A 288,358-nucleotide genomic window follows, 5' to 3' on the forward strand; every position below is an offset into this window, starting at 1 on the left:
TGCTGTATGCTTCAGAGGAAGTTGTGTAGTTCTTTTCAGTCTCACACAGTGCTTTCTGCTGCCACCTCTGTCCGTGTCAGGAACTGTCCAGAGCAGGAGCAAATTCTCATAGTGAACCTTTCCATCATTATCTTTATTTTTTTAGATTGATGGAACTGTTTTTTTTTTGTTTTTTTTTTTTGTTTTTTTTTTTTAAATGAACTGGTGCAAGAAAGCTAAACAGATTTGTAAATTACTTCTATTAAAAAAATCTTAATCCTTTCAGTACTTTTTAGCAGCTGAGTGCTGCAGAAGAAAATCTTTATTTTTTTAATTTCTTTTTTGTGTTGTCCACAGTGCTCTCTGCTGACACCTGATGCCCGTATCAGTAACTGTCCAGAGCAGGAGAAAATCCCCATAGAAAACCTATGCTGCTCTGGACAGTTCCTGAAATGGACAGAGGTGTCAGCTGAGAACACTGTGGACAACACACAAAAAAAACCTCAAAAAGTAAAGAATTTCCTCTGTAGCATACAGCTGCTAAAAAGTACTAAAAGGATTAAGATTTTTTTAATAGAAGTAATTTACAAATCTGTTTAACTTTCTGGCACCAGTTCATTTAAAAAAAAAAAGTTTTCCACCAAAGTGCCCCTTTAAGTCTAAAGACTTTGCAAATCTACTGTATGTACAATATATGCGAAATATGACCTTAAACTTTACAGTTATGAAGGATAGGGCATAAATGTTTCATGGGTTGAGGTCTATCCAAAGGGACCTCCACTGATCCTAAGAGCTCTGAAGGAGCTTCAGGGCTCCATAGAGCTTGGTTACATAGTTATCCATATAAATGAGCTACTGTATCTGTGTTGGGTACTACATCGGTTACATCGGGGGTTTGGGCCCCTAGCCATTACGCATTGATAGCCGGTCCTAATAATAGGCCATTAAGGTTAATGTTCACACACGCCATTATGTTATTTTCCAAAATTGTTGTAAAAAGAGTTGCCTAATTTGTTCTGCAGTTTCGGAAAATGTAGTAATAACAAATTGTAGTAGTAACAATTGTGAATACAACCTGAAGCTATCAACCATGGTTTATAGTGTTAAATTTCCCATAACTATAATTCCGTACCACATGGGTTGCTGAAGAACCTTCTAAGTTCACTCTCCAATGTGATGGATGTGATATATAATCTCACATCCACCACACTGCAGAATGTATATGACTGTCTTACTTTGTCATGCTCATCCTGTATGGCGTATATGATACAATGTACAGGGTGTGCTGAAGGAACCTATATTGGATGAACTAAAGAAAGCTGAACCCACCTGGTTGGATTTGCCCACCATCTAGTCCTCTGCGACTCGGACCGGGATAAACTCAAGTCCCACAAATATCCACTATAACAAAAGGGAAGTCCAGCGCAATCTCGATACAATGTTTCTGTATTTCAAGATCATACAGACGTGGATGGTGCACAAGTGACGCGTTTTGGCCACGGTATGTAGCCTAGGCTGCATACTGTGGCCGAAAGACTTCACTTGTGCACCGTCCATGTCTGTATGACCTTTAAATAAAGAAGCATTGTATTGAGATTGTGCTGGACTTCCCTCAACATCTAATATGTATTAGAAGTGCAAACAATATTTATTTCACATATGTCAGGGGAAAAATGATTGGGCATGTTGAATTTTAGCACACAATCCTTATGTTCTTAAAGGGTCTTCCAGGACTTTTTTATTTATTTATTGATGGCCTATAGTCAATATAGGCCATCCATATCTGATGAGCTGGAACATGGTACATATATCACACAGTGCATGGAGCTGGAAGCAAACAGTTCTGTACATTGTATAGGAACCATGCTGGGTTTATTGTAGCTCATCATCTCCCATTTAAAACCGAAAGGTACATTTTGGAATAACAGAAAGAGAAATATTTAGGAATCCAGGCAGACAACAATTTGGTCATTGACACAAGGACTCTAACACCTGGATTCATGATGCATTACATGGGTGCACTTCACTCCCCTGTAGTAAACTCCAGATATCTGAACCACTTAGCCACCACCTGCTCCCTTTTAAAGAAAGGAAAATGTTTTATTGCTTTTTATTCTCTTAATGTTTGACCCCATGTCCTAGTATAACATTCCTTCAATGTTGTGCTGGTCTTGTCATTAATTTACTAACTTGCTTCAGGAAGGAACTTCTTGGCTCCAAAGCCTGCAAATACAGTATTGGGCAGACTCTCCTGTAACAAATTTACAGTTTGACTATATATTCTGCACCCTGGCCTTCTTTGAGAAACACCCCCCAAGACCACTTTTTAAAGCAGTTTTGGATGGTCACCGCAAAGAGGTCACACTTTGTTTTTCTGGTTAGCCAAAATATATATGATGCCTATAATACTTCTGTCTTTTTTGACACCTTAGTACACTGCTCAAAAAAATAAAGGTAACACTAAGATAACGCATCCTTGATCTGAATGAACTAATCGTATGAAATACTTTCATCTTTATATACTTGAATGTGCTGACAAAAAAATCACACAAAAATGTTCAATGGAAATCAAATTTATCAACCCATGGAGGTCTGGATATGGAGTCACACTCAAAATCAAAGTGGGAAACCACACTACAGGCTGATCCAACTTTGATGTAATGTCCTTAAAACAAGTCAAAATGAGGGTCAGTAGTGTGTGTGGCCTCCATGTGCCCGTATGACCTCCCTACAATGCCTGGGCATGCTCCTGATGAGGTGGTGGATGGTCTCCTGAGGGATGTCCTCCCAGACCTGGACTAAAGCATCCGCCAACTCCTGGGAAGTCTGTGGTGCAACGTGGCGTTGGTGGATGGAGCGAGACATGATATCCCAGATGTGCTCAATCGGATTCAGGTCTGGGGAACAGGCGGGCCAGGCCATAGCATCAATGCCTTCCTCATGCAGGAACTGCTGACACACTCCAGCCACATGAGGTCTAGCATTGTCTTGCATTAGGAGGAAGCCAGGGCCAACCGCACCAGCATATGGTTTCACAAGGGGTCTGAGGATCTCATCTCGGTACCTAATGGCAGTCAGGCTACCTCTGGCAAGCACATGGAGGGCTGTGCATTCCCCCAAAGAAATACCACCCCACACCATTACTGACCCACCGCCAAACCGGTTATGCTGGAGGATGTTGCAGGCAGCAGAACATTCTCCACGGTGTCTCCAAACTCTGTCACGTCGGTCATGTGCTCAGTGTGAACTTGATTTAATCTGTGAAGAGCACAGGGTGCCAGTGGCGAATTTGCCAATCTTCGTGTTCTCTGGCAAATGCCAAACGTCCTGCTCAGTGTTTGGGTATAAGCACAACCCCCACCTGTGGATGTCGGGCCCTAAAACCACCCTCATGGAGTCTGTTTCTGACCGTTTGAGTGGACACATGCACATATGTGGCCTGCTGAAGGTCATTTTGCAGGGCTCTGGCACTGCTCCTCCTTGCACAAAGGCAGAGGTAGCGGTCCTGCTTCTGGGTTGTTGCCCTCCTATGGCCTCCTCCATGTCTCCTGATGTACTGGCCTGTCTCCTGGTAGCGCCTCCATGCTCTGGACACTACACTGACAGACACAGCAAACCTTCTTGCCACAGCTCACATTCATGTGCCATCCTGGATGAGCTGCACTACCTGAGCCACTTGTGTGGGTTGTAGACTCCGTCTCATGCTACCACTAGAGTGAAAGCACCGCCAGCATCCAAAAGTGACCAAAACATCAGCCAGGAAGCATAGGAACTGAGAAGTGGTCTGTGGTGGTCACCACCTGCAGAACCACTGCTCTATTGGGGGTGTCTTGCTAATTGCCTATAATTTCCACCTGTTGTCTGTTCCATTTACACAACAGCATGTGAAATTGATTATCAGTGTTGCTTCCTGAGTGGACAGTGTGATTTCACAGAAGTGTGATTGACTTGGTGTTACATTGTGTTGTTTGTGTTCCCTTTATTTTTTTGAGCTGTGTACTTAACATCACACAGATTTTTTTTGCCCAACATGTTACTGATACTTTCAACCATGTTTTTTTTTTTTTTAATGCATTCCATGTTAAAAGGGGACTCCACTGGCCGGTGTTCGGAACATTTAGTTCCGAATGCTGTGCGCACGCTGCAAGTCAACGCTGGCCAGTGGAGTACCCCTTTAAGGCTTTAAAATCTGCATTAAAATGGCATTGTAAACATAGAACTTATTCACACGGGGGGGATCCACAGCGTATTTTACGCTGCAGATCTGCCGGCAATGGACCCCTAAGGTGTGCCGGCTCGAAGCGGCAATCCGCCGCTCTGAGCAGTCACGCTGCTGCGATGTGCAAGTCGCCACGCACATGCGCAGTATGTTCGCACGCATCGCGGCCGCTCCCCCTGCTCCCTGAACTAGGCCGAGAGCAGCCATTATTGTGTACGAGTATACTGGGCATGCGGGCAGCGACTCGCACATCGCAGTGTGTCTGCTCATAGCGGCGGATTGCTGCTCCGAGCAGGCACATCTGGAGGCACACCTTAGGGTTCCATCGTCGGCGGATCCACAGCGTAAAATACACTGTGGATCCGCCCGTGTGAACAAACCCTTAGGATTGATTTATATGGCATAATTTTACGCTAGCGGAAATTCAGAAATTTGAATGGGAGTGCGAAATCCCATAGAAGTTTAAAGGGGTATAAGATGTCAGATCGCCGGGGACCCGCTGCTGGGGACCCCGGGGATTGCTGCTGCAGCACCCCGCTATCATTACTGCGCAGAGTGAGATCGCTCTGCAAGTAATGACGGGGGCGATACAGGGGCCGGAGCATCGTTACGTCACGGCTCCGCCCCTCGTGACGTCACGGCCCGCCCCTGTCAATACAAGTCTATGGGAGGGGGCGTGGCGGTCGTCACGCCCCCTGCCATAGACTTGCATTAAGGGGATGGGCCGTGATGTCATGAGGGGCGGAGCCATGACATCACGCTGCTCCGGCCCCTGTATCGCCCGTCATTACGCACAGAGCGAACTTGCTCTGTGCAGTAATGATGGCGGGGTGCCGCAGCGGCGATCCCCGGGGTCCCCAGCAGCGGGACCGCGGCGATCTAACATCTTATCCCCTATCCTTTTGGATAGGGGATAAGATGCCAGGGGCGGAGTACCCCTTTAAGGGCTTTAATTTGAGGCGGAATTCCGCAAGCGGAAATTCTACTGTGTGAATAGACCCGTAAGCTGGATTTACACTAGTATTCTATGGATTCATTTTTGCATTCCTATTACGGCTGCAAGTCCCAGCCCAACCACAGGTCTGATGACCCAAAATGACAGCTGTCCCTTCAGGTTCTCAGACCTGTGGTCGTGCTGGGGCTTTAACGCAAAAATGTTAAAATGTGTCCTTATAATGCTATTGTGAACTCGCATTTGTAGCAGAAATTTCTTCAACTATAAATCAGTTCTACTCATCTTAAAGGTGTTGTTTCCACAGCAAGCACACCAGCAAACCCCACTGAGATGAACTTATTCAACAATTGCCGAAATTTCTGCAATTAATCTGCCGCATGTGAATTTACCTTTAAAATACTATTTTCTGCTGTACAAAGTGCCTTCTGTAAATTGTAACTTGTGGACAGTCTAAGGTCAGAAAAACCTCATCATTGTGTTCATGCTCTTTTTTTGGTGTATGTATATGTGTGTGTGTATATATGTGTGTGTGTGTATATATATATATATATATATATATATATATATATATATATATATATATATATATGTGTGTATGTATGTGTGTGTGTATATATATAATATATTACTGCATTTGATCCACCTGCTCTAGAACTACCTTGTTGTATTCATGCCTGCTTTAGCCTTTGTATTACTATGGTTATAACCCACTTGTTAGAGACTTATAACTTTGTTTTGTAGCTTTTGTTGTTTGGTTTGTGCACTTATTAAATATCATATGAATACATAAGATCTGTCTGTATTTTTTATCTTCTGTAACCATCATGAATATGAAAGAAAACCAGCACAAAACAGTTTAATTGTAGCTTTTATTAATAATACTTTAGCCCTCATTTAACAGAATGTCTGTCTGTCTTTTTTAAGCCAATTCATGGAAGGCACATAGACAGCCCACCATTTCTTCTAGTGGGCAATAGTCTAACATAGAAAGCTACAACACTTTTAGTAAGAACAAAATGAGGTCCAGTGTCATTTTTTTTGAAAAATAAAGGAAATAAAATCTGAACATGCATAGGGATAGCTGTATATGCCGATGGGAACTTTCTATGATAACTCATTCGACCAAGAACGGGTTTCTAGCATTTTATGACCACCCCATTACAAACTTTATTAGTTGAAGTGTGCCTTATGAAAATGTAATAAGTAAATTGTATCCTACTAAGAATGAGCAGAGATTCACTATAGTTATATCGGAAGTAAACTTTCAGCTTAAAGGAAAACGGTCACCCGTTCACCCACACTAAACCCAATACACTGGGTTATAGTGCAGGTGAACAGGAGACCGATGCGGGGTCTCTAAGAGTACTGCAGCCTGGAGCGGTGTCCCTTTTGAAGGTCCGCTTCTTTCTTCGGTTAAATATGCACAGGTGGCGGGCCCGCCGGGTGAATTTGAATATTCATGGGCGCTGGTCACGTGATCGCTCAGTATAAGCAGCCGCTGCAGGTACATATCTTAGTCAGCGACCACGCATCGGTCTCCTGTTCACCCTCCCTATAATCCAGTGTATTGGATTTAGTGTGGATGAACAGGATGACAGTTTTCCTTTAAAATAAGCTATGGAGGGTGAAGTAAGCACATATTCATTATTCTAATATATTCTCAATAAACTGAAATCTTGCCGGACCATTATAACAAACTACAACCTGTATCTTCTAGATTTAAGCCTAGGTCTTATGGTATCCCATATGAATTTCATGATGGTTTGATGTAGGTGTTTAAAAAGGTTCTGGGCAGCTTGGCAAAACATTAAAGGAGATGTCCGGTGCTCACTTTTCTTATTGTATCCATTCCGGGCTGCAAAAAGAAAATAAGCTTTCTCTTGCCTGTCTTCACTCCCCCGGTGCTCCGGTACAGGCGTTCGGTCCTCGGGCTGTATTCTTCATACTTCCTGTTAGCCCGGCACGTCACATGGAGCTTCAGACTATCACTGGCCAAGGCGGGACATCGCTGCGGCCGGTGATAGGGTGAAGCTCCGTGTGACGTGCCGGGCTAACAGGAAGTATGAAGAATACTTCCCAGGGACCGAACACCTGTACCGGAGCACTGGGGGAGCGTAGACAGGTAAGAGAAAGTTTGTTTTCTTTTATTTTGCAGCCCGGAACAGATACAATAAGAAAAGTGAGCACCGGACATCTCCTTTAACCTTTCTAATACACTTCATAAAAAATGGCAACTCCTTTTTATAGAAATAATAAAAAAATACTAGGGGTCCCCATAACATCCAGATCATACTCCTGTCTGGCTGCAGCATCACTTTTTGTCCAAGCTGAAGCACAGACATGGACAAAGTCCAGTAAGTGAGGGTGGGACTTGCAATCCTCTGTGCTCACTCTTGTCCTATCAGACTGCAGCATGAAAACCGAGAGGAGAGGGTTACAGAGCAGGCTGCAGTGATTGGATGAAGAGCACAAGTCTTGCTATATCTCCCCTGCGGTGATCTGCTAGTTTAGTCTGGCATGTTGTATCCACAAATGACACAAAAAATAATAATGTACGTAATAGCACAAAATGTTTATTTAACATTTTGTGCTATTACGTACATTATAATTTTTTGTGTCATTTCTGCTTTATCTTTTCACCACTACTTTTGTGGAGCAGAACAGTGCAGTCTGCTTTGCTATTCAAGCAAGTTTGTAGGTCAATGGAATCTGTAATGATCTGTTACAGAATACAGCTGTCAAACCCGTAATCGTCCCTTTTAAAGGGCATTGTCATGGAAGAAATAAAAAAAAAAAACCTTTCGATATGTCATAGAGACATATCAAAATCTTTGAACACTCAGACCCCAACCGAGCCAGGAAAAGTGCATGTTATGCACGTTCTCTTTTGGCTCTAATATGGCAGTCTTACAGTGCAAGTCTACGGGACCATCTCAGTCTCATAGACAGAGCATGGGGAGTGAAGTGCCCAACCACTTGTTCTTGCTATCAGTTGGGGTCTGACAGGTACACTTTTAAAGTGTAAAGATGGTGAATTCCTTCTCACAATCACTAAATCAAATTGATCTGATATCTGCTGTGGTGAAATTCATTTACACTATAATTGTAGGATTTCACACAGATGAAGACACTGATAATAAAGTTAATGTACAGATTTAGGGTGTACAGTATCCTGCTCATATTTGATGCTGTGTTTAGTTATTTAGTTTACATTGAAATCTTCAGCTTCAAATCCTGTGCATGAAATATGTGGAGGATACTGTACGTGTGAATAGACCCTAAAGGGCTTCTCCAGTTATGTTTGTGGCAGTGTCTTGCACCTTAATTTTGTGTGACAGCAACTAGGAGACTGTAGGTTGATTGGGGAACCATACAATGCTGAAAGCCCCTCCTGCATTATGCTTATCTAGGCAACCAGACCACCCACTCTACTGGGTGCATTTTCCACCATCACTATTAAAGTTTAAGCACAACTGTGAGTACACTTTGAAAGCATAGTGCAGTGCACCATATAGGTCCCACAGCAGCTCCTTTTTTGTCTGCTGCTTGTCTCTTCTGCTTACTTCCAAGATGAAACTCTGGGTAGAACCTGCCCGCTCAACCACTCACTGTCCACAGCAGTCTCCCATCTTGAACAGTGATTGGCTATGCGGGCAGGCCCTGCTCTCACCTTTTGGAGCAGAAGCAGAAAGTAGACGAGCAACAAGGGATCAAAAACAGAAGAAATTGGAGCTGTAGCGGGACCAGCAGGGGATTGGGGGGGGGGGGGTTGGTAGGTAATAAAAGTTTTTGGGGTTACCACTACCTAGTCGTACAGATACAATACAATTCAGTGGGCTGACTATGGTATCACTGGATCATTCTTTTCACAGAAAGAGATGATTCAGATGAAATAAAAATCTTACACTTTACATAATGTATGTAAATGATTACAAGGCACACAGTGATAATAGAAGAAGGGGCATTATTTGGTGACACTTTGGTTCTCTTCCCCTAGTCATGCAGCGTTTTTTGTTTTTGTTTGTTTTAACCCTTTTTAGTCTGATTTATTTCTACGAACATTTGCTAAAACTTTTATCAATTTTTTGTGTCTATAAATATGGACAAAGAAGCACAGAACAGTATCACCATATATTCCAGTGCTCCAAAAAAAAAACACAAGCAACCTCGCCTCCAGTGTTTGCACAGTAAGGATGTGTTCACACATTAAAATTTTTCTACGGAAAAATCAGCATAAAATTTGATTCATAATCTACAAGGAAGGCATGCCGTGTTTGGTGTAACTTTTGTAGCATTTTTTTCTCTTCGAGAAACAAAAATAAAAACACCAAAAACTTCACATACCTTCCCTAACACAGTGTTTCTCTGAATACTCTAAATACCAAATACCCAGCCTCCGCCAATGTTCTATTACATGTGGCCAGTGCAGTCGGTGACTCGTGGCAATATGCCGTGGCTGGGGGCTCAGAGACCTGCGAGGAACCAGCCAAGCAGTGTGTTATGGCACTGTTAGTGAAGGTAAGTTAGGGTTTTCTGTACTGGTTGATCTGCACTTAATTTACAGCACGCTGTACAACACATTACGGGAGATTTATCAAAACCTGTGTAAAGGAAGACTGGTGCAGTTGCACCAATCAGATCGCTTCTTTCATTTAAAAAAAATCTCTGAAAAATAAGCAATCTGGTTGTTTTGCACAACTGCACCACTTATGCTCTACCCAGGTTTTGATAAATTTCCCCAATGGTTTTCATTTCTATCACTCTTCGTTTGCATTTTCTCATTGGCAGGTATTACATTTCACATACTGGCTCTGGTAAAAAAAAAAAAAAGGTGCTAACAATTTAATAAATATCATCAGTCATTTTGGTAATAATGTTCATTTCTAAGTCCACCTTCAAGGTGTATTCGTGTCCTAAAAGGCTTGACATAGCATCTCTTGTTTGTTTTCCTCAATGTGGCTCTAAAGGATCTTCAGAGCAGTGGTGAGCGTACCATGTGACCCATCATGTGACCCCCATCATCATCGCTCAGAGCGCTGGTCTTCATTCTCCATATTGTTTAGGAGGAAAAGCTCAGGATAGTTGGTCAACCCCAGGTTATACTATAAGGAAGAAAGAGAAAGTTACACGAGAAACTGACAAACTATATATGATGGTAATGATGTCCTTGAGGGAATACAGAAATCTGGATTATGTTTATATTTAGAAATTGAGTACGTGCGAGGTGTGGGAGACGGAGCGGAGGTGAGCCGTCCTATCTACTTTATCTTTAGAAAGGTAATAACGTGATACCTTCTTAAAAATGAGGGAGATTGGGGGAGATTTATCAAAACCTGTGTAAAGGAAAAGTTGCTGAGTTGCCCATAGCAACCAATCAGATGGCTTCTTTCATTTTGCAGAGGCCTTGTTAAAAATGAAAGAAGTGAGCTGATTGGTTGCTATGGGCAACTGGGCAACTTTTCCTTTGCACAGGTTTTGCTAAATCTCCCCCATTGTTCTTGTTCTGGAAGGGCCAACGTGTTTTCTAGGCAAACCTGACTTATAGCCTGTCCTCTGGATAGGCCACCAATATCAGATCAGCAGGTTGCTGACACCTAGCACCCCCCATTAAAGTGAATGGAAGCTGTGGTGCATGGCCACTACATAGTATAAAGAGATGTGTACATCTGGGCCCCCACAGCTGAGCCAAACAGGTAATCAGCATGGTGCTTGGTGTTGGCACCCCACCGATTGGATATTGGCAGCCTATCCAGAGGACAGGCCATCAGTCATGTTTTTTTTTTCCAGAAAACCCCTGAAAAAGGTCTTCAAAGGGGTACTCCGGTGAAAAAAATCTTCATCCTTCCAGTAATCAGCTGTATGCTCCGCAGGAAGTTGAGTCGTTATTTTCAGTCTGACCACAGTGCTCTCTGCTGACACCTCTGTCCATGTCAGGAACTGTCCTGAGCAGGAGAGGTTTGCTATGGGGATTTGCTCCTACTCTGGACAGTTCCTGACACAAACAGAGGTGTCAGCAGAGAGCGCTGTGGTCAGACTGAAAAGAACAACTCAACTTCCTCTGTAGTATACAGCAGCTGATAAGTACTGGAAGGATTAAGATTTTTTAATAAAAGTCGTTTACAAATCTGTTTTAACTTTCTGGCACCAGTTGATTTAAAAAAATAAAAAAATAGTTTTCCAGCGGAGTACCCCTTTGCACACCATAGTGTCTGCAAATTGCCAAGAGGGCACGTAGAAATGCATGGCTGCAGGATTGGACTACACAGAATATACTTGCAGTCTAAAACCATAAAGACACCTAGGTCTGCATAGTTGCTTCTTTTTCAAATGGAGACTCATTGGAGCAAATAAAATGGTGGCAGAAGTGGACTATGTGCACATTATTTTAAGACCGTGTGCACACCTATTGGTTGGAGATCCGGTCAGTTGCAGATTCCATCAAAAATCATGGACAAAATAGCACTGCAGTGTTGTGTCCGGTAAAATGATGCACATTAGAGATGAGCGAACTTACAGTAAATTCGATTCGTCACGAACTTCTCGGCTCGGCAGTTGATGACTTATCCTGCATAAATTAGTTCAGCTTTCAGGTGCTCCGATGGGCTGGAAAAGGTTGATACAGTCCTAGGAGACTCTTTCCTAGGACTGTATCCACCTTTTCCAGCCCACCGGAAAGCTGAACTAATTTATGCAGGAAAAGCCATCAACTGCCGAGCCGAGAAGTTCGTGACGAATCGAATTTACTGTAAGTTCGCTCATCTCTAATGCACACCCTAAAGGAAAACCTATTATAGTGAATAGGGGCTGATGGGCATTTTTAGCGTCCAGCATCCAAAAAATCCAGCAACACTGTCACCACTCTTCTGACTGAGCAGAACAATGAAAATAATAAGTCTGATCAAAGCCTAAGGTTACTTTAAGTGTACAATATAACTGATTCAAAAATGTAAATACATATAATATACACATAGGCACAATTCCTCCATGCATTTGTACTTACACCATCCACTGCCACTATTTGTAATGAAAGCTTGTAAAACAGTAAAAATATCATATATTCATAGAAAGGCAATATCATGTTATAGTACAGTGGTCTTCAACCTGCGGACCTCCAGATGTTGCAAAACTACAACTCCCAGCATGCCCGGACAGCCGTTGGCTGTCCGGGCATGCTGGGAGTTGTAGTTTTGCAACATCTGGAGGTCCGCAGGTTGAAGACCACTGTTCTAGTATAAACATCACAAAGTCCAACTACACACTTTACATTAAAGGGGTACTCCGGTGAAAACCTTTTTTCTTTTAAATCAACTGGTGGCAGAAAGTTAAACATATTTGTAAATTACTTCTATTAAAAAATCTTAATCCTTCCAGTACTATCTAGCTGCTGAATGCTACAGAGGAAATTCCTTTCTTTTTGGAACACTGATGACATCACGAGCACAGTGCTCTCTGCTGACATCTCTGTCCATTTTAGCAACCATGCATAGCAGATGCATAGCAGATGTATAGCAGATGCATGCTAAGGGCAGCATGGTGGCTCAGTGGCTAGCACTGCTGCCTTGCAGTGCTGGGGACTTGGGTTCAAATCCCACTAAGGACAACAATAAATAAAGCGTTATTATTATAATAACCTCAGCAGAGAGAACTGTGCTCGTGATGTCATCAGAGAGCATTCCAAAAAGAAAAGAATTTCCTCTGTAGTATTCAGCAGCTAATAAGTACAGGAAGGATTAAGATTTTTTAATAGAAGTAATTTACAAATATGTTTAACTTTCTGCCACCAGTTGATTTAAAAGAAAAATGGTTTTGACTGGAGTACCCCTTTAAAGGGGTACTCCGCCCCTAAACATCTTATCCCCTATCCAAAGGATAAGATGTCTGATCACGGGAGGTCCGGCTGCTGGGACAATTATGTTCAGAACGCCGGCTTCGGAGGGGTCGTGACGGCTCTATATTCTTTGATAGTGTCTTAGTATCTGGTATAGACATGTGGGGAGATTTATCAAAACCTGTGCAAAGGAAAAGTTGCCCAGTTGCCTATAGCAACCAATCAGATCGCTTCTTTCATTTTACAGAGGCCCTGTTGAAAATGAAAGAAGCGAGCTGATTGGTTGCTATGGGCAACTGGGCAACTTTTCCTCTGGACAGGTTTTGATAAATCTCCCCCATGGTGCTTATCTAATACATTTATAACTATCTACAGACACTATTCACAGAACATAATCAAAATATGGGATTACATACATACATACATGCTAAAATGATATAAACATTATAACCTACATTAAAGACCATATAATGTAGTAATAACAAAAACAGACATCTAACTACTATTAGGAAGATAGAGGAAGACATGTTCATATATATTTATAGATATCCAGATAGATCCCACAAGTGTTCGTGTATACTTTTGAACTGAAATTAGACGTCAATGCACATTTCGGTGTCCCTGTCTCCATAAAGGATGCTTCATATTTACAGATCACATGTGAAGCCTTGGAATTTGTGTCTGAAACTCGGCTCTACCCAAAATGGAGCTTGTATCGGAACAATTTATCATGGATGCCATACAATGGTTGTCCAAAGTAATCCTGGCCATTATCCTGACAGATACGCCTTATGTGTCACATGTCATCCTGAGCATGTTACACCTTACATTTTATTTAAAGCGTAACACCGATGATGCTCCAATGGCAGGATATCTGTTTAAATCTCCTGTCAACTTAATAGCCCGAGACTACAGTGATCAGGATACAGATTTGCATGGGATTACTTGCTGGGTGGCACTTTATAACTTAAAGCGCAACTGTCATGACATTTTGGTGCAATAACCTGCACACAGCCTTTGTACTGTGTGCAGCTGGTGGGTATAGCAATGTTTTTACCTGAAATTTGGCGGCTTTCATGACTGTAAAAAAGGCTTTTATTCAAAGCCACTGACTGTTGGATAGGCGTGGCACAAGGTACGTGATGCTCCGCCGCCGGTATATGCATGCTAGGTATATATTGGAAGTTTTATATGCGTGAAACAGACTAGCTGAATCATCAAGATGGCGTGCCTGTGTCCATACTTTGGTACTTTTGTACATTTCTTACACACTCTGGAGCTGGTGTATTGTCACGTTCACTCTATTGCATAGCACCATAGGTATTTGATTTATGATCTACATTACACTATTGCACAATCCCATAGGTCTTGGTTCCTAATCCCCAGCTGTTTATATACTCGTACATCTCATCACTCTATTTGTATTAGTCCTGCATAGAGACACAATCTGTTAGTACAATATCGGTCACTTATATGCACAGTTAGATCACCGCAGTATCAGTGGTTTCATAAAATGTACCACTTGCAGCATATATCAGTGGATTACCTCTCATATGTGGTTAGTAGTGAGATTATTCTTATCATATTGCTCATTCCCAACTTGGATATTTGTCTTGATACTGATGTAATACAATCCATTTATACATATGTTTGTTAGTAACTAGACCTAGAGCCCATGTCCAGACTCAGTCATATATTCTGGACCTTTCATGTCATTTTCACCTCTTTGAATGATTCACCCCACGTATTCTATACGTAGCTCAAAACAATCATCAAATGACTTTTTTTAAGCCTATAACTCAATTTACAGGAAATTAGAATATGAAAAGATCCACTAGTACTCAACCCATTCTTGGTAAATATTGTGTAACATAAACCACCATTGAAAGTACTTTTTATATAGGTATATGGTAAATCAAATAATTTTATTAAGTCAAAATGTATCAAGTATCAAAGTTATCTTTTAGCTTTTATATTTATTTTATATCTATTTTCTTAACCACACCTGAAAGGTAGGTGTAACTGTGTATGGAAATAATATATATTCCTTAAAAGCGGTATATTCAATTGACCATATAAATCTTATAAGGGGTTTATGGTAGTTTATCTGTTTAAACATAAGGATTAGGTAGCATATGACATTGTATGATTTACTTGAATAGAACTGTATTGCGGAGTAATAGGGTTTCGCCTAAATTATATGTCTTCGATGTCATTATTAGTTCTTGTTGAAGGCGTTTTCTGTGGTTTGGCAGGGCATTGTTCTAGTATTCCCCCTGCACATATCTGATCTGTTTGTATTGTGCTTAGGTAGGCAGTGTGTTTTGTGTAATTTGTTTATCCACATTTTATTGGCATATAATAATTCATAAGCATGATTCCTCATAGTCCCAACCTTAACATGAAGGGGGCAGGTCCCAACGGCGCGATCAGACATCTTATCCCCTATCCTCTGGATAAGATGTCTAGGGGCGGAGTACCCCTTTAACATGTCAATATGCAAAGACCATTTCATGGAATAGTAGTTTCTCCTAAATGCAAAGGCAGCCATATCGTTTTGTTGTACATTCTTGTGCAGTCTTTAAGCCCCTTAAGATTCCTTTTCCATGTGTTTTAGTAGGTGCTGGTTTCAAAGGTAGGACAGAATTACTCTGCACTGGCTACTTCTATCATATTTACTCCTCCATTTCATTGTAGTTTGTATCTGTACAACCATGGTATATAGCAGTGGTATATAGCAGTTCCCCGATCTTACTGATTCCTATAAAAGTGACAAAGAACATGACTGCTGGAGCCTTTTTGTCTTTATACTGATGAATGTACACTGTACATAACCAGATGTCATGTTTTGTAATAAATATAACAAATTATATATATATATATAAGAGACCACATGGGACTTCAAGACTAGATTCAATCAACACCGCTATTGTGTACGGAAACAGAGGTTAGACCTCCCAGTTTCAAAACACGTTGTAGAGGCAAACCATACTGAAAAATATCTCAGATTTACATTAATTGATCACATTCCTCCCTTGAAACGTGGAGGGGACCGCACAGGCTTGTTAAAACGGAGAGAATTAAAATGGATCTACAATTTACAGACCCTTCGACCGAGGGGTCTGAACGTAGACTTCACGGTAACCTCAGATATATAATGCTTGAGGATAGACCGAGTGTGTTTATGAGGGCGCCTTGGAGTCGGGGTTGTCCCATCATCCAAATGGTGTCTTCCTTGGAATGGAAATCTGTATTAGTGATCTATTGGACTATTGATGTCTATATACCTTGATTTATTAACAATCTTTCTCTTTCTTCTTTCCATTATAGGGTTCAGGTTAAGATGGTGGCTAAAGACAAGATCTGAAAACATGGCAGTCCCTTTAATTTAATACTATTTATGCACATACTTGTTAATTTTGTACGTTATTTTCACTAAATTTTTCTACAGTATGGATCAATCAGCATATTACACTCCCTCTTATATCCCATATCTTTCATCCCTTTTCTCTATATTTATTATTAAATTTTTTTTATCTTTAATAAACAATTGTTATTTTTTTATACTTCATCTCATCCTTATAATTTATTATAATTTTTATTTTGTTATTTAAGTTTTATTTCTGATGCCACATTGGAGATGGGGATCTGTCATGTGTATACATGCATATACCACAGGCGTATCAAATGAGACATATTATCTTATTGGATCTTGAATAGATACCCCCGGTGTGGATTAATATATTGAGTGAGTGGCACCCCCGTCCAAACAATTGGAAAACCCAGGTACCAGGGACTAACCCCCCCCCCCCCCACCGACTAATTTGCTTGGGACCGGTCAGTTGATCCCGTGGATTGTGTTGGGGTGTTGAGTCCTGAGCTTGATAGGCTCGAGACTGACATAGGAGTACCCTGGTGGGTGGGGTAATGTGCCCGATATGTTTGTTCTATGAATGTAAGGGTTATAACTATCCGCTACAAACAGAGATCCTCCCTAAGATCTAACAGACTGTGGGCTATTAGACACAATGACATACTTCACTTCAATAGTTACTATATCTATCCTATTTTCTTTGATTTATATTTTGCCTATAGTTTTTGCCCTGAACTTATATGGCCACATTGAAATCATGCTATTCCATCTGGTTTGTGTTTAGTTGGACCATCATTTATTTTTCAACAGGACAATGACCCCAAACCCACCTCCAGGCTGTGTAAGGGCTATTTGACCAAGAAGGAGAGTGATGGGGTGCTGCGCCAGATGACCTGGCCTCCATAGTCACCGGACCTGAACCCAATTGAGATGGTTTGGGGGTGAGCTGGACCGCAGAGTGAAGGCAAAAAGGGCCAACAAGTGCTAAGCATCTCTGGGAACTCCTTCAAGACTGTTGGAAGACCATTTCAGGTGACTACCTCTTGAAGCTCATCAAGAGAATGAGTGTGCAAAGCAGTAATCAAAGGAAAAGGTGGCTAGAACCTAGAATATGACATATTTTCCCACTTTTTTGTTATGTATATAATTTCACATGTATTAATTCATAGTTTTGATGCCTTCAGTGTGAATCTACAATTTTCATAGTCATGAAAATAAAGAAAACTCTGAATGAGAAGGTGTGTCCAAACTTTGTCTGTACTGTTTGTGTATATATATATATATATATAGTAAAACTGCATGTTACTACTTATGAGGTTTGCAAATTGTTTTAACATATTTAAAGCACCACTCCAGGCTCATATGGTAGACTGGGTGCTGTAGTCTCGTAAGTCCTATTTAAGCCCGAGACATCACTGGAGTTGTGCTTTTAAAGGGCACTCCACTGCCTCAGCGTTTGGAACATTTTGTCCCGGCCACGCCCCCTCCATGCAAGTCTATGGGAGGGGGCGTGACAGCTGACACAACTTGCATTGAGGTGGTGTGGCTTGACATCATGACCCCCCGCAGCCAGCATTTGGAACAAAATGTTCCGAACGTTGGGGCAGTAGAGTACCCTTTTAAGCATATCCCATCTAATTATGATTACCAGACAGTGTGCAACAACAACTATTTCATCATTCCCGCTTGCCACATTAAAAACTCACATTTATAATCTACATGGATCAGTTAGCTATTTAGCCTTTTTCTATCTATTAGGCTAGGTTCAGACTATGGAATCTCCGGGCAGAAAATTTTCGCCCGGAGATTCCGAGTGCGGCCAGCGCAGGACACTGCAGTCTCCAATAGATTGCAATGTGTTCCGCGTGAATTTCCGCCTGAAGAAAGAGCAACACCTTCAGGCGAAAATTTCCAAGCGGATTTTCCGCTTCACAAATTCCGAAGTGTGAATTTGTGAACGGAAAACCATTCACTATACAGTACATTTTAGCAAGCGGAATTTCCGCCTGCAATTTCAAAGCAGAATTGCAGGCGGAAATTCCGTAGTCTGAACCTAGCCTTAGTATATTTACTATACCACTAAATCATATCTGTTGATTAGTGTGGATCAGCTGATCTTGCTGCTCAGCTTAGGGCTTCTTTGGAGAAGAGTCCAGGATTGTTTAGTCTCTCCTTAGGATTTGTTCACACAGGTTGTTTAATTTTCTGTAACGCCCCTAATTACCATTGCAATTTTTACTTGATTTTGGAAAATAAGGGCTGTAGGTAGCAACAGTACCCTAGTACAGGCCTTGGGCTGCCATGACAACGGATCAGCTCCCCATGAGCGCATTGCAGGACTTGATCTAACCCCTGAACCACAAACATGTGTAGTGTTTAAATGACACTAAGTATTGCTTTTTTTGTTGATTTTTGTGTAGTCCTCGTTCCTGTATCTTGTAGTTGTTGTTTATCCAAGTGATCTTGTTGCTTCCTCGTTCTGAACTGCTTAGCCTTGGCTTTCGTCCCTGGGTCCTAAACTCCACCTGTTTGTGTTAGGGTCAGTTTTGGAGAGTAGTGATTTCATAGTTTCAGGAACAGTGAGGGTCGGTGTTCAGGGAATGCTAGCCATGATCCACCTGCTTTAATTCCTGACTACTCTCTTATAATCATCATTTATATGTACCATTATCTCCTTACAATGATAGCCAAGTACCTAATGAAGGATCCCAGGTCTGCCACTTTTTGTTTTCCCTTTATTAGGTCATAATAGATTGCCTGCCAGTTTTACAATATACTACAGTATAGCTGTTTATTATTATTAAAGCACTTGGAATGTGTAGGATTCCCTCACTACAAGTAAAGCATTTTTCAAATGAAAATATTTATTTTTTTAAACTCCAGCTGATCTAATATGGATGGCCTATCCTGAGAATAGGCTGTCAATTTTATAAGGCTAGCTAACCCATTTCCAAAGGGAAAACGACAGCTGATTTGCCTACACTTAACCCAATACACAGGGTTATAGTATGGGTGGACCGGATTAAAATCATGTATTACTCACCTGGATCTGTGGTCCAGTTCTGATATGCCCACCTACCTCATAAATATTCATATAGGGGAGATTAAAAAATGTAGAGCGGAAAACTTGACCAGTTGGCCATAGCAACCAATCATAGATAAAGAAAGGGAGATGAATCTCGCTGCAACAAGAAGTATATATGGGTAAATTTATTGCACACAAAAGGATCCACACAACGGGTTTCAGGCCTGACGAAAAAGCCGGACTGGCTTTGAAACGCGTTGCGTGAATCTTTTGTGTGCAATAAATTTACCCATATATACTTCTTGTGGCAGCGTGATTCATCTCCCTTTCTTGGATCTCCTTTTATCTATATTTGCGTCTGGATGCTGGGTGCCGCAGCAGCCGCGATTACAGGATTCCTGATCAAGCGCATTGAATGTTGTCCCTCCATTCGCACAACTCGCATAGGTGAGTGCGTTTTGACTGGGCTCTTCACCATCTCATCCATCAGGGGCGCACAACCTGTTCTCTTTTGTATTATATAGCAACCAATCAGATCAGTTATTTTTCTAAAATGAAAGAAGCGATCTGATTTGTTGCTATGGGCAACTGGTCAACTTTTCGTCTGCACTGGTTTAAATAAATCTCCCCCATAGTCTGTACCTATGTGAGCCCATGTAGGCATGCATGTGTGAGCAGAGAGAATGGAGGCATGGATCCCAGAACCATGGCTCCTGCTTCCATTGCACAAAGGGGGGTTAATGAACATATTCGCAATCGGGGCTAATATAGTACGTCTCTGGGACTGTACCATGGATATGGATGAGTAATCCATGATTTTAATCCAATTCACTGGCACTATAACCCTGTTTAGTGCAGGTGAACCAGCTGTCTCTTTACCTTTAAGCTATTTAACCATAGATGCATATTGAAAAATATTCAATACAAACTATGTTCCACTGGGTGCTGTTTAAGGCACCAAATTCTTTCATAAAAGCTGTGTTTTTGGTGCTTCTTGGAAGGAACTAGTATGTTATAAGATCAACAATACAGTTTAGTACTGATAAAAACATGGTATGCCAAACTATTCCAAATCAAAGACCAAAATAAACCTTGATAATGTCTCCACTACTATTCATAACAACAACAAGTTCCGGTTCATGGAAGACATGGCTTCCCAAAGCTGCCGATACAATTTTCCATACTAGGAGGAATTTTTAGGAATCCTGAAATTTTATTAATGGAATATTGTTCACATCAGCAAATGATGTACATAAATTAGACTGCCATAAAAACAGTGTTAAAATAAATATTGTGGATTAGATATTAAAGTGTTCAGATTATTGAAAAATAAAGGATCGTCCTGCACTTTGAGTTGCGAATAAAAAATCTTTGCTTTATTTAGAAATCCTCAGACAAGAGTCACAACAGAGCTAGCCGTCTAAGGCTGGGTTCACACTACGTTTTTGCCATACTGTTTTCAATCCGTTTTTCTAAAGAAAACCTTATGGCAAAAAAACGGATGGAACAGTATGGAAAAAAGTAAACCGTATGCGTTTTTAAACAGTATACTGTTTTTAAAAGTGCATACAGTTCCGTCAGTTTTTATAGAAAAAAAAAACCATACGTTTTTGAAAAATTTGTCCATTTTTAATGGGAGGGGTCTTGGGTGGGGACTTTTGGATTCAAATGCGCATGTGCAAAGTAAAAACTTATACATTTTTCCCGTATGGAACCGTATACATGTGCGTTTCCCATTGACGTCCATGTTAAAAAAAAACGTATGCGGTTGCAGTACGGTTTTTAAACCGGAGTCAAAACCGTGGTTGACCACAATTTTGTCTCCGGTTTAAAAACCGTACTGCAACCGAATATGTTTTTTTTTTTTAACATGGACGTCAATGGGAAACGCACATGTATAAGGTTCCATACGGGAAAAACGTACACGTTTTTACTTTGCACATGCGCATTTGAATCCTAAAAGTCCCCACCCAAGACCCCTCCCATTAAAAATGGACAAAATTTTCAAAAACGTATGTTTTTTTTTTCTATAAAAACTGACGGAACTGTATGCACTTTTAAAGACAGTATACTGTTTAAAAACTCATACGGTTTACTTTTTTCCATACTGTTCCTTCTGTTTTTTTGCCATACGGTTTTCTCTAGAAAAACGGATTGAAAACAGTATGGCAAAAACGTAGTGTGAACCCAGCCTTAGACGGCTAGCTCTGTTGTGACTCTTGTCTGAGGATTTCTAAATAAAGCAAAGATTTTTTATTCGCAACTCAAAGTGCTGGACGATCCTTTATTTTTCAATAATCTGAACACTTTAATATCTAATCCACAATATTTATTTTAACACTGTTTTTATGGCAGTCTAATTTATGTACATCATTTACTGATGTGAACAATATTCCATTAATAAAATTTCAGGATTCCTAAAAATTCCTCCTAGTATGGAAAATTGTATCGGCAGCTTTGGGAAGCCATGTCTTCCATGAACCGGAACTTGTTGTTGTTATGAATAGTAGTGGAGACATTATCAAGGTTTATTTTGGTCTTTGATTTGGAATAGTTTGGCATACCATGTTTTTATCAGTACTAAACTGTATTGTTGATCTTATAACATACTAGTTCCTTCCAAGAAACACCAAAAACACAGCTTTTATGAAAGAATTTGGTGCCTTAAACAGCACCCAGTGGAACATAGTTTGTATTGAATATTTTTCAATATGCATCTATGGTTAAATAGCTTAAAGGTAAAGAGACAGCTGGTTCACCTGCACTAAACAGGGTTATAGTGCCAGTGAATTGGATTAAAATCATGGATTACTCATCCATATCCATGGTACAGTCCCAGAGACGTACTATATTAGCCCCGATTGCGAATATGTTCATTAACCCCCCTTTGTGCAATGGAAGCAGGAGCCATGGTTCTGGGATCCATGCCTCCATTCTCTCTGCTCACACATGCATGCCTACATGGGCTCACATAGGTACAGACTATGGGGGAGATTTATTTAAACCAGTGCAGAGGAAAAGTTGACCAGTTGCCCATAGCAACCAATCAGATCGCTTCTTTCATTTTAGAAAAATAACTGATCTGATTGGTTGCTATATAATGCAAAAGAGAACAGGTTGTGCGCCCCGTGATGGATGAGATGGTGAAGAGCCCAGTCAAAACGCACTCACCTATGCGAGTTGTGCGAATGGAGGGACAACATTCAATGCGCTTGATCAGGAATCCTGTAATCGCGGCTGCTGCGGCACCCAGCCTCCAGACGCAAATATAGATAAAAGGAGATCCAAGAAAGGGAGATGAATCGTGCTGCCACAAGAAGTATATATGGGTAAATTTATTTACGGTTTACTTTTTTCCATACTGTTCCATCCGTTTTTTTGCCATATGGTTTTCTTTAGAAAAACGGATTGAAAACAGTATGGCAAAAACGTAGTGCGAACCCAGCCTTAGAAGGCTAGCTCTGTTGTGACTCGTCTGAGGATTTCTAAATAAAGAAAAGATTTTTTATTCGCAACTCAAAGTGCAGGACGATCCTTTATTTTTCTACGTTCATACCTGGTGAGGGCGGGATTGGCACGCCCGTGCACAGGTGTTGAAACTACTCAGACTGGTGGTGAGTGGTGTGAAACCTCATCTAAATCTGATCAGATTATAATTTTAAATTATTACAACCCTGCATCCCCCTAAAACAGTGGTTCTTAACCTGGGTTCGATCGAACCCCAGGTGTTCTGTGAGTCAGTCCCGGGTGTTCGGCGGGGGAGGTCACAAAAGGACAGGCAAACCAAGCAATTGCTTGGGGCCCCGAGCAGAGCCGGTGTTTGCCTGTCCTGTAGTGACGGGGCAATTTTCCCCTTCACTATTAACTCCCTGCGGCCCTGCGTTAAGTTTAAAAACGCAGGGCCGCCGGGACATGGCGCACGGGCGCCCATGAGAACAACTGTGCCGAGGACCAGAGGATAGAGAAGGAGGAAGATGCGCGCTGGCCAGCTTGGTAAGTGACCAGCGGCACGTCATCTTCGGTGCTCCGACCACCGGTCCCGAGACCTATTGCTATAGCCGGAGCGGTGGTCGGAGCACTGAAGTGGGCAGTACACAGGCATACAGCCTCCAGCCATACACTGTATATGGCTGGAGGCTGTATGTCTGTGAGGGAACCTTGCCTACATCAGTGATCTTCAACCTGTGGACCTCCAGATGTTGCAAAACTACAACTCCCAGCATGCCCGGACAACCGTTGGCTGTCCAGGCATGCTGGGAGTTGTAGTTTTGCAACATCTGGAGGTCTGCAGGTTGAAGACCACTGGCCTACATAATGTGGGGGGACACTGCCTGCCTAATGTGGGGGGAACACTGCCTGCCTAATGACATGAGAGTGGCACTTGCCAATGTAAAGCTGCACATTTCTGAACTGGTCTCTGAAAGACAACAGCAGAAGTCACACTGATTTGCAGTAAATATTCATTAGGTTTTTGTGTGAAAATCATGTTTTCATGGTTTTGTTCTTCGTTCTTAATGGTTTTGTTCATTTTGTGCATATATACTTAAATATATACCTCCTATGTTTTGAATTTGAAAAAAATCATATTTTATTTTTCCAATTAAGAGGGGATCGGTGAATGCGCATATGAAACTGGTGGGGTTCAGTACCTCCAACAAGGTTAAGAACCACTGACCTAGAATATGGTCAGATGTGTATCCTATAGATGAAATACACAATTTATTTGAAGAATAAACCGCTCACGAACAGCGGCCAGTGAAAAAGTTGATGCCTTCAGCTATTGTAGAACTATGTACATGGATGGCATTTTGGACTTCAGCCAGCAAGAGACTATTCAAGTTATTTTTCCAGTCAGGGCATACATGGGAAACGGTCATATTAAAATAGAAGATTGTTTATCAGATCTAATTGTAGTTCATGAAAGTTCATTTTCTCACATATCAGGATGGTAAGTAAATCTGGTCTTTCACAGCGCCAGCCGCCAATTCCTAGTAAGTGGGTTCTCTATGGTAGACAAGAGTTTCCTACCGTGCCTCCTACCAATTGCTAGCACTGCTGCCACAAGGGTAACAGCGATTGCCGATCATTTTTGGCATATAGCTATGATGTGCTTACAATGTTCAAAGTCTTTTATGAGAGGACTTCTTTAAAGCAGAGGTCCCCAACCCAGTCCGCAAGGTGCATCAACAGTCCAGGATTTGTTTTCCCTGTTCTACTCAAGTAATTGAAAAAAAAATATGGAGGAATGGGGTGAAGGCCACCGCTTTGAGGCCAAGTTTCCACTTGGTTTTTTTTCTGGCAGTTTTTGGAAAACTGCCACTGTAGTTTTTGAGCCAAAGTCAGAAGTGGATCCATAAGGGAAGAGAAGTGTAAGTTCTTCCTTTATATGTCCTATTCCTTATGGATCCACTTCTGGCTTTGGCTCAAAAGCTGCAGTGGCAGATCTCCAAAAACTGCCAGAAAAAATCCAAGTGGAAACTTAGCCTTAAATTTTTTCTTTTAAATCAACTGGTGGCAGAAAGTTAAACATATTTGTAAATTACTTCTATTAAAAAATCTTAATCCTTTCTGTACTTATTAGCTGCTGAATACTACAGAGGAAATTCTTTTCTTTTTGGAATGCTCTCTGATGACATCACGAGCACAGTTCTCTCTGCTGACGTTATTATAATAATAATAATAACACTTTATTTATTGTTGTCCTTAGTGGGATTTGAACCCCTTAGCATACATCTGGTTTTCACCGGAGTACCCCTGTAAGGGAACCAGTGATTCCTTTAATGCTGCTTGAACCATAAGTCATCAGGACCATCCCTGGCAGCTTTTTCCTAGCCCCACCAGCCTTGCTTGATTGATCCCGGAATCTAAACAGTTTAATACATAAATACTAAATTGACTGTACTTTAAAACGCCTAATAAATTACTGAACCAGAAAACTATATATCCTAAACACTGCTTCCCCTCCTCCTATCCGGTGCTGCTGTCAGATAGGAGACCTGACAGATCGACTTTTACAGTAAATCTGTTTCATTCCAGATGCCCTTTAAGCCAACCCTGTTGCTCATTGCTATGGCCCAAAGCACACGATACAAGGCCATATCTGGAGAGTGTAAACCTGTTCACAATTTAGGTGATAGTCTACAAGATGTGACCAGATACTATATAAAGACTGAGTAGATCAAAGCTTAAATAAAACACGCCAGCTACTCATGATCTGCAATCCTTTATTGAAAGATTCAAGATCATTTATTTATGTCAGGTAGACGTCATTTCTAATGCATTACGGGCTCCATAAACAGCAGTTCTTAGAATTAATGCAATATTAACATAAAAGATCAAGATTCAATTATCCTAATGCACACACATACAGAATCACTGATATGGCTGTGGGTACTAGAAGGTACATTTATGATTCTCGGTATAATAAATCATCTTATGGATAAAACAAGGATGTTACAAATCAACAAAAGAAAAAACACGGGAGAAGACACATGGGGAAGAACTTATGGAGGGTCTGGGTGTGTTAATAGCTTTATTTCAAAGAAGTGTGAAGGGAGAGGGTTTGTAACCCACTTTCCTAGTGTACAGAAGGGTTAACCATTTGCCTGTAGGCTTTATTATATATTCTATAGAGGTAGGTTATGTGGATTCTTCTCCCCATGATTAGTATGTTTATACAGCTTGCTGTACCCCTTTCATATAAACAGCAGGTTTTTTTTCTGGTCAGTCCAGCAATGCAGTAACATCCTGAATAGTGGCAATGTTGTCATAATGGCTTCAGATTTCATAGAAGTAGCTTTATCTAACATGCAAAAACCACACACCTTTATAATATCCAGCAGTGCTGCTTTAGCTTATTTTAAAATGTTCTATAAGAATAGGAATGGATGTTCAATTCTATACCATGGGCAAGTCAAATCCAGTCATGTGAGACAACACATGGCTGCATTGGCCATAGTCCTTAGAAGGGTCATGATCACAGTAAGGGTAAGGTCACACATGCCGTACTTTTCTGCATATTTTGCTGCTGCATACTTTCCTACTCATTGAAAATCAATAGGTAGCAGCAAAATACGGCATGTGTGACCTTACTCTAAATTAGTGCTGGGCGGTACATGAACCCACATCTGGGAACTAATCAAATGTGACCCACAAGCGCTGTTCTGCGCACCCCCCCATATGCGCTGCACTGTCCCCATCGGGGTAAATGCAAGCGCTGCCCTCCTCGTCCTCCTGTTTGTTGCAGCCGCCGGCGCTGACACACTATACTGTGCGCTGTATCCCTATGCCCGGGCTGCAAAAGATAAACTTTAACTCACCTTCCCCGTCGGTCCGGACCTGCTTCCTGGGGACGTGAACATCTGAGAGCCGTCAGCCTATCACCAGCCGCAGCGATGTTCCGCCTCGGCTGGTGATAGGTAGAGCCCACTGTCATGTAAGAAGCCGGCTTCTTACATGACAGTGGGCTCAGCCTATCACTGGCCAAGGCGGAACATCGCTGCGGCCGGTGATAGGCTGACGGCTCTCAGACGTTCTCGTCCCCAGGAAGAGCTTGAGGCTAACGTGGGAAGGGAAGTTAAAGTTTATTTCGTTTATCTTTTGCAGCCCAGGCATAGGAATACAGCGCACAGATAGTGTGTCAGCGCCGGCGGCTGCAACAAACAGGAGGACGAGGAGGGCAGCGCTTGCAGGTGATATGTGAGTATTTAGCCCGATGGGGACAGCGCAGCACTGGGCGGCTTCAATAGCAGCACAGAGACAAGACTAACTCCATATTAAAGACATTTATGACTCTCCATCTTATGTGGTAGATTTGAAAAAAAATCTGCAATAGTGAATGTGCATTCATTAAATATGTTCCAGTGAAATCCATTTTATTGTTGTGGGTCAATGGCTAGTGAGGAAGCCACAAATACTTAGCAACACTGACAAAAAGCAACTCATTGACTGACAGTCTTTTTTGGCATAACTGCTGGGGTAGTTAAAAGAACCCAGGCCTGGCAGGGCTTTACCCCCTCATAGACATCCTTTAAATGTTGATCTATAATAAGGAAGCATAACCTTTAAACATTAATTCTCTCACTGAAGCAGATTGTACAATTTGATCAGTCTGAGCTCTACCATTCTCCAGAATGAAGAGCCAGTGCACTTCTACTTGCACCACCAACTTTGTCTTCTGCATTGTACAAGATGTCATCTCCATCTTGACTGTACCCGCCTTCTTCCTATCCAAGGCCGTATTTAATAAAGTATAAGATGGTTCTCACCTACTAAGTTCATTGTGTAGTCTGAGGTCAAAGGCAGAGGCAAGTCTCCTGTTAGTAAGTTCACCTGGTCATGGTAAGATGGGCTCACGTAAATCGGATAAAAAATATGCACTAAAAACCTTTAAATGTATAGGTATAGTGCATGTAGTAGTAATGCAATATATAATAATATCATGCTTGAGACTATCTTAGCACCCACAGGGAGCTGCTGAGCCTTTGTTAGCACCAATTAACCCACACATCACCCATTCACTGTAGTGGGACAGTCCTAGTAACAATTTGTAATACCGAAAAAAAAGACAATCCCATCTAAATCAGGCTTTTACTCTGCAGTGTTGACCCAGAGGAAGATATAAAAAAAGAAAACACACAAGTAGTAAATATTCATCATGGCAATCATAACATTTATGTGAAACCTTTCCTTTAAAACTCCACCATTTCATAATTGTGTCACTTTGTTTATGTTGCTTTGTGCCACCCCTATACTGGTCCACTGTGGATAAAAACAAAACACTATACTCCCCTCTATACATACAGTATCATGCTGTATATCAATCTATATATACCGTATTTATCGGGGTATACCACACACCGGCCTATAACACGCACCCTCATTTTACCAAGGATATTTGGGTAAAAAAAAGTTTATTACCCAAATATCCTTGGTAAAATAATTGTGTGTGTGCATGCGTATACCCCTGATACACTGTTTCTGACCCCGCAGAAGCCCCCAGGAAAGGCAGGGGGAGAGGGGCTGTCGCTGCCAGCTTCTCTCCCCCTGCCTTTCCTGGTGTCTAGAGCCCTGCTGCCACCGCTTCTCTCCCCCTGGCTATCGGCACAGCTGCCCCTTCTCTCCCCCTAGCTATTGGCGCCGCTGCCCCATTGCCTCCCCCATCCCCGGTTTTATAATTACCTGTTGCCGGGGTCGGATCCGCTCTGCTTCTGGCTCCGGTGTGGCATCCCCTGCATCGCTGCTATGCGATGCGAGATGCAATGACGAGTGACGTCTTCAACGTGATGTCACTCATCATTGCATCGCACAGCGCATAGCAATGATGCAGGGGACGCCACACCGGAGCCAGAAGCAGTGCGGACTCGACCCCGGCAACAGGTAATTATAAAACCGGGGATGAGGGAAGCAATGGGGCAACAGTGCCGGCATAGGGGAAGCGGCGCCGATAGCCAGGGGGAGAGAAGCAGCGGCAGCAGGGCTCTAGACCCCAGAAAAGGCAGGGGGAGAGAAGCGGGCAGCGACGGCCTCTCTCCCCCCTGCCTTTCCTGGGGGCTTGTGCAGGGTCAGAAAAACCGGGGATGGGGGGAGGCAATGGGGCAGCGGCGCCGGCAGTTTCTGGACCCCAGGACAGGCAGGGGCAGAGAATTGGGCAGAGACGGCAGGTCTCTGCACCTGCAAAAGCCGCTGCAGTTCATTGATTTAAAGTGCCGCTTTAAATCATTGAACTGCAGCAGCTTATCGGCGTATAACATGCAGATAGACTTTAGGCTAAAAATACGCCGATAAATACGGTATATAAAACTCAATGTGTGTGTTGTATGTTCCAGCATCACGTCCAAACAGCTGAAGATATTAACATGAAACTTGGCACACGTTACTTATATATCAACAACAAATATGGGATAGGTGAGTTAACCCTTACTCACCCCCATTTGCCAGGGTCGGGGTTTTTGTTTAAAGTCCCATACAAGTCTATGGGAATTATATGTTACTGCATAACTTCCAAACGGCTGGAGATATTTCAATAATACTTGGTCACATGTTACTTATATGTCGACTTAAAATATACAATAGTTAATTAAAACGTTAACTACCCCCACTTGTGAGGGTCGGGGTTTTTGTTTAAAGTCCCATGCAAATCAATGGGAAATGTATGTTCCCACATAACTTCTGTACGGCTGGAGATATTTCAATAATACCTAGTACACATATTACTTTTATGTCAAATAAAAAGAAATGATAGTTAAATTAATCCTTACCTACACCTTCATATAAAAGATGGGTTTTTGTTTCAAGTCCCATGCAAGTATATGGGACTTCCAGTACCTTACTTTTATTCTCTACCCTTTTTGTGTATCGGTCTGGCTTGCAAATAACGCCCAGTCCAACAAAGCCAAGTCCCCTTCTATTTTCAGCTTACAATTTCTTCATCACAAATCGGTCCCACCTGAGGACGGGCTATGGGGATGGGCTATGAAGTCAAAAGCTTCCTCCTTTGTTTATTTTCCTCCCCAACAAGGATTAGGAAGGAAAACCGGGCAACTATAAATGTGAGTTTTCCAAAATAAATATAGATAACTCTATGGTCCACTCTAGTCACACTTTTGGGTCTATGCCCAATTTATAGAGAGGTATTTATCAACAGTGTCCCGGTTAGACAATCCTTAACAATTCAAGTGCCAAAAAGGTCTGTCTAATACCATCACTATAAGTACAATAAGTAATACCTGAAGCTCTGCTTAAAACTTTGAAATTTAGCCCCTATGATCCTGCGTGAAAAGATCACAAATATGAAGTAGCTGAGCTCGGACCTTTGACAATCGTAAGTCACCTAAATCCCCATTGCTAAGATATTTCCATCAATACACATTTCTGATATTGCATTGTAAACAGAAGTTCAAACATAAAGGGGCTTCTGCAATAGGAATGTAGTGTCAAAAATTTCCAAGAAGTGAAATCTCTAAAGGGTCAGGCACTTTAAGTCATGAAGTCCTTTTACAAAAACTGGCGAGAGTCAGGGGACATGATCAGACATATGTGATCAATTTTGTGTATATAGTTTTCTAGTTTTTGTTAAAATTACACTTTATGAAGTATCGTGTAACTGAGGAATTACAGCATCCATCTACCACATAGAAACATAGTATGTGTCGGCAGATAAGAACCATTTGGCCCATCTAGTCTGCCCAATAATCGGAATACTATGAATAGTCCCTGGCCCTATCTTACATGAAGGATAGCCTTATGCTTATCCCATGCATGCTTAAACTCCTTCACTGTATTTGCAGCTACCACTTCTGCAGGAAGGCTATTCCATGCATCCACTACTCTCTCAGTAAAGTTATACTTCCTGATATTAGTTTTAAACCTTTGCCCCTCTAATTTATAACTATGTCCTCTTGTGGTAGTTTTTCTTCTTTTAAATATGCTCTCCTCCTTTACCATGTTGATTCCCTTTATGTATTTAAAAGTCTCTATCATATCCCCTCTGTCTCTTATTTCTTCCAAGCTATACATGTTAAGGTCCTTCGACCTTTCCTGGTAAGTTTTATCCTGCAATCCATGTACTAGTTTAGTAGCTCTTCTCTGAACTCTCTCTAGAGTATCTATATCCTTTTGGAGATACAGCCTCCAGTACTGCGCACATTACTCCAAGTGAGGTCTCACCAGTGTTCTGTACAGCGGCATGAGCACTTCTCTCTTTCTACTGCTTATACCTCTCCCTATACATCCAAGCATTCTGCTAGTGTTTCCTGCTGCTCTATTACATTGTCTTCCTACCTTTAAGTCTTCTGAAATAATTACTCCTAAATCCCTTTCCTCAGATACTGAGGTCAGGGCTGTGTCAAATAATCTATATTCTGCCTGAGGGTTTTTATGCCCCAGGAGCATTATCTTGCACGTATCCACATTAAATTACAGTGTCCAGAGTTCTGACCATTCCTCTAGTTTGCCTAAATCCTTTTCCATTTGGCAGATCCCTCCAGGAACATCAACCCTGTTACATATCTGTGTGTCATCAGAAAAAAGACATACCTTACCATCGAGACCTTCTGTAATATCACTAATGAAGATATTAAACAAAATTGGTCCCAGTACAGATCCCTGAGGTCCCCACTGGTGACAAGACCTTGCTCTGAATATTCTCCATTGACTACAACCCTCTGTTGTCTGTCATTCAGCCACTGCCTAATCCACTCAACAATATTGGAGTCCAAGCTCAATGACTGTAGTTTATTGATAAGTCTTCTGTGTGGGACAGTGTGAAAAAGCTTACTAAAATCTAGATAGTCGATGTCTACTGTCCCTCCGCTATCTATTATTTTAGTCTCAAAGTTAAAAAATAAATAAAAACAGTAACATTTGTTTGACATGATCTCCCTGAAGTAAACCCATGTTTTTTTATCTTGCAATCCATGGGATTTTAGATGTTCCAAAATCCTATCCTTTAGTAGGGTTTCCATTAATTTCCCCACTATTGATGTCAGTAGAGATGAGCGAACTTCCCGGCTCGGCCGTTGCTGACTTTAGCCTGCATAAATTAGTTCAGATTTCAGGTGCTCCGGTGGGCTGGAAAAGGTGGATACAGTCCTAGGAGTGAGTCTCCAGCCCACCGGAGCACCTGAAAGCTGAACTCATTTATGCAGGCTAAAGTCAGCAAACGCCGAGCCGAGAAATTCGTAACGAATCGAATTACTGGAAGTTCGCTCATCTGTAGATGTCAGACTTACTTGTCTATAGTTGCAGCCAATTTAAAAAGATATTCCACTTTAAATCAATCTTTTTACATTTTCTTGGACTTCCATCAGTTTCCAAGTGTCCACAAATCGCCAAACAAGAAGAAAAGAAGATGGCTTTCCCTTTTAAAACTATAGTTTTCGAGCCGCATTCTTCTCTTATTTTCTTATATTATGTTTTTATGGCAATTTCCTAATATGCTTATATAAACAAGTGGCAAAGATTTTAGAGAGAAACTTTTTATACTATTATGCTATTGCAGGATTGTTACCGCATACCATTGTGGAATGGGTACAATCAGGTTGTCAAAGCTATGCTGCATATCAATAGTCATCCATAAATTATGAATACTTTCAAATAAATGTTCATAAAGTTGCTACAAATTCACAGTCTGAAGTTAAGAAACTAAATGTTTAGCTCTTTGTTAGTGTATCTTGGATTTTGCATAGAATACTAATGTAACGGAAACATGTCAAAAAGAGAATTTGTGAATTCATTAATGAGTAAAGTGCGTATGCGTTAAATGACATTATTTCATCAGACATTGTTATCTGAATCAGTCACATTAGTTTGTTCACAAAAATGAGCAAAAAGGTTATCCTGACTCTTACATAGTAGATATGCACAACAACTAAGGTAGAGCAGGTATCTGTTAAGTAGAAAGTGTTAAATACACCCGTGATTTTTTAACATACATAGCGTCTTTTGTGCAAATTGCACATACATTTTGGTTTGTTCACACAGTAAACCATAGAAACACACTGGCTCTGATGGCTACTTGCCATGCCCAGATAGACGTCATTCCCTTAGTCACAAATAGGAGATTCAGCTTTTTCTTCGGCAAGCACAATTTGATGGATGCTTACCGTCTGGCCGCATTCGAGGAACTTCATGCCCAAAGCAATCAAGCATTGCCACGTCTGTGTGAAAAATGGAAAATAAGTGTTAGAACCGAACAGAATTACGGCAATAACTATAATCCGTGACACTACAGGAGCTACCCAAGGATATAAGGGACAGATGCCCAAACAAGAAGGCAAATCTAACCAGGTAGATCCACTATCCAGTCACACACATTCCTAGAAAGATTCTACTGGCTAAAAGTCTAAAGTATTTTGTCCATCCCTTCAGCAGCATATGTAGTCTCTTATTTGACTGGGACTAGGCTGCAGTAACATAAACAAAATATATGCAGTTTCTAAACTGGAAAAACTAAAAAAAAAAAAAAAAAACATATGGTATTTTATTCAAATGCCGGACAACTCCTTAAAAAAAAAAAGGGGATTTGCAAGGACCACACTGAACGACAGGATAGGCCATTAAAGGGGTACTCCGCTGCTCAGAGTTTGGAACTGTTCTGAATGCTGGAGTCGGGAGCTTGTGACATCATAGCCCCGCCCCCTCATGACAGCTGCCACACACCCCCATAGACTTGCATTGAGGGGGCAGGGCGTGATGTCATGAGGGGGCGGGGTTATGACATCACAAGCTCCCGGCTTCAGCGTTCAGAACAGTTTGTTCCAAACGCTGAGCAGCGGAGTACCCCTTTAAAAGCAAACCAGTTAGATCCAACAAAAATGTTTTTAAATATATCACTCAGTACCTAATCCTGAGCATGTACATCTAATTGTTATGTGTCTAGCACCTTTATTTTTTTTATTACACTTAATTTAGCTCACTAGTCTGAATTCCTCTCAAAGGGAGGGGGCGTGGCCTCACAGTGCAGGTCTCCACCCCCCTCCCTCAGTATGCTGTCTGCTCACATCTCCCCTAACATTAGCAAAACTACAACTCCCAGCTTGTCCTCACTGACAGTAGCGGGACACAATCTGACAGTGGGAGGATTTTTCCTTCAGCTGAGAACCCTTTGCTCACAGCTGTCAATCAAGGAAGTGTGTCCATGACATAGGTGATGATGCATGGACACAGCAGGACTAGTATGTGTCCAAGCAGACGGGGGGGGGGCAGTTGTTTGGCTTTTTCAGTATGAAACACTGAAAATTTTCTAATGAAAGCAATAGTAAAACCTATTGGTTATACATGCTTTACATCATATCAAAAGTTTTTGTATCTGATAGTGCCCATTTTAGCTGTTCTGCGCCCTGCACTACACAGTGAAGAGGGCTGGAAGCACTCACTGTGCAGTTTATTGTATGGTGGTGGTGGTGCTGGATACTACACTTCAGCAACCAGTGAAGGCCCCCACCAATCAATATAATCCCAAGAATATCTAGGACATGCTTCATATGGCATGATTTAGTTTTAAAAAAAATATATCAAATTAATGAAATTTTTAACAAATTGTAACTTTATTCTCCATTGATTACACTAGTACCGTGGGTGGCACATGAAGCCAATAGTTATTTGAAGTCGTCCCTTGAACATTTACGTCATTACAGAGAATCGTATTGCAATCAAATTATGGAAATACATTTTCATCTTAGTCATCCACCACAACTTTAGTGCCAACCAATTAGACATTTTTTTAACTAGATGTTAGAATTGGTAAAGCTACAGATTGTCAGCATAAAGATCCTGTATTTAGCAGAGGACCATTCTATGGCTGCATTCACATAACGTTTCTTACATATGGGTATACCAGGGTTTTAAGTCCAGTCACAAAACCGAATATGGGCAAAAATGAGCCGACAAGAGTCACTATCTGATTCCGGTCGTCTCATTCAAATGAATGAGATGGGGGCCGGGTCCGGCAGCACCCAGTTTTCCCATCTCCCAGCCAGATCTGGTCCCAGTATGTAAGAAACATTATGTGCATGCAGCCTTAAATAGGTAGGGAATAAGAATAAATAAATAAATACTACTACAAAAGCACATGGCAGAATTGCATGCACTGACCCTCATCCATGCGATCTTTATATGAAGGCATACAGAGTATGGGCACAATGTTATAGATCTCTACAACACAGAACCATAACAGTGCATGAGTCCCCAAGTCCTGAAACAAGGCCCTTTTCACTCCAGGTGTGCAGTATACATTTGCCTTTTATTTTGGTGGTTTCCATCAGAAAATAAATTAATCAAAGTAAATTAAATTAATTAATTACATACTACAACAACAACATTTAGGAGTTACCTTCCAAGGGGAAAGCCCTGAAATAGAACCCCTCCCCCTAAAAAGTTAATTTATAATAAGGTCCATTTAAAATTGTGCAATACCAAATGTAACAGGTGTCACTGGTGAAATTAAAAGCACATTCACTTTTCACTGCTCAGGTGTTATCCGTGGTGCTGTCATCCAAATAAGATAATAAAAGCATGCACAGTGACCTTAACCCCTTAAGGACTCAGCCCATTTTGGCCTTAAGGACTCAGACAATTAAATTTTTTCGTTTTCATTTTTTCCTCCTCGCCTTCTAAAAATCATAACTCTTTTATATTTTCATCCACAGACTAGTATGAGGGCTTGTTTTTTGCGCGACCAGTTGTCCTTTGTAATGACATCACTCATTATATCATAAAATGTATGGTGCAACCAAAAAACACTATTTCTGTGGGGAAATTAAAACGAAAAACGCAATTTTGCTAATTTTGGAAGGTTTTGTTTTCACGCCGTACAATTTATGGTAAAAATGACGTGTGTTCTTTATTCTGAGGGTCAATACGATTAAAATGATACCCATTATTATATACTTTTATATTATTGTTGCGCTTAAAAAAAATCACAAACTTTTTAACCAAATTAGTACGTTTATAATCCCTTTATTTTGATGACCTCTAACTTTATTTTTCCGTATAAGTGGCGGTATGGGGGCTCATTTTTTGCGCCATGATCTGTACTTTTTTTTGATACCACATTTGCATATAAAAAACTTTTAATACATTTTTTATAATTTTATTTTTTTAATAAAATGTATTAAAAAAGTAGGAATTTTGGACTTTTTTTTTTTTCGTTCACGCCGTTCACCGTACGGGATCATTAACATTTTATTTTAATAGTTCGGACATTTACGCACGCGGCGATACCAAATATGTCTATAAAAAATGTTTTTTATGCTTTTTGGGGGTAAAATAGGAAAAAACGGACGTTTTACTTTTTTATTGGGGGAGGGGATTTTTCACTTTTTTTTTTACTTTTACATTTTTTTACATTTTTTTTTACACTTGAATAGTCCCCATAGGGGACTATTCATAGCAATACCATGATTGCTAATACTGATCTGTTCTATGTATAGGACATAGAACAGATCAGCATTATCGGTCATCTTCTGCTCTGGTCTGCTCGATCACAGACCAGAGCAGGAGACGCCGGGAGCCGGACGGAGGAAGGAGAGGGGACCTCCGTCCGGCGTTCTGAATGATCGGATCCCCGCAGCAGCGCTGCGGGCGATCCGATCGTTCATTTAAATCGCGAACTGCCGCAGATGCCGGGATCTGTATTGATCCTGGCACCTGAGGGGTTAATGGCGGACGCCCGCGAGATCGCGGGCGTCGGCCACTGCCGGCGGATCCCTGGCTGCGATCAGCAGCCGGGATCAGCCGCGCATGACACGGGCATCGCTCCGATGCCCACGGTTATGCACAGGACGTAAATGTACGTCCTGGTGCGTTAAGTACCACCTCACCAGGACGTACATTTACGTCCTGCGTCCTTAAGGGGTTAAAGGGATACTCCGGTGGAATTTTATTTTTTTTCTTAAATCAACTGGTGCCAACAAGTTAAACAGATTTTTTAATTACTTCTATTAAAAAAAAAATTCAGTACTTATGAGCTTCTGAAGTGGAGTTGTTCTTTTCTGTCTAAGTGCTCTCTGATGACACGTGTCTCGGGAACCGCCCAGTTTAGAAGCAAATCCCCATAGCAAACCTATTCTACTCTGTGCAGTTCCTGAGACAAGCAGAGATGTCAGCAGAGAGCACTGTTGCCAGACAGAAAACAACAACTCAACTTCAGCAGCTGATAATTATTGAAAGGATTAAGATTTTTTAATAGAAGTCATTTACAAATCTGTTTAACTTTCTGGAGCCAGTTGATATAAGAAAAAAAAGTTTTGCCTGGAATACCCCTTTAATCCTTCGAGTACTTATTAGCTGCTGAATACTACAGAGGAAATTCATTTCTTTTTGGAACTGTCCATTTTAGGAACGGTCCAGAGCAGCAAATGTTTGCTATGGGGATTTTCTTCTACATTGGACAGTTTCTAAAATGGACAGTGGTGTCAGCAGAAAGCACTGTGGACAGACAGAAAAGAAATCCAAAAAGAAAAGAATTTCCTCTGCAGTACACAGCAGCTGATAAGTACTGAAAGGATTAAGATTTTTTTAATAGAAGTAATTTACAAATCTGTTTATCTTTCCATCAGTTGATTTAAAAAAAAAAAAAAAAAAAAAAGGTGTTCACCGGAGTACCCCTTTAAGGCTGCTCATGATAGAATCTATATAGTGAGTTGCTTAGCAGTTTTAGTAGCATCTGCTGATTAAAATGGTTCACAATCTAGCCAGTCATATACTGACGTTTTGTCAGCCCAGCTGACTTTAGCCTCACTCCCTTGATAAAGACTTTTTGATCACTTTTCATATATTTTTTTTCTGACGATGTGGCCAAAAAACAGCATCTTTTGTGTTTAGTATTTTATTACGCCTAAGTGTTCACCATGTGGGATCATAAACAGTAATTTTAATAGGATGGATGACTGCGCATGAGGCAATACCAAATATATTTATAAATTTTTATATAATTATTTTTTGTGGGGGGGGGGGGGGGGTGGAGTAGTAAAATGGGAAAAAAGTGATTTTAATTTTCTTACAAGGGGAGGGGCTTTTACACTTTTTTAAGGCTCCATGGGGGGTCTTTTATGTGAAATCATTAGATTGCATTCACTGTACAATGCTATGCCAAAAGCATATGTGCGTAAAGTCCCAGGCAGCAAGGGGGTACACCCGATATCTGCAACATGTTAAACAATTTATCCCGGCTGTTGGCGTTAAACAAAAAAAAAATACATCTTTGAGCAAAGGGTGTTTGAGCTAAAATTTACAACAACTTTGTGCTAGGTTTATACCTCCCATGCTATACCTCTGCAAAGGCAGTTTCATTAAAGGGAAACTGACAAATTGTTCACCAGCACTAAACCCAATACACTGGGTAAAAGTATAGGTATACAAAGAGATATAACTTATTGAAATTGGTGCAGCCAGGGGAAAGCTTTTTTTAAATCAACTGGTTCCAAAAAGTTAAACAGATTTGTAAATGACTTCTATTAAAAAATCTTAATCCTTCTAGTACTTATTAGCTGCTGAATACTACAGAGGAAATTCTTTTCTTTTTGGAACACAGAGCTCTCTGCTGACATCACAAGCACAGTGCTCTCTGCTGACATATCTGTCCATTTTAAGAACTCTCCAGAGTAGGAGAAAATCCCCATTGCAAACATATGCTGCTCTGGACAGTTCCTAAAATGGACAGATATGTCAGCAGAGAGCACTGTGCTTGTGATGTCAGCAGAGAGCTCTGTGTTCCAAAAAGAAAAGAATTTCCTCTGTAGTATTCAGCAGTTAATAAGTACTGGAAGGATTAAGATTTTTAATAGAAGTAATTTACAAATCTGTTTAACTTTCTGGCTCAGTTGATTTAAAAAAAAAAAAAAAAAAAGTTTTCCATCGGAGTACCCCTTTAAGAAATTTAGCATTAAGTAATGGGGGCCATATTTTCTTTAGTGTGTCATTAAATCAAGAGAACAGTGGCCACTAAGTGTTCTTTGAAAATGAAGCGGTAGTGTTCTTGCTCCATTTACCGCACTGGGACTAAAAGATCACGCTCTACAATTACTGTCAGTCCTACAGACAATGAATGGAACAGTGGCCAAGAAAGAGCACTGCAACTCCATTCACATAGGGCAATTGGGGTACTCTGTTCTCTTGATTGGTGGAGGTGGGGGGGGGTCTGCATTTAGACCCCCAGCAATCACTCATTTATAACCTATTCTGTGATAAATGTGATTGGTAATATTATTGTCTCCATCACCATTGTATTTTCTTAAATAATAAAAAAGATGCCATAGGGTTGAAAGGTAAAGGGTCATATAATGAACTAGGGTTACCACACTTACCAAATATCCTACAAAGCATAGATAGGCAACGGACAAGATGGCTGCTCCAATATACAATGCTAGATAACCAAGAGCAGTCACATACACCACCACAAAGTATATGTTTATGCTGCATATTATTAGTATAAGGATACCACCCGCGATCTTCCACCCCCTGTAGTAAGAAAAGCAAAAGCAAATACACATTATAAGCATATGTATGGTTCAAGATGATGAAAAACAATATAAATTCTAACACTTAATAGGTACTTAGAGGGATTGTGTGGGATTAAAAAACATGGCACCACACCTGTGCATGGGTTGTGCTACTTTGTGCCCTTTAAAAGGAATCAGTCATGCAAAGAGCTGCAGACAATGGTAGATAGCTGGAGATAACACAAATAATAGCGGTCTGTCAGCCAATGGCTGTTTGTAAAGTTATGAAGTCATGTTTTTGAGTTGCAGCACAGACACTTCCTCCTTTCTCCACCCGTCCCTGTTCAGCTTCCAGCACCTAGGTATGAAAATAAATCATGCAGAGTGGAGAGGGGTGAGGGAAGTATTGAATGCATGCCAAGCTTGGAAGAAAAACATCATTTTATAACTTTGCAAACAGCGATAAGCTAAGAGACCGGTATCATTTTTTAAATCAAAGATGATGCTAGTTCTAGAAGAATACAGCCATGTTTTCACTCATCTCATACAACTGCTCTAAAGTAGTAAGGCCATCAATACTCAATCAGCAGAGGTCCAACTCAAAGTAACCCCAATGATCAGCTATTTGAGAAGGCTGCAATATTTGTTGAGCATCAAATTCTGTTTATGCTATGCAGGTAGAAAAAAAACTACTATTTGTTGGTCAGCTTCACAATATGTTCAAATATAAATTATAATATTGCACACTGAACATCACGATTTTTATACTTACAATCCATTTGCAAAGTCGTTCATCACAGACGGAAGACTAGTAAAGGTCAGTACTGGAATTAAAGCAAATGGAAGCTTAAAAAGAAAAGAAAAATAAATAAGTCAGCCCAATAAAAAAAACAAATACACCGAAACAATGACTAAGAGACACGGTTACATTTAGGTTATAGTGACAATTTTCCAGCACAGGCCACTACTCTTTGTAATTCTCTTGGACCTGCCTGTAGTTCACATCCGCAAGCACTAGCTGCGTCTGCTAGCATAGCATGAAGGAGCACCATTATGGGTTATACATTATTGATTTTATGGACAGATGAGTGTGGCAAAAAACTATTATTGAATCTTACTATTCATGTTGCAGTGAATGGCCACTTTATAGGATGGACTCACATCAAGTAGCAGGTTGGACCTCCTCTGGACTTCAGAACCAAAACAATTTATTGTGAGATTAATTCCAGTAGGTGTTCAAATCATTCAACAGGAATATAGGCTCATGAAGACAATCAATCCTGGACTATATTTTTCTGTTTTGAAGGTTTTGTTAAATAATTAAAGGGGTACTTCACTGGAAAACATATTTTTTTTTTAGATCAACTGGTGCCAGAAAGTTAAACAGATTTGTAAATTTTTCCATTAAAAAATATTTTTTCCTTCTAGTACTTATAAGCTTCTGTATGCTTCACAGGAAGTTCTTTTCTTTTTGAATTTCCTTTGTCTGACCACAAATGCTCTCTGCTGACACCTCTGTCCATGTCAGGAACTGTCCAGAGTAGGAGCAAATCCCCATGGCAAACCTCTCCTGCTCTGAACAGTTCCTGACATGGACAGAGGTGTCAGCAGAGAGCACTGTGGTCTGACAGAAAGAAAATTCAAAAAGAAACTTCCTCTGTCATATGTAGCAGCTGATAAAAACTGGAAGGGTTAAGATGTTTTCATAGAAGCAATTTGTAAATCTGTTTAACTTTGTCATCAGTTCATTAACATAAAAAATGTTTTCCACTGGAGTACCCCTTTAATAATGTGTCTTGTTTTTCTTTCTGTGTCTGCACATCCCTTTCTGCCTCTTGTTTTTTAATTCCTTGCTTATCTCCTTTTTCCTTCTTCTGCTCATCTACCTTCCTTTCTTCTAGTCTCCCTTTAGTAGACACTGATTTGGTTGTGTGGGTAAATGCTTCTGATGCATTTAGGTACCTGGTTTTGTTTTATGTAGCATTTTTCCATGTTCCTTTATTGCTACTATGCACCTTCTATATGATGGATTGTCCCAAAAAAATAAAGAATTATGTAAAAGAAAAATAAAGACTGGAGAGGAACTTTTGTTTATAAAGTTTACTTATGATTACTAACTGGTCCACCAATTACCGTAATGATTTCTAGAGGTTTAAGAACATTTTTTAAAGAAAATTTTAGCCAGAAAAGTAAAATAATTTGATCAGTAATTTATCTGAGAGGATCATTTGAGGTTATACCTGTGGCTATACCAAACAAGTATTATGCCAAATATATTTTCATATAAGAATCCTTAACTTTTTAGAATGTTGGAACATATAATTTAGTATGAGATTACAACACGATGTAGCAGATGTCATCTCACCTGTAGACTCATAAGAACATTGAGGAAGTCATTCATGCCAGTTAGGTGCTCAACATCTTGGAAGACCGCAACAAGTAAAGTGGGAATAATTGCAACAGATCGAGTAAGGACAACCCTGGCAAAGCGGGACCACTTCAGGTTCAGGAAACCCTATAAAACAAAAAGCAGCAACATTCAATAATAAAGCTATTAACCCCTTCAGGACCAAGCCCATTTTGGCCTTAAGGACCAGAGCGTTTTTTGCACATCTGACCACTGTCACTTTAAACATTAATAACCCTGGAATGCTTTTAGTTATCATTCTGATTCCGAGATTGTTTTTTCGTGACATATTCTACTTTAACGTGGTGGTAAAATTTTATGGTAACTTGCATCCTTTCCTTGTGAAAAATCCTAAAATTTGATGAAAAATTTGAAAATTTTGCATTTTTCTAACTTTGAAGCTCTCTGCTTGTAAGGAAAATGTATATTACAAATAAAAAAATTTTTTATTCACATATACAATATGTCTACTTTATGTCTGCATCATAAAAGTGACGAGTTTTTACTTTTGGAAGACACCAGAGGGCTTCAAAGTTCAGCAGCAATTTTCCAATTTTTCACAAAATTTTCAAACTCACTATTTTTCAGGGACCAGTTCAGGTTTGAAGTGGATTTGAAGGGTCTTCATATTAGAAATACCCCACAAAAGACCCCATTATAAAAACTGCACCCCCCAAAGTATTCAAAATGACATTCAGTCATCATTTTAACCCTTTAGGTGTTTCACAGGAATAGAAGCAAAGTGAAGGAGAAAATTCACAATCTTCATTTTTTACACTCGCATGTTCTTGTAGACCCAATTTTTGAATTTTTACAAGGGGTAAAAGGAGAAAATTTATACTTATATTTGTAGCCCAATTTCTCTCGAGTAAGCACATACCTCATATGTCTATGTAAAGTGTTCGGCGGGCGCAGTAGAGGGCTCAGAAGGGAAAGAGCGACAAGGGGATTTTGGAGAGTACGTTTTTCTGAAATGGTTTTTGGGGGGCATGTTGCATTTAGGAAGCCCCTATGGTGCCAGAACAGCAAAAAACCCTCACATGGCATACCATTTTGGAAACTAGACCCCTTGAGGAACATAACAAGGAATAAAGTGAGCCTTAATACCCCACAGGTGTTTCACGACTTTTGCATATGTAAAAAAAAAAATATTTTTTTTCACTAAAATGTGTGTTTCCCCCCAAATTTCAAATTTTTCCAAGGGTTAATAGCAGGAAATACCCCCCAATATTTGTAACCCCTTCTCTTCTGAATATGGAGGTACCCCATAAGTTAACCTGAAGTGTACTATGGGCGAACTACAATGCTCAGAAGACAAGGAGTCATATTTGGCTTTTTGAGAGCAAATTTTGCTCGGGGGGCATGTCTCATTTAGGAAGCCCCTATGGTGCCAGAACAGCAAAAAAAAAAAACACATGGCATACCATTTTGGAAACTAGACCCCTTGAGGAATGTAATAAGGAATAAAGTGAGCCTTATTACCCCACAGGTGTTTCACGACTTTTGCATATGTAAAAAAAAATTATTTTTTTTCACTAAAATGTGTGTTTCCCCCCAAATTTCAAATTTTTCCAAGGGTTAATAGCAGGAAATACCCCCCAATATTTGTAACCCCTTCTCTTCTGAGTATGGAGGTACCCCATAAGTTAACCTGAAGTGTACTATGGGCGAACTACAATGCTCAGAAGACAAGGAGTCATATTTGGCTTTTTGAGAGCAAATTTTGCTCGGGGGGCATGTCTCATTTAGGAAGCCCCTATGGTGCCAGAACAGCAAAAAAAAAAAACATGGCATACCATTTTGGAAACTAGACCCCTTGAGGAATGTAATAAGGAATAAAGTGAGCCTTATTACCCCACAGGTGTTTCACGACTTTTGCATATGTAAAAAAAAAAAAATTCCACTAAAATGTGTGTTTCCCCCCAAATTTCACATTTTTGCAAGGGTTAATAGCAGGAAATACCCCCCAATATTTGTAACCCCTTCTCTTCTGAGTATGGAGGTACCCCATAAGTTGACCTGAAGTGCACTATGGGCGAACTACAATGCTCAGAAGAGAAGGAGTCATATTTGGCTTTTTGAGAACAAATTTTGCTCGGGGGGCATATCGCATTTAGGAAGCCCCTCTGGTGCCAGAACAGCAAAAAAAAACCACATGGCATACCATTTTGGAAACGAGACCCCTTGAGGAACGTAACAAGGGGTACAGTGAGCATTTGCCCCCCACTGGTGTCTGATAGATCTTTGAAACAGTGGGCTGTACAAGTTTTCATTTTCACGGACCACTGTTCCAAAGATCCGTCAGACACCTGTGGGGGGTAAATTCTCACTGCACCCCTCATTACATTCCGTGAGGGGTGTAGTTTCCCAAATGGGGTCACATGTGGGGTTTTTTTTTTTTTTGCGTTTGTCAAAACCGCTGTAACAATCAGCCACCCCTGTGCAAATCACCTCAAATGTACATGGTGCACTCTCCCTTCTGGGCCTTGTTGTGCGCCCCCAGAGCACTTTGCGCTCACATATGGGGTATCTCTGTAGTCGGGAGAAATTGCGTTACAAATTTTGTGGGGCTTTTTTCCCTTTTACCTCTTGTGAAAATGTAAAGTATAGGGCAACATCAGCATGTTAGTGTAAAAAATTTAATTTTTTTACACTAACATTCTGGTGTAGACCCCAACATTTCCTTTTCATGAAGGGTTAAAGAAGAAAAAGCCCCCCAAACCTTATAACGTAATTTCTCCCGAGTACGGCGATACCCCATATGTCGCCCTAAACCGTTGCCTTGAAATACGACAGGGCTCCAAAGTGAGAGCGCCATGTGCATTTGAGGCCTAAATTAGGGATTTGCATAGGGGTGGACATAGGGGTATTCTACGCCAGTGATTCCCAAACAGGGTGCCTCCAGCTGTTGTAAAACTCCCAGCATGCGTGGACAGTCAACGGCTGTCCGGCAATACTGGGAGTTGTTGTTTTTCAACAGCTGGAGGCTCTGCTTTGGAAACAGTGGCGTACCGGACGTTCTCATTGGGGGAGGGGGGCTGTGTAAGGGTATGTGTATATGTAGTGTTTTTAACTTTTTATTTTATTTTGTGTTAGTGTAGTGTAGTGTTTTTAGGGTACAGTCACATGGGCGGGGGATTACAGCGAGTTTCCCAGCGCAAAATTTGCTGCATCTCAAGATGCGAGAAACCCACTGTAAAAGCCTCGCCCATGTGAATGTACCCTGTACATTCACAGGGGGGGGGGGGGGGGGGGGGTGCACCAGCTGTTGCAAAACCACAACTCCCAGCATACATGGTCTGTTAGTGCATGCTGGGAGTTATAGTTTTGCAACAGCTGGAGGCACACAGGTTAGGAAACACTGAGTTAGAAACAGACAATGTTTCCCAACCAGTGTGTCTCCAGTTGTTGCAAAACTACAACTCCCAGCATGCCCAGACAGCTGAAGGGCATGCTGGGAGTTGTAGTTCGGCAACATCTGAAGGGCCAGATGTTGCTGAACTAAAACTCCCAGCATGCCTGGACAGTCAGTGCATACTGGGAGTTGTAGTTTTGCAACAGCTGGAAGAGCACAGATTGGAGACCATTATACAATGGTCTCCAAACTGGGGCCCTCCAGATGTTGCAAAACTACAACTCCCAGCATGCCCAGACAGCCAAAGGCTGTCTAGGCATGCTGGAAGTTGTAGTTTTCAGACTCCTAGAAGCAGCAGTGAAGATCTTCACTGCTGCTTCTGAGGACCATGTACTTACCTGCCGGTCCCGTCGCTGCTCCTCCACGTGGCCGGTCTCGCGCTGCTCCTCGGTCCCGCCAGGTAAGTCCGCCGGTCCCCTGATGTTCCCCTCCTATGCCGCAGGTCCCCCGCAGCCATCGTCCCCCGTTCTGCCCGACTTCCAGGGGCGGGCAGTGCGGGGGATCTGAACTTTCACCCCAGATCACTGTGATTGGTCCACAGGGACCAATCACAGTGATCGCTGACCAGGACCATCAATGGATGGTCCTGGGGGTGAAGCAGAAGTTGTCCCCTGATGGAAACAGCGGGACTTCTGCCAGTTAACCCGTGCGATGCTGCGCATCGCCGGGTTAACTGAATGGCATATATAAACGCCGGGATGCGCGAACGCACTGCACAACCCGGCGTTTATATATGACATTCTGCGGGAAGGGGTTAAAGAATATAGCTGAATAGGCTATGGCCATGGGTAGTGTATTAAAAAAAAATTCAGTTGCTTTTCAGTCGCTGCAAAGCGGATGAGATTTTAAAAACCTCAACTACTCGTGTAATAAAATGTGGACAAAATCCACATGGGTACATCTGGGGTGCAGTTTTAAATCTGCTGAATTAAAATTTTGGTTGTTAATACGCGGAAGATTTTTTGCAGATTTTCCTTGATGACTTCAATATGGGAGTTAAAATGCACAATGTATTTATTTGCAGTCATGGCCGTAAATGTTGGCACCCCTGAAATTTTTCAAGAGAATTAAAGTATTTCTCACAGAAAAGGATTGCAGTTTTGTTTATTCCCTTTGTGTGTATTGGAACTAAACCAAAAAAAGAGAGGAAAAAAAGCAAATTGGACATAATGTCACACCAAACTCCAAAAAAGGGCTGCACAAAATTATTGGCACCCTTAACTTAATGTTTGGTTGCACACCCTTTGGAAAAAATAACTGAAATCAGTCGCTTCCTATAACCATCAATAAGCTTCTTACACCTCTCAGCCGGAATGTTGGACCACTCTTCCTTTGCAAACTGCTCCAGGTCTCCTTTTCCCCAACAGCAATTTTAAGATCTCTCCACAGGCAATCAATGGGATTTAGATCTGGACTCATTGCTGGCCACTTCAGAACTCTCCAGCGCTTTGTTGCCATCCATTTCTGGGTGCTTTTTGACATATGTTTGGGGTCACTGTCCTGCTTGAAGACCCAAGATCTCGGACACAAACCCAGCTTTCTGACACTGGTTGTACAATGCAACCCAAAATCCGTTGGTGTTCCTCAGATTTCATGATGCCTTGCACACATTCAAGGCACCCAGTGCCGGTGGTGGAAGAACAACCCCAAAGCATCATTGAACCTCCACCATATTTCACTGTAGGTACAGTGTTCTTTTCTTTGAAGGCCTCGTTACGTTTTCGGTAAACAGTAGAATGATGTGCTTTACCAAAAAGCTCTATCTTGTTCTCATCTGTCCACAAGACGTTTTCCCAGAAGGATTTTGGCTTACTCAAGTTCATTTTGGCAAAATATAGTCGCTTTTTTATGTCTCTGTGTCAACAGTGGGGTCCTCCTGGGTCTCCTGCCATAGAGTTTTTCATTTCATGTAAATGTTGACGGATAGTTTGCGCTGACACTGATGCTCCCTGAGCCTGCAGGACAGCTTGAATATCTTTGGAACTTGTTTGGGGCTGCTTATCCACCATCCGGATTATCCTGCATTGACACCTTTCATCAATTTTTCTCTTCCGTCCATGCCCAGAGAGATTAGCTACAGTGCCATGGGTTGCAAACTTCTTGATAATTATGCGCACTGTGGACAAAGGCAAATCTAGATCTCTGGAGATAGACTTGTAACCTTGAGATTATTGATATTTTTCCACAATTTTGGTTCTTAAGTCCTCAAGACAGTTCTCTCCTCCTCTTTCTGTAGTCCATGCTTAGTGTGGCACACGCAGACACACAATGCAAAGACTAAGTGAACTTCTCTCCTTTTCTCCTTTTTATCTGCTTTCAGGTGTGATTTTTATATTGCCCACACCTGTTACTTGCACAAGGCGAGTTTAAAAGGAGCATCTCATGCTTGAAACAATCTTATTTATCCACAATTTCGAAAGGGTGCCAATACACACAAAGGGAATAAACATGTGTATAGCAAAACATGTGTTACTGCAATCCTTTTCTGTGAGAAATATTTCATTTTCTTGAAACATTTCAGGGGTGCCAACATTTACGGCCATGACTGTATTTTAAACACAAATGTGTGAGTTTTGTCTAAGACAGATGATAACCAATCACAGCTCAGCTTAAGTTTCTTAGAAATAGATGATTGGCTGCCCTTGGTTGTAAATCTGTACATTTTTATCTCAAATTAATAAATCTATGCCACTGTTTTTTTTTTTTATATTGTGCAACAAAGTCTGTAACTCTGCAAACAAACCTTTTCACTATGTGTTGCGGTATCCTGACACCAACTGTTGTGGAAGACGTTAACATGTATACCGGGCTGACTAGGGTCTCAAAGAATGCTAAATGTTATGGGACTTTGAGAATACAATCCATTGTTCCCTTAATACAACCATTTCAAGCTGTGCGGATGTTTTTATCAGGTTATCCACTTTGAAGTTTTAGATTTAACAGATAAAAGCAGTGTTAAAATTTTAAAGGCATTCACTATTATAAGAATGCCATTAATTTCTGATTTGTGGTGGTTAAACTGCCAAGAGCCCTATATTAGTCTTATGGCTACTTCCATTTACAGAGTCTGCGGGTGACAACTTTTTTCAAAATTCTGTTCAGTGTTCAGTCTCCAAAAAAAAATAAAAATAAAAATAAAAAAATAAAAAATGGGTAGTGCATACACTGCAGACAGAATAAGATTATTTTTTTGTTGTAGATAATAAATGAATGGAATATCACAGAAATCCTACCTCCATGACAAACTGTCCAGAGTAAGTGCCAGTCATAGTTGAGCTTTGACCTGCAGCCAATATCCCTATTGCCCAAATATAGAGAGCAGCAGGTCCAAAATAGCATCCTAAAATGACACCCTGGAAGAAAAGAAACCACAGGTAACTCAAAAAGAAATGCTGCCCTTTGTTCTTTCCTGCAGAGAACATGCTAAGCAAAATACATTTTAAAGGTCCCTGAAATTCATGCAGAAAGCTGGGCAGGTTTGTGGTTAATCAATATGGTTTTATTACAAGAATAATAAAAATAAAAAACAACAAAACACAACTTAAACAATGGGGAATTTATGCAAAATGCCACTGGCTTTCCGTTCCCATGATTTATTAAGAGGTGCCCACCTCTTAATAAATCAGGGACTTCAGCAGCCGCCCTTGTGCCACGCTCTAGAATAAATTTAAAACTGTCAAAACTTAAAGTTGTTGCACATTTTTGTGCAAACTGTTTTTTTTTAAGCCTGAAGTCAGATGTACTGACTCTCTCAAAATGTTTTTCCTGTGGTATTTTACATCCACTTCAGTAGCATTTTCCTTCTCTCCCTGGTTGGGTGACTCCACAAGGCGTTCCACCCTTAGGCTATGTTCACACCTCAGAATTTCTGTGCAGAATTACGCACAGAGATTCCAGAGGCCTGTTGAATTTAACAGGATTCTGCTGTGCACACGGGGGAATTTCCGTGCCAGATTTCTGCCATGGAAATTCCGATTCTGCGGACTTCGCGCGGAATGCATAGCCGTCTAGAAAATGGCGCATTCCCGTGCGGTCCCCAGGGATGGAGAGACCGCAGTCTCCGGAATGTGGACACAGCCTTACAGAACACTTAACTGATGTTGTGTCTACATTGCAAAACTTTATAACTTCATATCTTCAACATCCCTGTGGGCAAAAACGTCCCCTGGGATGGCGAGGATAAAGATTTTAGCATATATACCACATTGTCAAGCATTATATATATATATATATATATATATATATATATATATATATAAAAATTTATATTATATTATATATTAATATATGCTGCTTGGTTCCCTTTACTTGCTTGGTACTCCAGTGGAATTTTTTTATTTTTTTTTTTTATGAACTACTACCAGAAAGTTAAACAGATTTGTAAATTACTTCTATTAAAAAATCTTAATCCTTTCAGTACTTTTCAGCAGCTACATATGCTACAGAGGAAATTCTTTTATTTTTTAATTTCTTTTTTGTCTTGTCCACAGTGCTCTCTGCTGACACCTCTGTCCGTGTCAGGAACTGTCCAGAGCAGCACAGGTTTGCTAGGGGGATTTTCTCCTGCTCTGGACAGTTCCTGATACGGGCAGCAGGTGACAGCAGAGAGCACTGTGGACAAGACAAAGAAGAAATTAAAAAAAGAAAAAGAATTCCCTCTGTAACATACAGCTGCTAATAAGTACTGGAAGGGTAAACATTTTTTAAATAGAATTCATTTACAAATCTGTTTAACTTTCTGGCACCAGTTGATTTAAAAAAAAAAAGTTTTCCACCAGAGTACCCCTTTAAAGTTAGTGCACATCCAATCGGTTTATTTGTGGCACATATTCGCTCATGTTGTTTGGTGATAATACAAAAGAAAGCGTCCCTTTTGCTTTTTGTCTCATACATTTAAAGATATACTCACCCCCTTGTAAATATCCACATTTAAACTGTCTGTATTGTTGGGAAATAAAAGACCTTGGCTGCTGTTGCTCTGATTAAAACACTGTGTATGCTTAGAAAGGAAAAAAAAAAAAAGATTTAGCATTAGATGCTTAGCAAAAAACTTTTAACAAACTTTTAAACTATCTTAACAGGGTGGACTAAGAATTTACTGAAGGAGCAGTTAACATACTGTCCATACAAGTCTATGGGGGAGGGGGGGGGGGGGTGCGAGAAGGGAAATAAGAGGAAGACTGAGTGAAGATCGAGAATTTACTGTGAGTATTCGGTCTCAACCCAGTGCTGAATTGTTGAATTCACAGCTAAGGGCACATTGTAATGCTCTGTAATGTCCCCGTACTACTGCTTATGAAGGTGTGATATATAGATGAAAGGTGAACAGGATCTGTCTGTGTGTGTATAAGAACTGACACGATAGCAGCTAGACTATACCCATTAGTTAAGGGCAACTTAACATTACAAAAGCCGTAAACAAGTTACAATCCATTAAAAAGTCTTCAGACTTTAACATTCTTTTTCACATTCTATTATGTTGCAAAGTTGCACTAAAATAAAAATGACCCCCCCCCCCCAATCATTCTGCATTCAATAGCCATTAATAAAAGTGAAAACAGAATGTTACAAATCTTAGCTCATTTATTGAAAAATAAAAATAAATATTGTGAAACATAAGTATTCGGACCCTTTATTCAGCACTTAGATGGCAGAGCCGCTCAAGCTCTAGGGACGGTGGATGGACAGCCATTTTAAGGTCTCTCTAGAGAGGTTCAATTGAGCTCAAGTCAAGACTGGGGCACTCATGGACATTTACAGAGTTGTCCCTAAACCATTCCTTTGGCTGTGGGCTTAGGGTCATTGGGGAAATTTATCAAAAGGTGGAGAGGAAGAGCAAAAAGGCCTCCAAAAAATAAAAGAAGCGATCTGATTGGTTTCTATGGGCAACTGCTTCACTTTTCCTTTGCACAGGTTTTGCTAAATCTCCCCATTGTCTTGTTGGAATGTGACCCTTTGGCTCAGTCTGAGGCCCAGAGCACTCTGAAGCAGGTTTTCTTTTAGTATACTTTGCTCCATTCAGCTTTCCGTCAACCCTGACCAGTCTCCCTAGCCGCAGATTAACACCCCACAGCCTGATACTGCCATCACATGCTTCACTATCGGGATGCTAAGCAGTGCCTGGTTTCCTACAGACATGATGCTTAGAACTGAGGCCAAAAACTACAATCTTGCCTTAATCAGACCATAGAATGTTGTTTCTCACAGGTAGGCCTTGATGTGTCTTAATGCGAAGAGGCTTTTTTCTGACTACTCTGCCATAAAGCCCAGATTGGTGGAGAGCTGCGGTGATGCTTGACCATTTGAAAGTTTTTCCTATCTGCACACAGAATCTTTGGAGCTCAGCCAGAGTGATCACTAGGTTCTTGGTCACCTCTCTTACCAAGGAGCTTTTCCCCAAATGATTTAGTTTTGCAGGAAGGACAGCTTTAAAAAGGAGTCCTAGCTGTTCCAAAACTCTTCCATTTAAGAATTATGGAGGCCACTGTGCTTTTGGTAACATTCAGGACAGCAGAAATTTTTGTACCCTTTTCCATTTCTGTGCATATTTCTGCACTCTGCAGGCAGTTATTTCCCCCCTCATGGCTTGTTTTTTGCTCTCTTACATCTTGGGATATACATTTTCTTTAAAAGTATTGATTTATAAAACTTTTATAATTTTTGCAACACAATACAGAAAAAAAAAAAAAATCAGCCGAAGACAGACCACCACCCCCAACAATCAGGAGCAAATGAGCAGCAGTACATCACCATTGAAGTGGGCAGTCGAAGAGATCCACCCCAGCTGACACCAAGACACTAAACAGAGACACAGACAGCATGCACACTCACACACACTCCTGGAGTAACCCCCACTTCCTTGACCAGGATAGAGACAACCATCCTACCCTGGAGAACCAACTTGTTCCGGGGGGACAACCGACTCTCCTATTATGAGCCAGGGCATCCAGATTTTTGTCAAATTTCTTGGGGCATTTGTGACTAATGTACAACGTCTTGTACAGCGATACATATTTGTTAACTAAGTTGAACCACCGTGCAATGTGGGCAGGGAAGTATCCTTCCAGGCCATAATCAGAACTTTCCAAGCACAGAACAACAGAAACCAAATAGGTAGGCGCCTATGAGAGCCAGAGGCTAAGTCAACAATAACACTCAGACAAACAGGGGAAAACACATAGGGGAATTCCAAGTGGTCCGTCAAGAACTGCAGCACCTCCCTCCAGAATGGCTCTACACAAGGACAACTCCACATAGCATGTAGAAGAGAGTCCACATCCGCATTACACTGAAAACTGACGGAGACACCCATACAGGACAGCCTAACCAGAGTGTAATATAAACGAAGGATGAACTGAACCTGAATAAGCAGATCTCTAGCACTAACCACCGTGGGGTAATAGGTCTTAACTTCCCATTGTTTAACCATCAAATCACATAGATCCTATGCCCATTTTGCAAAAGCCAACCGAAATGGATCCGGACCCGCCAATTGCAGTAATGCATAAGCCGGAGTCAAAGGCTTAGTGAAGTCAGCGGTACCCAGAAGCAACTCCACTTCAGAAAAGGCCGGGGTCACGGCAAGCGAGCCAAACTGTGCCACCGGCGCATGTCTCAACTGGAAGTACCTGAACTGGGCACTCCGAGGGAGATGGAAGCGGTCACACATTTCTTGGAATGAACGGAAAGCATGAAACTCCCCAAACAAATTCGACTCCATGAGCACTCCAGAACCCAGCAGCCTCCAACGCCTGCAGGTGCTCAAAATGAGGATTCCCCACAGAGGTGCACTGGGAGTGGAAAGCGTCTAGAAACCAATGACCACACCTCGGCCACAGTTCTAATAGGGGACAACAACCTAGAAGTAGGGGTATATTTGTACAGGGTATTGGTCAGAGTTTCATACGAACCCATGAGAGCTCCCGCTAGAGCAGTAGAAGCGTTCGTCAGATCCAAGTCGATCCACCAGGCAGCATTCACTATTTGAGACGCTAGACAATAATTCTGCATGTTAAGAGCAGCTAAGCCACCCCTCAGTTTGGGCACCTGGAGCAGCGTCTGACCAAGTTGCGGATGTTTGTCCTGCCAATAGAAGGACCTCAAAGCGCCACCCAGCCTCGTACAGAATCTCTTGGGGGAAGCACAGGGGAAAGATGAAAAAGATATAGAAACTTAGGAAGATAAATCATTTTAAATATATTAATCCTGCCAGCCAGAGACAGGGGTAGAGGGCACCATGCCTGTAATTTCCTTATCACAGATAACAACACTGGATCCAAATTCAACCTTACATCCGTCACACAAGCAGAAACCTCCACTCCCAAATATTTAAAGTGAGTGACCTCCTGCAACCCATGAGGAAGCGATGGAACATGGCCTGCTGTCACAGACAGCGGCATCAAGGAAGACTTGGCCCAATTAACCCTGAGACCGGAAAAGAGGCCAAATTCATCAAGGAATCATGGACATTAGTTAAGTAAACCAAAGTATCATCTGCACACTTTTTCTTCCAAGGAACCTCTACGGACCCCATGAATACAGGTAGACGCTTGGATAGCCGCAGCCAGGGGCTCGACTGCCAGGGCAAACAAAAAAGGAGACAGGGGGCACCCCTGCCTCGTCCCTAAAACCAGCTGAAAGGAGTCAGAAACCAACCTCTAGATTAGTGCACACCCTAGCACTATAACAACTGTACCCATGCCCGGAACCAAGGATCAACCCGTAGGGCCCACAAAACACCCCACAAATAAAGCCATTCCACAGAATGAAAGGCTTTATAGACATCCAGGCTAACTACATGCTGCTATTTTAAGGTGCAGTCTTTGTACATTAATATCCGTAACTCTCCCTGGCATAAAACCCTTCTGGTCAGGATGGATGACAGCGGCTATAACTCTACGCAGCTGATTAGCTAATACTTTAGCCAGAAGTTTGATATCTACTTTACTTGATTCCTATAGGCCCATTTCTCTCCTTAAGAGTCAGATACTTGCCTGGTTTGGGAAGAACCACAATAAGGGCCTCTCTCAGAGTCGGGGAGTCTCCCAGTCCCTGGGGCCACACTAAAAAGATTCTGTAAAATAGGGATTAGCCACTCCTCATTCGCCCTGTACCAGTCACCAATCCTGCCATCTAGCCCCAGGGTCTTTCCTGATTGCAGAGAAGCAATAGCCCTCGAGATTTCTTCATCAGAAAAGGGGGCATCCATCCATGCAGCCAGAGCCATATTTAAGGGCGTTAAACTCTTCAAAAAAAAAGACACTAAACCAGCCAGAAAATTCAGTGATTGAAAAGTATAGAGAGCACTATAGAAGTCCCTAAACACATGATTAATAACAGGGTCAGTTTCAAGTGTCCCAGTAGCACCCCTAATACAGGGTATAGCAGCAACAGGTCTACTTTCCCTAGCCAAATACGCCAGCAGCCTACCATTTTTATCCCCAAATTCAAATAATGCTGCCTCCCTATCCACTTTTTTTTTTTTAATCTTCTGAAGGATTAAGAGAGCTCTCTGAACATTCAAACATTTACTTTCAGTATCGGGGGAAAGGTTCCTCACAACCTCCGCTAACAAAACCCCAAGTCCTCCTCTGCCCTGCAACCCCTGCCATAAAAGCCCCCCTTACATGTGCCTTATATGCATCCCTTTGGACTAACTTATTAAGGTTGGACCTATTATGTTCCCAAAAACAAGTATGGGCTTCTAGCAATGATATCTGCATCACCTCCTCCTGCAGCCAGCCAGGATGCATCCTCCAGACCTTAGAGGACTGACGAGGGCCCAAACCCAAGGACAACACGAGAGCAGAGTGGTCAGAGATCCCGTAGTGGTGTTCAAGACATCTCTTACCAGAGGTAGAAGATCAGAGAATGATATATGCCCTGCCGAGTAATAGGAGAATACCCGGTTATAAACCTCAGTAAGGGACAATGCCATACACCAATTGTTGAGACTAGGAGAGCCAGAGTTTGCTGGAGGATATACATTTTCAGCTGGGAGACCTTCTATAGACAGGGGTATGTCATAGCAAAATGTCTGAATACTTATGTCGAAAACGTTTTCCCTCTTAACCCTCTAACACAATACATACATTTCCATACTAGGAACGCTAAGGGACTCACTTTATATCTGTGATAGCAGCCGGGACTCACTACTAATGCTGGACATCAGGGATCACGGTTATGTCTGGCATTTAACCCTTAAGATACTGCAATCAATGCTGATCACAGCATTGAAAGCACAAAATGACAATTGTCGGGGCTTTTGGCGCACTTATCAGACCCCCAAAGAGAGATGGCAGGGATTTGATGAGCCAAGATGGCAGCTGGAGGTCTCCTACTAACTTTCATGCTGCTATTCTTGTTCTTCCTGCCTCAGTCAAGTAGAGTGCACATATTACTGATCAGTGCTAATGACCTGCAGTAGCAACTGAGTGCTATTACCGTATTTATCGGGGTATACCATGCACCGGCCTATAACATGCACCCTAATTTTTCCAAGGAAATGTGGGTAAAAAAAGTTTTCTTTACCCAATAATCCTTGGTAAAATGAGGGTGCGTGTATACCCCCGATAAACTCTGGCCCCACCGCCGCATGATTCCGTCCCCATTCATGGCTTTCATATCTACCTGTCCTGGGGCGCGCTCCTGCAGGCTCCGGCGGTGTTGCTGTACGCTGCACAACGACGAGTGATATCGTGTTGACGTCATTAGTCAGCGCACAGCGACAGCGCAGGACAGCGCCAGTACCGGAGCCTGCTGGAGTGCACCCCAGGACAGGTAAATATGAAAGCCGGGGATAGGGAGGAAATCAGGCAGCGACAGCAGGACTCTGACCCCGAAGAAGCCACTGCAGTTACAGGATTTAAAGCGGCTGCTTTAAATATTGAACAGCAGCTTTTGCGGGGCCAGAAAGAGTTTATCAGCGTATAACACGCAGATAAAGTTTAAGCAAAAAATTTTAGCTTAAAAAAAATGCATGTTACATGCCGATAAATACGGTAATAGTCCCTACTGAAAAAATGTCAAATTAATAATAAAGAAAAAGGTTGTAAAAAAATACAAATGGAGGCATATGTTTAAATTTTGCCCTAAACAATTTTTTTTATTTTCTGTTTTACCATAGTTTTTGTGGTAAAATGAGTGATGTCATTACAAACTACAGTTGGTCCTACAAAAAACAAACCCTCATATTGTTCTGTAACAGAAAAATAGAAAGTTAAGCCTATTAAAAGCAGAGGATGAAAAAATGAAACCACAAACCTGAAAAAATGGTTGCGTCCATAAAGAAAAGCTGTCAGCCAGTTCATTCAGGCTAAACCCAATACACTTGGTTATAGTGTGGGTGAACAGGAGTCCAAGGAGGGGTCACTGACATATCTCAGGACCTACTGGACATATTTAAAGGAAATCTGTCAACAGTGTCACCTGCACTAACTTGTCGGTACCAACAGATAGTTCGGGTGACACTGATGACAACTGTACTTACCTTGTCCCGGTCCGTGAAGGGGATCTCCGGTAATCTTGTCCGTTAGCTCGAGCGCCGGGCACCCGGCTTGGGGCACAGGTGGAGCTTAGTGAAATCTCCGCTGCTGCTGCTGGGTCCCGCGCTGCTAGACGCTGCTGATGTCACTAAGCTCCGCCCATGCCCCAAGCGGGGTGCCCGGAGCTGGAGCTAACGGACAAGATTACCGGAGATCCCCGCCACGGAACGGGACAAGGTAAGTACCAGTTAGTGCAGGTGACACTGGTGACAGATTTCCTTTAACCCCTTAAGGACCAGGCCATTTTACACCTTAAGGACCAGAGCGTTTTTTGCAATTCTGACCACTGTCACTTTAAACATTAATAACTCTGGAATGCTTTTAGTTATCATTCTGATTCCGAGATTGTTTTTTCGTGACATATTCTACTTTAACATAGTGGTAAAATTTTATGGTAACTTGCATCCTTTCTTGGTGAAAAATCCCCAAATTTGATGAAAAAAATGAAAATTTTGCATTTTTCTAACTTTGAAGCTCTCTGCTTGTAAGGAAAATGGATATTCAAAATAAAACATTTTTGGGTTCACATATACAATATGTCTACTTTATGTTTGCATCATAAAATTTATGAGTTTTTACTTTTGGAAGACACCAGAGGACTTCAAAGTTCAGCAGCAATTTGGAAATTTTTCACAAAATTTTCAAACTCGCTATTTTTCATGGACCAGTTCAGGTTTGAAGTGGATTTGAAGGGCCTTCATATTAGAAATACCCCATAAATGACCCCATTATAAAAACTACACCCCCAAAGTATTCAAAATGACATTCAATAAGTGTATTAACCCTTTAGGTGTTTCACAGGAATAGCAGAAAAGTGAAGGAGAAAATTCACAATCTTCATTTCTTATACTCGCATGTTCTTGTAGACCCAATTTTTGAATTTTTGCAAGGGGTAAAAAGGAGAAAAATTTTACTTGTATTTGAAACCCAATTTCTCTCGAGTAAGCACATACCTCATATGTCTATGTTAATTGTTCGGCGGGCGCAGTAGAGGGCTCAGAAGGGAAGGAGCGTCAAATGGTTTTTGGGGGGCATGTCACCTTTAGGAAGCCCCTATGGTGCCAGGACAGCAGAAAAACCCCACATGGCATACCATTTTGGAAACTAGACCCCTCAGGGAACGTAACAAGGGGTAAAGTGAACCTTAATACTCCACAGGTGATTCACGACTTTTGCATATGTAAAAAAAAAAAAAAAAATGTTTTACCTAAAATGCTTGGTTTCCCAAAAATGTTACATTTTTAAAAAGGATAATAGCAGAAAATACCCCCCAAAATTTGAAGCCCAATTTCTCCCGATTCAGAAAACACCCCATATGGGGTGAAAAGTGCTCTGCTGGCGCACTACAGGTCTCAGAAGAGAAGGAGTCACATTTGGCTTTTTGAAAGCAAATTTTGCTCTGGGGGCATGCCGCATTTAGGAAGCCCCTATGGTGCCAGAACCGCAAAAAAAAAAAACACATGGCATACCATTTTGGAAACCAGACCCCTCGGGGAACGTAAAAAAAGGGGTAAAGTGAACCTTAATACCCTACAGGTGTTTCACGACTTTTGCATATGTAAAAAAAAAAAAAAAAAATTTTACCTAAAATGCTTGTTTTCCCAAAATATTTTACATTTTTTAAAAGGGTAATAGCAGAAAATACCCCCCAAAATTTGAAGCCCAATTTCTCCCGATTCAGAAAACACCTCATATGGGGGTGAGAAGTGCTCTGCTGGCGCACTACAGGTCTCAGAAGAGAAGGAATCACATTTGGCTTTTTGAAAGCAAATTTTGCTCTGGGGGCATGCCGCATTTAGGAAGCCCCTATGGTGCCAGGACAGCAAAAAAAAAAACCACATGGCATACCATTTTGGAAACTAGACCCCTCGGGGAACGTAACAAGGGGTAATGTGAACCTTAATACCCCACAGGTGATTCACAACTTTTGCATATGTAAAAAAAAAAAATATATATTTTTTACCTAAAATGTTGGTTTCCCAAAAAATTTAGATTTTTAAAAAGGGTAATTGCAGAAAATACCCCCCATAATTTGAAGCCCAATTTCTCCCGAGTACGGCGATACCCCATATGTGACCCTAAACTGTTGCCTTGAAATACGACAGGGCTCCAAAGTGAGAGCGCCATGCGCATTTGAGGCCTGAATTAGGGACTTGCATAGGGGTGGACATAGGGGTATTCTACGCCAGTGATTCCCAAATAGGGTGCCTCCAGCTGTTGTAAAAGTCCCAGCATGCCTGGACAGTCAGTGGCTGTCTGGTAATACTGGGAGTAGTTGTTTTGCAACAGCTGGAGGCTCCGTTTTGGAAACAGTGGCGTACCAGACGTTTTTCATTTTTATTGGGGAGGGGGGCTGTGTAGGGGTATGTGTATATGTAGTGTTTTTTACTTTTTATTTTATTTTGTGTTAGTGTAGTGTAGTGTAGTGTTTTTAGAGTACAGTCGCACGGGCGGGGGTTCACAGTAGTTTCTCGCTGGCAGTTCTCGCAGAAAATTTGCCTCAGCTCAAACTTGCAGCCGGATACTTACTGTAATCCTCCGCCCATGTGAGTGTACCCTGTACGTTCACATTGGGGGGGAGAAACATCCAGCTGTTGCAAAACTACAACTCCCAGCATGTAGGGTCTATAAGTGCATGCTGGGAGTTGTAGTTTTGCAACAGCTGGAGGCTCCGTTTTGGAAACGGTGGCGTACCAGACGTTTTTCATTTTTATTGTAGGGGTATGTGTATATGTAGTGTTTTTTACTTTATTTTGTGTTAGTGTAGTGTAGTGTTTTTAGGGTACAGTCACATGGGCGGGGGGTTCACAGTAGTTTCTCGCTGGCAGTTTGAGCAGCGGCAGAAAATTTGCTGCAGCTCAAACTTGCAGCCGGATACTTACTGTAATCCTCCGCCCATGTGAGTGTACCCTGTACGTTCACATTGGGGGGGGGAACATCCAGCTGTTGCAAAACTACAACTCCCAGCATGTACGGTCTATCAGTGCATGCTGGGAGTTGTAGTTTTGCAACAGCTGGAGACACACAGGTTGTGAAACACCGAGTTTGGCAACAAACTCAGTGTTTTGCAACCAGTGTGCATCAGCTGTTGCAAAAGCTACAACCCCCAGCATGTACGGACAGCGGAAGGGCATGCTGGGTGTTGTAGTTATGCAACAGCGGGAGGCATACTACTTTGGCTGGGGATGCTGGGGATTGTAGTTATGCAACAGCTGGAGACACACTGGTTTGCTACTTAACTCAGTGTGCCTTCAGCTGTTGCAAAACTACAACTCTCAGCAGTCACCGACAGCCAACGGGCATGCTGGGAGTTGTAGTTATGCAACCACCAGATGCACCACTACAACTCCCAGCATGCACTTAAGCTGTTTGTGCAAGCTGGGAGTTGTAGTTACACAACAGCTGAAGGTACACTTTTCCATAGAAAGAATGTGCCTCCAGCTGTTGCAAAACCATAAGTCCCAGCATGCCCATAAGTGCATGCTGGGAGTTGTGGTGGTCTGCCTCCTCCTGTTGCATAACTACAGCTCCCAGCATGCCCTTTTTGCATGCTGGGAGCTGTTGCTAAGCAACAGCAGGAGGCTGTCACTCACCTCCTGCTGCTGCTTGATCGCCGCACAGGTCAGTCCCGCCGCCGCCGCCGTCGTCGCTCCTGGGGCCCCGATCCCAACATTAACGCCGGGGATCGGGGTCCCCAGCACCAGGGGTGCACGTCCCGCACCCGCTCACGTCCTCCGGAAGAGGGGCGGAGCGGGTGCGGGAGTGACACCCGCAGCAGGCGCCCTGATTGGTCGGCCGGTAATCCGGCCGACGAATCAGGGCGATCGTGAGGTGGCACCAGTGCCACCTCACCCCTGCAGGCTCTGGCTGTTCGGGGCCGTCTATGACGGCCCCGATCAGCCAGTAATTCCGGGTCACCGGGTCACTGAAGACCCGATTGACCCGGAATCGCCGCAGATCGCTGGACTGAATTGTCCAGCGATCTGCGGCCATCGCCGACATGGGGGGGCATAATGACCCCCCTGGGCGATATGCCGCGATGCCTGCTGAACGATTTCAGCAGGCATCGGGCACCGGCTCCCCTCCGGCTAGCGGCGGGGGGCCGGGAAAGGACAGGGCGTACTCCTACGTCCTCGGTCCTTAAGGACTCGGAAACGGGGGCGTAGGAGTACATCCATTGTCCTTAAGGGGTTAAGTAGGTGACTCCTTGTTGAACTCTTGTTCACCCACACTATAACCCAGTGTATTGGGTTTAGTGTGGGTGAACAGGCTGACAGTTTTCCTTTAAGTGGTAAATAAGCTGGCGAAAAATTCTAAAATGTTATTGTTACATTTCCATTATGGGGTATGGAGTGCAGATTAATGGAAGAAAACTCTTAAAAAATGTATGTTAGAACAAGGCTTCAAAATAACAAAATGTTAAAGAGAAAGGTCTGAAGACTTCCCGAAAGCATTGTACATAATGGTCAGTGTTACGCCTCATGTACACATACAGAACAGCTTATCTTAGAAACTTACCTAAAATGACAGGTATATTGTAAAGTGATATTCTTATCTCTTCCATCAGAGTTATCTCCTATCCACAGCATGGGGGAAAATAAGCTGATCAGTGGGGATCTGACCACCATGATCCACACAATTATGATAACTAATGTCAAAAACCCAAATGAATGGGGTGCACAACATGTGCATGGCCAGTGATCCATTTATTCACTATAAGGCTTCTAAAGGTTGCCAGGGACTAAATTCAGGAAAGTTCAGACAACTATATAGAGAGAGCTCTATTTGTTTGGGGGATTTATAATTTTCCTCAATTCTCATGACTGTGGCTATACCACTGAGACCCCCACCAATCAGTCTGTTATGCCATATCATGTAGATCAGCTATTGGAGGGAGATACTGTGCTGAAAGTAAAACACATTGTACAAAGCAAGAAGCCTTGACTCTATAAATTTTGTATTGGTGGTGCCAAGTTACTGCAGTGTAGCTCTCCGTAACTGCACTCAGAGCTCAGCTGCAATAACCTGGAGTCCCTATTGCACACTGTATGGATCAGAGGGTGGTTGTTCCGTACACGTTTAGCCCCATGGCAGTCCGTAATAGCCGATCAACAAGGATGCAGAGTGTACTTGAGATCAGCTATTGATGGCCTTTCCTTTGTCTTGGCTATCAATGGGTTTTCCCGGGAAAACTCCTTTAAGGCCCAAATTATCCGACATACTGGAGGGATTCATTTTACAGTAATACCAGTGATATACTGATATACAGAATTTTACAAGATACAGTCCTGGGGACCTGCTCTTCAACTTGCATAGTAAAGACCGTGGGCTTTTGCTTCCAGTACTCTGTTTAAGCACTAAAAGTACAAACAAAAAGTACTGGCTGACAGAACACAGCTCCTGGCCTGTAATGTATAACTGAATAAAAGGCCTTACCACTTCTTCATTGGTTTTTCCAAAGAAGGCTTCAGCAAACACTGCTACCACAAAGACGTTGATAATAAACGACACAAATAAGGCTATGGTTGACTCAATGAAGAAATATTTGTTCGCCTCTCTCACTTCTTTTTTGTTGGAACGATTTACATCTCTGGACTGAAAAGCAGAAACATGTTAGCTTAGTAGATGAAAAACATGAAGTAATGAAGGCAACGTTGACCAAGACACGAGCAACTCCCAACGTACAAAACTTTAATGGATACTTTTCCATATTAAAAATGAATATACCGTATATTAACATTGTGTCAAACAATACAATAATAATTAGGTCAATATGAACCTTTTATAGCTGGGGGTGTCAGAAGCCTTTTCATTTATGTGCTGGGTTTGATGCATTAAGGGCTACTGCATGGAGTGACAATGGTAGAAGTGGCTTGTCACAACGAAAACCCAATCGTATACTGTGACAGGGAACTAAAATACTATAATTCCCTGGTCACCGAATGGCGAAGGAGATGCAGTTGCATTAGAAGCAAATGAGGGACAACTGACAGCTCACCACTGCAGACTTCAGACTGGTCGGCAGTGCTCCCGGACCATACAGCAGATATGTAGAAAGGAAGGAATGTCCAGCACAGTATATGAAGTAAAAACAGGAACTCTTTATTCACGGATCAATGGATACACACCGGAACATAACGCCAACGTGTTTCAGATAGAGCTGGACCCTTAATCATGGCCATGATTAAGCATCCAGCTATATCCGAAACATGTTGGCATTATGTTACTGTATGTATCCATTGATCCGAGAATAAAGAGTTCCTGTTTTTACTTCATATACTGTGCTGGACATTCCTTTCATTCTACTTATATGCAGTTGCATTAGGGTTGTTGCTAGTGAACCTTGGTATCAATATTGACCAAGAAAGTTGTAAGTGAATATAAATATAAAAAATTTAAGGTTAAATTTAAAAAAAATAAGAAAAAAGTAAAAAGCTTAAATTCTAACACAAAAGTGCACACGTCTCTAAACCCACACTAAAATGTTTAACTTTCTGCATGGTATGTCTGGGTATCATAGGTTCACACAGAGTGCATGTTACTTGTAAAATACAATAACACCAGTCAATATTTTGTTTTTGTCCTCATTTTGCACAGTTGATTACCCATGTACAGAGGCAGCTAAGGAAGGGTGATACAACTAAAATTAAGTGGTTGTTGTTTTAGCAAGAAGAGGGTAAAAAAGCAGGGGCCTCCAGCTCCTCCAAATAGAAGGTCTGTTAAAACATCACTTTTAATACATCGATTAAAATCAGAAGGATATCCACCAAAAAATTGAAAGTAAAATCCGACAAGTTTCGAGCTGTTCACAGCTCTTAGTCTTAGCACATAATAATGGGCATGTGCCCCTTTTTTATATTCTCAACCAAGCAGAGCCCTGCCAATCATGGATAAGAGCCAGAAACAGTGTGATAATGAGGTGTGCAGACATTCACACTCTCCACACAAAGCCACAAACTCTGGATCGGATCAGATCAGGTAAACATGTGAACTTCAGATAATCCTGCATGAAGGAAAACCCGGTCCAGATCTTAGCACATTGTAAAATGTAAGCATACACAGTGGCATGTGTGAACAGGCGACTATGGCCAAGATAAACATGTACAGAGTGAATACAATGAAAAAGCTCACTTTTGCTTACTATGATTTGTTTTCTATTATACCATCTCTTGCTACGGATCAAATATGTTTGTATCACACTGACACATACTGTATTCATTCATATCTCTTTTGGATTGTTGCTCAGAACACTGTCAATGTACGTTTTCGCCTTATGCATTATGTATGCCCATGTGTATCCGATTTGATACACTCCAGAGTTTGAGGCTTTGTGTGGAGAGTGTGGATGTCTGCACACCTCATTATCACACTGTTTCTGGCTCTTATCCATGATTGGCAGGGCTCTGCTGTGTTGAAAGTATAAAAAAGGGGCATATGCCCAATATTATGTGCCAAGACTAAGAGCTCTGAACAGCTCAAAACGTGTCGAGTGTCCTTGCTTTTACCTTCATTTTTTTGGTGGATATCCTTCTGATTTTAATTGATGTATTAAAAGTGATGTTTTCACAGACCTTATATTTGGAGGAGCTGGAGGCCCCTGCTTTTTTGCCCTTTTCTTGCTACATGTTCGAGATACGGCCCACTGTCTGCCTGCCTTGCTCTCCGAGGATTGACTTATTCTTCAGATGCTATACACATTGAAGTGGTGAGCTGAACTAACAACATTCTTTGCATATTTTCTGTTGTTTTGGGCTCTATGTATACTTCAAAGGCAGGTGAATTCTTCTGGCATTTAGACATGCATCGTGCAAGAAGAGCCAAGGCCAGTCCCACCGGCCTAGAGTGCCCAGGGGATGAGGGCGCCACTCAGGGATCAAGAACTTGCATCCCGAGCGCTGATTTAAACTTTGTGTGTGCGTTCAAGACGCTACACAGAGTTCAAAGCAGGCTCCTGCAGTAACAGGATGGAGCCGTCCATCCTATCACTGCAGACCGGGCTTCCCGTGCATTTTGATCAAAAATTGAGTTTTTGCACATTAAACAAATACCTTGACCAAGGCTGAATGTAAGTACATGTTGTGAGGCATTATGACAGCTCCCACTATTCCCACTGCTTGTTCAAGTTGAGGGGTTCCACAGCCTTCACAGTAAGGAAAGAACATGCCCTTAAGAAGTTGTCCTTGGTCTGGGCTGACACGCACATACTGAAAGAGAGGTAACAATGCAAGGAAAGAATATAATTGCCTCCTATACAACAAATCACAAACACTATATGCCAGTAGAGCTTCTGACACGACAACAGAGTAGAACAAACAGCAAAAGGTTTTTTTTTTGTTTGTATTTTCAAGAAATGTTTTGTTTTTTTTCAATGTCAAGTGTTACAGCATTACGGAGACAAATATATTAGTGAAGCAGAAGGGAGAAAAACACATTTCGTATAAGAATTGTTTTTCAAGATGCAAGATTTTTTTTCAGGAAAAATTCTGGAAGTGTGACAAAACAAGGCAAACCTAATACACATACTAAAACAAACCTAAAAAAAATAAATAAAAAAAACCTAATTTGCATTAAAAAAAAAATGGTAAACCTACCTCATAGCCAAAAGTGATCGCCATTATCGAAATCAAAAACCCAAACAACAATTCCAGTTTCCTCAGACCTATAAATAACAGGAAAAAAATCATAGTATAATGTAAATCAGGTGTAATTACTTATTTACTACATGTACAATACAAAGCCAATATGAATACAAAATATTATACAGTTTTGATAACTCCTAGTAAATCACGTGTTATCTACGGTGTTAAGAAAGCAGAGCTTTTGCAATGAGCAATAATAATACTAATAATAATCTTTTGATATCACCAACATGTTCAGCAGCACAAAACCGAGACTGCAAATGTACAGACAAAATATTTGACGAAAAGTGAGGGCCGGGCTCACAAGGGCTGACTACTATCTATGAGGTAAAAGGGGAGATACAAGAGGAGTGAGGGCCCTGCTCACCAGAACTTACAATATGTGAGAAATAACTCCTGAATAAAGGCAAGTGCAGAAATGTGCTTGCCATGGACTAGGGGTTATTCCTCACATCTCTTATTGGTGCTGGAAAGAGTCTAAGGCTGGTTTCACACTGCATAACTTGTGCACTGAATTCTGCATGCATTTATGGCCAATTCACTTCAATGGAATTCCTGCAGTGGAAATTCTCCAGCAGAAATTCTGCTGTGTGAATGGGACAGTGGAATCCAATTGAAGTGTATTGGGGATAAATCTATCCAGAATTCAGTGCAGAAATTCTGCCATGTGAACACGACCTGACATGTTTGTCCTGCAGATGCTAAAGAGAGGAGTCTTGGCTGGAAGAAGTTAACATGGTGGTCTGATCCGGACAGAACAAAAAAAACTGTAATCACTTATATGGTGCATATATCCTGTGAACAGCTGATATCTACCTCTATATGATCCTTTATATAATTATTTATAAGATATACAGATCCTGTGCACAGCCGGTATTTACCTCTATATGGTCCTGAATATAATCACTTATATGGTATACAAATCTATGTACAGCTGGTATCTATCTTTATATGGTGATTGTATGTGGAAATATTGTTTTTTTGTATAGTGGATTTTTTTCAGTAACAATATAGTGATGTAAGTTGTAATGATAGTGGTGGTGTTATTTGTCCCTAACTAGTAACACACAAAACTAGCACTGTGCATGTATTTTATTTTGTTTGGAGGTGATGACCACTAAAAAGTACTGCAAGGATTAAGATTTTTTTAATAAAAGTAATTTACAAATAGGTTTAACTTTCTGGCACCAGTTCATTTAAAAAAAAAATAAAGTTTGCCACTGGAGTACCCCTTTAACCCGTACAGGACCTAGGGCGTATGGATACGCCTTCTGTACCTGGGTCTTAAGGACCCAGGGCGTACCTGTACGCCCGTGGGAATTTCGATCCCCGCCGCGCGCCGGGCGGGGACCGGGCCGGGGTGACTGCTGATATCGATCAGCAGGCACCCCGGGGTTTACTTTTGTTTTCCCCGTTGTGCCCACCCACAATAGGCGGGGCAGGACGGGGAAACGACGGGGACCGAACGCCGAAGATCCACTTACCCGTCGGTGGAAGCTGCGGGACGGGATTGGCGGCGGTGATCGGCGCGGGCGGCGATGTCGTGCAGCAGAAGAGGACGGCTCCCTGGATCCGACGGAAGCCAGTAAGTTGTCTAGCAACATCTAGAGGGCTACAGTCTGAGACTGTAGCCCTCCAGATGTTGCAAGACTACAACTCCCAGCATGCCCAGACAGCTGCTGGGCATGGTGGGAGATGCAGTTTTGCAACAGCTGGAGGTCTACAGTTTAGAGACCACTGCACAGTGATCTCTATACTGTAGCACTCTAGATCTTGCAAAACTACAACTCCTAGCATGCCCACATAGCTGTTTGCTGTCTGTGCATGCTGGAATTTGCAGTTTTGCAACATCTGGAGGTCTACAGTTTGGAGATCACAGTGCAGTGGTCTCTATCTGTAGCCCTCCAGATGTTGCAAAACTGCAAATCCCAGCATGCCGAAACAGCTGTCTCGGCATGCTGGGAGTTGTAGTTGCAATCCCTCCAGCTGTTGCATAACTAGATCTCCCAGCATGCCCTTCGGCGATCAGTACATGCTGGGAGTTGTAGTTTTGCAACAGCTATAGGCACACTGAAGGTTTTCCAACCAGTGTGCCTCCAGCTGTTGCAAAACTACAACTCCCAGCATGCACGGTCTGTCAGTACATGCTGGGAGTTGTAGTTTTCAAACAGCTGGAGGTTTGCCCCCCATGTGAACGTACAGGGTACATTCACACGGGCGGGTTTACAGTAAGTTTCCTGCTTCAAGTATGAGCTGCGGCAAATTTTTCACCAAGAAATGATGCAAGTATCGACAAAATTTTACCACTAACGTAAAGTAGAATATGTCACGAAAAAACATTCTCTGAATCAGAATGAAAGGTAAAAGCATCCCAGAGTTATTAATGCTTAAAGTGACAGTGGTCAGATGTGCAAAAAATGGCCGGGTCCTACAGTGAAAATTGGCTGGGTCTTTAAAGGGTTAATGCTTTAAAAATACTTAAAGGGGTACTCCGCCCCTAGACATCTTATCCCCTATCCAAAGGACAGGAGATAAGATGACTGATCGCCACAGTCCCGCTGCGGCACCCCGCTATCATTACAGCACAGAGCGAGTTCGCTCTGTGCGTAATGACGGGCGATACAGGGGACGGAGAAGCGTAACGTCATGGCTCCGGCCCTCGTGACATCACGGCCAGTCCCCTTAATGCAAGTCTATGGGAGGGGGCGTAGCGGCCGCCACGCCCCTTCCCATAGACTTGTATTGAAAGGGGCGGGCCGTGATGTCATGAGGGGCTGAGCCGTGACGCAACGATGCTCCGGCCCCTGTATTGCCCGTCATTACGTGCAGAGCGATAGCGCGGTGCCACAGCGGGGATCCCCAGCAGCGGGACCGCGGCAATCTGACATCTTATCCCCTATCCTTTGGATAGGGGATAAGATGTCTAGGGGCAGAGTACCCCTTTAAGCACAGGTCTCTAGACGATCTGCGCATTTTTACTGAGATTTAAAAAAGTTTAATTGCTTTTAAGTATAAATACTCTTCAAAGATTAAAAGACTATTATAGAAGCTGTTAAAAACCTCTTCAAGTCGAATGCCTATACTCACTAGGGGTGTGAATCGCCAAGAATTTGGCGATTCGATTCGAATCGCGATACCAGTGTGGCGATTCGATATATCGCGATATATCGCGATACCGTCTAGGTGACGATACATCGCGATATATCGCCCACCTGGGAGCATTCATAGATCCCAATAGACGCCGCTGTCAGCTTTGACAGCGGCGATCTAGTACTCCGGTGCTCACTTTTCTCATGTTATCCCGTCCGGGCTGCAAAATAAAATAAAACGCACTTTATCTTACCTGCCAACGAGCCCGCGGAGCTCCGGTACACTCCGGTACAGGTGTTCGGTCCCCGGGCTGTATTCTTCTTACTTCCTGTTAGTCCGGCACGTCACATGGAGCTTCAGCCTATCACCAGCCGCAGCGATGTCCCGCCTCCGCTGGTGATAGGCTGAAGCTCCATGTGACGTGCCGGACTAACAGGAAGTAAGAAGAATACAGCCCGGGGACCGAACACCTGTACCGGACTGTACCGGAGCTCCGCGGGCTCGTTGGCAGGTAAGATAAAGTGCGTTTTATTAAAAATTCCACATCCCTAAAAGAATCGATTCAAAAATATTTTGAATCGATTCTGTATCGGCAAATGAAAAATCGCGATTATCGCGAGAATCGATTTTTTCTTACATCCCTAATACTCACCATACTTATCTAGAAAGAGGAAGAAGAAAGTGTCTATGATTGTAATCAACACTCCTCCCCACAATGGAATTCTGGAAAAAGAACAAGACAAGAAGGCGTCAAATAATCTTTTTAATGTCTACTGTCTTCCTTGTGGGACATAAATAAAGCTGATAACCCATGTGTAAACTGTTATTAAGTGAGCAGGATTAAGAAATAGGCGTAATGTCTACACTTACTACTAGACACTGTAAATATACTGTCAGCTTGTTGTACTGCAACACTTTATGATACATGGATTACAGAGACATTTCTACCGTCATCAAACTCAGAGAATACACTTTCTTGTTACAATTCATTTCAATTTTATAGCAGTTCTTGTGTACTATAAAACTGGCCATATACTAGGTCAGTTGTCTCCATACAGTGGCCCACCAGATATTGCTAAACTACAACTCCTGGTATGCCCAGTGGTCTTGCAACAGCTGGGGGGGCCACAGTTTGGAGACCACTGTATTCGATGAAGATGGAAAAATGGCAAACCATGAACAGATCAATTGCTCTGTGCTATATTGTTTGCAATAAAGCAACAACGAAAAAATGAAAGGAAAAAAAAAAACTCACATTCCTGCAGATAGAAGGTGGATGGCAATAGCTGAACCAATGACCTCTTGCATATCAGATCCAATAATAGCCAGCTCTATCATAAGCCACAAGATTATGCGCGGTACCTAAGAAAACATAATACTATCACATACTGGTGTAACAAAGACAATTGTACACCTTAAAACCAAGCTGTAAAGGTTTATTTAATATACGCAATAATATCAAGTTTTTCCTAATATATCTTAATTTCTAAAAAGGTCAGGTATGTTTCTTACATGGCCAACAATACTGATGGAAACAATTGGCACGATGTATACCAACCGTATACTTGAAGAGTTTAAAGGAGGCCGCATGATATCAGGTTGACAAAGCATGTAATAGAGAATGCACCTGTATAATACAGATAAAAGAACATACCTTTGGATACTGCCTGTTGCACATTTCTGCTAAGTGAAGACCAGTCACTACGCCTAACCTGGCTGACAGACGCTGAAGAAGAAGGCCAATAATGGTGGCAAGCAGAAGAACCCATAGTAGCTAAGGAAACATAACATATGATGTAGAAAATAAATAATATACATTGATATGATAAAGAAACTACAATATCTATATATTCAGAAAGCACTGTATTCGAATGTAAGATGGAACTCTGCAACAATATTGCGGTAAGGTTAAAAGGGTTATCCAGTAATCAAAAAACAGACCTAATTTCTTTCACCGCTCCCTGTCTGTCTCCAGGTTGGGTGGGGTTCTGCATCTCAGTTCCAATGCAGTGAATGGACCCAAGTTGTAATACCACACCCAATCTGGAGACAGACAGGGAGTGGTGTTTGAAAGAAATTAGGTCTGTTTTTTTTTGTTTTTTTTTTAAATCTTGGATAACCCCTTTAACAGGGCAGAGCAGAAGCTCAGGCAATATGGTCACCCCAATAATAATGTGAAAAAACTATTTACAGTCAGAAAATAGAGTCAGATACTGAGACATGTTTTCTTCTCCATAAGAAAATTCTAATAGACACTACACCTAGAAAAGAATGTCAGAAGACTTACTGAGACTTTGGACTGAAAAAAAATAAAAAAAGTGGATTTGGACTATTTTTTGTCAACCACTGATGCCGAATAATGACAGAGTTGAAAGTTAAAGGTGTACTTTATCACCTAGACCGGCCAGCTCTGCCACCAGATAAGATTAGAAAGCCGAAAGCATCCGAAGTGGAGAAGGATCCAGGATGTCTAAGAAAAACACTTATTTCCTGGCCGACACCTCAGGAAGTGTCTGGGAGGAGAGACCTATTTTTTGGTACACAGAACTTCCTTGCTTGAAATGCTTTCCTGGCCCCTCCTTCACTAGTGTGGTCAATCATAGCTGAGAGAGGGTTATGAGAAGCTCTCATTTCACAAAGCTCTGTGTAACAAACAAAAAGCCTACTTCCTGGAAAAGTCCCAAGGTGGTGGCAGGGGCATAGACCAGTGGTTTTTATTGCACCAATTGTGATTCAACTCCCCACACTTTGGTCTTTGTCAGGCCATTAGCAATCTTGATCACTCAAAACTGCTGTGAGACTCCCTTTAATGTATGGCTTGGTAAAAAAACAGATGTTCATTTCCTTTAGATCTCCTAAATTTTGGCTTGGGGGAGAGGAGTGAGAATAGCTATGGTTTGGGGCACAATGCCATTTCTCTCCTATTGTAGACAGACCTGTGGAGAAAGCCTTTTCTGCACAAAGTTATATTTACAGCCAGATGCAGAACTCAGGAGAAGAAGCAGTAAATGGCTGGTATCCTTGGACACAAATTTGTTCCTATTTTCTCAGTTTTAGTTACAATATCAGATGACAGGATCATCTGTCATCTGATATTGTCAAAATGCATTTCATACAAAGTACAAACAGCTGGACAATCATATTGTAAAACATTTAATACTGTACAGAACTGAGGACATCTATTCACCTTGAAGCCTGCTACAGAGCCAGATTGCAAGTCAGACTCAATGTTTCCTGGATCTAGATAGGCAATGCTCATCAAGAAGCCTGGTCCAGTAAAGGCCCACAGCTTCCGGAAACTGAAGCAAGAGTGCTGCAAAGAAAACAGAAAAGTAGGATAATGGTCATTGGGTGCATGTATACAGACTTAACGGGGTTTGCAACAACTTTGCAACTTTTTGTTAAAAACTAATTTACCTAATTACCTGGAACAAGCTGGATTGGCCCGTGAAATGCACTGCATGCTGGGTATTGAAGGGGTACTCCACTGGCCAGCGTTTGGAACACTGCAGGATCGGCCACGCCACCTTGTGATTTCAGGCCACGCCTCTCAATGCAAGTCTATGGGATGGGCTTGACAGCTGCCAAACCCCCTCCCATAGACTTACCTTGAGGGGGCATGGCCTGACATCACTAAATGTTCTGTATGCTGGCCAGTGCAGTACCCCTTTAAACAAACTTTTACCTGTCCACAGTTGTCTTGAAGATTCCTCAGCTCCCAAGTAATCCCATTTTAGTTGGAGGAAATTTGGAGAATCGCATTGTAGTTGATGGGAAGGTTGCAGAGGGTCTAAATATACTACCATATGTTCTTTCCAAAGTTGTGCTTTGATCTGCACAACCACCCACGGTAAGTGTCTGTTCACACTAAGCATTTCCTGAACCATAACTGTTTAGCACCATGGAGCGCTTCCTCTTTGTTTTGTAGTTTGTGGAGAGACGTCAGGGCACAGAGTGGCACACTTCCCCTCATCCAATCACTGGCCACAGTGATGTCCCACCTCGGCCAGTAATTTGATGCGGGGCAGTGTGACACTCTGTGCACTGACATAAATCCGGGTCTAGGCTCACAATTTCTAAGAGAAGGGGAGTGCAGCTGGGGACCAGAGCAGGACACCAGAGGCACCGCTACAAGTAAGTAAATGTGTTTTTATATACATTGTTGTTAAGTGCCCTTTAAAAAAAAAACAAAAAAAAACTTAAAACTACAGAGATTATAACCTTGGTAATGCATATCTGCCACATAGAATTACTAATATTTAAGGAAACCTAAAAGAGTAGAGTATTTTACTGAAAGAGTAGTAGATGCTTGGAACAAACTTCCAGCAGATGTGGTTGGTAAATCCACAGTAAGTGAATGTAAACCTGCCTAGGAGAAACATATATGACTATATCCATCCTAAGAAAAATTAAATAATATATTGGCAGACTAGGAGGACCTGATGGTCTTTTGCTGCAGACCAACTTCTATATTTTCTATGAAATATGACTATATATATCTGTAATAAATGAAAGCGTAATTTATAAAAAAATATATATATATTTTTTTCATTTCTCCAGGTTTCCTTTTGCCCAACATTAAACTTTTATTCAAAGATAATTTTTTTCCAGAAGCGTTCATTGTGACAGATATGCAATAGTAGGGGAAAAATCTGAATGAACTACATAAAAACACTACAAAAAAATTAGCATTCACACCTCATCTTGTGGGATGGGTATCTTCTCATCAAAATAGGTAGTAAATGGTTCTCCCTGAATGACCGGCTCAATACTTCCGTCACTGATCTCGGCTTTAGAGTCATGGTTTGTTGATTCATTTTCTAGAAAACAAGATTTATATATTTTTTTTAAATAAAGAAATCTAAATGTATTTTTTCATAAATTGGGCTATTTAATAAAGCCAATTATTGGCCCAGATTTATCAATCTGTCTGGTTTCACCAATAACAACCAATCACACCTCAACTCATTTCCAAAACTCATCAAAATATGAAGGCTGAACTATGACTGGCTGATATGGGTGAAATCAGACAATTTTTTCAATTGGCTTAGGCAGGTTGATAAATCTGAGCCACTAAGTCAGTAAGGACTGCTCATGGCAATGGTGGACCGAATCGTTCCCTGCAACAATAGATGTGGCAAACTCTTTATTTCATAAAAATAAATTAATAAGATAGCTAGTATGAAAAATATACACTTTATAATACAAATAATATATTACTAATGCTTTAATAACACCATACCAGTGGTTGAACTTTAACACAATGCTTATCAACAGTTTACCAAGCATTTAACAAAAAAATGTGCATCTCAAAACAATATGCCATCTGCTTGAGGTCAATAGTAATCTCCTATACCCGGGGAGTACAAAATCTAGGTCTGGATAACAAGAGATATTTTATTTATATTATTAACTATATCCCATTGGATAAAAGACAATAGTGGGGACAAATAAAGTGACAAAACTGAGTAATTTCATCTTTTTGCAGGTCTGTTCCCTAAATTCACAGTTCTTATGCTAAAAAAAGGATTGTTAAACCCTTTTTTTTCTCAAGGCACAAAATAGTGAACCCTGATCTTTTGAGGGGGTTTTATCTGGAAAAGTTTTTCCATATATTTTTTGTATTGGCCATTTATATACTTAAATAAGTTAATCATATCCCCGTAAACGTCTCTTCTCAAGACTAAACAAATGTAATTTTAATCTTTCCTCATAGATAAAATATTCTGGCCCCATATTAGTTTAGTTGCGTGTTTCTATATTTTTTAGCTCCATAACGTCCCTCTTTATAAACTGGTGCGCAAAACTGAACTGTACATTCTGGGTGGGGCCGTAATGATGCTTTATTTGGTGGACTACGTCGATGACCAGCATTGTTATTTCTTTTTAATAAAAGGGTTAACAAAGGCCGTGGGAAAGTGTTTTTTTTTTTTCAAGTTGTCATGTTATTTTATAATTTTATTTTCAGGCTAAGTAGTGAATGCTATCTTATAGACAGAATCCATTACTAAGCCAGAGCTTGGCGTTAGCCCCAGTAACAGCTAGCGCTAACCCTATATATTACTCTGGTACCCATCGCCACATCCTAACAGGCTTGAAGCATCAAAAATGGCACTCCTGGACCTAGGCGGTAACAGGCTGGCGTTAATTTAGGCTGGGAAGGGCCCAAAAGAATGGTCCTCGCCCACCCTGGTAATGTCAGGCTGTTGCTGCTTGGTTGGCATCTGGCTGATAATGAAAAGATGGGGAACACTTTCCCTATTTTTTTATATATAAATACATTACAAAAATGCATATGGTTCCCTGTATTATTATTAGCCAGATACCAACCAAGCAGCAACAGCCTGACGCTACCAGGGTGAGCGAAGACTATTGTTACTGGCTCTCCCCAGCCTAAATAATGCCAGCCTGTTACCACCTAGGCCCAGAAGCAACATTTTGGAGGCTCTGGGCCTGTTTGTACTGCCTCTTCCCAGTACTCCAGTGGCTGTAGGTACCGGTGTAATATATGAGGGTGCTAGCTGTTCTGGGGGCTAAGGCTAAGCCCTGGCCCTTAGTAATGGATTCCACTAGCTGGTCATTGACGTAGTTGACCGAATCAGACTTTGTCCTCTGGTCGAGGGAGTCTAAATCAAGAAGAAAAGAAACCCAAGAAAAATGGGTTAGTACATTTTTACCGCTCTCCCCTTGGGAAGAATGCCCATAATGCAGTGTCTTCCCAAACCAGAAGCCTCCAATCGGGGGCGTAGCTATAGAGGTAGCAGTCGCACCAGGCCCAGGTGCCTAAGGGGGCCCCAAAACACAGCTGCCCCATAAGAGACCAGTATATTAACTGGCAAATGGGGCCCTGTTGCAGATTTTACATCGGGGCCCAGACGCTACAAGCTACGCCTCTGCCTCTCATTGTTGCAAAACTACCACCCCCAACATTTTCAGACAGCCTTTGGCTTTGTAGTTTAGCAACAGCTGGGAAAACAGTGCCCGAAGGGTCTGTTCACATTGTACAAAATGTGAACAGAGCCTTACATTTACAACACCCTGGCTCCCGGCATGTACTATACTATAAGAGAAGCTGACATCCAATCACCTACTTGACTACTGCTCCGGTGTAGCTCCGCCCCTAGTGATGACATTAAGGAGGCAAGTGGACATCACCAAACCCACAAATGCAAAGTGGGTTTGGCATTCTGTGTTTACCTACTGACTCCCTGCCAACATCTGTTCACTGCATTTTTCCTGTGAAGTTTTTTGGGGCAAAATGCTCAAAAAACCCAAGTGAAAAGGGAGGTTTGGTTTCATCACATCCTTCAAAACAGCTGCTGCATCCTATGCACCTGGGAAGCTTACCATGGGAAATTCAATGTTCAATTGGGGAGATGTTATTTTTCTATTTATGTTCTTTTATACCTCTGATTAAAGGAGAGCTGCAGCAAAACATTTTTCATTTCCCCTGTGCCCGGGCTGAAAAAACTAAATTAAAAAAAACTTTAAGTCACCTTCCTCCGTTTCGCCATCTTCTTCCTGGTTCCTGGGCTTGGAGACTCATGCTGCACTCAGCATATCACCGGCCGCAGCAATGTCCCGCCTCTGGCCAGTGAAAGGCTGAGCGCACTGTCATGTAAGGAGCCCGGGCAGCAGGGAGAAGGAGGGGCCCGGGCTTCTTACATGACAGTGCGCTCAGCCTATCACTGGCCAGAGGCGGGACATTGCTGCGGCTGGCGATATGCTGAGCGCAGTAGGAGTCACCAAGCCCAGGAAACAGGAAGAAGACCAGCACTGGAGGACCGGGACGCCGATATCTGCGCAACGGGGGAACGTAGGAAGGCAAGTTTAAAGTACATTTTTTTTAGTTTTTGCCATGAAAAATGTTTTGCCACATTTCTCCTTTAAGTTTACGTGCAAAAAAGCCCCCCCTCAACCTTTTTTTATTGTGAACAAGTTGGATTTATCGGGAAAAGGATGTTTTACTGGTGAGAACTTTTTATTTCAAGGATTAAAAGTGGGGAGATTAAAATTTTTATTATTGGGAGCTTTACATTTATATATTTTATTTTTTCACTTATAGCAGGGGTGTCAATTGGATCCATGAAGTGTGGCACCTGTCAGTTTACTCTTTGCAAGTTGCAATTGCTATTGATTGCAGCATGTACAGGGTAAAACTGCCAGTATTGGACAAATGTACTGGGGTTGTATACCATGACATGGAGATAGTGTACTATGCAATAAGGTTACAATGCTCAGCCACTATAAAAAGAGAAAAAACTTTTATCAAGAGCATGCACACCCTGCCAGGAGGTGGTTGACTTGTTCCAGAACAGATATGCAGAATACACCCTTCTTATTGCCTTTCTAGGCTTTGCAGTCTGTTGATAACAACACTCCCCAACGGGTGACATCTCTTATGCTTGCATGGCCATTTCAGGTTTCTAGGCAGGTTTTACCAGCTTATTCCATACACATCACAACCTGCTTTACATTAAAAGCAACATCTGCCAGCGTAGAGCTATAATGCACAACAGGAACTTGTCCCATTGGTATAGGATAACAATTCTGAGGATTAAGGGATTTAAAGGGAATATATCTACATTTTTTTTACCCAGATACTAAAACATGTTCGTTTTTTTCTAATCTGTTTCTATGTTCTGACTGTAATTTTCTTAATTTCACTCACAGTACACTAGCTATGTACCTGGCGTTGCCCGGTCTTCCTAGACAAAAGTTTTAAAATATCCTGCCCGTGTGCTGCAATGTTTTAGTCTTGGGTTGAGGAGACTGTCTGTTTTGGGGCATCCCTAACCTGTACACATTTTCTATTTAAAAAAAAAAAATATATATATATATATATATTTTTTTTTTGCATATAAGATGTGTACCAAGTTTAAAATTGGCACTGTCATTAACCCCTTTCGTTTTTTCCTCCATACCTTTAAAAAATAATTCTTTCAATTTTGCACCTAAAAATCCATATTATGGCTTATTTTTTGCGCTACCAATTCTACTTTGTAATGACATCAGTCATTTTACCCAAAGATCTACGGCAAAACGGAATAAAAAAAATCATTGTGCAAAACGCCATTTTGTAAATTTTGGGAGCTTCCGTTTCTATGCAGTAAATTTTTTGGTCCATACGATTAAAATGATACCCTACTTATATAGGTTTGATTTTGTCGTACTTCTGGAAAAAATAACTACATGCACGAAAATTAATACGTTCAAAATTGTCATCTTCTGACCCCCTATAAACTTTTACATTTTTCCGCGTACGGGGCAGTATGAGGGCTCATTTTGCACCGTGATCTGAAGTTTTTAGCGGTACCATTTTTTGTATTTTGGAGTATTTTCCGCGTACGCCATTGACCATGCGGTTTAATTAACTATATATTTTTATAATTCATACATTTCCGCACATGGAGATACCACATGTTTATTTTTATTTACAAATTTTTTTTTTAAATGGGAAAAGGGGGGCGATTCAAACTTTTATTAGGGAAGGGGTTAAATGATCTTTATTAACTTTTTTTTTCCATTTTTTTGCAAATAATAGGGGGCTATAACACTGCACACAATGATCTTTTATATTGATCATTGTTATCCCATAGGATAACATTGATCAAGGATTCTGCTCATGCCTGGATCTCAGGCACGGAGCAGTCATTCGGTGATCGGACACACAGGAGGAAGGTAGGGGCCCTCCTTGTGTGCCCCAGCAGTTCAGGACGTCATGATTTCGCCGCGGCGGTCCTGAACAGCCCACTGAGCTTGCCAGGAGTAGTTTACTTTCACTTTAGACGCGGCAATCAACCCAAAGGTTTAGTAGCGTGCGGCACCGCGATCAGTCCTTAAGAGGTTAAGGCCCAAATGGGCTGAGTCCTTAAGGGGTTAAACATGGTTTTAATATTTGATTCCTTAAGTGTTTGTTAGTTTTTCTGCTGTATACTTCTTGCCACCAGGGGTCTCCCATCTTGACCAGAACACATTCCGTCTGGTCAAAATCTCAGATTTTGGACTTTTGCTTGTAATGGCAGGAGACCACACTAAGGAAGTGTTTCTCTGCAGCTGCAAAGAGCCTCACTGACAGCTACAAAGAGCCTCACTGACAGCTGCACAGACTGAAAGCTGCTGCAGAGCTTGAAGTCTTCTATTCATCACAGCACTGCAACGATGTGAGGGCGGAAGTGGTCCCCCAGCAGGCTTCAGTGAGGTCATGCCTGCTGGGAAACACCCACTTTCTCCTGCTGGGAGATTGCACTATGTGAGCAAGAAAAAAAAAGGTATGATACAGAGCTTTTTAAAACTCAGAATTTTTTGGGAGGGCTGGAGAGATGTTAGGAGCAGTTAGGGAACATAGCCTGAGTTAGTTTAGAACAGTTTATTTGGTGACAGGTACTCTTTATTGGAAATATCTCCAGCCATTTGGAAGATATGTTGGAAAATACAAATAAACATACATATGTTGAGTTATATATAAATGTATATAGATTATGTCCAGAGGTCATTCCTCAGGGAGAGGGAGGCTGACCTCAGATTCAGCTATTGAAAATTGTGTTTTATCTATATACTGGTGTCACCTTTCACGGCAATCTTGTCTGTGATAAGTGAACAAAGTAACCTGTACAGAACAGGTAGTTTCTAAACAGACCTAGTGGTCAGACTGAAAATGTCAAGATTTCAGGATTATTTTATAACATAGATCAAAAAATGGAAAAAAGTGCCAAATGTTCTTTATAAAAAAAAGTTAAAAACTTAGGCCCAGATGCATGAAGTGATGGAATGACATCATCCAGCCATCCACTCCGACTCTGTTTAAATCCTTCTCCAGCCCCTACCCTCCTGAGAGACACAGAAGATGTGGTTTCTGCTCTGCACTGATGAGTCATGCTCTCTTTAGTGCTGAGAGGTGTTTGCAGCCTTAGCCCATCAGACACTAAACCTCTCTTTGCTGCTCAGAGCAGAAGGGTGTGGGCTGCTCTCAGAGACTGAGCTGGCTGGCAGAGAAGAGCTGCAATGATTGCTGGGAAATGTAGGTAAGGGGAGGTAAGGATGGAAAAACAAAGCAGCCAGATAAAACAACAGGGGCCACATAAGACAGGCATATCAGACAGTAGAGTTTACAGGGAACATATCCAGGTAGTGTTACCTTTTCTAACATACTTCATAGGAAAATTTTATTTCATTTTCATAGAAATCATGGCTTTATCCAAGCTGAAGCACAGACATGGACAAAGTCCAGTGAGCGAGTGTGGGCTAGCATTCCTCTGCTCTCTCCTGTCTGATAGACAGGAGAGAGCACAGAGGAGTGCTATCAAACAGGAGAGAGCACAGAGGAGTCCTATCAGAAAGGAGAGAGCAAAGAGGTGTACTATCAGACAGGAGATAGTACAGAGGAGTGCTAGCCCACCCACACTTGTCCATGCCTGTGCATCAGCTTTGACAAAGCCATGATTTCTATAAAAACAAAATACAATTTTCTTATGAAGTACATTAGAAAAGTTAATGTTTTGCCAAGATGCACAACATATATCGTATTTTTCGTCCTATAGGACGCACCGGCGTATAAGACGCACCCAATTTTTAGGGGCAAAATCTAAAAAAATAAAGATTTTGAACCCAATAGTGGTCTTCAACCTGCGGACCTCCAGATGTTGCAAAACTACAACTCCCAGCATGCCCGGACAGCCGTTGGCTGTCCGGGCATGCTGGGAGTTGTAGTTTTGCAACATCTGGAGGTCCGCAGATTGAAGACCACTGCATAGGAGGTAATACTCACGTGTCCCCGCCGCTCCGGACCCGTCACCGCTGCCCTGGATGTCGCTCCATCGCTGTCGCCGTGTCCCCATCTCTCCGGAACGTCTCTGCTGCCGGCCGGGTATCCTCGCTCTCCATCGCCGTCATCACGTCGTTACGCACGCCGACGCACGTACGCGACGACGTGATGACGAGGAAGGAGAGCACCGGCCATACAGGGGATCCCTGAACGGAGAAGACACCGAGAAGGCAGGTAAGGTCCCTCCCGGTGTCCTGTAAGCACTAACCCGGCTATTCAGTCGGGCTGTTCGGGACCGCCGCGGTGAAATCGCGGCGGTCCCGAACAGCCCGACTGAACAGCCGGGTTAGTGTCACTTTCCCTTCAGACGCGGCGGTCAGCTTTGATAGCCGCGTCTGAAGGGTTAATACAGGGCATCACCGCGATCGGTGATGTCCTGTATTAGCCGCGGGTCCCGGCCGTTGGTGGCCGCAGGGACCGCCGCGAAAGGGGTGTATTCGCCATATAAGACGCTCCGACTTTTTCCCCCCAGTTTTGGGGAATAAAAAGTGCGTCTTATACGGCGAAAAATACGGTATTTTTTTTGTATCTGACAGTGCTCATCTGTATTGCAATATAACTTATCCCCTATGATATAGACCCCCCGTGATCTAGAACTTATCCCCTATCCTTCGGATAGGGGAGAAGTTATTTTGCGCTGGAATACTCCTTTAAGCTTTGATGCGACCATAGTACAGGGATTCTCAACCGGTGGTAAGCCGATGTGGTGATAAATACCGGCCATGCATTGGCCAGTATTTGTCAGCGCAGAGCGGGGAATGGCCGCGGCAGCTCCCTGTAAAGCACTGCAGCTCCAGCCGTGGCTAATTTACAAGAGCTGCGTGGTTGCCAGGAAGAAGTGTGACGTCCCCTGGAGGTGCCGCACAGCGCAGGAGGACATCGCCCACTAGTGCGGCCTGCCGAACTGGACTCAGGGAACAGGACACGTTGAATAGGCCAGGTAATGTAAAAAAAAAAAAAGGTAAAACTAAGTGTATGGGAGGGAGGGATGTTATTGTATGTATTTTATGTAATGATTATCATCACCCCCCCTCATCTTAATAACCCTGTGGCATTATTCCCCACCCCCTCCCTCTGATCCCTTTTGCAATTACCCCTCCCCCTCCATCTTAATACCCTTGTGCCATTATTCCTCCCTCTGATCCCATTTTGCCATTATCTGATAATAATGGCACAAGGGGATTAAGATGGAGGGGGGAAAAATGGCAAAAGGGGATCAGAGGGAGGGGGGAATAATGGCATAAAGCATCATGATGATTATACCCCTCCATCTTAATCCACTTGTGCCATTGTTCCCCTCCCTCTGATCCCCTTTTGCCATTATTCCCCCCTCCATTTTAATGCCCATGTGCCATTATTCCCCCCTCCATCTTAATCCCCTTGTGCCATTATTATTATACGATATGGCAAAAGGGGATCAGAGAAAGGGGGAAAAAATGGCACAAGGGGATTTGGTATCACATTAGTATAGTAAGCACACACCATTATGAAAATAAGTAATTTTATGACTTATTTTGCCCGCAGGTACCCCTCGCGTGTATGTTCCACACGAGGGGTACCCGCGGACGTACTTTCACCCTTTGGGGGTACAGTCGCGAAAAAGGTTGGGAACCACTGCCATAGTAGACTCTTATTTGTGTAAGGGCCCAGTTGAAGTAGTTAGAAACTAACTAGGAAAACTTACCATCTAAATGTCTGTAGTTCTGGTCAGACATGGTGACAGTTTTTACAGAAGACTCGCTGTCTTTTGAAGAGGCCACATTAACTAAAAATAGAAAAACAGCAATGTGTTAGTCTAACAAATATTACATAAAGGACACAAACTATAACCCATACAAGAGTTTAACAAAAAAATGTGAACCATGCACGCCAAAGCGAATACTGGGGCAGGTTTAAAATTGCAAATGCATCAGAATTGTGGGGTAATTTGCACAAAAAAAAATAAAAATAAAAAAAAGCTTACATAAGTTCAATACACTTTTGGGTCTCACATTGCAAATGTGTAAAGACTAGCTTAAAGAAGGCATGGCTTGCGCATGACTCCCTGCGCCAAACTTGTTGAGTAACATTTTGGAGTAAAATACACCAAAAAACTGTTGGTCTAAACTGAGACTAAAAAAGTCTAAAATGCACCAGAATTATCCAAGCAGCTCAGGCTGTTGGATAACTGTGTAGTCTAAGTTTCCACTGTCTAAGGCTACGTTCACACTGTGGAACCTCCAGAATTTCCTGCTAGGATCTATGGTATGGCAATGCAGTCCTAGCACCGCTTGTGGGACACCAGACATTAATTTTGTCCACAGATTCCAGTGTTAACCCGACCTAACTGTTAGATTAGAGAACAGAAAGGCCAACAGTTATTTATTATTACCAAAAAGTGCATAAACTTTTTTATTTTCTGATTGTAGATTTACATGAATGGGACCAATCTGCACTGTCATGCACAGCCTATGCAAAATGGCGCTGGTTTTGGAAAAAGTAGAAATCATACTCCTTCCCAGGCAACTCCTGTGATCATTCATGTTATTAAGGCCATTACATGAAAAGATTCTACTGTCACGCTAAGCACACTCCGTAATGTTTTTGGAGGATTAGTGCCTAGCAAATATTAACCTCAAGCAGGATTACCAAATATCTTCTTGTACAGGACAATATGCCAAAAAAGTAAATAAATAAATAAATAAAAAAAATAAAAAAATTAACTTCCTGGAAAAGTCACAAGAGCAAATACACAAAGTTGAGTAATAGAGCACAAGGAAATGTAGTAGGGATTAGTAGGTTTCAGCTGTCGGTAAATATTAGCTTCTGGCAGCAGGATTGAGCAACCATCTGCGTCTACGGCAGCTGATACTCCGACTTAAATTAAGGGAAACACTTACTAGGATGATAGGACTGGACAAAATACAGTAGGGCAGATTAACTGAAATTACATCAGAATTCTGGCAAAGTTTGTGCACATACTGCTCACCACATTATGTGTTTTAGAGACTTTTCTAAACATTTCCATCAAGTGGGTGTGGCTTCAGTATAAGGAGGCATGGCTTAAGACAGGACACCTTGAACCAAAATTGTGCCAGAATTTTGGAGCAGTCTGAGCCCAAAAACAGGTGTTGAAAACATAGACTAGACAGTCTAGAGATGAGCGAATTTACAGTAAATTCGATTCGTCACGAACTTCTCGGCTCGGTAGTTGATGGATTATCCTGCATAAATTAGTTCAGCTTTCCGGTGCTCCGGTGGGCTGGAAAAGGTGGATACATTCCTAGGAAAGAGTCTCCTAGGACTGTATCCACCTTTTCCAGCCCATGGGAACACCTGAAAGCTGAACTCATTTATGCAGGATAAGCCATCAACTGCCGAGCCGAGAAGTTCGTGACTAATTGAATTTACTGTAAATTCGCTCATCTCTAAGACAGTCTAAAAATGAACCTAAGTGATCACACTTAGCTTGCAACCACATCATTGTTTTCCTACACATAGTACCGTATATTCAGTACATTAAGATACACCATAAGAGTCTGATAGATGGAAACAAAAGAAACGGTGTAGCTCACTGTAGTGAAAAATATACCCAAGGTAGCTGGTGTTACATACACCCCCAATAGGTCAACAATATACTAAGAGATATAATTATATAAAAATAGATCATTCAAACCAGTGTCTCAAAAAGATTTGTGAATATAGGGTGAAGAAATAGTATGTAGAATGAGTAGCTCAATATGAATAAAATATAAATACATATATACACACACACACAATATGTAATAGTAGTACTGTCGCAGGGCCCTTGCGGCAGACAAAAAAAAAATCATCAATAGCACAAATTAAATTAAAATAAACTAAACTATTACCACCTCAATATTGTTTCCCCAATGGTAATATAAGAATAAAGTATCCATAAGTCGTTATAATAAAGTGTTCATATGCTGTAAACCACTTTCAATAGTGTTAGATGGCCAAATAACACAGTCAATAAGAATAATAGTCACATGAATAGCACTGAGGTGCACAGCACCGCTCACCCGGTCCAGGGAAATGTATACGGTGCGAAGCTCAGAGCTCGGTGCACTGTGTCTAGCCCTTTCATCCACCAGACCCCTACCCACATCCTCCATGTGAACTGTCCTCTACCCTTATACAAAGCCTACCACGAGGAAGCTACCACGATCCATTTTCTGCTGAACCACGTCCACCACTCAATCCATTGGACCGCATTTTGGGCATCCACACATTTGTTTTATACGATACGAGATAATCAGCCCTCGCTGCAGGGATTCTTCACCGCTGGTGCGGCTACATCTGAAGTCTGACAGCTGCGCTGCCGGCGTGTGACTTACCAGGGATCATCTCTCACTTTCAACTCCCCTCTAAAACCGTTCACGCGCCACTGCGCTATGGGCGCATATCATCTTGTCTTGCTGACAATCTGCATTGCACCAGCAGGCCGGCCGGGAGGCTAGAGCCGTGCACTGAGGTCTGAGCTCTACAATGTATACATTTCCCTGGACCGGGTGAGCGGTGCTGTGCACCACAGTGCTATTCATGTGACTATTCTTATTGGGCCATCTAACGCTATTGAAAGTGGTTTACAGCATATGAACACTTTATTATAACAACATATGGATACTTTATTCTGATATTACCATTGGGGAAACAATATTGAGGTGTAATATTTTATATATTTTATTTTAATTTATTTTAATTTGTGCTATTGATGTTTTATTGAGTCTACTGCAAGGGCTCAGCGACAGTACTCCTATTACATATTGTATATACATTATTTGATATTAAAATATTTTTATGCATTTATTCTGTTCATATTGTACTACCCATTCTACATACTATTTCTTCACCCTATATTCACACAACTTCTATACCTTTTGAGGCACTGGTTTGAATTCTATATTCTTCTATAATTTTCTCTCTTCGTCTGATAGATGCTAGCTCTACCTCTGAAGCCCTTATTCCACAGCAGTAGATAGACTGTGGCACATGGACGTGCCCAGTCACCTCTCCATTTAGTCTCCATGTAGCTATCCTACCAGGAGGAATGGGGGTAATGTAGATATGTCATCAATGTCTGAGATGGGAAATAAGCTGATCCTGCATCTATCTGATGCTGGATGAAGTGCTTATAACTAGGGCTGGGCGGTATACCGGTTCATACCGAATACCGACATTTTTGTGCTGCGCGATATGAATTTTAACCCATACCACAATACCGGTTGGGCCCCTCGCCCTCTGGAATGAATGAATGAATGAATCAGTCCAGTGCTGAGCTGTCCCCACATCGGGGAACTAATCACAAGTCACCCGCGAGCGTTGTTCTGCCCCCCAATTAATTATCAGCCCAGCCCTGTACCCATCGGGGTAAATACTGATAGGTCACCCGCATGCTCTGCCCTCCTCGTCCACATGTTCGTTGCGGCCGCCGGCGCTGACACTCTATACCAGTGGTCTTCAACCTGCCGACCTACAGATGTTGCAAAACTACAACTCTCAGCATGCCCGGACAGCGCATACTGGGAGTTGTAGTTTTGCAACATCTGGAGGTCGGCAGGTTGAAGACCACTGCTCTATACTGTGTGGTATCCCTATGCCCTGGCTGCAAAAAAAAATAAAAAATAAAAAAAAATTATACTTTAACTCACCTCCCGTTGGTCCGGTACCGGCCTCATCTGCTTCCTAGTGAATGGAAGGTCGGACAGCAGTCAGCCTATCACCGGCCGCAGCGATGTTCCGCCTCGGCCTCTGATAGGCTGAGCCCACTGTCATGTAAGAAGCTGCCCAGAGCTTCTTACATGACAGTGGGCTCAGCCTATCAGCGGCCGAGGCGGAACATCGCTGAGGCCGGTGATAGGCTGACGGCTGTCCGACGTTCCCGTCCCTAGCGTAAGGCCGACGTCGGCACATGCGTGAGTTTACTGTATTTTGTTTACCTTGTGTCTGCGCCGGCAACAAACAGCACGAGGAGGGCAGTGGGTGACGTGAGTATTTACCCCCATGGGGGCAGCGCTGGGCAGATAATTTTTGATGGGGGGGGGCAGAATAGCGCAGCGCTGGGCTGATAATTAATTTGGGGGGGGGAGGAAATACCGTTACATGGAACCGCCGAAAGTTACAAAAATACCGTGATACACAGATTTGGTCATACCGCCCAGCCCTACTTATAACTGCAGATAACAGAGCACTGATCACGTATGCGGATTGTCATCATGAACACGCTCCATAGAGACCCATGTGTTAGTAAAGAATGGAATATATTATAATCCAGCTCAGCGATTAACATTCTATAGGGAGGTGAAAACTCAATAATCCTCTTTGGTCTGCACTTTCCGGTTCATGAAATTACAAAATGTGTCAATATATTTTAGTTTACCAATCTAGCGTTTCAGTGTGGAAAGTACTTCCTAAAAACAGAATGACAGCAAGATATGACAGTAACAGCAGTAACAAAGCTAAAGAAATAAATTGCTTATTACATGGGGCGAATATGGATGAAAATTATTGCTCAGTGTAAAAGGGGAGAGTTATCAAGCTGTTCCCGTAATTTTTTTTGCTGTAAAAAGACGCATTGTTGCGCACTTTTTGGTATTTGCGCAATTTCTTTGAGCCTTTTGCTTCTATGCCATTTTAACATAATTGACTCCGTTTTGACTTACCGTAGACAGTGGAAAATATTTACTATATTAAGCGCATCAATTGGTGCATATCATTAAAAAAAATTCACAAATATAGACCAGGGTGGAGGCAGCCTCTCTAAAACGTCGTCAGAACCCTTGTAAAGTTTAGTTCATTGTTACACTGCTCTAATTACAAAAGGTTATGTGTTCTAACACTGTGTCATGTTTGGTTATATCCTCTTTCAAATATAGTAATTTTGTTTGCTCATTTTTCTTTCTTCCTTTTATTTACATCTTTTTAATTAGCAAAGATTAAGATGATGTACATGTTTTAAATGTAAATTTTTTCTTTCAAAATATACTTCAAGGATAAATGTCCATATTTAAACCCGACCATTATTTATTTCTCCCACACTTTTAAACAGATGGAGTGTATCCATGTTTAAATGATTTAACCAATTTAAAGGGGTTCACCATAAGGAGATTTTAGTACATACCTGGCAGGCAGTAATGGACATGCTTATTAAGGATCTGCGCTTGTCTTGTGGCTGAATGGCTATGTTGTGAGATTACTATAACACTGTGGCTAGCTTTTTGTGAACTGGTATTTCCTGTTTGACTTAAACTACAAATCCTATAATTCCATTTTCCTCCCTCCCACACATCAGCCACCCCACCCATTGAAACATAAATGAGCTACATCCATTCAAAAGACCTGTGATTTTCAATCAGGGTGCCTACAGCTGTTGCATTAGTTGTAGATTGATCTCTCTCCCACCAAGCGATCCCTCCACCCATTGAAGCAGACAGGCTCCCTGTCATCATCTGACTAGTGAGGTCAGGTCTCGGCCGCATTGCAACCTGGGAAAAATCTGAGACAGCAGTCATTTTGTATGCTGGTAAAAATAAATATTGGAGTGAAAATCACAGAAGAATTGTGAGAAAACTGTCACACACAGGTACAGACACTATATTATGAACTACACTAACTTTACAGCCCCTGTAGCATAGTCAAATAAAAATAAAAATCCTGGAATACCCCTTTAATGTACCAAATATCATTTCTTTCTAATGTACAATTCTGCCTTTTTGCTATTGAACAGTTTTCTTTAATATCTCCACCTGCCCGCAGCTGTTAAAATTATGTATAATTTTTCATTTAAAAATACAAACCCTTTTTTTTTTTTATCAGTCATTCCAAGTTTCCATTTCCCTTTTTATGTTATGTAAATAGCACAGCGTGGTTAAATTATTTAACCCTTTGACAATGAAAAATTGCTGTGTTTGGTTACTTTATATTGTGGTGTCTTGTTAAAAAAGAAAATTAGCAGTATGATTTTTGGCTTGTGCTACACCACCATTTATCCTTAGGTCAAAATTGGCTTAATAACTCTCACCTAGCTGAGTATACTGTTTCATAAGACAAACTGCTTTTGGCGGCTTCCAGTGCGTTTCTAAAGGTAATGAAAAAAAAGACAGACGCAATATTTATCAAGTCTGCGTGCCGTTTTGATCAATAAGGCACCAGGCAGTCAAAAATAACGCCAAAAAAATAAAAAATGCTGCTCACAGACAACATTGATAAATCTCCCCCGCAGTGCCCAGGGAGAAGCACTGCACTCCACTCCCCGGCCGGCCGAGAGATCCACACATTTCTCTGTATAGAGGTTTATGCCGATATGGACGGATCTCTCAGCTGGCCAGGGAGCAGAGCACAATGCCGTCCACTTCCCTAGCTAACAACTCATGATCTCAGAGGGTCTCAGGTGTGAGACTAAGTCTGATCAAAACGGCAAAAGTAATTTTTTAATAACCGTAACGCTTTAAGCCTTCTAGTACTTAGCGGCTTCAGAAAAAGTTTAGTTCTTTTCTGTCTGACCACAGTGCTCTCCTGCTGACACCTCTGTAAGAGTCAGGAACAGTCCAGAGAGGTTAGCTATGGGAATTTGATTCTGCTCTGGACAGTTCCTGACACAGACAGAGGTGTCAGCAGAGAGCACTGTAGTCAGACTGGAAAGAACTACATATCTTCCTCTAAGCATACAGCAGCTGATAAGTACTGGAAGGATTTAAACAACAACAACAAAGAAGTGTCTCAACTGGCAGGCAGGAGGTGCTCAACCCCAAATGCGGTTGTGCATTTATACTGGGGGAGCAGATCCTGCGCTTGTCATCCATTGCTAAGGGCGATCCCCAGCATAAAATGCATACAATGGGGGACGCCTACACCAGATAAATGGTGCGGATGTGTAACACTTAGAATAATACAGGAATTTAGGTGCACTACTGTGGTAGATGTATACAATGACATTGGCTATCCCTCAACACTGATGTTAAAATTGAGACATTAGCCAGTATATCCTTATATAAAGGAAATACCTGAGCCAGCACACCACACCCATTGCGGTGCAGGCTCAGGTATGTCCTTCATATAAGGATATACTGGCCAATGTCTCAATTTTACATCATCATCAGTGTTGAAGGTTAGCCATATGTCACTGTCTACATCTACCACAGTAGTGCACCTAAAGTATTGGAAGGATCAAGATTAAATAGAAGTAATTTACAAATATGTATATCTTTCTGGCACCAGTTCATTTGAAAAAATGTTCTCTCTTTCCAGAGTAGCCCTTTAAGCAATTGTAGAGGGTATGAAAACTCAATACAGACAAGGCAGCCCTGGTGTCACCCATGTTTACTCACAGAAGCAAAACCCCACAGCAGTATCTATGGACCTGCACAATACAGAACAGTTAGGTAATATTATATTAGGGTGCATTCACATTAGCTGCAGATATGAAATGGTAAAATTTGCAGTTGCGATTCTCAACGACGGATTTTACAAGTCATGTCGTTAAAGTATCCGGGGTGTGAATACACCCTCCCTCACGCATGCATATTTTGCTATGGATTTTTTCCAGCATATTCTCTCATTGACTTACCAAAAGAAAATCCACAGCAAAATATACACATGAATAATATCCAAGACCTTGGTCCAGGGACTCCTAGAATATATTGTAGGGCATATCTGCACATCACACACTGTAAGGCTGAGGAAACATGATTGTTAAAGGGGTACTCCGCTCCTAGACATCTTATCCTTTGGATAGGAGATGAGATGTCTGATCACGGGGGTCCTGCCGCGTTGGGTGCAGCACCTGAGTGGTGGAGGGACCCCTGCGATCTGACATCCTATCCCCTTTCCTTTGGATAGGGGATAAGATGTCTAGGGGCGGAGTACCCCTTTAAAGGTAAAGACACTGGAGCGTGTACCTACTGCAGCCATCCCATGCCTACACACCCGACTTCTTACAGAATCAAAGTATGACGCAGAAGGAATCATGTGAATAGGAAAGAAAAACCCTAGGAGGCTAAAACAAAGAGGCGTCTGTTGTCACGGGAGGCTGCCAAGATGTGAAATATGTGAAGGAGGAAAAAAATTAATCTTATTCACATTCAGGGCAGTAATATAATCCGCTTATTAATAAAAACATGTTTACACTGCTTCACCATCCAATGAAAATGATCTGACGTACAGATGTGGCACAAATAATAAATAGAAAGATGTGCAGAAGAATTAGAATTTAAATTTTGAGGACATGTCATATGAACGGCATCGTGTCATCTTATTCTGCATTTTCTGTAACTTCCTTTACTTTAATGTAGATTGACAGCACATGTGGCCTGCTCAGTGAGCCTCCACTTAACCCCTTCCCTCTTTGGCGATTTTTAATTTTTGCATTTTCCTCCTCACCTTCTAAAAATCATAACACTTTCAATTTTCCACCTAAAAATCCATATGGAGGGCTTGTTCTTTGCGCCAACAATTTTACTTTGTCAGGGTGCTATTACTAGCAGCGGGTTGCTACCATTGATTTAAATGGGTCCACAGACAGTCTGCTATAGTGTCAGATTTGCGGACTGTCTGTGGACCCATTCAAATGAATGGTAGCATTACTCACAGGGGGAAACCCGTCGCTAGTGACCATAAATACACTATTTTGGACTTTGGACATTTTTTACGTGTACTCCATTGACCATGCAGTTTAAATGGGCACTGTCACCAACTTTCTTTTTTGATATGTTGTAGTACTTATGTACTACAACATATCTGTAAAATATTTTCATTTTTTTTTCCATTTTCAGGGTGAATTTTACGTTTGAAAACCGGCCACTAGGGGTCTCCCTCCTAGTGGCCGGCTGCAGCACATCGTGACGTCACACCTGAATTCGGACCGATTGCGGCCGGGCAATTGGTCCCAATTCATTTACACTGCGCTCACTCCCTGCCTGTCAATCAGACAGGCGGGAGCGAGCGCATTGGCTCCCCAGCCAATGGCTGGGGGCCCACTCCTCCCACACATGTCGTCGCACACTACCAGGCAGACAAAAAGTTATTTTAATATAGTTTAAAAAAAAAAATTAAAAGCAGGGAAGGGGTTAGGGATAGATGTGCAATAGGCAGGAACAGAAGAAAAAAAAATAGGATGGTGGGAGCTACCCTTTAATTAATAATATATTTTTATAGTTCGGACATTTATGCACACGGCGATACCACATATGTTTATTTTTATTTATAAGTTTTAGCTCTCCAGAATCACACGTCAGATTTTTTCAGATACATCAGAGATGTCGGATGCCGCCACAGATTTTCCCAATACATCTCGTTCACGTGACAGTGTACCTAAGAGGAAATCAAAAAATGCGGTAGAAAACACCGGCCCAAGATGCTCTACATGGGAGAACAAGGTGAGAAACAAGTAACTGTATCTCAGGATGTCATAAACCCATAGTTAATTCTAAATGAAACTCAAATCTCTTTATTATCTAAAGGACTGGGTTTTCCTCCATCTCATCATTTTGATGTCTTTGATACCATCCATGATGTGAACAAGTTTATACCAACTTTAACTGTTAAGAAACATTTTGATACCATTAAGGACTCGGACGATTGTCAAGTTATGCTTATACGGATGTCTGTAACTGTTCCTTGTGTCACCTTGTCTGAACAAATGTCTCTTTGTAACTTATAAATGCTTGTAAATGAATCTTCAGCACTGCAACCTATTTGTGAGTCTCCATGCTTTATTGTTGGAAATCCTGGTTGTTATCCGTTACAATCCAGATCTTCCCTCATGGACCGCTTTCAGGACTTGGTCCTACAGGATCTTATGTGTTTACAACACAACTCTGGTGACCGTAGTCCTGATAACCTGTCCAGGGGAGAAAAAATGGCTATTCGCCAATTACATAATAACCATGAATTGGTTATTTGGGCAGCAGGTGGGGGGAGGGGGTGGCAGTGATATGTATGAATAGGTCACTTTATTGTCAGCTGAATAGGACCCTTTTAGGTGATACCAGTACATACAGTTGTCTGAAGTCTGATCCTACGGTGATGTTCACCAAAGATCTCACTGAACTTCTGAATACAGCACTACATATGGGGGCCATTTCTCAGAAACAATATGACTCCATTCTAGTATCTAATCCCGTCACCCCGGTTTTCTACTCACTCCCAAAGGTTCACAAGGGCCGATTCCTGTCACCTATGAGAGCCATCGTGGCGGGCATCGGCTCTTTAAATGAACATTTGTGCGAGCTACATTAAGGACACCCAAGATTTATTATCCATTGTTAGCCCGCTCGAATGGACACACACCACATGCCACATGCATTATCTGTACATTATGGATTTATTTTCCACCTATAGTCCTGAACTCCAAATCATTCACATTGGAGGCACTACATTACATCTTGTCACATAGAAAAAAGTTATGTTTGAAGACAAATTTTTCATACAAAAAATGGGAGCTTCAAGTCCTCTCCCTCAGCAGCAAACTTATATGTTTTCTGGTGGAAACTTCAATATATTTTTTTGTGAGGAGAACCCCTTTTTTCAGACATTGTTTGGTACGGGCGTTTTGTGGACGACATTATCATCTGGTCATCCACACAGGACCGTGTATACAGCTTTATTGACTATGTTAACTTTCACAATTTGTTTTTCACCTTTTCTTGGTCCCATTTTTAGATATTTTTCTTTCTGCAGATAACAAAATACATACCTGTACTTCTAGAAAACACAGTGCTGGTAACACCTTGTTGAGAGCTGAATCCTGCCATCCTCAGCACATTATAAAATCTGTTCCTGATTCAGTTCTGAATCTATAGTGGATAGTTCTAGACAGAGACAGAGGGTATCCTTGGTGGACTATAGATTGGGCTCAATCTATAGTCAGCAACAAAGACAGGGATTCATTGTTGGTGTCTAAATCGCAAGGTGTGAATACACTAAACAGAACATCCATAGTGTCTTTTGTTACCACCTTCAGCAATGAATACCACCAAGTCACCCAAATTATTAAAAACTATCTTCCTATTTTACATCAGGACCCAGCTTTAGCTAATATTTTGAAACATGGATGCAATTTTTATTCTCGGAGGGCCCCCACATCAGGCAATTTGTTATCCCCTAGCATGCTACCTAATCTGTGCCCACATTCTGATACCTGGCTTAAGGTCAAGGGGTTTTACCCCTGTGGCAATTCGAGATGTGTGGTTTGCAGATTTGCCCATAAGTGTACATTCACACCAGGGCTTTTTGACCAACACACATTGCCAATAAAGTCCTTTATTAATTGCCAGACATCATTCGTGGTATACAGAACTACTTGCAAAACATTCCAGCTTTCCTATATAGGGAGCACTAAACATCCACTTAAACTTAGGATCCAAGAACATGTTAGAAGCATTTTAAATCCCCACCAGGTGAACATTTCCAGGGCATGAAAACACTTTCGAGATCAACACAATGGTGATGTGTCCCACTTTACTTTTCATGGCATAGAATTGGTACACAAGCAGAGGCGAGGTGGAGACTGGGTTAAAACCCTTCGTAATCGAGACATTTTCTGGATATGAGTTATCAGCCACATGGTCTGAACTTAAGATCAGACATTATTTTATATTACGATTAAGGGTTGTCCCACACTTTTGCTTCTATATACTTTCTATTGTTTTTTGCTGGAATTGGAGTTTGTTTTCTCTCATCTCTAGTAACTAAACATTCATGAAACTTTTTTTCATTCTATGCATCATGTTATGTTGTTTCTATACCTTTATATGTATTGTTAGGTGTAATTCACAATGTTCGGTTTATTGAGGTTTAATGGGAGTTTTCTCCGCTGACCACTTAAGCCGCACCTGTGAATCACCATACAAATAGGTGTGTTTTTCCTCACCTTGCACTAGTCTGATGAAGGGTCACGTTACCTGAAACGCGTCACTTTCTTCCCGGTGTGACAGTATGTGTAACTATGCTGCTCCTTGTTTTTACCTCAAATAAACCTGAAGACTCATAGCGCTGGCTCCTGCCTTTTTTCCAAATTTACAAATCTGTTTAACTTTCTGGCACCAGTTGATTTAAAAAATAATTTCCACTGGAGTACCCCTTTAACTCCTTAAGGACGCAGGGTTTTTCCGTTTTTGCACTTTTGTTTTTTCCCTAATCACCTTCTAAAAATCATAACGCTTTAAATTTTGCACATACAGACCCATGAGGGCTTTTTTTGCACCACCGATTGTACTTTATAATGACATCAATCATTTCACCCTAAAATTTACAGCAAAACCAGAAAAAAATATATATTTGTGGGGCAAAATTGGGAAAAAAAGCAATTTTGTAACTTTTGGGGGGGGGGGGGATGTGATTCTATGCAGTGCACTTTTCTGTAAACATTACACCATATCTTTATTTTGTAGGTCCATACGGTTACAAAGATACCTAAATTTATATAGGTTTCATTTTATTTTACTACTTAAAAAAAAAAAAATACATGCACTGAAATTAGTATTTGTAAAATTGTCCTATTCTGACCCCAATAACTTTTTTATTGAGATGTATGAGGGCTCATTTTCTGCGCCGTGATCTGAAGTTTTTATTGGTACCATTTTTGTTTTGATGGGACTTTTTGATCGCAATTTTGGACTTTCAAATTATTATTTTTTTATGTGTACACCATTGGCCGTGTGGTTTAACTAGCATATTTTTATAATTCAGACATTTACGGAGGCGGCTATACCACATATGTTAATTGTTATTATGTTTACATTTTTTTTATATGGAGTTTGGGAAAAGGGGGGGTGATTCAAACTTTTAATATGGAAGGGGTTAATGGGTGTTTTTTTATAACTTTTTATTACGTTTTTTTATAAAAACATTTATTTTTTTTATTTTACACTTTTAGTCCCCTTAGCGGACTTTTAGGAGGAATCAGTAGATTCCTCATACAGATCAATGTGGTTCCCCATACAGATCAATGTGGAACTACATTGATCTGTGTGCTCTGTGCTTGATTGATAAAGCCTGGTTCAGCCTGGCGCGATCCACCCCACTGGACCACCAGGGATGGTTTAAATGTTCCTTTAGACAGCAGCGATCTAAAGGGTTAATAGCCGCCCGCAGCGATCGCCGCATGTCGGGTATTAATGCCGGCCTTCAGCCACAAGAATCACCAGGGGGCCGGCCGGTATTGCGCAGGCTCGAGTCGGGAGCACGCGGTGCCATACACAGCTACCCGGCTCGTCCTTAGAAGGCAACCGGTTAAAACTACGCTCTGCAGTTCACTGGTCTCTATAATTGTGCAGAATTTATCAAATCTGTGCACCGTTTTGTTAAATTTTGAAAAACTGAGTAAAAAAATAAAATAAATAAAATACACCAAGCAAACAGAGGTAAAATCTATACTACTTAAAGGGGTACTCTGGTGCTTAGACATCTTATCCCCTATCCAAAGGATAGGGGATAAGATGCCTGATGGCAGGGGTCCCGCCGATGGGGACCCCCGTGATCTTGCACGCGGCACCCAGTTTGTAATCAGTCCCCGGAGCGTGTTCGCTCCGGGTCTGATTACCGGCGACCACAGGGATGACTGCGTGTGACGTCAGGCCTTTGCGCCCCCGTGTGACGTCATGCTTCGCCCCTCAATGCAAGCCTACGTGACCCCGTGTGACGTCACGACAGCTGTCATGCATAGGCTTGCATTGAGGGGGTGGAGCCATGACGTCACTATGCTCCGTCCCCATGATTGCCAGTAATCAGACCCGAAGCGTACACGCTCCGGGGACTTATTATAATGGGGTGCTGCGTGGAAGATCACTGGGGTCCCCAGCGGTGGGACCCCCGTGATCAGGCATCTTATCCCCTATCCTTTGGATAGGGGATAAGATGTATTAGCGCCAAAGTACCCCTTTAAGGCTAGGTTCACAAATATCTGGCTCCATGAACCCAGTCTAAAACTGGGCACAACTGAATTCTAAGTAATCTGTTAACATCATTTGTCTATGATCTGGCAACATTTATTTCTGCAAGTCCAAGGGCATGTCCAGTGATCTGATGTCCAAATTAAGGCGCCAGATAAATGTGACACTGACCAGCCTTAGAGGGAAGTCAGCATTAGTGTTGTAGGGAAAACTATTACTTATACTGCAAAGACGTGGCCACGCACCTAAGGTACCTCGATTAAGATATTCTTCCCAACTAGGCCCAGTAAGTATGTCTTCTCTTCATAAGCTGCTGGCAGACAAGTCTGAGAATAATGAATTTGCAAGTCAAAATCAAACATGTACAATCCTCCTGTCTTCCAACCTGCTGTCAGGGGAGAGTGAGAACACACATATATTAGATGGCCGTCCAGTCTTACTGATCCCAGCAGGCTAAGCCAATGGTCATCAGATGGGTATTCCTATTTTTAAAATACATACAAGGCACGAGTATGTATAGAGAACCCAGCTGTATGTGGCCCCTTATTATTTAGGGTTGGGACATCATCTATACACGGTCAACAGTCTTCAGATCACTGGATTGTGATTAAAGGGATCAGAAAGCATGCTTTGTTCCTTTAAAGGCTTACTTTCTAAATAACTGTATTGTAATCTAAAAAAAAAAAAAAAAAGCCTAAAGCAAATTTGGTAACAATAAAGTAATCAGATAAAAGCCAATACTTACAGACAGACCTGCCTTGTAATACAAATACACACAAGACATCTCGTACAAATGATACACATATATAAAGCCTGTCTTGGTGGCATCTTTTACATCTTTCATTGACGACAAAGAAGAACAACGATCCCATAGCAGCATTCCACTATACATATATATATATATATATATATATATATATATATATATATATATATTTCTATCCTTATTAGTACAGCTGTATGATCTTCTGCTTTCTGATCTGGTTGTGCCCATTATCTATTTAAACAAACTGCTGAAAACACATCAAGGAGACTTTACCGAAACTGCAGATAAAAAGTACCAGTGGATAAGTCACACTATTGGGTCATGAAAGCTGTCAGGACTAACCCTTACACTTTACAAAAACGGTCAGGAAAACTGCACTGGTTAGTGCCTTTTACTACTAAGGACGCAGCACTCGACATTATCATCTCACTGCATTTACCAACATACAGGTCAGAAGACATACAACAATATTACTCTATAACACAATTCAGGTCTGCTTGTTTTTACACACATTTCAACCATTTTAAAGGGGTACTCCAGTATAAACTATGTTTAATGTTACTTAAAGTCCACAAAAACTTTTTATATAACATAGATAATACCATTATATGTATAGTTGGGCCTCTGTGCACCGAGGACAGGCGGGGCCTCTGTGCAGTGAGGCTCTGTGACATGCTATGGGCTCACACATGAGGATAATTGACAAGCCAGGAGCCTGCACAGAGCCCTGCTAGTCCTGTCCTCACTTCCTGTATTTGGACTCCTCACAGGCAATAGCTGCAGGGACAGCACTTTTTCACCCATAAATATACACATTTTTTAACCAATGTATATTACAAATATACATATAATTGTGTTATCTACATTATATAAAATTTTTGTTGACAACAGGTACACTTTAAGCAAAAAGGAAAAAAAAACAACAACAAAAATACAATACTTACTTGCTTCGGTCCCACACAGCTCCTTCCGTTCCCCTGATAAGTCTCTTCTCCCTGCTTCTGAAAGGGGAGATCGATGTAGGAATTGCCGCTCAGCCAATAACTGATAGGACATCACTGAGGCCAGAGATTGGCTGGATCCTACTCTGACCTCTCATTTTGGAAACGGGGAGGGGAGACTAGTTGTAGGACCAGAATTAGCCACAACAGAAGCTACGAAGAACAGATGTAGGCAAGTATCACTTTGTTTTTTCATTTTTACCCCAATAATACAATTTTGTTAATAGAGAAAGCACCTTTAAACAACGTCTAGCATGCCTCCTCAGACCCCGACTGTTGGACATGTGAGGGACCTCTCACATCTCGTTTCCACCAGACACAGTCTCAAGAAGAAAAAAAAAAGAATAAGAAAAGAGACCCTGGTGGCCTTTGTGTTAAATGGATCCAATGGATTCTATAAGAAAAATGTATGGCAAAATAGTTTTTACTTCTGTAGGTTCTGTTATATTCAGTGTTTTTTAGCTTCATCCCAGTACTATCTCATCCAGATAGGGCTGGATGAGAGAACATTGGATCCATTTAACAGATCAGTCCCTTATTCCCATATGTGTCATGATAAGGCCATGTTCATATGTGAAATAGAAGCTCCGTTAGAAGGCCTGGTTGCAGATGCTGGTAAAAATCCCAGACGAATTATAACTGCACCACGTGAAAGAGGCCTTAAAAAATATATATATATATCTCCACACACCAATTGGTCACAGCACAGAAGCAGCAGACTCCAAAGTAAAGCAGGCGGATGTCTTTTATTTGTTACCAGCAGTGCAATGTTTCGGCTATATGTTAGCCTTTGTCAAGCATATGCACATGCTAATGGGCTCTCCTGAAGGGCTAACCCCTAGTCGCCTCTTAATATGGTAATATTTAATGTATATACTTATATATTTAATTAGTGTGTGTTTTTCACTTTTTTTTCTTCTTTATTTTTAGGTGGTACTACTACTCCCAGCATGGAACCATGCTTGGAGTAGTAGTACTAGCTAAAACATTTAAAAAAAAAAAAAAAAAGTGAAACACACACACACTTTATTAAAAATTAATTAAAAGCTCATTATAAAAAAAACTTAAAATTTCCTTATAGGGGTATTGCAGGATATTTTTTTTGACTATACTACAGGGGCTGTAAAGATATTGTAGTTCATGATATAGTGTCTGTACCTGTGTGTGACGGTTTTCTCACAATTCTTCTGTGATTTTCACCCCAATATTTATTTTTACCAGCATACAAAATGACTGTTGTCTCAGATTTTTCCCAGCTTGCAATGCGACAGAGACCTGACTCACTAGTCAGCTGATGACAGGGAGCCTGTCTGCTTCAATGGGTGGAGGGATCAATCTGCAACTAATGCAACAGCTGTAGGCACCCTGATTGAAAGCCACAGGTCTTTTGAATGGATGCAGCTCATTTATGTTTCAATGGCTGGTGTGTGGGAGGGAAATGGAATTGTGGGATTTGTAGTCAAAAAAAGAAAAGTCAAGCAGGAAGTACCAGTTCACAAAAAGCTAGCCACAGTGTTAAAGGGGTACTCCACTGCCCTGCTTCCGGAGCTCCGCTCCCCATCGAAGTTTATTGTTCCGAGCGCTGTGTGCGGGCTTCCGTGTTCAGCGCTGCCCCTCGTGACGTCACACCCGCCCCCTCAAGGAAAGTCTATGGGAAGGGAGCGCGACGTCACGAGGGGCGGCCCTGAACACGGAAGCCCGCATACAGCCTTCGGAACAATAAACTTCTGGACGCTGGGGAGCGGAGCTCCAGAAGCAGGGCAGCGGAGTACCCCTTTAAAGGTAATCTCACAACATAGCCATTTAACTCCAAGACAAGCGCAGATCCTTCCTAAGCACCCTCCATTACTGTCTGCCAAAGTATGTACTAAAATCACCTTATGGTGGAGAACCCCTTTAACCTGCTATTGTGATAACAACAAATAACATAGAGTGCCCCTGAATGTTGGTGCTAGGATCTTCTTTTTTACTTTCAGATGGGTCAAGAAATAAATTAGAAAAGAAAACTGATGCCCTGCTGGATATCCAAAAAACGTGCTGTAAAAAATAAAAAAAATAAAAAAAACTCAGAAAAATACCAAATGACATTACCAATAAAATTACAAAAATTAATTATGCAACCGCACTAGTGTTTTGGTTTACCTTTAGCTACAATGGAAACTATTTTATTGACATAACTTTCTACAGTGTGAACTATGACCAGTAGAGAATTATTCTGCTAGTCCTAGAGCAGTGGTCTCCAACCTGCGGGCCTCCAGATGTTGCAAAACTACAACTCCCAGCATGCCCGGACAGCCGAAGGCTGTCCGGGCATGCTGGGAGTTGTAGTTTTGCAACATCTGGAGGCCCGCAGGTTGGAGACCACTGTCCTAGAGCCTCGTTTACACCATAGAGATCACATGTTGTGTAAAAGGATCCTCTCCTGCCAACAATACACTGTCCCTGCAGGTGAGGATAAGTCTTATATAAGAATAGGAGACATTTGCCATCACTTTCCTATGACAATAACCTATTTCTGGGCACTTTTACCATGAGACAAGGGCACGGAGCGCGACCCTCCTCAGCAGCACACACCACGTGACCGGCGCCCTCCCTCCATACAGCTCCTCCAGTCACTAAAGGCAGCCGCCAGCTCCCGCCACTTACCTGCCCCACTGCATCACTCCATCCGCCGCCGGTCACACAGCACGGGACTGCTGACCGTTTCTATGGCAAATTTCGCCACTGTGTCGTGCCCCGGAAGAGAATGTGGTCACCACCACGTTACCTGAAGGAGAAGCCCTCTGCTGGTGTGAGCGGTGTAGTGCAGACAGCGACTATACCTGCTGGTGTGAACGATGCTTCTCTGCCGCTGAACTACATCATAATATCGATTAAGGTTACATTAACACCTGAAGCCGATTTTGCTAACCATTGACTTAAATGAGTAGTTAAATTATCTGCAGAAAATATGCAGCAGATCCTGTACGTGTGACTGTACCCTACGGGTAGAGTCACATGTGCCATATTTTGCTGCCTATTTTCTGCAGCTTATTTTGCTACCCATTGGCCCTCATTTACTATTCTAAACCCGACTTGTTTTGTCGGTTTTTTGGCGCATCTTTGTCTGCGACATGTCGCAGACATCGTGCACCAGTCTGCGACACGATGCAACATTTTTTCCCGACGGACCCGATGAGGATTCTCCCAAATCCGAAAAAGGGGCGTAACCTGACATTTCTGAGCTTTCCCACGTATTTATAAAGGTTTCCAACCCGAATTTGTTGAATTGTTGTGGATTTTTCCCCCCGACAACTCAGAGGAGTTGGAAACCAAAACCAACAAAACCCACGTGCGACAAACAGGATGCAACATAATAAATACCAGGGGAAAAAGCAGTCGGGTAAGAAAGCAACATAGACTTACAATCCGATTTTCTAAGTAAATAAGGGCCATTGACTTAAAGGGTACCTCTCATCAAAAAAACTTTTGATATATTATAGATTAATGTATGCAGAATAACTTTACAATTGCATGTTATTAAAAAATATGCTTCTTTGTATTTAATTTTCCACTTTGAAGAAATGACCACTAGGGGTCTCCCTACCAGTCCTGGCAGCAAGCATTTCAGACTCATGCTGGAGTCCTAAACACTATGAGCTGCCAGTCTGCTTTGTTCACAAAGGAGAACACTCAGAGCTGCCAGCCTGCTTTGTTCACAGCCTGTTTGGCTGTGAACAAAGCAGGCTGGCAGCTCTGAGTGTTTAGGACTCCAGCATGAGTCAGAAATGCTTGCTGACAGGACTGATCGGGAAAAATACAATAGAAAGAAGCATATTTTTCATTAACATGCTATTAGAAAGTTATTCAACATTCATTAATCTAAAATATATCAAAAGTTTATTTGAGGAGAGGTACCGTTTAAATGGGTAGGAAAATATGCATCAGGAAATACATAGCAAAATACTGAATGTGTGACTCTAGCCTAAGGGTATGTTAACACGTGCATATTTTCTGCTGCAGATCTGCAGCAGATTCTGCTACCCATTGAAGTCAATGGGCAGCAAAATCTGCAGCAGATCTGCTGAAAAAAAAAAAAAAAACACAAGTGTGAAGGTGCCCTAAGGGTAATTTCATACGGGCAGATTACCACAGCATATTTGCTACAGAAAATCCACAGCAGGTTTTGCTACCATTGGCTTCAGGTCAGCAGAAAATCCACAAAAGCTGCCAATTAGCAGATTTTCCTTCAGACCGATTGAAGGTAGCAAAATCAGCATATACGCAGATAATTCCGCAGGTAATCCGGATTTATTTGTGGGTTTCCCGCAGCGTATTTGAAAGTGGGTTGGCTCTTCTCGGCTGTCCACAGCAGATTTTCCACTGTGGAAAATCTGCCGCAAGCCTCATTGAAGTCAACAGGGTCTGCGACGGATTTTCCAGAGCGAAAATTCCCCAGCGGAAAATCTGCTGCAGACAGCCGAGAAGAGCCCGCCCACTTTCAAATACACAGTGGGTAATCTGCAAATAAATCCGCCCGTGTGGACGTACCCTTAGGGTCAGTTCACACATGCATATTTTTTCTGCAGATTTGATGTTGCAGATTTTGCTGACCATTGACTTCAGTGGGCAGCAAAATCTGCTGAAGCAAATCGGCAGCAGAAAATATGCATGTGTGAACAGACCCTAAGGGTAAGTTCACACGTCCAGGTTCTGCTGCATATTTTCTGCAGCTGATTTTACTATAGGTTGACTCAGTGGCGTTGCGACCCGGGTGCGGGGGGTGCGGCCCGCACCGGGTGACACCAACCTAATGGGGTGACACCAAGACGCTCCGCAGCACCCCCCCCATCTGTGCCCGACCGGCCTCCCATCCGTCAGCACCCCCCCCCCCCCCCCCCCCTGCGCTGTGTGTGCGGTGCGCCCGTCCGTCATCACCCCCCCCCCCCCCTTTCACCTTCACTCTGCGCCCGTCCGTCATCACCCCCCCCCCCCGCACCTTCACCAGCACTGTGCCCGTCCTCCGCTCCCACGTCTGCGCCGGCCTGACGTCACACCGCATGGCCGCGCAGGAGGACGTGAGTTACGTCACTCGCACGGCGCCCGGTGAGAAGGATCGCTGCGCTGGATGGGTGAGTGTGTATGTCTGTCTCTCTGTCTGTCTGTCTCTATCTATGCTTGTGTGTGACTGTGTGTATGTGACTGTGTGTGTTTGTGTGACTCTCTGAGTGTGTGTGTGACTCTGTGTGTGTGTGACTGTGTGACTGTGTGTGTCTGTCTGTGAGTGTGTCTCTCTGACTGTGTGTGTGTGTTTGTCTCTCTGTGTTGTATGTGTTTTTTGTGTGTGTGTGTGGGGGGGGGGGGGGGGTATAACCAGCGATCTATTGTGGGGAGACTTTGACCCATTATGGGGAACCTGCGGCCTAATGTGGGGAAACTACTACCAAATGTGCGGAGTCTATGCTACCTAATGTGGGGAATCTGTGCTACCAAATGTGGGAAGTCTATGCTACCTTATGTGGGGAATCTGTGCTACCTAATGTGGAGAAATTGCTACCTAATGTGGGGAAATTGCTACCTAATGTGGGATAACTGGTACCTACCTAATGTGGGGGAACTGGTACCAAATGTGGGGAATCTATGCTGCCTAATGTGGGGAATAGATGCTACCTAATGTGGGGAAACTGCGACCTACCTAATGTGGGGGCACTGCTGCCTACCTAATGCTCCCCCCCCTGGCAGTAGCACCCTCATCATCCACCAGCAACACCCCCCCAGCAGCACCTCCATCAACATATCCTGATGGTGGATGATGGAGGTGCTCCTGCCAGGAGGATGATCCTGCCGATGGACGATGGGGGTGATACTGCCAGGGGGGATGGCCAGTAGCACCCTCATCATTCTCCAGCAACACCCCCCCAGTAGTAGCACCCCTATCATCCACTAGCAACACCACCAATACCCCCCTCCCGTGGTAATAGCATCAGCTAATGGATGTTGAGGGGTGTTACTTTGGTTGTGGTATTATATTCAGAGGGGGCAGTGTATGGCAACGTTATATTCAGAGGGCGCAGTTTGTGGTAGTATTATATTCAGAGGGTGCAGTTTGTGGTAGTATTATATTCAGAGGGCGCAGTTTGTGGTAGTATTATATTCAGAGGGGGCAGTGTGTGGTAGTATTATATTCAGAGGGCACAGTGGGTGGTAGTATTATATTCAGAGGGCGCAGTTTGTGGTAGTATTATTAGAGATGAGCGAACTCACAGTAAATTCGATTCGTCACTAACTTCTCGGCTCGGCAGTTGATGACTTATCCTGCGTAAATTAGTTCAGCCTTCAGGTACTCCGGTGGGCTGAAAAAGGTGGATACAGTCCTAGGAAAGAGTCTCCTAGGTCTGTATCCACCTTTTTCAGCCCACCGGAGCACCTGAGAGCTGAACTAATTTATGCAGGATAAGTCATCAACTGCCGAGCAGAGAAGTTTGTGACGAGTTGAATTTACTGTAGTTTGCTCATCTCTAAGTATTATATTCAGAGGGTGCAGTGGGTGGTAGTATTATATTCCGAGGGTACAGTATGTGGCGGTATTATATTCAGGGGTACAGTATGTGGCAGATTTATATTCAGGGGTACAGTATGTGGCAGATTTATATTCAGAGGGTACAGTATGTGGCAGATTTATTTTCAGAGGGCGCAGTTTGTGGTAGTATTATATTCAGAGGGTATAGTGTGTGGCGGTATTATATTCAGGGGTACAGTATGTGGCAGATTTATATTCAGAGGGTACAGTATGTGTTGGTATTATATTCAGAATGTACAGTGTGTGGTAGTATTATATTCAGTGGGTACAGTGTGTGGCGGTATATTCAGGGGTACAGTATGTGGCAGATTTATATTCAGAGTGTACAGTATGTGTTGGTATTATATTCAGAATGTACAGTGTGTGGTAGTATTATATTCAGTGGGTATGGTGTATGGAAGGTTTATAATGAAAGAGTATAGTGTATAGTAGTATTATATTTAGAGGATACAGTGTCTGGCAGGTTTATAATAATTATTGTTTTCATATAGAGGATGAGAATGCGCTGACATAGTGAGGAGACGTCTGGGCGTCACATTCTACAGACAGAAGTTTTAGCTGGACCAGGCGGTATGTACCATCTGAATTAGATAAGGGAAGACTATAGAGAAGACGTCACCTGTAGTCACTGATATCATTGTGTATTCTCCTCACTATAGAGAAGACGTCACCTGTAGTCACTGATATCATTGTGTATTCTCCTCTCTGTGTCCTATCAGAGCTGTAGTCACTTGTCAGTTCTACAGTTATGGTCAGTGAAACTACAACTCCCAGCATAACCTCACCACTGCTCAAAGGGGTACTCTACTGGAAAAAAAAAATTTTAATCAGCTGGTGCTACAAAGTTAAATAGATTTGTAAATTACTTCTATTTAAAAATCTTAATCCTTCCAGTACGTATTAGCAGCTGTATAAGCGATTCACAGGAAGTTATTTTCTTTTTTAATTTATTTTCTGTCTGACCACAGTGCTCTGTGCTGACACCTCTGTCCATGTCAAGAACTGTCCATAGTAGGAGCAAATCCCCATAGCAAACCTATCCTGCTCTGGACAGTTCCTGACATGGACAGAGGTGTCAGCAAATAGCACTGTGGTCAGACTGGAAAGAACTACACAACTTCCTGTGGAGCATACACCAGCTTATAAGTACTGTAAGTATTAAGATTTTAAATAGAAGTAATTTAAAAATCTGTTTAACTTTCTGGCACCAGTTGATATAAAAGTAAATGTTTTCCAGTGGAGTACCCCTTTAAGTAATTCTGGGAGCTGTATATTTCAATGGTGAAAACTTCTTTAACACTTTCCTATTCTGTGGCAACTGGTATATCTGATTATTATACTGGAATTTCTCACAATGCGCTACAACAGTGGTGTCTGTCACAACAGGCTAAAAACTTACTGGGGGGAGGGGGTAGGTATGGGGGTGACACCATTTTCTACCGCACCGGGTGACACCAACCCTAGCAACGCCACTGGGTTGACTTCAATTGGTAGGAAAATACGCAGCATCAAATACGCAGCAAAATGCTCTACGTGTGACCATACCCTTAGAGTGTTTTCACACGCCCAAAAATGTGTGGCATGTCTGCCCAGAGGACACTGGCGGACATTCCGCACATTTGCACAATCTGGCGAGTGCAAGGACCACTCGGAAATGCACTCATTGATGGCAATTCATTTTCAAGTGGAATCCACAGAAAGAATTGACAAGTCTACTTTGTATGCGGACGCCTTCATCAGGATTTCTGCAGCAGAAATATCTGCCCCAGAAATTCTGCCTTGTGCACAGTGCAACAAAATCCCATTGAAATCAATGAGACTCTGCTGCAGCGGAATGTCCGTGCAAAATATTTCTGCAGAATTCTGAATGGACATTCCTCTGTGTGAACATAGCCTTACAATATCCTGCACATATTTAATGCTGCAGATTTGACTTGCTACCTACAGCTACTAGTACCAACAGGGGGCTGATACTACCTAGGAGGCCTATTACTACTTATAGGGGGCTGATATTACCTATGGGGGGCTGTTACTACCTGCGAGAGGGGGGGTACTACTATCTACAACATTGTAGAGCATGAGGTCGCCACTAGGTGGCGCCTAATCCATGCTGTTTTTTCAGTTAAAAGGATGTTTCAGAAACATAATGGTACAATATTAATTGGTTCCTGGATGACATTGCAAGTTAAAATCATTTTAGTTTGGGATCAAAATGCTATTGACGCCTCCAAATAATAATACAATTAAGATTAAAGAAAAATAAAACAAGCAACCATTATAAATAAAAGCAAATCGTTACATATAGTGAGAAATAGCTGTTGGAAGCTGGAAATCACTTTCTATGATTAACCCCTTAAGGACTCAGCCCATTTTGGCCTTAAGGACTCAGACAATTTAATTTTTACGTTTTCATTTTTTCCTCCTCGCCTTCTAAAAATCATAACTCTTTTATATTTTCATCCACAGACTAGTATGAGGGCTTGTTTTTTGCGCGACCAGTTGTCCTTTGTAATGACATCACTCATTATATCATAAAATGTATGGCGCAACCAAAAAACACTTTTTTTGTGGGGAAATTAAAACGAAAAACGCAATTTTGCTAATTTTGGAAGGTTTTGTTTTCACGCCGTACAATTTATGGTAAAAATGACATGTGTTCTTTATTCTGAGGGTCAATACGATTAAAATGATACCCATTATTATATACTTTTATATTATTGTTGCGCTTAAAAAAAATCACAAACTTTTTAACCAAATTAGTACGTTTATAATCCCTTTATTTTGATGACCTCTAACTTTTTTATTTTTCCGTATAAGTGGCGGTATGGGGGCTCATTTTTTGCGCCATGATCTGTACTTTTTTTTTATACCACATTTGCATATAAAAAACTTTTAATACATTTTTTATAATTTTTTTTAAATAAAATGTATTAAAAAAGTAGGAATTTTGGACTTTTTTTTTTTCGTTCACGCCGTTCACGGTACGGGATCATTAACATTTTTTTTTAATAGTTCGGACATTTACGCACGCGGCGATACCAAATATGTCTATAAAAAATGTTTTTTACGCTTTTTGGGGGTAAAATAGGAAAAAACGGACGTTTTACTTTTTTATTGGGGGAGGGGATTTTTCACTTTTTTTTTACTTTTACATTTTTTTTTTTACACTTGAATAGTCCCTATAGGGGACTATTCATAGCAATACCATGATTGCTAATACTGATCTGTTCTATGTATAGGACATAGAACAGATCAGTATTATCGGTCATCTCCTGCTCTGGTCTGCTCGATCACAGACCAGAGCAGGAGACGCCGGGAGCCGCACGGAGGAAGGAGAGGGGACCTCCGTGCGGCGTTATGAGTGATCGGATCCCCGCAGCAGCGCTGCGGGCGATCCGATCGTTCATTTAAATGGCGAACTGCCGCAGATGCCGGGATCTGTATTGATCCCGGCACCTGAGGGGTTAATGGCGGACGCCCGCGAGATCGCGGGCGTCGGCCATTGCCGGCGGGTCCCTGGCTGCGATCAGCAGCCAGGATCAGCCGCGCATGACACGGGCATCGCTCCGATGCCCGCGGTTATGCTTAGGACGTAAATGTACGTCCTGGTGCGTTAAGTACCACCTCACCAGGACGTACATTTACGTCCTGCGTCCTTAAGGGGTTAACCCTTATAAGGGTACGTTCATACAGGCATCTCTTTTCAAACTCGCAGCGGATTTCCCGCTGCGAGTTTGAAAAGGGGCGGGGTCTCTGCACGCTACCTGCAGCAGATTTTCGCCAATGGACTCTTCTGTTGAAAATCTGCTGCAGACCCCATAGGTCTATGCTGGGGATTTTGAGACCTCTATCAGAAAAACTGAGCTCTGACATTTAGGAAGACTATATGATATAAAAGGGAACCATCATGCGTTTCATGCTGCCTTAGGTTAAGTTTCCACTTGTTTTTTTATCTGGCAAAGTTAGAAAAGTGAAGGATTCAATATGAAATGCTGTGGTTATAACACCAGCCGGAAACAGGGCTCCGCAGGAACGCTCTGCTAGAATAAGGGTCTATTCAGGACTCAGCGTTCAGCGTTTTCCTCCTTACCTTTCAAAAACCATAACCCTTTTAATTTTCCACCTAAAAATCCATATTATGGCTTATTTTTTGCGCAACCAATTCTACTTTGCAGTGACATCAGTCATTTTACCCAAAAATCTACGGTGAAACGGGAAAAAAAATCAGTGTGCGACAAAATTGAAGAAAAAATAAAATTTTGGGGGCTTCCGTTTCCAAGCAGTACATATTTCGGTAAAAATGACACCTTATCTTTATTCTGTAGGTCCATACGATTAAAATGATACCCTACTTATATAGGTTTGATTTTGTCTTGCATGTACGAAAATTAATACGTTTAAAAATGTCCTCTTCTGACCCCTATAACTTTATGTTTCTGCATATGGGGCTGTATGAGGGCTCCGTTTTTGTGCCGTGATCTGAAGTTTTTATTGTACCATTTTTGTTTTCATCTGACTTTTTAAAATCGCTTTTTATTCATTTTTTGTGACCAAAAATACTCTATTTTGGACTTTGGAATTTGTTGACGTGTAGGCCATTGACCGAGCAGTTTAATTATCAATATATTTTTAAAGTTTGGACATTTACACACGCGGCGATACCAGAAATGTTTATATTTTTATTTACATGTTTGTTTTTAAATGGGAAAAAGGGGGGGGGGGGGGGATTCAAACTTTTATTAGGGAAGGGGTTAAATCACATTTATTAACTCTTTTTGCACACTTTTTGTGCAAGCGGAAATTCAGAAGTGTGAATGGGAGTGCGGAATGCCATAGAAGTCTATGGGCTTTAATTTGAGCCTGAATTTCGCAAGCGGAAATTCTGCCGTGTGAATAGACCCTAACAGTGCAGGTGCGGCTTTCTTCTCATCGCTCCTCACATCCTAGTGACATGAAGCCTATGTCCATGTGAACGCTTTGCTATTCTAGCAGAGGGCTCATGTGGGCTCAGGCTTTCACGCCATGAGGATGCGAGAGTGAATACTTATGCATATGCGAAAAAAGGGTGGGCATATGGGGAGTATGAAGGAAGGAGGCAGAGAAGCTTGGAAAGTTGGCTCTGCCTCCATTGCACGAAGGGATGTATTTGCATACATGCAATGGAGCCTGTAACTTAAACGACTGGACTGATTATACATCATATTACCAACCACACTATAACCCAGTGTATTGGTTTTAGTGCAGGTGATCACTCAAAAAAAATAAAAGCATATACCTCTTAATAAATTTGTCGCATCTTACACCTATGTATTTTAGAATATTTGTTTTCCCTTTTATACCTTAAACTCTCTCTGTTTTCCCTTCTTATAAAGTATCAACATATTGCTATGACCAGTGGTGATCTGATTTCTGGGGCTACCAGCAATCCGGAGTATGAATGGGATGCAGCGCTGGTTTTTCCCCTGCACAGGGGGCATCCATCTAGTAAATAGCACTACCTGAAGTTCCCTAAGTTTTAAAGGAAGACACTGGGTTATAGTATGGGTGAACAGGATGAGGGGTTAATGGGTTAAATACATACCTGCACCCAGGAGATCTGTCCCTCTGAAGATCCTCTTCCATTTTCAGTGAATTGCGCGCTGGAGGCAGACTCGACGGTTCAATTTGAATATTCATTGTCGCGAGCCACATGAGTCGGCGCAGCGCTCACATGACCCATGACAATGAATATTAAATATTGAGCTGGCGGGCCTGCCTCCAGCGCGCAATTCACTGAAAATGGAAGAGGATCTTCAGAGGGACAGATCTCTGGGGTGCAGCTACACAGGTTTAACCCATTAACCCCTCATCGGTCTCCTGTTCACACACACTATAATGCAGTGTATTGGGTTTAGTGTGGGTAAACAGATGACAGTTTTCCTTTAAAGGGCCCTACTACATGAAGTGATAATCAACTGAACTGGATTATATATTGCCTTGTCAGCCGGCGAATGAGAAAATGGTCGGTTGGTCGGCTAATTTATTTTGATTAATAAAAAAAGAACATTGTCTGGCAGCCGCACATATTCCTGTGTAAGGAGATGTAAGGCCAACAGGCGATTGCAGCAAAGGGCCATGCCACTGTTTGTGTTGCCCTTCTCGCCAAACGCTCGAACCGTGTAAAGATTATCAATGTGCGCTGATCTACGAGATCGGTGCTCACTTACTGTGCAGGGTCGGTCAATTTAATAGGGTACTAAGGTATGCCACCTCCTTATAAGATGGTTAAACTTCATTAAATCTGTATGGTGTGGAATGTTTATGCTGTTCTCAAGCACAGTTCTTGACCGTATGTCAAGCGCTCCACTACTATTTTAAGAATGCTAGTGTACATAAGAGGTTCTAATATAGGACCTTGTGTGTCTCATTGCTGGAGCCTGCACTAATGAAGATATAGGGGAGATTTATCAAAACCTGTCCAGACGAAAAGTTGCTGAGTTGGCCATAGCAACCAATCAGATCGCTTCTTTCATTTTCGAAAAGGCCTCTGAAAAATGAAAGAAATGATCTGATTGGTTGCTATGGGCAACTCAGCAACTTTTTCTCTGGACAGGTTTTGCTAAATCTCCCCTATACACTTTTTTTTTAGGCTGGGTTCACACTCAGCAGTAGTGCCCCGTGCAGTCACCACGATTTGTCAAAAATCACTGCAGTCTTCTGCCACTATCAGCCACTGTCTGTTTTCACAGATGACCTGTGTTAAAAACAAAAGCCCAGATTTATCAAAATGTGAGAAAAACTGGAGAGATTTCACTATAACAACCAATCACAGCTCAGCTTTTATATCTTATGGAGCTCTGGTAAAGTTAAAGCCGAGCTTTGATTGGTTCAGTTCTCTCTCACACATTTTTAGGGCCGATGGGGGAGATTTAGGGCCGATGGGGGAGATTTATCAAAACTTGTGTAGAGGAAGAGAGTGGTTCCTCTACACAAGGTTGCCATGGGCAACTGCACCACTCTTCCTCTGCACAGGTTTTGATAAATCTCCCCCCGATAGGTTTAGGCCTCCTTCACATTGCCATTGGGCTCCACTATATGGAGCTCCATCAGCAGTTCCGTCGAAACAACGGGAGTTTAGCAGAGGAAAAAAAAAAAAAACAGTGCTTGTACTATTTTTGAACCGACCCAGAACAGAACAAATTACAGTGACCCCTCGACCTACGATGGCCCCAACATACGATAATATAACATGCGATGGCCTCTCAGAGGCCGTCACATGTTGAAGGCAGTATCAACATACGATGCTTTTGTATGTCGGGGCCATCGCATAAACGGCTATCCGGCAGCGCAGACTGCTTCAGCTGCCGCCGGATAGCCGTTTACGGTGCCCCGTGATGGTCACTCATCTGTCCTCGGGGCTCCGGCGCGTCCTCTTCGGGATCCTCTGCATCGTCGGCACTCTCCATCGAGGTCATCACGTCGCTGCGCACGCCATCCCGTCATCCAATAGAAGCGGCGTGCTTAGCGCCGTGATGGCGGCGACGGAGAGCGCGATTGCCGGGGAAGCAGAGGCCTTGCCGGAGCGTCTGGGACACCTCGGGGACGCAGCGACAACGATGGACGGCGACATCCCGGGCAGCGGTGACGGTCCGGAGCGGCGGGGACAGGTAAGTACAACTTTCTCTAACAATGGTCTACAACCTGCGGACCTCCAGATGTTGCAAAACTACAACACCCAGCATGCCCGGACAGCCGATGGCTGTCCGGGCATGCTGGGTGTTGTAGTTTTGCAACAGCTGGAGGTCCGCAGGTTGTAGACCACTGTCCTATACTTTACATTGCACGGATCCCTCAACGTACAATGGTTTCAACAAACTATGGTCCGTTTGGAACGGATTACCATCATATGTTGAGGGACCACTGTACAATGGCAGTGTGAACATTGCTTTAGATACAGTGTTTAATCAGTAGACTGCTTATTGATATCACTTTTTCATAAAACCTGTACCAACAGATACACCAGCCCTTTCCCAAATCACTTGCTCCCTTATCATTAAAAACTAATGTATATAATGGCATGTTTCTGAAGTGTAGTCATGCATTTACCAAACAATTGTGGTATACAAGGACAAACTAATACCTGCATACCACAACCAAACATCTACCATAAAGACATGTATTAATAATATTACCATATAGTGCCCAAATTGAATTCACATACCAGTACTATACAAGCGCTCTGCAGGATACTGTATAATGCTGTAGCCCTTATATATGTTTAGGAAAGAGCAGAGAACTTTAGTATCCCACAGATTATATCTTCTCTGACAGGAAACACTCTCTTTCCCAACCCTCTATCGGACTGAGGCCACCATTACAATGTCTCCTGGCCACGATTCGTCGCCCCCCTCCCCCCCCCCCCCAAGTATGGTACCAACTTTGTGTCCATTTAAATAATAACTGCGCCTCCCACTAAGTAGTGGTGCCCCCTTTGTCTTTCCTCTCAGAAATGATGCCCTTTTAGATAGCTAGGGGTTCTATAGGGCAGTTCATTTAGCATCAGGGGATTTACAGGGAAGAGGGCAGCAGAGCCTTAGGAGGAAGCAGGGCAGCAGAGCCTTAGGAGGAAGCAGGGCAGCAGAGCCTTAGGAGGAAGCAGGGCAGCAGAGCCTTAGGAGGAAGCAGAGCAGCAGTGTTGGAAGCAGGACCTGCAGTGCAGTGAGGTCAAGGATGAAACAAAATGGGGCAGCTGTGAGCGAGCTGCAGACACCCGCACCAAACATGCAATCACCCAGCACATGCATCTTTTGGGTGGTGATCTAGCATGGAAGGTAGAGGCCGGAGCAGCACAAATGGGATCTCTGCACAGACTCATACAATGCAGTTACCATCGGGGTATACGCATGCACACACGCACCCTCATTTTACCAAGGATATTTGGGTAAAAAAATTTTACCCAAATATCCTTGGTAAAATGAGGGTGCGTGTTATAGGCCGGTGCGTGGTATACCCCGATAAATACGGTACATCCTTTTGTTGACCTGCCCAGCTTTCCTGTCCAACTATTTTAGAGGTTGCTGGCCTAGAGTAAGCTGTAGCCCATGAAAGTGATTGACAAAACTAGGAGTTAAAAAGGGGTACTTCAGTGAAAATTATTATAATTTTCTTTTTTTTTTCTTTTTTTTTATGAACTGGTGCCAGAAAGTTAAACAGATTTGTAAATTACTTCTATTAAAAAATCTTAATCCTTTTAGTAGCTGTATGCCACAGAGGAAATTCTTTACTTTTTGAATTTCTTTTTTGTGTTGTCCACAGTGCTTTCTGCTGACACCTCTGTCCGTGTCAGGAACTGTCCAGAGAAGCATAGGTGTGCTATGGGGATTTTTTCCTGCTCCGGACAGATCCTGATACGGGCAGCAGGTGTCAGCAGAGAGCAGAGAGAAATTCAAAAAAATAAAGATTTTCCTCTGTAGCAAACAGCTGCTAAAAAGTACTGAAAGGATTAGGATTTTCAATAGAAGTAATTTACAAATCTGTTTAACTTTCTGGCACCAGTTCATAAAAAAAAAAGTTTTCTACCGGAGTACCCCTTTAACAGCTCCCTGCCCTGCCATAGTATTCAACTGTGCAGTTTAAAATGGTGATTGCCTGGATATACAGGGCTCCAGGCCTGTACAGTCCTGCTGTTCCTGACATGAACGTTGGTGGCAGCAGAGTGCCCAGTTTCCAAAATATCCATTTAAAGAGACAGGTACTCTTTAAGGTTATGGCTTATCAGTGTATATTGACACTACATAAATAACATTAATATTTTATCATAAAGGCTCAGTTTACCTTTATGTGTCCTACTTCCAACATTATCAGATTTGTGGACTAATATGGTAATATTGTATGAAAGCAAATTCTGCCGTGCTTCAATATGTTGTCTGTGTGGCACTATTTTTTTCCCCTGAAAAGTATGCAATGCCAAGTTTTGTTTTCTCATGGATTATGTACGAATATTTATGTATATAACATTACAGTCAATTAAAGTATTTACACTGAAATATAATGGGCATCCTTGTATAAGTGTACACCATTATTCTGAGATTATTATTATATTACATCTCACACTGGCACTTCATGTTCCAGGAGTAAATCTTATCTAGTACCTAACCAGAAAAGACAAAAATAAAGGAATAAAATAAAGGATATGCAAGCCTGTAAAAGTCATAACAAATGGCCGCAGTTTTTACTTAGAAACACTGTGGGGGAGATTTATCAAAACACATGCAGAGGAAAAGTTGGCCAGTTGCCCATAGCAACAAATTAGATTGCTTCTTTCATTGCTAAAAAGGTCTCCAAAAAATATTAGAAGCAATGTGATTGGTTACTACTGGTCAACTTTTCCTCAGCAGAGGTTTTGATAAATCTCCCAAATTGTTGGCAGAAAAAGACCACCTGGTCTATCTATTTTGTGCTTAGATTATTTTTTAATTTTTATAGATAGATATAGATTTCAAGATGTTTAAATTTAGTAAAGCTATGTTCAGACAGTCGAAATTCTGCATAGATGCAGAATTTAGTGGTCGCATTAATTTGGGCGGAATTCTAAATTTTTCCGCATCTATGTGGAATTTCTGCAGAATTTCCGCATGAATTCCACTTTAATTCCACTTTAATACACAGAGAACATTTAAAAAGTGCTTTTATTGATTGAAAAAGTTAAAATTTCACACAAAATCTGCATTTAGTGGAGAACATAAAAGCCCCATTCACTTCAATGGGATTCTGCAGCTGCTTTCAGCAAAAATATAAGACATTACTTACTTTTGCGGAATGCGGAAATTTAGCTGCGGAACGTCTGCAGCATAAATAGGACTGTGGAATCCCATTGAAGATAATAGGCTATAAACACATGCAGAATTTCCATGTGGATTTCAAATTGGAAATTCTGCCATGTGAGCTTAGCCTAAGGTTCCACTTTTTTTTTTTTTTTTTTTTTCTGGCAGTTTTTGGATATCTGACACTGCAGTTTTTGAGCCAAAGCCAGAAGTGTATTAAAAAGGAATAGGACATATAAAGGAAGAACTTCTCCTCCCTTATGGATCCACTTCTGACTGTGGCTCAAAAACTGCAGTGGCAGATCTCCAAAAACTGCCAGAAAAAAAAAAAAAGTGGAAACTTAGCCTTACTGTTGATTTACCAACCATATCTGCTGGAAGTTTTCCATCATGTAGACCGTGATACATTTATATTTGTGCAGAGATGTAAACCTTGTGAATACACTGCTCAAAAAAATAAAGGGATCACTAAAATAACACATCCTAAATCTGAATGGATGAAATAATCGTATGAAATACTTTCGTCTTTACATAGTTGAATGTGCTGACAACAAAATCACACAAAAATGATCAATGGAAATCTAATTTATCAACCCATGGAGGTCTGGATATGGAGTCACACTCAAAATCAAAGTGGAAAACCACAATACAGGCTGATCCAACTTTGATGTAATGTGTCTGGTCTCTACGTGCCCATATGACCTTCCTACGATGCCTGGGCATGCTCCTGATGAGGTGGCAGATGGTCTCCTGAGGGATGTCCTCCCAGACCTGGACTAAAGCATCCGCCAACTCCTGGACAGTCTGTGGTGCACGGAGACATGATGTCCCAGATGTGCTCAGTCGGATTCAGGTCTGGGGAACAGGTGGGCCAGTCCATAGCATCAATGCTTTCCTCTTGCAGGAACTGCTGACACTCCAGCCACATGAGGTCTAGCATTGTCTTGCATTAGGAGGAACCCAGGGCCAACCGCACCAGCATATGGTCTCACAAGGGGTCTGAGGATCTCATCTTGGTACCTAATGGCAGTCAGGCTACCTCTGGCAAGCACATGGAGGGCTGTGTGGACCCCCAAAGAAATACCACCCCACACCATTTCTGACCCACCACCAAACCGGTCATGCTGGAGGATATTGCAGGCAGTAGAACGTTCTCCACTGTATCTCCAGACTCACTGTCACATGTGCTCTGTGTGAACCTGCTTTCATCTGTGAAGAGCACAGGGCACCAGTGTCGAATTTGCCAATCTTGGTGTTCTCTGGCAAATACCAAATGTCCTGCACGGTCTTGGCCTGTAAGCACAACCCCCACCTGTGGACTTCAGACCTCATACCACCCTCATTGAGTCTGTTTCTGACTGAGTGGACACATGCACATTTGGTGCCTGCTGGAGGTCATTTTGCAGGGCTCTGGCAGTGCTCCTCCTGCTCCTCCTTGCAAAAGGTGGAGATATCGGTCCTGCTGCTGGGTTGTTGCCCTCCTACGGCCTCCTCCACGTCTCCTGATGTACTGGCCTGTCTCCTGGTAGTGCCTCTGGACACTACATTAACAGACACAGCAAACCTTCTTGCCACAGCTCGCATTGATGTGCCATCCTGGATGAGCTACACTACCTTAGCCACTTGGGAGGGTTGTAGACTCCTTCTCATGCTACCACTAGAGTAAAAGCATTGCCAGCATTCAAAAGTGACCAAAACATCAGCCTGGAAGCATAGGAACTGAAAAGTGGTCTGAGATCACCACCTGCAGAACCACTCCTTTATTGGGGGTGTCTTGCTAATTGCCTATAATTTCCACCTGTTGTCTGTTCCATTTGCACGACAGCATGTAAAATTGATTGTCAATCAGTGTTGCTTCCTGAGTGGACAGTGTGATTTTACTGTGATTAAGGGGCTACTCCAGTGGAAACCTTTTTTTTTTTTTTTTTAAACTGGTGCCATAAAGTTAAACAGATTTGTAAATTACTTCTATTACTTTTTAGCAGCTGCATGCTACAGAGGAAATTCTTTATTTTTTTAATTTCTTTTTTGTGTTGTCCACAGTGCTCTCTGCTGACACCTCTGTGCCTGTCAGGAACTGTCCAGAGCAGCATAGGTTTGCTATGGAGATTTTCTCCTGCTCTGGGCAGTTCCTGATACGGGCATCAGGTGTCAGCAGAGAGCACTGTGGACAACACAGCATACAGCTGATAAAAAGTAATGAAAGGATTAAGATTTTTTAATAGAAGTCATTTACAAATCTGTTTAACTTTCTGGCACCAGTTCATTTAAAAAAAATTAAAGTTTTCCACCGGAGTACCCCTTTAAGTGTCATTGACTTGGAGTTACAAAAACTCGCTCTGTGCAGTAATGAAAGTGCGGTGCTGCAGCTGAGATCCCAGGGGTCCCCAGTGGCGGGACCCCTGCGACCTGACATCTTATCCCCTACACTTTGGATAGGGGATAAGATGTCTAGGGGCGGAGTACCCCTTTAAGTGTTACCTTTGTGTTTTTGAGCAGTGTAGATTGTAAGCCCTTGCAGGCAGGGCCCTCTCTTTCTGTATATCAGTCTTTTGTCACATTCATGTTATATATTTTAACCCTTATCATATGTACAGTGCCCTAGAACCAAAAGTGATATTAAAATAAATATATCCTGCTAAAACGCATGGAAAAACTTTACAAGGAAATCTAAGTAAATAGCTTCGTCCTTACAGCCCTCTGTGCCCTCTGAATTGTAACGTGCTGCTAAATATGCTGATGTTCATAATTAAAATGACTATTAATGCATCCATTACCTCAGATCTGGCTATAGATAGTATACATGCTCTGTGTAGTTTAAGAGGGTATATGTTACTTCTGTGTAATTCAAGAGGGCATATGTTACTAAATGGAGTAGAAATGGCAAAAAAAAAAAAAAAGTGGAGCAGTTGCAAATGGCAAGACAAGCAACAGCTTGTACAATAAGGCTGCATGTACACTGTTTGCAGTGCACATATGAGAAAAGGTTTATAAAAACCTGTGTTGGGGAATAGTGGTGCAGTTGCCCATAGTAACCAGATTCTTATTTTTCTAAAGGCAATTTTAAAAATAAAACAATCTGATTGGTTGCTATGGGCATCTGTACCACTTGTATACTCAAGTTCAGTGATCCCTCAACATACGATGGTAATTCGTTACTGGAATCCATCGTATGTTGAGCGATCCGTGCAATAAGAATATAGAAAGTTATACTCACGTGTCCCCGCCGCTCCGGACCGTCATCACTGCCCTGGATCATCGCTCTCCATCGCCACCATTATGTCCCTGGGGTGTCCCCGCCACTCCGGACCATCACCGCTGCCCTGGATCATTGCTGTCATCACGTCCGCGGGGTGTCCTCGCCGCTATGGACCGTCACCGGTGCCCTGGATCGTCGCTCTCCATCGCCGTCATCACGTCCCTATGCGCGCTGCTCCTATTGGATGACGGGACGGCGTGCCCGGCGACGTGATGATGATGGAGAGCAACGGCCATGCAGCGGAGCCCGAAGAGAACAGTCCGGAACATCGGGGACAGGTGAATGACACTCACGGGACCACACAGGGCACATTAAACGGCTATCCGGCGGCAGCTGAAGCAGTCTGTGCTGCCGGATAGCCGTTTATGAGATGGCCCCACATACAAAAGCATCGTATGTTGATGCTGCCTTCAACATGCAATGGCCTCAGAGGCCATCGTATGTTGAAATTATCGTATGTCGGGGGGATCACTGGTATACTATAAATGCTGTCAAGGTATAGATAAATAGATAGATTATCTGTCTATATGTTTGTCTATAGACCTTAATTGTGCATCCTTTTTTTTTCCATCCTGTCGGAAAATGTAGAAAAGCACAGACAAATGTAAAAAAAAAAAAAAAGGGCCTAACTGCATCATTTTCCTAGAAGCTACAATCCTAGAAATCTTACCAAGCTCACATGGAGCAGCTCCGGATTCTTTTCCTCCCATGGTTCTCCCTTCAGGTAGGCTCTCAATCCACTGGCTCTGATGCTCAGCCACTATTTCACTATTGCAGTAGCCCCTCCCTTTAGATAAGCACTCTTTAGTCTGAGAATCATTGGCTGGCATTTTCCCTAGAAATAAAAAATAAAAAAACAGAGGGAAGTCAGTAAAAAGCAAACAGAATCAAGTGATTTTTTCCATAGATTAAAAGTAAGCAATATTCCAGCAACTAAAAGTCTACACAGTAAAAATGACAGTTCTGAGACTAATGAAAAAATCAATTCCTTAGTTATGAGCCATAAAAGATATAAAACTCCCCTAAGTTTATTAATTGAGCAAAGTATATTACCATTTCTTAATCTCGTCTAGTTGCATTGAACTATGAGCCACAAAATTATTAAAGTAACCATACACAAAAATTTATATTGCCTACGACAGCAAAGTCTAAACAGGTTTCAGCTTTTCAGTTAAAGGGAAGCTATTACCTAGAAATCCATTATATCCCGTAACTGCTAGCACAATGCAAAAAAAAATTATAAAAAAAAATTATATATAATAGGCACTCATGTATGGCTTTTTTTTTGGGGGGGGGGGGGGGGGGGCAAAAAATGCTAAGGCCTCTATTGCATATGTGCGATGTCCAGTCCAGCTCTGTAGAAAAAACACAGGAAGGGAACTGATTGGTAAGTGGACACCAGAACACACTGCATAGGCCCCAGACAGGGGAGGGCACCTGTGCCAACTGATGCACTTTTGGCATCAGTTGCAGTGAGTTTAGTCTAGGTTTACTGAGCTGGACACCAGACATACATGAGCCCAACCTAAGCCAGATGTTAGCTGCAAGTCAGTAGCGTAGTATGAAACGCTATACCCACATGCCATTTTTTCACCCTTTAACTGATGTCTCAATGTGCATGTGCCAATAAAGCCGCTACTGCAGTTAGCAAGCTCACCCCACTTGTGGCGCAATACTTATGAATGAGTATATAAATAATGCCATAAAGTAAGCCAACTATAAAATGGTCTAGACTGATATCTTAGAGAATTAGATGGTCTAGTCTACAATTTACAATTTCTGAGAATTAGTATTTGTAAATCTGCCCTTTGTTTTTTTTAGTTCAGTTGTTTGCACTGTTAACTATAAATTTAGGGGTTCATTAATTGTACATTGGAGCTCTGAGCAAAAATTTGTGACTTTATGGGGTTTTTATGATGCCCATGCACACATTTAAAAAGTGGTGGTTTGGCGTTAGTGAAAATGTTTTTGATATTACTTTTAACGTTTTAAAAATATTAGTAAATCATCAACATGATGGTATATGATAGTGAATTGGTGATATACAAAGCAGGCATTTCATAAAAGTTTATTTTTAGTATGTGTGGTATGACAATATTGCCGAAAAATGCAATTTTGTTTCACAAAGAAACAGGGGTGAAATTTATTTTTACCGTATTTTCCGGCACATAAGACGACCCCCCAACATTTACAGTTAAAATGTAGAGTTTGGGATATACTCGCTGTATAAGACTACCTTTACCTTTATTCTGTAGGTCCATATGATTGAATTGATACCCTACATACTACATACACGAAAATTAATGCATTTAAAATTGTCCTCTTCTGACCCCTATAACTTTTTTATAATTTTGTGTACGGGGCGGTATGAGGATTCATTTTGCGCTGTGATCTGAAGTTTTTATCTGTACCATTTTTGTTTTGATTGGACTTTTTGATTGCTTTAACAATACGCTATTTTGGACTTTAGAATTTTTTTGCGCATACACCATTGACCGAGCGGTTTAATTACCAATATATTTTTATAAGGCGGGTATTTACGCACGCGGCGATACCACATGTTTATTTTTATTATGTTTATATATCTTTTTTTGGGGGGGGGGAATTTGGGAAAAGGGGGTGATTTAAACTTTTAATATGGAAGGGGTTAATGTGTGTATATAAATATATATTTTTTTTCTTTAACTCTTTTTGTCCCCTTTTTAGGAAGAATAATTTGATTCCTCATACAGATCAATGTGGTTCCATAAAACCACATTGATCTGTGCGCTCTGCACTCGATTGATAAAGCCTGGTCCTGCCATGCTTCATCATTCTCAGTGCAGGAGTCGGCACTACAGGAGAGGTAAGCCCTCAGGCTACCTCAGCAGTGGAAAATTTTAGTGCAAAGGTGTCCACTGCCTTGGCTTTGTCATTAAGGGGTTAAGAGTAGAGTTTAGATTTGTAAAGACAAAGCACTAAACAGTGTTTTATGTTCTTGGAATCTGATTACGATTGTGCAAAATGATGTTTATTTTTCAATTATTCATGTGACCTCACCTTCTGCACCTGCTAACAGGTGAGCACTTTATAATCTACATGCAGTCTACTTGTGTCATGTGTCGTGCTCATTTCAGCATGTGTTTTAGGACTATTGGCAGCCCGCTAGGCTTCCCTGGAGTAAACTCAGATTTATCAAAACCTCTGCAGAGGAAAAGTTGACCAGTTGCCCATAGCAACCAATTAGATTGCTTCTTTCATTTTTTTAAGAGACATTTAAAAAAAAAAATAAAAGCAGCAATGTAATTGGTTGCTATGGGCAACTGGACAACATTTCCTTTGCACAGGTTTTGATAAATCTCTCCAAGTGATCTTTGCTCATCTTCACAAAAATACACAACACAAAACCTGTTCTACTTTAAAGCATAAATTAACCTCTTAAAGGGGTATTATAGGAAAAAAAACTTTTTTATATATCAATTGGCTCCAGAAAGTTAAACAGATTTGTAAATTACTTCTATTAAAAAATCTTAATCCTTTCAGTACTTATGAGCATCTGAAGTTAAGGTTGTTCTTTTCTGTCTAAGTGCTCTCTGATGACACGTGTCTTGGGAAACGCCCAGTTTAGAAGCGGTTTGCTATGGGGATTTGCTTCTAAACTGGGCAGTTCCCGAGACACGTGTCATCAGGGAGTACTTAGACAGGAAAGAACAACCTTAACTTCAGATGCTCATAAGTACTGAAAGGATTAAGATTTTTAAAAAGAAGTAATTTAAAAATCTGTTTAACTTTCTGGAGCCAGTTGATATATATAAAAAAAGTTTTTTCCTGGATAACCCCTTTAAAGATGTACTCCGCTGTTAGACATCTTATCCCAAGGATAGGGGATAAGATGTCTGATCGCGGGGGGCGCAATCCCCCTGCAGCAGCCCGGTACCTCAGCAGCCCGGAGCTAAGTTTTCTCCGAGGCTGATGACGGGCGGTGCAGGGGACAGGGCATTGTGACATCACGGCCCACCCCCACATGAAGTCACGTCCGCCCCCTCCCATAGACTTGTATTGAGAGAGTGGGGCATGACAAGGGGGCAGGCCGTGATGTCACAATGCCCAGTCCCCTGCACCACCCGTCATCAGCCTTTGGGCCCCTGGCGATCAGACATCTTAGCCCCTATCCTTTGAATAGGGGAAAAGATGTCTAACAGCGGAGTACCCCTTTAAGGACCAAGCCCATTTTGGCCTTAAGGACTAGGCCAATTTTCGTAACTCATAACGCTTTCAATTTTACACATACAGACCCAGATAATGGCTTGTTTTTTGCATCACCAATTGTAATGACATCACTTATTTTATAACAATATCTGTGGCAAAACAAAAGTTTTTTGTGGAGTGAAATAAAAATTTAAAAAAACACGCCATTTTGTTAATTTTCTACAAAGTGCACTTTTCAGTAAAAATTACACCTTATCTTTATGCTGCAAGTCCATACAATTACAAGGATACCCAATTTCTATAGGTTTTATTTTACTACCGTATATACTCAAGTATAAGCCGAGTTTTTCAGCACGATTTTTCATGCTGAAAACGCCCCCCCTCTGCTTATACTCGAGTGAACTCTCCGCCTGTCAATCCCTTTCAGTGGTCTTCAACTTGCGGACCTCCAGATGTTGCAAAACTACAACTCCCAGCAGCCAAGAAACATCTGGAGATCCGCAGGTTGAAGACCACTGCGGCCTTCGTCATCATCCAGACCCCCCTTTAGTTTTCTACTCACCTCCCCTCGGTGGGAAGGAAGGGTGAGCTGGTCCGTGCCATCTATGCTGCAGGGACCATCCCTGCGCATGAACGTCCCTGTGCGTCGTCGTCAAGGCAACGTCACTAGTCCAGGGCCTGGCCCAGAGCGGAGAAGAGGGCCCCCCGGTGAAAATGGACAGCCCGGAACGACTAACCCTCCCCACCGGACGGGCCCAGCAGCATTGATGGCCCGGACCACCTCACCCTTCCTTCCCACCCAGGGGAGGTGAGTAGAAAACTAAAAGGAGGGTCTGGATAATGATGAAGGCCACAGTTGTGTTCAGGGGTGTGAGGGTGGAGGGAAGCCTGTGTGTGCTTTTCTTGTGCGTGCACACTGCGCACACAGCATCCCCCAGCGTACACAGGCGTGCAGGCCGGTGTATTGAAGAAAATGGTGCCCTGCTACACTGGAGAGGGGAAGAACGGCTTGCTTAAGGTACTGTACCCTTTCCACCCCTCTGTTACCACTTCTCACCCCTCAAGGAGGCTGCCTGACAGGACAGCAAAAGTATGGGGTAATATCTCCTGTACTGGGCCACCACAATGGCATCTCCTCAGTGGAAATGTTGATGAACACTTGCAACGGAAGCAGCTAGCCTCAGATTAGAGATGATCGAACTTACAGTAAATTCGATTCGTCACAAACTTCTCGGCTCGGCAGTTGATGACTTATCCTGCGTAAATTAGTTCAGCTTTCAGGTGCTCCGGTGGGCTGGAAAAGGTGGATACAGTCCTAGGAGACTCTTTCCTAGGAATGTATCCACCTTTTCCAGCCCACCGGAGCACCTGAAGGCTGAACTAATTTACGCAGGATAAGTCATCAACTGCCGAGCCGAGAAGTTCGTGACGAATCGAATTTACTGTAAGTTCGCTCATCTCTACCTCAGATCAATACCCCCATCTCTTAATGTTTTTGACAAAGCAGCTCCCTGGGAAGAAGTCCTGCACTGTTTCCTACCTGTAGCAAAAGCAATGCGACCAACCATGACTATGCCCCCTCTCTCCAAGGATCCCATAGCAGTTGCATGGTCTTTCTCTATGGTATATAGACCCTTCATAATACATGTCCAGTTTTTCACCACAGATAGGAAATCTGTGCCAAAGATTATTTATGCACTTTTCACAGGAAAAACATGGCAAGTAGCTATTGCCAAAACCGCAGCAGATAGAGAGTGAAATACCCAGCAGAAAACTGAGTACCCCGTGGATTTCATGTTAACATATCCTAAAACCTCACTACTCTTTTGTGTATAAAAAATCAAAGAGGACTTACATAGATTCTTGTGGTGATGAGCCCATGCAGACAAGTCTTGCCATGTACTATGTTGAGCCCACATGGTAAAACAAACCAAACAGATCCAGGGCTACACAGAGTGCTCCAACACATTCCGGTTCTGAAATTTAGATGATGAAGCAAAACCAGGGATGGATCCTAATGAGAAGTATAGTTTACAAAAGGGGGATGTTTAGCAAAACCTGTGCTGAGGAAAAGTTAACCCATTACCCATATATATACCAATCAGATTATAATTATATATATATTTATTTATTTTTTTAAAGGGCCTCCGAAAAATAAAAGAAGCAATCTTATTAGTTGCTATGAGCAACTGGTCAAATTTTATTCTGCACAGGTTTTGATGAATCTCCCCTTTAGGCTAGAATTCCACTGAGGATTTTCATGCAAAAACGCCATTAAAAAACATTTTGCCGCACAGCATTTTTTCGGCAAAAAATGCCACGTCCAGATGTTAGCTGCAAGTCAATAGTAAACTGCAAAATGCCAGGAGTGATACCCGCAGTGATCTTTCCTTAACTGCAGGTACTACTACTCCCAACATGGAGCACACTCTGTTCCATGTTGGGAGTAGTAGTACCTGCAGTTAAGGAAAGATCACAGCAGATGTCAATTCTGACACCTGCTGTGATCCTCCTGTATAATGTACAGATGCGGACAGCCGATCTTCTATGGTCCCCTGCACTGACGTATATATTCACCTATTCATATTTCCCACAGAGAGTTGTGATTGGCTGGAACCATCTGGAAAATCACAGCTCTCTGCGGGAAATATGAATAGGTGTATATATACGTCAGTGCAGGGGACCATAGAAGAGTGGCCAACCGCATCTATAAATTATACAGGAGGATCGCAACGGAATCGGGGGCGATATATCATTTAGTACAGGTACTACTACTCCCATCATGGAACAGTGTGTGTTCCATGCTGGTAGTAGTAGTACCACCTAAAAAATGAAGAATAAATCAATTGATCCATGTTTAAAAATGTATAAAAATTTTGTAATAAAAAAGATTAATTTCGTTAAATACAATTTTTTCCATAACTACTGTATCTTTTTTATTATTATTTTTTTAATGGTACCCTACAAAATTTGATAAAAAAAAAAAGTATCTCCATCACTTTTTTGGATCGCTAAAGTCCAAATGAGAATAAAAAGCGCCTGAAAAAACGCCAAAGTTAAAACCCACATGGCGTTTTTCTTGGCGTTTTGTTACTCCCATAGACTTCTATGGGAGAAAAACGCAACAATTTCAGGGGAAAAAACGCCATTGGCTCAACATGCTGCGATTTTGCAAAACCGCCAAGGAGCTGAAAAATGACAAAAAAGAGTGAAAATACGCCAAAAGGATAAAAAAAAACACCAAACTGAAAAACGCCAAGTGGAAAAAAGAAATTAGCGATTTCTTATTGATTTACAGCTAACATGAGGCAGACTTGGCATTTTTCTTGGCGTTTCCCCCCCCCCAAAAAAAAACAAGTAGAAGCCTTAGCCATAGAAGTCTATGGAAGTGAAAAAACGCCAAGAAAACGCCATGTGGGTTTATATATACAGCAGTGAAGGGGACCATAGAAGAGCAGCCTCTCTCATTCTGCTGCTCTATGGTCTCCTCATGCTAATGCTACCACCTCCACGCTTTATCATTGTGCCAGTAATAAAAGGAATATTGCTGTCACGATGCCGGCTGGCAGGAGGTGGATCCTCTGTGCCAGAGAGGGATTGGCGTGGACCGTGCTAGTGGACCGGTTCTAAGTCACTACTGGTGTTCACCAGAGCCCGCCGCAAAGCGGGATGGACTTGCTGCGGCGGTAGTGACCAGGTCGTATCCACTAGCAACGGCTCAACCTCTCTGACTGCTGAAGATAGGCGCGGTACAAGGGAGTAGACAGAAGCAAGGTCGGACGTAGCAGAAGGTCGGGGCAGGCAGCAAGGATCGTAGTCAGGGGCAACGGCAGGAGGTCTGGAACACAGGCTAGGAACACACAAGGGAACGCTTTCACTGGCACAATGGCAACAAGATCCGGCGAGGGAGTGCAGGGGAAGTGAGGTATACATAGGGAGTGCACAGGTGAACACACTGATTAGAACCACTGCGCCAATCAGCGTCGCAGTGGCCCTTTAAATCGCAGAGACCCGGCGCGCGCGCGCCCTAGGGAGCGGGGCCGCGCGCGCCGGGACAGGACCGACGGAGAGCGAGTCAGGTACGGGAGCCGGGGTGCGCATCGCGAGCGGGCGCCACCCGCATCGCGAATCGCATCCCGGCTGGAGGCAGTATCGCAGCGCACCCGGTCAGTGGATCTGACCGGGGTGCTGCGGGAGTGAGAGTGTAGCGAGCGCTCCGGGGAGGAGCGGGGACCCGGAGCGCTCAGCGTAACAGTACCCCCCCCCCCTTGGGTCTCCCCCTCTTCTTGGAGCCTGAGAACCTGAGGACCAGACTTTTATCTAGGATATTGTCCTCAGGTTCCCAGGATCTCTCTTCAGGACCACAGCCCTCCCAGTCAACCAAAAAGAAGGTTTTTCCTCTGACCTTTTTGGAGGCCAGTATCTCCTTTACAGGAAAGATATCTGAAGAACCGGAGACAGGAGTGGGAGAGATAAGTTTAGGAGAGAAACGGTTGATGATGAGTGGTTTAAGAAGAGAAACGTGAAAGGCATTAGGAATACGAAGAGAAGGAGGGAGAAGAAGTTTATAAGAGACAGGATTGATCTGGCACAAAATTTTGAAAGGACCAAGATAGCGTGGTCCCAATTTGTAGCTGGGAACACGGAAGCGGACATATTTAGCGGAGAGCCATACCTTGTCTCCGGGAGAAAAAATGGGGGGAGCTCTTCTTTTCTTATCAGCAAACTTCTTCATGCGTGATGAAGCCTGTAAGAGAGAATTTTGGGTCTCTTTCCATATGCTGGAAAGATCACGAGTTATTTCATCCACAGCGGGCAAACCAGAGGGTAAGGGAGTAGGGAGGGGGGGAAGAGGGTGACGGCCGTACACCACGAAAAATGGGGATTTGGAAGAAGATTCAGAAACTCTGAAGTTATACGAGAATTCGGCCCATGGTAGAAGATCTGCCCAGTCATCCTGGCGGGAGGAAACAAAATGCCGTAAATAATCACCCAGGACCTGGTTAATTCTTTCTACTTGCCCATTGGATTGAGGATGATAAGCAGAAGAAAAGTTTAATTTAATCTTGAGTTGTTTACAGAGAGCCCTCCAGAATTTTGACACGAATTGGACGCCTCTATCCGAGACGATCTGCGTGGGCAACCCGTGAAGACGAAAAATGTGTACAAAAAAATTGTTTTGCCAACTGAGGCGCAGAAGGAAGACCAGGAAGAGGGATGAAATGTGCCATCTTGGAGAATCGATCAACGACCACCCAAACAACAGTGTTGCCACGGGATGAGGGTAAGTCTGTAATAAAGTCCATACCAATCAGAGACCAAGGCTGTTCGGGAACAGGCAGAGGATGAAGAAGACCAGCGGGCTTCTGGCGAGGAGTCTTATCCCGGGCACAGACAGTGCAGGCCCGCACAAAATCAACAACATCCGTCTCCAGAGTCGGCCACCAATAGAAACGAGAGATGAGTTGCATGGATTTCTTGATGCCCGCATGGCCTGCGAGATGGGAGGAGTGACCCCATTTGAGGATTCCGAGGCGTTGGCGTGGAGTGACGAAGGTCTTCCCTGGAGGAGTTTGCCTGATGGAGGCTGGAGAAGTGGAGATCAGGCAGTCAGGAGGAATGATGTGTTGCGGAGAGAGCTCTACTTCCGAGGCATCCGAGGAACGAGAGAGAGCATCGGCCCTGATGTTCTTATCGGCAGGCCGAAAGTGAATTTCAAAATTAAATCGGGCAAAGAACAGAGACCACCTGGCCTGGCGAGGATTCAGCCGTTGGGCAGACTGGAGATAGGAGAGATTTTTGTGATCGGTGTAAATAACTGGAAATCTTGATCCCTCCAGCAGATGCCTCCATTCCTCAAGTGCTAATTTAATGGCTAGTAGCTCTCGATCCCCGATGGAGTAGTTCCTCTCCGCCGGAGAGAAGGTCCTAGAAAAAAACCCACAAGTAACAGCATGCCCGGAAGAATTTTTTTGTAGAAGGACCGCTCCCGCTCCTACTGAGGAGGCATCTACCTCCAATAGGAAGGGTTTAGATGGGTCAGGTCTGGAGAGCACGGGAGCAGAAGAAAAGGCAGACTTGAGCTGTTTAAAGGCGTCTTCCGCTTGAGGAGGCCATGACTTAGGATTGGCATTCTTTTTGGTTAAAGCCACGATAGGAGCCACAATGGTGGAAAAATGTGGAATAAATTGTCTGTAATAATTGGCGAACCCCAAAAAACGTTGGATAGCACGGAGTCCGGAGGGGCGTGGCCAATCTAAGACGGCAGAGAGTTTGTCTGGATCCATTTGTAGTCCCTGGCCAGAGACCAAGTATCCTAGGAAAGGAAGAGATTGACATTCAAACAGACATTTCTCCATCTTGGCATAAAGTTGATTGTCACGAAGTCTCTGAAGAACCATGCGGACATGCTGGCGGTGTTCTTCTAGGTTGGCAGAAAAAATCAGGATATCGTCCAGATACACAACAACACAGGAATATAAGAGATCACGAAAAATTTCATTAACAAAGTCTTGGAAGACGGCAGGGGCGTTGCACAGGCCAAAGGGCATGACCAGATACTCAAAGTGTCCATCTCTAGTGTTAAATGCCGTTTTCCATTCATCCCCCTCTCTGATGCGGATGAGATTATAAGCACCTCTTAAGTCCAGTTTGGTAAAGATGTGGGCACCTTGGAGGCGATCAAAGAGTTCAGAGATAAGAGGTAGAGGGTAGCGGTTCTTTACCGTGATTTTGTTAAGACCGCGGTAGTCAATGCAAGGGCGTAGGGAGCCATCTTTTTTGGACACAAAGAAAAATCCGGCTCCGGCAGGAGAGGAGGATTTGCGGATAAAGCCCTTTTTTAAATTTTCCTGGATGTACTCAGACATAGCAAGAGTCTCTGGGGCGGACAGAGGATAAATTCTGCCCCGGGGTGGAGTAGTGCCCGGGAGGAGGTCAATAGGACAGTCATAAGGCCTGTGAGGAGGAAGAGTCTCAGCTTGTTTTTTGCAAAACACATCAGCAAAGTCCATATAGGCCTTAGGGAGACCGGTTACAGGGGGAACCACAGGGTCACGGCAGGGAGTACTGGTAACCGGTTTAAGGCAGTCCTTGAAACAAGAGGTACCCCAACTCTTGATCTCCCCTGTGGACCAATCCAGGGTTGGGGAATGGTGTTGAAGCCAGGGTAGTCCAAGGAGAATTTCGGAAGTGCAATTGGAGAGGACCAAAAACTCAATTTTTTCGTGATGAGGTCCGATGCACATTAGGAGGGGTTCCGTGCGGTAACGCACGGCACAGTCCAATCTTTCATTGTTAACGCAATTGATGTAGAGAGGTCTGGCGAGACTGGTCACTGGGATGTTGAACCTGTTGATGAGAGAGGCCAAAATAAAGTTTCCTGCAGATCCGGAATCCAAGAAGGCCTTAGTGGAGAAGGTAGAGGCAGATATCCGCACAGGCACAGTAAGACGTGGAGAAGCAGAGTTGACATCAAGGACTGTTTCACCTTTGTGCGGAGTCAGCGTACGTCTTTCCAGGCGGGGAGGACGGATAGGACAATCCTTCAGGAAGTGTTCGGTACCGGCACAGTACAGGCAGAGATTCTCCATGCGGCGTCGTGTCCTCTCTTGAGGTGTCAGGCGAGACCGGTCAACTTGCATAGCCTCCACGGCGGGAGGCACAGGAACGGATTGCAGAGGACCAGAGGAGAGAGGAGCCGGGGAGAAAAAACGCCTCGTGCGAACAAAGTCCATATCCTGGCGGAGCTCCTGACGCCTTTCGGAAAAACGCATGTCAATGCGAGTGGCAAGATGAATGAGTTCATGTAGGTTAGCAGGAATTTCTCGTGCGGCCAGAACATCTTTAATGTTGCTGGATAGGCCTTTTTTAAAGGTCGCGCAGAGGGCCTCATTATTCCAGGAAAGTTCTGAAGCAAGAGTACGGAATTGCACGGCGTACTCGCCAACGGAAGAATTACCCTGGACCAGGTTCAGCAGGGCAGTCTCAGCAGAAGAGGCTCGGGCAGGTTCCTCAAAGACACTTCGAATTTCCGAGAAGAAGGAGTGTACAGAGGCAGTGACGGGGTCATTGCGGTCCCAGAGCGGTGTGGCCCATGACAGAGCTTTTCCAGACAGAAGGCTGACTACGAAAGCCACCTTAGACCTTTCAGTAGGAAACTGGTCCGACATCATCTCCAAGTGCAGGGAACATTGTGAAAGAAAGCCGCGGCAAAACTTAGAGTCCCCATCAAATTTATCCGGCAAGGATAGTCGTAGGCCTGAGGCGGCCACTCGCTGCGGAGGAGGTGCAGGAGCTGGCGGAGGAGATGATTGCTGAAGCTGAGGTAGTAGCTGCTGTAGCATCACGGTCAGTTGAGACAGCTGGTGGCCTTGTTGCGCTATCTGTTGTGACTGCTGGGCGACCACCGTGGTGAGGTCGGCGACAACTGGCAGAGGAACTTCAGCGGGATCCATGGCCGGATCTACTGTCACGATGCCGGCTGGCAGGAGGTGGATCCTCTGTGCCAGAGAGGGATTGGCGTGGACCGTGCTAGTGGACCGGTTCTAAGTCACTACTGGTGTTCACCAGAGCCCGCCGCAAAGCGGGATGGACTTGCTGCGGCGGTAGTGACCAGGTCGTATCCACTAGCAACGGCTCAACCTCTCTGACTGCTGAAGATAGGCCCGGTACAAGGGAGTAGACAGAAGCAAGGTCGGACGTAGCAGAAGGTCGGGGCAGGCAGCAAGGATCGTAGTCAGGGGCAACGGCAGGAGGTCTGGAACACAGGCTAGGAACACACAAGGGAACGCTTTCACTGGCGCAATGGCAACAAGATCCGGCGAGGGAGTGCAGGGGAAGTGAGGTATACATAGGGAGTGCACAGGTGAACACACTGATTAGAACCACTGCGCCAATCAGCGTCGCAGTGGCCCTTTAAATCGCAGAGACCCGGCGCGCGCGCGCCCTAGGGAGCGGGGCCGCGCGCGCCGGGACAGGACCGACGGAGAGCGAGTCAGGTACGGGAGCCGGGGTGCGCATCGCGAGCGGGCGCCACCCGCATCGCGAATCGCATCCCGGCTGGAGGCAGTATCGCAGCGCACCCGGTCAGTGGATCTGACCGGGGCGCTGCGGGAGTGAGAGTGTAGCGAGCGCTCCGGGGAGGAGCGGGGACCCGGAGCGCTCGGCGTAACAATTGCCAAGGTCTAGCAGAAACAGGGAACTGTGGATACTGACCACCAGCTGTTGGAATTGACTGACTATCCCATGTGGTAGATTTACCATTTTGAAGTTCCTCAGTTCCAGTAGGCTTTAAGTCGTTCATTCTTTGTTGTGGTTCTTAAGTTGCAGAATTAAGTTGTATCAGGTTTTCCTGTTCCTCCGATGAGCTAATATTTATGAGATAAAAAAGGAAAAGAAGGGAACGTGCCCCTAGTGAAGTACAGTTAAACAGTGGTATAGGAAAAAAGGTTGAATCTCACTCACCATATAGTGTTGCGCTAAGAGCACAACACCTCAATTCGCATTAGAGTGAGTTTTTTTGGTCCTGCAGCTTACAATTAATCCTTCTGAGCACTCCATGGAGTCGTCGGTGGTAATAGATGCAAGTAGTTAAAAAAACAGATTTTTTTCTGTAGCGCTGGACCAAATGAATTAAAAGAGACCAAGCACCTTGTCCAGATTAAGGGCCCACTCCGGGCCAGAAATGCGTTGATGTGCTTTGAATAAACGCTACCCGATAAAATCCTTAAGAGCTTGGTCTCTTTTAATTCACTTGGTCCAGCGCTGAAGAAAAAATCAGTTTTTTATCTACTTGCATCCGATGAGCTAATGTCACTGGAACACACAATATTGTCATCTAATGAAGGATCCTTTTCTTCAGAGAACGTATCTATCATTTTATTATTTTGAATGTCAGGTGGTATTGTGACAATTTTTGTGAAGCCCTGGGGTCTCCTCATGCTTCAGCCGACTCCAGGCTGTGCCATTCAGACACTATATGGTCTCCTCCTTCTGATGCCACCTCCAGGCTCTGTCATTGTGCTGACATGGGACATGGGACTCATTGTTAGATTAGGTCCTTTGTACCCACACGCCGGGGCCTGGGCCACTAAAACTTGGGAGTTAAAAGTTCCATTTCAAAATCCTCAATTTCAATTTCAAAATCTTAGATTTCTATTTAAAATTCTTGTATTTCAATGGTCTCCTCATGCTTCAGCCACCTTCAGGTTGTACCATGGGCTCCTTATGCTTTCCCCACCTCCAGGCTGTGTAATTCAGCCAATATATTGTTTTCTGATGCTACTGGGACTGGAGATATTAACTCCAAATATGTTCTGGTAGCACTAGCTAACATAAATGCTTAATTGAGGTTTCAAGACTGATCTTTCAATGTAAGGGGTTATGAAACCCTCTGGCGCTGATGCCTGCTCCTGACTGCTCCTGTGTCTTTCAGGAATTACTTAGCTTAGTGATGCTTCTGGGCTTTGGCCTTAAATTTGTGGATGTTTAGCATGAGCTAAATACATGTTTACTAGAAATTTCAACATTGATCTTTCAATGTAAGGGGTTATGAAACCCTCTGGTGTACTGCTGATGCCTGCTCCTGACTGTATGTTTCAGGAACTACTTGGCTTATTGATGCTTCTGGGCTTGGGCATTACATTTTTGGATGTTGAGCATGAGCTAAATACATGTTTAATAGAAATTTCAACATTGATCTTTCAATCTTAGGGGTTATGAAATCCTTTTGTGTACTGCTGATGCCTTTTCCTGACTGTGTCTTTCAGGAACTACTTGGCTTACTGATGATTCTGGGCTTGGGCCTTACATTTTTTGATGTTTTGCACTAGCTTACATACATGCTTAATTGATATTTCAACATTGATGTTTCAATCTTAGGGGTTATGAAATCTTGTGTACTGCTGATGCCTTTTCCTGACTGTGTCTTTCAGGAACTACTTGGCTTCCTGATGCTTATGGGCTTGGGCCTTAAATTTTTGGATGGTAGCACTACCTAACATGCATCTTCAATAGAGATTTCAACATTCACCTTTTAATTTTAGGGGTTGTGAACCCCTCTTGTGTACTCATGCTGCTTCCTGCTCCACTCTGTCAGCCCACTAGTCCTGTGACAGTGTGCGACTCCGCCTCCTCATCCTCCATTGTGTCCTCAGCCTCCAGTGCCACGGACAAGTCTCAGTGGCCCTTCAGCATACCATGTGTGCAGGGCATGGCGGTGTCATGCTGTTCTTCACATGGTTTGCCTTGGCGAAAAGTGTTGGAAACAATGGCTGGTCAGGGCAATGGAGACGTTGCGCCTACATCTCACGGCCACATGAGCCCTGGGGGGCTTATTAGATTTGGTCCTTTGTACCCACACGCCGGGGTCCGGGACACTAAAATTGGGAGTTAAAAGTTCAATTTCAAAATCATTGATTTCAATTTCAAAATCTTAAATTTAAATAGTAAAATCATACATTTCAATGGTCTCCTCATGCTTCAGCCAACTCCAGGCTGTGTCATTCAGGCAATATACGGTTTACTGATGCCGCTGCTGGGCCTGGTGTGTTTTTTCTTGGGGATTGTGAAGCCCTGGTGTGTACTCATGCTTCAGCCAACTCCAGGCTGTGTCATTCAGGCAATATATGGTTTCCTCATGCTGCCAACACCTCCACGCTGTGTCATTCAGCAACTATATGGTCTTCTCATGCTGCCAATACCTCCACGCTGTGTCATTCAGCCACTATATGGTCTCCTCATGCTTCAGCCTCATCCAAGCTGTGTCATTCAGCCACTATATGGTCTCCTAATGCTTCAGCCTCATCCAAGCTGTGTCATTCAGCCACTATATGGTCTCCTCATACTGATGCCACCTCCAGGCTCTGTCATTGTGCCGCTTTGCGGCAGTGATTCTAAAAGTGATGCCGGTAATCTGCATGTTATTCTGCATAACAGTATTATTTTTCTACCCCAGCACACTCCATATGTGTGTAAACATATGTGTGTAAACACAGTAAAGTGTTCTATACCCCTATTGAGGCTCTCTGTAGGCCAGAAATAGCAAAATGATTTTTTTCCAAAAATTTGGCAAATCTGCAGAATATAATTTTTTAAATGTTCGCTCATCTCTATTGCTGACAACAAAATCACTCAAAAATTATCAATGGAAATCAAATTTATCAACCCATGGAAGTCTGGATATAGAGTCACACTCAAAATCAAAGTGGAAAACCACACTACAGGCTGACCCAATTTTGATGTAATGTCCTTAAAACAAGTCAGAATGAGGCTCAGTAGTGTGTGTGGCCTCCACGTGCCCGTATGACCTCCCCACAACATCTGGGCATGCTCCTGATGAGGTGGCGGATGGTCTCCTGAGGGAGGTCCTCCCAAACCTGGACTAAAGCCTCCACCAACTCCTGGACAGTCTGTGGTGCAACGTGGCATTGGTGGATGGAGTCAGACATGATGTCCCAGATGTGCTCAATCGGATTCAGGTCTGGGGAAAGGGTTGGCCAGTCCATATCATCAATGCCTTCCTCTTGCAGGAACTGCTGATACACTCCAGCCACATGTGGTCTAGCATTGTCTTGCATTAGGAGGAACCAAGGGCCAACCGCACCAGCATATGGTCTCACAAGGGGTCTTAGGATCTCATCTCGGTACCTAATGGCAGTCAGGCTACCTCTGGCAAGCACATGGAGGGCTGTGCATTCCCCCAAATAAATACCACCCCACACCATTACTGACCCACCACCAAACCGGTTTTCCTTGAGGATGTTGCAGGCAGCAGAACGTTCTTCACTGGGTCTCCAGACTCTGTCACGTCTGTCATGTGCTCAGTGTGAACTTGATTTCATCTGTGAAGAGCACAGGGCACCAGTGGCGAATTTGCCAATCTTGGTGTTCTCTGGCAAATGCCAAATGTCCTGCACTGTGTTGGGCTCTAAGCACAACCCCCACCTGTGGACGTCGGCCCTCATACCAACCTCATCGAGTCTGTTTCTGACCGTTTGAGTGGTGAGTGGACGCATGCACATTTGTGGCCTGCTGGAGGTCATTTTGCAGGGCTTTGGCAGTGCTCCTCCTTCTCCTCCTTGCACAAAGGCGGAGGCAGCGGTCCTGCTCCTGGGTTGTTGCCCTCCTACGACCTCCTCCACATCTTCTGATGTACTGGCCTGTATCCTGGTAGCGCCTCCATGCTCTGGACACTATGCTGACAAACACAGCAAACCTTCTTGTCAAAGCTCGCATTGACGTGCCATCCTGGATGAGCTGCACTACCTGAGCCACTTGTGTGGGTTGTAGATGCAGTCTCATGCTACCACTAGAGTGAAAGCACCGCCAGCATTCAAAAGTGACCAAAACATCAGCCAGGAAGCATAGGAACTGAGAAAGGGTCTGTGGTCACCACCCGCAGATCCACTCCTTTATTGGGAGTGACTTGCTAATTGCCTATAATTTCCACCTGTTGTCTGTTCCATTTGCAGAACAACTTGTGAAATTGATTGTCAATCAGTGTTGCTTCCTGAGTGGACAGTGTGATTTCACAGAAGTGTGAATGACTTGGAGTTACATTGTGTTGTTTAAATGGGCACTTTCATTGAAAAAAAATGTTTGCTATTGCACCCCTATGGTAACTAAAACATCTTTCTAATGTACTTTTTTTTTTTTTTTTTTTAAATGAAGTCTTCTATGTTTTATTTGTGTTTAAAAAAGCTGCCACTAGGTGGCTGCCTACTTGTCCAGAGCACATTTTCCTCCATCTTTTCAACAGACTTTGGACTCCTGCTGGCCTGCCAGAAGTCCAAACACAGGAAATGCAAAAAAATAATTTTGGAAACTACACCCCTCACGGAATGTAACAAGGGGTATAATGGGCCTGAACACCCCACAGGTGTTTAATGAAAATTCTTCAAAGTTGGATGGAAAAATGAAAAAAAAAAATTTCACTAAAATGCTGGTGTTACCCTAAATTTTTCATTTTCACATGGAAAAATAGGAAAAAAGCCCCCAAAATTTGTAACCCCATTTCTTCTGAGTAAGAACATACCCCATATGCGGATGTAAAGTGCTCTGCTGGCGCACTACAATGCTCAGAAGAGAGGGAGCGCCATTGGGAATTTGAAGAGAAAATTTGTCCGGAATTGATGGCCACGTGTGTTTACAAAGCCCCCATAGTTCCAGAACAATGTACCCCCCCCCCCCACATGTGACCCATTTTGGAAACTACACCCCTCACTAAATGTAATAAGGGGAACAATGAGCATTTACACCCCACAGGTGTCTGACAGATTTTTGGAACAGTGGTCCGTGAAAATGAAAAATGTAATTTTTCATTTGCACAGACCACTGTTCCAAAGATCTGTCAAACGCCAGTGGGGTGTAAATACTCACTGCACCCCTTATTAAATTCTGTGAGGGGTGTAGTTTCCAAAATGGGGTCACATGTGGGGGGGGGGGTTCCACTGTTCTGGCACCACGGGGGGGCTTTGTAAACGCACATGGCCCCCGACTTCTATTCCAACCAAATTCTGTCTCCAAAAGATCAATGGCGCTCCTCCTCTTTTGAGCATTGTAGTGCGCCAGCAGAGCACTTGACATCCACACATTGGGTATTTCCATACTCAAAAGAAATGTGGTTACAAATTTTGGGGGTCAATTTCTCCTATTACCCCTTGTAAAAGTGTAAAATTTGGGGGAAAACCAGCATTTTAGTGAATTTTTTTTTCATTTACACATCCGACTTGAACAAAAAGTCGTCAAACACCTGTGAGGTGTTAAGGCTCACTGTACCCCTTGTTGCGTTCCTTGAGGGGTGTAGTTTCCAAAATAGTATGCCATGTGTTTTTTTTTTTTTTTTTTGCTGTCCTGGCACCATAGGGGCTTCCTAAATGCGACATGCCCTCCAAAAACCATTTCAGCAAAATTCGCTTTTCAAAAGCCAAATGTGACTCCTTCTCTTCTGAGCATTGTAGTGCGCCAGCAGAGCACTTGATGTCCACACATGGGGTATTTCCATACTCAGAAGAGATGGGGTTACAAATTTGGGGGGGGGGGCATTTATTATCCCTTGTAAAAATTTAAAATTTGGGGGAAAACTAGCATTTTAGTGAAAAAAATAAATAATTTACACATCCAACTTTAACAAAAAGTTGTGAAACACCTGTGGGGTGTTAAGGCTTACTGGACCCCTTGTTACGTGCCTTGAGGGGTGTAGTTTCCAAAATAGTATGCCTTTTTTTTTTTTTTTTTTTTTTTGCTGTTCTGGCACCATATGGGCTTCCTAAATGCGACATGCCCCACAAAAACCATTTCAGAAAAACTCACTCTCCAAAATCCCACTGTCGCTCCTTCCCTTCCCTCTACTGCACCCGCCGAACACTTGACATACACATATGAGGTATTTCCTTACTCGAGAGAAATTGGGTTACATATTTTAGGAAGATTTCTCTCCTTTTACCCCTTTTAAAAATTAAAAAACTGGGTCTACAAGAACATGCGAGTGTAAAAAGTGAAGATTTTGAATTTTCTCCTTCAATTTTCTGCTATTCCTGTGAAATACCGAATGTCATTTTGAATACTTTGAGGGGTGCAGTTTTTATAATGGGGTCATTTGTGGGGTATTTCTAATAAGAAGACCCTTCAAATCCACTTCAAAACAGAACTGGTCCCTGAAAAATTTCGATTTTGAAAATGTTTTGCCAAAAATTGGAAAATTGCTGCTATACTTTGAAGCCCTCTGATGTCTTTCAAAAGTAAAAACATGTCAACTTTATGATGCAATCGTAAAGTAGACATGTTGTATATGTGAATCAATATATAATTTATTTGGAATATTAATTTTCCTTACAAGCAGAGAGCTTCAAAGTTAAAAAATGCAAAACTTTCAATTTTTTCATAAAATTTTGGAATTTTCACCAAGAAACGATGCAAGTATCGACAAAATTTTACCACTAACATAAAGTAGAATATGTTACGAAAAAACTCTCGGAATCGGAATGAAAGGTAAAAACACCCCAGAGTTATTAATGCTTAAAGTGAAAGTGGTCAGATGTTCAAAAAATGGCCGGGTCCTACAGTGAAAATTGGCTGGGTCCTTAAGGGGTTAAAGGGGTACTACCGTGCTGACAACTTATCCCCTATCTAAAGGATAGGGGATAAGTTGCCTGATCGCGTGGGGTCCTACCGCTGGGGACCCCTTTCGATCTCGCACGCAGCACCCCGCTGTCATCAGGCCCCGGAGCCAACATCGCTCGGGGTCTGATGACTGCCGATCACGGCGTGACGTCATGGCTCCGCCCCCATGTGACATCACGCTCCACCCCTCAATGTAAGTCTATGGCAGGGGGCGAGACAGTGAGGGGCGGAGCGTGACGTCACACAGGGGCGGAGCTGTGACGTCACGATGTTCGCTCCGGGGCCTGATGACAGCGGGGTGCTGCGTGCGAGATCGCGGGGGTCCCCAGCGGCGGGCAACTTATCCCCTATCCTTTAGTTAGGGGATAAGTTGTTAGCACAGTAGTACCCTTTAATGAGAGGTACTCTTTAAGTGTTCCCTTAATTTTTTTCAGCAGTATATGAATCAGTGATGTGAATTCATATTGCTGCTGTATAGTGCAGAGATGTAGAGCACAGAAGAAAGCAGCTCCACATCTCAATAGGATGAAGGATGATTGCAGCGGGTGTCAGGAGTGACACCCGCTGTTATCTGTCCTTAACTGCAGATACTACTGCTTCCAACATGGAGCACACTCTGCTCCATGCTGGGAGCTGTAGTACCTGCATTAATAGATAGATCGCAGTGGGTGTCACTTCTGACACCCACTGCGATCCTCCTGTATAAGCTATAGAAGTGGGCAGTCAGCCGCACTTCCCTGGTCCCCTGCCTTCTGTGATGTGAAGTTCTCTTCAAATCACAGATTTGTATATGCCGCTGAGAGTTATGATTGGCTGGAACCATCTGGCAAATCACAGCTCTCAGCAGGAAATATGAATCTGTGTTGTGAAGAGAACTTCACATCACAGAGTACAGTGCAGGGGAACAGAGAAGTGCAGCCGCGCCGCCTGCTTCTATAGATTATATAGGAGGATCGCAATGGGTGTCAGAAGGGCCTGAAGAAGCGCAAACGCGTGATACGGTCGTTGCCCGAAGTCTCACTACTGTCCGCTCTCCCCCTACACATGGATATCTGGATGTAACGAATAAAGACATCTGATGCTACAGAACGGTCAGTGCTCCGCGCTTTCTTTCTCTATGCCTGTGATAATTTACAAATCTGTTTTGATATACAAAAAAAAAAAAAAAAAGATTTTTCCTGGAATACCCCTTTAATTCAAAATATGGTCATGCAACTTGTTTTGTTTCTTGCAGTAAAGTGTGTCCTGCAAAAAAAAACACAAGCCCTCAAATAGCTCTGTCAGAGAAAATCTCATTGAAAGCTTTACATTTTCTTTTTACCTTTCTGAAACACTTGTAATGTCACAGTAACTTACCTCACAAAATTTTTTTTTTACCTGATAAAAACACCCTTGATTTCAGCTTACCACACTACACGACAGCTTACCACACTACACGACAGCTTACCACACTACACGACAGCTTACCACACTACACGACAGCTTACCACACTACACGACAGCTTACCACACTACACGACAGCTTACCACACTACACGACAGCTTACCACACTACACGTCAGCTTACCACACTACAACTCACTAAAACTACACTTGTAACCTCACAACAAATTACCTAATAAAATACACTTGTGAAGTCACAACAGCTTTCTTGTTTTAAACCTGCTTGTGATGTCACACCAGCATATCTATCAATAATATACACGTGATTATACAAAAGTTTTCCTGCTAAAAATATGTCACACACAACACCATATCTGACCAAAATCTGCAGAATGCCTGAGACCCACTTCTGAGTAGAATAACCTGAAAACCTTGGGGGAGATTTATCAAAATCTGTTCAGAGGAAAAAATGCCAAGTTGCCCATAGCAACCAATCAGAAAGTGACCCGGCTGCTCAGTTGGGCTGTTCGGGACCGCCGCAGTGAAATCGCGGCGTCCCGAACAGCTGACCGGACACTAGGAGGGCCCTTACCTGCCTCCTCAGTGTCCGATCGGCGAATGACTGCTCCGTGCCTGAGATCCAGGCAGGAGCAGTCAAGCGCCGATAACACTGATCACAGGCGTATGAATACACGCCTGTGATCTGTGTAAATGATCAGTGTGTGCAGTGTTATAGGTCCCTATGGGACCTATAACACTACAAAAAATAAAAAATAAAAAAGGGTTAATAAAGGTCATTTAACCCCTTCCCTAATAAAAGTTTGAATCACCCCCCTTTTCCCATAAAAAAAATAAAACAGTGTAAAAAATAAATAAATAAACATATGTGGTATCGCCGCGTGCGTAAATGTCCGAACTATAAAAATATACAATTAATTAAACCGTACGGTCAATGGGGTACGCGCAAAAAAATTCCAAAGTCCAAAAAAGCGTATTTTGGTCACTTTTTATACCATTAAAAAATGAATAAAAAGTGATCAAAAAGTCTGATCAAAACAAAAATCATAACGATAAAAACTTCAGATCACGGCGCAAAAAATGAGTCCTCATACCGCCCTATACATGGAAAAATAAAAAAGTTATAGGGGTCAGAAGATGACATTTTTAAACGTATTGTTACGCCGAGCGCTCCGGGTCCCCGCTCCTCCCCGGAGCGCTCACGGCGTCTCTCTCCCTGCAGCGCCCCGGTCAGTCCCGCTGACCGGGAGCGCTGCACTGACATGGCCGTTGGGGATGCGATTCGCACAGCGGGACGCGCCCGCTCGCGAATCGCATCCCAAGTCACTTACCCGTCCCGCTCCCCTGCTGTCATGTGCTGGCGCGCGCGGCTCCGCTCTCTAGGGCGCACGCGCGCCAGCTCTCTGAGACTTAAAGAGCCAGTGCACCAATGATTGGTGCCTGGCCCAATCACCTTGATTAGTTTCCACCTGTGCACTCCCTACTTATACCTCACTTCCCCTGCACTCCCTTGCCGGATCTTGTTGCCCTTGTGCCAGAGAAAGCCTTTCCTTGTGTGTTCCTAGCCTGTGTTCCAGACCTCCTGCCGTTGCCCCTGACTACGATCCTTGCTGCCTGCCCTGACCTTCTGCTACGTCCGACCTTGCTCTTGCCTTATCCCTTGTACCATGCCTATCTCAGCAGTCAGAGAGGTTGAGCCGTTGCCGGTGGATACGACCTGGTTGCTACCGCCGCTACAAGACCATCCCGCTTTGCGGCGGGCTCTGGTGAAAACCAGTAGCTACTTAGAACCGGTCCACCGACACGGTCCACGCCAAACCCTCTCTGACACAGAGGATCCACCTCCAGCCTGCCGAATCGTGACCGTAGATCCGGCCATGGATTCCGCTGAGGTGCCGCTGTCAAGTCTTGCCGACATTTCCACGGTGATTGCCCAGCAATCCCTAATGATCACCCAACGAAATCACCAGCTGGCATACTTGACCACCGTGACACAGCAACTTCAGTCACAGATACAGCAGCTGCTGCCGCAGATACAGCAACTTCAGTCACAGACACAGCAGCTGCAACAGCAACAACCATCTCCTCCGCCGGCTCCTGCAACTCCTCCGCAGCGACAGGCCGCTCCTAACCCCTGCTTGTCCCTGCCGGACAAATTTGATGGGGACTCTAGACTCTGCCATGGTCTCCTGCCTGGGAAGGCCCTGCCATGTGCCACACCGCTCGGAGCACCTCTCTCACAGTATCCTTTGCAATCCACCCCTGTGCCTCCCGCCGAGGAGGCTATGCAAGTGGATCGGTCTCGCCTGACCCCTGAAGAGAGGACTCGCCGCAAAAAGAAAGAATTACTTCTATACTGCACTGTGCGTTACCGCACAGAACCCCTGCTCTTGAGCATGGAACTTTTTGTTTTGCCCAAATGCTCCTCTGAAGTCCTCCTCGGTCTGCCATGGATCCAACGCCACTCCTCTACCCTTGTCTGGACCACCGGGGAGATCAAGAGCTGGGGTGCTTCTTGCCACAGAAAATGCCTCACGTCTGCTCCCAGTCCCGTCAGTCAAACCTCTGTGTCTCCCCCTTTACCTGGTCTCCCCAAGGCCTATCTGGACTATGCTGTGTCTCCTCCTCACAGCCCCCGTCCTGTTAACACTCTGCCCCGTGCCAAGCTTGACCCTCTTCCCTCCCTCCCCACCCCCACGCCTTCTTGTGTGCCCGCTGTTGATGTGGTTTCCCGGGGCTTCGCCACCATCTGGAAAAAGACTCTAAAATCCCTCATACTAGCCTCATCCCGGGTGAAGAAGCCTGCCGAAGAAAAATAAGAACTCCTCCTGTTTTTGTGTGGCTCTCCACCAAGTATATCCGCTTCCGTGTCCCCAGTTTTAATCTGGGACCACGTTATCTTGGACCCTTTTTAGTTGAGTGCTCTGAGGAGAGATCTTGGGAACCTGAGGACAACATCCTGGACAAAAGTCTTATCCTCAGGTTCTCAGGCTCCAAGAAGAGGGGGAGACCCAAGGGGGGGGGTACTGTTACGCCGAGCGCTCCGGGTCCCCGCTCCTCCCCGGAGCGCTCACGGCGTCTCTCTCCCTGCAGCGCCCCGGTCAGTCCCGCTGACCGGGAGCGCTGCACTGACATGGCCGTTGGGGATGCGATTCGCACAGCGGGACGCGCCCGCTCGCGAATCGCATCCCAAGTCACTTACCCGTCCCGGTCCCCTGCTGTCATGTGCTGGCGCGCGCGGCTCCGCTCTCTAGGGCGCGCGCGCGCCAGCTCTCTGAGACTTAAAGGGCCAGTGCACCAATGATTGGTGCCTGGCCCAATCACCTTGATTAGTTTCCACCTGTGCACTCCCTACTTATACCTCACTTCCCCTGCACTCCCTTGCCGGATCTTGTTGCCCTTGTGCCAGAGAAAGCCTTTCCTTGTGTGTTCCTAGCCTGTGTTCCAGACCTCCTGCCGTTGCCCCTGACTACGATCCTTGCTGCCTGCCCTGACCTTCTGCTACGTCCGACCTTGCTCTTGCCTTATCCCTTGTACCATGCCTATCTCAGCAGTCAGAGAGGTTGAGCCGTTGCCGGTGGATACGACCTGGTTGCTACCGCCGCTGCAAGACCATCCCGCTTTGCGGCGGGCTCTGGTGAAAACCAGTAGCTACTTAGAACCGGTCCACCGACACGGTCCACGCCAAACCCTCTCTGACACAGAGGATCCACCTCCAGCCTGCCGAATCGTGACACGTATAAATTTTCCTGCATGTAGTTATGATTTTTCCAGAAGTGCGACAAAATCCAACCTATATAAGTAGGGTATCATTTTAACCATATGGACCTACAGAATAATGATAAGGTGTAATTTTTACCGAAATATGCACTGCGTAGAAACGAAAGCCCCCAAAAGTTACAAAATGGCATTTTTTCTTCGATTTTGTCGCACAATGATTTTTTTTTCCGTTTCGCCGTGAATTTTTGGGTAAATTGACTAATGTCACTGCAAAGTAGAATTGGTGACGCAAAAAATAAGCCATAATATGGATTTCTGGGTGGAAAATTGAAAGGGTTATGATTTTTAAAAGGTAAGGAGGAAAAAACGAAAGTGCAAAAACGGAAAAACCCTGAGTCCTTAAGGGGTTAAAACTGAAAGAAGTGATCTGATTGGTTGCTATGGGCAACTGGGCAACTTTTCCTCAGCACAGGTTTTGATAAATCTCCACATTTGTTTATACAATTTATATATTAAAAAAATAAAAATAAAAAACGACACACACATCTTACTGATCCCCTACCAGGCTCTAAAATAATGTATGCCATCTCTAGGGGGCCCACAGACAATGGGGGAGATTTATCAAAACCTGTTCAGAGGCCTCTGCAAAATGAAAGAAGGGAACTGATTGGTTGCTATAGGCAACTGGACAACTTCTTTGCACAGGTTTTGATAAATTCCCCCCCCCCCCCAATGACCGGAGATGCCTTCTGCTATACTTATCCAAATAATAACATATAAAAGGCACATAACATAACAATGTTTATTAGAGAATGAATAGATCTGTGAGCTATATCTACATACCACTGCCATTGTTCATATAAAAAAAAAATAATTAGAAATACAAAACAAAAGATTGAACCCTGTTCAAAAGTCTGCATACCCTTAGTTCTTAAGGGTGCGTTCACACACTAGTAACTAGCAGCGGATTTTCCGCTGCGGGAAATCCGCTGCGAGTTACGCTACCATTCATTTGAATTGGTCCGCGGACAGTCCGCAAATCTGACACTATTGCGGACTGTCTGTGGATTCAATGTAATCAATGGTAGCGTAACTCGCAGCGGATTTCCCGCAGCGGAAAATCCGCTGCTAGTTACTAGCGTGTGGACGCACCCTAATACTGGATCTTTAGCATCAATGACAGTGCCCAGTCTTTTTTAATAGTTGTCTCTGTGGTCCTTCCCAGTGGTCCCCAAGCTGCATACTTCTTTGACTGAAATAACAAATGTAACATATGAGAACTTTAAGGTGATTTCAGGCTGAATTCTAAAATGTATTCAAAATCTTAAATATGTATTTCTTCATAGCTTAAAAAGCTGAACAAAATGAGAACCCAACAATTAAGGTTAAAAAAAAAAAATCCACCAACTTGTTTATTCTTAATTTTCAATGTTACCAAAAGTATGGGACCATGATAAAACTGGGTCAGGCTGGGTTCACACTACATTTTCTCCCATATGGGAGCGCATACGGCAGGGGGGAGCTGAAACCTCGCGCTCCCGTATGCCTTCAATGAGCCGGCCGGAGTGAAACGTTCGGTCCGGTCGGCTCATTTTTGCGCTGTATGCGCTTTTACAACCGGTCCTAAAACCGTGGTTGATCACAGTTTTAGGTACGGGGGGAAAGCGCATACAGCACAAAAATGAGCCGACCGGACCGAACATTTCACTCCGGCCGGCTCATTGAAATCAATGACATACGGGAGCGCATACAAAGGCATACGGGAGCACGAGGTTCCAGCTCCCCCCTACCGTATGCGCTCCCGTATGGGAAAAAACGTAGTGTGAACCCAGCCTCAGGGATATGGACTCCTATATATGAGATTCTTTGGCATGGGGACATTTAAATTGTTTATTGAAGACCGCCAGTATTCTAGCTTTCTTTTCTAGCTTGTAATACGTTTCTTATGCCCTATTAGCTTTTATGCAATGGGCTGCTAAAAAAAGCTTTTAGATCAATGTAAATATGTCTTTCTCATGTAATGACTATGTGAAGTTTGACACCTGCACCTTAGCACACATTAAGAATATTGCTTTCAGATGTGTCAGCATTTACATCTACAGGTGTGTCCTTTCGACCATACAGCTGAAACACCTAAACTGCTGACTTACAGGCATTTCCCTATCTGTTTAACCACTGTTGGGCTCAGTACGTGTTAGGTGTGGTTGGCAATGACACTTTCACCAGCTTCACAGGTTTAAAAGTCCAAACCTGGTTTTATTTAGTCCAAAATAAATAGTGGCAAAAAGTGCTGGCACTTTTCAGCATATAACATAAGCAATAAATAAAGAATGAATACATTCCTGTCTAGGCTCTAACTAAACTTCAGAATGTTACCTTGCCTATGCATGAACTCAAATTGTACAGTATCCAGGTGGTCAGACTTCCCACACCAGGCTCATGTCATTTTCTTGTCTCTATAACATAGACTGCACCAGTACTAACCTCTTCACCTGAGCTTAAAGAAGTAGCCTTCAAAGTTTTCCTTAATTCCAATCCAATCATCTTGTGTCAAATTTATTGTCAAAGCATTGTTGCAAATATTTTTCCAAGACTGTTAAAATTGTATTTGCCTTTTCTTTTGGTGATTTTAATTTTTTTGGTTCAACCCCCACAGATCCACCTGTATTTTTCATGTGCTTTCTCATTTTGGAATTTATTCGGGACTTCAAGTGAACCCATCCAAGTCCAAATCTATGGAATTCAATAGGCCACCAACTGCAGAAAGTTTAATCCCACTGAATTTTGGTTTTAGATGAAAACAGGTTAATATGTCTATGTTCTTATAATGCCTTGATGTAATCCCATAACCTAGGTTAATATCCTAGGGGAAAATAGCTGATCATGGGGGGTCCAACTGCTGGGACCCCCGAGATCACTGGGACAGGACATGCAGCGTGTGCTGCAGACGGCACACGCTCCATTAATTTCTATAGGAGCGTCATAAAGACCTGAGTACAACAATTAGGTATCATCGGCGAGCTAATAGAAAGGAATCAAGGGCGTGACGTCTACCAGTAGATGACACGCACTCCTCACTGAGAAAACCAGGGTCCTGTCCGGAGATCACGAGGGTACCAGCAGTCAGACCACCAGGATCAGCTACTTAACCCCTATCCTATGGATAGGGGATACGTTTACTTTTGTCGGAGTTTTTTGTGCCACCAATTCTACTTTGTCATTATGTCAGTCATTTTACCATTTTACCCAAAAATCTACGGCAAAACGGGAAAAAAAATCATTGTGAGACAAAATTGGAAAAAAAAACTTCATTTTGTAAATTTTGGGGGCTTCCGTTTCTACACAGTACATTTTTCGGTAAAAATGACACCTTCTCTTTATTCTGTAGGTCCATACGGCTAAAATGATACCCTACTTATGGAGGTTTGATTTTGTCGTACTTCTGGAAAAAATCATAACTACATGCAGGAAAATGTATACGTTTAAAATTGTCTGACCCCTATAACCTTTTTTATTTTTCCTCGTATGGGGCGGTATGAGGGCAAATTTATTGCGCCGTGATCTTAAGTTTTTAGCGGAACCATTTTTGCATTGATAGGACTTATTGATCGCTTTTTATAGGCAGGTAAGGAACTCCGGCTGTCTTGTAAGCTGTTCGGGATGCCGCGATTTTGCCGTGACAATCCCGAACAGCTCTGTGTCTAAAGCGCCGCGATACTGAACAGCGCCGCGTCTAAAGGGTTAATAGCGCACGGCACCGTGATCAGTGCTGCGTGCTATTAGCCGCGGGTCCGGCCATTGTTAGAGGCCGAGCCCGACCCGCTGTGGCCCCGCGTTTATAGATCGGGAGCGGACTCATGACGTACTGGTACGTCATGGGTCCTTAACCTCTTAAGGACCCAGGACGTACTAGAACGTCCTGGCACCCTGGGCTTTAAGGACCCAGGACATACTAGTACATCCTGGTGTTTCTCCGGTCTCTGCCGCGCCCCGGGCAGAGATCGGAAGCGGATGCCTGCTGAAATGCTTCAGCAGGCATCCAGGGCAAACGCCGAGGGGGGCCATGTAGGGCCCCTATGTCGGCGATCGCCGCAAATCGCTAGGGAAATCGCCCCTGCGATCTGCGGCAATACCGGGCTGATCGGGTCTCTGGGACCCGACTGCCCGGTAATTTTGTATGATCCCGGCTGTCACAGACAGCCAGGACCATGCTAACATATAGGAGCGAGGTGGCAAGCCGGCCACCTCCTCCTATACCCTGTGATCCGTCGGTTAGTTAACCAACCAATCGCAGGGGGGGTGGGGTGGTTACTTCCTCCCGCCCTGCCCGGCCCCTGGATGTCCGGAGAGGACGGGAGGAAGACCGGAGGACGCGGCGGGGGACGTGGGAGTGCTGGTGACCTGCCCCGGTACTTACCTCGTCCATGAAGACCCCGATACCGGCGATGAAGACAGCGGCGGCGGCGACAGGTGAGTGGATCTTCAGCTGCGGTCGGGCCCTTTACAGCAATGCACGTCACCGTAAAGCGACATGCATTGCTGTAATGGGACCCTGTAAACTACAACTCCCAGCATGCCCAGACAGCTCTTGGCATCTGGGCATGCTGGGAGTTGCAGTTTTGCAAAATGTGGAGGTCCACAGTTTGGAGACCACTGTGCCCTTCCAGATGTTGCAAAACTACACATCCTCAGCATGCCCTTACTGTCCAGGCATGCTGGGAGTTGTAGTTCTGTAACATCTGGCCCTTCAGATGTTGCAGAACTACAACTCCCAGCATGCCTGGACAGTTTTGGCATACTGGGAGTTGTAGTTTTGCAACATCTGGAGGGCTACAGCTTGGACACCACTACACAGTGGTCCCCAAACTGTTCTCCTCCAGCTGTTGCGTAACCACTACTCCCAATATGCCCTTCGGCTGCCTGGGCATGCTGGGAGTTGTGGTTTTGCAACAACTGGAGGCACACTGGTTGGGAAACATTGTCTGTTTCCTAACTCAGTGTTTCCCAACCCGTGTGCCTCCAGCTGTTGCAAAACTATAACTACCAGCATGCACTGATAGACCGTGCATGCTGGGAGTTGTAGCTTTGCAACAGCTGGAGGTCCCCCCCCCCCCCCCCCCCCCGTGAATGTACAGAGTACATTCACATGGGCAGGGGGCTTACAGTGAGTATCAGGCTGCAAGTTTGCGATGCAGCAAATTTTGCGCGGCAGCTCAAACTCGCAGCGGGAAACTCGCTGTAATCCCCCGCCCGTTTGACTGTACCCTAAAAACACTACACTACACTAACACAAAATAACATAAGTAAAAAACACTACATATACACATACCCCTACACAGCCCCCCTCCCCTCCCCAATAAAAATGAAAAACGTCTGGTACGCCACTGTTTCCAGAATGGAGCATCCAGCTGTTGCAAAACAATAACTCCCAGTATTGCCGGACAGCCGTTGACTGTCCAAGCATGCTGGGAGTTTTGCAACAGCTGGAGGCACCCTGTTTGGGAATCCCTGGCGTAGAATACCCCTATGTCCACCCCTATGCAAATCCCTAATTCAAGCCTCATATGCGCATGGCGCTCTCACATCGGAGCCCTGTCGTATTTCAAGGCAACAGTTTAGGGCCACATATGGGGTATCGCCGTACTCGTGAGAAATTGCCTAACAAATTTTGGGGGGCTTTTTCTCCTTTCACCCCTTTTGAAAAGGGGAAGTTGGGGTCTACACCAGCATGTTAGTGTAAAAAAAAATTTTTTACACTAACATGCTGGTGTTGCCCTATACTTTTCATTTTGACAAGAGGTAAAAGGGAAAAAAGCCCCCCAAAATTTGTATTGCAGTTTTTCCTAACTACGGAGATACCCCATATGTGGGCGTAAAGTGCTCTGGGCGCACAACAAGGCCCAGAAGGGAGAGTGCACCATGTACATTTGAGGTGATTTGCACCATGTACATTTGAGGTGATTTTGCCCTATGCAAATCCCTAATTCAGGCTTCATATGCGCATGGCTCTCTCACATCGGAGCCCTGTCGTATTTCAAGGCAACAGTTTAGGGCCACATATGGGGTATCGCCGTACTCGGGAGAAATTGCCTAACAAATTTTGGGGGGCTTTTTCTCCTTTCACCCCTTATGAAAAGGGGAAGTTGGGGTCTACACCAGCATGTTAGTGTAAAAAAAAAAAATTTTACACTAACATGCTGGTGTTGCCCTATACTTTTCATTTTGACAAGAGGTAAAAGGGAAAAAAGCCCCCCAAAATTTGTATTGCAGTTTCTCCCAACTACGGAGATACTCCATATGTGGGCGTAAAGTGCTCTGGGGCACACAACAAGGCCCAGAAGGGAGAGTGCACCATGTACATTTGAGGTGATTTGCACAGGGGTGGCTGATTGTTACAGCGGTTTTGACAAACGCAAAAAAAACAAAACCCCACATGTGACCCCATTTTGGAAACTACACCCCTCACGGAATGTTATGAGGGGTGCAGTGAGAATTTACACCCCACTGGTGTCTGACAGATCTTTGGAACAGTGGGCTGTGCAAATAAAAATTTTTGTACAGCCCACTGTTCCAAAGATCTGACAGACACCAGTGGGGGTAAATGCTCACTGTACCACTTGTTACGTTCCTCAAGGGGTCTAGTTTCCAAAATGGTATGCCATGTGGAGGTTATTTTGCTGTCCTGGCACCATAGGGGCTTCCTAAATGCAACATGCCCCCCGAGCAAAATTTGCTCTCAAAAAGCCAAATATGACTCCTTCTCTTCTGAGCATTGTAGTTCGCCCGTAGTGCACTTCAGGTCAACTTATGGGGTACCTCCATACTCAGAAGAGATGGGGTTACAAATATTGGGGGTATTTTCTGCTATTAACCCTTGCATAAATGTGAAATTTGTGGGTGAAACACAGTTTAATGAAATGTTTTATTTTTTTATTTTACGTATGCAAAAGTCGTGAAACCCCTGTGGGGTATTAAGGCTCACTTTATTCCTTGTTACGTTCCTCAAGGGGTCTAGTTTCCAAAATGGTATGCCATGTGTTTTTTTTTTTGCTGTCCTGGCACCATAGGGGCTTCCTAAATGCAACATGCCCCCAAAAAACATTTCTGAAAAACGTACTCTCCAAAATCCCCTTGTCGCTCCTTCGCTTCTGAGCCCTCTACTGCGCCCGCCGAACACTTTACATAGACATATGAGATATGTGCTTACTCGAGAGAAATTGGGCTACAAATACAAGTATACATTTTCTCCTTTTACCCTTTGTAAAAATTCTAAAATTGGGTCTACAAGAAAATGCGAGTGTAAAAAATTAAGATTGTGAATTTTCTCCTTCACTTTGCTGCTATTCCTGTGAAACACCTAAAGGGTTAAAATGCTGACTGAATGTAATTTTTAATACTTTGGGGGGGGGGGGGTGCAGTTTTTATAATGGGGTCTTTTGTGGGGTATTTCTAATATGAAGACCCTTCAAATCCACTTCAAACCTGAACTGGTCCCTGAAAAATAGTGAGCTTGAAAATTTTGTGAAAAATTGGAAAATTGCTGCTGAACTTTGAAGCCCTCTGTTACCACTATGTTAAAGTAGAATATGTCACGAAAAAACAATCTCGGAATCAGAATGATAACTAAAAGCATTCCAGAGTTATTAATGTTTAAAGTGACAGTGGTCAGATGTTCAAAAAATGGCCGGGTCCTAAGGTGCAAAATGGCTGGGTCCATAAGGGGTTAAGAGGTTAAAGGGGTACTCCGGTGGAAAACTTTTTTTTTTTTAATCGACTGGTACCAGAAAGTTCAACAGATTTGTAAATTACTTATATTAAAAAATCTTAATCCTTCCAGTACTTATTAGCTGAGGAATACTACAGAGGAAATTATTTTCTTAGAATTGCTAAGTTTTGTGAAACTGGTTCAGTGTTGTATTTGCCAAAATGTGGACGAATGAAATCTGTCACTAATGAAGAAACATCAGTGGCTATCCTAGCTTCATTCAGCAAGAGCCCACAGTATAGCACTCGCCGCATGTCACTGGAGAGTGGCATAAGTCCAACATCCCTTCGGTGGATATTAGCTACTCACAAATGGCACCCTTACAAACTCTAGCTACTGCAGCATCTCAACGAGGATAACCCAGATCGGCGCACTGAATTAGCAAAATGGGCAAAACAAAAATTGGAACAGGACCCTCAGTTTACGCAGAAGATTTTGTTCAGTGATGAGGCAAACTTTTATGTGAATGGTGAAGTTAACAAACAAAACCACCGCTATTGGTCTGACACTAACCCACATTGGATAGATCCCTCCAAGACTGTTGGAACACAAAAAATGATGGTATGGTGTGGTATATGGGGTACAAAGATAGTGGGGCCATTCTTTATCAATGGAAACCTCAAGACCACTGGATGTGCGAAATTGCTACATGATGATGTGTTTCCCTCTTTATGCACTGAAGCTGGCACGTTCCCTGAGTTTTTCCAGCAAGATGGTGACCACCACATTATGGGTGTCAGGTCCGAGCATTCCTAGATGAACAGTTTCCTGGAAAGTGGATTGGTCGTTGTGGGCCAGTTGAATGGCCCACAAGGTCTCCCGATCTGACCCCCTTAGACTTTTATCTTTGGGGTCATCTGAAGGCAATTGTCTATGCTGTGAAGATACGAGATGTGCAGCACCTGAAACTACGGATACTGGAAGCCTGTGCTAGCATTTCTCCTGCGGTGTATATAGTAGTATATAGCAGTGTATACGGATACTGGAAGCCTGTGCTAGCATTTCTCCTGCGGTGTTGCTATCAGTGTGTGAAGAGTGGGAGAAGAGGGTTGCATTGATAATCCAACACATTTCATAAGTGGTGAGAAACTTGTAAATAACTCATGAAAGAATAAAGTTACGTTAAAACCAAGCACATCATTGTTTTTCTTGTGAAAATCCCAATAAGTTTGATGTGTCACCTGACCCTCTTCCTATTGAAAAAAACAATGGCCCACCCTCAGGGTGGGCCATTTCTATGGATACACCTTAATAAAATGGGAATGGTTGGTGATATTAACTTCCTGTTTGTGGCACATTAGTATATGTGAGGGGGAAAACTTTTCAAGATAGGTGGTGACCATGGCGGCCATTTTGAAGTCGGCTATTTTGAATCCAACTTTTGTTTTTTCAATAGGAAGAGGGTCATGTGACACATCAAACTTATTGGGAATTTCACAAGAAAAACAATATTGTGCTTGGTTTTAATGTAACTTTATTCTTTCATGAGTTATTTGTGTGGTGGCCATAGGTGAGGTCCGCAGCCACCACTACGCTTGGGGTTAGCTACTTGGTTCTTGGGGGGGTTATGAACCCAGGGTTGGATGGTATTAACCCTTAATGTCACGTGACGCCACTGTAGTCTTGGTATCTCCCGGGGTACTACAGGTCCGGGGAACTCCGTCTCCCCACAGGCTAGCAAGGAAAGAATTGATTCCACACTAGGTTGCAGTTTAACGGAGGCTTTACTAACTTGAAGATAGGTGGTACAATCTCCAAAGTGCTCAACCAAAGTCTCCCAAAGGTTTAACAGACAGTCTCTAAAGGACCACACAGCTTGCAGTGCTTGGACTTGATATTGCATATATGCTTGGCTCTTACGGCCGGACTAGGAGTTTTAGGTCTGCGCTATATTAGGCTTGAGATTAAAGTCACTTACTGAAGTGTCGGTAGATTTGTGGCTTTTCGCCGGAAGATAATGAATTGTCCTTTAGGAATTCTCTGATCAAGGCTGAAATAAAGGCTTGCTATTAGTTGGGGTTACTTCATGCTTTTCTTATCTCTCTCATCTTTGCTTTCACTCCTCTGCGGATTCTTCACTCTGAACTCCACTCTGTACTCTGAACTGAATGAACTGCTTTACTCCTCTACTCCTCCACTCTCCTACTCCCCTCCAGAATTCCTCTACACAGGAAATACCACCCCTTATAAGGGAAGGCTAAACTAAAGCCCATTGGCCAGGCAGCTGCGGATCATAGAGTTGTCTGTATCCCCTTTAGTATTTACAATAAAGTTACATACAAGTAATAACATAAGATAACACCTTACACAAAAGTTTAGTCTAGCCCTCAGTCCTCCACTCTCACATACCCTGACTAAGCATGAGGTTGCTAGGTAACATACTTACAGCTACAGACACCTACTAACGGATTTCTAAGTTATAACAGTGCAAATACACATTAGAAATGGTTGAGTCCCTGCAGGGGAGCCCAAAGGACACTGGAGGTCTCAATCTGACAGGGCCTAAAATACCTTGACACAATGTACCTGTACTGGGACACCACATTTACAAGTTTCTGACCACTTATAAAATGTGTGAAATGTGCTTCCCATTGTGTTGGATTGTCAATGCAACCCTCTTCTCCCACTCTTCACACACTGGTAGCAACACTGCTGGAGAAATGCTAGCACAGGCTTCCAGTATCCATAGTTTTCAGGTGCTGCACATCTCGTATATTCACAGCATAGACAATTGCCTTCAGATAACCCCAAAGATAAAAGTCTAAGGGGGTCAGACCTTGGGGGCCATTCAACTGGCCCACGAAGACCAATCCACTTTCCAGGAAACTGTTCATCTAGGAATGCTCGGACCTGGCACGTTCCCTGAGTTTTTCCAGCAAGATGGTGTACCACCACATTATGGGTGTCAGGTCCGAGCATTCCTAGATGAACAGTTTCCTGGAAAGTGGATTGGTCGTTGTGGGCCAGTTGAATGGCCCCCAAGGTCTAGCGATCAGACCCCCTTAGACTTTTATCTTTGGGGTCATCTGAAGGCAATTGTCTATGCTGTGAAGATACGAGATGTGCAGCACCTGAAACTACGGATACTGGAAGCCTGTGCTAGCATTTCTCCTGCGGTGTTGCTATCAGTGTGTGAAGAGGGGGAGAAGAGGGTTGCATTGACAATCCAACACAATGGGCAGCACATTGAACACATGTCATAAGTGGTCAGAAACTTGTAAATAACTCATGAAAGAATAAAGTTACATTAAAACCCAGCACATCATTGTTTTTCTTGTGAAATTCCCAATAAGTTTGATGTGTCACATGACCCTTTTCCTATTGAAAAAACTAAAGTTGGTTCAAAATGGCCAACTTCAAAATGGCCGCCAAGGTCACCACCCATTTTGAAAAGTTTCCCCCCTCACATATTCTAATGTGCCACAAACAGGAAGTTAATATCACCAACCATTCCCATTTTATTAAGGTGTATCCATATAAATGGCCCACCCTGTAGTAGAAATGTATATATAGGGGTCAGTATATAGTATAAATTCATTTGTGGGGACCAGTATATAGTTAATTTATATGTTTGGTCAGTATGTAGTAAAAATTTATATGTGGTGGTATTAAAGGGGTATTCCAGGATTTTTTTTTTATTTGACTACGCTACAGGGGCTGTGAAGTTAGTGTAGTTCATAATATAGTGTCTGTACCTTTGTGTGACGGTTTTCTCACAATTCTTCTGTGATTTTCACCCTACTATTTATTTTTAACAGCATACAAAATGACTGTTGTCTCAGATTTTTCCCAGCTTGCAATGCGGCCGAGACCTGACTCACAAGTCAGCTGATGACAGGGAACCTGTCTGCTTCAATGGGTGGAGGGATCAATCTGCAACTAATGCAACAGCTGTAGGCACCCTGATTGAAAACCACAGGTCTTGTGTTTCAATGGGTGGGGTGGCTGATGTGTGGGAGGGAGAAAAATGGCATTGTGGGATTTGTAGTCAAAAAAACATAAGTCAAACAGGAAATACAAGTTCACAAAAAGCTAGCCACAGGGTTATGGTAATCTCACAACATAGTCATTTAGCCCCAAGACAAGCGCATATCCTTCCTAAGCATGTCCATTACTGTCTGCCAGGTACGTACTAAAATCACCTTATGGTGGATAAACCCATTAAAAGATTTATAAAAAATAAATAAATAATAAATAAGGAGATATACATGTTATTGTATTTGGTCAGCGCACCTCTATAGGTGTGGCTCACACATGTGTCAGTGGCGCATGGTGCCCCCATGATCCACCCCTGCCCCCGCTGTGGACCTCACTACCAGACTTCGAAGGGTAAAGGGTTAATTTGCCGACGCTATGCTGGTATGTGATGCAACGTGACTGGACATGGGAGAGCTTCTTGATATGTCAAGCATATATAACTAATTATGCAAATTAGCATGGCCAGTATTTTTTTTTTTTTTGCAAGAAAGATGTCAGCCCGAGCAGTTGGATAGCCTTGCTGGTAACACAGATGGCCCTTGGACACCTTCAGTGGCAACACAAGAATGCCAGTGGAGAGGTTTCTGCCTCCTTGGTGGTGTTCCTCCACTTTAATCCGAAGCCTCTCCTGTCCAGTTCCGTGGCCAGGCTTTGGTCCTGGTCTTCCCTGCCTTTATCATTAGTGAGTAGGGTGAATATATTTTAAATTATTTATCTCCCTAAATTACACTACCTTTTTCACCTATCACCCACTTTCCCTTCCAAACGTTTATTTAAACAACTAAACAGTGCTCTGAGATTCTTTTACTGGCAGGGTAGGCCTCGTAGATTTGGTCAGGCTCTTCTCCCGGCACCTAAGCAGCAAGGTGGGTTGGCGGCTCCTAATATGTATATCTACTTTCTTGCTTCTCAGCTTGTGTATGCAGCCTGGTGGATTAAACTGGATCTCTCTAATGTGGCTACGGCCTTGGATCTCATGGGTTCGTATGAAACTCTCACTAGTACATTGTACATGTATTCTCCCTCCTCTTCTTTCCTGGGTTCTATAAAAACTGTGGCTGCAGTTTTGTTTACGGTATCTGGAGGCTTCCCACAACCCGCTGTCTCCCCTAGAACACCCCTGTGGGCAAATGTACATTTACCTCACCTCCCGGAGTTGGAGGCAGCAGGTTTCTGGGCACTCACTGAGTCAAATTTGCTATTCATTTGTTTGGAGATGACCAATCATTTCTGTCCTTTTCTGATATGCCCTCAGGGTGCCTTTTATAGGTATCTCCAGCTGAAACATGCGGTACAGTTTGGCTCTCTGGAGGTTGCTCCTGCGTTTTCATATGTGGAGTTGCTCCTGGGCTCCGCAGACCTCTCTAAGCCACTCACACAAGCATATGCCCATATGTGGGGCCCAATCCATTTCCTTTTGCCTATTTGAAGTGGGTGGAAGATATGCCAGCTCTATCTGAGGATCAGTGGAGGGAGGTGGAGCGGACTTACCACTCTACAGTAGTTAGTGCAAGGGACATGCTGATCCAGTCTCTCTTCATTCTCCATCTATATTATACCGCTGTGAAGTCGAAGCATATTGGGGTCTCTCCTTCTGATGTATGCTTTAGGTGTGTGTCCGAGGTGGGGGCGTTTCTTCATGTGATCTGGAGCTGTCTGTGTGTTGCACCTTTCTGGAGAGAGGTGATGCAGTATTTGGTGGACCATTTAGATGTCCCGTTCCTTCTGGTCCCTGAGGTTTGTTTGTAGGGTCTTATTAACGTGGTGGATTCGGATTGAAGGTCTTCTGTGTTTTAGGTAAGGAATGCATTGTGTGTTGCAGAGGCTGAGAGTATGAGCTTTTTATTATATTTACATATAACAATTATTTTAAATATAATTTTCTTTTTCTTTTTCCTCGTAAGGGCTACACCTCCCTATCCCTATTTCTTACCTGTGGCCAGATAGGAGGGGCAGCACATTCCCTGGTTGTCTATTCTACATGCCCTCAGCAGCCTATTTAGTGAAGAGGGGGCCAGCATACATAATCTTCCACTTCCTGCATCTTCTCTCTGAAACTTTTGTGAGTCTGGCCTTTACCACAAAGCCTGACAATTGGGGACTATGATAGCTGCAGGGAAGCAGAAAATATGCACCAATTTGACATCACTATGCTTAAAAGTGACACGACAATGCCCAACTATGACACAATAATACTGATAAGAGAAATCACATCACCTATTGTGTCATAAGGTTTTACTTCATTTAAGATAGGGCAGGATACCAGAGACTATTAATAATATATTGGGCAGACTAGATGGGCCAAATGGTTCTTATCTGTCGACCCACAACATTTCTACAATGCTCAAATGTGACATTACAAAGTACCCCTTTAAGGTACTGTTATGTGGTTAAAGGGGTATTCCAGGCCAAAACTTTTTTTTATATATCAACTGGCTCCGGAAAGTTAAACAGATTTGTAAATTACTTCTATTAAAAAATCTTAATCCTTCCAATTATTACCAGCATTGCAAATTGCCGTGAAGTGGTCTGGATTCCTGCCTCTTTTTCACCCTCTGTATATATATATATATATATATTAACTACAGCCCCAGTATGGAGTTTCATATTTTCTTTTTATATCTATATTTGTTATTCTAACCCCGATTGTGGGATGTCCAATAGATACACCAATCTTGGATTGGAACAATGCATTTCTAAAGCATTGTTCCTATATTAGGCTCATTTGCATACTGGTCCCCTTGCCAGTTTTGGCAATGACAGCTATGCATGAGTGACAGTCATCTATGCCTCTGTATCTCGCCATTCATAGTTTGTATCCAGGATAATTGAATTCCTCCATTCTTTATCTATCATCTATCTAACTAATACATCTACAGACATCGGCATCTGCTATTTGACATTGACAGGGCGGCGTGTGTTTGTTTACATGCGATCGCACGCCCCTGCTGGCGTCATGGGGGTGGTGCGCCGTGCTGCATATAAGCAGATTAGCCGACGGATGTGACGTCAGACGCCATCGCTCCCCACACGAGGAGAGAGCGGCCGGACAACTCTGGCTCCCGCTGACAGCGGGACTGCGCCTGTATACAGTCTGCAGCTCGGCTAACCGTGAGTAATTATACACTATCATTGAATAGTGTGGGGCTTTCTTTTCAGGTCCGTTACCTCAAAATGTTTTTTTCTCTTTTGTAGGTGGACCTGGTTCATGCCGACTGCATCATATTTCTGTGTGCATAAGTGACCCTAGGGATAGCATTTTCTTTCCCACAGGAATAAACACCCTGCATATATTACACTTTGCAGGTTTTAATAGGGATAGAAATTTCTTTCTAGGTTCCTGGGTCACTGTATTTACCTATGTACATACTATGTTATGGATGTCACTTTGTACTCAATTGACTCCCTTACTGTGCATATATAGAAATGTACCCTTCTCTTAACAGTTGATGGATATGGATGATTAATCATACAATTCATATCCTCTCGGTCATTGACTTGTTTATACCCCCTGAGGACGTTCGCTATATACAAGCGAGCAGAAACGCGTTGGGTGTTGAATACTATTCTCTATAGGTGTGCAACTAACTGCACCCTCTAGTGAGAGGTGGCTTGGGACTGGCTGGGCCCTGCAAAGTCCCGAATTCACCTTGCTGTTGTCCTTAACAAGACCGAGTTGTCTTCATAAAATTGTCATAACACATAGACACTTGTTATTATATTTAATTTTGACATTAAAAGTTAAGTTTTATAGAGCACATCCCGGACACTGATAGTCCTATTTCTCATATTATTTATGCTGGGTGTATCAACTGATACTAGGGACACGGCGTAGATCCCCCTCTAATGTTCTACGATTTTTGTAAATATCCTTCCAATAGTTATTAGCTTCTGAAGTTGAGTTGCTGTTTTCTGTCTAACTGCTTTCTGATAATCTCCCATCATGCACAGCTCCCAGGACGTGACATCATCATTGAGCAGTTAGACAGAAAACTTCAGAAGCTAATAACTATTGAAAGGATTAAGATTTTTTAATAGAAGTCATTTACAAATCTGTTTAACTTTCCGGAGCCAGTTGATATATATATATATATATATATATATAAAAAAAAGTTTATGCCTGGAATACCCCTTTAACATTTTATGACACAATTACTTAATATCTACTTAGTGCCAATAACTAGAGCACCAACTACCAAATCACACATTTTTACTGATGAGGCATAGAAACCCCTTTTGCACCTAACGAATCTGAAATAAGTTGAGGAATGGACTAAAATACATCACAAGTTTCTTCTTCTTCATGGTTTCTTTTTCATGGTGTTTCTAAACTAGGGTGTCAGTAGCCTGGTAATAGGCTCCCTACCACTGTAGGTAGCGCTCGGCTCCAAACTATACCGGACTTCAGAACTGGATCCTGTGGGGATCAGAGGTATGTTAGAATACCAACGAATGGTGAAATACCTTTGAAAACCACCTGCTAGCATTACAGCAATGCCTTTTCTCCATTTCCCCTTTTTTTCAGGTGCCCCCCAGGAAAACCGATGGTCCAGTATTTATTAGATTGTTTGCTTCAGTAAACGAATATGAAGATGGCATTTATTTACAAGCATATAATGCACATTATAATTCCAATAAGCAACATCTAAGATTCTTTATTTATTATTGTTTTTTGTATCTCGTTGTATTATCGGTCTAGGATACAAGACTGGATGAGTAACTGTACCTCTATAGTTGTTCCCCTGAGGAAGCTGCAAAACGTAGCGGAAACGCATTGGGTTATATGTACATTGCGCAAATCTAATTTAATCCATTTTTTTATGGGTCACAAAATTGGTGTATTTTAAACTGAACTAGTAAAGGTTATGTTTTAAGAGCACTTCCTATTGGTTTAATTCCCCTATATATTTAAACTAGGGCGAGATAATCTTTGACACGGAACTGTTGCCACCTTGTGGCAAGAAATGCATTCCTTTTAAATAAACTTACAGTTAGTCAACTTTTTTTTTTTGTTTTTTTTTATCTCACAAACTTTAAGCAGCAGGGGCATAATAGCAACAAATTAATTCATTTTTAGAAACTTTTAATACTTTATTAGACAGTGTTGAAAACTTCTCAGAACAGGGGGGAATGTTAAGTGGAGGTGTAAAATGTACCAGATTTATTATTGGTGTGTGCCAATATTTTAGCTCTAAATTTTGAAGTGAAAAAAGTGTAGGAAACCTTAGTGAAAGATCTACTGTAGAAAGACAGAATCTACCATGGTAAAAAAACATTCTGCTTTCACACAGTAGCAAACAAGTTTATGATTGCAAAAAAAAAAAAGCAAGTGAACCTTTTAGAATTAGTTGGATTTCCACTTTAATTACTAATAAAATGTCTTATTGTTATCAAAGTCACAATTACAGAAAAACACAATCTCACTAAACTAATGACCTAAACATTTATGTGTCTTATTAAACACAATTATGGACATTTATCAACGGGTTTAGTCAGGTTTTCTTTACTATAATTGTCGCAAAATTGTCGCAACTGCGACTACACGATTTTTCGTGCGACATTTTGACTGGAAAGCGAGAAAAGCAAGTTTTCCTAAAATTTACTATGTAGTAATAATTTTAAAATGGACTACGGGTAGTCAGGTATTTATTAACTGCGACAGTCGCAACTGCGCAAAAAAAAGTCGCAACAGCGTTAAAAATTGACTAAATTTACTCCAGCTCAAACATGGAGCAGAAAAAGCTACTACCAAAGTAAAAAAGGAAAAATTGCTTACGTGAAAGAAAATTATCAACAGGCTGAAAGCAGTTGATAAATAAGTCACACATAAGCAAAAAAAAGTAAGGAAAACATTTCTAAAAAAAGGAATACATAAGCAAAGATTGATAAATGTCCCTCAATAAGTAAACATGGAATTTCCAAGTAAAATTCTGGAGCAGCAGAATCCCATGTCTGTCAATGGGATTCCACTGCACAGTGCACATTGCGAAATTTTCTCCGCTGAATTTTCACCGCCTGAAAAATTGATCTTGGCAGAATCAGCCTGTAACACATTGCTGTCTATGGGGACCAGCCAGAGATTCTGCAGCATGAACCTAGCCCTTCAGTGCTGATCATGGCTTCTAATGGAGTTCCTTTACTTAGTTACATTTATTGGACCACTGGCAGCGCGGTTCTGGGGGTCTGATGTGTAAAAAATGGGGGCTGGAGGTCCCCTTACCTGCTATGTGTTGCTCTTCTGGGATCTGCTTGTATGGTATAAATTCTGGCAGGCTGTACAAGTGGATTGACGATTGTACTGATCTGTGTTATGCCATTGCATAGCACAGAAAAGTAATAACAATCAAGTAATTGCTATCAATAGTCCCCCCCCCTGAAACCTTAACCCCTTAACGACCAAGGACGTAAATGTACATTATGACCTTGCGGTACTTCGCGCACCAGAACGTACATTTACATCCTGTGTATGACCGCGAGCATTGGAGCGGTGTTCGTGTCATACACGGCAGGTTCTGGCTGCTATCAGCAACCGGGGACCCGCCGGTAATGGCCGACATCCGCGATCACGCGAATGTCCGCCATTAACCCCTCAGATGCCGGGGTCAGTACAGATCACAGCATCTGCGGCAATGCGCGCGTTAAAATAGATGATCGGATCACCCGCAGCGCTGCCGTGGCGATCCAATCATCTGTAATGGTAGATGGAGGTCCCCTCACCTGCCTCCGTCCGTCTCCTGCTCTGGTCTGAGATCGAGCAGAAGATCACCGATAATACTGATCAGTGCTATGTCCTATGCTTAGCACTGGACAGTATTAGCAATCAAATGATTGCTATAGATAGTCCCCTATGGGGACATAAAAAGTGTAAAAAAAAAAAAAAAAAAAAGTTGACAAATGTAAAAATAAAAAGTGAAAAAAAGTGAAAAATCCCCTCCCCCAATAAAAATGAAAATTGTCAGTTTTTCCCATTTCACCCCCAAAAAGCGTAATTTTTTTTAATATACATATTTGGTATTGCCGCATGCTTAAATGTCCAATCTATTAAAATATAATGTTAATGATCCCGTACGATGAACGGCGTAAATGTAAAAAAATGCAGCTTTTTTCTCACATTTTATTAAAAAAATTTATAAAAAATTATCTAAAAAAGTTTTATACAGTGGTCCCTCAACATACGATGGTAATTCGTTCCAAACGATCCATCGTTTGTCAAATAAATCGTATGTTGAGGGATCCGTGCAATGTAAAGTATAGGAAGCTGTACTCGCCTGACCCCGCCGCTCCGGACCATGTCCTCACCGCTCCCGATGCTGTCCCAGGGGCTCCCGATGCTGTCCCGCTGCTCCGGTGTCTTCGTCGCGATCCTCCGGCTTCTTCCGCATATTCTGCAGGGTCCGGGCCTCGCTTTCTGGTGACATTATTACGCTGCTGCGCCGGCGCGGCGTGCGTAGTGACGTAATAACGACGCCGGAAAGCGAGGCCCGGACCCTGGAGAAGATGCGGAAGACCCCGGAGGATCGCGAAGTGGACCCGGAGAAGCAGGAATAGGTAAGCGAACCTGCCAGGGATGCTTAAACTGCTATCCGACAGCAGCTTAAGCATTTTGCGCTGTCGGATAGCAGTTAATGCGATGGCACCAACATATAAAAGCATCGTATGTCGATGCTGACATCGACATGCGATGGCCTCTGAGAGGCCATCGTATGTCGATTTTATCATATGTCGGGGCCATCGCATGTCGGGGGGTTACTGTATATGCAAATGTGGTATCAATAAAAAGTACAGATGACGGCACAAAAAATGAGCCCACATACCGCCCTATATACAGAAAAATGAAAAAGTTATAGGTGGTCAAAATAGGGCAATTTTGGATTACTGATTTTGTACAAAAAGTATTAGATTTTTCCTGACTGATGGATATAAAGGTGATGTATAATGCTGGGATGTGTAGTGCAGGCAGCACTGATGGATATAAAGGTGATGTATAATGCTGGGCTGTGTAGTGCAGGCAGCACTGATGGATATAAAGGCGATGTATAATGCTGGGCTGTGTAGTGCAGGCAGCACTGATGGATATAAAGGCGATGTATAATGCTGGGCTGTGTAGTGCAGGCAGCACTGATGGATATAAAGGTGATGTGTAATGCTGGGCTGTGTAGTGCAGGCAGCACTGATGGATATAAAGGTGATGTGTAATGCTGGGCTGTGTAGTGCAGGCAGCACTGATGGATATAAAGGTGATGTATAATGCTGGGCTGTGTAGTGCAGGCAGCACTGATGGATATAAAGGTGATGTGTAATGCTGGGCTGTGTAGTGCAGGCAGCACTGATGGATATAAAGGTGATGTGTAATGCTGGGCTGTGTAGTGCAGGCAGCACTGATGGATATAAAGGTGATGTGTAATGCTGGGCTGTGTAGTGCAGGCAGCACTGATGGATATAAAGGTGATGTGTAATACTGGGCTGTGTAGTGCAGGCAGCACTGATGGATATAAAGGTGATGTGTAATGCTGGGCTGTGTAGTGCAGGCAGCACTGATGGATATAAAGGTGATGTATAATGCTGGGCTGTGTAGTGCAGGCAGCACTAATGGATATAAAGGTGATGTGTAATGCTGGGCTGTGTAGTGCAGGCAGCACTGATGGATATAAAGGTGATGTATAATGCTGGGCTGTGTAGTGCAGGCAGCACTGATGGATAGAAAGGTGATGTATAATGCTGGGCTGTGTAGTGGAGGCAGCACTGATGGATATAAAGGTGATGTGTAATGCTGGGCTGTGTAGTGCAGGCAGCACTGATGGATATAAAGGTGATGTATAATGCTGGGCTGTGTAGTGCAGGCAGCACTGATGGATATAAAGGCGATGTGTAATGCTGGGCTGTGTAGTGCAGGCATCACTGATGGATATAAAGGTGATGTATAATGCTGGGCTGTGTAGTGCAGGCAGCACTGACGGATATGAAGGTGATGTATAATGCTGGGCTGTGTAGTACAGGCAGCACTGATGGATATAAAGGTGATGTGTAATGCTGGGCTGTGTAGTGGAGGCAGCACTGATGGATATAAAGGTGATGTGTATTGCTGGGCTGTGTAGTGCAGGCAGCACTGATGGATATAAAGGTGATGTGTAATGCTGGGCTGTGTAGTGCAGGCAGCACTGATGGATATAAAGGTGATGTGTAATGCTGGGCTGTGTAGTGCAGGCAGCACTGATGGATATAAAGGTGATGTGTAATGCTGGGCTGTGTAGTGCAGGCAGCACTGATGGATATGAAGGTGATGTGTAATGCTGGGCTGTGTAGTGCAGGCAGCACTGACGGATATAAAGGTGATGTGTAATGCTGGGCTGTGTAGTGCAGGCAGCACTGATGGATATAAAGGTGATGTATAATGCTGGGCTGTGTAGTGCAGGCAGCACTGACGGATATGAAGGTGATGTATAATGCTGGGCTGTGTAGTGCAGGCAGCACTGATGGATATAAAGGTGATGTGTAATGCTGGGATGTGTAGTGCAGGCAGCACTGATGGATATGAAGGTGATGTGTAATGCTGGGCTGTGTAGTGCAGGCAGCACTGATGGATATAAAGGTGATGTGTAATGCTGGGATGTGTAGTGCAGGCAGCACTGATGGATATAAAGGTGATGTGTAATGCTGGGCTGTGTAGTGCAGGCAGCACTGATGGATATAAAGGTGATGTGTAATGCTGGGCTGTGTAGTGGAGGCAGCACTGATGGATATAAAGGTGATGTGTAATGCTGGGATGTGTAGTGCAGGCAGCACTGATGGATATAAAGGTGATGTGTAATGCTGGGATGTGTAGTGCAGGCAGCACTGATGGATATAAAGGTGATGTGTAATGCTGGGCTGTGTAGTGGAGGCAGCACTGATGGATATAAAGGTGATGTGTAATGCTGGGCTGTGTAGTGGAGGCAGCACTGATGGATATAAAGGTGATGTGTAATGCTGGGCTGTGTAGTGGAGGCAGCACTGATGGATATAGTGCTCCAGTGTCACCTGAATATTTACTCATAGCCATAAAAACGTGATGCTCCTTCAGCAACTTAGCCTAGAGGCTGACACACACGTGACTATTCACACGGTCGTGACGTCATTGAAGGTCCTTTCGCTCTCCAGACTCTTGCCTCTATTTCAGATGTATCTTCCCTGCTATCCCCAGGACATTGTCTCTGTGCCCTCAACAAACATGGCCTCTCTCGGAAGCTATCACGTGATGTCACCCCTTCACACGTGACCTCTGCACTATCGACCTTGTCGCTTGTGACAGATGCCGCTTCTCCTCCTATAACATGGCGCTGTACAGGACCGGGACCTGCCGGCTGCTTGTGGATGGAGGGCGTCTGAGGAAATGTCTAGTATTGTTGTAAGTATTAGGAGAGGAGAGGGCGGGAAAAGGATGCCACGTGATGAAATCCGGGGACACATGGGTACGGTCCTGTGTGTATAGGTAAAGTCAGTGCACAGTCACCGGGAGTTATTCCTGCCCTCCATAGTGCTGGTAATGGAGGATCTTACATGTAACCGATGTAAAGTACATTATAGGAGTGGAGGGTTCTGTATGACACAATGGCAATGGCTGGGTGTATACAACATGACTGATACAAGTGTGTGTACACAGTGACTTGGTGTATGCAACATGACTGATACACCATGACTGCTTGATATCTGTGTGTGCGTACTAGGGATCGACCGATTATCGGTTTGCCCGAGATAATCACGATTTTGGGCATTATCGGTATCGGCAATTACCTTGCCGATAATGCCCCGCCTGCACCGCGACTGCCCCGCACCGCCCCGGCCCCATTGGGATGGGGGAGGCAATGGGGTGATAGGACTCAGGAGGACCCCCGGACAGGCAGGGGGAGGGAAGCGGGTGGCGGTGGTGGTCTATGGCACCGCAAAAGCCGCTGCAATTCATTGATTTAAAGTGCCCGCTTTAAATCAATGATCTGCAGCGGTGTAGCGGGGGGATAAATAGCCGATAACTTATACCGGAATATCGGTATAAGTTATCGGCCCTAACCTCCACAGATTATCGGTATCGGCCCTAAAAAAACTTATCGGTCGATCCCTAGTGCGTACACTGTGATTGGGTGATATCTGTGTGTGTGTACACCGTGACTGGGTGGTGTGTGTGTGTGTGTGTGTGTGTGTGTGTGTGTGCGCGCGTGTGTGTGTGCGCGCGCGCACCGTGACTGGGTGATATCAGTGTGTGTGTACACTGTGACTGGGTGATATGTGTGTGTGTGTGTGTGTGTACACTGTGACTGGGTGATATGTGTGTGTGTGTGTGTGTGTACACTGTGACTGGGTGATATGTATGTGTGTGTGTGTACACTGTGACTGGGTGATATCGGTATGTGTTTGCACTGTGACTGGGTGATATCGGTGTGTGTGTGTGTACATTGTGACTGGGTGATATGTGTGTGTGTACACCGTGACTGGGTGATATGTGTGTGTGTACACCGTGACTGGGTGATATGTGTGTGTGTACACCGTGACTGGGTGATATGTGTGTGTGCACACTGTGAATGGGTGATATCGGTGTGTGTGTACACTGTGACTGGGTGATATCGGTGTGTGTGTGTGCACACTGTGAATGGGTGATATCGGTGTGTGTGTGTACACTGTGACTGGGTGATATCGGTGTGTGTGTACACTGTGACTGGGTGATATCGGTGTGTGTGTACACTGTGACTGGGTGATATCGGTGTGTGTGTACACTGTGACTGGGTGATATCGGTGTGTGTGTACACTGTGACTGGGTGATATCGGTGTGTGTGTACACTGTGACTGGGTGATATCGGGGTGTGTGTGTACACTGTGACTGGGTGATATCGGTGTGTGTGTGTACACTGTGACTGGGTGATATCGGTGTGTGTGTGTACACTGTGACTGGGTGATATCGGTGTGTGTGTGTGTACACTGTGACTGGGTGATATCGGTGTGTGTGTGTACACTGTGACTGGGTGATATCGGTGTGTGTGTGTGTACACTGTGACTGGGTGATATCGGTGTGTGTGTGTACACTGTGACTGGGTGATATCGGTGTGTGTGTACACTGTGACTGGGTGATATCGGTGTGTGTGTACACCGTGACTGGGTGATATCGGTGTGTGTGTGTACACCGTGACTGGGTGATATCGGTGTGTGTGTACACCGTGACTGGGTGATATCGGTGTGTGTGTGTGTACACCGTGACTGGGTGATATCGTTGTGTGTGTGTGTACACCGTGACTGGGTGATATCGGTGTGTGTGTGTGTGTGTGTACACCGTGACTGGGTGATATCGGTGTGTGTGTGTGTACACCGTGACTGGGTGATATTGGTGTGTGTGTGTGTGTACACTGTGACTGGGTGATATCGGTGTGTGTGTGTGTGTGTGTGTTCACTGTGACTGGGTGATATCTCTGTGTGTGTACACTGTGACTGGGTGATATCGGTGTGTGTGTACACTGTGACTGGGTGATATCTGTGTGTGTGTGTGTACACTGTGACTGGGTGATATCGGTGTGTGTACACTGTGACTGGGTGATATCGGTGTGTGTACACTGTGACTGGGTGATATCGGTGTGTGTACACTGTGACTGGGTGATATCGGTGTGTGTACACTGTGACTGGGTGATATCTGTGTGTGTGTGTGTGTACACTGTGACTGGGTGATATCGGTGTGTGTGTACACTGTGACTGGGTGATATCTGTGTGTGTGTGTGTGTACACTGTGACTGGGTGATATCGGTGTGTGTACACTGTGACTGGGTGATATCGGTGTGTGTACACTGTGACTGGGTGATATCGGTGTGTGTACACTGTGACTGGGTGATATCGGTGTGTGTACACTGTGACTGGGTGATATCGGTGTGTGTACACTGTGACTGGGTGATATCGGTGTGTGTGTACACTGTGACTGGGTGATATCGGTGTGTGTGTACACTGTGACTGGGTGATATCGGTGTGTGTGTACACTGTGACTGGGTGATATCGGTGTGTGTGTACACTGTGACTGGGTGATATCGGTGTGTGTGTACACTGTGACTGGGTGATATCGGTGTGTGTGTATACTGTGACTGGGTGATATCGGTGTGTGTGTACACTGTGACTGGGTGATATCGGTGTGTGTGTACACTGTGACTGGGTGATATCGGTGTGTGTGTGTGTGTACATTGTGACTGGGTGATATCGGTGTGTGTGTGTGTGTACACTGTGACTGGGTGATATCTGTGTGTGTGTACATTGTGACTGGGTGATATCGGTGTGTGTGTACACTGACTGGGTGATATCGGTGTGTGTGTACACTGACTGGGTGATATCGGTGTGTGTGTGTGTACATTGTGACTGGGTGATATCGGTGTGTGTGTACATTGTGACTGGGTGATATCGGTGTGTGTGTACACTGACTGGGTGATATCGGTGTGTGTGTACACTGACTGGGTGATATGTGTGTGTGTGTGTACATTGTGACTGGGTGATATCGGTGTGTGTGTGTACATTGTGACTGGGTGATATCGGTGTGTGTGTGTACATTGTGACTGGGTGATATCTGTGTGTGTGTGTACACTGTGACTGGGTGATATCTGTGTGTGTGTGTGTACACTGTAACTGGGTGATGTGTGTGTGTGTGTGTGTGTGTACACTGTGACTGGGTAATATTGTTGTGTGTACACTGTGACTGGGTGATATCATTGTGTGTACACTGTGACTGGGTGATATCGGTGTGTGTACACTGTGACTGGGTGATATCGTTGTGTGTACACTGTGATTGGGTGATATCGGTGTGTGCGTATGCCGTGACTGGGTGATATCTGTGTGTGTGTGTGTGTACACTGTGACTGGGTGATATCTGTGTGTGTGTGTGTGTACACTGTGATTGGGTGATATTGGTGTGTGTGTACACTGTGACTGGGTGATATCGGTGTGTGTGTACACTGTGACTGGGTGATATCGGTGTGTGTACACTGTGATTGGGTGATATTGGTGTGTGTGTACACTGTGACTGGGTGATATCGGTGTGTGTGTACACTGTGATTGGGTGATATTGGTGTGTGTGTACACTGTGACTGGGTGATATCGGTGTGTGTGTACACTGTGACTGGGTGATATCGGTGTGTGTGTACACTGTGACTGGGTGATATCGGTGTGTGTGTACACTGTGACTGGGTGATATCGGTGTGTGTGTACACTGTGACTGGGTGATATCGGTGTGTGTGTACACTGTGACTGGGTGATATCGGTGTGTGTGTACACTGTGACTGGGTGATATCGGTGTGTGTGTACACTGTGACTGGGTGATATCGGTGTGTGTGTACACTGTGACTGGGTGATATCGGTGTGTGTGTACACTGTGACTGGGTGATATCGGTGTGTGTGTACACTGTGACTGGGTGATATCGGTGTGTGTGTACACTGTGACTGGGTGATATTGGTGTGTGCGTACGCCGTGACTGGGTGTGTGGCATCTGCCTCTCACGGTGCCTTGTGTTGCGCTGTAAGAGTCCATTTTAGTTTTATCCTCTGCTGGTTGTTGATGCCTTTCTCTGCCCTTAGTATGGCAGTTATAAATAATTGATATTATCAATAAAAATCAATTATGGAAATTGTTGTAGACGATTTCTATTATCGATTCATTGGTTGTTAGGGGCGTGGCCTAGTAACATAGTGTTCCTACTATTGTTACTGCAGTCCCTGCCTTTTAGTCTCTCAGTCTGCCCTTCCCCTTGGGGCCTTTTTGAAGATGCTGCTGGCCTGGAGTGCACCTTGTCCTCAGCGCCTCCGGTCCTGACATCGTGGGAGCCCTGTGTCCGGCCAAATGCTCTGTTCTCCATCCTGTGCAGTGACCGTTCTTCCTAATGCAGAGAGGACGGCCAACACTAAGGTCTGTGAACTGCTCCTTGTGTCCTAGGCGAAGCTCATAGGTTAAAGTGTACCTGTCATTAGCAAAAACTTTTAACCTCTCAGGTGCTGTCCCCTCTCTTTTCTCCCCTGTTAATCCTTCAGGAGCTGTCCTTTCACTCTTAGGCCATTTCACACTGCCGTTGCTCCCTGTCACGAATGGCCGTAGAAGTCTCTCTTCTTTTTTTGTTGTGTGACTTTAAAGGCCGTTCTCGTGACAGGGAACAACGGGTCCCGAGAGCTCCCTTTTACTATTATGGGAGCTGTCAGGCGCTGTTGGTTTTTGACGGGAATAGCGGGAGAAAAAGACTGCCTTTTTTTTCTTCCCGCTATTCTTATCGGCTCCCCTGACGGCCTTGTCATAATGGTTGTGTGACTGTAGCCTAACCCTCTGTTAACCCTTCAGGTCCCCTCTATTTTCCCCCTGTTAACTCTTCACTATGCGGCTCCCTGATCTTGTTTTTTTTTTTTTCTCATCTGATTAAAGTAGATATATGCAGCAAAAATATTTTCACTCCTCCTGTGCCAGGGCTTAAAAAAAAACAAACACTTTAACTCCCCTTCCAACGTTCCCCCGTTGCAGAGATATCAGCGTCCCGTTCCTCTGGCGCGTTGCTCTGATCAATGCTTCTTAGGCCCGGACCGTCACAGCGCTCGAGCCGGATGATGCGTTGAACAACTCCTATTTACTTTAATCAATTTTATTTTTTTCATAAGCGGTTTCTGCGACAGAGCTCCTTGAAATGTGCGACTTTTTCATAGGGATGTCCTGATACTGATACTAGTATCAGTATCGGGGCCGATACCCGGCATTTGCATAGTATCGGGGACTTGTTTAAAGGAGAACGTTCAGCAAGTTCACCCACACTAAACCCAATACATTAGGTTATAGTGTGGGTGAACAGGAGTCTGTAACGTGCTCACTTAGTAAAGTTTTGTTTTGGCCGAGGTTGCGTCCTCTAAAGTATCCGCCATCCATCCCAGTTTTGTGCACAGCAGGTGGGTCCCCCGTCGGCAATCTTACTTTGTGTTCCGGAGACAGGTGCCCGAAGCCTGCTCCCCTTGTTGCATATTCATTTTTTGCTTCTCCACGTCCTAATGACTTGGAGTTATCTGCTCCCCTAAGCGCTGCGCTCTGTCTTCTGAGCTCATTCGCTGTTTTTCGGCACAGAGCGGTTCTGAGGACGCATAGCTCTCCCGACATCAGGACGGAGAGCAAGGTAAAAAAAAAAAAAAGCGCATGCGTTCGGAAGACAGAGCGCAGCGCTTAGGGGAGCAGATAACTCCACGTCATTAGGACGTGGAGAAGCAAAAAATGAATATGCAACAAGGGGAGCAGGCTTCGGCACCTGTCTCCGGAACACAAAGTAAGATTGCCGACGGGGGACCCACCTGCTGTGCGCAAAACTGGGATGGATGGCGGATACTTTAGAGGACGCAAACTCGGCCAATAATAGTTGCAGACTATTAAAGGCAATCTTACAGTAGAGTCACCTGCACTAACTTGAATTTATATGTAGATGTGCAGGTGACCCGGTTTCTACCGCTGCTCACCATGTGAACATCAGCGCAATCGCTCCCCAGACATTGGTCTCGCTGCCAATGCAAATTCCCTGTTCTGTCCAATGGAGAAGAGAGAAATCTTGGCTCATACTACAGCAGCCGCCTCCATTGTACACAACAAGGAACCCACACATCAGCACGGTAAGCAGCGCCAGAAACCGCGTCACCTTGGTGTCAGATTCCCTTTAAAATATAAGTACTCGTAATTGGTATCGGCGAGCACTAGAATTAAAGTATCGGTACTTGGTCTTAAAAAAATGGTATCAGGACATCCCTAATTTTTCACAAATGTTCTTATTGTCAAGTATTAATAAATTCAGTGTAAACTTGGACAAGAGAATTTACAATATACGCTTATCAATCGCAGGTCTATGCTGTTTTCTCCCCAGGTACCAGCCGTGCCACTTATCAACCAACCAAAAGCCACAAAGTGCGCTATCTCTGATCACTACAAAGGCTAAACATCTCAATTCAAGATATGAACATTTTCTGGAAAGAAAGTTTCCTAACTTTTTTATTCTGTATTCCACTTTTATGAGAGGTAAGCATGGCCTGTATAAGAGCAGTTGTTGAAGTATTGTAGAATCACTACCCAAACATAAGAGACATTGCAGTCCAAGAAAAAAATATTTGTTTACTGCCTGCTCGTAACATGCTATAGTTAAACAACCGTGCTGATTCTCTTACCAGGAGGTTTAATGTTAGCAATACAGTTCTGGTCCAGTCCCTCTGTGTACCCACATGACTGGTGCTGTGACTGTCTAAATCCGGCAGCTACTGCTCTAGGGACTGGATGTCACTTTTTCTATACATTGCTGTGAGATGCTCATTGGGAGTCTCCTAGAGGTGCATAGAGAAAGTGACTTCTGGCTGATCCGGCAGTAGCTGCGGAATTCGAACAGGCATGTGGACGAGCAGTCGGTCTGGTTAGGCAACATATTATGGAAATAAAGCAGCTTGGAAAGAGAAGAATCAGCAGGGCATGTTCACATACTGCGTGGTTGCAGGTTATCTGTAGCAAATCTGCAGCTTATTTTAAACACGTTTAGAAGAATTTATTATTGTTTTTCTACTCATTTATTCCTAGTAAAATGTTGCAAATTTTTGTGCAAACCCTTATGCCAGCCTGGACCACACTTGTCTACATCTAAGCTACTTTGCTATGTATGAAGAACTTGCACCTTTTTGATAAATGTGGAAAAAGTACATAACATACGCCCAGGCAAACGGGCGGTAAAAGGAACTTGGTTTACATATAGCAAACACTATCTAGTTGAAGCCAGTAACTCTATCAAACACAGGAGGGAGGGTTGGCATAAACACTGATCCGGCGGTGCAGCTCAAAGGTGTACAGTTCCATGTAAAATGTGCATACACTGAAGCAAATGAATGAAAGAACGCACTCACCCTCCAATTTCTTCTGAGATGATGCTTTTATTAAAGTGAAGCACACACATAACACAACACCTCTGTGTAGTAAAGTGCAGAGCAGCTAATTCAGGAGAGTCTTCACCAGGGGCCTGATGAAAGTGTGAAATGGCTTCCGCTGCCCAGGTAAAGACTCTCCTGAATTAGCTGCTCTGCACTATATTGCACGGAGGCGTTGTTATGTTTGTCAAAAATATTTATCACAATCTGGGACGTTCTCCCATTTGCTTTAACAATAGTTAGTGGTTATGGGGTACAAGTCATTGGAACTCCTGTTGATTATGACCCCAGAATGTGTCTTCTCTTTGTTGATAAGAAGATGCATAGTAGATGGGTGACAGAACATTCCTAAATGAAGTGTTATTTCAAGCTTTTAAACTTCCTGCCTTCCAGTACTTTGCTATATGGAAGCCTATTTTTTGTAATAGGATGCATGCTATCAATTTATCTCTACCCATCAAAGAGTTAATTTACAAATAGAGGCTTGGAACCCAAGTTTCATAAGATTTGGGGTCAGCGGATTGGTTCGCCAGCTACCTCTACCTTGGATCATTCCACTAGTACATTGTAATATAATTAATTTCTATGCCTTATCTACCACTACAGTATTGTGAACTGGGCTCTTTTTGCCATCTTCCTGTCTTGCATTGTTTTCCTCTTTTCCCATCTTCACGCTGTCTTACTATTTTTACACCCCTCCCCCATGTTATCACACACACTTTCTCCTACACTATCCATTGTTTAATTTTCAATTTGATGCTTATGTTACCTTTGTCTCCCCTTTGAGGTCTTTTGTTCTTGGTAACCATGTAATTGCTTTGCTGTGCATTGTTGGACTTGGTTTTCCTGTGTGATTTGTTTTTTGTAGGATCACTTATTCACCCTATCTTTTATCTCAACAGACGTCATGACACAGAATATTTAGTTTTTATTGTGATCTTTTTTATGTACAATGTAGTTATTAAAAAATATATATATTTAATTGTGAGTGAAATCTGACTAAAAAAGGCATTACGTTTCTTGTGGTCTCCCATATGTGGTTATAACCAACCTGTATTTGTCATTAGTGGTAACATAAACATATTGAGGGGGAAAAGACACAAAACTTTGAAGAAGACAACTTTTGTAGTATGGCATGGTTAGCTTTTTGCAGTGGTCTGGGATTTCTAAACTGCAATTTTAAAAAATTATTGCAAAAAATGTTTTTGTAGAAACAATCAAATTTTTGCAAAACCTCACACCAGCCTGAACCACAGCTACTTTGCTGTTTATGAAGAACATGCACCTCTTGGTAAATGTGGGGGAAATACACATGACGTACAACCAGGCAATACAGTCATGGCCGTAACGTAAATGTTGGCACCCCTGAAATTTTTCTAGAGAATGAAGTATATCACAGAAAAGGATTGCAATAACACATGTTTTGCTATACACGTTTATTCCCTTTGTGTATATTGGAACTGATGGGAAAAAGCTAATTGGACATAATGTCACACCAAACTCCAAGAAATGGACTGGACAAAATGATTGGCACCCTTTCAAAATTGTGGAAAAGTATGATTGTTTCAAGCATGTGATGCTCCTTTAAACTCACCTGGGGCAAGTAACAGGTGTGGGCAATATAAAAATCACACCTGAAAGCAGATAAAAAGGAGAGAAGTTCACTTAGTCTTTGCATTGTGTGTCTGTGTGTGCCACACTAAGCATGGACAACAGAAAGAGGAGAAGAGAACTGTCTGAGGACTTGAGAACCAAAATTGTGGAAAAATATCAACAATCTCGGAACTGTATTGCTAACATTAAGCCTCCTGGTAAGAGAATCAAGGTCATAAGTCAATCTCCAGAGACCTAGATTTTGTCCACAGTGCACAACATTATCAAGAAGTTTGCAACCCATTGCACTGTAGCTAATCTCCCTGGGTGTGGACGGAAGAGAAAAATTGATGAAAGGTGTCAACGCAGAATAGTCCAGATGGTGGATAAGCAGCCCCAAACAAGTTCCAAAGATATTCAAGCTGCAGGCTCAGGGAGCATCAGTGTCAGCGCAAACTATTCGTCGACATTTAAATGAAATGAAACGCTATGGCAGGAGACCCAGGAGGACCCCACTGCTGACACAGAGACATAAAAAAAGACTACATTTTGCCAAAATTAACTTGAGTAAGCCAAAATCCTTCTGGGAAAACGTGGACAGATAAGACCAAGATAGAGCTTTTTGGTAAAGCACATCATTCTACTGTTTACTGAAAACGGAATGAGGCCTACAAAGAAAAGAACACAGTACCTATAGTGAAATATGGTGGATGTTCAATTATATTTTGGGGTTGTTTTGCTGCCTGGGTGCCTTGAATGTGTGCAAGACATCATGAAATCTGAGGATTACCAATGGATTTTGGGTCGCACTGTACAGCCCAGTGTCAGAAAGCTGGGTTTGCATCCGAGATCTTGGGTCTTCCAGCAGGACAATGACCCCAAACATACGTCAAAAAGCCCCCAGAAATGGATGGCAACAAAGTGCTGGAGAGTTCTAAAGTGGCCAGCAATGAGTCCAGATCTAAATCCCATTGAACATCTATGGAGAGATGTTAAAATTGCTGTTGGGAAAAGGCGCCTTCCAATAAGAGAGACCTGAAGCAGTTTGCAAAGGAAGAGTGGTCCAACATTCCGGCTGAGAGGTGTAAGAAGCTTATCGATGGTTATAGGAAGCGACTGATTTCAGTTATTTTTCCCAAAGGGTGGGCAACCAAATATTAAGTTAAGGGTGACAATAATTCTGTCCATCCCATTTTTGGCGTTTGGTGTGACTTTATGTCCAGTTTGCTTTTTTTCCTCCCTTTTTTGGTTTAGTTCCAATACACACAAAGGGAATAAACATGTTTATAGCAAAACATGTATTACTGCAATCCTTTTCTGTGAGAAATACTTCACAAATTTCAGGGATGCCAACATTTACGACCATGACTGTAGCTGGTGTGGATGCATCAAATGTGTTAAGAGGCGTGTATATTCTGACCTGCAGTATTAAGTGGGCTACACGCATAGGATTTAACTGGCCACAATGTGTCAGGTTATTTTGTGTAATTTACAACTATTAATAATTAATACTATTTAATAGCTATTGTCTCTAAAACTATCATTTTAAATGATAAATACTGATATGTGTGAATGAGGTCTGTGGCTGACCTTAGATGTATTTAGTAATTTCAATCGGAGTTCCTTTTTTGTCTTATTTTAGTACATGTAAGAGAAATATATATATAGAAATGATATAAAGAATCACTGACTTCTATCTACATGTTCCAGGACTCCGGATGCTGTTGATTGAAGGAAAGGAAGTACACAGGATACGAAGAAAGATGAGAAGCCAAGGGATACAGTTTCACCAACTGCCTTATAGGGAAATGGAAAAATTAAGACAGGTGCGCAGACTGAATATAGGCATATTTATGTAGGAGGCCTTCTTGTCAAAATAATTTGACTGGCGACCCAAGGCAGTATTTACATAGTATGATCATCGTCTTCATCTTAAGCTGCTTTCACATTATAAAATTACTTCCGTTATGAATGCCCGTTATAAAAAGCCTGGAAATCGGCAGCTATACGGCCGGTACAAAATCACCAACGGCCATTAGAAAATCCCATTATAGTCTATGGCAGGGGTACTCAACTATTTTTATTGAGGGTCCGCTTTTCCAGGTCTGCCATCCGGTGAAGGTTCGAGCTAAACCCTAAGACCTGGTTCACACCTACCGTAGTGGCCACAGTTCCACGCCAGAAATTGGCGCTGCCTGTTGTAGAACATAATTAGTACTTAATAAGTCATAACCGTTCCCCAACTGCCACACACTGTGCCCCTGGTATAATATTGCCACACATTGTGCCCCTGAATATAATACTGCCACATGCTGTGCCCCTGGTATAATATTGCCACACATTGTGCCCCTGAATATAATACTGCCACATGCTGTATACATAAATAGAATGCTGTCAATCACTGTGCCCCTGATATAATACTGCCCCACACCGTGCCCCTGAGTATAATACTGCCATACACCTGTCCCTGAGTATAATACTCCCACACACCTGTCCCTGAGTATAATACTCCCACACACCTGTCCCTGAGTATAATACTCCCACACACCTGTCCCTGAGTATAATACTGCCACACACCGTGTCCCTGAGTATAATACTGCCACACACTGTGCCTCTGAGTATAATACTGCCACACACCGCGCCCCTGAGTATAATACTGCCACACACTGTGCCCCTGAGTATAATACTGCCACACACCGCGCCCCTGAGTATAATACTGCCACACACCGCGCCCCTGAGTATAATACTGCCACACATTGTGCCCCTGAGTATAATACTGCCACACACTGTGCCCCTGAGTATAATACTGCCACACACCGTGCCCCTGAGTATAATACTGCCACACACCGTGCCACTGAGTATAATGCTGCCTCACACTGTGCCCCTGAGTATAAAACTACCACATGCTGGGCCCCCAAATATTATATTGCCACTTGCCCTGAAGCAAATTTTACCTCTGTGTCCCTTTAAAACAATGAATAAGGTTCCCCCCTCCCATATGAACTCTCCAGCTGTAGCAAAACTACAACTTCCACCATGCAGACAGAAGAGCATGATGGGAGCTGTAGTTTTGAAACAACTGTAGAGATAAAGGTTGGGAAATTCCTGTAATACACTTACTTCCAGGGTCGGACTGAGAGCAAAAATAGGCCCCCACTTATTAGACTATGCAGACCATTTTTTTTTTTTTTTACGGTGGGTGTCGCAGAAGCCCTTAAAATTAATATAGGCTGCATACTCTAAAATCACCTCGGTTTAAGTGGCTCTCCCGCTGTTGCAAAGCTACAACTCCCATCATGCCTGCAAAGCTTCAGGCATTATGGGAGTTGTAGTTTTGTAACACAGATTGGGGTACAGTGTCACCCGTCATCACTGCAGAAATTACAAGGGACTCCAGCTCTGATGGGACAGTCAGGAGAATACACAATTGTATAATGACTCACAGGAGACGTCTTCTCTGTTGTCTTTACTTTTTCTTCTTCATCTGGTCCTTGTCTTCTTTCAGCTCCATCTTCTCTGCAGAGTCTGACACCTGCACATTATTTGCTACTTTGTTAGCAGATCCTCATCCTCTCTGTATGACAACAATAATCATTATTATGCCAGACACCATGACCCCTAAAATAATACTGCCAAACTGTTTGTCAGAATCCCAACCCTGTACTCCCCCAGACCCATTTTCTCCTCCTCCTGCAGACCCCTAAGGGCTTCTCCACACTGTGGACATTTAGTTGGCAGAATGTTTGCTTGCTGCAGGCACTGCTAAAGCCATTGGCGGTAGGACTGCATGAATGTGCGCCATCTCTATAGATGACAATGCTGTCTGGTGAAATTCCCCCAGCAGAATGGACGTTCACCCAAAGAAGGAACATGTTTGTTCTTGGGCTTTACGTCCATTCTGCTGGGGGAATTCCACTGTGGCGATTCCACAGTATACACAGAGCAGCAGAAAACCACTGAAAACATTAGGACTCTGCTGCAAGCAGATTTCCACCAGAGGATTGTCCTCAATGTGGATGGGCCTTAAGTCCCCCCAGACCCCTAGGTCCTCTTCCAGACCCCTCCCCCCCCCCCCACCCACTATAGATGCCCCCCTGACCCCTAAGTCCTCATCCAGACTCCTCTGACCCCTGAATCATCCTTTACATCCCCCAACCCCTCTGTTCCCTTCTGTCCTAACACTCCCACCCACCAATACCTCAGCATCATTCTTCTTTTATATTTTCTGCCCTAACACCCCCCACCCAAGACCCTATGCATCATTATTTTCACTTTTATGTCCCCCTCTAACCCCCTTCATCCCCTTCTGCCCTTACACCCGCCAAGACCCCTTTATCATTCCTATTTTCACATTTATGCCCCATCATCACTTTCTAACCCTAACGCCTGCATCATAGGAGAAGCGCTGGCTGGGCAGGGAGCACAGTGTTCCCTCGCTCCGGCAGCGTTCAGCTATTCCTTTGTATCGGTATCTTGAAGACTCCGATACATATGAATGCCAGAACAGCGGCTGCCACATCTGGCCGGTTCCCTGGACCGGCCGGAGGTCCGGATGACTGGCGGCCTCGGTCCGGATCTGGACCGCGGTCTGCCAGTTGAGTACCGCTGGTCTATGGGATGTTTCTAATAGCCGTTTTAACCCGTTATCGCCCGTTATTAATAACGGCCTTATTTTTTGACGGGAGAATTAGTGCATGCACTATTTCTCCCGTTCATTTGCCCGTCACAAAATAACAGCCATTATTAACGGGCGATAACGGGTTAAAACATTTTTTTTTAATCAACTGGTTCCAGAAAGTTAAACAGATTTGTAAATTACTTCTATTAAAAAAAATCTTTATCTTTCCAGTACTTTTTAGGGTCTGTATACTACAGAGGAAATTATTTTCTTTTTGGAACACAGAGCTCTCTGCTGACATCACAAGCACAGTGCTCTCTGCTGACATCTCTGTCCATTTTAGGAACTGATCTGAGCAGCATATGTTTGCTATGGGGACTTTCTCCTATTCTGGACAGTTCTTAAAATGGACAGAGATGTCAGCAGAGAGCACTGTGCTCATGATGTCAGCAGAGAGCTCTGTGTTCCAAAAAGAAAACCATTTCCTCTGTAGTATTCAGCAGCTAATAAGTACTGAAAGGGTTAAGATTTTTTAATGGTAGTAATTTACAAATCTGTTTAACTTTCTGGCACCAGTTGATAAAAAAAAAAAAATAATTAATCCTTTAAATTCTTACCATGGCATTTCTATGGCTGCTACCTTAACTATACATGTGAATTTTGTCCCTAAAGATTCAGTGCAATGACTGCACATTGCATCTCTTTCTGTGCACATCTTCTTATTTAATGTATTGCCTTATGGTAAATGAGCTGTCAAATATACATTATATTTTCATTGCAAAAAACATTGTTTAACCCCTTAACGACGCAGGACGTAAATGTACATCCTGGTGATGTGGTACTTAACGCACCAGGATGTACATTAACGTCCTGAGCATAACCGCGGGCATCGAAGCGATGCCGGCATCATGCGTGGCAGGTCCTGGCTGTGGATCGCAGCCAGGGACCTGCCGGTAATGGCGGACACCCGCGATCCTGCGGATGTCCACCATTAACCCCTCAGATGCTGTGATCAATACGGATCACGGCATCTGCAGCATATCGCGGTCACTTAACAGGATGATCGGATCAACCGCAGCTCTGCCGCGGAGATCCGATCATCCTGCACGGCAGACGGAGGTCCCCTCACCTGCCTCCGCTGTCTTCCGGGAGTCTTCTATTCTGATCTGCCTTCCCGCAGACCAGAGCAGAAGATGACCGATAACCCTGATCAGTGCTGTGTCCTATACATAGCACTGAACAGCATTAGCAATCGAATGGTTGCTATAAATAGTCCCCTATGGGGACTATAAGAGTGTAAAAATAAAAGTAAAAAAACGTAAATTGTCCCATTTATCCCTATTTTACCCCCAAAAAGTGTAAAAAATTAAAATGAAAAAAATCATAATTTTATATACATATTTGGTATCGCCGCGTGCATAAATATCCGAACTATTAAAATAAAATGTAAATGATCCGGTATGGTGAACGGCTTGAACGTAAAAAAAAAAGTCCAAAATGGCTGCTTTTTTATAACATTTTATTCTCGAAAAAATTAATAAAAAAATGTAATAAAAGTTTTTTATAAGCAAATATGGTATTAATAAAAAGTACAGATCACGGCCCAAAAAATGAGCCCTCATACCACCGCTTATACGGAAAAATGAAAAAGTTATAGGTCTTCAAAATAGGGGGATTTTAAACGTACTAATTTGGTTAAAAAGTTTGCTATTTTTTATTTTTATTTTTTTTAAGCGCAACAGTAATAGAAAAGTGTATAATCATGGGTATCATTTTAATCGTATGGACCCGGAGAATAAAAAACACACGTCATTTTTACCGTAAATTGTACAGCGTGAAAACGAAACCTTCCAAAATTTGCTAAATTTGCAAAATTACGGTTTTCTTTTTAATTTCCCCACACAAATAGTATTTTTTGGGTTGCGCTATACATTTTATGGTAAAGTGAGTGATGGCATTACAACGGACAACTGGTCGCGCAAAAAATAAGCCCTCATACTAGTCTGTGGATAAAAACATAAAAGAGTTATAATTTTTTGAAGGGGAGGAGGAAAAAACGAAAACGTAAAAATAAAATTGTCTTAGTCCTTAAGGTCCAAATGGGCTGAGTCCTTAAGGGGTTAAAGACTTGTGCTCTCCACTCTGTACACTCAAAACTGAGTAAAAACTGAAAGGAAGAGTAACTAAGGTGTGTGTTTTATCAGTTTTTTTGCTTCATGCATACAGCTTTTGTATGTTTTCCCCATATAGCCTTTCTGTCTCTCTTAGTTCAGAAGAGATATCATCAAAGCTGCCCCGGTGATGATCATTTCTATCCCACCGTTTGCCAACTATCTGGTGTTTGTTTTAATGTAAGTATAATTTTCCAACCTTTTTAATGCAGCTTTATGGAAGAATTTTAAGGTTTCTAGCTACAGAAGAAACTAGGGATGTCTCGATACCATTTTTTTAATACCGAGTACGAGTACCGAGACTTTAATTCTAGTACTCGCCGATACCAAGTATTATTTTAAAGGGAATCTGACACCAGGGTGACCCGGTTTCTGACGCTGCTTACCGTATATGTGGGTTCCTTGTTGTGTACAATGGTGGCGGCTGCTGTAATATGAGCCAAGATTTCTCTCTTCTCCATTGGACAGAACAGGGAATTTGCATTGGTGGCGAGACTGATGATCACATGGTGAGCAGCGGTAGAAACCTGGTCACCTGCATCTACCTATAGATCAAGATTGTCTTTAATAGTAGATAGTATCCCCTTGCAGCCATTAGTAGCTGCCCCCCTTTTAGACAGCAGCAGGACCCCCCCCCTTTAGAAAGCAGCAGGACCCCCCCCATTAGAAAGCAGCAGGGACCCCCCCTCCCCGTTTAGACAGCAGCAGGGACCCTCCTCCCCGTTTAGACAGCAGCAGGACCCCCCCCTTTAGAAAGTTGCAGGACCCCCCCTTTAGCCAGCAGCAGGGACCCCCCCTTTAGCCAGCAGCAGGGACCCCCCCCCCCCCCCCCCCGTTTAGACAGCAGCAGCCCCCCTGTAGACATTAGTAGCAGCCCCCCCTCCTTGCAGGCAGCTCACCTCCTCTGTTGGGTGCTGCCGCTCCACTGCCCCGTTCTTCCGTCCTCCGGTCCGCATCATGGCGTCCTATGGAGGAGCATGTGACCTATATACGTCACTCCGCTTCCTCCGTAGCGTTACGCTGGGCGCAGGGGAGGAGACGGGGTGACGTGTGTGTCACATGCTCATCCATGGAACACTATGATGCGGACGGGAGGACAGGAGTATGGGTCAGCAGAGCAGCAGCAGGTATTGGGCATGGTATTAAAGGACATTAAACGAGTCCCTGATACCATGCAAATGGCTAGTATCGGCCCCGATACCAGTATCGGTATCGGGACATCCCTAGAAGAAACCTTCCCCTCACTGTGTACTTAAAAGAAACCAGTCATTATTTTTCATGCTGCCTTGACCGCAGGTCATTGGGGCAGTCCTTTGTCTCCCCACCCCACCAGCCTTAATTGATCTCCTCTGTTTGGGTATGGAAAGAGATCTCTCAATAAAGACTAGAGGGGCAGGGAGAAACACCAGGGACCACCTAGATTACTCCTGGTTCAGGAAGCATGGAAGTGATGACAGGTTCCTTTAACCCCTTGGGGCAGAGCCCATTATGACCCTAAGGACGGGAGAATTATTTTTTTTTTCCAAATTGACCTCTCACTTTATGTATTAATAACTCTGAGATGCTTTTACTTATAAAATTGATTACAAGATAGTTTTTTCATGACATATTCTACTTTATGTTAGGTGCAAATTTTTGTCGATACTTGCATAATTTCTTGGTGAAAAATTCCAAAATTTCAGGAAAAACTAGAAAATTTAGCATTTTTTTTTTTTTCAATTTAGCATTTTTCTACCTTTTGAAGCACTTTGCTTGTAAGGAAAAGGGACATGTCAAATAAATTACAAATTGATTCACATGTACAATATGTCTACTTTATGTTGGCATCATAAAGTTGACATGTTTTTACTTTTTGAAGACATCACAGGGCTTTAAAGTACAGCAGCAATTTTTCACAAAAATGTCAAAATCAGACTTTTTTAAAGGGACCAGTTAAGTTTTGAAGTGAATATGAGGGTCTTTATGTAAAAAATCCCCTATAATGGACCCCATTATGAAAACGGCACCCCCTCAAAGTATTCAAAATGACATTCAAAAAGTTTAACCCTTTAGGCGTTTCACAGGAATAGCAGCAAAGTGGAGGAGAAAAATCAAAATCTCCATTTTTTTTACACTAACATGTTGTTGTAGCCCCATTTTTTTTTTCATTTTTACAAGGGGTAAAAGGTAAAAAGGCCCCCCAAAACTTGTAATTCACTTTCTCTCGAGTAAGGAAATACCTCATGTGGATGTAAAGTGTTCTGTGGGTGCAGTAGAGGACTCAGAAGGGAAGGAGTGACAATGGCATTTTTGGAGAGCGAATTTTGCTGAAATAGTTTTTGGGGGGCATGTCGCATTTAGGAAGCCCCCATGATGCCAGAACAGTAAAAAAAAAACGCACATGGCACACTATTTTAGAAATGACACCCCTCAAGGAATGTAACAAGGTGTAAATGGAGTCTTTATACGTATCCCACAGGTGATTGACAAACTTTTGTTAAAGTGGGACAAAAAAAAAAAAAAAAAAAAAAGTGTAACCCAATTTCTTCTGAGTATGGAAATACCTCATATTTGGATGTAAAGTGCTCTGCGAGCAAACTACAGTTGGAGAGAGAATTTAGTTGGAATGGAAGTCGGGGGCCATGTGCGTTTACACAGCCCCCCGTGGTGCCAGAACAGTGGACCCCTCACATGTGACCCCATTTTTTAATCTACACCCCTCACAGAATTTAATAAGGGGTACTGCACCCCTTATTAAATTCTGTGAGTGGTGTAGTTGTCACATTTACACCCCACTGGCATTTGACAGATCTTTGGAACAGTGGGCTGTGCAACTGAAAAATTTAACTTTTCATTTTTAAGGACAACTGTTCAAAAAAATCTGTCAGACACCTGTGGGGTGTAAATGCTCACTGCACTCCTTGTTACATTCCGTCAGGGGTGCAGTTTCCAAAATGGGGTCACGTTGGGGGGGGTCCACTGATCTGGCACAATGGGGGCTTTGTAAACGCTCATGGCCTTCAATTCCAGCCAAATTCTCTCACCAAAAGCACAATGGCGCTCCTCTTCTCAGCCCTGTAGTTCGCCAGCACAGCACTTTACATCCACATATGGGGTATGTTCTTACTCAGAAGAAATGGGGTTACAAATTTTGGGAGACTTTTCTCCTATTACCCCTTGTGAAAATGAAATATTTCTGGTAACACCAGCATTTCAGGGGGAAAAAAAACTAATTTTTCATTTTCATGTCCAACTTTAATGAAAATTCGTCAGACATGTGGGGTGTTAAGGCTCACTATACCCCTTATGTTCCTTGAGGGGTGTAGTTTCCAAAATGGGGTCACATGTGAGTGTGTTTATTTATTTTATTTTTTTTGCGTTCATGTCAGAACCGCTGTAACTATCAGCCACCCCTGTGCAAATCACCAATTTAGGCCTCAAATGTACATAGTACGCTCTCACTCCTGAGCCTTGTTGTGCACCCGCAGAGCATTTTACACCCACATATGGGGTATTTCCGTACTCAGGAGAAATTGCGTTACAAATTTTTGGGGTCTTTCTCCTTTTACCTCTTGTGAAAATGAAAAGTATGGGGTAACACCAGCATGTTAGTGTAAATTTTTTTTACACTAACATGCTGGTGTAGCCCCTCACTTTTGCTTTTCATAATTGGTAAAAGGAGAAAAATCCTCCCCAAAATTTGTTACGCAATTTCTCCTGAGTACGGAAATACCCCATATGTGGCCCTAAACTGTTGCCTTGAAATACGACAGGGCTCCGAAGTAAGAGAGCGCCATGCGCATTTGAGGACTAGATTAGGAATTTGCAATAGGGGCGGACCCAGATACAAGGATGGGGCTTGTCTCCACCAGTGCCTCCAGCTATAGCAAAACTCCCAGCCTTCCAGGACAGTCAGTGGCTGTCCGGCAATACTGGGAGTTGTTATTTTGCAACAACTGGAGGCTCCGTTTAGGAAACACTGCCGTATTAAACGTTTTTCATTTTATTGGGGGGGGGGGGGGGGACGTGTGTATGTAGTGTTTAACTTTTTATTTTGTGTAAGTGTAGTGTTTTTAGTGTACATTCACACAGGCATGGGTTCACAGTGAGTTTTCCGCTGGGAGTTAGATCTGCGGCGGAAAATTTGCCACAGCACAAACTTGTAGAAGGAAACCCACCATAAACCCCCACCTGTGTGAATGTACCCTGTACAGCAGTCATTCTGGTCCGATCACAGCCTGGCGAACGGGGGTGATTGGAAATACGGAGGGCGTACAGGTACACCCTCTTTTTTTAAGTACTGATCAGGAGAACTAGTGGCTCTCATAGATCTTTGTCTTGCTACTCCATTAGAAGCCTATAGGGCAGAGAGTCAGAGATTTAAAATGGCATGTACACTTAAATAATTGCATTTAGGTGTTTCATTTAATCCCATTGTCACAGGTGTACCAATGCAAAATTCCTTTTACAAACATTTGTGAAAGAATGAGTCGCTCTAAAGAGCTCAGTGAAATTTAGTGTAGTACTGTAAAAGGAGTCGCTGCAACAAGCCAGTTTGTGAAATGTACTGCCTCCTCTTCCACCATCAGCCAGGAGTCGTATTATTAAAAAGTGGAAGCGTGTACAAACCATAGCAACTTAGCCACAAAGTGAAGACCATGCAGGTTCAGTGTGTTGAGGTACATAAAAGTCACCAACACTCTGCTGACTCAATAACTGCAGAGTTACAAACCTCATCTGGCATTAAAATCCGCCTAAAATCTGTGCACCAGGACTTTTTTTGGCATGGGTTTTCAAGCAGCTACACACAAGCCTTACATCAACACAATGCCAAGCCCATTTATATGGGGTTGTTTTTCAGGGGTTAGCATAGGTCCCTTAGTTCCAGTGAAGGAAAGTGCTTTAGCATACCTGGACATTTTGGATAATTGTATGCCTCCAACTTTGTGGGAACAGTTTGGGTTTGGCCCTTTTCTGTTCCAGCACAAAGCAAGGTCCATAAACAAATGGTTGGACAAGTTTGGATTGAAAGAACTTAACTGGTGCGCACACAGCCCTGACCTCAACCCCATTACGTTTGGGATGAACTAGAATGGACATTATAAGCCAGGCTGCCTTTTTGATTAATGAGAAACTCCCTACCGAAATTTCCAAAATCTTGTAGAAAGTCTTTCCCAAAGACTAGCATATACTAGTGGTACTCCGGTGGAAATTATTATTATTATTATTATTATTTTTTTTAATGAACAGGTGCGAGAAAGTTAAACATATTTGTAAATTACTTCTATTAAAAAAAAACTTTACCCTTCCTGTACTTTTTAGCAGTTGTATGTTACAGAGGAAATTCTGTTCTTTTTTTTTATTTATTTTTTGTCTTGTCCACCCTGCTCTCTGCTGACACCTGATGTCTGTATCAGGAACTGTCCAGAGCAGGAGAAAATCACCATTGCAAACCTATGCTGCTCTGGACAGTTCCTGACACGGACAGAGGTGTCAGCAGGGCATTGTGGACAAGACAAAAAATTAAAAAAGAACAGAATTTTCTCTGTAGCATTCAGCTGCTATAAAGTACTGGAAGGGGAGATTTATTAATAGAAGTAATTTATAAATCTGTTTAACTTTCTGGCACCATTTGACTTATAAAGACCTAAAGAAAAAAAATGTTTTCCACCGGAGTACCCCTTTAATGCCTATGGATTTATAAGGGGATCCTAACAAATTTACATGTAGTTTGTGTATGTATACAGTTAAATAGTTTTGAGCTAACCTTCAATAATTGCATTGCAGTGGTCTTTTCAATTTTCGGCAGGAGTAACCAACTTTATGTGTTTGGGGTTTTTCTCGCTGACATATGATTTCAGAAAAAAGTGGAATAGGCATGTCGAATTTTAACACTTAATCCTTTGTCTCCCCACTGAGAACACATGCACATAGCTTTTGGCAAACAGCTATTTAAGGTTTATGGCCTCTTTCGCAGTTTAGATAGTGTGTTTACCAATTTTTCCATTTTCTTTAGGTATTTGTTTCCCAGACAATTGCTAATCCGGCACTTTTGGACTCCAAAGCAACAGGAGGAGTTCTTAGAGATTTATCATAACAAGCGGAAAGAGCTTTATGAGGATGTTTTAGACAGTATTCTAAAATCTGTTTGCTACGTGACGGAGCAGACTCTGCAGGATCAGATTCGACATTTGGTCAATCAGGTAAGAGTTAAGAACTAGTGTTCACGCATGAACAAGTCCTAAGTATTTGTGGCCTCCCTCTGTAGCTCCCATCAGGAAACTTATCTTAAGATTTTAATCAGATTGTATAGCGTCCCTGTGGTGCTAGGTAAAACTCCAGAGGCAGAAGGAAAATTACAGCACACCTATTAATTATTATTTTTTTTTTTACTGTAAATTTTTATTTAATTTTTCAACAAGGAAAACCATACAGACAACAAATGTCAGGGAGGTAAGTCCCTGTAGGGTAAAGAAGCAGCACACCTATTCCTAATAGTATCATTACATGAATATAGCTGGCAACACTTAACCTGAGAAGTTCAGCACACTGCACAGCAAATCTTTCAGTTCTTTGTTTTATACCTGATTTTAGTACAAAGAGCTTTAAGTCTTTTAGGTCTTTTTCTGTATGTGCTCAATTCATTCATTTCTTACTATATCCTTTGCTGTTATGTCCTTTAGACCACATTTAATATTTTGGTGCAGATCTTTTCATTACACCTCTTCTCTGGGTAGTTTCCACTACTAGTTTTGGCTTACAATTACTCATGTAAAATGCTGAGCAGAATACAGCATTTTTGTATGTTTTATTGGGCAAGAAACAGGCTCTTACCCATTTTATACTCTAGGTACAACAAGGAATTCATCCAAAGGTAGAAAACATTCAGGAATTCAAAGCCGCTTTCTCAGGTCCACCTTTATCTATGACCAGCCTTGATATCCAGCAAATGGTAAGAACAATAGTGGACAACGTTAATAAACATTTTTTTTTTTTTTTTTTGGGAAAGCTACTGTATTTCATTATTGTGTGTACAAAAAAGAAAAGGATGTTTTGTCTAGAGGGACCACTACAAAGATCTGATCTCTCTGGAAGGCTTGTCGTAGCTTAAAGGAGAACTCCAGAACATAAAAATTGTCCCCCATACTGCCGGCAGTAAAAAAAATAAAGATGTACATACCTTCCTCCGCTCCCCCGGGGCCTCCGGTAACCGGCTCCGGTCTCTGCCGCGATCCACTTCCTGGTGGTCGGATGAGTCTTACTGCGCTCAGCCAATCACCGGCTGCAGTGAAGTCCTGACTTGGCCGAAGATAGGCTGAGCAGCAGTGTGACGTTTTCGGCCGCAGGTGCCGGTGTCCTGAAGCGTTTTCACACTGCTGCTCAGCCTATCGCCGGCTGAGTCGGACTTCGCTGCGGCTGGTGATTGGCTGAGCGCAGTATGACTCATCCGGCAACCATGAAGAGGATCATTGAGGAGGCCGGAGCCGGGTAACGGGGGAGCGGAGGAAGGTATGTACATCTTTATTTTTTTACTGCCGGCAGTATGGGCCACAACTTTTATATTCCGGAGTTCTCCTTTAATACAGATGGCTCAATGATTTCTGCATGCTTGCATCACTCACTTGTCACTTTTTCTATCCAATCTGATGGCAAAGCATTCTGGCACTGGGCTATGTGTGGTCAGCACATCATCTGGAGTTCATTTATTTAAATAAGGATTGATCTGACAATACATTTACTGCGCAGTCAAGAGAATATTATATAAAATTTGCTTTCAACTTTGTTCTGGAGCTCTCAGAAAAGGCTAGAGATAAATTAATTCCAACGTCCCCCTCTAGAAACATACTAATTATGTGACATAGTGTTTTGGTTCAGCCAAAACACTGTCACATAATTATGTCACATAAGTGAGCCCACTCCTCACATTTTTGTAAATATTTTATCTATTCCCATGTGACAACAAACGTAAATTCATATAATGTTGCAGAATCTTGTGATACTTTTTTTTATTGGACTAACAGTATTTTGTAGAGATAAGCATTCAGGAGTCAAAATCAGATGACAACTCTGAAGAAATGACCCGCTGCTACAACGTAAAGTAGTGAGTGCACAGGGTTTAATGTTGTGTCCCCTCAAAATAACTCAATACACAGCCACTTATGTTAAACCTTGGCCACCATTATTTCCTTTAAAGGGGTACTCCAATGGAAAACATACAGTCATGGACGTAAATGGCACCCCTGAAATTTTTAAAGAAAATGAGGTATTTCTCACAGAAACGGTTTGCAATAATACATGTTTTGCTATACACATGTTTATTCCCTTTGTGTGTATTGGAAATAACCAAAAAAGGGAGGAAAAAAAGCAAATTGGACATAATGTCACACCAAACTCCAAAAATGGGCTGGACAAAATTATTGACGCCCTTTCAAAATTGTGGATAAATAAAATTGTTTCAAGCATGTGATGCTCCTTTAAACTCACCTGGGGCAAGTAACAGGTGTGGGCAATATAAAAATCCCACCTGAAAGCAGATAAAAAGGAGAGAAATTCACTTAGTCTTTGCATTGTGTGTCTGTGTGTGCCACACTAAGCATGGGCAACAGAAAGAGCAGAAGAGAACTGTGTCAGTACTTGAGAACCAAAAGCTTCCCAAGGTTAAAAGTCTATCTCCAGAGATCTAGCTTTTCCATTGTCCACAGTGCGCAACATTATCAAGAAGTTTGCAACCCATGGCACTGTAACTAATCTCCCTGGGCATGGACGGAAGAGAAAAATTGATGAAAGGTGTCAACGCAGGATAGTCCGGATGGTGGATAAGCAGCCCCAAACAAGTTCCAAAGATATTCAAACTGTCCTGCAGGCTCAGAAAACATCAGTGTCAGCGCGAACTATCCATCAACATTTAAATGAATACAATACAGGAATATGGGTGCACTACTGTGGGAGATGTATACAATGACATTGGCTATCCCTCAACACTGATGTTAAAATTGAGACATTCGCCAGTATATCCTTATATGAAGGACACACCAGAGCCCGCACACCAACACCAAGGTTTCTCAAGATGGTGCGAGACCTACGCTAATCCTACCTGTGCTTGATAAGCAAAACAGGGGCCAGTGGGCAATTACGGCAGCATTCGGTCGACTCACAACTTCCTCCCAGATACCCTCCAGCGTGACTGAGCACACATGCAATGGGAGGAGGGAGGCAAGCTGCAAGCCCCACCTGAGTTGGCTAATATGGGTTCCTGGCCTCACAGGTGCTACCTTAATGCTGCCTTGAAGATATTCAAGGCGCATTAATTTTGGAGTTTACACACCTCCAAGTATAAAACAAGTTGTAACATTTAAATGAAATAAAACGCTATGGCAGGAGACCCAGGAGGACCCCACTGCTGACACAGAGACATAAAAAAGCAAGACTACATTTTGCCAAAATGAACTTGAGTAAACCAAAATCCTTCTGGGAAAACGTCTTGTGGACAGATGAGACAAAGATTGAGCTTTTTGGTAAAGCACATCATTCTACTGTTTACCGAAAACGGAATGAGGCCTACAATGAAAAGAACACAGTACCTACAGTGAAATATGGTGGCGGTTCAATTATGTTTTGGGGTTGTTTTGCTGCCTCTGTCACTGGGTGCCTTGAATGTGTGCAAGGCATCATGAAATCTGAGGATTACCAACGGATTTTGGGTCGTGCTATACAGCCCAGTGTCAGAAAGCTGGGTTTGCGTCCGAGATCTTGGGTCTTCCAGCAGGACAATGACCCCAAACATACGTCAAAAAGCACCCAGAAATGGATGGCAACAAAGTGCTGGAGAGTTCTGAAGTGGCCAGCAATGAGTCCAGATCTAAATCCCATTGAACACCTGTGGAGAGATCTTAAAATTGATGTTGGGAAAAGGCGCCCTTCAAATAAGAGAGACCTGGAGCAGTTTGCAAAGGAAGAGTGGGCCAACATTCCGACTGAGAGGTGTAAGAAGCTTATTGATGGTTATAGGAAGCGACTGATTTCACTTATTTTTTCCAAAGGGTGTGTACCCAAATACTAAGTTAAGGGTGCCAATAATTTTGTCCAGCCCATTTTTGGAGTTTGGTGTGACATTATGTCCAATTTGCTTTTTTTCCTCCCTTTTTTTTTTTTGCTTTAGTTCCAATACACACAAAGGGAATAAACATGGGTATAGCAAAACATGTGTTAGTGCAATCCTTTTCTGTGAGAAATAATACATTTTCGTGAAAAATTTCAGGGGTGCCAACATTTACGACCATGACTGTATGTATGTATTTATTTATTTTTAATCAACTGGTGCCAGAAAGTTACAGATTTGTAAATTACTTCTATTAAAAAATCTTTACCCTTCCAGTACTTATTAGCAGCTGTATGCTACAGAAAAAAATAAAATTATTTTTGAATTTTCTGTCTAACCACAGTGCTCTCTGCTAACACCTGATACATTTCCAGCTCCACCTATACCTTGAGGTCTGAATCCTAATATAGTTTTTTTTTTTTTTTTTTTTTTTTGGCACTACGGGTATAGTTCAACTCAGTACCCCGGTATAAGGCATACCATTAATTATAGTGTGTAGCCACCCAAACTCTCAACTTTTTTATGTGAGATACTGTGTATATATAATGTGAGGGGTGGACTGACTTATGGCTACTTAATGTGGGGAACCTTCTTCTACCTAATGTGGGGAACCTGCTACTACCTAATGTGGGGAACCTGCTACTACCTAATGTGGGGAACCTGCTTCTACCTAATGTGGGGAACTTGCTACTACCTAATGTGGGGAACCTGCTACTACCTACCTAATGTGGGGAACTTGCTGCATACCTAATGTGGGGAACCCCTAGAAGTAGCACCCCCATCATCCGTCAGCTCATGCTATTACCACACGGGGGTAGGGGGAATGGAGGTTGCTGGTGGATGATGAGGAGTGTATGATGGGGGCATTTATATGTAAGGGGCGCATGTGGCCCAGCCGCACCCAGCTGCTACCTCCAGTGGCCCCCAGATAATTGGAGTTTGAGACCCCTGATATATAATGTGAGGAGTGGACTGACTTATGTGAGATACTGTATATATAGTGTGTGGGGTGGACTGACTTATGTGAGATACTGTATATATAATGTGAGGGGTGGACTGACTTATGTGAGATACTGTATATATAATGTGAGGGATGGACTGACTTATGTGATATACTGTGTATATATAGTGTGAGGAGTGGACTGACTTATGTGAGACACTATATATATAATGTGAGGGGTGGACTGACTTATGTGAGGAGTGGACTGACTTATGTGAGATACTGTATATATAATGTGAGGAGTGGACTGACTTATGTGATATACTGTATATATAGTGTGAGGGGTGAACTGACTTATGTGATATACTGTATATATAATGTGAGGGGTGGACTGACTTATGTGAGATACTGTATATAATGTGAGGGATGGACTGACTTATGTGAGATAATGTATATATAATGTGGGGATGGACTGACTTATGTGAGATACTGTATATATATAATGTGAGGAGTGGACTGACATATGTGAGATAATGTATATATAATGTGAGGAGTGGACTGACTTATGTGAGATACTGTATATATATAATGTGAGGAGTGGACTGACTTGTGAGATACTGTACATATAATGTGGGGATGGACTGACTTATGTGAGATACTGTATATATAATGTGAGGGGTGAACTGACTTATGTGAGATACTGTATATATAATGTGAGGAGTGGACTGACTTATGTGAGATAATGTACATATAATGTGGGGATGGACTGACTTATGTGAGATAATGTATATATAATGTGAGGAGTGGACTGACTTATGTGAGATACTGTATATATAATGTGAGGAGTGGACTGACTTATGTGAGATACTGTATATATAGTGTGAGGGGTGGACTCACTTATGGGAGATACTGTATATATAATGTGAGGAGTGGACTGACTTATGTGATATACTGTATATAATGTGAGGGGTGGACTGACTTATGTGAGATACTGTATATATAATGTGAGGAGTGGACTGACTTATGTTATATACTGTATATATATATATATATATATAGTGTGAGGGGTGAACTGACTTATGTGAGATACTGTATATATAATGTGAGGGGTGGACTGACTTATGTGAGATACTGTATATATAATGTGAGGAGTGGACTGACTTATGTGATATACTGTATATAATGTGAGGGGTGGACTGACTTATGTGAGATACTGTATATATAATGTGAGGAGTGGACTGACTTATGTTATATACTGTATATATATATATATATATATATATAGTGTGAGGGGTGAACTGACTTATGTGAGATACTGTATATATAATGTGATGGGTGGACTGACTTATGTGAGATACTGTATATATAATGTGAGGAGTGGACTGACTTATGTGAGATACTGTATATATAATGTGAGGAGTGGACTGACTTATGTGAGATACTGTATATATAATGTGAGGAGTGGACTGACTTATGTGAGATACTGTATATATAATGTGAGGAGTGGACTGACTTATGTGAGATACTGTATATATAATGTGAGGGGTGGACTGACTTATGTGAGATACTGTATATATAATGTGAGGAGTGGACTGACTTATGTGAGATACTGTATATATAATGTGAGGAGTGGACTGACTTATGGGAGATACTGTATATATAATGTGAGGGGTGGACTGACTTATGTGAGATACTGTATATATGTGAGGAGTGGACTGACTTATGGGAGATACTGTATATATATAATGTGAGGGGTGGACTGACTTATGTGAGATACTGTATATATATAATGTGAGGGGTGGACTGACTTATGTGAGATACTGTATATATAATGTGAGGGGTGAACTGACTTATGTGAGATACTGTATATATAATGTGAGGAGTGGACTGACTTATGGGAGATACTGTATATATAATGTGAGGAGTGGACTGACTTATGGGAGATACTGTATATATAATGTGAGGGGTGGACTGACTTATGGGAGATACTGTATATATAATGTGAGGGGTGAACTGACTTATGTGAGATACTGTATATATAATGTGAGGAGTGGACTGACTTATGGGAGATACTGTATATAAAATGTGAGGGGTGGACTGACTTATGTGAGATACTGTATATATAATGTGAGGAGTGGACTGACTTATGTGAGATACTGTATATATAATGTGAGGAGTGGACTGACTTATGTGAGATACTGTATATATAATGTGAGGGGTGGACTGACTTATGGGAGATACTGTATATATAATGTGAGGGTTGGACTGACTTATGGGAGATACTGTATATATAATGTGAGGAGTGGACTCACTTATGTGAGATACTGTATATATAATGTGAGGAGTGGACTGACTTATGTGAGATACTGTATATAATGTGAGGAGTGGACTGACTTATGTGAGATACTGTGTATATAATGTGAGGAGTGGACTGACTTATGTGAGATACTGTGTATATAATGTGAGGAGTGGACTGACTTATATGAGATACTGTATATATAATGTGAGGAGTGGACTGACTTATGTGAGATACTGTATATAATGTGAGGAGTGGACTGACTTATGTGAGATACTGTGTATATAATGTGAGGAGTGGACTGACTTATGTGAGATACTGTATATATAATGTGAGGGGTGGACTGACTTATGTGATATACTGTATATATAATGTGAGGGGTGGACTGACTTATGTGATATACTGTATATATAATGTGAGGAGTGGACTGACTTATGTGAGATACTGTATATATAATGTGAGGGGTGGACTGACTTATGTGAGATACTGTATATATAATGTGAGGGGTGGACTGACTTATGTGATATACTGTATATATAATGTGAGGAGTGGACTGACTTATGGGAGATACTGTATATATAATGTGAGGGGTGGACTGACTTATGTGAGATACTGTATATATGTGAGGAGTGGACTGACTTATGGGAGATACTGTATATATATATAATGTGAGGGGTGGACTGACTTATGTGAGATACTGTATATATAATGTGAGGGGTGGACTGACTTATGTGAGATACTGTATATATAATGTGAGGAGTGGACTGACTTATGTGAGATACTGTATATATATAATGTGAGGGGTGAACTGACTTATGTGAGATACTGTATATATAATGTGAGGGGTGGACTGACTTATGTGAGATACTGTATATATAATGTGAGGGGTGGACTGACTTATGTGAGATACTGTATATATAATGTGAGGGGTGGACTGACTTATGTGAGATACTGTATATATAATGTGAGGGGTGGACTGACTTATGGGAGATACTGTATATATAATGTGAGGAGTGGACTGACTTGTGAGATACTGTATATATAATGTGAGGAGTGGACTGACTTATGTGAGATACTGTATATATAATGTGAGGAGTGGACTGACTTATGTGAGATACTGTATATATAATGTGAGGGGTGGACTGACTTATGGGAGATACTGTATATATAATGTGAGGGGTGGACTGACTTATGGGAGATACTGTATATATAATGTGAGGGGTGGACTGACTTATGGGTGATACTGTATATATAATGTGAGGGGTGGACTGACTTATGTGATATACTGTATATATAATGTGAGGAGTGGACTGACTTATGGGAGATACTGTATATATAATGTGAGGGGTGGACTGACTTATGTGAGATACTGTATATATGTGAGGAGTGGACTGACTTATGGGAGATACTGTATATATATAATGTGAGGGGTGGACTGACTTATGTGAGATACTGTATATATAATGTGAGGAGTGGACTGACTTATGGGAGATACTGTATATATAATGTGAGGGATGGACTGACTTATGTGAGATACTGTATATATAATGTGAGGGGTGGACTGACTTATGTGAGATACTGTATATATAATGTGAAGAGTGGACTGACTTATGTGATATACTGTATATAATGTGAGGGGTGGACTGACTTATGTGAGATACTGTATATATAATGTGAGGAGTGGACTGACTTATGTTATATACTGTATATATATATATAGTGTGAGGGGTGAACTGACTTATGTGAGATACTGTATATATAATGTGATGGGTGGACTGACTTATGTGAGATACTGTATATATAATGTGAGGAGTGGACTGACTTATGTGAGATACTGTATATATAATGTGAGGAGTGGACTGACTTATGTGAGATACTGTATATATAATGTGAGGAGTGGACTGACTTATGTGAGATACTGTATATATAATGTGAGGAGTGGACTGACTTATGTGAGATACTGTATATATAATGTGAGGGGTGGACTGACTTATGTGAGATACTGTATATATAATGTGAGGAGTGGACTGACTTATGTGAGATACTGTATATATAATGTGAGGGGTGGACTGACTTATGTGAGATACTGTATATATAATGTGAGGAGTGGACTGACTTATGTGAGATACTGTATATATAATGTGAGGAGTGGACTGACTTATGGGAGATACTGTATATATAATGTGAGGGGTGGACTGACTTATGTGAGATACTGTATATATGTGAGGAGTGGACTGACTTATGGGAGATACTGTATATATATAATGTGAGGGGTGGACTGACTTATGTGAGATACTGTATATATATAATGTGAGGGGTGGACTGACTTATGTGAGATACTGTATATATAATGTGAGGGGTGAACTGACTTATGTGAGATACTGTATATATAATGTGAGGAGTGGACTGACTTATGTGATATACTGTATATATAATGTGAGGAGTGGACTGACTTATGGGAGATACTGTATATATAATGTGAGGGGTGGACTGACTTATGGGAGATACTGTATATATAATGTGAAGGGTGAACTGACTTATGGGAGATACTGTATATATAATGTGAGGAGTGGACTGACTTATGTGAGATACTGTATATATAATGTGAGGAGTGGACTGACTTATGTGAGATACTGTATATATAATGTGAGGGGTGGACTGACTTATGGGAGATACTGTATATATAATGTGAGGGGTGGACTGACTTATGTGATATACTGTATATATAATGTGAGGAGTGGACTGACTTATGGGAGATTCTGTATATATAATGTGAGGGGTGGACTGACTTATGTGAGATACTGTATATATGTGAGGAGTGGACTGACTTATGGGAGATACTGTATATATATAATGTGAGGGGTGGACTGACTTATGTGAGATACTGTATATATAATGTGAGGAGTGGACTGACTTATGGGAGATACTGTATATATAATGTGAGGGATGGACTGACTTATGTGAGATACTGTATATATAATGTGAGGGGTGGACTGACTTATGTGAGATACTGTATATATAATGTGAGGAGTGGACTGACTTATGTTATATACTGTATATATAATGTGAGGGGTGGACTGACTTATGTGAGATACTGTATATATAATGTGAGGGGTGGACTGACTTATGTGAGATACTGTATATATATATATATATATATATATATATATAGTGTGAGGGGTGAACTGACTTATGTGAGATACTGTATATATAATGTGAGGGGTGGACTGACTTATGTGAGATACTGTACATCTGCATTCAGGTGATTTACAATATGGATTAAAGGGGTATTCCAGGAAAAAACATTATTTTTTTTTATCAACTGGCTCCAGAAAGTTAAACAGATTTGTAAATTACTTATGTTAAAAAAATCTTAATCCTACCAGTAGTTATCAGCTGCTGAAGTTGTTCTTTTCTGTCTGACAACAGTGCTCTCTGCTGACATCTCTGCTTGTCTCAGGAACTGTTCAGAGTAGGAGCAAATCCCCATAGCAAACCTCTTATGCTCCAGACAGTTCCTGAGACAAGCAGAGGTGTCAGTAGAGAGCACTGTTGTCAGAAAGAAAAGAACAACTCAGCTTAAGCATCTGAAAACTACTGGAAGGATTCAGATTTTCTTTAATAGAAATAACTAACAAAGCTGGCATAAAGATGAAGCTTGCACTCACCGTTCCTGTAGAAATTCTTCATACGGTCATTCCGTTCTGGCAGGGAGACTTCGGGGATGCGGGATTCTCCAAGGCAAACAGCTGTTTTCGCACACACCTGGCCGGAGGAAGCACACAGGTGTGTGCGAAAACAGCTGTTTGCCTTGGAGCATCCCGCATCCCCGAGGTTTCCCTGCCAGAATGGAATGACCGTATGAAGAATTTCTACAGGAACGGTGAGTGCAAGCTTCATCTTTATGCCCTATTTATGCCAGTTCTGTTGCTATCCTTCAGCTTTGCACCCTGTCGGTAGTACCACAATTATTGAATCCGGCTGCTGTCCTGCTGGGCTTACTGACTTTCCTTTTGTGTCGACACAGATGGATTCGTATAATTTTGCTCTCTGAATTTCCTTTTTCAATACTAATTTACAATCTGTTTAACTTTCTGGAGCCAGTTGATATAAAAAAAATATATATGTATGTATTTTTTTTTCCTGGATTACCCCTTTAACCCCTTAACAACCGCGGAAGTAAATGTACGTCCTGGTTTGGCGGGACCTGGATGTACATTTACGTCCTGTGTATAACCGCGAGCATCGGAGCGGTGCTCGTGTCATACACGGCAGATTCCGGCTGCTATCAGCAGCTGGAGACCCGCCAGTAATTGCCGACATCCTCGATCGTGCGGATGTCCGCCATTTAACCCCTCAGCAGCATCTGCAGCAGTGCGGTACTTTGAATGGATGATCGAATCGCCCGCAACGCTGCCGCGGCGATCCGATCATCCAGCATGGCGGCCGGAGTTCCCCTCACCTGGCTCCGGCCGTCGAGCAGACCAGAGCAGAAGTCATCACCAATAATATTGATCGGTGCTATGTCCTATGCATAGCACTGAACAGTAGTAGCAATCAAAGGATTGCTATAGATAGTTCCCTATGGGGACATAAAAAGTGTATAAAAAAGTAATGTAAAAATAAAAAGTAAAAAAATGTGAAAAATCCCCTCTCCCAATAAAAATGAAAATTGTCCGTTTTTCCCATTTTACCCCAAAAAGCGTAATTTTTTTTTTTAATAAACCTATTTGGTATTGCCACATGCATAAATGTCCGTACTATCAAAATATAATGTTATTTATCCCGTACGGTGAATGGCGTAAGCGTAAAAAAAATTAAAAAAAAGTCCAAAAATGCAGCTTTTTTGTCACATTTTATTTAAAAAAATTTATAAAAAATTATCTAAAAGTTTTATATATGCAAATGGGGTATCGATAAAAAGTACAGATGACGGCGCAAATAATGAGCCCTCATACCGCCCTATATATGGAAAAATGAAAAAGTTATAGGTGGTCAAAATAGGGCGATTTTAGATTGATTTTATACAAAAAGTTTTAGATTTATATTTTTGTACCGCTTAAAAAAAAAATATATAAAAGTATCTAGCCATGGGTATCATTTTAATCGTATTGACCCACAGAATAAAGAACACATGTCATTTCTACCGTAAAGTGTACAGTGTGAAAACAAAACCCTCCAAAATGTGCAAAATTGTGGTTTTCACTTAAATTTCCTCCCTAAAATAAAAAAAATGTTTTTGGGTTCGCCGTACATTTTTATGGTACAAAGTACAATTGGTCACGCTAAAAACAAGCCCTTAAATGGGTCTGTAGATGGTAATATAAAGGCGTTATGGATTTTAGAAGGCGAGGAGGAAAAAACAAAAATGCAAAAATAAAATTGGCTTGGTCCTTAAGGGGTTAAGCATTCTCAAGTAGGAAACACTGTTTAGAAAAGTTTATTTCTATGTTAAGATGTTTTGCATGTTGCGCTGGTGTTTACAGATGGGTATACACCACAAACTCCTGGGCTGCAGCCCGGATTCACAAAACTAAAAAGTGACAACTGTGTACTACCTAATCACAATACCTAGGGGATATAAGAATAGATGTGGTACAATTCTTCCACTAACAAACGGTATGGCAGATGTGCAGATCTCTGCTAAATACACAGTACACAGTGGTGATCTAAGATTGTCAGATCATACCCTAATTAAAAATGCTTCGCTGTAAAAAAAAGGTGCTTTTAAGTGGCTATTGCCCTAGCATGTGGAGGAGGGTATGATCTGACAGTCTTAGATCATCACCACTGTGTACTGTGTACAGTGGTCCCTCAAGTTACAATATTAATTGGTTCCAGGACGACCATTGTATGTTGAAACCATTGTATGTTGAGACCATAACTCTATGGAAACCTGGTAATTGGTTCTGAAGCCACCAAAATGTCATCCAAAACTAGGAAAAGGTGAGGATTAAAGAAAAATAAGTAGATAACTAATACAGATAAAGCAAATCCTTACATATAAAAGTAATAAAGTTCTGCTGGGAGCTGTAATCACTGTCTAGGTCATTGTTTCCCAAGCATGGAGCCTCCAGCTGTTGCAAAACTACAACTCCCAGCATGCCCGGACAGCCGTTGGCTGTCCGGGCATGCTGGGAGTTGTAGTTTTGCAACAGCTGGAGGCACCCTGGTTGGTAAACAATGGTTTATGTAGAGGACAGGAGCTTCTTCAGGGTCCTATACAGTACACACAGTGTCCCAAATGGAGCCGCCCTTACTTGGTGTCCAAAGGAGCAGCTAAGGAGTAGTACAGAACTTGTAGTTCCTCCCTGTACTGTAGGGGGTGCTACCAGACAGCCAGTCAGTACATGCACTTCAATAATACAGGTAATTTACAAGTAAAATACCCATTCTGATTGGTCAGTTCCTCCGGTTGTGACATGTTGCACAGATCTGGACTGTCCGTAGCATTGTATGTTGAGTCTGGTTTCAAGTTACAATGGTCCAGAAAAAAAATTGTATGTTGAAACTATTGTATGTTGAGGCCATTGTAAGTTGACGGATCACTGTATTTAGCAGAGATCTGAACATCTGCCATACCGTTTGTTAGTGGAAGAATTGTACCACATCTATTATCTTCTTTCCCTAGGTATAGGGGTGGGGCAGTACACAATTGTTACTTTTTAACTTTTCAGTTGGGATATATGTATGTTAAATATGGCACATTAAAAAGGTATATTTTAGGTGAAGGAATTTAATAGGGATTTTGTGACTCTGGGCTGCGGCCTAGTATATTGTAGTCAATTGTCCCCTCACCCACCCAGCTAGGGTGTCTGCAAATACCCATGGTAGAACATAAAATCAGATCCCCTAGGTTTATATTATTCTGACCCTTAGGCAACCTATGGCTGCACACATAAGAAAATATTTATCAAAACTACTAGTGTAAAGGAAGAGTGATGCAGTTGCCCATAGCAACCTTTTTAGCTTTTATTTTTCAGAGCCTTTTTGAAAAAGAAAGAAGCGAACTGGTTGCTATGGGCAACTGCACCACTCTTCTTTTTCTACACAGCTTTTAATAAATCTCCCCCATAGTGCATTTATTATCCTATTCTTCCAAAAAGTACTGCATCAAGAGGAGATTAGCTCTGCAGAACAGGATCCCATGTATAATTTACATTGAAGGAACTCCATATGAAATCAGATGCGCACACAGTGGTCCAAGATATATTATGGGTGTATACAGTTGTTTAGGACTGTAATATAGCTGTGTAGGGTTTTTTCTGGCCTACATTACACATTTGCTGTCCCTTGTCTGTGTGTACTATACTGCTGCCTCTCTCATTTACTTATCGTAGCAAATCCACCTGTTTTTCCTAAGGGATCCACAAAACCTGCATTGTTATTGAGGTTTTAGGAGAGTCATGAGAAAGCGTGTCCTATGAAACTCAGATGGCTAATACAGTCTTTTGTTTGTGCAGAAAGCTTTAAGCCGTATTATGTTCCTGACACCACACCTTCCAGCTTTTTTCCTTCAGCGTCGGCTCAGATCACACATTTTTGAAATTCATCACCTGGATGGTGCCCTGCTCCAATATGGAGTGAAAGAACTCACTGACGAAGAAGTGAAGAGGGTGAGTTGTGTATCGCAAAACACGTCAAGGCTGCTAGCCTGTTTAGAGAACATTACTACTACTACTACTACTACTACAACATAAAATAAGAATAATATTATTAAATGTATATGTACAGTGGTCCCTCAAGTTACAATATTAATTGGTTCCAGGACGACCATTGAATGTTGAAACCATTGTATGTTGAGGCCATAACTCTATGGAAACCTGGTAATTGGTTCTAAAGGCACCAAAATGTCATCCAAAAATAGGAAAAAGTGAGAATTGAAGAAAAATAAGTAGATAACTAAATAAATAGATAAAGCAAATCCTCACATATAAAAGTAATAAAGATCTGCTGGGAGCTGTAAATCACTGTCAGCGTTTCCCATGCAGGGAGCCTCCAGCTGTTGCAAAACTACAACTCCCAGCATGCCCGGACAGCCAAAGGCTGTCCGGGCATGCTGGGAGTTGTAGTTTTGCAAAAGCTGGGGCCACCCTGCTTGGGAAACACTGGTCTATGTAGAGGACATCTTCTTCGGGGTCCTGTACAGTACACAGTGTCCCAAAAAAGTAATGGAGTCGCCTTCACCTGGTGTCCAAAGGAGCAGGTAACCCTAAAGTGTACAGAACATGTAATACCTCCCTGTACTGTAGGGGGCGCTACCAGACACTAGTCAGTCCATACACTTCAGTAAAACATGGGTTTTACCAGTGAAATGTCCATTTTGATTGGTCGGTTCTTTCAGCCATTGACACGTTTCACAAATCTGGACTGTCCACAGCATTGTATGTTGAGTCTGGTTTCAACTTACGATGGTCCAGAAAAGACCATTGCATGTTGAAACTATTGTATGTTGAGGCCATTGTAAGTTGAGGGATCACTGTATATATTTTGATTTGGTAGATTAGTTGGAATTTTCTATTTAAATGTTTTCGTGAATAAAAAAAAAAAACAGTATACAAACGTTGCACAATTGTTACTGCATATATGTGCATAACAATTCTATTTGCTTCATGTACATGTTTAAAACGTACCTAGATTTCCCACCTAATATTTCATAATATTGTGTGATGATTGGATTGTGCCACACAATAAGATGGTTGTTGGCAAAAAAGGCTTTTTCTGCCAATTCCACCATAAAGATGCAAGAAGGGAATAAACTGACGCCATATGCACTTTTGACAGCAGCTTATCAAAGGATTGGGATGAAACTCTACAGGTTTGATACCACTTTTCCCCTACATCAGGACACAGTTGACAACATATTTATATATAAATATATATATTTATTTTGCCGTTCCTATATTGGCAGGTTCTGGACAAATTTTCAAGTGCAGTTTTTCTGTCGCAATGGTTTGTGGTCTATGGATACGTTGTAAATCACTGTTCAGTGGGGAATTGGACAGCAATCCAAACAATGGGCAGTTTTTCTAAATGGAAATGACAGAAATTGCCCGACAACAATTATTATAATTTATCTCCTGCTTATGTATCTTGGTATCAAGCAAACTCTTCTTCATTTTATGCTTCTGAAAGACAAAAAAAAAAAAGAGTTCTGTGAAGGATCTTTTTGATTCTTTCTTTGTTTCACAGATTCTATAATACTTGTATAAGCTGTTTTTAATGGTGTTAATATTTATATATTTATATTATATATTTGTTTCTGCATGTTGTGTATCATTATATGGTCTGACATAGGAGCACTCGAAGTCCAGCTATTGTTAACGTTGCAGTTTCCATGGTTTTCAGGCCTGTTATATGAGAGGGCTAAACTCCACCCACCTCAGTATAGAAGATTGTAGAAAATGGTTAGACTGCTGGCTCCTGCTATCGGAAAAATTAAAAGGTAAACATTGTTAACCATTTTGGAAAATGTTAAAATGAATGCGTAACTAGAATATTTTGCTTATATATTGTGGAATTGCATTTACAATAATTTTTCCAGTAAAATGACTGCTTTTACAAGTTGGGGCGATTCTGGTAATATTGGAAAGAACACTTCTGTAACCCCTTCCTCTGGTGCCGTCTGTAATCTATCCTTGCAGAAATGCTCCATTGACAGAATGCACTATGGTTAAAGGGGTACTCCACTAGAAAAAAAAATGTTTTTTAAATCAACTGGTGCCAGAAAGCCAGGAAGGATTAAGATTTTTTAATAGAAGTAATTTACAAATCTGTTTAACTTTCTGGCACCAGTTGATAAAAAAAAAAATAATAATAATTCCCAGTGGAGTACCCCTGTAACCCCTTAAGGACCACAGGTTTTTCCATGTTTGCACTTTCATTTTTTCCTCATCACCTTCTAAAATGTATAACACTTTAAATTTTGCACCTTCAGACTCATATGAGGGCTTATTTTTTGCGCCACCAATTGTACTTTGTAATGACCAATCATTTCACCACAAAATTTACGGAGAACCCAGAACAAAAATATTTGTTGAGCAAAATAGGAAAAAAACTTCATTTTGTAAATTTTGTGGGGCTTCAGATTTTTCGCAGTGCACTTTTCAGTAAAAATGACACCATATATTAATTCTGTAGGTCCATACGGTTACAATGATACCCAATTTATATAGGTTTTATTTATTTTACTACTTAAAAAATGTTTTAACTACATGCACCAAAATTAGTATGTTTAAAATTGTCCTCTTCTGACCTCTATAACTTTATTTTTTGGTATATGGAGTGGTATGAGGGCTCATTTTTTGCACCGTGATCTAAAGTTTTTATTGGTACAATGACTGTTTGCTTTGATCGGACTTCTTGATCACTTTTTATAAAAAAAATTTAGGGTATACAAAGTGACCAAAAATACGCAATTTTGGACTTTTGGAATTTTTTTTACGTGTACGCCATTGACCATGCAGTTTAATTAACCTTATATTTTTATAGTTCGGACATTTACGCACGCGACGATACCACATATGTTTATTTTTATTATATTTATATATTTTTTTTCTCTATCTGCTCCATTGGGGGACACAGACCGTGGGTGTATCTTGCTTTCTCTAGGAGGTGTGACACTATGGTAATAAAAAGTCAGCTCCTCCCAGCAGGATATACCTGCCTTCAGGCTCTTAGCTAGTCAGTTTAAGCTTAGTGTCTGAAGGAGGTGGACATGGTCTGGTTTGCTCCAGACCAGGTCTTCTGTTTTTTTTATTTTCCTAGTATAGGGACGTGTTAGTTTTTTTATTCCTTTTTCTTTTCTGTTTTCAGGTGGGGACTCAGGGACTCCGGTTCCCTGTTTCCCCATTGAGAGTAAGGGGGCACAGACATTGCATATATGCGCTGTTAACCCCCTCTCGCCAACAGTCAGCGCCTGGGTGGTACCTCATGGGTCCAGGTCCCCCAATGTGTCTGCTCGCCTCGCTCGCGCATAGCAGCTAGGCGTGATGCAGGGACCATAAGCTGACTGAAGACTTCTCTGAAGACTCCATTAGGTAAGTTCTTCTGACTGAGGTAAGTACTTTTCTCCACAGGTACGGACTTGCAACCTCTGGAGACCCCCTGTTTTTGGCCCACCCTTCTTATGGAGCTTGCTTCTTCAAGGGCTTAATTTTTATTCTGGGGGAGCAGTGGCACTAAGGGGGCAGTAAATTGGGGCTCTTCACTTTATATCTGTGTGTGGGGCTTTTCACATATATGTGTGTGTGTGTTAGGGCACTATGTTCTCAGCGCAGCGCTGCTACGGGTCGGGTGCTCTCAGCACCGGCTTTACTTTCACTTTGTTCACAGCGCCTTATACGCGGCTGACTGCCGCGGTGCTGGTACTAGCCGGGCGCTTTAGCGCCGGCTTAGTTTCTCTTTTTCCGGAAGTCTCTGCTGGCGTTAGGCCGCCCGCTTTTCCCCCCGAGCGCATATGCGACCGAGAGGTGCGCTTGGGATGAGGAGCGGGCGCCATGACAGTTCTTCTAGGCCGGTCTATAGCTCCGCCCACAGGGCTGGGAGCTCTCAGAGGCGCCAAAGCAGCCTCCAATCAGCGCCGTGGGCGCGAATTTCAGTATGAAAGGGTCAGTTAGTTAGTGCCTGGCTTCGGGCACGCCCGTCTCTTCCTATTGGCTGGCCTGTTCCTCCACTATAGCTGCACGGAGCGAGCTCTCCTCTCTGCAGCTGACAGGGGACACAACCTTTTTTTCTCTTTATGTCCGTACCCAGGACTGTTCCTCCCTCTAAACAGAAACCTGGAAGCTCAGTGACTTACTATGTCTGTAAGCACTGTAATACCAAGATGTCTGGCTCCGCTGAGCCCACTTGACCTGCCTGCTCCACTGCTCCCCCAGCCTGGGTTTCTTCCCTGACCCAGTATATGGCTGACTTGACCCAAGTCTCCCATTCGGTGGCTGAGGCCTCCCGGGAAATGGTGTCCACCTTGAAGGGGTCTTCCCTGCCAGGACCTCTGAGAGGGCCCGCTCTTCGTCTCTTCGTACTTCACGCTCTCACAAGCGTGCTAGGGGCGCCTCGTCTGACTCTTACATTGAGTCTTCAGATATACATGAGCGTTCCCCTCGCGGGTCTCGCCCCCCCCTATCATCTGGGCACAAACGTCGCTCCTCCAGAGGACGTTCTCGGAGTCGCCGCTCTGACACGCCAGAGCCGCGTACCCGGTCTGGGTCACCCCCCTCCAGGTCTGCCTCTACTCATTTACATTCCCCTGGTGAACTAGTGGACGAGGCTTCCGAACCGGCATCTGATCCAGAGGACCGCTCGGACTCTATTGCAACAGTGTACTCAATGGTGACTGCCATAAGAGACACCTTTCACTTAATGGACCCAGGATCTTCGGATGTCAATCCAGAAGTATCCTTTCATGGTACTAAGCCAGCACCTAAAAGGTTCAGCTCTCACGCTGACTTTGATGACATTCTGGAATCCGCATGGAAACATCCAGACAAGAGATTCCCGGGAATCAAGACAATTCAAGAACTTTATCCATTTGACAAGGACTTTGTCGCTAAGGTGGCTTCCCCTCCCTCTGTGGATCCACCAATCTCCCGGATCTCTAAGGCGACTACACTGCCTCTGGCAGATGCCGCTGCCTTCAAGGATCCCGCAGACAAGAAGGTAGAATCTTTAGCGAAGTTCGCTTCTGAAGCAGCTGGCTCCTCTCTTATTCCCATCTTCGCCGCGACATGGGTGTCCAAGGCCCTGTCGGAGTGCTGCCAAAAGCTTCATCTGGATGTTTTAGCGGGATCCCCCAGAGGATCTATCTGCTCTGGCTCTCCAGTGCGCTAAAGCTGGAGACTTTCTGTGCACAGCTTCCATGCTGTCAGCCCGTTGTTCTGCCTTTGCTGTAGGTCACCTAGCGGCCCTCCGCCGATCTATGTGGCTTAAAGCTTGGAATGCGGATGCCGCTTCCAAAAGGTCTCTCACTGAGCTCCCCCTTACGGGCGGCTGTCTTTTTGGCAAACGCCTTGATGAGATTATCTCTGAGGCAACGGGAAGTAAGAGTTTCTTGTTACCTCGAAATAAGGCTCGCCCTACTTCCCAAAGGGAAGTCCTTTTCCTTTCGGACCTCTGGCCCCAGTAAAGGGTCCGGGCAGGCGCCCTCGCGGGACAAGAAGGCTCCCTCGTTCCGGGCCCGCTCGTCTTGGAAGTCGGACTTCAACCGCCCAAATCGGGCAACTGCAAACCCACTTCTGCATGAAGTGAGGCCCCCACCCGCGGTTACTTTTCGGGTGGGAGGTCGTCTGTTGTTTTTTCCGAGACATCTGGTCCTCACACATTCAGGACCCTTGGGTCAGGGACGTGGTGTCCAACGGTTACCGGATCAAATTCGCCTACCTTCCGAGGGATCGCCTCTGGTGAAGCAAATTCGGGAGGCTCTCCAGTCTCTGCTTCTCCAGGGTGTTATCGTTCCCGTCCCTCTGGGGGAACTTTTTCGGGGTTTCTATTCAAATCTTTTGTGGTCCCCAAGAAGGACAGTTCTGTGCGACCAATCCTAGAGCTCAAGCGTCTCAACCGTCTCCTTCTCATCAGCCACTTCTGAATGGAATCTCTCTGCTCGGTGGTGGCATCCCTGGAACAAGGGGAGTTCCTTCATCGGTGGACATAAGGGATGCCTACCCCCATGTGCCAATATTTCCTGGCCATCATCGGTACCTCTGCTTTGTGGTTCCGGAGGGGCATTTTCATTTGGTCTAGCCAAGGGTCCTTACAAAGATCCTTGCGCCAGTAATGGGCTTGTTACGGTCGAGGGGTATCTCGGTGATACCCTATCTGGACGACCTTCTCATCAAGGCTCCAACCAGAGCCCAGACTCTAGAGAATCTGGACGTCACTCTCCACACTCTGATTCGCTTCGGGTGGGTGGTCAACCGGGACAAGTCAGTCCTCTGTCCTACCCAGTCTCTAACCATTCTGGGATTTCGATTCGACTCGGCCTCTGCCTGAATTTGTCTTCCGCCGGACAAACGTCTGCCGCTACGGGCGGGGGTCCGCTCCCTTCAGACCCAGGTATCAGTCTCCATCCGCACTTGTATGGAAGCCCTGGGTCGGTTGGTGGCAACTATGGAGGCCGTACCCTTTGCCCAGTTTCAACTGGCGATTCTCTCTCGATGGAACAGGTCTCCTCTGTCCCTCGATCGTCAGATTGTTCTCCCTCTCAGGGTCTGTCAGTCTCTTCTCTGGTGGCTTCGCTTCTTTACTCCCCTTCACTGGCAGGTTGTTACAACGGATGCCAGCCTGTCGGGCTGGGGTGGCGTGTTCAGGGATTGGACGGTTCAGGGACTCTGGTCTCCCCAGGAGACCCTTCTTCCGATAAACATATTGGAATTACGGGCGATTCTTCTTTGTCTTCTTCATTGGGAGCCCAGTCTTCAGTCCCGTCCTGTCCGTGTTCAGTCGGACAACGCCACGGCCGTGGCGTACATAAATCGACAGGGCGGCACTCGCAGCTCGGCAGCCATGGCCGAGGTGACCAAGATTCTCACCTGGGCAGAGAATAAGGTTCTGGCCATTTCGGCAATTCACATTCCGGGAGTGCTCAACTGGGAAGTGGACTTCCTCAGTCGGTCCTCACCCGACCCCGGCGAGTGGTCTCTACATCCGGAGGTCTTCGCGCAGCTCTGCGACCTCTGGGGAATTCCGGACATGGACCTTTGCGCATCCCGGCACAATCGGAAGATCCTTCCTTTTTTGTCCAAGTCCCGGGACCCTCAGGCTCTGGCCGTGGATGCCCTAGTGATTCCTTGGGCGGGGTTTGCCCTACCCTATCTGTTCCCTCCTCTTCCGCTCCTTCCCAGGGTGCTGAGGAAGCTCAAGGCAGAGGACGTCCCCGCCATTCTGGTAGCTCCAGATTGGCCCCGAAGGTCGTGGTACGCCGACGTAGTCAGGCTCCTGGACGACGCTCCACTGCGCCTTCCGCTCCGCCCGGACCTGCTCTCTCAGGGTCCTCTTTTCCACCCCAATTTACAGTCGCTGCATTTGACGGCATGGCGGTTGACACCGTGATTTTGAGGGCCCGCGGGTTCTCTTCCCAAGTCATTCACACCATGCTCAAGGCTCGTAAGCCCTCCTTCGCGAGAATTTACCACCGTACTTGGCGGTCTTATTTTCGTTGGTGTGAAGCTCAGGACTTCTCCCAGGTAACCTTCTCTGTTCCCCGTCTTCTCTCCTTTTTGCAGTCGGGGTTGGAACTGGGGTTGTCTCTCAGTTCACTTAAAGGTCAGGTTTCGGCCCTTGCTGTTCTTTTCCAGCGGCCCCTGGCTTCTAATTCTCATGTCCAGACCTTCCTTCAAGGAGTGGCGAATGCTGTTCCTCCTTATCGGTCACCCTCTCCCCCTTGGGACTTGAATTTGGTTCTGAGTGCCCTCCAGGGTGCACCCTTTGAGCCCCTTAGAGAGGTGTCTCTCCGCCTCCTTTCTTGGAAAGTGGCGTTTCTTGTTGCTATCACCTCCATCCGGAGGGTGTCTGAATTGGCAGCTCTTTCCTGCCGTTCTCCGTTTCTGGTGATCCACCAGGACAAGGTTGTTTTCCGGCCAGATCCTTCCTTTTTGCCTAAGGTGGTCTCGGCCTTTCATCTCAATGAGGACATTGTCCTCCCGTCCTTTTGTCCTGCTCCTTCTCATCCTAAGGAGTGCTTACTACACAAGCTGGATGTAGTTCGGGCTGTTCGGTCTTCTCTACATCACTTCTTTGTTTCGTCAGTGTGATTCCTTTTTCGTCCTTACGGAAGGTCGTCGCAAGGGACAACATGGTTCCAAGGCCACCGTTTCTCGGTGGATTCTGTCAGCCATTTCGGAAGCCTATCGCTGTAAGAGGAAGATTCCTCCTTTCAGGGTTGTGGCTCATTCTACCTGTTCTGTTGGGGCATCCTAGGCTCTCCAGAATAGAGCCTCGGCCTCGCAGATTTGCAAGGCGGCTACCTGGTCGTCTTTGCACACTTTCTCGAGGTTTTACCGAGTTCATACTTTCGAATCGGCTGATGCTAGTCTGGGTCGTAAAGTGTTGCAGGTGGCAGTGGATCGGCCGTCTGCCTGACTGCTTATCTGCCCACCCAAGGGACTGCTTTAGTACGTCCCACGGTCTGTTCCCCCCCCCCCCCAGTGGAGCCAATAGAGAAAAGGAGATTTTTGTTTACTTACCGTAAAATCTCTTTCTCGAAGGATCCATTGGGGGACAGAGCTCCCGCCCTTTTTTGGGATTTTCCTTTGGTTCTCTGTCCGAGGGTGTGTTCAGTTGTGTTTTTTCTTCTGGTTCTCGGACAGTTTTGGGTTTTTCTTTGACCTGTTGGTCTCCTCCTATTTCTCTGGAACTTAAACTGATTAGCTCAGAGCCTGAAGGCGGGTATATCCTGATGGGAGGAGCCGACTTTTTTTATTACCATAGTGTCACACCTCCTAGAGACAGCAGCATACACCCACGGTCTGTGTCCCCCAATGGATCCTTTGAGAGAGAGATTTTACGGTAAGTAAACAAAAATCTCCTTTTCTCGGTGAATACAGTGGAGAAGAATTTGTTTAGTATATTTGCCTTTTCCTAATCCCCACCTATAATTTCTTCCTCATAATTTTTTAAAGGGCCTACACTTTCATTTTTGACCTTTTTGCTATTTATATAGTTAAAAAACATTTTGGGGTAAGTTTTACTCTTTGGCAATGATTCTTTCTGTCTCTATTTTTGCTGCTTTAATCTGTATTTTACATATTTGAACTTTTTGTCTATAGCTTTTTAATGCTTCTTCACTGCCATCCTGTTTTAGTAGTTTAAATGCTTTATTTTTGTCATTTATTGCCCCCTTAACATTCGTATTCATCCATATTGGTTTTCTTTTATTTCTGACCCTTTTCCCAAAGGGTTTATACATCTTACAGTGAGAATTTAAGATGTTCCTAAAAGTCTCCCATTTAGTGTCAGTATTCATATTTTTGAGGACATTATCCCATTTTATATTGTTAAGGGCTTCTCTGAGTTGATCGAACTTTGCTTACCTAAAGTTCATTGTTTTGTGGCCCCTCAAGAGATTCCCTTATTGAAGAACAAGTTATAATGTATTATATTATGATTACTATTTCCTAGGTGTCCTTCTACTTGCACATCAGTTACTCTATCAGGTCTGTTGGTTAATATTAAGTCTAGTAGGGTGCCCCCTCTGGTCGGACCCTGTACCATTTGAGACAGATAATTGTCTTTAGCTATAGTCAGAAACCTGTTTCCTTTCCTTAAACAGTGTATGGCTGGAGGCTGGAGGCTGTATGCCTGTGTACTGCCCCACTTCAGTGCTCTGACCACCTCTCCTCCAGTTCGGCTATAGCAGTGGTCTGAGCACCAAAGCTGTCTTGCCGCTGGTCACTTACCATGCTGGCCAGCGCGCATCTTCCACCTCCATGTTCCGCTCCTCCGTGCCTCTGTTGCTATGGGCTTGCGCATGGGACATCAGTGACGTCCCAGTGTACGCTATCTCCCAGCGGCCCCTATGTTTTCAAACTTAATGTTGGGCCGCTGAGAGTTCACGGGGGTATCCCTGTGTCCCGAAAACATCTTTCGGGACACAGGGATGTCCTTAATAGTGATGAGGGGATCCGCCACTGCAGGGCAAGCATCGGCTCAGCTCGGGCTGCAAAAATATTCATTGTGGGCATCCATGCCCTACACAATCCCCTCACCCCCCCCCCCCCATTAAAAAAAAAATCTTGAAAGTCTTTTACGGCACGGTTTCCAAAACAGAGCCTCCAGCTGTTGAAAAACAAAAACTCCCAGTATTGCCGGACAGCCACTGACTGTCAAGGCGTGCTGGGAGTTCAGCAACAGCTGGAGACACCCTGTTTGGGAAACACTGCCGTAGGGTATTTTGGTGGCGGATGCAAATCCCCAAAATAGGCCTCAAATGCGCATGGCACTCTCTCGCTTTGGAGCCTGTCGTATTTCAAGGAAATAGTTTAGGGCCACATATGGGGTATTTCCATACTCGGGAGAAATTGCGTAAAAAATGTTGGGGGGCTTTTTCTCCTTTTACGCCTTATGAAAAGGTAAAGTTGGGGTCTACACCAGCATGTTAGTGTAAAAAAAAAAAAAAAAAAAAAACACTAACATGCTGGTGTTGCCCCATACTTTTAATTTTCACAAACGGTAAAAGAAAAAGAAAAAAAATTGTAACGCAATTTCTCCCGAGTATGGAAATACCCCATATGTGGGTGTAAAGTGCTCTGCAGGCGCACAACAAGGCTCATGAGTGAGAGCGTACAATGTACATTTGAGGCCTAAATTGATGATTTGCACAGTGGTGGCTGATTTTACAGCGGTTCTGACATAAACGCAAAACAATAAATACCCACATGTACCCCATTTTGTAAACTACACCCCTCACGGAATGTAACTAGGGGTATAGTGAGCCTTAACATCCTACAGCTGTTTGACGAATTTTGGTTAAAGTTGGATGTGAAAATTAGAAAAAAAGTATTTTTTTTTTTTTTACTAAAATGCTGGTGTTACCCTAAATTTTTCATTTTCACAAGGGAAGATAGGAAAAAGCCCCTCAAAATTTGTAACCCCATTTCTTCTGAGTAAGAACATACCCCATATGTGGAGCTAAAGCGCTCTGTGGGCAAACTACAATGCTCAGAAGAGAAGGAGCGCCATTGGGATTTTGGAGAAAGAATGTGTCCAAAATCGAAGGCCATGTGTGTTTACAAAGCCACCCGTGGTGCCAGAACAGTGGACCCCCCCCCCCACATGTGACCCCATTTTGGAAACTACACCCTTCACTTCATATAATAAGGGGTGCAGTGATCATTTATGCCCCACAGGTGTCTGACAGATTTTTGGAATAGTGGTCCGTGAAAATGAAAAATAAAATTTTTCATTTGCACAGCCCACTGTTCCAAAGATCTGTTAAATGCCAGTGGAGTGTAAATGCTCACTGCACCCCTTATTAAATTCTGTGAGGGGTGTAGTTTCCAAAATGGGGTCACATGTGGGGGGGTCCACTGTTCTGGCACCATGGGGGCTTTGTAAACGCAAATGGCCCCCGACTTCTATTCCAATCAAATTCTCTATCCTAAAGCTCAATGGCGCTCCTTCTCTTCTAAGCATTGTAGTTCGCCCGCAGAACACCTTACTTTAAAAACATGGGGTATTTCCATTCTCTGAAGAAATAGGGTTACAAATTTTGGGGTGCATTTTCTCCCATTACCCCTTGTGAAAATGAAAGTCAGAAAACCAGAATTTTTGTGAAAAAAATAACATTTTACCTTTTCACATCCAACTTTAGTGAAAAATTTGTAAAACACCTGTGGGGTGTTAAGGCTCACTGTACCCCTAGTTACATTCCTTGAGGGGTGTAGTTTTCATAATAGTATGCCTTGTGTTTTTTTCATTTTTTTTCATTTTTGCTGTTCTGGGGCTTCCTAAATGCGACATGCCCCCCAAAAAACCCTTTCAGCAAAATTTGCTTTTCAAAAGCCAAATGTGACTCCTACTCTTCTGAGCATTGTAGTGCACCAGCAGAGCACTTGACGTCAACACATGGGGTATTTCCATACTCAGAAGAGATGGGGTTACACATTTTGGGGGGCATTTTCTCCTATTGCCCCTTGTAAAAAATTGTAAAATAGTATGACATGTGTTTTTTTTTTTTTTTTGCTATTCTGGCACCATAGGGGCTTGTTAAATGCGACATGCCCCCGAAAACCATTTCAGAAAAACTCACACTATAAAATCCGACTGTCGCTCCTTCCCTTCTGAGCGCTCTAGTGCACCCACAGAGCACTTGTGACATACATATGTGAGGTATTTCCTTACTCGAGAGAAATTGAGTTACAAATTTTAGGAAGATTTCTCTCCTTTTACCCCTTGTATAATTTCAAAAACTGGGTCTACAAGAACAAGCCAGTATAAAAAATTAAGATTTAGAATTTTATCCTTCAATTTGCGGCTATTCCTGTGAAACACCTAAAGGGTTAACACACTTACTGAATGTCATTTTGAATACTTTGAGGGGTGCAGTTTTTATAATGGGGTCATTTATGGGGTATTTCTAATATGAAGGTCCCTCAAATCCACTTCAAACCTGAACTGGTCCCTGAAAAATTTCGATTTAGATAATTTTGTGGAAAATTGCTGCTGAACTTTGAAGCCCTCTGATGTCTTCCAAAAGTAAAAACATGTCAACTTTTTGTACTTATTGTATATGTGAATCAATATAGAATTTATTTGGAATATCCATTTTCTTTATAAGCAGAGAGCTTCAAAGTAAAAAAAAATGCAAAATTTTTAAATTTTTTCATCAAATTTTTTTATTTTTCACCAAGAAATGATGCAAGTAGAATATGTCACGGAAAAACAATCTCGGAATCAGAATGAAAGTTAAAAGCATCCCAGAGTTATTAATGCTTAAAGTGACAGTGGTCAGATGTGCAAAAAATGGCCGAGTCCTTAAAGAGGTACTCCGTCCCTAGACATCTTATCCCGTATCCAAAGGATAGGGGATAAGATGTCAGATCTCCGGGGTCCCGCTGCTGGGGACCCCCGGAATCTCCGCTGCGGCACCCCGCTATCATTACTGCAGAGACCACGCATGCTCTGTGCGTAATGACCGGCGATACAGGGACCGGAGCAGCGTAACGTCACGGCTCCGCCCCCCCGTGACTTCACGGCCTACCCCCTTAATGCAAGTCTATGGGAGGGGGCGTGATAGCAGTCACGCCCCCTCCCATAGACTTGTATTGAGGGGCGGGCTGTGACGTCACGAGGGCCCGTAGCTGTGATGTAACGATGCTCCGGCCCCTGTATTGCCCGTCATTACGCACATAGCGAGTTTGCTCTGTGCAATAATGATAGCGGGGTGCCGCAGCGGAGATTCCGGGGGTCCCCAGCACCGGGACCTCGGCGATCTGACATCTTATCCCCTATCCTTTGGATAGGGGATAAGATGCTAGGGGCACAGTACCCCTTTAAGGTGAAAATGGGCTGGGTCCTTAAGGGGTTAATACCCCTCAAAGTTGTTACTTTGTTCTGTTATTGTGTCTGGAATATTAACTCCTGTTTTATGTTTTGTTTTCAGAGTCTGAGGTGTCATTATTATTGCACAGTATGGTCCTACTATCGGTCAACTACCTCCAGTCTTTAGAGAAGCCAATGTGAAGTAATCCACAGACAGTAGTCCTTTTACTTCTATTCTATTGGTATCTTGAGCAGTGTCTTACCAGGTGTGGGCCCTCGAGATTTCATTCTCTGAAGACTTGTAAAGCAGCCACTATTAAAGGGTTTATTTCTTTCAGGACTCAGTAGGTTACATAAACCGTCCTTTTCTCAGCAGACATATTTTGCATGGGTGCATTGTTAAATATTTTGTCTAAAATATTGGGGCCAAATAAATAAGGGAAAACCATAGTTATAAAAACAGCTAAGATGTTTATACACAGGCAAATCTTCTAAATGAACCATTATAGGTGTATTTCAAGAAAAAAACCTTTTTATTATATATATGTATGTGTATATATATATATATATATATATATATATATATATATATATAATCAACTGGCTTCAGAAAGTTAAACAAATTTGTAAATTACTTCTATTAAAAAATCTTAATCCTTCTAGTACTTATCAGCTGCTGGAGTTGTTCTTTTCTGTCTGACAACAGTGCTCTCTGCTGACACCTCTGTCTGTCTTGGGAACTTCACAGTGTAGAAAAGGTGTGCTATCGGGATTTGCTTCTACTCTGGACAGTTCCCGAGACAGGTGTCATCAGAGAGCACTTAGAAAAGAACTCAACTTCAGCAGCTCATAAGTACTGAAAGGATTAAGATGTTTTAATAGAAGTAATTTACAAATCTGTTTAACTTTCTGGATCCAGTTGATATATAAAAAAGTTTTTCCCTGGATAACCCCTTTAAACAGACATTAACTACTTTATATTGTTAGATTTATAACTGTGGTCTAAAAGTAAAAAAATAAATAAAAGCATGAGGGGTTATCTAGGGTTAGAAAAATGATCTGCTTAAGAACTGTATTCACACCGTATTCAGATGAACACGTTTATTGTATGTGCTGGAAAAGCTCTCTACACACATACTAAATGCATTGACCCAAGGGGGTGGTAAAAAGTGTCCTGTTGGCCTCCATATGGCTTGTTCAGCTCTATGCCTTTGATGTATAGAAGAAACAATGCATACACATAGCCCTACTGTTCCAAAAACAATCACTTTTGTTCTAGCATTGCAATTCTTTGTTAAAGTGAAGGGCTGCAATACTAGACACCACTCAGAAACAAAAGTGGCGCTATTTCTGAACTTTTAAAGGGGTACTCCGGTGAAAACCTTTTTTCTTTTAAATCAACTGGTGGCAGAAAGTTAAACATATTTGTAAATTACTTCTATTAAAAAATCTTAATCCTTCCAGTACTTATTAGCTGCTGAATGCTACAGAGGAAATTCCTTTCTTTTTGGAACACTGATGACATCACGAGCACAGTGCTCTCTGCTGACATCTCTGTCCATTTTAGCAACCATGCATAGCAGATGTATGCTAAGGGCAGCATGGTGGCTCAGTGGTTAGCACTGCTGCCTTGCAGTGCTGGGGACTTGGGTTCAAATCCCACTAAGGACAACAATTAAAAAAGCGTTATTATTATAATAACGTCAGCAGAGAGAACTGTGCTCGTGATGTCATCAGAGAGCATTCCAAAAAGAAAAGAATTTCCTCTGTAGTATTCAGCAGCTAATAAGTACAGGAAGGATTAAGATTTTTTAATAGAAGTAATTTACAAATATGTTTAACTTTCTGCCACCAGTTGATTTAAAAGAAAAAAGGTTTTCACCGGAGTACCCCTTTAAATCCCAATCAACCCCCTATTGAGAAAGGACCAATGTGCTTTGTAGGTGCTATTGCCAACAGTGTACTGTATATATTATAATTGTATACTACTGAAAAGTTGAAGCATGTTGTTATTAAATGGGTTTGTATGTTTTTTTATTTTTATTCTGTAGATAATCTCTACAGCACTGTTTAATTTCTACCATTGTATACTGAACCACTGTTACCAGAGGTGATGGGAATGTCTGGCTCCTGTAACTTCTAAATTGTGGCACTTTGAAGAAACCACTTATGTGTACAATATTCTGCATCAGGTCATTCTGTGGGAACAATTTTTTATTTTTGGCATGTATATGTGTTATATATTCAGTAAGAAGTAGAGATGAGCAAAGTTACAGTGATTCGATTCGTCACAAACTTCTCGGCTCGGCAGTTGCTGACTTTATCCTGCATAAATTAGTTCAGCTTTCAGATGCTCCGGGGGGGCTGGAAAAGGTGGATACAGTCCTAGGAGAGAGTCTCCAGCCCACCGGAGCACCTGAAAGCTGAACTAATTTATGCAGGATAAGGCATCAACTGCCGAGCCGAGAAGTTCGTGACGAATCGAATCACTGTAACTTCGCACATCTCTAGTAAGAAGCTTGTGTATATTTTACTTTTAATGCAGTAAAACTAATGTATGAAACATAAGAGCTTTTAAGGCAAATACTATCATTTTGTATGCACATTTTACATTTGTCCCATTGCATTATTTGCTCCTGTCAATTTTGATCGTATTTATACTCAGGATATGCTGTAGGTCAGGACACTAGAAATGAAGTGTGAACATAACCTGGCCACTTTTCTGGAGCAAGGATACAGGCAATTGCTTGGCTGTTCTGTAAATGTGAAGTGTCCGAATAATTTTATTATTTTGGGGAATAAACGGAAACTAGATATTAGTATTTCCTTTCAAATGGGGTGTGTTGTTACAGTATGAGGCTGTCAGCATTGAGCAAAGTTTGTAGGGAAATGCCTCTAACGAAAAGAATGGAAGCTCCTAGTTGTCAATTTAGGCTATGGTGACTTTAATGTGCACCCAAAGTGATGAACAAAACGTGGGATATTGCCAGCTCACCACCTCGTGATAGTGCCCGGCAGGGCACTTCCAACGTAGAACAAAGCAGCAATGATCCAGCACTTGAAATTATGAAAAGCTTTATTGAAGATTACTGGACATGAGTAAAATCGACCATACCACCAGATGCGTTTCGAGCGCATGCTGCTTTGCATCCAAAGTGCTACATTAGCTGTGAAGATGCAAGTGAAAAGAATTATACTGTGACTTGCAAGTGTCTGCGACGTGGATGGATTACTGCTGACTGTCAGGCGGTCACTTGCCATATATGACTCCATTCATGTACATATGCCGTTATGCAGCATGATTCAAAGAAAGCAACATGGCAATCTTTAACCGTTTTTCTAAAGAAAACCATATGGCAAAAAAACGGATGGAACAGTATGGAAAAAAGTAAACCGTATGCGTTTTTAAACGTGCATACTGTTCCGTCAGTTTTTATAGAAAAAAAAAACATACGTTTTTGAAAATTTTGTCCATTTTTAATGGGAGGGGTCTTGGGTGGGGACTTTAGGATTCAAATGCGCATGTGCAAAGTAAAAACGTATACGTTTTTCCCATATGGAACCGTATACATGTGCATTTCCCATTGACGTCCATGTTAAAAAAAAAAACGTATGCGGTTGCAGTACGGTTTTTAAACCCGAGTCAAAACCGTAATTGACCACGATTTTATCTCCGGTTTAAAAACCATACTGCAACCGCATACGTTTTTGTTTTTTTACATGGACGTCAATGGGAAACGCACATGTATACGGTTCCATACGGGAAAAACGTATACGTTTTTACTTTGCACATGCGCATTTGAATCCTAAAGTCCCCACCCAAGACCCCTCCCATTAAAAATGGACAACATTTTCAAAAACGTATGTTGTTTTTTTTCTATAAAAACTGCCGGAACTGACTGTATGCACTTTTAAAAACAGTATACTGTTTAAAAACTCATACGGTTTAGTTTTTTCCATATTGTTCCATCAGTTTTTTTGCCATACGGTTTTCTTTAGAAAAACGGATTGAAAACAGTATGGCAAAAACGTAGTGTGAACCCAGCCTAACTCCTGTTGTGGACAAAATAACCATGTAGCTCTAGCCTCATTCATACATTTCCAGGAGTAATAAAAGAGAAGTCTGTTGTAGCATTCCTAAGAAAAACAAGTTGTTTAAAGCTAGAAAAGTGTAAGAGGAGGAAACCTACCAAGTTCTTGCCATGTTCAGTCCAGTTTTTAAGCAGCATTAATATTACAATGGAAGTACTACTTCTAGTGTTACTATCACTGAACAAAACTTTTGACATATTGCAGAAAATGACAAAAGTTTTTTGATTGGTTGGGGTCTCAGTCCTGAGTCTCTATTGACTATAATGGAGCCCGTCATCTGCAATCAGAAGGCCTGCGTTCTGAGCCGGAGAGTAAAGCGCGCTAGTTCCTACACTTGGCTGTATTTAGCAATCTGAGGGGGTCTCGGCCCTAAGACCCTGACCAATCATAATGTTCACTACGTCATAAGTTATGTAAAATGATGGTAATGCTTCACCCATCATAAGAGAACGCAGGCCTGACATTTTTTAGAGCTAAATGCGGTGGTATGTAGTTACCTGCCACTTCCACTAGAAATGCTGTACAGTAGTTGTTCACTTGGTGATTGAGCATATGCAGCTCCTCCTTTTCATACAATTGCCACCTTTACCCTGTACATGGAGACTGCACCTGTGTGGTTCTCATTCTCCTGCACAGAGAGCATGTGTAGACAAAACAGCCTTGTGTTTTTGCTTTTCTTTTCTCCCCTGCCTCTACCGAGCACTAGTTATGTCCCAGCTTCAGCCAAGCATGTGCTAAAAAAGCATCCAATATAGCATAGACATAGATGCAGTATATAGATATTTTAGAATATATATTCTAAAGTGAGTCTACCCCCCCATTTTTGAAAATATTTTATTCTATATTTTCATATGAGAACAGTGAAGAAATGACACTGTAAAGTAGTGAGTGCACAGCCTGTATAACAGTGTTCAATGTTGTGTCTTTCTTAACCCCTTAATGACCAAGGACACTTACGTCCTTGTCCGGCTCCCGCAATATAACGCGGGGTCACGCGGTGACCCCGCGTCATATCGGGTTGGTCCCGGCATGTATCTGAAGCCGGGGCTAATAGTGCGTGGCAGCGATTGCAGTGCCGCGCGCTATTAACCCTTTACACACCGCGTCTAAAACGAAAGTGAAAGCTGCCCGGGTGCTCAGTGGGGCTGATCAGGACCACTGCAGTGAAAATGGGGTGTCCCGATCAGCTGGGACACGAGCGGAGGTCCTCTTACCTTCCTCCGGCATGTCCCTTCGGCAATTTATTGCTCCAAGCCTGAAATGCAGGCTTGAGCAATCGACCGCCGATAACACTGATCACTGCAAAGCTATGGCTTTGCAGTGAACAGTGCTGGCAATCAGTGTATGCAATGTTATAACGCCCTATGGGAGCTATAACCCTGCAAAAAAGTGTCAAAAAAAAAGTTTATAAATGTTAATAAAAGTTCCAATCACCCCCCTTTTCCCATAAAAAAAAAAAAACCACCATGTAAATAAAAATAAATATAAACATATGTGGTATCGCTGCGTGCGTAAATGTCCGAACTATAAAAATATATAATTAATTAAACCGCACGGTCAATGGCATACGCGCAAAAAAATTCCAAAGTCCAAAATAACGTAATTTTGGTTGCTTTTTATATTATGAAAAAATGAATAAAAAGCGATCAAAAAGTCCGATCAATACAAAAATTGTACCGCTAAAAACTTCAGATCACGGCGCAAAAAATGAGCCTTCATACTGTCCCGTACGAAGAAAAAATAAAGTTATAGGGGTCAGAAGATGACCATTTTAAACGTATACATTTCCGTGCATGTAGTTATGATTTTTTCCAGAAGTACGACAAAATCAAACCAATATAAGTAGGGTATCATTTTAACCATATGGACCTACAGAATAAAGATCAGGTGTCATTTTTACTGAAAAATGTACTGCATAGAAAGGAAGCCCCCAAAAGTTACAAAATGGCGTTTTTTCTTCAATTTCATCGCACAATGATTATTTTTTTCCGTTTCGCTGTAAATTTTTGGGTAAAATGACTGTCACTGCAAAGTAGAATTGGTGGCGCAAAAAATAAGCAGTCATATGGATTTTTAGGTGCAAAATTGAAAGGGTTATAATTTTTAAAAGGTGAGGAGGAAAAAACGAAAGTGCAAAAACCGAAAAACCCTGCGTCCTTAAAGGGGTACTCCGGTGAAAACCTTTTTTCTTTTAAATCAACTGGTGGCAGAAGCCGAGCCGAGAAGTTCGTGACGAAACGAATTTACTGTAAGTTCGCTCATCTCTATTTTTGACCATGCAGTGGTCACGTATTCATCATTTGAGACTTTAGTCAAAAGTTGCTATTTTGTGCACAAAGGTACACCACCTACCAGTAGGGGTGAGAATCACTTCTACCTTCCGCAATTCAACCTTTAACCTCTTGTGGAAGACAGCGCCCCACTCCCCTTCTATGACACGTGCTCAGGAGCTAAGTGCAGGTGATAGCTTGGTGGTCCTGGCCGCTATCTGCCACCAGGTCCCATCTCTAATGCCAGACATCACTGATCACGGTGAGGCCCAGCTTTAACCCCCTTAGACACCGCAATCAAATTTGATTGTAGTGTCTAAAATGCAAGTAACAATGTCACGGCAGCTCTGTGGAAGTAAGTAAAAACACAACCTGCCAAATTCAGGACCTGGGAAAGTGTCTACTTCCCTCCCTCACAAGTGTCTAGAATAAGTGTATGTGGTAGAGCTTTTCCCACCACAGCAGAGCTGCGCAAAATTCATCATCCTGCTGCACCTTCTTGATAAATAAGATGTGCGCTAGTCAAACCCACCACCCAAATAAACGTGGGAAAATAGCTCTACTGTAGACATTCTTTGATAAATCTGGGCCATAATGTTTTCTACTTTATATAAAAAGTTTTTGCTAACGACAGGAACATTTTAAGCCTCTTGGGCATGAAGTTCACCAGAGCTTCGCAGGTTGCCACTAGAGTCCTCTTCCACTCCTCCATGAAGAAATCACGGAACTGGTGAATGTTAGAGACCTTGCACTTTTCTACCTTCCCTTGAGGATCCATCACCTTTACCCTCAGCTTCTTTAGCAAGGCAGCGATTGTCTTGGAGATGTTTTGGGTCCCTACCATGTTGGAAAATTGTCCAATTTCTTCAGTCAATCGTGGCGAGGCGAGGCCTTTTCTGAGGGAAAGTTGTTTATTGGGCCAAATTTTGACTTTTTTTATAGTCCATATAATATTTCCACTTAGGGATGTGTGTACTCACTTTTGTTGCCAAAGTTTAGACATTAATTGCTGTGTGAGTTATTTTGGGTGGACACAACATTAAACACAGATACTAACAAGCAATATGAATATAGGATTTCATTACAGCAGAGAAAATCATACAGGGACAGTAACACTGGCAGCATGTAGGAGCATGCCTTGCAGAATGCTGCTGGAAACTAGTTTGCCCAATGTTGTTTAAAAAAAAAAACTGTAGCCAACCCTAAATAATTAGATTTTTACAATCATAACATAGCTTAGGATTCCCTCATTCCAAATAGAGATGAGTGAACTGACAGTAAATTCGATTTGTCACGAACTTCTCGGCTCGGCAGTTGATTACTTTTCCTGCGTAAATTAGTTCAGCCTTCAGGTGCTCTGGTGGGCTGGAAAAGGTGGATACAGTCCTAGGAAAGAGTCTCCTAGGACTGTATCCACCTTTTCCAGCCTACCGGAGCACCGGAAAGCTGAACTAATTTATGCAGGAAAGGTCATCAACTGCCGAGCCGAGAAGTTTGTGACGAATCGAATTTACTGTAAGTTCGCTCATCTCTAATTCCAAACACATTTCCAGTTTGATATGCCCTCCCGTTTCAAAGATGTGTGTTTTTAGTTGACAATTCAGGGAATCAGTCAGATGGGTGTGAACTTGATTTTAATAATGGGAGTGACTACCAGGTGATGGGTGGGATTATACAGTCAGGGGTTGTATAGTAGTCATACACGCCCCTCAGTGTACATTGATCACACACCCTCACTATATAACCCCACCCATCACCTGATATTCACTCCCATTATTAAAATGAAGTTCACGTTCATCTGACAGATTCCCTGAATTTTCAGACCATGTTTAACCCCAGGTATCACGGGAATGAAAGGACGTATCAAGAAACTGTAAATAGGTGGATAAAGAGGAAACACAGTAAAACACTTGTATAATTGTCACCACCACAGTAACTACTCCTGACATTCAGATATTTGTGCTTTAGCCACAGCCTTTTCTAACTGTATTTTCGTTTGTTTTTTTCTATATACATCTATATTCAGTTTTATTACATGTAATACAAATTTGTGTGCTATGCATATTGATACACATCTCTAGTTGGCAGCATAACTAAAAGTAAGTACAACCAGACAAAGCCGCTGTGGTTTGATCATAATTTTATTTATTTTTACATTTAAATATTCTCTTAAATACAGAATTGTCACAATTCAGAAATCCTAGAAAAGCAAATGAGAATGCGGGGAAAACATGGCAAGCTTTGAATTTTACACTGAAATGATAAATTTGTGTACAGTTTAAAAAAAAAAAAAGCGGATTAGAGGAATGGAGAAAAGAGTTACACAAGTAAACAGGAGAGCTGGAGAATTAGATTAAGCTAACACTATGAAATTAAAGAGTTGTGACATCATGTAAACTGAGTGAATTTTACGTTAATTTCTCCCACAAGGTGGTGGCGGCGGCGGCATGGCGTATGCCCCATCATATAAAGAATACTCAGACTATTGTAAGTTCACCAGAGATCCACACTATGCAGACACCCGATGAGTAATAACCAAAAATCAAACACTCTAACTACATAAATCTGATGAAATGGACTCATGAAATTCTATGGACATAGTTTATACACTTCTGACCACCCTCTCGTTCTGTTTAGAGCTCAAAGCACTAAGAAAGAAGCATCGTACTGTGGTCATACAAAACTATGTATTGATTTTCCAAGTATACATCTGTCTTTACATCTTATTCTTGTAATACATAGCAAAGTCTATACAGTATAATAAGATTCTTGCACGCTGCCCTAGCAACATATTATTCTTAGTGTGCAAGTAGTGTATCAGTCTTTTATAGCACATTTACGAGAACTTTCATTATTAATTTATTTAGTTATTTTAATGAAACAAAATAGAGAGAACTTTAGTAACAGCTATTTCAAGTATAAGTCAGGCACACTGCATCACATACTGCTGAGAACATGGACTGGTTGATAGAAACTAGCACGGAAGGTGTCATTTCACCCAAGTACTTTGCCAGTGGATATTTTTGTAGATAGTTTTTCAGTCCCTTGAGATTACAGAATACAGATAGCCGATGCATACTTTAGGGTGAGAACTATGGGGTATCCTGTGACATAAACCATTTTGGCTTGGACATCGTGCGATCAATTATTGAATTGTCATCCATTAAGTAATGCAAATCTAATGTACAGACAAAACTCTCCATGATTATATTTCTACCCATTTCCTTTTGTTTCGTAAAATTACTTTATAGAAGATTGTACATAGTCAACACATACCTAACACAAGGTTATCTCAGTCTCAACCACACCAGTGATAACAGCAAAAGAAAGGTTGCATCTTGTAACAAGCAAGTACGGTTCTGCCGGGTCGTGAATCTAACTAGCTGCCAGTGTTACACATGGCACAGGGAACGACCACCTATCCGAAAGCAAACACACAAGATATTTTGCACCTTGTACACTCAACACCAATAGCAGCCATATTAAGGACTTGGTTATTATCGGAAACAGTGTAGAATGCACAACGTAGCAGAATGGATTTTACCTCTGAAGCTTAGTATTTTATTTCAAGAAAAGTTGAGACCTGGTATCTAATTGAACAGACCATGTTTTAGAGCCTATTCACACATTATAGATTGAGCTTTCACCTAAGTGTCCAATACCATGTTGAATGAAAGTATAAGACCCTGAGGCTTAAACTATAAATGGGATTTCTTTGACCAAAAAGAAAAATTACGAGTGATTGAGCACTTCCCAATTCCATTAGCCCCTGTGGCAGTACTAAAATTGTGCTTTCTAGCCAAGGTTTAAGGGTGAAATATCACCCAATGCACTATAAACACTGTATTCTCCTTTATTTGCAGAAGTGACTGAAATATTACTCAAGCAAAAAGATTTATTCTGGTCTGTACTCAAGTAAGACATTTAACAATAGAAATCCAATGTTTTAAATTATGAATGGAAAGGCCATATCATACCAGCTGCTATGCTAAAACAGGTGAATGTCACAACAGGAGCAATTTCTTGCTTTATGGCTATAAAAAAGGTCTCCACTCTTATATAATTCATGCCCCCCTTCTTACCTTATATTTAGTATATGCCTGTGCTGTAGCATGGTGTAGATAAATTGCTCTATTTTAAAATGTATAAGGTCTTCTTAAGCAAAAGCAGCTTTTTTTGTTCGGCTCCATTGGGCGACACAGGAACCGTGGGTGTATCTTGCTGCCACTAGTAGGATGACATAAGGCATTAACAAACAAAAAAAGTCTGCCTCTCTTGGCAGGATATACCCCGCCCACTGACTGAGCTAATCAGTTTTAGCTTAGTGTCAAGCAGGAGGCAGATGCAGGTCTGGAGTTCTCCAGACCTGGTCTTGTTTTTTTCCTTGCCAAACCTACTTTCCTTTTTGCAGTTGGGGCTGGAAACACGTTTGGCACTTAGTTCCCTCAAGGGGCAGGTGTCGGTGCTTTCCATTCTTTTTCAGCGCCCCCTGGCTTCTGGCCCTCATGTTCGTACCTTCCTTCAGGGTGTGGCTCCTCCTTACAGGTATCCCACTCTGGGACCTGAATTTAGTTCTTAGCGCTTTGCAAGGCGCCCCGTTTGAACCCCTTCGGGAGATCTCTTTCTTGGAAGGTGTCTTTTCTCATTGCTGTGACCTCCATCCAGCGGGTGTTGGAATTGGCGGCTCTCTTGTACCAACCCCTTTCTTGTCCTTCACCAGGACAAGGCTGTGCTTCGACTGGTACCGTCATTTCTGCCGAAGGTGGTCTCCTCTTTTCATCTGAACAAGGGTATCGTCCTTTCTTTCTTCTTCCCGGATCCGTCTCACCCTAAGGAGCGTTCTCTCCACAACTTGGACGTGGTCAGAGCTCTGCGTGTCTCTCGACCACCTCTTTTTTACGGCACTCTTAATTTGCTGTTCGTCATTCTGGAAGGCTGGCGCAAGGGGCTTCTAAGGCGACCATATCCCGGTGGATCCAGTCTGGGTTACGGCACACCCACTCTGTTGGGGCCTCCTGGGCGATCTTCAACAGGGCTTCGGCCCTGCAGATGTGCAAGGCAGCCGTCACTTGATTGTCCGTGCACACGTTCACCAAGTTCTACCAGGTGCACACTTCCGCGTCTGCTGATGCTGGTTTTGGGCGTGAAGTGTTGCATCCACCTGAGTCTCTCTAGTTGGGTTCTGATTTCCCATCCCGGGGACTGCTTCGGTACGTCCCACGGTTCCTATGTCCCCCAATGGAGCCGAACGAGAAAAGTAGATTTTTTTATACTTACTGTAACATCTCTTTCTCGGAGGATCCATTGGGGGACACAGCATCCAGCCGTTTGTTATTAGTTTGTTGACCTGAGAGTCTATTTCCTGTCTGTGGGTTTGTTCTGTTGATTTTTGTCTGGGTCTTCTTCAGACTCTCTGTAGTGATTTGTCAGTTTCCTCCTCCTGCTTTGGGACTAAACTGATTAGCTCAGAGTCCGTGGGAGGGGTATATCCTGCCAGGAGGGGCAGACTTCTTTTTTTGTTAATGCCTAGTGTCAGCATGATATACCCACAGTTCCTGTGTCCCCCAATAGATCATCCGAGAAAGATATTTTACAGGAAGTATAAAAAGAAAAATCGGAAAAAAAAATTTTTTTTGTAAGTAACCTGCAACATAGAACTTTATAACTCAGATCTGTTCCCATCACAAGAAGACAATTTTAGAAGTTAGGTCTGATCTCTGCAAACAACCAAGAACAGGTTTGGAAAATGTTAAACTCAGTGGCCCTCATTTACTAAGAAAATCGGGTTGTAAGTCTATGTTGCTTTCTTACCCGACTGCTTTTTTCCCTGATATTCATTATTATGTCGCATCCTGTTTGTCGCACGTGGGTTTTGTTGGTTTTGGTTTCCAACTCCTCTGAGCTGTCGGGAAAAAATCCACAACAATTCAACAAATTCGGGTTGGAAACCTTAATAAATACGTGGGAAAGCTCAGAAATGTCAGGTAACGCCCCTTTTTCGGGTTTGGGAGAATCCACATCGGGTCCGTCGGGAAAAAATGTTGCATCGTGACGCAGACTGGCGCACGATGTCTGCGACATGGCGCAGACAAAGCTGCGCCAAAAAAAAACGACAAAAGAGGTCGGGTTTAGAATAGTAAATGAGGGCCAGTGTGTTGAGTTTTGTAAGTTATAAAGTTAAAGCAGGGGTATGGTATATGAAGCCTAGAATTACTTCTATATCACAACAGTTCACACCAAAATTTACCAGTGATCAGTATTGAGAAGGCTTTATGGGAAATCTACAAAACACAGGACAGCTGGAATACATGTGCACAAAAGAAAAATCCTTTTGCATTGCAGCACAACAGAAACCTCTAAATTGTCAATGTTATTATCCTCTCTAGTCTCAATTTCACAGGTTTCTTTTTAAGAGAATGAATGACAGAGAGATGGACCTGAAATGTTTTGTTAGGGTGCGTTCCCACAGGGCGTATACGCAGTGTATTTGACGCTGCGCCAAATTTATGGCAGCAGAGGGAAATACGCTGCGTATTCCTTGCTCACTATACACACAGGGCTTTCCGGCGGCAGCCCTGTGTGTGTAGTGAGTTTTGGAGGTGGGGCCGAGTGCCGGCGTGTCTGTGATGCGCGGCTCCATCTCAAACTCACTGCACACATAGGGCTGCCGCCGGAAAGCCCTGTGTGTATGGTGAGCAAGGAATACGCAGCGTATTTCCCGCTGCTGCCATAAATTTTGCGCAGCGTCAAATACGCTGCGTATACGCCCTGTGGGAACGCACCCTTACAACCTGTTGCCAGGAAAAAAAGGTAGCAATTGTACTTTACCAATGTTGGATGTGACTTAATGTGGACATGTTACCAATGCCACGTTTATCTCTAATAAGTCATCACTATTGAGCAATACGGTGGGTGGCAGTATAGTTATGCAATATAAAATGGTAATTGTAAAGCAATATCCTGATGAAGGTATATACAGATTTTGGGTATACATTTGAGGTATACATTACTCACACAAACCCTCTTAATGCACAGTAAAACATTTTTTGTTAAAAAAAAAAAAAAAAGGATCAGCTTTGAGTAGTGTCATGGTACATCTCATTCCCATTTGGCATCAATTATCAATTGAACCATCAAGTCATACATTCACAGGGTGTTCTTGCCCATTTTAATGTGGTCACTAATAAAATCGCAAACTTCTCTCAACCTTTAGTGCAAACTTTTAAACAATAAACCATTTTGTCTATATAGTTTAAATAGTACTTGTTGTCAATAACTACAACGTTTATGAATAAACAGAACGTGGGATCTCAGGCACTTGGTAGGTTGCACTCTCAATCTCCAATTTAATGGTTGCTACAGAATTTCTATAACAATTTAATATACAGATAAAACAGAGTGGAATTATTTTGTTAGGTCTGTGCTTAATGGTAACTACATAATGGGATAAGGTCATTTGTTTACCTGCAGTCCTATGAAATTTCTGATATGCCTATGTAACACTACATCATTTACAACGGGAACATTTAGAGATCTTACATTGATTATACATTTTACTCCAGTAAAATGTTTTGGATTTTTACTAATCTATATTTTGTAATAAACCTGAAATCTTGCAGTGTCCATTCTGGCCACTTCGCCTAGAACTAAGAGGAGACTTAATGTTCTGTCCAAATTATTTCCAAGTAATGCTTTCTTCTCAGCACAGACAGGAGTACAGTGAAAGGTGAGACCAGTAGAGAGGTAACACTGGATCCACCACCATTCACAGCAGAAATCAGCATCCCCACAGTCCTGTAGAATTATATAGTAAAAGGCTACAGAGAATTTCTAGTGCTGCCTTCAATTCATCTGAATGAGACAGGCCATGTCTATTGTAAACGGGTCGTGCTGTAAATGGGTCATCACTAAATGCTGTTTAAACCAGCTCAGGCAAGATGGCAGCCCCCATAATGCATAAAAAATTTAAATAAAAAATGTTTGTGCCATCTGGCTCTAATTAGGGGGGGAAATTATATCAAGGCGATACATTCCCTTTAGGAGTCATGGGCTCTGCTGAGACCACCAGAGGATCCCAAGGAGCAGTAATCCTAAACTTACTTATAGCTGTCTAGCTGTGGCAAAGAAATGCTAGGAATTGTAGTTTTGCATCAGCTTCAAAAGCCACACACAAGGGAAAGAACCATTTAAGTTTTTGGTGTAGTCCTTTGAACCAGAGCCAGAAGTAAATCCAGCAGGAAGAAGCAGCAAAAGGCCTTCATTTATATTTCCCATTCCCTTTTAATGCACTTCTGGCTGAAAAGCTGTATCAAAAACTGCAGAGGAGTTTATTAAAAACAATGCTGTGTGCACAACCACCCTAAGAGACCACCAGTCTAGACTATCCTACCTACTGTTAGGTCTACGTTTTTTATTCCACACTGCTTTATCATATTGAGACAAATATCCTTATTGACTACTAAAAGAAAGCTGCTGGTTGTATTAAATAGAAGTCTGTAGGGAGCTATAAAAAAAAAAAGAAAAATCAGTAGCCACCAGATTCTAGTACAGACACACTGCTATGTCTCTTCCGCTTCACTGACTATCAGGACAGCTCACCTCCAGTCCAGAGTCCTGAAAAAAATACCAATTTTATCTACTTCAATAGTCGCCTGCATGAGTTAAAGCATCATTCCGACTGCTAGATCAGTGAATTATGCATACATAGAAAATAATGGCCTGTGAAATGCACCTCTGGACTGCACCCATAGGAAAATAGGAATAAGTGCATGGTATGTGATGCAGAATATGCCCTTGTACTAGAAGCAGAATAAATAGAGGACATTTTCATTTGCTTTCATTGTAAAGTCCTAATCTGACTTGCCTCCTCCACACAATGAAGAAAATAAAAATAGCCGTCTTCAAAAGCTACAATTAAGCTGTCTAGAACCTCCTCACGGAATACATTAGAAAGCTTATTCGAGGTCTCAAATTCTTTTTCTTGCCTAGTCCCCGAATGTTAAATAAATATATCTTGGGCTGAGTAATTGTGACACCTTTATTATGTTTTATGGTCTTTTTGTTCCCATTTGCAAGATAAGTCTATGCCAAAAAAAGATCCCTATGGAAAACACAACTCTGTAGACCATAATCATAGCCAATGATGTAACATGCAGTCGCTGACAAATACACAAAGTTGTGTGCAAGGCGCATTGAGACTTCAGGTATCAATATGGCGCAAGCCACAAGCAGATACCATGGAGTAGCTGATCACAACTAAAAGGGGTTAAAGGGGTAGTCCAGTGGTGAAAAACTTATCCCCTATCCTAAGGATAGGGGATAAGTTTGAGATCGCGGGGGGTCCGACCGCTGGGGCCCCCTGCGATCTCTCTGTACGGGGCCCCGGCTCTCAGCCCAGATAGCGGGTGTCGACCCCCGCACGAAGCGGCGGCTGACACGCCCCCTCAATACATCGCTATGGCAGAGCCGGAGATTGCCGAAGGCAGCGCTTCGGCTCTGCCATAGAGTTGTATTGAGGGGGCGTGTCGGCCGCCGCCTCGTGCGGAGGTCGACACGCCCCCTTCCCGCGGGCTGTCGGGGCTCCGTACAGGAGATCGCTGGGGGCCCCAGCGGTCGGACCCCCCGCGATCTGCAACTTATCCCCTATCCTTAGGATAGGGGATAAGTTGCTCACCACTGGACTACTCCTTTAGTCATGGTTTATTTTATTTTTTTCAAGAGCCTCAAATGCTTAAAAATAAACCAGCATTTTCTCACCTTTCCAATACCATGCTGATCCCCTGTTGAGGCTCACATGAGCACCTCCGTCTTCCTTTTGGACCAGTCTTAATGTGATCACTGCAGCCAATCTCTCACTCTGGGCCTCACAGTGATGGGAGCCATGATACCCGGAGTACGGCATGTGACCACGGATGCTGTAGCGGTCACATAACAACCACTCCAAAGGAAGCCTAAATGGTGGATCAACATGGGATCAGAAAAGGTTCACAACTGCCAGTTTATTATTTTAAAGTATTTTTTTTTTTTTTTTTACACTCCCAAAAAAATAAAATAAATGAGGAACCAAAACTGACTCATCACAAAAGCAGTTGGGCGATTAAAAAATTAGGCTGTGCTACACCCATGTGAAACTGTCCAAACAGTGATACGTCCAGTACAGATCATGAAGGGGCGTTGTCTGACTCAAAAAGAACAGAGAAGCTGTGCACTGCACCCTCGGGCCCTTCCCAAAGAATCACACAGCTTTTTTTTTCTCGGAGTATTCCTGTAAGAGACAATAATACCTAACAAAAGCATTTTATACCTATATTATACTTCTATCAATGCGAGTGCACATTAAGGGAATACTACACGCTCTTTCATAATACTCTTTTCTGTATGCAACTACCTAAACCTTTTTCAAGTTCCAGGTATCTTTCACATTTCTTTGGGAAGATGGACTGATGAATGTGGTTTAGTATAGGGCAAAAAAAATAAAATAAAAACTGCAGGAAGCAAAGACCAAAAGGTTAAATATAGAAAGGAAATTATGCAGCAGTGAAAAAATCCCTTATTTTATAGGGGATGCTAAATATGCCTAAAACATATAAAGAACTGTTTCAGATACAAAGTTATTTATTTTGTGGTGTGTATATATTTTGATAACGACAATGAAATGTGCATATCTCTAAGATATGGTATAAATAGAAGTTGTAACCATAGAAACAGATTGATATTCAGCACCTTAGAGGCCAGTTTCTACGGCCATAGCTACTCAAAACCGTGTTTGTAGAGTGAAAAATCAGTGATCATAGAGCTTAATGGGGTATTTCAGTGTTCTATATCACTAGCTACAGCAGTGTCCCATCTAGGACCAGGGCTACGTAGGTATTTTTACCACCCCAGCAGCATTTTTTTTTTTTAAATAAAACATTGGAATACTCCTTTAAAGGGAACCAATCATCAGATTTTACCCTTTATAACGCTTGGCAAAGCGTTATATAGGGTAAAATCTTTACTTTCACCATTCCCGGGGGATGCTCCTGCCCCCAGGGATGGTAAAGATATGAAGTTATAAACTAGTCACCGCCGCCGCCGTAAGTAGTCACCTGGGCGGGGAGCTCTTCTCATCTACTCCCGTTCTTCAGCCGGGAGCGACGCCCACTCCGCTTGATTGACGTGCAGCGTCATCACTCTGCTCCGTCTGTTCAGTGAGCGGAACAATGACGCGGCCCGTCAATCAAGCGGAGGGGGCGTCTCTCCCGGCTGAAGAACGGGAGTAGATGAGAAGAGCTCCCCGCCCAGGTGACTACTTACGGTGGCGGCGGTGACTAGTTTATAACTTCATATCTTCACCATCCCTGGGGGCAGGAGCATCCCCCGGGAATGGTGAAAATAAAGATTTTACCCTATATAACGCTTTGCAAAGCGTTATATAGGGTAAAATCTGATGATTGGTTCCCTTTAAAGTCACAATGGAAAGATATATCCCTTTATTTAATTATTTACTTATGTCACATATGTCATTTGCAACACCTATACTACCCTGGTAGTTTAGTAGGAATCTGATAACTGGGGACCTGATTAGGTAGTGAGAAATAACAAAGGGGATGGAGTCTGACACATGGGAAAAATGTGTACCATGTATATAACAACCCAGTAGTTGATGTAATCCATACTAAAATAGTGACTTCAGAAGTACATAGCATTTTCACCGTATCGGTCACATTGCAGGATTTATTTATTTTTTCTCTTTTTATTTGAGACATCATATTCATGCTGCCTAAAACGCAAATCATCAGGGTGCCCCTGGTGGCTTCCCCCTGCCCTTCCAGCCTTAAAGGGTTTTTCCAGGAATAGAACAACAGAAGAAAATATCTTTCAAAAACAGCTCCCTGTCTGTCTCCGGGTTGTGCGTGGTATTACAACTTGGCTCTATTCACTTTAATTGAACTAAGCTGCAGAACCACACCCAACCTGGAGACAGATGGAGAGCTGTTTTTGAAAGAAGTTAGTTCTATTTTTCTATTCTGGATAACCCCTTTAATTGATGGACCTCTTTTTGTTTTGGTATATAAAGAGATCATGCAAGCCTGGTTGGGGTCAGATACATGTATCATTTTTATATATGTATTGCAATTCCCATGAGAACATCTAATACTCCAATACTGCTTCACTGTAGGGATTCATTTGAAAATGCATTAAAATACTTTCTGAACACATTTAAAAGGGAAATCCAAAATGTAAGAGGAATCTAAAAATAATAAAATGTTACCTTTTTATACTAAAAAAAAAAACACACCAAGACCAAAATCTGAACCATCCCAGCTGTAGGTGGCAGCATTTTATTAGTCAGTTTTAAACCAACCTATTAGGATAAGATGGATTCTTTGTCAGTTCTTTGATTTGCCAATAAAGCTAGGCCCATATGTTGGACTAATGCACGAACCACCATTTGTGGCACTTAAAAGTCAATGCTTGGCTATTTGCTTTTAAAAGTTTGCCAAAGTAAAATTAAACAGGTTGATAATTAATATCTGGAAATAAATATTCTGTATTAGTCTCTGATTTCATAATTTAAACACATTTAAAAGTAAGAACCTATTTCTTTTGTAAAAAGGACTCTACACATACTGGTTGTTTTACACGTACACACCAGACCCTCTGTGAAATGGGGTTATTTCTTTGAAATATGTGGTAAATCCATATGGATAAAAGACTAGCACATTAGAGAGCACAAAAAGTACAACTGTCCCCTTACATTGTCCAGGTGGAAAGATTAGCAGCTTCATAAAGTAGAAGAGAGTCCTGTAAGTTAGTCCTGTTTTAAAGACTTGCCTTAAAGTTAAAGTGCATCTGCACCGGGACTTGAAATTCTTTGAAATTGTAAAATAGAAAAAAGAAAAAGGCAGCTGAGCTCTCCAAACTGAGAATTCACAATAACCCTACTCAATAGCACCATAATACCTGGGCATGTTTGCTCATTTACATATTACGTTCCAAATATTATATATAGGCGGTCTATGGGCTTTAAGATGGATCAATCATAAATGTCCAAAACAGGTAAACATCTCAAACTGAACACATTTTTGGACCATAGATCTACATCTGTACAGCTGTTAATTTGCAAATAAAGTTTCAAGTTATGGCAACTAGGCATGATGTACCTAAAATTAATGGGTGAGAAACCAATGGGGAAATATTGCAACAAAACCTAGCAAAAAGGTAAATGCCACCCCATTAACCAAACATACTCAAGGCCATAAATGCCGATGTCTTCTACTGGTATGGGCAAAAGATTTCTTTAGTGCTACTGTCATATTCAGCCTTGTGGAACAAAAAAATGGAGTGATAGTTTTTTGTTTCTCATAACAAAAACGGACCTTAGTAAGTGAGCCTGTATAAACAGATTTCTTTAACAGGTGCGCATAGGGTAGTAAGACAAGGGAGTAATAGATTATAAGTGAAGGAGGAAAACTTGGGAGTGGCTTGTGCAAAATGTTTGCCAAAAGTGTCAGGCGGTCAGGTTATTTTCTGCAGAAAAAGGCTGGCCTGACCAGGAGGTTTGGCTCTCAGAATCTTCTCGCAGCTTCCCCCCTTCACTTATGCAGGTGACTATTGGCTTGTTAGTCTGAGATGCCAAGTCAGAGGAATTGACCCCAGACTCAGAGGCTGGGTCCAACTCTTTAGAGCAGGGTGTAATTATAGTGCAAACCTCAGTGTTAACCTTTACAGCACCACTTGGTTCAGTGGCCTCAGAGTGAACAGATTCTGTCACATCTGACCCTGTGTCTAATCCTGGCGAATTATGATCATATATGGACACCTCACTTCCATCAGTGTAATCCGGAGGTGTAGCTGGTCTCCCAGAGTCCTCATCAGCATAACAGAGGACAGAAGGACTAGAAGACAACAAAACAGGATTTATAGAGGAATGGCAGGTGGACGGTGGCAGTGAGATAGGTGTCTCCAAAAGGCATACATCTAAAGACTCCACGCTGGAGTCCAGACTGAGACTAGAACCACTAGATGCCTCATCACCCTCATCCAAGAGCCTCTGGCGCTCCTCCGCACTTTGTAGGTGTCTGACAGCAGCCTCGTTCTCCAGGTGATAGTTCTCAGCAATGAATTCATGGAAGTCCTGTGTCTCCTGGTGGGGATGGACAGCAAGAGAGGCATGAGGAAGATCCTCTTCAAGGGGTTGAGGTCGTGGCTGCTGTCGCTTATTTTCCAGCTCAAGTTTCATAATAGTGTGTAGATAATGGGTCCGTACACGTATAGGGTTAAATTCAATCCTGCCAGCTATATTACTGCAGCCATCACGAGAACACCCACATGGAAAGGACATACGATCCACCTATTAGTGTAAGAACACCAGGGAAGAGACAAATGAAGGAAATGTGTAAAAGCCTTTATGTGGATGAGAAACAAGTAATGTTATTCTTAACTAAACAAAGCATTGTAATAACAAATTATGAAACATCTAAAATACTAAAAATATGGGATTTACAAGAGGATGTGGGCACAGAGAAACCCCACTTTAAGAGAGAACTATCATGCAGAAAAATTTATAGTTTTAGATCACGGGGGGTCCGACCACTGGGACCCCCCGCCATCTTCTGCACGGCACCTCATCTCTCCCCTGGACTGAAGCCTTGGCCAACACGCTGCCTCCATGTATCTCTATGGGAGAGTGGGAGATACACCATTCGGAGATGGCATGGAGACGGCATGTCAGCCGCCACTTTGTGAAAGGGTCCACACGCTCTGTTTCTGAGGACTACTGGGGTGCCGAGCGGAGATCACCGAGGGTCCCGGCAGAGAGTATTCATTTTCCTGAAAGATAGTTCTCCTTAAACAGATGAGGCCCTAAGTGAACCAAGAAATGTGTTTTCGTTTTTTTCCAAAGTTTATCTTATTTTGTGAAAATAGATCTCGGATAATAAAGCTTGGTTGCACTTCGCACTAAGAAATTTTATTTTATGCAGCCCAAAAAAAAGGCATGCACAATGTTCCCGCACCTGACATTTGATCCCAGCCTGGCTGCATGGACAAGCTTCCGGATCACAGAAGAGTCGACAGTCACACCCACATTCCTCTCTAGAAAGACGGATGGCTCTAAGTTCCTGCTTCTCTTCAGCATCTATGCGATGTACCCCAGCTGCTCGAAGAAGAGCTCTGCGCCTTTTTGTTGGTAATGGCTGAAGGAAGAAGTAATCGTCTACTTCGACATTGTCTACATCTATATCTTCATCCGAGACATCCTCCAAGGTGAGGCCTTCAGCTTCTTCCGACTCTACTGTACCATTTTTGGTCAGCTGAAGATGAAGAAAATACTAGTCAATTCAGAGTTATTGTGAATAATTTTTTTTTTTTTTTTTTTAAGTGTTAAAGCAAAACAGTCCCACCCACACTTTAAAGCAGTTTGTTACTCTCCTATACTCACATAGCTGATGCCAAACCTGCGGCCATAGGCCTTGAGGATGTAGCAGCAAATGTTCAAAGTTATAAAAAAGAGGTGGAGAAAAGAGTATTAAGGTATGTTCACATATGGGGTCGCAACACAGCAAGCGTACTCTGCAAAGTCCTATGGTGTACAGTGGTCCCTCAAGTTACAATATTCATTGGTTCTGGGACGACCATTGTATGTTGAAACCATTGTATTTTGAAGCCAGAACTCTATGGAAACCTGGTAATTGGTTCTAAAGGCACCAAAATGCCATCCAAAAAATAGAAAAAAGTGAGGATTACAGAAAATAAGTAGATAAAGCAAGTCCTTACATATAAACGTAAGAAAGATCTGCTGGAAGCTGTAAATCGCTGTCTATGTCAGTGTTTCCCAAGCAGGGAGCCTCCAGCTGTTGCAAAACTACAACTTCCAGCATGCCCGGACAGCCAAAGGCTGTCCGGGCATGCTGGGAGTTGTAGTTTTGCAACAGCTGGGGGCACCCTGCTTGGGAAACACTGGTCTATGTAGAGGACAGGAGCTTCTTCAGGGTCCTGTCCAGTACACGCAATGTCCTAAAAGAGTAACATGGAGTTGCCCTCACCTGGTGTCCAAAGGAGCAGGTAACCCTGGTATAGATAAAGTGTACAGAACATGAACATGTAATACCCCCTGTACTGTAGGGGGCGCTACCAGACATCAGTCAGTGCATACGCTTCAGTAATACAGGGGTTTTACCAGTGAATGCCCATTCTAATTGGTCAGTTCTTCCAGCCATTGACACGTTTCACAGATCTGGACTGTCCATAGCATTGTATGTTGAGTCTGGTTTCAAGTTACAATGGTCCAGAAAAGACCATTGTATGTTGAAACTATTGTAAGTTGAGGGATCACTGTATTCACACGTATAGTATTCTGTGCAGGATTTCATGCTGCAGTTTTCAATGGAAACTAAATGACTTCCTGCGCAGAATACTGTATGTGTGAATAGACCCCAAATGTATTTAGGCCCACACATGCACGTCTTTGACCTCCTCATCGCCCCCTCATTTTTATGGCTGTTAGCTGTTTCTGAGAGCAGAACAGGCCCTGCACCTATCACAATTTTTTTTTGCAGATTTTCTGGATGTCATAAATGGTTATGACCAGAAACCAGTACAGGTTAAATGAAGACATGACAGCTCCAACTGTAACCTGCCTGTATGGTTAACTCAATAATCTTTTCTAAGTCGGTGGGGAGTCTCTTAAAGGGTACCTCTCATCAAAAAAACTTTTCATATATTATAGATTAATGTATGCAGAATAACTTTACAATTGCATGTTATTAAAAAATATGCTTCTTTCTATTTACTTTTCCACTTTGAAGAAATGACCACTAGGGGTCTCCCTACCAGTCCTGGCAGCAAGCATTTCAGACTCATGCTGGAGTCCTAAACACTACGAGCTGCCAGTCTGCTTTGTTCACAAAGGAGAACACTCAGAGATACCAGCCTGCTTTGTTCACAGCCTGTTTGGCTGTGAACAAAGCAGGCTGGCAGCTCTGAGTGTTTAGGACTCCAGAATGAGTCAGAAATGCTTGCTGACAGGACTGATCGGGAAAAATACAATAGAAAGAAGCATATTTTTCATTAACATGCTATTGGAAAGTTATTCAACATTCATTAATCTAAAATATATCAAAAGTTTATTTGATGAGAGGTACCCTTTAAAAACCATACTGCTTGCCAGATGTAGACGAAGATATCAGTCATATGTCACTTTAAAAAAAGATTGTTGGATTAACCATTCATCAATCCACTGAACCCATGTTGACCCTCGAGCAAAAGGAGTTTGCAACTCATGCTAGGAAACATTCAGGTTGTTGTGCCTACAAGTACAACCGCCACAGATGAGCGCACACCCTTTTACTGAATTTTGTGCTCGCTGTAACGGTGATGCATAAGTGGAGCAAGGGGTATTTTGTTTCTTGCAAAAGACTTTGGCATAAAGTAAGGGACATATTTTCACTCTAGATGCTTGCAGACATTTCAACTCCATAAAGGTAGAAATAAGAAAAAAAATACTTAACTTTCCTACAAAATCAAGCATAGCCTCAATGCATCCAAGACATTTAAAAAAATGTAGCTTACAGGACAAGGATTACTACAAGAGTCAGGTCTGCGAGAGACAAAGAGTCATTCTCCATAGGGAGGTTTCATCATGCAGACCTTAGGGAACGAGGAGGACATGGAGGTACACGAAGCAAGTGTAAAGCTTATCAAGTACAGGCCACCTAAAGCCATGACCAAGGTTAAACCTAATTTAGAAGTACAATTTCCGAAATTAATTAATTTTTTTAGACTATTTGATAGACTGCACTTTCAATGTTAAAAATGACCCTGACCACACATTCTGCCACATATTTATCCTGTCCTGCTTCTATATACACTGCTCAAAAAAATATAAAGGGAACACTTAACCAACACAATGTAACTCCAAGTCTATCACACTTCTGTGAAATCACACTGTCCACTCAGGAAGCAACACTCAGGAATCAATTTCACATGCTGTTGTGCAAATGGAACAGACAACAGGTGGAAATTATAGGCAATTAGCAAGACACCCTCCGATAAAGGAGTGGTTCTGCAGGTGGTGACCACAGACCCCTTCTCAGTTCCTATGCTTCCTGGCTGCTGTTTGGTCACTTTTGAATTCTGGCGATGCTTTCACTCTAGTGGTAGCATGAGACAGAGTCTACAACCCACACAAGTGGCTCAGGTAGTGCAGCTCATCCAGGATGGCACATCAATGCGAGCTGTGGCAAGAAGGTTTGCTATGTCTGTCAGCGTAGTGTCCAGAGCATGGAGGTGCTACCAGGAGACAGGCCAGTACATCAGGAGATGTGGAGGAGGCCGTAGGAGGGCAACAACCCAGCAGCAGAACTGCTACCTCCGCATTTGGGCAAAGAGGAGCACTGCCAGAGCCCTACAAAATGACCTCCAGCAGGCCACAAATGTGCATGTGTCCACAAAAACAGTCAGAAACAGACTCCATGAGTGTGGTATGAGGGCCCGACGTCCACAGGTGGGGGTTGTGCTTACAGCCCAACACACCGTGCAGAACGTTTGGAATTTGCCAGAGAACACCAAGATTGGCAAATTCGCCACTGGTGCCCTGTGCTCTTCACAGATGAAAGCAGGTTCACACTGAGCACATGTGACAGACGTGACAGAGTCTGGAGATGCCGTGGAGAATATTCTGCTGCCTGCAACATCCTCCAGCATGATCGGTTTGGCGGTGGGTCAGTAATGGTGTGGGGTGAAATTTATTTGGGGGGCCGCACAGCCCTCCATGTACTTGCCAGAGGTAGCCTGACTGCCATTAGTATGTACCGAGATGAGATCCTCAGACCCCTTGTGAGACCATATGCTGGTGCGGTTGGCCCTGGGTTCCTCCTAATGCAAGACAATGCTAGACCTCATGTGGCTGAAGTGTGTCAGCAGTTGCTGCAAGAGGAAGGCATTGATGCTATGGACGGGCCCGCCCGTTCCCCAGACCTGAATCCGATTGAGCACATCTGGGACATCATTTCTCTCTCCATCCACCAACGCCACGTTGCACCACAGACTGTCCAGGAGTTGGCGGATGCTTTAGTCCAGGTCTGGGAGGACATCCCTCAGGGGACCATCCGTCATCGGGAGCATGCCCAGGCATTGTAGGGAGGTCATACGGGCACATGGAGGCCACACACACTACTGAGTCTCATTTTGACTTGTTTTAAGGACATTACATCAAAGTGGTTTTCCACTAGTTCATTCATTCAGATGTAAAATGTGTTATCTTAGTGTCCCCTTTATTTTTTTGGGCAGTGTACATAAAGAAGAAGATTTATCAAAACCTGTATAGAGGGAAAATGGTGCAGTTGCTAATAGCAATCAGATTCCTTCTTTCACAGGACACTTTTTAAAAATGAAAGAAGCCTCTTCTTTGGTTGCCATGAGCAACTGCACCACTCTTCCTCAACACAGGTTTTGATAAATCTCCCCCAAAATTATTACATTCCATCTTTGAACACAATCTTTAATGAAAAGGGGTTTTAAAACTCCTCCCAGCCCACTCCTGCTTTATGAAGGTATGAAGGGACTGTAACTACCATGCATGGTACTTGATCATGGTGGTGCAATGGAAGTCTAAAATCAAGGAAGGAGAAACACAAGCTCAGGTTGTGGTCAGAAATAGAAGGTATTCACTTTACTTTCTGTAACAATAATTAAAACTTTAAAAAAAAAAAAATAGATTTCGTTCACTGCAACGTATATGTCTTGTTCTTTTGTTACCCGTGTTATTTTTCATTCCCTTTGTCTGATATTTCGGTCCACATGACCGTATTGTGTTAAGTATTTCCTGTTTTGGTGTGCCCTCCACATCTACCTTAATAAACTTTTTTGTTGAATTGTAAAAAAAAAAAAAAAAGAAAAAAAAAAGAAAACCAAGGAAATTATCAAAATGTTAAACTTAACCTCACTGATGAAAATGTAGTTAAAACACAAATCTACACAATTTCAGAAAAGTCAGGCTTTGACTGGTATTAACCCTGATATGCACCTTCCTGAAGCGGTGAAATTAATATTAAATGAGCACATTTACAAAAAACGTTGTACATCTTGGCAAAACAGTTCATTTTCGAATATATTTCATAGGAAAATTGTATTTCCTTTTTATAGAAATCATGGCTTATAAAATCATGGCTTTGTCTAAGATGAAGCACAGGCAAAGACAAAGTCCAGCAAGTGAAGGTTGGCTAGAACTCCTCTATGCCCTCTCCTGTCTGATAGCACTCCTCTGTACTCTCTCCTTTCTGATAGCACTCCACTGTGCTCTCTCCTGTCTGATAGGACTCCTCTGTGCTCTCTCCTGTCTGATAGCACTCCACTGTGCTCTCTCCCGTCTGATAGCACTCCTCTGTGCTCTCTCCTGTCTGATAGCACTCCTCTGTGCTCTCTCCTGTCTGATAGCACTCCTCTGTGCTCTCTCCTGTCTGATAGCACTCCTCTGTGCTCTCTCCTGTCTGATAGCACTCCTCTGTGCTCTCTCCTGTCTGATAGCACTCCTCTGTGCTCTCTCCTGTCTGATAGCACTCCTCTGTGCTCTCTCCTGTCTGATAGCACTCCCCTGTGCTCTCTCCTGTCTGATAGGACTCCTCTGTGCTCTCTCCTGTCTGATAGGACGCCTCTGTGCTCGCTCCTGTCTGATAGCCCTCCTCTGTGCTCTCTCCTGTCTGATAGGACAGGAGAGAGCACAGAGGAGTCCTATCAGACAGGAGAGAGCACAGAGGAGTCCTATCAGACAGGAGAGAGCACAGAGGACTGCTATCAGACAGGAGAGAGCACAGAGGAGTCCTATCAGACAGGAGAGAGCACAGAGGAGTCCTATCAGACAGGAGAGAGCACAGCTTCATACCTGGCGGCCTTCAGACGATTTCAGTAACCAGGGGCCACCACTATTTACACTTGAGATGGCTCTGGCAGCATCTAAATGAGCTTTAAAACTGTAATTGGTGCAGTTGTTTGGATCGCCACATACTTGTTCCCACCGTAGGGCGTTCTATTGGCATGCAAGACCGAGGGCTTACCTGGCCTTCTATTGATAGAGCACAGATGTGATGGATCAACGCATGACAGATGTCCTGCATTGATCTGTATGAGCAATCTAATTAGGTCTTATACAACTACAGATCACAGTGGGGAAAAAAATTAGCCCTTAAAAAGGAATTATAGCAGTCACAGTAGGGCAATTTTAAGCATACTTGTTTTCTTAATTATTTTTTTCTTTTTTTTAATAGTAAAATAAACAAGAACTATAATATATGTTGTATCATTATAATCATATTGTCCTACAGAATTGACAACATGTCATTTTTACAGTAAAAGTGCACTGCATAAAAGCAAAACCCTCCAAAGTTTGAAAATTAGTTTTTTTGTATTTTAAATTTTTTTTATTTCACCCCACAGCTTATTTTTTGTTTTGCCATAGATTTTGTGGTACAGTTAGTGATCCAAAGTATGATTGGTCCCACATAAAACAAGCCCTCATACAGTCCTGTAGGTGGAAAATTTAAAGACCTAGATTTAAAAAGGCGAAGAGGAAAAAAATGTATTTAGGGGTTAAATCAGAAGATCACGTTTCTGAACAAGGGACCCCACACTTTTGTAGCTAGTGACTTACCTTCATCTTCCTTGTGTGAAGTTTCTCCTCCTTTAGGTGCTCACGTAGGATTTCCCGATGTGACACCTCTTGTTCCTGGGCAAACTCACAGAGCGTGTACTTTCGCACAGAGTTGTGGCGCTGGGCCATTCCTAAGGAGCTACCACCCTGGCTTGGCACACTGGTGAATCCTTGGCGACGTGAGAAATAAAAGACAGTGACCTGGTCGAAACGGACATTCTTTTGTCTCAGAAGTTTCTGCCGCTTTAGGATGGATGTTGCTAAAAACAAAAATCCAGTTTAAGTTATTTATAGTAAAAACGTTTGTTAAAATTAAAATCCCCTACTAGCCTGCTTAATGTGAACACCTCCCTCCCTACTAAATAAGATAGCTGAGATAACATGATGGCACCTTTGACATAGCATCTCATAAACCGATACACTGTTAACTAGGATTAACATGCACATGTCTAACAAACATGGCGACAAGAAAACAAGAGGAGCAGAAGAAAGTAGGTTTGGTGTCGTTCACACTGCGGAATCTCCGCTCGCTTAATTCAGCGAGCAGAGATTCCGCCTGGCCGAATACTTCAGCGCTAGGGCCACGGGGCACTGAGCTGTCACCATTGACGGCTTTGGGCCGCTCACGGATTCCGCGCAAAGAATGAACATGTTCTTTCTTTGCGCGGAACACTTTCAGCAGCGGAAATGTCCGCCTCTGAAATTCTGCAGTGTGAACGAGTCTCGCGGAGACCCGTTCACACTAATATTAAAGTTTACACCGCGGAATTGCGCCCGCAGAATTCCGCCCGGAAATTCCGTGGCAATTCCGTAGTGTGAACGTACCCTAAGAAAGTTTAAATGGGCACTGTCAGATACAAAAACTTTGTATTGCTTTAATTAGAAAATTTTCAGTATTTCATACTGAAAAAGCCAGTCAAACAACTGCCCCCCCTGCCTGCTTGGACACATACTAATCCTGCTGTGTCCATGCGTCATCACCTATGTCATGGACACACTTCCTTGATTGACAGCTGTAAGCGCAGGGCTCACAGCTAGAGGAAAAATCCTGCCACTGTCAGCTTGTGTCCCGCTACTGTCAGTGAGGACAAGCTGGGAGTTGTAGTTTTGCTAATGCTAGGGGAGATGTGAGCAGACAGCATACTGAGCGAGGGGGCGGAGACCTGCACAGTGAGGCCACGCCCCCTCCCTTTGAGAGGAATTCAGACTAGTGAGCTAAATTAAAGGTGTAATAAATAAATAAAATAAAGGTGCTAGACACATAAAAATGGATGTACATGGTCAGGATTAGGTACTGAGTAGTGTTGAGTGGCATAGGCCATATTCGAATTTGCGAATATTCGCGAATATATGGACGAATATTCGTCATATATTCGCGAATATTCGCATATCCGTAATATTCTCGTTTTATTTTTGCATATGAGAAAAATCGTGAATGCGAAAATTAACATGCGTAAATTAGCATATACAAAATTAGCATAAGGGAATATTTGCATATGCGAAAATTATCATATGCAAATTTTCGCATGTGAGAAAATTCGCACACCAATCTCACACAGTAGTATTACAGCCTTCTTTACACCACACAAGCTGGAAGCAGAGAGGGATGATCACTGTGATGTGTACTGTGAAAAAAAAAATATATTTTTTAATATATAGTGCTATATTCGCGAATATTCCCGAATTCGCGAATATGCGATATTCGCGAGCAACACTAGTACTGAGTGATATATATATATCTATATTAAAAAAAAACTTATGTTGGATATGAAGGGTACGCTTTAAGGGGTTGTTCTCAGATTAGACAATATTCCATCAGGTGCCGGTCTACAGAAGCCACACTGTTGACTAATGAATTAAAAAAAAAATTATCAGGAGACAAAGTAGGACAGTGTGGTCGTAGCATTGCTACCACTTTGTTTTTGCAAAGCGGTCACATTAGTTGGACTTACATCATACAGACTACAGTTGGACTAAAACTATACAGACATTGATGCTTAGGGGGAGATTTATCAAACTGTTTAGACGGTCTATATTTGTCTCTCAGAAAGTCTCAGTCTATTAAGTGCCCTTCTCCGCAGAAATAGTATAGTAGTCTACAATAGAGGATAAAATGCAGTGGTCTGGAATTTATCAACTGAGACTTTTATTGGAAAGTCTCCAAAAAGTCTCATCAGTGGAAAATACGCCAAAATGTCAGACCTGGCGAAAATACAATCTAAATATTTATTAGGAAGCCTTTTATCAAATTTTTGGGATGTACCTTGCAACATAGTGCAGTTTATGTTTCAAATTAAATTTTAAATTGAATCTGAAGGGTAATCTAATCTAATAATATATAAAATTCTAAAATAATACAGTTTAATCCGAATGATCCCAATTTTTTTTGGTCATTTTTGTTATCCTTGTAGATGTCTGATGCAAACTTTTTTTTTTGTTTTCTATATTTTAGTGCTCCAATTTCACTTTTGCAGCTGATTTGAAGAAAGCATATGAATCTACGCCATGCGCATGGTGCAGTTTAGTCTCTGGAGAATTCTGAAAACATGTGTAGTGGAAGCATGGTGCAGTTTCCCATGGCAACCAATCCAATTCCTTAAGTTTTTTTTTTAAATTTTGTTGAGACCTGCGAAAAAATTTAAAAAGCATTCTGATTGGTTGCTATGGTCATTGCACCCCTCCTTCTCTAAACATGTCATCAATCTCCCCCTTTTCAATTCCACAACACTATGCTGTGCCTGACTGTGCCTAAGGCTATGTTCTCCCAACAAAATGTACACATGGAGAATCTCTAAGCGCACATTGCGTACAGTGCGTGCGTTGGCAGAATCTTCCGGCGCTTGGACCGCAGAGGAGTGCGCTGCCTCAGACAGTTTGTGAGGCTTCCGCACAAAGAATGACTGCGTTCATTCTGTGCGGACACGGACAAAGGAATTTCCGTTCAGGAAAAATCTGGCATGGAAATTCCACCGCGTGCACTGAGCAACAGAGTCACATTGAATTTAACATGACTCTGCTGCAACGGCATCTTCGTCCCAATTTCTTATCGGGAATTCGAAATTGAATTTCCATTGTGTGAACCCAACCTACGATTCTGGCCGATTACCACATGGATGATCCTCCTTTTGAAGTTAGACTAACAGAGTTAAGGGCCAACTTAGAATGTTTAAAAAAAAAAAATATATATATATATATATATATATATATAAACATTAAAGAATATATAGAGAAATACTTTAAGAAACATGTGGTTTGGAGAGGTTAAATTCTTGTACAAATATTAGAACCTAAGTGCGAAAGCAAGTGGAACCAGCCACAGAAGACATACTGTACGAGATGTTTATACTTTATAGTACACTTTGTGTGTGTCTGGAAGTCCGTGATAATAAATGACTGTACTACGTGCGACTCTTGATATATTTGTCTCAGGCTCTGAGACTTTTATGCGACTTTCTCTCGTCTAAAGTGCTGTGTAGAATAGACAATGTCCATTCGCAAGATTTACTAAATGCTGTGCAACGTTTGATAAATTGCATGGACAATAGACACATGCTCAGAGATTTTTCTCGTCTAAAGTACTGCGGAGAATAGACAATGATAGTAAATCTCCCCCTTAATGTCCGAAAACCTCTGTAGCCTCCAAATTGTCCTGCTCTGGTACAAATCTTAGAAAAAATTATGTAATCATCAAAGTGGCACTTTTTTTTTTTTTTAGCAATTATACAAATTATAGATATAAAACAAAAAGAATGTTTGTATAGAGCCCCTTTCACATGCCAGTATTTTATACCTTTATTTGCAAGCCAAGAAAAAATAGAATGAAAATGTCTGCACTTCGATTTGGCCCCACCCTTAGTTTTGGCTTACAAATGGTGATGCAAATACTGATGCGTAAAAGTGGCTTAATAGCTGATCGTTCTGGCTTCATGTTACTTGAAACTATCCAAAGAATAGGGGATGTGTGTCTGATTTTCCTTTTTAAAGTCACACACAGTGGCTAGGAACCACCAACACCTTTAGCCACACTCCAGGATGGATTTCAATCTTAAAGAGAATTTATAATACTTTCTGTTGTGTCAGCTGATACTCTCTGGTTGGGGTCATGTTTTATTTCAATTAAGTTTTTATAATTTAAGCATACCTGTCATACCATAGAAAAAAAACTACAGGCTTATGTATGTCACTCACTATGTCATGCAGATGCTTTACACCTTTTGTGTGTCTAGCTTCTGTATTTTGCTCACAAATACGTCTGTTCTGCCACTCATTCATTCTGACATATACTGCTCAGGAAATGGCGTGTGTGAGGCAAGCACTGAGCCTGCCCTCACTCACCATGCATTCACTTCCTTCCTGAGTTAGCTGTGCTGCGCTGGGTCTTCATACAATCACTGTAACCCCTCCCTCTGTTTTCAGACAGGAGAGTGATAGACAGAAAAAGAGTGAGCAGTGCTAGCCCAAGCCTATGTAGTGCTGGGACAAAGATGATGCAGCAGCCGGACAGGAGTGTGTTCTGGATGCTATGAGGACATTTAACAGGGACCTCTACTGTTTTTTTTTTTTTTTTTTTTTTAAATAAGCCATGATTTCTATAAAATGGAGATGCATTTTTATGAAGTATAATACAAAGGTTAATGTTTTGCCAAGATGTACAACGAAAAAGTTTTGGATGCTGACAGTGCCCATTAAACGGCAGATTAATTTTTCTCTCAACACTGACTTATACCATTTTTTTTCCTATTCTTTATATGGAAAAGGATATTCCATTACATAAAGTTAAAAGCATTCCCTTTCATTTGCTTGAGGTATGCTTCATACAGCCAGAACGTTCAGCTATTAAATAAACATTGTTTTGTGTCATGTCTGTGATTTATGTATTTTATACATTAAAAGGTTAAAAAAAAGTGTGGGGATCCAATAATTTTTGCCAAGGGTTATATAAACTTCCTGTTCCAATTACAGTAGAAAAAGCAACTCAGGATGACAAACAGCTACTAGCAAGAGAAACACAAGAAAGTTTTTTTTTTTTTTTTTACTACAGTTAAAGGGGTATTCCAGGCCAAAACTTTTTTTTCTATATCAACTGGCTCCGGAAAGTTAAAACGATTTGTAAATTACTTCTATTAAAAAATCTTAATCCTTCTAATAGTTATTAGCTTCTGAAGTTGAGTTGCTGTTTTCTGTCTAACTGCTTTCTGATGACTCACGTCCCAGGAGCTGTGCAGTTCCTATGGGGATATTTTCCCATCATGCACAGCTCCCGTGATGTGACATCATCATTGAGCAGTTAGACAGAAAACTTCAGAAGCTAAAAACTATTGGAAGGATTAAGATTTTTTAATAGAAGTAATTTACAAATCTGTTTAACTTTCCGGAGCCAGTTGATATATAAAAAAAAGTTTTTGCCTGGAATACCCCTTTAAACATCACCCTAAAGACAAGCCAGTCACACCACAAAAAATAGCAATCCGGAAAGTAACTTACGGATAAGTTCAGTGGTTGTAGGAGCATTAATGCTGTCACAGCTATCCGCGCTGTCGCTATTCGAGATCTCATCGTCAGAATCTTTTGATGTAGAAATTGGCGAACCAGGATCTACTTCTTCAAACTTTCTTTTTAGGCTTCTACTCGTCACAGCATCCATTTGTTTCAGGGTTGCCTGAAAAAAAACCAGTGTAAAATGTAGTCTCAGTGAACCGTACGGCTACTTCTTAAAGCCAGTTCATTCGTAATTCATTAGGCAGCGTTGCTAGGAACCTTTACAAATAGGTTCTTTGTCAACATCAAAGCCTGGCGTCCAGCAGCTTAAGATAAAGCATTTTATATAGTTCATCGACAAATTGAAATTAACAGCTGGCGCCCATAATGTACGGAAAATGTAGGAACATGAGGGGTTTACTGCTTTATGTATGGAAATAATCTAGATAACACCTCTTAGTAGTATAGAAGACAAGCGAAGCCACCAAAGGACCCAATTCAAAAATCTTTGCTATTAACTAAGCACAATGGTCTAAATCTATAACCTATCAACCTATAGTGCTAGAAAAAGATACTGTAACAGGCTTGGGGATGAAAGGGCTTGTAGTTGTGCATTATCAGAAAAGCAAGCAATATGTTATCTGCATATTATTCAAAAGCTGGTGTTGCTAGACAGCAAGCAAACCTTGGTGAAGGAAGGCTACCTGTTGTCGTGTACAAGGATCAGAAGCTAAGGCCACCTCAAAATGGGGACAACTACTAAACATAGCCTTACCTGAGCCTTACACCTTATTAAATGAATGTTTTAGACTAAGTTTACATCACGATTTATGCCTTTTGAGGCACGGATTAGCCTGAAAATTGTCATATTGACATGCACATATTCATGCTCCCCATTCCTTTCAATAGTGGCTATCGAGGAACATAGAAATGTAGACAATGGCACTCACCATTCAGAGAACTGCTTTATTCTCGGTGTCGCAGCGTAACAGGTACAGGCAGGTCAAGCGGTTTCACCGCTTGACCTGCCTGTACCTGTTATGCTGCGACAGCGAGAATAAAGCAGTCCTCTGAATGGTGAGTGCCGTTGTCTACATTTCTATGTTCCTCAATGCTTCCGCTTTCATATACTGAGCACCACCGAATCAGAAGTCATACAAGTCGGTTTGGACATTTATCCACATCGTGCGACTCCTGCACTTATTGACGTCAGTGCCGGATTAGTTTCCTTCCTCGTTGGTTTCCTCAATAGTGACTATATTCGGGTCATTTTTTTGAATGTATGCGACCCTTATCTCGGACTGAAAAGTGCTGCAGGCCACGCTTCTCAGTCCGAGTCAAAACTTGTATACACTCAGAAGATGACCCTAAAGTAGTCACTAGCGAACTCATTTTATTGAACTGAACGTGGTTCGTGCATGGATATGTGGGCATGTCATTTTGTCTGTTTCTCTGAGGTATCTGTGCCTCTGAGGCACAAATTGTGATGTGAACCTAGCCTTAAAAGCAACATTACAACATTATCCTCAGTAAAGAGGAGCCTGGAGGGTTGCATTCATACGTCACTAGGTCTACGACTTTGTTTGCTTTGTTCATGCTATGGTCACTTACAACAGCAAGAACTGTGCAGCATGTAGCAAAAATGATAAAACCCCCAGATGAATTCCATTTTAGGCAAGGGTGATAAATGTTTTATCATTGGGGGTCCAGCTGCTACTGATCAAGAGAATGGTGGTCCCCAAGTCCCCTGTGTGAGTGGTGTTCTAGTATGGTCACTGCTCTATTCACTGCTATGGAAGGATGGATTTAACTTCACTATAATTCTCATATATAGAAAATGGAGCTATGGCCTCCAATCGTACCGCTCTATTCACACAGGGGACTCAATGGAGCAGTCAGACCCCCAATGATCACACATTTACCCCATATCTTGTGGACAGGTGTTAAATGCTGTTAGTGGGCCAACCCCTGCACAGTCAATAGACTGATCATGGCTTCCATTGTCAACGAGACTACATACATCTACAATTGAAAAAGGGAGGGCTCACTCCCGAAACGCGTCTTGTCCTTGTATCACCCCCAGATGTATGTGTCTGATTAAAATATCGTTGGACTATACAATCGGCATCTTCATTGATTTCTGACATTCCGAGCAGCGCTGGCACAGAGGTCCTTTTTTCTTCTCTTATCCTGACTCCCAGGAGGATCCCGGCCACAACCTGCAGGCTGCAGCTCCGGACCATCCACCATTACCCCACCACGGAGGGGACATATGCATGAACCAAAGGTTCACGTAAGGCGAGCACATTATCTACTGTGTTTCATATAATACGTGACCCATCGGAATTACACGAGGCGCTATCCTCCATTTTTTTCTTGTTATTTCCATTGTCAATAGGAGCCATAACACTAGTCTAAAACAGTAATAACATGATTTGTGAATTTAACTGAGAACAATATTTATCTACACAAGAACAGTAAGTGTAGAGGTTTATCACAATGCATTATACAGAAATATATACTGCCTATAGGCCCAGATTTATCAAACTGTATAAGGGAAAAAGTGGAGAGATTTTCCCCCAGCGACCAATCACAGCTCAGCTAATAAACTGTGGTAAAGTGAAAGCTGAGCTGTGATTGGTTGCTGTGGGAAAATCTCTCCACTTTATCTCTCACACAGTTTGATAAATCTGGGCCATAGTGCGATTACAACTTTTCCCTCAATACCGGGCCTGTTGGAGCAAATCTCTCTGCTGGGTTCATTACAGCTATCTGCGTAATTCTCCCCCCGCGTTGCAGCTGCTTCCATGTTACAAACCTCCCCATCTAGACATTTGGCTTGGTTGCCTTGGTAACAGTCTTCCGTTTGTAAAGGCAGAATTCAGAGATACCAGAATGGATGAGCAGAGCCGGGCCTGGACTGACAGCAACAGATTTACTAGTATTTTGTGATACATCGCTTTTACGTAGAAGGCATAAATCAGGATAAATAAACATTTTATTATAGTATCTAAAAATCATACAAAAAATATAAACAACAAGTGTATAAAAGAGTGAGGTCACACTATACTATAGCAAAGCAGCATCCCCTCCTACCCAATACCACACATATGTATTACTCATAAGACTATGTTAGATATGATGTAGAGATCATATAGATGAGATATAGCCTAGTATATAGCATAAAGCGTAAAGATGTGCAAAAAGAAAATATACTAACCAGTCAGAGGTAGATACAGTGATCCCTCAACTTACAATGGCCCCAACATACAATAGTTTCAACATACAATGTTTTTTTTCTGGACCATTGTTACTTGAAACCAGACTCAACATGCAATGCTACAGACAGTCCAGATCTGTGAGACGTGTCACAACTGGGGGAACTGACCAATCAGAATGGGCATTTTACTGGTAAATCACCTGTATTACTGAGGTGCAAGCACTGACTGGCTGTCTGGTAGCGCCCCCTACAGTACAGGGAGGAACTACAAGTTCCGTACTACTCTTTACCTGTGCCAGGGTTAGCTGCTCCTTTGGACACCAAGTAAGGGCGGCTCCATTTGGGACACTGTGTGTACTGTATAGGACCCTAAAGAAGCTCCTGTCCTCTACATAAACCATTGTTTCCCAACCAGGGTGCCTCCAGCTGTTGCAAAACTACAACTCCCAGCATGCCCGGACAGCCGTTGGCTGTCCGGGCATGCTGGGAGTTGTAGTTTTGCAACAGCTGGAGGCTCCCTGCTTGGGAAACACTGACATAGACAGTGATTTACAGCTCCCAGCAGATCTTTCTTACTTTTATATGTAATGATTTGCTTTATCTATATTAGTTATCTACTTAGATTTCTTTAATCCTCACTTTTTCCTATTTTTTGGATGACATTTTGGGGCTTCAGAACCAATTATCAGGTTTCCATAGAGTTATGGTCTCAACATACAATGGTTTCAACATACAATGGTCGTCGTGGGACCAATTAATATTGTAACTTGAGGGACCACTGTACTAAAGTGTGAGGAAGCCATGACACCACCCCAATGCACTTTTTAGGCTGGCGTCATCCTCTCCCTCGCTTCTGTATATCTTTATTTTATTCCATTCATCTAAGTGTCTCCATTTTAGGAATACACATATTGGCGCAGTACTTTTTCAGGGGGATCTCCTAATATTAGTATACATTATATAAATGTACTAGAACAGTATTTATTGGTGTGCTCTTTCTCTTTGTGCCTAAGGCGGTGTTCACATAACATACCATTTTTGTGCTTGCTGTATTTTACCTGCATTTTTACAGATTATAGCCACATTTTTTAAGCAAACCAGCAGGTAAAATAAAAATACACACCAAATTTAACGCAGTGTGAACACAACTAGAGATGAGCGAACTTACAGTAAATTCGATTCGTCACGAACTTCTCGGCTCGGCAGTTGATGACTTTTCCTGCATAAATTAGTTCAGCTTTCAGGTGCTCCCGTGGGCTGGAAAAGGTGGATACATTCCTAGGAAAGAGTCTCCTAGGACTGTATCCACCTTTTCCCACCCACGGGAGCACCTGAAAGCTGAACTAATTTATGCAGGAAAAGACATCAACTGCCGAGCCGAGAAGTTCGTGACGAATCGAATTTACTGTAAGTTCGCTCATCTCTAAACACAACCTAAGCTATAAAATACCTTTAACCTAGGTATATTCTAATCTCAAGAAATAACACCGAAGCAAAAACCTGTGCACAGTTTCCTAAAGTCTATTACATCTCTGTGACATTATGCAAGTGACTAGACATGTGCAGAACCAAAAATTTAGTTTTTTTCGTTTTGTTCGTTTTCATTTTTTTTACATTTTCGTTTCTGTGAATATTCGGAATGCTGTGCATTCGTCATATTCGGTTTTCGGATGCATCCGCGGAAATTTCTTTAGTTTTCGGATGCATTCGTTAATAACATCGAATGCGTTCGTTAATTCGAATCTTTCGTTATAGCTGCAAAATTCGTTAAATTTAGCATTCGTTACTAAACGAAATGCACATTAGTTTCACTTGCTGATCCTCCTTTGTAATAAATAGCAGATGTTACCTTAGGATTCTTGTTGTTTTCACCTTTTTTTGCAGTTTTCTCTGTGTAGGAAGGCAAGTTTTCCTCAGGTAAACCCAATGAAAAGAATCTAATTCATTCCTTACATTCGGTTTACTCATAACGAATGCATTCGTTAACTGTATATTCGTATTCGTATCCTTTTTCGGAAATATTCGATTTTTTTTTTTCATGCATTCGGATTGTAACGAACACCCGAAAACGGGAAAATTCGTTAAGTTTAGTATTCGTTCCGAAATGAATTGCACATGTCTACAAGTGACCAGATACTAAAAATAACCCATATTATTATAATAATATTATAATAATACAACTTATATAGTGTCAACATTTCTTGGATATGTCCAGTTGTCCACCAGTTCTGCACAGTAACTTCCCCAAAAGCTTCTTCCACAATAATGCAGTGACTTATGGGAAGCCCAAAAACGGAGAATAAAAATACTACCTGACTGACATACCATCCTTATATAATGTATGACCCCAGGTGGCATCCTCTGCAAATTAGGACACTTCTGCCAAGGACAAAGCACGAAACTCAAGGGACATTGCTCCTTCCCAGCTATACATAAGGCACAAGGAGCTCTCACGGTCATATAGAGGGGTTTCAAACCTAAAAATATTTTGTCCTTAAGGGGGTTTACCAGGAAAAAACTTTTTTTTATATATCAACTGGCTCCAGAAAGTTAAACAGATTTGTAAATTACTTCTATTAAAAAAATCTTAATCCTTTCAGTACTTATGAGCTTCTGAAGTTAAGGTAGTTCTTTTCTGTCTAAGTGCTCTCTGATGACACGTGTCCCGGGAAACGCCCAGTTTAGAAGATGTTTGCTATAGGGATTTGCTTCTAAACTGGGCGTTTCCCGAGACACGTGTCATCAGAGAGCACTTGGACAGAAAAGAACAACCTTAACTTCAGAAGCTCATAAGTACTGAAAGGACTAAGATTTTTTAATAGAAGTCATTTACAAATCTGTTTAACTTTCTGGAGCCAGTTGATATATATAAAAAAGTTTTTTCTTACCTTTAAAGGGGTTCTCTGCCCCCTTCCGTAGGCTTGCATTGAGGGGCGGAGCGTGACGTAACGCTGCCCGCCCTGTAGTCGCCGGTAATCAGACCCGGAGCGACACACTCCGGGGACTGATTACAAGCGGGGTGCCGCGTGCAAGATCCCGGGGGTCCCCAGGGCGGGACTCCCACGATCAGGCATCTTATCCCCTATCCTTTGGATAGGGGATAAGATGTCTAAGCACCGGAGAACCCCTTTAATATATCCACCTTTGCTTGCTGGTTTCACTGTAGCAGTGGGGAAGGGCAACTAACCTCTCATTTGAAAGAGGGTATAAGGGACACAGATAAGCCACCTCCTTTATGGGCCTCATATCCACAGAGACTTCTTTATAAGGGTATTCCAGGAAAAAAAACTATTTTTTTTTATATCAACTGGCTCCAGAAAGTTAAACAGATTTGTAAATTACTTCTATTAAAAAATCTTAATCTTTTTAATAATTATCAGCTGCTGAAGTTGAGTTGTTGTTTTCTGTCTGGCAACATTGCTCTCTGCTGACATCTCTGCTTGTCTCTGGAACTGCACAGAGTAGGAGAGGTTTGCTATGGGGATTTGCTTCTAAACTGGGCGGTTCCCGAGACAGGTGTCATGAGAGAGCACTTAGACAGAAAAGAACAACTTCACTTCAGCAGCTCATAAGTGCTGAAAGGATTAAGATTTTTTTAATAGAAGTAATTTACAAATCTGTTTAACTTTCTGGAGCCTGTTGATATATATAAAAAAAGTTTTTTTCCTGGATAACCCCTTTAAACTCAAAAACCAAAATGTGCGAGGTCATTTTAATGACAAAGTCCACTACAAGTAGAATCTATAAAAGTATTTGGTTAAAGCACAGCAAAGGCGCTCGTGTCATATTTGTTTACCCAGCACAGAAATGTCTTGTACGATTTACCTATACATTTGCATTTGTTTTTCATTTGTACTGTATGCTCTGGTTTTCCAGTAGCAAATTGTGACTCTACAAAGTTTTACAGGACATAAACCTAGAAAAAGGACTAATTTTTTTTTTATAGGCTATAAGGTGCATGCAATGTCTGATGTTACCAAACTCTACAGATTTACATTATTTATTATATTACATTAAATGTAATTTTAATTAAAGCTAGTATTTGCTAACAGGTGTGGGCCAGTATTTACAGGGAACCTGTCAAAAGTTTTACACTGCCCCAAAAAATAGCCGTATCAAAGAGACTCACTTATGGCAATGATCTAGGATTTCCTATGCAATGCTGTGGCTGGGAACATGGCTACAACTCACCCAGCTGCCATCAAATTGTCCCACCGGATTTCTCAACAGAGCAGGGCAAGAAGCCACCACGAGAAAAGCAGTCACATCTGGTTAGTAGGATATATGCTTGCCATTTATCAGGCATCAGTTACAAGAATTTTTATTACAGCAGCCACATTCACCATTGGAAGCAATAGTCTGGAGAGGACTCAATTACTTCTACGGTATAGTTTTCTAGGCGTAATCTGTGAACTGTGAATTAGTCATTGTGTAGGGAAAAGGATGAAGGGAGATGTACCTTCACCTATTGTGAATGGTGGATCCTGTGTTATATAACTTGTCATTGTAAACCTGTCTGCAATGATAGAGGAGACTGCTGAAAAGTTCTCTGCACCAGAGGAAGTGTCAGCCTATTTGTTAGGCTTAGTGACAAAACTGAAAACCACAAGATTTCCTATTTTATTTATTATCTGGCCAAATTTAAGCATTACATTTTTGTGTGCTTTTCAATTTCAGGGGTGCAAACAAGTATTTCTCACAGAAAAGGATTGCAGTAACACATGTTTTGCTATACACATGTTTATTCCCTTTGTGTGTATTGGAACTAAACCAAAAAAGGGAGGAAAAGAGCAAATTGGACATAATGTCACACCAAACTACAAAAATGGTCTGGACAAAATGATTGGCACTCTTAACGTAATATTTGGTTGCACACCCTTTGGAAAAAATAACTGAAATCAGTCACTTCCTATAACCATCAATAAGCTTCTTACACCTCTCAGCCGGAATGTTGGGCCACTATTCCTTTGCAAACTGCTCCAGGTCTCTCTTATTGGAAGGGCGCATCTTCCCAACAGCAATTTTAAGATCTCCCCTCAGGTGTCCAATGGGATTTAGATCTGGATTCATTGCTGCCACTTCAGAACTCTCCAGCACTTTGTTGCCATCCATTTCTTGTGCTTTTTGATGTATGTTTCGGGTCATTCTCCTGCTGGAAGACCCAAGATCTTGGATGCAAACCTAGGTTTCTGACACTGGGCTGTACAGTGCGACCCGAAATCAGTTGGTAATCCTCAGATTTCATGATGCCTTGCACACATTCAAGGCACCCAGTGTCAGAGGCAGCAAAACAACCCCAAAACATCATTGAACCTCCACCATATTTCAATGAAGGTACTGTGTTCTTTTCTTTGTAGGCCTCATTCCATTTTCAGTAAGCAGTAGAATGATGTGCTTTACCAAAAAGCTCTATCTTGGTCTCATCTCTCCACAAGACATTTTCCCAAAATTTTTTTGGCTTACTCAAGTTCATTTTGGCAAAATGTAGTCTTTTTTTATGTCTCTATCAGAAGTGGGGGTCCTCCTGGGTCTCCTGCCATAAGGTTTCATTTAATTTAAATGTCAACGGATAGTTTGCGCTGACACTGATGCTTCCTGAGCCTGCAGGACAGCTTGAATATCTTTGGAACTTGTTTGGGGCTGCTCATCCACCATCCAGACTGTCCAGCATTGGCACCTCTCATCAATTTCCCTCTTCCGTCCAGGCCCAGGGAGACTAGCTACATCAAACTTCTTGATAATGTTGCGCACTGTGGACAAAGGCAAATAGATCTCTGGAGATGGACTTGTAACCTTGAGATTGTTGATAATTTTCCACAGAAAGTTCTCTTTCCTATTTCTGTTGTCCATGCTTAGTGTGGAACACACACACAATGCAAAGGTGAAGTGAACTTCTCTCCTTTTTATCTGCTTTCAGGTGTGATTTTTATATTGCCCACAATTTTTACTTGCCCCAGGTGAGTTTAAAGGAGCATCACATGCTTGAAAAGATCTTATTTTTCCAAAATTTTGAAAGGGTTCCAATAATTTTGTCCAGCCCATTTTTGTAGTTTGGTGTGACATTATGTCCAATTTGCTTTTTTCCTCCCTTTTTTGATTTAGTTCCAATACACACAAAGGGAATAAACATGTGTATAGCAAAACACGTGTTACTGCAATCCTTTTCTGTGAGAAATACTTTTCTTGAAAAATTTCAGGGGTACCAACATTTACGGTGATGACTGTCAGTGAATGATGATTACAAGTGCATCCGGAGAGGGATGGAATCATTCAACAGGCATCCCGGCACATTGGCGAGGGGGGTCCTGAGACCCCCCCCATGTCAGAGATGGCAGAAAATCGCATGTCAATTCAGACATGCGATTTTCTGCTATTCCGGGCTGATCGGGTCTCTGGTCACCCGATCACCCGGAAAATAGGGATGATCGGAGCTGTCAGTGATAGCCCCGATCATCCGGAGGGATAAGAGCGAGGTCGCAGTGCCGCAGTGAATTTTGACCAATGGCAGCGCAGAACAGTGGGTTGCCATGGAAACCCCCCATTCTGTCCACCCCTGGATGTCGGGCAGAAAGGGGGAGAAGATAGAGGCCGGGTACCTGCAAATAAGATGGCGTGGGGACCGCAGATCATCGGAGACATCAGCAGAGATCACGGCGCAGGTAGGGAAGTGATGGGGGGGGGGGAAGGAAAGTTGCAGTAAAGCGATCATCTTTACTGTGGCAACCACTAGGAAGGCCGGACTGCAACTCCCAGCATGCCCAGACAGCCAAAGGCAATAGGAGAAAATGCCCCCCAAAAGTTGTAACCCCATTTCATGGAAATATCCCATGTGTGGACGTAAAGTGCTGGTGGTGAACTACAATACTCAGAATAGAAGGAGCCACATTTGGCTTTTTGAAAGCAAATTTTGCTGAAATGGTTTTTGGTGGTGCCATAACAGCAAAAAAAAAAAAAAAAAAACTACATGGCACGCTATTTGGGAAACAACACCCTTCAAAGAACGTAACAAGGGGTAGAGTGAGCCTTTACACCCCACAGGTGTTTGACAAATTTCCGCTGAAGTTGGACGTGAAATAGAAAAAAAATTTTTTACCGAAATCCTGGTGTTACCCCAAATTTTTCCTTTTTACAAGGGGTAATAGGAGAAAAAGCCTCCCACAATTTTTAACCCATATGTGGATGTAAAGTGCTCTGCAGGCGAACTACAATGCTCAGAAGAGAAGGAGCACCATTGGGCTTTTGTAGAGAGAGTTTATTTGGAATGAAAATCCGGGGCCATGTGCGTTTACAAAGGCCCCCCCACGTTACCCCATTTTGGAAAATAAACCCCTCAGGGAATTTAATAAGGGGTGCAGTGAACATTTACACCGCACTGGCACTTCACCGATCTTTGGAACAGTGGGCTGTACAAATGAAAAATAAAATTTTTCATTTTCATGGACCACTGTTCAAAAACTCTGTCAGACACCAGTGGGGTGTAAATGCTCCCTGCACCCCTTATTACATTCCTTGAGGGGTGTAGTTTCCAAAATGGGGTCACATGTTTGGGGGGGTCCACTTATCTGACACCATGGAGGCTTTGTAAACACACATGGCCTTAATTTACAGACACATTTGCCCTGATTTACTATTGTAAACCCAACATTTTTTGTCGGGTTGAAAAACCTGACACTGTCCATTTTACTGAGAAAACCCGATAAAGGGGCATGTATGTTGGAGAAAGGGGGCGTGATCACACAAAAGGGGCGTGTTCCACATGGGGTATTTATATACTCAGAAGAAATGTTGTTATGCATTTTGGGGGGGGGGGTTCCTATTACCCCTTGTGAAAATGAAGAATTTTCGTTTAAGTTGTCGTGAAAAGGAAAATGTAAAATTTTTTCACAAAAATGCTGGTGTTATCCCAAATTTTTCAAACACCTGTGGGGTATTAAGGCTCACGATACCCCTTCTTACATTTCGTAAGGGGTGTAGTTTCCAAAATGGGGTCACAGGTGTTTTTTTTTTTTGCATTCATTTAAGAACCACTGTAACGATCAGCCACCTCTGTGCAAATCACCTCAAATGTACATGGTGCTCTCACTCCTGAGCCTTGTTGTACGCCGGCAGAGCACTATACGTCCACATATGGGGTATTTACGGCCTCACCTGCTTCTTACATGACAGTGCGCTCAACCTATCACCGGCCGAGGCGGAACATCGCTGCAGCCGGTGATAGGCTGACGGCTCTCCGACGTTCCCGTCCCCAGGAGGCAGGTGAGGCCGGTACCAAAGGTGAGTTAAAGTTTATTTTGTTTATCTTTTGCAGCCCGGGCATAGAGTACAGTACAGAGTTCCAGCGTCGGCGGCCGCAACAAACAGGAAGACGAGGAGGGCAGCTCTTGCAGGTGACATGTGATTAGTTCCCGATGTGGGGACAGCGCAGTGCTGGGTTGATAATTCATTAATTCTCGAGGAGGAGGGGCCCCACCGGTATTGCGGTATGGGAAAAATTCATATCGTGCAAGACAAAAATTTCGGTATGAACAGGTATACCGCCCAGCACTAAGGGGTATATGTAGTGTTTTACCCTTTATTTTGTGTAGTGTAGAGTTTGAACTGCAGCGGAAAATTTGCTGCATCTCAAACTTGCAGCGAGAAATTCACTGCAAACCCCCACCAGTGTGAATATACATTCACATGGGGGGGCAAACCTCCAGCTGTTGCAAAACTACAACTCCCAGCATGCACTTTTGGCTGTCTGTGTATGCTGGGGGTTGTAGTTATGCAACAGCTAGTGGCATACTACTAACACTCCCAGCATTCCCTTTGCCTGCCCATGAATGATGGGGGTTGTAGTTATGCAACAGCTGGAGGCACACAGAGATTTTTACTTAACTCAGTGTTTTGCAACCAGTGGGCCTCCAGCTGTTACAAAACTACAACTCTCAGCATGCACTTACAACCGAAGGGCATGCTGGGACTTGTAGTTATGCAATTGCTGGAGGAACACTTTTTCATAGAAAAAATGTGCCTCCAGCTGTTGCAGAACTACAACCCCCAGCATGTACATACTACCAAAGGGCATGCTGGGAGTTGTAGTTGTGCCTTCTGCTGTTGCATAACAACAACTCCCAGCATGGTCTTACCTCCTGCTGCTGTGCTTGTCCTTCTTCCCGTCCTCCTGCCCGCCTGCCACTGCAGACTCACTCCTGGGGCCCCGGCCCATCGCCAATGCCGGGGATCGGGGGCTCCAGGTCCTGGTGAGGACTCCCGGCACCCGCTCTCACCCGCCGGAGTAGTTAGGGACACCCCCACAGCAGGTGTCCTGATTGTGAGGTTACATCAGTGCCACCTCACTCCTGCTAAAGGGTGATAGGTGACATGTCAGACGACATCTATTACACTTTTTTTCAGGATCACCGGCACTCGATTGACCCGGAATCAGGGTCGTCAGGGCGTACAGGTACTCCCTGTGTCCTTAAGTCCCAGGACATCAGGGCATACCTATACGCCCTGGGTCCTTAAGGGGTTAAAGAGTACCTCTCATGATCTTGTAAAATGTTATAATCTTGCCAGTTCACTGCCCCCCATCATGATAAACCACCCCCTGCCTTTATTTTTATTATTTTTGTCTTCTACCTTGATATTGCTCTGTATTTTCTGCTCAGTCTCAGTCAGATTGGGAAGGGGCGATACCCAGCAGGCGTGAAATCATCTGGAGCCATACAGGGGAGAACTTCCCCCCTCACTCTGCTACATACAGCCTAGAGCAGTTCAGTGTGAGATGAGCTCTGATTGGCTAAGGCTGCACACACACCCCTCAGCACTCCATACTGCATTTCCTGAGTTTGGACTTCTTTCCATGGAATTCTGCATCAAAATCCTATTTGTTCAATGGGATTTTTTTTTTTTTTTTTACCCGGGTGCTTATTTTTACTGGTACATTTGGTGTGAAATAAGCACAGATTCTGTGAGTGTGCAAGCAGAATACCACTCTGAATAATTCCTCGGATTCCCTAGTGTGAACGGGCCCCTACCATTGACTATATTACACTAGAGCTTTGTTTCCCAACCAGGGTGCCTCCAGCTGTTGCAAAACTACAACTTCCAGAATGGCCGGACCACCAAAAGCTGTCTGGGCATGCTGGGAGTTGTAGTTTTGCAACAGCTGGAGGCACCTTGGTTGGGAAACACTACACTAGAGACACTGGATACACTATACACAGTCATCCAACTGATTTGACAAAATAATGTGAGAAAGCAGAGTATCCTGGAGTATAACCCCATATACAGGACAACCCAGCATGTGTTTACCCTCGTGATGCCAGCAGCTATAGCAGATGGAGGAGATGTAACAAATAACAGTAGGAGACTGCATCCAGCAAGTCAGCCAGGTCCGGCATTTTGTAGGTGGGCTCCTGATGTAGGACAAAAGATTTTCTTACTACACGAATATACATCAACCACAAGTGCAGTCATTTCATTGTATGTGAATCTGGGGGGGATGGAATCCTGCATAATTCCATAATAAGATATCACTGACATTAGGATGCAATTAAAATACTGAGGGCTTATACATAAATAAGTGAATAACACACGGAAATAAGTAAATATACAGCTTGTAAACAATGCTCATTATGATTTTTGTAAAAAGAAAAAAAAATGTTGCTAGGCAACACAAAACTGGGGACTGAATCTATCTTCAGAGCGTTTTCACAAGGACCTGGCACGGAAAACTGTCAGTGGATTCGTGACTATGCATTTTACATACTAATGGGATGAATGTTTTTCGTACATTAATATCCACACAAATATTAAAATGGGTATTTCAGAATGTTTCTACTGTCTAAACTATTTAGGGTGAAAGAAATGTGTACTCCCCTGCCCCTAATCCAGTGTTTTTCAACTAGGGTGCTTTCAGCTGCTTCAAAACTACAAGTCCCAGCATGTCCGGACAGCCTTTGGCTGAGGCGGATTATCACTGTGGCCAGTGATTGGCAGGGCAGACTCTTATGTGTACAGCTTTATTCCCACCACCACATTTAAATGGAGAGTTATTTCTCCGGAAAACCCCTTTAAAAACATAAACTAGGACTGTATTTATAGTGTAATGTGCTTGTCTCTATAATTATATACTGCTTATTTAATAGATTGTAGCTACCCTCCAGGCTCCATCCCCTTTACACACACACATATATATATATATATATATATATATATATATATATTTAGGGCAATAAATATGCTGAGCATAAAGGCTGACAAAAGCAGGAAATCTGGATAGCAAAAACGGTATGGAGTTATGTAATATGTTATATATAGTTGTAAACCCCTATACATACTTGTAGGCCTCCATATATAGTTTTAGGCCCCTATACTTCTCCCATATATACTTGTAGGCCCCTAAACTGCCCCCATTTATACGTGTAGGCCTCCATATATAGTTGTACGTCCCTATACTGGCCCTATATATACGTGTAGGTCTCCATATATAGTTGTAGGCCCCTATACTGCCCCCATATATACGTGTAGGCCCCTATACTGCCCCCATATATACGTGTAGGCCCCTATACTGCCCCCATATATACGTGTAGGCCCCTATACTGCCCCCATATATACGTGTAGGCCCCTATACTGCCCCCATATATATGTGTAGGCCTCCATATATAGTTGTAGGTCCCTATACTGGCCCCATATATACGTGTAGGCCTCCATATATAGTTGTAGGCCCCTATACTGCCCCCATATATATATGTGTAGGCCCCTATACTGCCCCCATATATACGTGTAGGCCCCTATACTGCCCCCATATATATGTGTAGGCCTCCATATATAGTTGTAGGTCCCTATACTGGCCCCATATATACGTGTAGGTCTCCATATATATAGTTGTAGGCCCCTATACTGCCCCCATTTATATGTGTAGGCCTCCATATAAAGTTGTAGGTCCCTATACTGGCCCCATATATACGTGTAGGCCTCCATATATATAGTTGTAGGCCCCTATACTGCCCCCATATATAGTTGTAGGCCCCTATACTGCCCCCATATATATGTGTAGGCCTCCATATAAAGTTGTAGGTCCCTATACTGGCCCCATATATACGTGTAGGCCTCCATATATATAGTTGTAGGCCCCTATACTGCCCCCATATATAGTTGTAGGCCCCTATACTGCCCCCATATATATGTGTAGGCCTCCATATAAAGTTGTAGGTCCCTATACTGGCCCCATTTATACGTGTAGGCCTCCATATATAGTTGTAGGTCCCTATACTGGCCCCATATATATGTGTAGGTCTCCATATATATAGTTGTAGGCCCCTATACTGCCCCCATATATAGTTGTAGGCCCCTATACTGCCCCCATATATATGTGTAGGCCTCCATATATAGTTGTAGGTCCCTATACTGGCCCCATATATATGTGTAGGTCTCCATATATATAGTTGTAGGCCCCTATACTGCCCCCATTTATATGTGTAGGCCTCCATATAAAGTTGTAGGTCCCTATACTGGCCCCATATATACGTGTAGGCCTCCATATATATATAGTTGTAGGCCCCTATACTGCCCCCATATATAGTTGTAGGCCCCTATACTGCCCCCATATATATGTGTAGGCCTCCATATAAAGTTGTAGGTCCCTATACTGGCCCCATTTATACGTGTAGGCCTCCATATATATATAGTTGTAGGCCCCTATACTGCCCCCATATATATGTGTAGGCCTCCATATAAAGTTGTAGGTCCCTATACTGGCCCCATTTATACGTGTAGGCCTCCATATATATATAGTTGTAGGCCCCTATACTGCCCCCATATATAGTTGTAGGCCCCTATACTGCCCCCATATATATGTGTAGGCCTCCATATAAAGTTGTAGGTCCCTATACTGGCCCCATTTATACGTGTAGGCCTCCATATATATATAGTTGTAGGCCCCTATACTGCCCCCATATATAGTTGTAGGCCCCTATACTGCCCCCATATATATGTGTAGGCCTCCATATATAGTTGTAGGCCCCTATACTGCCCCCATTTATACGTGTAGGCCTCCATACATAGTTGTAGGCCCCTATACTTCCCCAGGCTCTCTGCAGGCAATATACCTAAACTATAGTTGTAAACCACAGTTGCCCTACTGGAGAGCTATAAAATGGCCATACAACAAGATGAATAATAGACATGTGCCCTCTTATAGGCGCTGACTTACATATAATCATTAAGTAAAGTTGCTTATCAGATAACCAGACAATTGTAGTAGTACATCGGGACCAATCTATGTGCACACACAAATATAAAGCAACATGGGGAATGTGTCAATAACTAAGATCCTGCTACTCACAGTAAACTTGGGAGACAAAGCTTACGGCCTGGCCCGAGTATACCAAACATGAAAAGTTAAGGATAGTAGATAACAAGTTGATCAGTGGAAGTCTGACTGCTGGCTGGGACCTTCAGAGAACTGAGGAAAATTGTCTCTGGAATGGAGTGAAGCACGTGTGCGCAGCCAATGCTCCATTTTCTTCAGTTGTTCTGGAGATATTCAACTTGTTCCTAATGTGGTGATTTGTTCTTATCTGCAGAGACGGCAGCTACTGCTGTATGTGCAATGCTTTCTCCGGCCCACTCCCTTTGGCTGATAACTCTGCGCCCTTCACAGACATGCTGAGGAAGAGAGGATGAATATTTATGTTAGGGGGGGGGGGGAGTTATTGCCAGAGTGGGCGGGAGACAGATTTGCACATACAGTAGCAGCCGCCTCCCAGTGCAGATAAGAAGAAATCACCACATTAACAACAAGGTGAACATCTCCTGAATGGCTGCACCAATTCTTGCCCGGTAAGTAGGAGTGTCCCAATACCATATATTTTTTTTTTTTTTATTTATTTTTTTTTAAGACCGAGTCAGAGTACCAAAATTTTTTAAGTACGTGCCTGTACCAATTACCAATACTTTTTTCAATGTCATATCAACTTTTATTAGGGAAGGGTTAATTCACATTATTAAAATTATTATTTTTTAACACATTTTTTTCTTTTTTTTTAAGTCCCCATAAGGCACTATTACATGCAATCTGTAGATTGCACACACTGATCAATGCTATGCCATAGCACAGCATTGATCAGTGTTATAGGCGCTCCTTTACTACTGCCTACCATGGCTAGCAGCAGTAAAGGAGCGACGATTGGACGGCGCGGCCGTCCTCACAGCTGATCGGGGCACCGCAATTTCACTGCGGTGATCCCGATCAGCATCCCTGAGCTAACCGGCAGTTAACTTCAGGACTTTTAGATGCCGCGATCAACTTTGATCGTGGCGTCTAAAAGGTTAATGCTGGACATCACCGCTGCTCACCGATCAATGATGTTCGGAATTAGCCACAGGTCCTGGCTATGACACGCACTCAGCTGCTGAGCGTGCTGCATAGTTTGGCACCTTCGTGATACCTGTCGGCGGGGGTCCCATTGGCGAGTACCGGATTAGATATCGGGGACATTTGCACGAGTACAAGTACTTGTGCAAATGTCCAGTATCGGTCTCAATACCGATACCGGTATCACTCCAGGGACATCCCTACCGGTAAGTGTGTATTCACACCATGGTTTATGTATATGGCAACTATATATGGTTTTATATAACTGTAAAGAATTATATTTCCATAGAGCGGCATTGAGAAATCGTACATAAAAAGTGAATCTGGTTTTGTACGGTTTGGGACAGTTGTGGTTCAATCCGTTTTCATATGCCAACCATATGCACAAAGTGTGGTGTGAATGTACCCTAAGAAGCATCTACCTGTATATAAAAAAAAAAAAAACCTTTGTACCTTATTACATGCCTGCTCACTCTTCGGGGCTTGTGTGAGGGAGGAAGGGGGCGTGTCCTAGCAGGCGTGACATCATCAGAGGCCTGCAGGGGCTTACTTCTGCCCTTCATCTTTCTCTGTGCCAGTGCTGCATTGAGGGTCGCGTCCGCTACAGACTCCATTTACAGTATCAGGAGGAGAGGCAGGCGGGCAAGGATATTCAAATTGGGCGTGCACCGTGCATGGAGCTTGCTCTCTGTCTGTTTTTATACACAGAGCGAGAGCGAGTTATGTCCAGACTGCATTTCCTGAGTTTGGACTTCTGCCTGGCCAGCAGAAGTCCAAACTCAGTGTGCGCGAGGGGAGACCCCTAGTGGCCGGGATTTCAAACAAAAACGACGACATGTCCCCGACCCCTCATACAGCTCTATGGGAGAGGCGGGGATGCACAAATGCTGCATCCCCGCCTCTCCCATAGAAATGCATGGAGGGGGCATGTTGACTGTGGCGTTTGGGCCCCCACGATCAGACATTTATCTTAAGGGATAAGTGTCTTACACTGCAAATCTCCTTTAAGCTACCTTTATGTAAGCATCGATCTATTACATTAATGATGATCATTATTTGTTGGTCATGAATGGATCTATTGATTTGTTAATATCTTCCTCCTGTGATAAAGCAGCATTGAAAAAGGGTAATGCCTTCTAAAATGTGTATGGAGGAAATTCAGACAATTTCAAGAGCATAGTAGAATAAGGGTTCTCAATTAGAACAGTTGCAAAACAAGACTGTAAAAAAAGGGGGTAACATAACACAGGTATAAAGATGAATGACAAAGCCTTGGTATATTAAGCCAGGTTCACCTGCTGGTTTCTCAAAAACTGAACATGCAGAAAGAGAGTCTGTCAGCAAGGTACAATGCAGAACCCTCGTTCTCCAGGATGACTGTGTGGGGATAACATGAACTCAGATCCCCTCTATGGAGGAATGGCGCACTCACACCAGGAATCACAGCTGTACAAACCATCACCAGATGACACTTGTATTAATGGCCCAAATAGCCGAACGTATGTTTATCAAGATAAAGAGGACCTGTGCTCAGTTATGTCTGCATTAACCAGAGAGCTTTCCCCTACATTGCTCATCGGTTATGGAAGTGTAGCTGTTACACTGACAAGGTCTGTAACTTTATGACAGGAGACTACTTTATTTGGTCAGGGTCTGAGGGTTTAGACCCTGACCGATAGCTAGAACTAGCTGGGAGAAAAGTGTACTAAGCAAGACAAAACTTACAATGTAAATCTATAGGACTGTCTCAGTCAGCCGCACTTTTCACCCCGCTTGTTCTAATGATTGGTCGGCATCTAAACAATCAGACCCCAACCGATCAAAACATTTAAGATGTGTCTAGGTTTTTTTTTAACGTAACAAGTACACGTTAAAATAGTCACTGTCATTTAAATAAACTTGTGACATGTTGCACAGTCATGTGGTGGACAGACCCAATGAGGATCAATGTTTTAATTCCTACAAACAGCCAACACCAAGAAGAATGTTCTAGCTGCTGCCATAATTCTGAGATGGCCATGTCATGCCCCAAATCACATTGTATGAGTAAACAGGCAGTCATCTGAGCAGCAATAACCCAACCGATTTCTCACATAGATGCCCCTAATAATACAGCAATTATTTAGGCTGCGCCCAAAGTTTCCTCTAGTTTTATTGTGTAGTAAATTGTAGAATATTAGATAATCAGGGGGCATATTAGGTAATAACTCACAGGAAGACAGATTTACTACATTATTGCCCAGATTGTATCATTTCTTATATGTAGAGATGAGCGAACTTACAGTAAATTCGATTCGTCACGAGCTTCTCGGCTCGGCAGTTGATGACTTTTCCTGCGTAAATTAGTTCAGCTTTCAGGTGCTCCCATGGGCTGGAAAAGGTGGATACAGTCCTAGGAGAATATTTCCTAGGACTGTATCCACCTTTTCCAGCCCACCGGAGCACCGGAAAGCTGAACTAATTTATGCAGGAAAAGTCATCAACTGCCGAGCCGAGAAGTTCGTGACGAATCGAATTTACTGTAAGTTCGCTCATCTCTACTTATATGTCTGCATATAAAGGGAACCTGCCACCAGTTATATCAATTACAGGCAATACACTGGTCCCTCAAGTTACAATATTAATTGTTTCCAGGACGATCATTGTATGTTGAAACCATTGTATGTTGAGATCATAACTCTATGGAAACCTGGTAATTGGTTCTGAAGCCACCAAAATGTCATCCGAAAATAGGAAAAAAAAGTGAGGCTTAAAGAAAAACAAGTAGATAACTAATATAGATAAACCAAATTGTTACATATAAAAGTAAGAAAGATCTGATGGGAGCTGTAAATCACTCTATGTCAGTGTTTCCCAACCAGGGTGGCTCCAGCTGTTGCAAAACTACAACTCCCAGCATGCCCGGACAGCCAAAGGCTGTCCAGGCATGCTGGGAGTTGTAGTTTTGCAACAGCTGGAGGCACCCAAGTTGGGAAACACTGGTCTATGTAGAGGACAGGAGCTTCTTCAGGGTCCTGTACTGTACACAGTGTCCTAAAAAAGGTTAAATGGAGTCGCCCCTTAGCAGGTGTCCAAAAAGAGCAGGTAACCCTGGTACAGGTAAAGAGTACAGAACATGTAATACCTCCCTGTACTGTAGGGGGCGCTACCAGACACCAGTCAGTGCATGCACTTCATGAATACAGGGGTTTTAGCAGTGAAATGTCCATTCTGATTGGTCAGTTCTTCCAGCCATTGACACGTTTCGCAGATTTCATAGCATTGTATGTGGAGTCTGGTTTCAAGTTACAATGGTCCAGAAAAGACGATTGTATGTTGAAACTATTGTTATGTTGAGGCCATTGTAAGTTGAGGAATCCCTGTAGTGTAATTATAGGGGCCACATGGGCACATTTCAATCTTGCCATTCCAGGCCTTGCAGTGCAGAGTTATGCAGCATAACACATACAAGTTCTGACACTGGCCAACATCAGGATATTTATTGTGTCCTAAGTAAACGTCCTTTCCGTTTTTTGATCTGGAGGGTCAGTTTTGGATTGGGTCCTAATTTAGGGATCTGATCCGGAAGGGCCCAACAGAATCTGGAGCACCTGCAGATTCATTTCAGATCTTTTCTTTACTATTGAAATAAATGGAGAAAATTTGCAATAAGTCTGCAGTCCGTGTGCATTTTTGCAGCAGTGTGTAGATCAGCTTTTAGAAAGCTTGTCCATGTTGTAAAAAAAAAAACCCACAAAACACACAGTTAATACAGCATGTGAGCCCGTAAGACATAACCTGTATGGTCAGCTGAAGGCTATCAATATCCCACTGCTCACAACTATTAGCATGGTATCATCTCCAGATGTATAAAACACTTGTCAGAAATGGTCATTACTTTTTTTTTCACGAGTTTAATTTCTTACATGTCGGGTCCAGAACATTCCAGAAGATCAGCGCATAAAACTCATTTGCATAGTGTCAGCTTGTAAACCCATCTACGGCGACGTCAGTGCCAAATCCCATTTAATTACCTATCTCCTCATCTAGTATAAGCAAGCACGTCCAGCTCTTTGATCCAAATACTCATTGTGACCAGGAAATTACCTGCCAAGGAGATGACTTTGCAGGGCCGCTCATCGGTGCATGGTGCCAAGGATGACATCAGCAGCCAGTGACCCAAGAAGAAGAAATAATCATCTCTTTAGGTCAATGACAAATACCTTGCTTTTTTATACTGTCATGTGGCTATAAAAAGTGATTTATTTTATATGAATCATAAATTTAAAGGGAGTCTATTAGGACAGTAAGCGTCACTGCTGGTGCGGCTAATAAAAACAAGTTTAAACATACCTAGGGTACCGAGCGATAGGATAGCTCCAAATATGCCACAGCTTTTCTTTCGAATTTCAACCCCATTCCTTTCATTTTGACTGACAGGTCCGGCATCACTTACAACATTGGGTGCATTATTGAACTCCTGCTGCAGACCTGTCACTATAGTTGTAAGGAGGGCGCAGTCATTCCCACATAGGAAAGGCCACTCACTGGGGGGGGGGGGGGGGTTCTCACCTAAAGAAAGGTCTCACCTAAAGACTATGAAATGTGAGGGGAGGATAATATAAGTTTACATAGGAATTAGGAAAATGTACTATTTGAGGGTGGTGATGTTTAATGTTATTGTACTATTTTGTCTGTAATTTGTATAAAATTACAATAGAGAGTGTGGATGTGCATGATGAACACATGCCTTATCTGTATCCTTAAAATAATAGTTTTATGACCAGAGAAAAGTGCTAAAAATTGCAGGGTTATTCTGCATTCTTAAATGGACGGCCTTTCAATCCAGAAGGTTAACCAATGTATAAGTACCTTTACCCCGGGAATGGATCCATGCAAAAAAGTTTGCCAATGTATACTGCAGTGTACTGGCAAGAAGCCCAATTAAAGACATAGTCGATATACAAAAAATTGGATTTTTGTTTTCTTAAATATCATTTCATAAATGGACTGATCATAGTCACTAGCTGTCAATGCTTGGTCCATCAAATTCAATGGGCCAATTTCCAGTAAGCCGCAGTATACCAGGTGATCCAAAAGTTAGGACGAACCTTAATAATGAATAATTCGAAGACGAATCAAGAAACAAGGATACACTTTGCACCGAACGGATGGAAAAGGAACCGGGTTTTGTGTGGCAACGGAAAAAAAATAGTTCTGTTGGCGACGGGTTTCAAAACTGTTCCTGTCACTGGTCAGCGATATGTAGCACTGTTACAGAACAACATTATTCCCGGCACTCCAAACAGTCACCTTTATGCAAGATGTAGCACCACCTCATATTGCTCTGCATGTGCAACGCCTGCTACGCTCAACATTTGGGGAGGATCGCATTATCAGTCGCAACTGTAATCACGCATGGCCTCCAAGATCTCCCGATCTCACACCCTGTGACTTTTGGCTGTGGGGATTCTTGAAGTCAAAAGTGTACCACGACCAACCGGCAACACTAGCAGCACTGAAAGATGCCATCCGCCAAAATGTGTCTGTCATAACGCAAGAAATGCTACTAAATGCCATATAGCGCCATCTGTTGGTCGCCAACAGAACTATTTTTTTTCCCGTTGCCACACAAAACCCGGTTTCTTTTCCATCCGTTTGGTGCAAACCGTATCTTTGTTTCTTGATTCGTTTTCAAATTATTAATTTTTAAAGTTCGTCCTAACTTTTGGATCACCTGGTACATTGAAAGTTTGCCAACTTACACCTCCAACATACCCTTAAAATGCCTAAGGTATGTCCCTATATAGTGTCACACTGACGGCACAGATGGACATTGTAAGAATGTGTAGAGAAACATCACTGAATGAGAAATGGTAAGAGTCATCAACAACAATGGCTATGTCTGGAGATCGGACAGATCCTAGCATGGACAGATCAGTAGCATGGACGGGCAACAGATCTGATGATCTATTGAGCATAGCAGCACTAAAATATTATGCCATTTAAAAAAGTAACTCAGGAGGGACTACAAAGGAGGCTTAATGTTTGGAACAGCCGTCAATTATTGATAATTGTGGCAGGGGGTTATAATCTCATCATAATGTTTTATCACCCACTAATAACATTCTTAAATGGATAGTCCAGTGGATATTAAATTTTTTTTTAATCAACTGGTGCCAGAGAGTTAAACAAATTTGTAAATTACTTTTTTATCTTAATCCTTCCAGTACTTATCAGCTGCTGTATGCTCCACAGGAAGTTGTATAGTTTGTTTCTGTCTGACCACAGTGCTCTCTGCTGACACCTCTGTCTATGTCAGGAACAAATCCCCATAGCAAACCTATCCTGCTCTGGACAGTTCCTGACATGGACAGAGGTGTCAGCAGAGAGCACTGTGGTCAGACAGAAAAGAATTATACAACTTTGCATGGAGACTACAGCAGCTGATATGTACTGGAAGGATTAAGATTTTTAAATAGAAGTAATTTACTAATCTAACTTTCTGGCCCCAGTTGATTTAAAAATATATATATAAAAGTTTTCCACTGGAATACCCCTTTACATCCCATGCTGCCTTATTTGAGGAGCAGCACACAGATCACCCAGGGTCTGACTCAGTCACAATTGTTTTCGCAGGAGACAACAGAGCCCATTCTCATTGAGCCCTATGAGGTTTGACAGTAGATAACACTACTTTCTGATGGAGTTTAGCATTTTGTTCTCTCAAACAACTTTGTAATATTACCTGTGTATGCAAAGATACATGCAGAACTTACAGACACTAACACCATCTACTAAAATACAGGCTCCAAAAGAAACAAGTGACCTATTTGGGGAATATTGTTTTCCAACACTTCTGACCCATGTAAAGGTTTCATTTCAACACTGTTCATGCATTGCACCACAAGAGCACTGGGAGCTTTTAGGAGTAAGGGTTAACCAAGGACATATGCGCAATAACCTGCTGCAGAAATACGCTCCAGTATTCCACAGCCAAAGATCCAGTTTCACTCCTGACTCAATAACATCCTGTCTTTTCATCCCTTTCATGGCCTCCATGACACACAAATTATCCTTTCTCCTGCCTCCAAGCTTCTTGCCTGTAAGGTTGACAACTGCTTGTAGGTCAGATGCAAAAACATGACCACAATGATGGCCCATATAAATAGCACATCCACACAAAAAAAAACTAAACACTACATTGGTTAAAATGGGTCACGTTTTGCATTATAAAAAAAATACCATTGATTCTCAAATCCATATTTATACCGATTTATATTACCAATTTCAGATACCATCAGTCTCAAAGATGCTGTCAGTCTAAGCCAATAAACCTGTAGGAGGGTTGGGCAATGCTGCCATAATATGGAAGCAAAAAACAGACTATTGTATGCTTGTCAGAACCCAGCCTTAAATGGGCACTGTCAGATTTAGAAAACTTTTTAATATTTTGCCAAGATGTAAAACATATAACCTTTCTAATATACTTCATAAGAAAAGTGTATTTCCTTATTATATATGGCTTTGTCCTATCTGATGCACATGCATGGACAAAGTCCAGTAAATGAGTGTGGGCTAGCACTGTCTGATAAGACAGGAGAGAGCACAGTAGAGTCCAATCAGACAGGAGAGAGCACAGAGAAGTCCAATCAGACAGGAGAGAGCACAGAGGAGTTCTATCAGACAGGAGAGAGCACAGAGGAGTGCTATCAGACAGGAGAAAGCACAAAGGAGTCCAATGAGACAGGAGAGAGCACAGAGGAGTCCTATCAGACAGGAGAGAGCACAGAGGAGTTCTATCAGACAGGAGAGAGCACAGAGGAGTACTATCAGACAGGAGAGAGCACAAAGGAGTCCAATGAGACAGAACTCCTCTGTGCTCTCTCCTGTCTCATTGGACTCCTTTGTGCTCTCTCCTGTCTGATAGTACTCCTCTGTGCTCTCTCCTGTCTGATAGATCTCCTCTGTGCTCTCTCCTATCAGACAGGAGAGAGCACAGAGGAGTGCTATCAGACAGGAGAGAGCACAGAGGAGTGCTATCAGACAGGAGAGAGCACAGAGGAGTGCTATCAGACAGGAGAGAGCACAGATGACTGCTATCAGACAGGAGAGAGCACAGAGGAGTGCTATCAAACAGGAGAGAGTACAGGAGTGCTATCAGACAGGAGAGAGTACAGAGGAGTACTATCAGACAGGAGAGAGCACAGAAGGGTCCTATCAGACAGGAGAGAGTACAGAGGAGTGCTATCAGACAGGAGAGAGTACAGAATAGTGCTATTAGACAAGAGAGAGCACAGAGGAGTGCTATCAGACAAGAGAGAGCACAGAGAAGTGCTATCAGACAGGAGAGAGGGAAGAGCAGTGCTATCAGACAGGAGAGAGCACAGAGGATTGCTATCAGACAGGAGAGAGCACAGAGGAGTGCTATCAGACAGGAGAGAGCACAGAGGAGTCCTATCAGACAGGAGAGAGCACAGAGCAGTGCTATCAGACAGTAGAGAGCACAGAGGAGTCCTATCAGACAGGAGAGAGCATAGAGGAGTCCTATCAGACAGGAGAGAGCACAGAGGAGTCCTATCAGACAGGAGAGAGCACAGAGGAGTGCTATCAGACAGGAGAGAGCACAGAGGAGTCCTATCAGACAGGAGAGAGCATAGAGGAGTCCTATCAGACAGGAGAGAGCATAGAGGAGTACTATCAGACAGGAGAGAGCATAGAGGAGTGCTATCAGACAGGAGAGAGCACAGAGGAGTACTATCAGACAGGAAAGAGCACAGAGGAGTACTATCAGACAGGAGAGAGCACAGAGGAGTACTATCAGACAGGAGAGAGCACAGAGGAGTGCTATCAGACAGGAGAGGGCACAGAGGAGTGCTATCAGACAGGAGAGAGCACAGAGGAGTCCTATCAGACAGGAGAGAGCATAGAGGAGTCCTATCAGACAGGAGAGAGCATAGAGGAGTACTATCAGACAGGAGAGAGCATAGAGGAGTGCTATCAGACAGGAGAGAGCACAGAGGAGTACTATCAGACAGGAAAGAGCACAGAGGAGTACTATCAGACAGGAGAGAGCACAGAGGAGTACTATCAGACAGGAGAGAGCACAGAGGAGTGCTATCAGACAGGAGAGGGCACAGAGGAGTGCTATCAGACAGGAGAGAGCATAGAGGAGTACTATCAGACAGGAGAGAGCATAGAGGAGTACTAGCTCACACTCACTTACTGGACTTTGTCTTTGCCTGTGCTTCAGCTTGGACAACGCCATGATTTTTATAAGCCATCATTTCTAGAGAAATAAAATACAATTTTCTTATGAAGTATATTAGAGAGGTTCATGTTTTGCCAAGATGTACAACATACAAAGTTTTTGTATCTGACAGTGCCCATTCAAGGTGTGAAGATGTGTCAGCACTATTACAAGCAATTTATCAAAGCTTTTGGCTGCTTTCTGAAAACAAAGGCAATCTCAATTTGCACACCTGTTTCCCCTATGAAATACACCAATACCAGTACTACAAAAATCCTGCAACTTTTTAGGGGAAATGTATCATTGTATGTGTTATTTAAAAATAATCTTCCAATTTAAGAGCAGTATATGGAGGGTTAATTAATTAAGTCAAGTTTACCAATAGATTTCCCCGCAGGGTCATCCAATAGTTCCCATTTTTCCCATACACTTAAAATATTCCCAAAAGCTTTATTGAAAACTTAGCACCTAAAATTAAAACATCAGTGCAATAGCCTATTGCTAATGTGCAATGAATATATATAACTGAGTGGGATAATTCCCATCTGCTGTAGGTATAGTTGTATAAATTCTGAGTGTGTCTGCAGTACACACTCAGTTGCTTCCATAGGCTGATTGCACAATATTAAAATCTTGTTACTCAGCCCCCTCGACATGTTTCACTACTGCTGTAGCGTTATCAAGAGGCAGCGCGACTGTAAATAGTATAATTTGTCTATAAAATTGTTATAAGTACACATCTGCATAACACTGTATCCTTATTAACGTATATGAGGCTCTGTACACTGACAACAAGCAGGGCTCTGTACACTGACAACAAGCAGGGCTCTGTACACTGACAACAAGCAGGGCTCTGTACACTGACAACAAGCAGGGCTCTGTACACTGACAACAAGCGGGGCTCTGTACACTGACAACAAGCGGGGCTCTGTACACTGACAACAAGCGGGGCTCTGTACACTGACAACAAGCGGGGCTCTGTACACTGACAACAAGCGGGGCTCTGTACACTGACAACAAGCGGGGCTCTGTACACTGACAACAAGCAGGGCTCTGTACACTGACAACAAGCGGGGCTCTGTACACTGACAACAAGCAGGGCTCTGTACACTGACAACAAGCAGGGCTCTGTACACTGACAACAAGCAGGGCTCTGTACACTGACAACAAGCGGGGCTCTGTACACTGACAACAAGCAGGGCTCTGTACACTGACAACATGGAGGACAAGTGGGGCTCTGTACACTGACAACAAGCAGGGCTCTTTACATGGAGGACAAGCAGGGATCTGTACCTGAGGACAAGCAGGGCCTGTACGAGAGAGAGCAGGGCGGCGGGTGCACTGCTCGGTGGCACAGTGAACTCAGACATGGTGGGCTGCTGCGCTTAGACGTGAGGTCACGTCACCCCGGTGACGTGACCTCACGTCTGAACGTAGCAGCGCGCCACGCCGGATTTCAAAGCACCTCTCCCAGGCAGCCACACTGACAACCCACGGCCGTAAGTAAGATCCAGCCGTAGAGTTGCTAGGCAACCAACGCCGTGTGGGACGCCGCTTGCGAGTGAGTCGGGCCCCCCTTTACGGAGCCTCGCGCCCCACTATTTGAGAAGCACTGCTTTAAGGTGAGCCTTTAGGCCGTAAGGTACTTCACGACATTGTCCTCCCCCCTCATGTGGACTGCAGAAAGAGGTTTTTTCTTTCCAAATGAATTATCTTTTTTGACATTTTAAACCAGTTTGTGCCTTTTTCTGTCCTGGTGATTTATAAAGGCTAAAATTATGGCTCTGTCAAATGAATTTTGATGAATTTGCTGCTTTAGTGAACCATCTAACAGCCTTCAAAGCTTTGAAACAGCTTTTAACTTCCAAAAATGTAAAAAAACATTTTTGGACTTCTTTTGACCATTGACCTTGGAAGAATTAAAGGGGTATTCCAGGCAAAAAAAATTTTTTATATATCAACTGGCTCCGGAAAGTTAAACAGATTTGTAAATTCTATTAAAAAATCTTAATCCTTCCAATAGTTATTAGCTTCTGAAGTTTTCTGTCTAACTGCTCAATGATGATGATGCCACATCCCGGGAGCTGTGCATGATGGGAAAATATCCCCATAGGAGCTGCACAGCTCCTGGGACGTGAGTCATCAGAAAGCAGTTAGACAGAAAACAGCAACTCAACTTCAGAAGCTCATAACTATTGGAAGGATTAAGATTTTTTAATAGAAGTAATTTACAAATCTGTTTAACTTTCCGGAGCCAGTTGATATATAAAAAAAAGTTTTTGCCTGGAATACCCCTTTAACCCCTTAACCCCTTAAGGACCGGGGTTTTTTCCGTTTTTGCATTTTCGTTTTTTGCTCCTTGCCTTTAAAAAATCATAACTCTTTCAAATTTACACCTAAAAATCCATATGATGGCTTATTTTTTGCGCCACCAATTCTACTTTGTAATGACATCATTCATTTTGCCCAAAAATCTATGGTGAAGCGGGAAAAAAAATCATTGTGCGACAAAATTGAAAAAAAAACGCTGTTTTGTAACTTTTGGGGGCTTCCGTTTCTACGTAGTACATTTTTCGGTAAAAATGACACCTGATATGTATTCTGTAGGTCCATACGATTAAAATGATACCCTACTTATATAGGTTTGATTTTGTCGGACTTCTGGAAAAAATCATAACTACATGCAGGAAAATTAATACGTTTAAAATTGTCATCTTCTGACCCCTATAACTTTTTTATTTTTCCGTGTATGGGGCGGTATGAGGGCTAATTTTTTGCGCCGTGATCTGAAGTTTTTAACGGTACCATTTTTGCATTGATAGGACTTATTGATCACTTTTTATTCATTTTTAAATGATATAAAAAGTGACCAAAAATGCACTATTTTGGACTTTGGAATTTTTTTGCGCGTACGCCATTGACCGAGCGGTTTAATTAATGATATATTTTTATAATTCGGACATTTCCGCACGCGGTGATACCACATATGTTTATTTTTATTTTTATTTACACTGTGTTTTTTTTTTTATTGGAAAAGGGGGGTGATTCAAACTTTTAATAGGGGAGGAGTAAAATGATCTTTATTCACTTTTTTCTTCACAGTGTTATAGGGACCTATAACACTGCACACACTGATCTTCTATGTTGATCACTGGTTTCTCATAAGAAACCAGTGATCAACGATTCTGCCGCATGACTGCTCATGCCTGGATCTCAGGCACTGAGCAGTCATTCGGCGATCGGACAGCGAGGAGGCAGGAAGGGGCCCTCCCGCTGTCCTGTCAGCTGTTCGGGATGCCGCGATTAGCCGCGGCTATCCCGAACAGCTCGACTGAGCTAGTCGGGAACTTTCACTTTCACTTTTAGCCGCGCGGCTCAGCTCTGAGCGCGCGGCTAAAGGGTTAATAGCGCGCGGCGCCGCGATCGGCGCTGCGCGCTATTAGAGGCGGGTCCCGGCTTCACTATGACGCCGGGCCCGCCGTGATATGACGCGGGGTTACTGTGTAACCCCGCGTTATATCAGAAGAGCAGGACCAAGGACGTACCGGTACGTCCTTGGTCATTAAGGGGTTAAGGACTCAGCCCATTTTGGCCTTAAGGACTCAGACAATTTAATTTTTACGTTTTCATTTTTTCCTCCTCGCCTTCTAAAAATCCTAACTCTTTTATATTTTCATCCACAGACTAGTATGTGGGCTTGTTTTTTGCGCGACCAGTTGTCCTTTGTAATGACATCACTCATTATATCATAAAATGTATGGCGCAACCAAAAAACACTATTTTTGTGGGGAAATGAAAACGAAAAACGCAATTTTGCTAATTTTGGAAGGTTTTGTTTTAACGCCGTACAATTTATGGTAAAAATGACGTGTGTTCTTTATTCTGAGGGTCAATACGATTAAAATGATACCCATTATTATATACTTTTATATTATTGTTGCGCTTAAAAAAAATCACAAACTTTTTAACCAAATTAGTACGTTTATAATCCCTTTATTTTGATGACCTCTAACTTTTAATTTTTCCGTATAAGCGGCGGTATGGGGGCTCATTTTTTGCGCCATGATCTGTACTTTTTTTTGATACCACATTTGCATATAAAAAAATTGTAATACATTTTTAATGATTTTTTTTTTAATAAAATGTATTAAAAAAGTAGGAATTTTTGACTTTTTTTTTTTTTCCGTTCACGCCGTTCACCGTACGGGATCATTAACATTTTATTTTAATAGTTCGGACATTTACGCACGCGGCGATACCAAATATGTCTATAAAAAATGTTTTTACGCTTTTTGGGGGTAAAATAGGAAAAAACGGACGTTTTACTTTTTTATTGGGGGAGGGGATTTTTCACTTTTTTTTTTTACTTTTACATTTTTTTAAATTTTTTTTTACACTTGAATAGTCCCCATAGGGGACTATTCATAGCAATACCATGATTGCTAATACTGATCTGTTCTATGTATAGGACATAGAACAGATCAGTATTATCGGTCATCTCCTGCTCTGGTCTGCTCGGTCACAGACCAGAGCAGGAGACGCCGGGAGCCGGACGGAGGAAGGAGAGGGGACCTCCGTCCGGCGTTCTGAATAATCGGATCCCCGCAGCAGCGCTGCGGGCGATCCGATCGTTCATTTAAATCGCGAACTGCCGCAGATGCCGGGATCTGTATTGATCCCAGCACCTGAGGGGTTAATGGCGGACGCCCGCGAGATCGCGGGCGTTGGCCATTGCCGGCGGGTCCCTGGCTGCGATCAGCAGCCGGGATCAGCCGCGCATGACACGGGCAATGCTCCGATGCCCGCGGTTATGCACAGGACGTAAATGTACCACCTAACCAGGATAACCAGGACGTACATTTACGTCCTGCGTCCTTAAGGGGTTAACCTCTTAAGGACGCAGGGCGTATGGATACGCCCTGCATTCCGAGTCCTTAAGGACGCAGGGCGTATCCATACGCCCGTGGGAATTCCGGTCCCCACCGCTAGCCGGTTGGGGACCGGAGCCGGATGCCTGCTGAAATCGTTCAGCAGGCATCGCGGCATATCGCCCAGGGGGGTCATTATGCCCCCCATGTTGGCGATGGCCGCAGATCGCTGGACAATTCAGTCCAGCGATCTGCGGTGATTCCGGGTCAATCGGGTCTCCAGTGACCCGGAATTACTGGCTGATCGGGGCCGAACAGCCAGAGCCTGCAGGGGTGATTCGTCGGCCGGATTACGGAAAAGTGTACCTTCAGCTGATGTATAACTACAACTCCCAGCTTGCACAAACAGCTAAAGTGCATGCTGAGAGTTGTAGTGGTGCATCTGCTGGTTGCATAACTACAACTCCCAGCATGCCCGTTGGCTGTCGGTGACTGCTGAGAGTTGTAGTTTTGCAACAGCTGAAGGCACACTGGTTGTGAAACTCAGTTTTTTTTTTACCTAACTCAGTGTTTCACGACCGGTGTGCCTCCAGCTGTTGCAAACTACAACTCCCAGCAGTCACCTTACACCATACACCGTACATGCTGGGAGTTGTAGTTTTGCAACAGCTGGAGGCACACTGGTTTTGAAACACTGAGTAAGGTCACAAACTCAGTGATACATAACCAGTGTGCCTACAGCTGTTGCAAAACTAAAACTCTCAGCTTGTACAGTCTGTCAGCGCATGCTGGGAGTTTTAGTTTTGCAACAGCTGGAGGTCCCCCCCCCCCCAATGTGAATGTACAGGGTTTACAGTAAGTATCGGGCTGCAAGTTTGAGCTGCGGCAAATTTTCTGCAACAGCTCAAACTGCCAGCGAGAAACTACTGTGAACCCCCGCCCGTGCGACTGTACCCTAAAAACACTACACTACACTACCACAAAAAATAAAAAGTAAAAAACACTACATATACATTTACCCCTACACAGCCCCCCTCCCCTGCCCAATAAAAATGAAAAACGTCTGGTACGCCACGGTTTCCAAAACGGAGCCTCCAGCTGTTGCAAAACAACTACTCCCAGTATTGCCAGATAGCCACTGACTGTCCAGGCATGCTGGGAGTTTTACAACAGCTGGAGGCACCCTGTTTGGGAATCACTGGCGTAGAATTCCCCTATGTCCACCCCTATGCAAATCCCTAATTTAGGCCTCAAATGCGCATGGCGCTCTCACTTTGGAGCCCTGTCGTATTTCAAGGCAACAGTTTAGGGTCACATATGGGGTATCGCCGTACTCGGGAGAAATTGTGTTACAAATTTTGGGGGGTATTTTCTGCTTTTACCCTTTTTAAAAATGTAAAATTTTTGGGAAAAGAAGCATTTTAGGTAAAAAATATTTTTTTTTTTTTACATATGCAATAGTCGTCAAACGCCTGTGGGGTATTAAGGTTCACTTAACCCCTTTTTACATTCCCTGAGGGCTCTAGTTTCCAAAATGGTATGCCATGTGTTTTTTTTTTTGCTGTCCTGGCACCATAGGGGCTTCCTAAATGCGGCATGCCCCCAGAGCAAAATTTGCTTTCAAAAAGCCAAATGTGACTCCTTCTCTTCTGAGACCTGTAGTGCGCCAGCAGAGCACTTTTCACCCCCATATGGGGTGTTTTCTGAATCGGGAGAAATTGGGCTTCAAATTTTGGGGGGTATTTTCTGCTTTAACCCTTTGTAAAAATGTAAATTTTTTGGGAAACCAAGCATTTTAGGTAAAAATATATTTTCATTTTTTACATATGCAAAAGTCGTGAATCACCTGTGGGGTATTAAGGTTCACTTTACCCCTTGTTATGTTCCCCGAGGGGTCTAGTTTCCAAAATGGTATGCCATGTGTTGTTTTTTGCTGTTCTGGCACCATAGGGGCTTCCTAAAGGTGACATGCCCCCCAAAAACCATTTGTCGCTCCTTCCCTTCTGAGCCCTCTACTGCGTCCGCCGAACAATTAACATAGACATATGAGGTATGTGCTTATAAGAGAGAAATTGGGTTTCAAATACAAGTAAAAATTTTCTCCTTTTTACCCCTTGCAAAAATTCAAAAATTGGGTCTATAAGAACATGCGAGTGTAAAAAAATGAACATTGTGAATTTTCTCCTTCACTTTGCTGCTATTCCTGTGAAACCCCTAAAGGGTTAAAAGCTTACTGAATGTCATTTTGAATACTTTGGGGGGTGCAGTTTTTATAATGGGGAAATTTATGGGGTATTTCTAATATGAAGACCCTTCAAATCCACTTCAAACCTGAACTGGTCCCTGAAAAAAAGCGAGTTTCAAAATTTTGTGAAAAATTGGAAAATTGCTGCTGAACTTTGAAGCCCTCTGGTGTCTTCCAAAAGTAAAAACTCATCAATTTTATGATGCAAACAAAGTAAACATATTGTATATGTGAATAAAAAAAAAATTATTTGGAATATCCATTTTCTTTACAAGCAGAGAGCTTCAAAGTTAGAAAAATGCAAGATTTTCACATTTTTCATCAAATTTTGGGATTTTTCACCAAGAAAGGATGCAAGTTACCACAAAATTTTACCACTATGTTAAAGTAGAATATGTCACGAAAAAACAATCTCGGAATCAGAATGATGACTAAAAGCATTCCAGAGTTATTTATGTTTAAAGTGACAGTGGTCAGATTTGCAAAAAATGGCCGAGTCCTTAAGGTAAAAAAAAGGGCTCAGTCCTTAAGGGGTTAAGCTCAGGGATGTAGCCTCTCCATAACACGTGTGCATGGTTTGAAGTCTTATCTGTGAAGTGTGGCTCCTTCTGCCCACTGACAGCTGTCAACCAGCAGACAGCGGTGGGCACTGCTCTTTGTCGCCTAGATTTTGGAGAAAGGACTGCCTTATGCTGTAGGTAACACATCATCGTAATCAGCTTCTCTGTCACTAGTTTCTGCTGCCCTCAGATAGGGCACCCAGTGACAGATTTCCTGCTCTTATACATTCAGGTGTCATCTCACAGCTTATCTTTTCCCAGCCAGGAGACGGCAGGGTTTCCGCCAGATGAGTGGGAAAACTGTGTTACTACAAGTGGTCAATCTGAAGAGGATGGTAGTACACAAAAGGTGGAGGGCTATCTTTGCATTCTCCATAATGTGTCGTGTTGGCCAACACTGTTTTAATACAATTGGAGGTTGTTACCACAGCTGAAATAAAAACACATTTTGCAAAGTAATATTCGCACCTATTATAGATTAATAACCTGTATATAATTGACCTTATAGAAAAAAAAACACAATATGCTGCAATCCCGCTTAAAGGGGTACTCCGCCCCTAGAAATCTTCACTCCGTGCCTAATGGCTTGCGATGCATGGGCTGGAGGATTGTGATGTCCTGGCCCCGTCCCCTTAATGAAAGTCTATGGGAGGGGGCGTGGCCCCCTTCCATAGACTTGCATTGAGGGGGCGGGGCATGACATCACAAGGGGGCAGTGATGTCACGATCCTCTGGCCCCTACATCGCCAGCCATCAGGCACAGAGCGAAGCACACTCCATGCACCAGATGACAGTGGTTCCGTAGGAGATTGCAGGGGGTCCCGCCACTGGGAACCCCCACTAACCTTTGAATAGGGGATAAGATGTCTAGGGGCCGAGTAACCCTTTAAGCCACATAAAGAGATTATTTGACACTTTATTGGCAATTACAGAATGCCCGCCCCCATTACTGGGGCATAATATTAGGGTCAACACAAAACAGCCTGGTCCCTTTACTGCACTTTACACTTCTTTATGTAGTGGCCAGCTGCAGAGCACATTATATGTTTAGTAGCACCATAGTTCTCTACCAATCCTTGTGTAAAATCAGGAATTGCACAGACACCACAAGTACAAGTTCTGGCAGAGCGCATTCTGCCCACACTTGAGTGCTTGCCTCTTCTGCACTCATACTCCTTTCTTAATTTTCTGAATGTAAAAATATAACATGAACATAGTCAATGGCCGTACTCTGTTACTCAAGAAATCGCCACACATTTTGTTTGACATCTCCAGCTAATGCACTGATGTCTAGCTGAAAAGGAAAAACAAGAGTTACAGAAGTTTGTTTTTTATCTTTAGGTTTCAGATAAAGGTTGAGTACATAGAGTAAACATTCAAGAAAAATAAAGATGCAGATCCATTAAATATATATATATATATATATATATATATATATATACACACACATATACATACACACACACACACACACACTGCTCAAAAGAATAAAGGTAACACTTAAACAACACAATGTAACTCCAAGTCAATCACACTGCCCACTCAGGAAGCAACACTGATTAACAATCAATTTCACATGCTGTTGTGCAAATGGAACAGACAACAGGTGGAAATTATAGGCAACTAACATGACACCCCCATTAAAGGAGTGGTTCTGCAGGTGGTGGCCACAGACCACTTCTCATTTCCTATGCTTCCTGGCTGATGTTTGGGTCACTTTTGAATGCTGGCGGTGCTTTCACTCTAGTGGTAGCATGAGATGGCGTCTACAACCCACACAAGTGGCTCAGGTAGTGCAGCTCATCCAGGATGGCACATCAATGAGAGCGGTGACAAGAAGGTTTGCTGTCTGTCAGCATAGTGTCCAGAGCATGGAGGCGCTACCAGGAGACACGCCAGTACATCAGGAGATGTGGAGGAGGCCGTAGGAGGGCAACAACCCAGCAGCAGGACCGCTATCTCTGCCTTTGTGCAAGGAGGAGCACTGCCAGAGCCCTGTAAAATGACCTCCAGCAGGCCACAAATGTGCATGTGTCCATTCAAACGGTCAGAAACAGACTCCATGAGGGTGGTATGAGGGCCGGACATCCACAGGTGGGGGTTGTGCTTACAGCCCAACACCGTGCAGGACGTTTTGCACTTGCCAGAGAACAGCAAGATTGGCAGATTCGCCACTGGCGCACTGTGCTCTTCACAGATGAAAGCAGGTTCACTCTGAGCACATGTGACAGATGTGAGAGTCTGGAGATGCCGTGGAGAACGTTCTGCTGCCTGCAATATCCTCCAGCATGACCGATTTGGCGGCGGGTCAGTAATTGTGTGGGGTGGCATTTCTTTGGGGGCCGCACAGCCCTCCATGTGCTTGCCAGGGGTAGCCTGACTACCATTAGAAATCCTCAGACCCCTTTTGACACCATATGCTGGTGGGGTTGGCCCTGGGTTCCTCCTAATGCAAGACAATGCTAGACCTCATGTGACTGGAGTGTGTCAGCAGTTCCTGCAAGAGGAAGGCATTGATGGCATAGGGAGGTTATACGGGCACGTGGAAACCACACACACTACTGAGCCTCATTTTGTCTTGTTTTATGGACATTACATCAAAGTTGGATCAGCCTGTAGTGTGGTTTTCCACTTTGATTTTGAGTGTGACTCCATATCCAGACCTCCATTGGTCGATAAATTTGATTTCCATTGATAATTTGTGTGTGATTTTGTTGTCAGCACATTCAGCTATGCAAAGACAAAAGTATTTCATACGATTAGTTCATTCATTCAGATCTAGGATGTGTTATCTTAGTGTTACCTTTATTGATATATATATATATATATATATATATATATATATATATATTTTTTTAGCAATATATTGCTCAAAAAAGTAGCTAAAACACAGTAGGTATGGTGGTCTTTGGATGCAATTCAGCATTCTTTCTCCTCCAAACACGACGAGTTTTTACCAAAAAGTAAAAAACTTTGGTTTCATCTGATCATATAACATTCTCCCAATACCCTTCTGGATCATCCGAATGCTCTCTAGCAAACTTCAGATGGGGACACGTCTGGCACTGCATGATTTGAGTCCCTGGTGGCGTAGTGTGTTACTGATGGTAGCCTTTGTTACTTTGGTCCCAGCTCTCTGCAGGTCATTCACTAGGTCCCCCCCCGTGTGGTTCTGGGATTTTTGCTCACAGTTCTTGTGCTCATTTTGACACCACAGGGTGAGATCTTGCGTTGAGCCCCAGATCGAGGGAGATTATCAGTGGCCTTGTATGTCTTCCATTTTCTAATAATTGCTCCCACAGTTGATTCCTTCACACTAAGCTACTTGCCTCTTGCGAGACTCTTTGTGGGAGCCAGAAATCTTGCTTGTTTGTAGGTGATCAAATACTTATTTTCCACCATCATTTTCTAAATCAGACTGTGATTTTATGGATTTTTTTTCTCATTATGTCTCTCATAATGAAAATTACAGGCGTCTCATCTTTTTAAATGGAAGAACTTGTACAATTGGTGGCTGACTAAATACTTTTTTGCCCCACTGTATGTATGTGTGTGTGTGTGTATATATATATATATATATATATATATATATATATATATATATATATATATATATTATAGGGATCGACTGATTATCAGGTGGCCGATATTATCAGCCGATATTCACGATTTTGGACATTATCGGTATCGGCAATTATCTTGCTGATATGCCAATAATGCCCGGCCCCCCTGGCCAGAGACCACCGCCGCCGCCCCATTGCCTCCCCCATCCAAGGTTTTATAGTTACCTGTTCCCGGGGCCCGCACTACTGGCTCCTGCGATGTGCTGCGCAGCGCAATGACGAGTGACGTCCTTAACGCGACGTCACAGTCAGTGCGCACAGTGACAGCTCAGGACGGCGGTCTCTGGCTCGCTTTAAATCATTGATCTGCAGCGGCTTCTGCTGGGCCGGGTGGGGGGAAATAGCCGATAACTTATACCGGAATATCGGTATAAGTTATCGGCTATCGGCCTGAAAGGTCACAGATTATTGGTATCGGCCCTAGAAAAAAAAATCGATATCGGTCGATCCCTAATTATATATATATATATATATATATATATATATATATATATCACACACACACCCACACACACTGCTCAAAAA

The 288,358-nt window shown here is 42.7% G+C and overlaps 3 protein-coding genes across 17 annotated transcripts in view; 1 reads left to right on the plus strand and 2 right to left on the minus strand.

Moving 5' to 3' along the window:
* Positions 1 to 9,858: 9,858 nt before the first annotated feature.
* Positions 9,859 to 132,096, minus strand: SLC11A2 (solute carrier family 11 member 2). Of its 7 annotated transcripts, none has more exons than XM_056562633.1 (19): positions 124,555 to 124,661; positions 119,182 to 119,346; positions 81,922 to 82,002; positions 73,112 to 73,233; positions 71,601 to 71,726; positions 70,068 to 70,187; positions 69,669 to 69,775; positions 69,066 to 69,136; positions 65,276 to 65,343; positions 64,733 to 64,888; positions 62,121 to 62,279; positions 50,051 to 50,140; positions 48,375 to 48,494; positions 41,685 to 41,834; positions 40,092 to 40,165; positions 39,185 to 39,338; positions 32,984 to 33,037; positions 12,154 to 12,183; positions 9,859 to 10,255 (listed from the first exon to the last, which is right to left on the minus strand). In XM_056562633.1, the coding sequence occupies exons 1-19, from the start codon at positions 124,616 to 124,618 to the stop codon at positions 10,175 to 10,177; spliced, it is 1,992 nt and encodes a 663-aa protein (XP_056418608.1). In that variant the 5' UTR covers positions 124,619 to 124,661; the 3' UTR covers positions 9,859 to 10,174. The 7 variants fall into 7 exon arrangements, with proteins under 7 accessions (XP_056418608.1, XP_056418609.1, XP_056418606.1 ...); XM_056562631.1 differs by lacking the exon at positions 9,859 to 10,255 and adding an exon at positions 131,961 to 132,096 and having other exon boundaries at positions 11,895 to 12,183; positions 124,555 to 124,713; XM_056562632.1 differs by lacking the exon at positions 9,859 to 10,255 and adding an exon at positions 131,961 to 132,009 and having other exon boundaries at positions 11,895 to 12,183; positions 124,555 to 124,675.
* LETMD1 (LETM1 domain containing 1) lies at positions 100,629 to 216,828 on the plus strand. 7 transcript variants are annotated; one of them, XM_056562643.1, is made up of 10 exons: positions 100,629 to 100,719; positions 146,599 to 146,746; positions 172,548 to 172,699; positions 176,890 to 177,005; positions 182,066 to 182,148; positions 187,964 to 188,150; positions 188,798 to 188,899; positions 202,746 to 202,898; positions 204,631 to 204,727; positions 216,380 to 216,827. In XM_056562643.1, the coding sequence occupies exons 3-10, from the start codon at positions 172,693 to 172,695 to the stop codon at positions 216,457 to 216,459; spliced, it is 825 nt and encodes a 274-aa protein (XP_056418618.1). In that variant the 5' UTR covers positions 100,629 to 100,719; positions 146,599 to 146,746; positions 172,548 to 172,692; the 3' UTR covers positions 216,460 to 216,827. The 7 variants fall into 7 exon arrangements, with proteins under 7 accessions (XP_056418618.1, XP_056418614.1, XP_056418616.1 ...); XM_056562641.1 differs by lacking the exons at positions 100,629 to 100,719; positions 146,599 to 146,746 and adding exons at positions 165,812 to 166,069; positions 170,438 to 170,578; XM_056562639.1 differs by lacking the exons at positions 100,629 to 100,719; positions 146,599 to 146,746 and adding an exon at positions 123,376 to 123,507 and having other exon boundaries at positions 216,380 to 216,828.
* An 18,083-nt stretch (positions 216,829 to 234,911) lies between these two features.
* CSRNP2 (cysteine and serine rich nuclear protein 2) overlaps positions 234,912 to 288,358 on the minus strand; it is a 62,579-nt gene continuing 9,132 nt past the window's right edge. For 2 of the 3 annotated variants that reach the window (XM_056562654.1, XM_056562653.1), the window contains exons 2-5: positions 249,733 to 249,907; positions 244,249 to 244,508; positions 237,620 to 237,916; positions 234,912 to 236,955 (exon numbers count right to left, since the gene is read on the minus strand). In XM_056562654.1, coding sequence (XP_056418629.1) covers positions 236,113 to 236,955; positions 237,620 to 237,916; positions 244,249 to 244,508; positions 249,733 to 249,892 — 1,560 coding nt within the window. In that variant the 5' untranslated portion in view covers positions 249,893 to 249,907 and the 3' untranslated portion in view covers positions 234,912 to 236,112. Of the gene's footprint in view, positions 236,956 to 237,619; positions 237,917 to 244,248; positions 244,509 to 249,732; positions 249,908 to 252,453; positions 252,797 to 288,358 lie in introns of those variants that run through there. The other variant, XM_056562652.1, reaches the window with a different exon arrangement.

This window comes from Hyla sarda, chromosome 2, assembly GCF_029499605.1.
Source record: "Hyla sarda isolate aHylSar1 chromosome 2, aHylSar1.hap1, whole genome shotgun sequence".
Lineage (NCBI taxonomy): Eukaryota > Metazoa > Chordata > Amphibia > Anura > Hylidae > Hyla > Hyla sarda.

Coding starts and splice junctions, on each gene's coding strand:
- LETMD1 (XM_056562638.1), top strand. CDS start 165,996: ATGGCGCTGTACAGGACCGGGACCTGCCGGCTGCTTGTGGATGGAGGG. Junction 166,070..172,547: donor AGGAAATGTCTAGTATTGTT/GTAAGTATTAGG, acceptor TTTTCTCCCCAG/GTACCAGCCGTGCCACTTAT. Junction 182,149..187,963: donor TATCTGGTGTTTGTTTTAAT/GTAAGTATAATT, acceptor CATTTTCTTTAG/GTATTTGTTTCCCAGACAAT.
- SLC11A2 (XM_056562631.1), bottom strand. CDS start 124,618: ATGTGGGCTCAACATAGTACATGGCAAGACTTGTCTGCATGGGCTCAT. Junction 119,347..124,554: donor TCATCACCACAAGAATCTAT/GTAAGTCCTCTT, acceptor TTTTATTTCTAG/GGAAAATGCCAGCCAATGAT. Junction 69,137..69,668: donor CACCTTCTATCTGCAGGAAT/GTGAGTTTTTTT, acceptor TTCTTTTTCCAG/AATTCCATTGTGGGGAGGAG.